Here is a 227,780-nt window from a genome sequence, read left to right on the forward strand (position 1 = left end):
TAGCCTTAGGCTGGGTTTCCACACAGGTTTTTTTTTGGAAAACTGCCACCGCAGGAAGGAGAAGAAAAAGTCCTTCCTTTATATTCCCCATTCTGGCTTTGGATCAAAAACTGCTGTGGCAGTTTTCGAAAAAAGAACAGAAAAAAAACATGTGTGAAAACTTAGCCTAAAGGTACGTTCACACGAGCGGACCCACAGCATATTTTATGCTGCAGATCTGCCCATGAAGAACCGCTGCATGGTGGCTTTACATGTGCCTGCTTGGAGCGGCAATACGCCGCTACGAGCAGACACACTGGTATGTGCAAATTGCTGCGCATGTGCGGTGTACTCACACGCAACACGGCCACTCCCCTTGCTCCATGAGCTAGGCCGAGAGCTGCCTCGATGTGCAAGTATACTGCGCATGTGCGCTGCGACTCCCACATAGCAGTTTGTCTGCTCGCAGCGGCATACTGCCGCTTCGAGCAGGCACATGTAAAGCCACCATGCAGGGGTCCTTCAGCGGCAGATCTGCAGCGTAAAATACACTGTGGGTCCGCTCGTGTGAACGTACCCTTACAGAGGCAATTATTCAAGGGTCAATACTAGGGATCGACCGATATCGATTTTTTAGGGCTAAGACCGATAATCTGTGGCCTTTCAGGCCGATAGCCGATAATTTATACCGATATTCCAGTATAAATTATCCGCTATTTCTCCACCCCCCGGCCTCGAAGAAGCGGCTGCTTTAAATCAATGAACTGCGGGGGGTGGCGATATGGTGCGGGGGGGGGGGGGGCAGGGTATATCGGATTATCGGCAAGGTAATTGCCGATACCGATAACGTCCAAAATCGTGAATATCGGCCAAACCGATAATCGGTCGATCCCTAGTCAATACCAGACCTGAGGTACTTCCAACTGGAATTTCTTTCAAGTGTTCTCCAGATACTCTCAGCAACATCAGGCCTTGTTCACACGGAATCTTGTTCAGAACCCGCCAAAAATTGTTTTCAATGGGATTCTTCTGCACCGTGCACATGGTGGAGTTTCCGCAGCAGAAACAACTGCCATAGAAATTCTAAATTTGGCGTACACAGAAAGAATAGACATAGACAGGGGAGATTTATCAAAACCTGTGTAGAGGAGGAGTGGTGCAATTGCCCACAGCAACCAACCAGATTGCTTCTTTCATTTTTCACAGGACTCTTTAAAAAAATTAAAGAAGCAATCTGATTGGTTGCTATGGGCAACTGCACCATTCTTCCTCTGTACAGGTTTTGATTAATCTCCCCCAGACAAGAATATTAATCCACTCAAAAATGCATTGTCATCTATGGAGACTGCACGTTTCCGAGCAGCCCTAACATTGGCATGTCCTGCGAGCGTTCGCTGTCTCCAGGCAGACATTTTGCCATGTGATCTTAGCCATAGTTAAAAAGGATAAGGGTAGGGTCCCAGTTATTTTTAGCCACAAAAAATGGTTGAAACTGACATTTCTTTCTGCCCATTATTAATGATGGACGTTTTTTTGTGACAGAAGATAGTCATGGGAGAAATAGTGCATGCACTATTTTTTCCATTCATTCTCCTGTCATAAAATCCATTATCCGTTTTAACCCGTTATTAATAATGGGCTATAACGGGTTAAAACGGATAATGTAAAAATCCCATAGATTATAATGGGATTTTCTAACGGCCGATTTTCAGGGTTTTCAGAACGGAACATTAAACAGATCTTTAAAATGGATAAATATTATAGTGTGAAAGGGGCCTTAGTTGCAGGTATATATTTGGTAAAGTCTATCATCTTTCTATCTCATATCTATTTATTTACTTATCTATCTAATATCTATCTCATATCTATCTAACTATCTATCTCATATCTATCTATCTAATCTATCTATCCAAACAAGGATAAGTTGGCCAGCACTACTGATACCAGAACTACTGCATGGACCTGGCATACAGGTGCACGCTGCTAGGCTGAATAAACATAAACATATTTATGTTTATTCAGCTAAGCAGCGTGCACATGTATGCCAGGTCCATGCAGTAGTTCTGGTATCAGTAGTGCTGGCCAACTTATCCTTGTTTGTGTTATACTTATGGGGGAGTGGCTACCTCCATGTTGGCTCCTGCACCCCACCCACCTCTATTAGGTGTGTACAAGGTGCTGGACGTCTCAGACCTTGCAATGCCTGTTAAACTGATTACACAGAGGCATATTCACAGTGTAGGGTCCGTCCCAATGAGGTCTCCTTACAGTGGTGGGATGGTCCAAACTAGTTAGCCGCCAAATTGTGAGCTAAGTACCTCACTTTTTCATTTTTTGCACTATAGCTGTATAGCATTTTATGTTTTATCTGTATATTTGTGCTAGTAATGTGCTGCTGTATTCTCCTGTTTATGAATATTCAGCCTAGCAGCATGCACCTGCATGCCAAGTCCATGCAGTAGTTTGGTATCAGTATATGTTGGCCAACTCATCCTTGTTTGTGTTATACATATGGGGGAGTGGCTGCCTCCATGTTGGCTTCTGCACCCCATCCACCTCTATTAGGTGTGTATAAGGTGCTGGACGTCTCAGACCTTGCAATGCCTGTTAAACTGATTACACAGAGGCATATTCACAGTGTAGGGTCTGTCCCAATGAGGTCACCTTACCGTTGTGGGATGGTCCAAACTATTTGGCCGCCAAATTGTGAGCTAAGTACCTCACTTTTTCATTTTTTGCACTATAGCTGTATAGCATTTCATGTTTTTATCTGTATCATTGTGCTAGCAGTGTGCTGCTGTATTTTCCTGTTTATATCTATCTATCTCATATCTATCTATCTCATCATCTATCTATCTCATCATCTATCTATCTATCTATCTCATATATATCTATCTCATATCTATCTCATCATCTATCTATCTCATATCTATCTATCTATCTATCCATATTTAATCTATTTATCTGTCTATCTATTTATCTATCTATATATCCATATTTAATCGATTTATTTATCTATCTAATCATCTATCTCATGATGTGTTACTGCATGAAGCTCCAGTCCAGGTTCCAGTCCTTTCCAGCCTATCCTCCAGCTGTTGGCCAGTCCTTCAGGAAGAGGAGGGTCACATCTATCTCCCATGAGTGGTTCTCCTGAATGAGATTTCTTCCTAGAGGTGTCCCCCTACAGCAAGGCAGTGCCTTGAGAAGTGAGTGCCTGCCTGTGCTGTCTTTCCCTAGCAGGCACCAGCCCTCTCCACCAGCAGAGCCCAGAGCCTGCTGTCTGCCTTCCATGTGCAGAACCTGCCTCTACCTCCAGGATTGTTGCCTCCATTGACTGCACATTTCCTCCCCTCATCTGCTGCTGCTGCTGGTAACAATAGGGTCCTTGTGTCTTTTTATCCAGACACCGCACTGCTGCATTTTATATGATCATCATCAGCATCAGCAGCAACAGCAGCAGCAGCAGCAGCAGCAAGAGCTCTTCATCCTTCCTTCCTTCCTTCCACCAGTGAGAGGAGGGCATTAGGGGTGCAGCATGGCATCAGAGAGGAAAAGAAACTGGAATAAAGAAGATGATCTCCCTGTCTATCTGGCCAGACCAGGGACCACTGCCCAGACCCCCAGGGTGAAGTATGGGGGCATGTTTGCCAATGTAGAAGGGGCTTATGAGAACAAGACTATAGATTTTGATGCCTACAGTGTGGGCAAGAAGGGGACCCGCACCCCAAGAAGCAGCAGCAGGGCGGATTTGGATGGGGACAATTTCAGTGAGACAGCCAGTGATGTGAGTGAGATTTCTGGCTCTGTCATCAGTTCTCCTGGAGAAAGGGAAGACAGGACCCCAGGCATTGAGATCAAGTATTCCGGTGGGAAGGAGCTGCTGCAGGGGCAGGACAATGGCAAGGTACAGTGTGCTGAGAGGGAGAGGCTGGGGGGTCTGCACCAGCAGGACTGGGGGCTGGGATGGGAAGCAACACATTGGCCTCAGGGGGCTATTCCATTTGCTAAGGTTAATTGTCTGTTGTTATTAAATCATCAACCCTTTTGCTTTTGGACGCAGTATTGTTGCCTATACCTACGTGTATGTATTGCTGACAATGATCAGATCTACCTGCATCCAATCCTGTCTCGAAGAGCTAGCAATCTTGTAGCCATGTTTGATTGATATAGGTAGTCAAGGTCATAATGAATTGTTAAATCGCTATTAAGTTGTCTTGACATTCTACGCACTGATTTCATATATATATATATATATATATATATATATATATATATATATATATATATATATATATCATGCACCGCAACTATATGTCATAAGTAATTGACACGATTATACAATTGACTATTTAGATGCCTCATTTAGTTAATGTGCCGGTATGACATGGCACTGATTTTGCGCGCTGCTTATTAGAAGCATGGCCTGGTGTACAGTAGCATGGAAATGGTATATTGAATTTACTGTGATACAATACATGTTACAGAATTGACATTAGATACATTAGATGCTAATGAATAGCATGGAGCATGTCGGTCAATATTTAAGTAGCGGTTGTGTCGGTTAACCCTTAGCTTTACTAAGCAGCCTGTGTTTCCAATGAGTAAGTCACAGACTCCAGCATTCTGGAAAAGTAAGGGTGCTCTGGTACTTTGCTGTAGTGTAACAAAGAGAAGTGGTGCTGAATCTGGGAGGCCTCCAGACCTCCTCTCCCCATGCCTGCCTTCTGTCCCACCACATTCACTTTGCATTTTAATGTCCTTCAGCTTGCCAATGAAAGACTGGAACAAGCGACAATCATGGGTAAACCAGAATGGACTGGGAGGAGTGCATTGGTGGTTGACTTAACCACTTCCTACCTGTTATAAGTTATGGCTTTTTACACCAAGTCTTTATAAAGTTTATTGTAAAATTGTAGCCCCCGGGGCTATATGGGAGATTATTGTCAGCCCAAGTCATTGTGTCGCAACTATTAAACTAATTGTAGGCAATAGCTGGTTTTTACATTACTATGGTAGTTGCTGTTTATACATCATTTAGGCTTGCAGATGGAAATTGGTCTTAGTGGAAATTAGGTAGAAATGGTATCCCATACCAAGAAAATGTAGGTGTCTTCAAGAAGACTGTTGTCAGAGATGAAGGTCCAGCCAGGTTGAGGGATGGTCTATCAACTACACGTCTTTTAAACAATTAAGAATGGTTTGTAGATTTTATGTAAATGCTTCCTTTAAAGATAGTGTAAGATGTTTTTAGATTTGGGAATCATTAATGGAATATATAAAAGCAAGTCCTGTCATATGACCTCTTAGCTACTGCTTAGCTTAGTTTCATTAGGAACATAGAATGTGTCGGCAGATAAGAACCATTCGGCCCATCTATTCTGCCCGATATTCTGAATACTATAAATAAATCCCTGGCCCTATCTTATATGAAGAATAGCCTTCTACCCAGGGCAGGTGCTACCATAAGGCAGCTAAGACAGCTGCCTTAGGGCGCCGAGCTGGTAGGGGCGGGAAAATCTAAATCCTCAACCACAGGAGAATTGGAAGCTTTACTTTGGGTGAGTGTTGGGGAACCGGAATGGATTAGTGTGTGGGGTTTGTGGACCTGTGACAGGGCTACGCATTATGGCCGTATAGCGTGAGAATGGGAGAGGCAGGTGATTGCGGTGTGTCTGGTGGGGGTACCAAAATGTTTTTTTGCCTGTTAGTCAAAAATCCTTGCACCAGCCCTGCTTCTACCTATCCCATGCATGCAGCTACCACTTCTAATTCTGTTGTCATAAAGTTGTTATAGGACTTTTTGACAAAGAACCATGCATTGAGACATTATCTCCATGACTAGAATGAAGGTGCTCTTGCACTTGCCCTATTGCTCACATTGGCCCTTGTGGACTAATTTGGCTTCTTTCAATAGAGTAGATAGAGTATCAGAGTCTTTTATCTTTAGGCAACGGTGGGAATCTGAATACAGTCCATAAAACATAGGAAACTTTTTTAGACAGTGTCTGTAATGAAAAACATTTTATACAGCCACAATTCCTGAGAAGGTCATTGTGATAACATCATAATATTTATTTCTATCATCTAAAAAGAGGTTGGCAACCTTGATGGACTCCCATTGATGAGAACTTCTGACATGACTTTGTGACTAAGTCACAGGGTCACAGAGAAGTTCCTCAAAAGTAGAATTACACTTTAATTTTTAATGTTCCTTCTTTGACATGCTGGTGTCTTAAAGGGGTACTCCGCCACTAGACATCTGATCTCCCTGCTACACCCGGCATTTGTTGAGAGCGTGGCATGATGGCCCTCCCATAGACTTGCATTGAGGGGGCAACGCCGCGTTGTCACGAGTGGGGCGTGGCCGTGACATCACGAGCCTCCGCCCTGCATCGGCAGCCATCCGGCACAGAGCAAAGTTCGCTCTGTGCACCGGATGTCTAGGGTGCTGCAGCCGAGATCACGGGGTTCCCAGTTGCGGGATCCCCGCGATAAGATGTCTAGGAGCGGAGTACCATCACGCCCCCTCCCATAGACTTGCATTGAGGGGGCATTGCCATGATGTCATGAGCGGGGCGCAGCTGCGACGTCATGAGCCTCCGCCCCACATCGCCAGCCATCCATCACGGAGGGAAGTTCGCTTTGTGCACCGGATGTCTGGAGTGCTGCAGAAGAGATCGCGGGGGTTCCCAGCGGCGGGACCCCCGCGATCAGACATCTTATCCTTTATCCTTTGGGTATCCTTACCCCCTATCCTTTGGATATCCTTATCCCCTATCATTTGGATATCCTTATTCCCTCTCCTTTGTCTAGAGGCGGAGTACCCCTTTAAGTAGTTGGTGCTTACTGTGAATCTCTGGAAATAGCCATTTTGTGTTTCAGCTCTGCAACTCAAATGTAATCCCGAACCACAAGTCTTAGAGTCTTTTCTGAATGACTGTGTGCTTGCTTTCTCAGGTTGATGCAGCTAGTCTGACTCTATTCATAAAATGTGGTCTCTGAGATCTTGGCCAAAGGACCACATTAAATATAGAAGCAGATATTTTTAGAGCTACAATGTACAGTATCAAAGAACCAATTTAGAAAACCAGAAGGGTTTTATTGACTGAATTACTGCTGACTGCTGGAAAACAGCTGTGAATGAAGGATGCTCCTAGTCTCCATGAATAGTTAAGGACCATCTATAAAGAAACCATTGACCATAGAACTCAAGTAGAATACAGGGAATGGTTCACACTAATACATCTGTAAACGGACCATAGATTTGACAATAATGTAGCAAAAGCTTGTACCAATATTTTTTTTTCCTGTGTCATTTTGGCTACAGTATGAAGTGTATACAAGTTTCGGTATAATTTCCCATGGATTTCAATAAATATATTTACAATCTGTTGATGTGTGCCCTGCACAATTTTTCAATAGGCCAAATATTCAAACAATAAAAAACAGATCAAATATCAGAAAAATACTCGAGACAAGGATTTATTTAATCTTATATTTCTTTCATCACATTCCCAGTGGATTAAATGTTAACATACATGTCATTAGTATACCAGAATTATCTCTTAAGTGTCTGAGCTGATCATACATTTTGGGGCCTTCCACAAGCTTTTCACAATAACTTGCTGGAGTTTTGAAGTGGGATGACTACATTAAAGCATACATCATATGCCCCCCCCCCCCCCCCCCAAACAAAACTGTTACACACTGCTCAAAAAAATTAAAGGGAACACAAACAACACAATGTAACTCCAAGTCAATCCCACTTCTGTGATATCACACTGTCCACTCAGGAATGAACACTGATTGACAATCAAATTCACGTGCTGTTGTATAAATGGAACAGACAACAGGTGGAAATTATAGGCAATTAGCAAGACACCCCCAATAAAGGAGTGGTTTTGCAGGTGGTGACCACAGACCACTTCTCAGTTTCTATGCTTCCTGGCTGATGTTTTGGTCACTTTTGAATGCTGGCGGTTCTTTCACTCTAGTGGTAGCATGAGACAACAAGTGGCTCAGGTAGTGCAGCTCATCCAGGATGGCACATCAATGCGAGCTGTGGCAAGAAGGTTTGCTGTGTCTGTCAGCATAGTGTCCAGAGCATGGAGGCGATACCAGGAGACAGGCCAGTACATCAGGAGATGTAGGGGAGGCCATAGGAGGGCAACAACCCAGCAGTAGGGCCGCTACCTCCGCCTTTGTGCAAGGAGGAGCAGGAGGAGCACTGCCAGAGCCCTGCAAAATGACCTCCAGCAGGCCACATATGTGCATGTGTCCACTCAAATGGTCAGAAACAGACTCCATGAGGGTGGTATGAGAACCCAACATCCACAGATGGGGGTTGTGCTTACAGTCCAACACCGTGCAGGACGATTGGCATTTGCCAGAGAACACCAAGATTGGCAAATTTGCCACTGGTGCCCTGTGCTTTTCACAAATGAAAGCAGGTTCACACAGAGCATATGTGACAGAAGTGACAGTCTGGAGACACAGTGGAGAATGTTCTGCTACCTGCAACATCCTCCTACATGACTGGTTTGGCAGTGGGTCAGTAATGGTGTGGGGGGGGCATTTCTTTGAGGGGGGGGGGGGGGTGCCTGCACAGCCCTCCATGTCTTGCCAGAGCTAGCCTGACTGACATTAAGTACCGAGATGAGATCCTCAGACCCCTTGTGAGACCATATGCTGGTGTGGTTGGCCCTGGGTTCCTCCTAATGCAAGACAATGCTAGACCTCATGTGGCTGGAGCATGTCAGCAGTTCCTGCGAGAGGAAGGCATTGATGCTATGGACTGGCCCGCCCATTTCTCAGACGTGAATCCGATAGAGAACATCTGGGACATCATGTCTCGCTCCTTCCACCAACGCCACGTTGCGTCACAGACTGTCCAGGAGTTGGTGGATGCTTTAGTCCAGGTCTGGGAGACCATCCGCCACCTCATCAGAAGCATGCCCAGGCATTGTAGGGAGGTCATACGGGCACGTGGAGGCCACACACACTACTAAGCCTCATTTTGACTTGTTTTAAGGACATTACATCAAAGTTGGATCAGCCTGTAGTGTGGTTTTCGACTTTGATTTTGAACGTGACTCCATATCCAGACCTCCATGGGTTGATAAATTTGATTTCTATTGATCATTTTTGTGCGATTTTGTTGTCAGCACATGCAAAGATGAAAGTATTTCATACAATAGTTCATTCATTCAGATCTAGGATGTGTTATCTTAGTGTTCCCTTTATTTTTGTGAGCAGTGTATGTTGCTCAGTACCTCATCCTGATCATGTACATCTAATTTTTATGTGTCTATGATCTATATTTCTCTCAGAATTACCTTTATTTACTTGCCATCATTGCTCAGTGAGGTTTCTGTTCATGCAGAGGCATGGGGTGTGTCCCTCTCTTCTCCTCACTGTGATGACTCCTCCCCCTCCTCTCTTACTCTGCTCTGACTCTCTGAGGGGCAGGAGCAAGAACAGCAGCTCTGGACCTGCTTGCAGCCCTGTCAATCACTCATGGTGTCCATGGCGTGTCGATAACCACTGGACACTGCAGGACTGGTATGTGTCCCAGGAGGCAGGGGGACCCCTAGTGGACACTTTTTTGGCTGGCTTTTTCAGTATGAAATACTGAAAATTTTCTGATGAAAGCAATTGCAAAACATATTGTTTATGCATGCTTAATAACATATAAAAAGTTATTGTATCTGACAGTGCCCTTTTAAGTTTGCACATGATTTTTCAGTACTGTCTATAAATTTTCTATGAGATCGACGTCATGGCCTTTCCACTACATTCACGTTGTTGTCCTTAAGCCATTTTGCCACAACTTTCAAAGTATGCATTGGCAACAACAAAGACGTGGTCTCAAATGGCTGGAGGTGCTCAACCCCAAATGCGCTTGAGCATATATGCTGGGGGAGAAGATCCTGCCCTTGTTCTCTGTTGCTAGGGGCAGCATAAAAATGCATACAATGGAGGATTCCTGCAGCAGACTACAAGTGCCACAATCTGATCCTACACCAGATAGATGGTGTGGATGTGTAACAATTAGAATAATTCAAGAATTGTGGTGCACTACTGTGGTGGATGTAAACAATGACATTGGCTAACCCTCAACACTGATGTTAAAATTGAGACATTAGCCAGTATATCCTTGTATGAAGGACATACCTGAGCCTGCTCACCAACGCCAAGGTTTCTCAAGTGGCACGGGACCTAACACTAAACCTACCTGTGCGTGATAAGCAAAACCAGGGGCCAGTAGGCAATTACAGCAGCATTAGGCCAACTCACAGCCTCCTCCCAGGTACCCTCCAGCATGGCTGAGCACACATACAATGGGAGGAGGGAGGCAGACTACAAGCCCCACCTAAGTTGGCTGATATAATTGCCGGCCTCACAGGTGCACCTTAATGCTGCCTGGAAGATGTTCAAGGCGCATTACATATGGAGTTTACACACCTCCAAGTATAAAGTTTAAACAACATCAAAGACCTGGTCTCAAATGGCTGGAGGTGCTCAACCCCAAATGCGGTTGTTCATTTATGCTGGGGGAGCAGATGCTGCCTTAATTGCCCACTGGCCCCTGGTTTTGCTTATCACACAAAGGTAGGTTAGTGTTAGTGTGCGGGCTCAGGTATGTCCTTCATATAAGGATATACTGGCGAATGTCTCAATTTTAACTTCAGTGTTGAGGGTTAGCCAATGTCATTGTATACATCTACCACAGTAGTGCACCACAATTCTTGTATTAAAGTATACATGGGGTCATTATCTATATGGAAACCCCTTTTGCACCAAAGCTTTATCTTTGTGGCATTAATATATTGATATGTTGCTTCAATTATTCTTCTTCCTCATAGCACAATCTATATCGTGAAGTGCATAAGTCTCTCTTGCAGAAAAGCAACCCCCTTGCTTTAAGTCTGGATGGTGTTTTTTAATTTGCAAGTCTCCCACCTTTTTGCTCTTCATGATCTTTATGACATTTTTCCAAAAAGTAATATCTTGGTCCCCATGTGCAGCTGCAAACTATAAACTGACTTTTTATGATGGTTTTGAAGCAGTGGTTTCTTCCTTGCTAAGCGGCCTTTCATGCCATGTTGATTTATGACACATTTTACGTTTGATATAGATACTTTCATATCTGTTTCCTCCAGCATTTTCTCAAGACCGTTTTTTTTTTTTTTTTTTTTTTTATGGATTGATTTGTAATTTTTGCATCTAATCCATTCACTTCTAGAAAAAAGAACACATCTCTGCAAATGATGTGATAACTCCACGGGGTATAACGTTGTATATTGTTGTGTAATGATATGTGGGATCTATTGCTCTTAAACTTGTGGAGGTTCGTAATTCTTTTTTGTTTCTGTTATATTCCCTTAAAGTCAAACAAAGAGGAAAGTAGGCATTGAAATCCTTCCTCAGGTACACACCTAGTTACCTCACATGATGTCAATTAGAATATTCAAAAGCCATAACAAGCCGTGAACTATAAATTAAATGATCTACGGTATACATAAACATTCAAGGAAAAAATGGTGTCATACAAAGTAGATATTAAAAATATCCAATAGAATTTTGTTGACATGGAATCTGGGGAAGAGAGAAAAAAATTAGTTATATTGATCTCAAATCAAAGTAGAACAGTCAGCTCTCCCACCTGAATCCCGGAGCACGGAAAAAGTCCACATCGTCATGGGCTTGAGCATATAATCCACGGAAAAGATAGATCCAGCCCACAGGATACGGTATAGATTGGGATACTTTATTCAAAACTTCTAGAGCGACATACACACAGGCAGTAAACGCTGACGTGTTTCGAGCCTCTCTGGGCTCTTAAACTTGGCATGAATACATTTAATACATTAATACAAAATAATACAAAATACTTTATTTACTTGCCATCATTGCTCAGTGAGGTTTCTGTTCATGCAGAGGCATGGGGTGTGTCCCTCTCTTCTCCTCACTGTGATGACTCCTCCCCTCCTCTCTTACTCTGCTCTGACTCTCTGAGGGGCAGGAGCAAGAACAGCAGCTCTGGACCTGCTTGCAGCCCTGTCAATCACTCATGGTGTCCATGGCGTGTCGATAACCACTGGACACTGCAGGACTGGTATGTGTCCCAGGAGGCAGGGGGACCCCTAGTGGACACTTTTTTGGCTGGCTTTTTCAGTATGAAATACTGAAAATTTTCTGATGAAAGCAATTGCAAAACATATTGTTTATGCATGCTTAATAACATATAAAAAGTTATTGTATCTGACAGTGCCCTTTTAAGTTTGCACATGATTTTTCAGTACTGTCTATACTGTCTATATAACGTTGTATATTGTTGTGTAATGATATGTGGGATCTATTGCTCTTAAACTTGTGGAGGTTCGTAATTCTTTTTTGTTTCTGTTATGTTCCCTTAAAGTCAAACAAAGAGGAAAGTAGGCATTGAAATCCTTCCTCAGGTACACACCTAGTTACCTCACATGATGTCAATTAGAATATTCAAAAGCCATAACAAGCCGTGAACTATAAATTAAATGATCTACGGTATACATAAACATTCAAGGAAAAAATGGTGTCATACAAAGTAGATATTAAAAATATCCAATAGAATTTTGTTGACATGGAATCTGGGGAAGAGAGAAAAAAATTAGTTATATTGATCTCAAATCAAAGTAGAACAGTCAGCTCTCCCACCTGAATCCCGGAGCACGGAAAAAGTCCACATCGTCATGGGCTTGAGCATATAATCCACGGAAAAGATAGATCCAGCCCACAGGATACGGTATAGATTGGGATACTTTATTCAAAACTTCTAGAGCGACATACACACAGGCAGTAAACGCTGACGTGTTTCGAGCCTCTCTGGGCTCTTAAACTTGGCATGAATACATTTAATACATTAAAATCTTATATACACCTGGTTAGGGGTCACGTGATAGTAGTTGAAAAAACAAATAATAATAAATGGTGCTGGATCGGAACGGGATCTATTAGGACGTCAATATAATATGGTGCTGGATTGAGTGAGATATATTCCAACACGGTCTAGGTCTATTCAGATAGGCACTATTACCGGTGTCAAAGTACTCATGTTATAAATAGAAATAGAAAAGGACCAAAAATATATGTACAGAAATATAATAAGGAATAAAAAAAGCTATTATTTTAATAATAAGTCAAAATTAAATCTTGCCTAGAATTCATGCCAAAGGGGCGTCTTGTTTCCAACATAAACATCCAAAATAAATCAGTTTAATTCATCAGCCCTATCTAATCATTTCAAAACTGTACATGGGGGAGACACTACGGATCAAAGAATAAAATGAATAGAAAGAGTCTTTAAGAATACAAGAGAATCCTATTGGATGTTTATGCTGGAAACAAGACGCCCCTTGGGCATAAATTCTAGGTAAGATTTAATTTTGACTTATTAATATAATAGCTTTTTTATTCCTTATTATATTTCTGTACATATATTGTTGGTCCTTTTCTATTTCTAGTTATAACATGAGTACTTTGACACCTGTAATAGTGCCTATGTGAATAGACCTAGACCGTGTAACATAGCTCATCTATACGGATGTTGGAATATATCTCGCTCAATCCCGAACCATGTTATATTGACGTCTGAATAGATCCCGTTCTGATCTAGCATTATGTCTTATTGTTTGTTTGTAACTACTGTCATGTGACCCCCTAACCGGGTGTGTATAAGATTTTAATTTATTAAAGTATTCATGCCAAGTTAAGAGCCCCGAGAGGCTTGAAACGCGCCAGCGTTTACTGCCTGTTTGTATGCCGCTCTAGAAGTTTTGAATAAAGTATCCCGTTTTATACCATAGCCTGTGAGCTGGACCTATCTTTTTCTTTAATTGATCTCAACTCAGGTGTATAGAAACCTATGACTGTAGATATCATGGCTCAGTTATAAACAGCTAGAACCTTAACCTCTTAAGGACCAAGGACGTCCGGGGACGTCCTGGCACCCTGTGCCTTAAGGACCAAGGACGTCCCCGGACGTCCTGGTGTTTCCCCGGTCTCTGCCGCCCACCGGGCAGAGATCGGAACGGCATTCCTGCTGAAATCCTTCAGCAGGCATGCTGTGCAATTGCCGAGGGGGGTCATCAGTCCCCCCATGTCGGCGATCGGCGCAAATCGCGAGTGAATTTACACTTTCGATTTGCGCCGATTCCGGGTCATACAGGTCTATGGTGACCTGGTAACCCGGAATAGAAGGGGGATCGCGGTTGTCTATGACACCCAGGATCCCCCTGTAGAGATAGGAGTGACCACCACCACTAGATAGACGCGACCACCAATAGCAGATCGGGAGCAGGGGGCTTTACTTTTGGTTTCCCGTTCTGCCCACCCACAATAGGCGGGGCAGGACGGGGAAACCGACAGGCACTGGGCGTCGAAGTCCCCTCACCCACCGGCGATGGCAGCGGGCGACGATCGGCGGCGGCAGTGGGCGACGATCGGCGGAAGAAGAGGACGGCGACGCAGCTCCCTGGATCCTATGGAAGCCGGTGAGTTACTTAGCAACATTTGGAGGGCTACAGTCTGAGACCACTATAGTGGTTTCTAAACTGTAACCCTCCAGATGTTGCAAAACTACAACTCCCAGCATGCCCAGAGAGCTTTTAAGGCATGCTGGGATTTGCGGTTTTGCAACAGCTGGAGGTCTACAGTTTGAGACCACTGCACAGTGATCTCTATACTGTGCACCTCCAGATCTTGCAAAACTACAACTGATAGCATGCCCACACAGCAGTTTGCTGTCTGGGCATGCTGTGGTTTGTAGTTTTGCAACATCTGGAGGTCCACAGTTTGGAGACCACTGTGCAGTGGTCTCTAAACTATAGCTCTCCAGATGTTGTAAAACTGCAAATCCCAGCATGCCCAAACAGCAAACAGCTGTCTCTGCATGCTGGGAGTTGTAGTTGCGTACCTCCAGCTGTAGCATAACTACATCTCCCAGCATGCCTTTTGGCGATCAGTACATGCTGGGAGTTGAAGTTATGCAACAGCTGGAGGCACACTGGTTCGAAAATACTGAGTTAGGTAACTGAAGATCTTCCAACCAGTGTGCCTCCAGCTGTTGCAAAAGTACAACTCTCAGCATGCACGGTCTCTCAGTACATGCTGGGAGTTGTAGTTTTGAAACAGCTGGAGGCACACTGAAACAGGGTACATTCACACAGGCAGTTTTACAGTTAGTTTTCTGCTTCAAATTTGTCGCCGCAGCACAAACTCCTAGCGGTAAACTCACTGTAAACGCCCGCCAGTGTTAATGTACCCTAAAAACACTACACTACACTAACACATAATAAAGAGTAAAACACTACATATACACCCCCTTACACTGTCCCCCCCCCCAATAATAATGAAAAACGTATCGTACGGCAGTGTTTCCAAAAAGGTGCCTCCAGCTGTTGCAAAACAACAACTTCCAGCATTTCCAGACAGCCACTGACTGTCCAGGCATGCTGGGAGTTTAGCAACAGCTGGAGGCATCCTGTTTGGGAATCACTGGCGTAAAATCCCCCTATGTCCACCCCTATGCAATCCCTATGAAGTCCTCAAATGCGCATGCCGCTCTCTCACTTCAGAGCCCTGTCATATTTCAAGGAAACAGTTTAGAGACACATATGGGGTATTTCCGTACTCGGGAGAAATTGCACTACAAATTTTGGGGGCTTTTTATCCTTTTACCCCGTTATGAAAAGGAAAAGTTGGGGTCTATACCAGCCTGTTGGTATAATTATTATTTTTTTTTTTTACACTAACATGCTGGTGTTGCCCCATACTTTTTATTTTCACAAGCGGTATAAGCAAAAAAAGACCTCCATATTTGTAATGCAATTTCCCCTGAGTACGGAAATACCCCAGATATGGGCGTAAAATGTTCTACGGACGCACAACAAGGCTCAAGAGTGAGAGCGCACTATGTACATTTGAGGTCTAAATAGGTGATTTGCACAGGGGTGGCTGATTTTACAGCGGTTCTGACATAAACGCAAAAAAAAAAGAATACCCACATGTGACCCCATTTTGGAAACTACACCCCTCACGGAATGTAACAAGGGGTATAGTGAGCCTTAACTCCTCACAGGTGTTTGACAGATTTTTGGAACAGTGATCCGTGAAAATGAAAAATTTTATTTTCCATTTGCACAGCCCACTGTTCCAAAGATCTGTCAAACGCCAGTGGGGTGTAAATGCTCACTGCACCACTTGTAGTTTCCAAAATAGGGTCACATGTGGGGGGGTCCACTGTTCTGGCACCACAGGGGGCTTTGTAAATGCACATGGCCCCTGACTACCATTTCAAACGAATTCTCTTTCCAAAAGCCAAATATGACTTCTCCTCTTCTGAGCATTGTAGTTCGCCCGTAGTGCACTTCAGGCCAACTTATGGGGTACCTCCATACTCAGAAGAGATTGGGTTACACATTTTGGGGTGTATTTTCTGCTATTAACCCTTGCAAAAATGTGAAATTTGATGGGAAACACATTTTAGTGAATTTTTTTTAACATATGCAAAAGTCGTGAAACCCCTGTGGGGTATTAAGGCTCACTTTATTCCTTGTTACGTTCCTCAAGGGGTCTAGTTTCCAAAATGGTATGCCATGTGTTTTTTTTTTTGCTGTTCTGGCATCAAAGGGGCTTCCTAAATGCGACATGCCCCCGAGCAAAATTTGCTCTCAAAAAGCCAAATATGACTCCTTCTCTTCTGAGCATTGTAGTTCGCCCGTAGTGCACTTCAGGCCAACTTATGGGGTACCTCCATACTCAGAAGAGATGGGGTTACAAATTTTGGGGGGTATTTTCTGGTATTAACTCTTGAAAAATGTGAAATTTGGGGGGAAACACACATTTTAGTGAAAAATAATTTTTTCTTTACATATGCAAAAGTCGTGAAACACCTGTGGGGTATTAAGGCTCACTTAATTCCTTGTTACGTTTCTCAAGGGGTCTAGTTTCCAAAATGGTATGGCATGTGTTTTTTTTTTTGCTGTTCTGGCACCATAGGGGCTTCCTAAATGCAACATGCCCCACAAAAACCATTTCTGAAAAACGTACTCTCCAAAATCCCCTTGTCGCTCCTTCGCTTCTGAGCCCTCTACTGCGGCCGCCGAACACTTTACATAGACATATGAGGTATGTGCTTACTCGAGAGAAATTGGGCTACAAATATAATGTATACATTTTCTCCTTTTACCCCTTGTAAAAATCCAAAAATTGGGTTTACAAGAACATGCGAGTGTAAAAAATGAAGATTGTGGATTTTCTCCTTCACTTTGCTGCTATTCCTGTGAAACACCTAAAGGGTTAAAATGCTGACTGAATGTCATTTTGAATACTTTGGGGGTGCAGTTTTTATAATCGGGTCATTTGTGGGATATTTCTAATATGAAGACCTTTCAAATCCACTTCAAACCTGAACTGGTCCCTGAAAAATAGTGAGTTTGAAAATTTTGTGAAAAATTGGAAAAGTGCTGCTGAACTTTGAAACCCTCTGGTGTCTTCCAAAAGTAAAAACACGTCAATTTTATGATTCAAACATAAGCGTTAATTTTTAACGTAAATTTGTTTTCCCTTAGTCCTATCAGCAGCACAAGCGGGGGTGTTCTGCCCCTGTGAAGCTGGCAGGACGGTGGAATTTTTAATTCCGCCCAAGTAATTAAACATTTAATTAGTACCCCATATAAGGCCTCCTCCCTTAAGCCACATTGCTTTATAACAAGTAACAAACAAAAATATACGGGCGGGAAATTTGTGTGCTGCTGTTAGGACTAAGGGAAAACAAATTTACGTTAAAAATTAACGCTTCCCTTACGTCCTAACCAGCAGCACAAGTGGGGACTTAGCAAGTAACAACACAAATAGGGAGGGACTACGGCAGAGTGGCACTTAGGATTGATTGCCCAAAGGCCAACTCTTCCGATCGTTTGGCATTGACCCTGTAATGACTAATAAACGTATTATGGGTGCCCCAGAAGGCAGCCGCACAAATTTGATCAAGAGGAACAGCTTTCCTTTCTGCAAAGGAAGTATAGACTGCCCTAGTAGAATGGGCAGTAACAAAGGCAGGAGGAGTTAAGTCCTGGGCTACAAAGGCCTCCCGGATTGCCTCCTTAATCCATCTACTCAGAGAGGGTTTAGAGGCTTTAAGACCCTTGTTCTTTCCTGAAAACGAAACAAGAAGGTGCTCCGATCTTCTAAATTCTTCAGTTCTGGAGATGTAGACTCTGAGAATTCTTGAGATGTCCAGAGTGTGGTCAGCAACTTCCTCAGGAGAAGCTGGATTAGGACACAGAACTGGAAGGGATATGACCTGGTTGGTGTTGGAAAACGTCGGAACCTTAGGAACAAAGGTGGGTAAATATCTCAACAGGACTCTGTCCTGGAGAAACAATGTATAAGGCTCAAGGGACGAAAGGGCCTGAAGCTCGCCAACCCTTTTGGCTGAGGTTATGGCCAACAAGAAGGTGACTTTAAGGGACAAATACCTAAAGTCGACCTCTTCTAGTGGTTCAAAGGGATGAGAGCATAACCCTTTAAGAACAGTAGGCAAATCCCATTTGGGAATGGGTCTGAGAACTGTAGGTTTAAGTCTTTCAGCTCCCTTAAGGAATCTTTTGACTAGAGATTCTTGAGATAAGGACCTGCCTAAAAAGGCAGAGAGTGCTGAGACTTGTACCTTTAGAGTGGATGGGCTAAGACCCTTGTCAAGGCCATCCTACCGTAGTATTGCAGAAAGAGGAGGATCTGAGGTTACTACCTCTTTCGTAGCACACCATTGAAGGAAAATCTTCCTTATCCTGGAATAGACCTTATTTGTAGACTCTGCTCTAGAGTGTGCAATGGTTCTCAAGACCTCCGCAGGAAGCCCACTACTTAGTAGGGTCCTGTCAATCTCCAGGCTGTCAGATTGAGTCTCCTCAGATCTAGGCAGGAGCCTGTGTTGTGAGACACAAGGTTCTGCACGTGGGGAAGCCTCCAATAACAACCCTGACTCATCCTCATGAGTTGGGTGAACCAGGACCTCTTGGGCCAGAATGGTATGATGGCAATCACTGAGGTCTGGTCTTGCCTGACTTTCATCAATACCTTCGGTATCATGAAAAGTGGAGGGAATATGTAGGCCATGCAATGGACAGAGCGTCTATCGCCACTGGGTTGTCCTCTTTGTAAAGAGAGCAGAATTTGTTCACCTTGGCGTTCAGACGAGTTGCCATGAGATCTATCTCTGGCAAACCCCACCTTAAGGTTATCTTCTTGAAGATGTCTTCGTTCAGGGACCATTCTCCTTGGACCGGAAGCCCGCGACTTAGACGATCTGCCACTATATTGAGATCCCCCTTGATGTGGATTGCAGAAAGGTGGGTTAGATTGAGCTCTGCCCAAGAGAGGATCAGTCCGGTCTCCTTGAGGAGCACTTGGGACTTCGTGCCACCCTGTCTGTTGATGTAAGCCACTACCGTGGTGTTGTCTGACCGGACTCTTACCGCCTTCCCTAGAACAAGAGGCGTGAAGTGGAGGAGAGCTAGACGAACTGCCCTCAGTTCTCTCATGTTGGAGGAGAGAAGTCTCTCCTGAGGGGACCAGGTACCTTGTACCGGAATCTCGTCCAGGTGGGCTCCCCAGCCCAGAAGGGAGGCGTCCGTTGTCAAAGTGATCCAACGAGGTTGAATCAAGGACTTCCCATCTGTCAGATCCCTCCACCATCTGAGGGATGCTCGGACTTCGGGCAACAGGGTGCATTTTCTGTCCAACCCTCTGGGGTTGTGGTTCCAGACAGTCAAGACCTGATCTTGTAGAGGTCGTAGATGCCATAGGGCCCAGGGAACTGCCTCTGCAGATGCTGACATGTGACCCAACATCTTCATCAGAGTTCTGATGGATACCCTGCGAGGGACCATTAGAAACTCGGCGGCTCTTATGACTCGTTCTCTTCTTTCTGTAGTGAGGGACAAAGTCATCTGAGAAGAGTCGAGAACGAAGCCCAGAAACTTTCTGGAGGTGGCAGGGATTATTTCGGATTTTTCCTAATTTATAATCCAGCCCAGACGCTGGAGAAAATCTAGAGCCAGATGAAGATGGGAATGTAGTACGTCTAGAGTAGCGTCCTTTAGAAGCCAGTCGTCTAGGTAAGGTATAATCTCTAGACCTCTTAATCTGAGGGCAGAGACTACCGGAGCCACCACCTTTGTGAAGGTGTGGGGAGCAGAAGTGATGCCGAAGGGCAACACAGCAAACTGGAAATGCCTTACCACACCTCTTATGGAGACAGCAACCCTCAAGAATTTCCTGTGGGCAGGAAAAATAGGAACATGAAGGTAAGCATCCTTCAGGTCGATAGTAACCATAAGTTCTAGAGGGGCCAGAATGCTGATGACAGAGCGAATGGTCTCCATCCTGAACCTTCTTTTCCTTATGAACCGGTTCAAAAAGCGCAGATCTATGATCATACGCCAATCGCCTGACGGTTTCGGCACCAGAAAGATCGGGGAGTATACCCCTGAACCCCTTTGATCGGGGGGAACGTCTTCCAAAGCATGCTTTTCTATGTATTGGAGAACAGAGTTCTCTAGAATAGCTTGCTTTGGCTGAGGGAGTAGTTTTGTTAACACAAATTTTCTTGGAGGAAGGGACGTAAACTCTATTTTGTAACCTGACTGGAACACATCCAGTACCCAGGGATCTTGGATTTCTTTCATCCAAGCTGGAAGAAATAAACTTAAACGACCTCCTACCGGAGGGGGATCGGTAGATGACTTCTCTACCTGACATAGAAGGGAAGGGAGAGGGGAAACGTTGGTGGGTTCTAGAGGAGAGTCACAGCTCGGCTTTTCGATCTTTACCACGGCCACGGCCCCCTCCACGCTTCTGGTTGGACTGGCGCTTTTGGGATCTGGAAGAGCCCTGGTACCTCCCTCCCCTTGCTCTGCCCTTACCCCGAAAGGATTGGACAGGTAAGGATTTTCATTTTCTTTCCGCATATCCTTCCATGATGCGGTCTAATTCGGACCCAAAAAGCCAATTGGGCTCAAGAGGCATACCACAAAGATTAAATTTGGAGGTATTGTCCGCCATCCAGGGGCGTAACCATAAGGGGCGCCTACTAGCCGAAGAGAGTCCCATAGACTTGGCCGCAAGCTTGAGGTGCTGTTGGGTCGATTCACAGAGAAAGTCCACTCCTAGAAGCAGTGTTTTAAAACTGTCCAGGATATCTTCCCTGGCAACATTTCCCTCAATCTCGGACTGGATCCGAAGAACTCTATCCTTCACGAATTCAGCAACTTCGTTAGAAGCGATAGCCACAGTAGCAGAAGCTGAAGCCGCAGTGTAACTGCGCCTCAATAATGAGTCCACCTTTCTATCAAGGGGATCCTGAAGGTTGCTTCCATCGTCCGCTGGAACAAGGACCCTCCTAGATAGTCTATTGACCGCCATGTCGACCTTAGGTGGAGGGACCCAGGAATCTAATTCAGCCTCCGGCAATGGGTACATGAGTCTGAACCTCCGGGTGAGAACTGCTGGCTTGTCCGGATGTTTCCATTCAGTTTTCATTATTTTCCTGAGGGTATCATCCACCTTGAAAACCCAAGGTTCCCTAGCGGTGGAAGTTGAGGCTTCCCCCTGATCAACATCCTGGTCCCATGACGGATGGATCTAAGTAATCTCTGAATTTTCTCTATTGGAAAAAGTGGTTGAGAGACTACTTCTTCTACAGATAGCTCCGACTGATCTCCCACTGACATGGCGGAGTCTTCTACAACCGAAGGAGGGCTAGATGAGGTTCTAGGCCTTTTGGGAGCTAAGGAACTCTTTATTTCTGAGATAGAATTGCCCATAAACTCTTTCATCCATACAAACATGTCATGGACAGTGGGCTCCGCAGGGTTAGCAGGTGGACGACACCCAGGACACCTATTATACTCATAGGCATCCGGTAGCGGGGTGCCGCAATCAGCACATGTCAAATGACGCTTCTTAGAGGCGGATTTGCGACCTCCAGACAAATGATCACTCAAGGAAGGAGTAGACATTGTCTAAGAGAAAAGAAATCAAAGGGTTAGAAACAATTCTACCTAACCCTGTTGCAGCGCAACCTACAAATAAATACCTATTAGGTAAATAGTTTTGCTCTAGCAAAGAACACTCAAGGTATAGCAGAGGTTTAACCAGTGCAAGTACTCCAGCTAGGGTAGCAGCAAGAGACACACTAATTGTCCAGCTGCTTTTTATAGAGGAATGGGCGCCTAGATTTAAGTTAAGCCCCGCCCCCTACAGGATGTGATGTACAATACCGAACAAAACATCCAATTCATGGAGAAATGCAGATTATACAGGATGTGATCCTTCCCACCCTTGGAAGGGGCACATGCACAACAGGATTTGCGAAAAATCCTAGAAATTAAGGTAATCTGCGCTTTAGAAGCGCAGACGCCGGACCGGAAGTCGTCAGACGACGCACTTCCGGTCCACGGAGCTGCCGCAGCGATGGGGCGACACAGACAGCGCTGCCAAATAAGGTAAGGGCGGACTTAGCCCAACAGTGAGGCATCAGCGGACCCCTAACAGACAGAGCCGCTCACGCCAACTCTCGCAACCTCGGTCAGAGACCGAAGTTGCGGACCGCCGAGCCTGGGACAGAATGCTGTCCCGCAGTAGAAAAAGACAAGAAAACATATATACATAAAAAAACCTCTCCCCCAAGACTTGGGAAGGGAGAGGGATCCATGCAGGCTCCGCCAAAAAGTAGCAGAGCCTGTACCGTCCTGCTGTCCGCACAGGACAGAAAAAAAGCAATGTGGCCTAAGGGAGGAGGCCTTATATGGGGTACTAATTAAATGTTTAATTACTTGGGCGGAATTAAAAATTCCACCGTCCTGACAGCTTCACAGGGGCAGAACACCCCCGCTTGTGCTGCTGGTTAGGACGTAAGGGAAAGTAGACATATTGGAAATGTGAATAAAAACATTTTTTTTGGGGGAATATCCATTTTCCTTACAAGCAGATAGCTTCAAAGTTAGAAAAATGCAAAATTTTCTAATTTTTCATCAAATTTTGGGATTTTTCACCAAGAAAGGATGCAAGTTACCACAAAATGTTAACACTATGTTAAAGTAGAATATGTCACGAAAAAACAGTCTCGGAATCAGATTGATAACTAAAAGCATTCCAGAGTTATTAATGTTTAAAGTGACAGTGGTCAGATTTGCAAAAAATGCTCTGGTCCTAAGGTGTAAAATGGCCTGGTCCTTAAGGGGTTAAAGAGGTATGCTGACTTAAATTAACATCCCTATACTAAGAATACGGGATAAGTATGAAATCTATGGAGGTCATTGGCTTTTAATGGAGCAACGGGTTGGCATGCATGCTGCCACTCCATTTGTTGTCTATGAAACTCCAGAAATAGCCAAGAGCTGTCTGTGGATCTCTGGTGGATAAATCGTCAATAAATGGAGTTGCAGCACATAGGCCGACCCGCCGCAGCAGTCGAACTCCCTGCAATTTTACACTTATCACTTATCATACTTATCACACTTATCCTTTATTTCACATTTACTGCATTGAAAATTACAAAGCTTTATACTTAGCCAGCCTGCTGCCCGTTTCCCAATCTTTGCTTGGGTCCTCTTCTGCACTACTTCCGGAGACATACCATGCAGACAGGAAATTTACGCTCAGCATAGACAGCATAGAGATCAGCCAATGAGTGGGTGTTTTGTGTCTGCCTAGAAGTAGAACAGGTAGTGGTGGGGAAGCTGGCAAGGTAAGTATACAGCTTTGTTATTTTCAATGAAGTCCGGACCACATAGTCAAAAGCACCATCTACTCGACAACCCCTTTAAGCGTGAAAATATTAAAAGAACCATTATTCACCTGACGACTCCTTGACTGCTCCAGCACCACTTATCTGGTCTCCCGAGCTTCCTTGACATGGCTGCAGTGATGACATGCTTGTAAACCCACATGACTACTGTATCCAATCACTGGCCTTAGTGGTGTATGGTGCAAGACTACTGAGGCCAGTGATTGGCTGCAGTGATCATGTGTGTATACAAGCACGTCTTGGCTGCAGCCCAGTAAACACCAAAGGATAGCCAAAATGGTGTCACTGAATCAGGGGAGGCGAGTAGATGGGGGGATTTTCTAGGTGACTAATAACAATTTTATCATTACATACAATTTTTTCATAGCTCAGAAAACCTCTTTAATAAATATTACCTAAGCAGAGGCTCAGGAACCAAATATGGCTCATGAGTTCCTCGAATGTGACTCCTTAGTTTGCTTTGGGTACTGGTCTGCACCAGCAGCACTGGGGATGTTTTCTGGGACACATTTATATAACAGAAAACCTGACACTACATGTTGTAGTTTGAAAATGAACTTTGCATTAACACAATATCATGCAAAGGGGTACTCCGGTGGAAAACTTATTTTTAAATTTTTTTTAAATCAACTGGTGCCAGAAAGTTAAACAGATTTGTAAATTACTTCTATTAAAAAATCTTAATCCTTCCTGTTCTTATTATCTGCTGAATACTACAGCGGAAATTCTTTTCTTTTTGGAACACAGTGCTCTCTGCTGACATCATGAGCACAGTGCTCTCTGCTGACATCTCTGTCCATTTTAAGAACTGTCCAGAGTAGGAGAAAATCCCCATAGAAAACATATGCTGCTCTGTACAGTGCCTAAAATAGACAGAAATGTCAGCAGAGAGCACTGTGCTCGTGATGTCCGCAGAGAGCACTATGTTCCAAATAGAAAAGAACTTCTTCTGTAGTATTCCGCAGCTAATAAGTACTGTAAAGATTAAGGGGGAGATTTATCAAAACCTGTCCAGAGGAAAAGTTGCTAAGTTGCCCATAACAACCAATCAGATCGCTTCTTTCATTTTTAACAAGGCCTCTGCAAAATGAAAAAAGCGATCTTATTGGTTGCTATGGGCAACTGGGCAGCTTTTCCTCTGAACAGGTTTTAATAAATCTCCCCCTAAGATTTTTTTAATTGAAGTAATTTACAAATCTGTTTAACTTTCTGGCACCAGTTGATTTAAAAAAAAAAGTTTTCCACCGGAGTACCCCTTTAATACCTTAGTACATTTTGTTTACCTTTGTTTTAATTATTTATGTATTGCCAACATATTCTGCTGTGCTGTACAGAGACTGACATCAGTAACTATGGCCCAGATTTATCAAACTGTGTGAGAGAAAAAGTGGAGGGATTTTCCCGCAAGAACCAATCACAGCTCTGCTTTCACTTTACCTCAGCTCGTTAGCTGAGCTGTGATTGGTTGCTGTGGGAAAAATCCCTCCACTTTTTCTCTCACACAGTTTGATAAATCTGGGCCTATATGTTTATGGAATGTGGGGAAAAGACAGACTACCCAGAGGAAACACATGCATAAAAAGGAGAACATATAGAACTAGAACTTAATACAGTTGGTGTCCTTGGTTATGTCGTAACCCAGGACCCCAGTGGTCTAACCTCTAGTCGTTGTACATTTTTTCCCCTTTCTTGCTCAACGCTAAACAGTGTAATTTAATGTGGCTCCTTAGCTTAAATTGGTTGGTCTGTTGACAATCGTTGTCAATCTAATAATTTTTAGCAATGGTGTACATCTGAAGGGCCCCTCACTATATATTTGGTTCTTATGTTTGTAACTAATGTCATAGAGTTTGTGGATTTATTGTATCAAGCTACTTCCTTGTCCAGGTTTGCAGTTGGGGGCAGAGACATCTTAAAGGGGTAATCCGGTGTTCAGCGCTTGGAACAAACTGTTCCGAACGCTGGAGCCGGCGCCGGGAGCTCGTGATGTCATAGCCCCATCAAGATGCCACATCCCACCCCCTCAATGCAATGCAATGTCTATGGGAGGGGGCGTGACGGCTGAACCCCTTTAATTGCTCACCACCTTTCATAGCCATATTTTTTTTTGTTATGTAACTGTGTTTATGTACAGGTAATTATACAATGCATACAGAATATTTTCAGACCCTTTCACTTTTTTCATATTTGGTTATGTTGAGGCCTTGTACTAAAATAAAAATAAAAATCAAGTTTTCCCCCAATAACCCCATAATGACAAAGTGAAAACAGAAAATGTAGCAAATTTATTAAAAGGGAAAACTAAAATTTCCCATGGAAAAATCCAGACCCTTCACTCTGGCACTTAGAATTTAGCACTGGGGCTACACATTTCTCTCGATCATCTCCGAGATGTTTGTACACCGTGATTGGAGTCACCTGTGGTAAATTAAAGTGATCAGACATGATTTGGAAAGACACAGCCCTGTCTGTATAAGGTCTCACAGCTGAAAATGCATATCAGAGCAAAAAACATGAGGGGGAAATAACTGTTTGTAGAACTCAGAGACAGAATTGTGTGGAGGCATAGATTTGGAGAATGGGACATAAACATTTCTTCTGCACTTAAGGTTCCCAAAAGCACAGTGACCTCCATAATTCTTAAATGGAAGAAGTTTGGACCCTCCAGGAATGTTCCTTGAGCTGGTCACCTCACCAAGCTAAGGAATCTGTGGAGATAAGCCTTGGTAAGAGAGGTGACCAAGAATCTAATGGTAACTCTGGTGGAGCTCCAAAGATCCTGTGTACAGATAGGAGAAACGTCCAGCAGATCAACCATTACTGCAGCACTCTGCTGATCTGGGCTTTATGGCAGAAAGTGGCCAGAAAGAAACCTCTTTTCACAAAAAAAACATTGGAAAGCTCACCTTTAAAGGGGGATTCCAGGCCAAAACTTTTTTATTATATATCAACTGGCTCCGGAAAGTTAAACAGATTTGTAAATTACTTCTATTAAAAAATCTTAATCCTTCCAATAGTTATTAGCTTCTGAAGTTGTTGTTTTCTGTCTAAGGCCCCGTTCACACTACGGAATTCCCGCGGAGGACATTTCCGCCACTGAAAGTGTTCCGCGCAAAGAAAGAACATGTTCATTCTTTGCGTGGATTCCGTGAGCACTGCATAGCCGTCAATGGTGACGGCTCAGTGCCCCGCGGCCCTAGCGCCGAAGTACTTTCGGCGGTGGCCACCATGCGGAAGCTCCGCTCGCAGAATTCATCCGCGAGAATTCCGACGTGTGAACGCACCCTTACTGCTCTCTAATAACTCACGTCCCGGGAGCTGTGCAGTTCCTATGGGGACATTCTCCCAGCATGCACAGCTCCCGGGACGTGAAATCATCATTGAGCAGTTAGACAGAAAACTTCAGAAGCTAATAAATATTGGAAGGATTAAGATTTTTTAATAGAAGTAATTTACAAATCTGTTTAACTTTCCGGAGCCAGTTGATATATATAAAAAAAGGTTTTGCCTGGAATACCCCTTTAAGGCCAAATAGACTCTTGGACTCTTAGACTGTGAGAAACAAAATTCTCTGGTCTGATGAATCAAAGATTGAAGTTTTTGGCCTTAAAGGGGCACTCCGGTGGAAAACATTTTTTTTTTAATCAACTGGTGCCAGAAAGTTAAACAGATTTGTAAATGACTTTAATTTAAAAAAAATATCTTTACCCTTCCAGTACTTTTAAGCAGCTGTATGCTACAGAGGAAATTCTTTTATTTTTGAATTTCTTTTTTGTCTTGCCCACAGTGCTCTCTGCTGACACTGTCAGGAACTGTCCAGAGCAGCATAGGTTTGCAATGGGGATTGTCTCCTGCTCTGGACAGTTCCTGATACGGGCATCAGGTGTCAGCAGAGAGCACTGTGGGCAAGACAAAAAATAAATTCAAAAAGAAAATAATTTCCTCTGTAGCATTCAGCTGCTAAAAAGTACTAGAAGGATTAAGATTTTTTAATAGAAGTCATTTACAAATATGTTTAACTTTCTGGCACCAGTTGATTTAAAATAATAATAATAATAATAATAATACTTTTTCCAGTACCCCTTTAATTCTAAGCTTCATGTTTGGAGGAAACCAGACACTGCTCATCACCTGCCCAATTCCATCCCTACAGTAAAGCATGGTGGGGGGCAGCATAAGGCTGTGGGGGTGATTTTCAGTGTTAAGGGAAAGGAGCAAAGTACAGAGATATTCTTAACGAAAACCTAATCCAGAGTGGTCTGGACCTCAGACTGGACCAAAGGTTTACCTTCCAACAAAACACAGCCAAGACAACACAGGGGTAGTTTAGGGACAACTGTGTGAATGTCTTTAAGTGGCCTTGCCTTTATCCAAATCGAACATCTCTGGAAAGACCTGAAAATGGCTTGAAATGACGGTCCTGATTAAACCTAACAGGGCTTGAGAGACTCTGAAGAGAGGAATGGCAGAAAGTCCCCAAATCCAGTTGTGCAAACCTTGTTGCATTGTTCCTAGGCTGTCACGCCCCCTCCCATAGACTTGCATTGAGGGGACGGGGCATGACCTCATGAGGCGGTGGGGCTATGACATCACAAGCTCCCAGTGCCGGCTCCAGCGTTCGGAACAGTTTGTTCCAAACGCTGAGCAGCGGAGTACCCCTTTAAGTACAGTTGTAATAAGGTAATTTCAGATGTAGCCTGTGTTAAAGATGTTGCGAGATTGTAGTGTGCCAGTGCAACATCTTCCCACAGGGCAAAGTACACAGCTTTACTCTGTATAGTGCACTGTGCCCGAGCCAGGGAATCCATGCAATGGATACAGTAAGGTAGTGATGTTTTATTCATCTCTAGATTACTGTAAAAGATTCTGCGCCCCACCCTGGGAATCCATGCCCTTTAACATAGTATCCAAGCCCAGTTTTATCTACTAAAATCCATGGGGTTTCAGTGGCAAAAAAGATTTTGACAATACGGGATGGAAAGTTTGCCAACATTTGGCTCCCCTTACGCTTTTTTCCTTGGAAGCCACAGATAGATGTGGACCCAGCAGAAGTAAGTAAGATGTTTCTTATTTTTTTAGCTTTAAAAAACAAACAAACAAAAAATGTGGCAACCCATGGTCATGAGTTCACAAAACTGTAGATAGTTAATGGTTTATTTAATCTTTGCAGCGAGCTCAAGTTCCAGAACCTTCGAGACTTTAATTGATAAGTTTCTGTAATTGGTCCTTATATCCCGACCTCTTATCCTGACCTCATATCTCGTCCTCATATGCAGTCACCGGCACTAACTACTCTCTGCACCTGCCTGCCAGACATGTTTAATAGTCCCGGGCAATCTCTGCAGCCTAAGTGTAACGCAGTTAGGAGATGTACTGGAAGTCCCATAGACTTGAATGGGACTTCAGACAAAAAAACAAACAAAAAAAAACAAAAACAAATGGAGGCAGGTTAAGGTTTATTCAATTCTATTTCGTTTTTAGTTGACATATAAGTAACATATGTACCAAGTTTCACTGAAATGTGTACATACTGTACATACATACAGTTGAGTTTTATAAATATAGACTACCTGAGTACCTGGCATTGCCCGGTCTTCTTACCTAAACCTGGTGAAAGAGGGAAAGCAATGATTATCCCTTACTCATATGTCATCCTTATATCCATACCTCATATCTTGCCCCATATTCTGACCGGATATACCATCATTATATCCTGACCGCATATTCATCCTCATATCCTGGCCTCATCTACTATTCTCATATCCTATCCTCATATCCCATCCTCTTATCCTTTCTGATATTCCATCCTCATATCCCGACATGATATCCCATTCTCAAATCCAGTCCTCATCTACTGTCCTTATATTCTGACCTCATATCCCATCCTCATATCCTTTCTGATATCCCATCCTCATATCCTTTCTGATATCCCATCCTCATAACCTGTCCTCATATCCCATCCTCATATCCCATCTTGATATCCCGTCCTCATATCCTGACCTCATATCCTGTCCTCATATACCATCCTCATATCCCATCTTGATATCCCGTCCTCATATCATGACCTCGTCTTCCACCCTCATATCCCGTCCTCATATCCCGACCTTATAGCCTGACCTCATATCCCATCCTCATATCCAGACCTCATATCTCATGTCCTGCCATTATATATATGTGGTGTCCCGGTACCGTATGGTATACCATACCTTGTATGGTGGTCCCCAAAGTCAGAGTTACTTCGTTCCAGTAGCAACCTCCTGGTGGGATAGCCCCTAGTCGCCTCTTCCTTCTTCAATGTTGTGATGTTTATATGTGTATTTAATTGCATATTTAATTGTATTTATAGTGTTGCAGGACCTTAGATCATGTGACTAGTGTTAATTCTATTAGAGTACGTTGAAGGACCTTCCTAGGTCACGTGTGTGGTCACATGTCTAGACCATAGTTCCTTGTAAAGTGAATGACAGATGGTATGGACCAATGAGCTCAAGGTCAGCCCCTGCACATATAAGGGAGCTGCCAGCCAATCCTTGCTTTCTTGGGTTCTTGCTCTTGGGTTCCTGCACTCTCTTACTCCTGTGCTCCAAAGCAAGCAGTACTCTCTCTTGATTCCGGATTACCAGACTGAGCAGATCTGTTATATCCTTCAAGTCAAGCTTAGGCCTGAAGCCTGCCAGCCTCGGCCTGAATCTAATCGTGAGTTACAATACCAATCCCCGCTAAAGCTAGCATGACTGCTGGACCTAAACTCAATCCCCTAAATCCAGCAGAACAGCGCATATAAATCTACTGAGCTTAAAACTCACAAGGTTCCAACCAACTGTTGTACAAAAACTGTTCCTGTTTAATGTTGCATAAAACCTGCAGTAAAGGTTCCGACAGTTTTCTGAAAACCCTCCGGTTGTGGACAATCATTTATTATACCTCCCTATCGCTCTTGGGATGGGTGGCGATAGGACAAGCATATACAGAGGAGCCGTCACCCTGGCATCACGAGTGATAAGGGTTAAACAAGCACCCTTTAGTTAGCGCACAGCTGCACCCCATATACCATACTACCCCAAGCTACCACATGTATATATATATATATATATACATGTTACAGGATAAAGACTGATGGGCATTTGAAGATCCTAATACTTTGGCCAAATGTGGCCCAGAATTTTAGTTTTTTTATGGCAGTCCTAGACATAGTAAAGCTGTAGATAAATAGCTGTAGAGTGTAAGCAGGTTAATACAGCAGAGTAGTTTTTCTAGGCAGGATACACAGGATGTTTTTTGTCTGGGAAAAGTAAAAAGCAATATATATCTAAGTATCTCGCAGTTCAGGCTACACAGCAGTTTTCCCTCCTAGACAGGCATATATAGCTGATGTAGACAGAGCACTTTCCAAAGCAGGCAAGCACAGCAGCATCCTCTCCTATGCACGTTTAGCTGCAATTTTCTCTAACAGAATTTTTCCTATGTTTGCTATCAGAGCAGTATACATTCCCAGGCAGGCTTACCCAACAATAATTTCTGTTGTGGGGGCTTACACAGCACTAATGTCTCCTAGGCCGTCTTGGTAGGGTAATACAGTCGTAGTGCGTTCCTAAGCAGACCAGCCTTGTCTTCCTCTATACCAGTGATCTCCAAATTGTGGACCTCCAGATGTTCTCCCCCATCACAGATAATGTTCTCTACCATCACAGATAATGTTCTCTACCATCACAGATAATGTTCTCCCCCATCACAGATAATGTTCTCCCCCATCACAGATAATGTTCTCTACCATCACAGATAATGTTCTCTACCATCACAGATAATGTTCTCCCCCATCACAGATAATGTTCTCCCCATCACAGATAATGTACTCTACCATCACAGATAATGTTCTCCCCCATCACAGATAATGTACTCTACCATCACAGATAATGTTCTCCCCCATCACAGATAATGTTCTCCCCATCACAGATAATGTTCTCCCCCATCACAGATAATGTTCTCTACCATCACAGATAATGTTCTCCCCATCACAGATAATGTTCTCTCCCATCAAAGATAATGTTCTCCCCCATAACAGATAATGTTCTCCCCCATCACAGATAATGTTCTCCCCAATCACATATAATGTTCTCCCCACATCCCCCCTTTTTTCCCATTGTTTCTGCATAAATTTCTGCAAATCTCTAGGTCGAGGGCATTTTTGATCAGATTTTCATTAAGAAGATCTCTGTACTGTGCTACATTCAGCTTTCCCTCAACCCTGACCAGTTTCCCTGTTTTAGCCACTGAAAAACACATCCACAGCTTCATGCTTCACTGTAGGGATGGTGTTGGGCAGGTAATGAGCAGTGCCTGGTTTCCTTCAGATATGATGCTAAAAACTTCAGTCTTTGTTCCATTAGACCAGAAAATATTTTTTCTCACAGCTACTCTGCCATAAAGCCCAGATTAGTGAAGTGCTACAGTGTTGACCTTCTGCAATTTTCTCCCATCTTCTTACAGGATCTTTGGAGGTCAGCCAGAGTGACCATTGGGTTCCTGGCCACCTTTCTTTCCTTAGCCTTTTCCTTCTTCCCGATTACTTAGTTTGGTGGGGTGGCCAAGTCCAGGAACCTTGGTTGTTCCACACATCTTCCATTTAAGAATTATGGAGGTCACTGTGCTCTTGAGAACTTTCACAATCCTGTCTCTGGGCTTCACAGGCAGTTCTTTCCTGCTCATGGTTTAGTTTTTTTCTCTGATATACATTGTCAGATCTAATGTAGACCGGACTGTGTCTTTACAAATCATGTTCAATCAGCTGAATTTCTCATAGGTGACTGTAGAAACATCTCAGAGATGATCAAGAGAAAAAGGAGGCACCCAGAGCTTAATTTCCAGTGTCATAGCAAAGGGTCTAAATACTTTTAAATTCTGTTTTCAAATGCTCAATGTGGGGTATGCAGGATAATGGGGATTTTTTTTATTTTTAAATTTTTGCAAAGGGCAGTAAAAGAAAATGTGAAAAAAGTGACTAAGGTCTGACAACTTTCCAATTTATCCTTATGGTAAAACCCCTTTAACCCCTTGGTGACCTAGACTTGGGCTAGACTGCTACCTTTTTATGGTTGCAGTCTAGCCACCAATGACTGTTCAACCTACTAAGGAGTCTAATGAATTGATCTGGATGACCTCCAACACCAGCAGCCTTAGATAACCAGGTGCAGTGATCAAACTCCACACCTTCTCTCTGTACATCCAGAGGATTTATGGGAATTGTAGTCAGCATTAGGGAGTAGTTTAAGTGTGGAATTGCAACCAGGATAAAGCCAAACTCATGCTTACCACAGCTAAAACAGATAAGTGTAAGGCATAGACAAGAACCTTTACATCATTCTCTAAAAATACAGCCTATGCTGCACTATGTTAGCAAAAAAAAAAAAAAAATTCCTGAGTGCTTCTATAAGGACAGGTTCATGTGACATATCTTTCTCTCTTAAAAATCTTTTGTGGATTGGCATCAGAAACCCAAATGCATACCTTTCAACTTGTTTTATATGCCATAGATTTAGCAGGGGTTTTGGATTTCAATTTTGTGCCATCTGACGGGAAAAATCTGTGCCCTACTATCTGACGTGGTGTCTGTGGAATTACTGTAGTCAATAAGTCAGGAAGTTACATGTTCGGCTGGGTTCACACTACGTTTTGTAACTACGGTTCCCGTATACGGCTGGGAGGAGGGGTGGGCGGGGCTTAATCGCGGCGCCTGCACTCAGCTGTATAGAGGAACCGTATTTAATGCATGTCTATGAGCCGACCGGAGTGAATCGCAGCCTCCGGTCGGCTGCGTTTTTGGCCGTATGCAGCTTCCCGACCGTAGGCAAAAACGCGGTTGACAACGTTTTTGCCTGCGGTCGGGAAACCGCATATGGCCGAAAACCCAGCCGACCGGAGGCTGGGTTCACACTACGTTTTTCAACTACGGTTCCCGCATACGTTTTCATTAGTGAAAACGTATGGAACGTATTGAAAACCGTATACATAGACAAAGCATTGCAAACTGTATGCACCCTGATGCATACGGTTGCGTACGGTTTGCTTGCAATCCGTTTTTAAACAGTACTCCAAACCGTGTTTGACCACGGTTTTGACTCCGGTTTTAAAACTGTATTGCAACTGCATACCTTTTTTTTTTTTTAACATGGATGTCAATGGGAAACGCACTTGTATACGGTTCGATACGGCAAAACCGTATACGTTTTTTCTTTGCACATGCGCATTTGCATCCTAAAGTCCCCACCCAAGACCCCTCCCATTAAAAATGGACAGAATTTTCAAAAACGTATGGGTTTTTTAAAATAAAAACGGACGGAACAGTATGCACTTTTAAAAACAGTATACTGTTTAAAAACGCATACGGTTTACTTTTTCCCATACTGTTCCATCCGCTTTTTTCCCATGCGGTTTTTGATAGAAAATGTATGCGGGAACCGTAGTTGAAAAACTTAGTTTGAACCCAGCCTTAGGCTGGGTTCACACTACATTTTCTCCCATACGGGAGCGCATACGGCAGGGGGAGCTAAAACCATGCGCTCCCGTATGCCTTCGTATGCGCTCCCGTATGTCATTCATTTCAATGAGCCGGCCGGAGTGAAACGTTCGGTCCGGTCGGCTCATTTTTGCGCCGTATGTGCTTTTCCCCCGGACCTAAAACTGTGGTCAACCACGGTTTGAGGTCCGGTCATAAAAGCGCATACGGCGCAAAAATGAGCCGACCGGACCGAACGTTTCACTCTGGCCGGCTCATTGAAATGAATGACATACGGGAGCGCATACGGTGACATACGGGAGCGCATGGTTTTAGCTCCCCCTGCCGTATGCGCTCCCGTATGGGAGAAAACGTAGTGTGAACACACCCTTACTTACGTTTCTGGTGATGAACTGTGGTGGAGAATGCTGGTGAACTATGGTGATTCCCAATAAAAACAATGGGATGCAGGTCGCAGGTAGATTTCACATGGAATATGTGCAGATTTATTATTGTGGGAAAATCTGTCATGTGAACATACCCTAATTGAATGTAACACAGTAGGCACATTTTTCCAGGCAGCTAGCCCTTTATATTGGCCAAAGGAAGTAACAGTACAGCTCCATGAACCCCTCATAACCAGTATCTGAGCCAGCACTAATATAAAGAACAGATTGATAGGACACCAAGTTGAGGACATAGGGAAAAGTTACAGTATTTGTGACCAGGTGAGGTTGTGTACGGACCAAGAACTGTTACTGAAATAAAGATGAACTAATTTTTTAAGGAATCTTAGTACAGTGACCCCCCCCCCCCCCCCCCGATCTACGATGGCCCTGACATACGATCATTTCAACATACGATGGCCTCTCAGAGGCAGCATCAACATACGATGCTTTTTTATATCGGGGCCATCCCATAAACGGCTATCCGGCAGCGCAGACTGCTTCAGCTGCCACCGGATAGCCGATTACGGTGCCCCGTGTGGTCCACTGACGATCACTCACCTGTCCTCGGGGCTCCGGCGCGTCCTCTTCAGGATCCCCTGCATTGTCGGCGCTCTCCATCGACGTCATCACATCACTGCGCACGCCGTCCCGTCATCCAATAGGAGCGGCGTGCGTAGTGACCTGATGGCTGCGACGGAGAGCGCGGATGCCTGGGAAGCAGAGGCCTTGCCGGAGCGTCGACACCGCGGGGATGCGGCAGCAGCAATGGAGGGCGACATCCAGGGCAGCGGTGACGAGCGGTGACGGTCCGGAGCGGCGGGGACAGGTGAGTACAACTTCCTATACCAGTGGTCTTCAACCTGCGGACCTCCAGATGTTGCAAAACTACAACTCCCAGCATGCCCGGACAGCCGTTGGCTGTCCAGGCATGCTGGGTGTTGTAGTTTTGCAACATCTGGAGGTCCGCAGGTTGTAGACCACTGTCCTATACTTTACATTGCATGGATCCCTCAACATACGATGGTTTCAACAAACGATTTGGAATGGATTACCATTGTATGTTGAGGGATCACTGTAGCTAATGTAATGCTTTAGGGCAATGAGGGCCAGAGAATTGCTGAGGTACAGAAAAGGTCCTGTATATGTGAATGAGAGAATGTGATAAATGAGGATGAGAGTTGAAGTTCATTGGTTGATCGAAAAGCAGATACACCTAAAATAAAGGGAACACTTAAACAACACAATGTAACTCCAAATCAATTACACTTCTGTGAAATCACACTGTCCACTCAGGAAGCAACACTGATTGACAATCAATTTCACATGCTGTTGTGCAAATGGAACAGACAACAGGTAGAAATTATAGGCAATTAGCAAGACACCTCCAGTAAAGGAGTGGTTCTGCAGGTGGTAACCACAGACCACTTCTCGGTTCCTATGCTTACTTGCTGATGTTTTGGTCACTTTTGAATACTGATGGTGCTTTCACTTTAGTGGTAGCATGAGACGGAGTCTACAACCCCCACAAGTGGCTCAGGTAGTGCAGCTTATCCAGGATGGCACATCAATGCGAGCTGTGGCAAGAAGGTTTTCTGTGTCTGTCAGCATAGTGTCAAGAGCATGGAGACGCCACCAGGAGACAGGCCAGTACATCAGGAGACATGGAGGAGGCCGTAGGAGGGCAACAAGCCAGCAGCAGGACCGCTACCTCCGGCTTTGTGTAAGGGGGAGTAGGAGGAGCACTGCCAGAGAACAGCAAAATGACCTCCAGCAGGACACAGATGTGCATGTGTCCACTTAAACGGTCAGAAACAGACTCCATGAGGGTGGTATGAAGGCCCGACATCCACAGATGGGGGTTGTGCTTACAGCCAAACACTGTGCAGGACGTTTGCCATTTGCCAGAGAACCCCAAGATTGGCAAATTCGCCACTGGGGCCCTGTGCTCTTCACAGATGAAAGCAGGTTCACACTGAGCACATGTGACAGACATAACAGAGTCTTGAGACGCCATGGAGAATGTTCTGCTGTATGCAACATCCTCCAGCATGACCGGTTTGGCGGTGGGTCAATAATGGTGTGGGGTGGCATTTCTTTGGGGGGTGGCATTTCCCTCCATGTGCTTGCCAGAGGTAGCCTGACTGCCATTAGGTGCCAAGATGAGATCCTCAGACCCCTTGTGAGACCATATGCTGGTGCAGTTGGACCTGGGTTCCTCCTAATGCGAGACAATGCTAGACCTCATGTGGCTGGAGTGTGTCAACAGTACCTGCAAGAGGAAGGCATTGATGCTATGGACTGGCCGCCAGATCCCCAGACCTGAATCCGATTGAGCACATCTGGGACATCATGTCTCGCTCCATCCACCAACACCATGTTGCACCACAGACTGTCCAGGATGCTTTTGTCCAGGTCTGGGAAGACATCCCTGAGGAGACCATCCACCACCTCGTCAGGAGAATTCCCAGACATTGTAGGGAGGTCATACGGGCACGTGGAGGCCACACACACTACCAAGCCTCATTTTGACTTGTTTTAAGGACATTACATCAAAGTTGGATCAGCCTGTAGTGTGGTTTTCCACTTTGATTTTGAGTGTGACTCCATATCCAGACTTCCATGGGTTGATAAATTTGATTTCCATTGATAATTTTTGTGTGATTTTGTTGTCAGCACATTCAACTATGTAAAGATGAAAGTATTTCATACGAATAGTTCATTCATTCAGATCTAGGATGTGTTATCTTAGTGTGGTGAGCCACGGTGAATGGTGGGACCATGGGGTGTAGCGGTGTAGGTGGATGGGGCAGATTGTATTAACCCCAGGGGCAAGGTGTTATTAACTCCTGATGTTCATGACACCAGAGTGGTTTTTGGGTATTGTGAACCACCCAAACGATATCTCCACTAAACCAATGGCTAGGCAGTGAAATGAGAGTCCACAACCAGGTTATAGTTTAATCGAGGTTTTACTGAGGTCAGACAGTTGTTATAGTCTCTACAGCTCGACCAGAATCCCAGAGAGGTGGCCAAGAACACAGAAGGACCTCACAGCTTGCTGGGACCGATTATACTTGTAATGGACTTTAGATCATTGACTTTAGGCTTCACTGGACTGTAGGTAGTGACAGCAGACATAGACTTCACTTACTTGAAGTGATGGCAGATTTGTGGCCTTCCAGGTTGCTGGACACTAGCACTGAGACATCTGGTCTTGACTGTAACTCAGTAGAAAGCAAAGAGAAAAGAGAGCAAAATTGTAATGGCTGCCCCCTTATAAAGGGGGGCTGAGCCTAAAGCTCATAGGTCAAGCTGTGGGTCATGTGTTAAGCTGGTGACATAAAGTGGTGTTAAGTGGGTAGCATAAACATAACATGTGACATCTCAAAGGTCCTTTAGACAATTACATTAGTCCTTCAAAGGTCCTTTACACTGTCTATACATTAGCATACTGACTACACATATAGTACAATAAATAACATTAAAGTAACAGCAGGGGAGACACTGCAGGAGAGCCCCCAGGTCACTGAGGGACTCAACCTGGCAGGGCCTAAGTGTTCTGTACTGAGACATTACATTAGTGTTCTCTTTTTTTTTTTGAGCAGTGTATATGACACAGCATTGAGTTCTGGAAACTGATAAAAAAAAGTTCTGAATTTATTTCGATGTAGTGAGCAGTAGTGTCGATATAATTGATACAAGGAAAGAACAATCTTCTATTGTGTTTCTGATAGGTTGAAGCAGAGCCAGTTTGGTAAGTGCAGTGGTCTCCAACATGTGACTCTACAGCTGTTGCAAAACCACAACTCCCAATGTGCTTTAACAGCCTTTAGCTGCCAGGACACATTCAGTTTTGCACATAGGTTAAAGACCATTGGTATGTAATGGAATGGAATGTACACATCTCATTGCTGTCTATGCAACTAGCAGAGAACCCGGCATTGCCCAGTCCTCCTACCTGAACCTTTTAGGAGAGGAAAAGCATCAGTGATGCTTTCATTCTCATATCTCGTCCTCATATGCCAAATTTGTATCCCGATCTCATAACCCATCCTTGTATCCCAACCTCATATCCCATCCTTACATCCCAACCTCATATCCCATCCTTACATCCCAACCTCATATCCCATCCTTATATCCCAACCTCATTTCCCATCCTTACATCCCAACCTCATATCCCATCCTTATATCCCAACCTCATATCCCAACCTCAAATCCCAACCTCAAATCCGTTCTTCAAATCCTGACCTAATATTCAGTCTTCATATCCCAACCTCAAATCCCATCCTCATATCCCAACCTCATATCCCCTCCTAATATCCTGATATGGAAATTACACAGTTAATAATCTGAGGTACAAAATAAGTTAAATTTAATAAGACAAAGAGTTGGTTCTATTTGGTGTTAGTTGGTGACTCAGAAAATAGGAGGACTAGATCATCTTAAGTATGTCTGGGATGGTCGCCAATGATTGTTCAAGTAAGCAGGTGTCTTCTAGTTGGTTGCTATGTATGTAAATGGAAATCAAATATATAAACCCAAATCAATAGAAATATATCAATGGAAATATATCAATGGAAATCTAATTTATCAACCCATGGAGGTCTGGATATGGAGTAACACTCAAAATCAAAGTGAAAAAGCACACTATAGGCTGATCTAACTTTGAAGTAATGTCCTTAAAACAAGTCAAAATGAGGTTCAGTAGTGTGTGTGGCCTCCACGTACCCGTATGACCTCCCTACAATGCCTGAGCATGCTCCTGATGAGGTGGCGGATGGTCTCCTTAGGGATGTCCTCCCAGACCTGGACTAAAGCATCCGCCAACTCCTTGACAGTTTATGGTGCAACGTGGTGTTGGTGGAGTGAGACATGATGTCCCAGATGTGCTCAATCAAATTCAGGTCTGGGGAACGAGTGGGCCAGTCCATAGCATGAATGCCTTCCTCTTGCAGGAACTGCTGACACACTCCAGCCACATAAAGTTTAGCATTGTCGTGCATTAGGAGTCACCCAGGGCCAACCGCACGAGCATATAGTCTCACAAGGGGTCTGAGGATCTCATCTTGGTACCTAATGGCAGTCAGGCTACCTCTGGCAAGCACATGGAGGGCTGTGTGGTCCCCCCAAAGAAATGCCACCCCACACCATTACTGACCCACCACTAACCGGTCATGCTGGAGGATGTTGCAGGGAGCAGAACGTTCTCCACGGCGTCTCCAGACTCTATCACGTCTCTCACATGTGCTCAGTGTGAACCTGCTTTCATCTGGGAAGAGCACAGGGTGCCAGTGGCAAATTTGCCAATCTTGGTGTTCTCTGGCAAATGCCAAACGTCCTGCACAGTGTTGGGCTGTAAGTGTAAGCACAAACCCCACCTGTGGACATCAGGCCCTCATACCACCCTCATGGAGTCTGTTTATGACCGATTGTGTGGACACATGCACATTTGTGGCCTGCTGGAGGTCATTTTGGAGGGCTCTGGCAGTGCTCCTCTTACACAAAGGCAGAGATAGCGGTCCTGCTGCTGGGTTGTTGCCCTCCTACGGCCTCCTCCATGTCTCCTGATTAGAGATTTTGTGAATTGTTCGCCAGCGAATTTAGCATGTTAGCGTTCGCATCACAGGGCGAACATATGTGAAGTTCGATCCGCCCCCTATACTTTAACATTGCAGTAAACTTTGACCCTGTGAGTCAGAGTCAGCAGACACATTACAGCCAATCAGCAGCAGTCCCTCCCTTCCAGACACTCCTACCTCTTGCACGACGCCATTTTACCGTCATTCAGCATGCTGCAGGCTTAGGAAGTGGAGGGTCAGAGAAGCTGCTCCTGCTGTATAGGGAAAGCGATAGCTAGGTTGCTGCTAGGTGGTGTATTCAGGTTCCAGTTTACTTCTAAACACTAGTATAACATCTGCTTTAAGGACAGCACCCAAAAAAGGCCTTTTTAGGGCTGAAAGATATCAGTCCGTGTGTCTTGCAACAGCTGAGCTGGAGGCACCCTGGTTGGGAGGGAACCGCTGGTTAAAAGGGGTACTCCAGAATCAAATTTAAGTTCCTTCAAGCAACTAACTACTACAGTATTCAAAGGGCTGAAAGATATCAGTCCGTGTGTCTTGCAACAGCTGGAGGCACCCTGGTTGGGAGGGAACCGCTGGTTAAAAGGGGTTCTCCAGAATCAAACTTAAGTTCCTTCAAGCAACTAACTACTACAGTATTCAAAGGGCTGAAAGACATCAGTCCGTGTGTCTTGCAACAGCTGGAGGCACCCTGGTTGGGAGGGAACCGTTGGTTAAAAGGGGTACTCCAGTATAAAACTTAAGTTCCTTCAAGCAACTAACTACTACAGTATTCAAAGGGCTGAAATATATCAGTCCGTGTGTTTTGCAACAGCTGGAGGTACCCTGGTTGGGGACACTGCATAAAAGGGGAACTCCGCTGGCAAGCTTTTTTTCTTTAAAGCAACTAACTACTACAGTATTCAAAGGGCTGAAATATATCAGTCCGTGTGTTTTGCAACAGCTGGAGGCACCCTGGTTGGGGACCACTGCTTAAAAGTGGAACTCCGCTGGCAAGCTTTTTTGCTCATTGTCACCCTACTGCAAATCACATTAGGTGTGACAGTTGTGCAAATTAAAAACAAAATACCTTTTTTGGCTGTTAAATAAAATCAGTCGTCACTGTCAGTTCACGTCACAGTTGCCATTTTTTTGCCTACAGGGCAAATTGTGTCACCCTAGTGCAAATCACATTAGGTGTGACAGTTGTGCAAATAAAAAAATATATATACCTTTTTTGGCTGTTAAATAAAACCAGTCGTCACTGTCAGTTCACATCACAGTTGCCAGTTTTTTTTGCCTGCAGGGTAAATTGTGTCACCCTAGTGCAAATCACATTAGGTGTGACAGTTGTGCAAATTAAAAAAAACAAAAACTTTTTTGGCTGTTAAATAAAATCAGTCGTCACTGTCAGTTCACGTCACAGTTGCCATTTTTTTTTTGCCTGCAGGGCAAATTGTGTCACCCTAGTGCCAATCACATTAGGTGTGACAGTTGTGCAAATAAAAATAAAAAATAAACTTTTTTGGCTGTTAAATAAAACCAGTCGTCACTGTCAGTTCACGTCACAGTTGCCATTTTTTTTTGCCTGCAGGGCAAATTGTGTCACCCTAGTGCAAATCACATTTGGTGTGACACTTGTGCAAATTTAACCAAAAAAATGACAGGCAGAGGAAGGCCACCCCGCAGGGGCCGTCGTGGTGCTGGGATTCCCTTTGGCCCTAGAATGGCCAGTGTTCAGAGGCCACGTACCCTGAACCCCCAAAGTTCTGAGGACTTAATTGGCTGGCTATCACAAGACACCCAATCTACTACAGCTTCTGCTCGGAACCTTGACGCACCGTCCTTCTCCTCCTCTAGCTTAGCTTCGGGCACCTCTCATGCTACCACTTGCTCGCCTGCCGCCACCACCAACACTAGCTCCACAGCAGCTTTACTTGATCCGTCAGAGGAGTTATTTACACATCAGTTTGAAGACATAAGTGAGGCGCAACCATTATTGCCAGAGAATGTAGTTAACAGGGATATGTCTCAGTCAGGCAGCATTACACACATGGACGTACAGTGTGATGATGATGTTGTACCCGCTGCTGCTTCCTTTCTTGAGGTGTCAGATAGCGGTGAAGGTGTTGGAAGCAGGGGGAGGTTGTCGCAAGAAGCTAGTGGCACAGTCAGACAGCATGCATCGGCCCCTGGGGTCAGCCAGACGGGACGCCAATCAACGCATGCTGTTGCCACCACCAGAATGTCGTCATCGCAGAGCATGTGTGGCATTTTCTTTGTGTGTCTGCCTCTGACAACAGCGAGGCCATTTGCAACCTGTGCCAGAAGAAACTGAGTCGTGGGAAGTCCAACACCCACCTAGGCACAACTGCTTTGCGAAGGCACATGATGTCACATCACAAACGCCTAAGGGATCCACACGTCAGTACAAGCAGCACACAAAGTCAAAGCTGCCATCCTCCTCCTGGTCCAGCATCTTCAGCCAGGTCAACCACTGCTGCCCTCCTTGCCCCCTCTCAACCATCCGCCTCTCCGTCTCTCGCCTTGAGCAGTTCCTGCTCATCTGATCACAGTCAGGTGTCTGTCAAGGAGATGTTTGAGCGCAAGAAGACAATGTCTCAAAGTCACCCCCTAGCCCGGCGTCTGGAACTGCTAGCCCACAAGCTTTAACCATACAAGCTGGTGGTGTCTTAGGCCTTTTAAAAAATTTGTAGCCATTGGGACACCGCAGTGGAAGGTACATGGCCAAAAAAAGGAAATTATGGCATGTCTGGCACACAGTGTAGGGGCAAGGGTCCATCTGACCACTGATACCTGGTCTGCAAAGCATGGTCAGGGCAGGTACATCACCTACACTGCGCATTGGGTAAACCTGGTGATGGCTGCCAAGCATGGAATGCAGGAGTTGTGACACCGCCACGACTTGCAGGCAGGCCTGCTGCCACCTCCTCTACTCCTCCTACTCCCTCCTCTTCCATAACCTCCTCGGCCGAGTCCTCTTCCACTGCTGCGTCTTGCTCCACATCACTGGCACCCCCCCCCCAGCTCCCCAGGTTCTATTCCACATGCCGGATACGGCAGTGTCACACCATCTTGGGGATGACTTGCCTCAAAGCGGAGAGTCACACCGCACCACCGTTCTGCATTATAGAGTCTTCTGAACTTTATGATAATTTAAACTTGAATTTTCAAGAGTATTAACCATTACACAAAGGAACGCTTGTTGCGTGTGATTTTTTAACTTAAATTTTCAAAAGTAAAATACAGAGAGGGAAGAACTCTGTTTCTTTATTTGATGAAAAATGTTATTTAGAAAATAATTTATTTGTCTGTTTCTCCATCCTGCATTATAGAGTCTTCTGGACTCTTGGATATGCGCTTGTTCTTATATTTCAGCCATGTGTACATGCCAAATTTTTCTGGCCTCTGGTGCTGCACTTTTTCTGCTGCTGCAATTTTTCTGGCCGCTGCTTTCATCTTGATTTGATGAAAAATTTTATTTTGAAAAGGATTTCTCTGTGATTTTTACCTTCCTGCATTATAGAGTCTTCTGGACTCTTGGATATGAGCTTGTTCTTATTTTTCAGCCATGTGTACATGCCTAATTTTTCTGGCCTCTGGTGCTGCACTTTTTATGCTGCCGCTATTTTTCTGGGCGCTGCTACAGCTGCGGCTGCAACAATACCAAATTTTTGAGCCATGTGTACATGCCTAATTTTTCTGGTACTCTCTGCTGACATCTCTGTCCATTTTAGCAACCGTGCATATTAGATGTATGGTAAGGGTAGCATGGTGGCTCAGAGGTTAGCACTGCTGACTTGTAGCGCTGGGGCCTTGGGTTCAATGGTCAATGGTGGTTCGCCCAGTTTGGTGGTTCGCAAACTTTTGCAGAAGTTCGTGTTAGCGGTTCGCCAACCGAAAATTTTATGTTCGCGACATCTCTACTTCTGATGTACTGGTCTGTCTCCTGGTAGCGCCTCCGTGCTCTGGACACTACGCTGACAGACACAGAAAACCTTCTTGCCACAGCTCGCATTGCTGTGCCATCCAGGATGAGCTGCACTACCTGAGCCACTTGTGTGGGTTGCAGACTCCGTCCCATGCTACCACTAGAGCAGTGTTTCTCAATTCCAGTCCTCAGGGCCCCCTAACAGGTCCTGTTTTCAGGATTTCCTTAGTCTTTCACAGGTGATATAATTGTGGTGATGCCTGATTCACTGACCATGATTATGTCACCTGTGAAAGACTAAGGAAATCCTGAAAACATGACCTGTTAGGGGGCCCTGAGGACTGGAAATGAGAAACACTGCACTAGAGTGATAGCACAGCCAGCATTCAAAAGTGACCAAAACATCAGCCACGAAGCATAGGGACTGAGAAGTGGTCTGTGGTTACCACCTGCAGAACCACTCATTTATTGGAGGTGTCTTGCTAATTGCCTATAATTTCCACCTGTTGTCTGTTCCATTTGCACCACAGCATGTGAAATTGATTGTCAATCAGTGTTTCTTCCTGAGTGGACAGTGTGATTTCACAGAAGTGTGACTGACTTGGAGTTACATTGTGTTGTTTAAGTGTTCCCTTTATATTTTTTGAGCAATGTATATATAGCTTAAGAAGGACATTACCCTGCAGATTGGTAAATTATCAGCAAATAGTGGCAGTGTCAGCCCTTTCTATTTGCAAGGATAAGGGCCCAGTTCTATTATTGGCAGCTCCTTGTGTGATCATAGAGATGCTAAGTGAGCGCTTCCTGGGCTGAGCTTATCAGAGGAAGATGTAGTTTCACCGTGCTACCTTTAGGAGGAGCTCTAAGCAATCTCCAGGGCAGGCTCTGCCTTGCATCACTGCAGCTGATAAGCTGGCACATATATATTTATTTTTAAATATCCTATTTTTCTGTACAAGCAACTTCCTGCATTTTTTTAAAAACTTCTGTTTGCAGTGCAAGATAAATCATGTCGTACCAGGGGAAGAAGAGCATTCCTCACATCACGGTAAGAAGATGGAGCTGGGGTGGGTGGGGGGAGAGATTTCAGCACCAGGCGCTGTCCCTTTGTTAGAGCTGTTGGCTGCACTATGCATTGATGAGCGGTGCACAAGATGAATTGGGGACAGTGCTCGGGTCATTGTGGGGGCTCCTGTGGGGGCAATAAATGTGACAGCTATGGTAAGGGGGGTCCAGACCCTCTGTGATCAGATATACATTATATGCCCCTCATCAGCTGTGTATCTGTTCTATGCACCCCTAGATCCATAAATAATCTCTAGGGGTGGGGGCTAGAAAGATATAGCAGCTTTGTGTTGTATTGCTGGTTGCATTGTACAATGGAATCTAGTGCAAAGTTGTCATCTCTAGATGCATTATCTGTCTATATAGGTATATTTAATCAAGAAACAGTATTCTTGGATAGAATGTAGACCAGCGATGACTTGTCTTCTGCAGCTATTTCAGGGCTGACAGTGTATTCAGCTATCAGACTATTGTTGGAGTGTTATAAAAATAGTTCCTCTTATTAGAGAGACAGAACGGCAAGCGCCATGACAGAGACAACACCCCCAGATATATTCCTGGCACCACCTCATGCAGAGCCATTGAAGTGGGGGGGATCAATGCTATTGTGGACAATGGCTTCTCTCCTGATGAATAGACGGGCTGTCCCTTTAATACATGTCACCATGAATACGTAGCCCAGCGGCTCTGAATAGGGTCACTGGGTAAATGGCGGATCAGGGGAATGGTCTGCGGCTGAGTGATCAAATTGTTCATTTGTGGGTCACATCAGTGTTATGTGTAGACAGGTACAGATGAGGAAACAGAGCGGAAAAAGAATCAATCTACTGTGTATTTTTATAGTTCTCAAAACTAACGTAACTACAATTTTTAGCATCTGAATTGAGATCAGTTTCTCTTTTATGAATGAACTCAATTTAATGACATATTTGCCTTTCGTCAGTATACAGATACTTGTTAAACACGTGTCAGTGTGTATTAGGCCATAGGTACCAACACTCCCAACAATATTCCATTTTTTTCCCTAAATTGAATGAATGACTAAGAAGCTGCTGTCAGTATGTGACCAGATGCAGATACATGACCGGGACTATCAAAACAAGAAATCTGTGCATACAAAATCTGTGTCATATCTATCTGTTTATCTATCTGCATGTCTGTTTTTCTGTCAGTCTATTTATTTATTTAACATCTATCTATATATTCCATATATATATATATATATATATATATATATATATATATATATATTTCTGTCTATCTATCTCATACAGTATATTTATTTATTAATTTATTTAAAATCTGTCATATATCTACTGTCTGTCCTGTCCAACTATTTATCTATCTGTCTATCTCATATTTATTATCTATCTCTATCCCCCCATCTTTTTATCTATCTATCTATTTGTCTGTCTGCCCATCCATCCGTCTGTCTCTCTTTCTCTCTCTCTCTCTCTCTAATATCTCTTTATCATCTTATATCTATCTCATATCTATATATCTATCTATCTCATATCTATCTATCTATCTATCTATCCTATATCTATCTATCTGTGTTTGCCCACTACGGGTGGTGTTACCCCGTGCTCCTGCTATCCTGTCAGGCAGCCTCCTTCAATGTCCCCAAGGCCCCCTGCACTTGTTTCCCCATTGTAAATATGTTTTACCATGTAAAGTGTTATAAAATGTAATGTTGCTTTAAGACTTATACCATGTGATATGTCATGTGATTGTTACCCAGGAGATACCAGTGAACAGGTGATCCCAAAAGTGACCTATGGGCTCCCTGCTAGTCTCCCCCATATAAGCCCTGGGTGGAGCTTCTCTCTGTTTGGGCTCTGCTCTTCTGCTAAGCTGAGGTCCGGTGCAGTCTTGTCTAGTGTGTATGTCCAGAGTGTTGGAGACCTCAAAGTCCAGTCCTGCAGCCACCATCAAGTCAAGTAAGATAAAGTCACAGCTTTATGAGTCAGGTCAAGTCAGTCCCAGTCATCTGTCAAGTCAGTGTGGCCTACATTCAATTGTCCAGTCCTACTACAAGTCCCAGCAAGCCCTTAAGGTCTCTGCGTCACTGGTCACCTCCTTGGGCCCTGGCTGAACTGTATAGACTTTACCAACTGTCTACCCTCAGTAAAGCTACCGTTGTCCGTAACTTGGCGTCGGAGTCTTTATTGCCCCCGTGCCTAGCCCAGGATCCAGTGGTATACCTTTGGGTGGTTATAGGCTAAACCACGCCCTGGCGTCATGAATACAAGGGGTTAATGCCATCTGCCCCTAGGGTAACAACATCTGCCCTGCACGACACACCCCGCCACCACAAATCTATCTATCTCGTATCTGTCTATCCCATATCTATTTCATATCTATCTATCTCATATATATCTATCTATCTCATATCTATCTCTCTATCTCATATCTATCTCATATCTATCTATCTATCTCATATCTATCTCATATCTATCTCTCTCTATCTATCTATCTTATATCTATCTATCTTTCTTATATCTATCTATCTATCTATCTAATATCTATCTATCTATCTCATATCTAATAACTATCTATCTATCTCATATCTATCTATCTGTGTCATGTATATCTATCATCCAAAACAAATTCAAAAATATTGAAACAAGTGGTTATTTATTCACCCATGCTTTGTAGCAGAGCTGACACATTACACTCTCTATGAGTAAATACATTTTTTTTCACTATTTTGTGAGTTAGTTCTGTATTTTATATGGTTATACACAAAAGGATCTGGGTGTGTACAGTTGGGCACAATCTGTCTTTGTTTCTTTCGAGTGTTACATCAACAATTTTGTTTATCCATCTATCTATCTATCTATCTATCTATCTATCTATATATCTTATATCTATCTATCTCATATCTATCTATGTATCTCATATCTATCTATCTATCTCTCATATCTATCTTCTATCTATCTATCTATCTATCTATCTAGGAAAGCAGCGCTCTGTAGAGTGAGATGTGGAGGAAGCAGGACAACAGCCTTAAAGGGGTTATGAACCATAAGGGGATATTAGTACGTTCCTGCCAGGCAGTGATGGACATGCTCAGGAAGGATTTGTGCCAGGGCCGGCCTTAGGTGTTCAGGCGCCCTGTGCAAGCTAACCTTGTGGCGCCCCCCCCCCCCCCCGTGGCCTGCCCCCAATATTATTTTAAGGATAAGTTATAGATCGCGGGGGATCCAACCATTGGGCCCCCCCCCCCCCCCGCTATCTCCTGCACGTTGTCCCAGCAGTCGGCTGGAAGGGGGGCGTGCCGTATGCCGCACGGAGCGCCGGCCGACACAGCCCTCCATGTACCCCTTAGAGATACATGGAGGGGGTGTGCTGGCTGCGGCTTCCTGCATGGTGCAGACGTCAGCTTCCAGCAAACTGCCAAGGCCTGTGCAGGAGATTGCGGGGTGGGGTGGGGGGGTGAAGGGGGGGTACTGTTGAGACCCCCCCCCGATCACCTCGGTTGAAGTGGTTCTCCAGCTGTTGGAAAACTAAAACTCCCATCATGTCTGGAGAGCCTCTGGCAATGGGAGTTGTAGTTTTGTAACAGCTGAAGAAACAAAGATTGGACACAGTTTTACCCATCATCACTGCAGAACTTACAAGTGACTACAGCTCTGATGGGACAGTCAGGAGAATATACAATGATATCAGTGACCTGAGTGACGTCTTCTGACTTGAGTGATATCTTCTCTGCACCCCCTGCACCTCTCATCACCCCCCCCCCCTGAACCTCTCTTTACCCCCCAGCACCTCTCATCACCCCATAACCCCCCTGCACCTCTCATCACCCCCCCCTGCACCTCTCATCACCCCATAACCCCCCCTGAACCTCTCATCACCCCCATAACCCCCCCTGAACCTCTCATCACCCCCATAACCCCCCTGAACCTCTCATACCCCCATCACCCCCCCTGAACCTCTCATCACCCCTATAACTTCCCCTGCACCTCTCATTACCCCCCCCCCCCCCTCTTATCACCTCCACACCCCGCACAAGTTTACTTACCCAGCCGGGGATCAGTGCAGCAGCGTGAGGCTGCTGAAGCTCCTGGTGCTGCACAGGGAGGATGCTGGAGATCGGGCTGGGACATACGGTAGGCAGGGACAGGTCAGGTGATTGGAGTAGACGTCTCTACCCCAATCAGCCCTTGGCCTGTCCGGTCATAGTCCTTGCGGGCACCCAGCACCAGCAGTCAGTGAGTGACAGTCGCAGTCACTCACTGACAAGCCAGTTAAAAAAAAAAAAAGCGAGTCTTGGGGCTAAATGCCTATATTGAAAGATTACCAAAACTCTGTTGAACTGGCTATTTCCTGTTGGAGTTCATTCTCTTAAACTACAAATCCCATAATTCCTTGTTTGTAATTGTGATGTAACTTTTCTCCCTCCCACACATCAGACACCCCACCCATTGAAACACACCTGTGCTGCCTTCCATGCAATAGACCAGTGTTTTCTGACCAGGGTGCCTCCAGCTGTTGCAAAACTACAATTCTTTCGATAGGATCTTCCTCCCATCCAGCAGTTGCTCCACCCAAGTGAAGCAAAAAAAAAAAATTCTCCCTCTAAACACTTGACTAGTCATGTAATGTCTCAGGCCACACTGCAACCTGGGAAAACCTGAGATGACACTTATTTAGTATGCTGTTAAAAATGAACCTTGGGGCAAAAATCACAGAAGAATTGTGAGACCACCATGAAACACAAGCACAGACACTATATTATGAACTACACTAACTTTACAGCCCCTGTAGCATAGTCAAATAAAAAAAAATCTGGAATACCTCCTTTACTTGGGGGTCTAAACTGATATCTAAACAAATAATTCACAACACTTCAAATAGTTTTTTTTTTATATGATTTTTGAAATCCACATGGGTAAAATAAAACAAGTGACATTGCTTTGCTTCTGCGTGGATTCTGTCTGTAGCCAGAACACAGATTAGCCCCATTGTATGGAGATAAAACACATTCAAAAACCATTGAGGAGGACAAAAAGCATCGACTGCACAGGGCCTAGGAGCTGAATGCCCTCATTTAACTTTCTAAGTGTATACAAGACACCTTCTCCATGCTGACAGTCTTTTGTGCCTTACTTCTAGGGTTAAACCACACGATCAGGTTGTGTTGCAGTGCGGTCCAGTAACCACATAGAAAATGCCTCTTTTCCTTGTATTTCCTTCTATTACGTCAGGTTTATGCCATGTGTGTAATGATGTTCTAATAATTGTATTTTTATTTGTTTTTAAAAAGGGTTGACACCTCCTAAGTATTTGTGTGGTTAATATAGTATAACAATGCGGTCAAGAACCGCGTGTTAACACATGTGGTTCTTGACCGCATTGTTATACTATATTAACCCCACAAGTGCTTGGGAGGTGTCAACTTTTTTTTAAAAACCGCTTCCCCAAATACTTGCGTTTTTTACCGCAGGAACAACTGAGATGCACCGACAGGATGGGCCATTGAACAGCGTGAAAACTAGAAATGTCATGGTTGCAAAATGCAATGCAACCTAATCGTGTGGTACCCCCTTATAGTGACTACTATGTGGCTTCTTAGTTTAGTAGTAAGTTTAAGGGGCACTCCAGTGGAAAACTATTTTTCTTAAATGAACTGGTGCCAGAAAGTTAAACAGATTTGTAAATTACAAAAAAAGAGTATGGCAGCAGCACACATTGGTCAAAAAATTGAGGCTCTTAGCGCACTTTTTGATCAAAACGTGTCCCCCATCCACCACGGGGAGGTGGTCTCATTTAGGATGGGACCCTAGCACAAATCCTGAGCCTAACGCTCAAATATCCACTCACCTCTGCTGGGCATATAGCCTCTGTCTGGGCGACATGCTGGATCCATAAACAATTTAAAACTCCACCTGTGAAAAAGGGTGAGGGGTGCACAGCTACAGAGGGTGCCATTTCCCCCTGAGTTGTACAAAATGACTTCTATTTAAAAATGTTAATCCTATTAGTATTTATTAGCTGCTGTATGCTCAACAGGAAGTTCTTTTCTGTCTGACCACAGTGCTCTCTGCTGACACCTCTGTCCATTTCAGGAAATGTCCAGAACAGGAGAAAATCCCCATAGCAAACCTCTCCTGCTCTGGACGGTTCCTGACATGGACAGAGGTGTCAGCAGAGAGCACTGTGGTCAGACAGAAAGGAAATTCAAAAAGAAAAGAACTTCCTCTGGAGCATACAGCAGCTGATAAGCACTGGAAGAATTAACATTTTTAAATAGAAGTCATTTACAAATCTAGAATAAACGAAGAGCACGTACGTGCACTCACCGCTAGGCAGAGACAATTGGGTCTGAAAGTCCGGTAACGGGGTGCCGGGTCACGGTATAGGCGCTGTGTATGGCGCTTAGAGGCTACGCTGGCAGTTTTGCATGTAAGTCCGTGCTTCTTCTGGCCTCCTTGGTGGCCGGAAATAGCATGCACTTACGTGCGAGACTGCTGGCGTAGCCTCCGAGCACCATACACCAGCGCCTATACCGTAACCCGGCACCCCGTTACCGTACTTTCAGACCCAATTGTCTCTGCCTAGCGGTGAGTGCACGTACGTGCTCTTCATTTATTCTGTATTTGATGCTTTATGCTTGTGTATGTGCACCCCGCAGGAGACACAGAGACAGGTCGCCGAGGATCATTTTGCGAGTTGCAGGAGGTGATATTGCTTTCTGAGTGCTCTCCCCGTTTTCTTGCTTCATTTTGTTGTTTTAATTTGCAAATCTGTTTAAAGGGGTATTCCAGGAAAAAACTTTTTTTTTTATATCAATTGGCTCCAGAAAGTTAAACAGGTTTGTAAATTACTTCAATTATTAAACTATTAAAAAAATCCTTATCCTTCCAATAATTATCAGCTGCAGAAATTAAGTTGTTCTTTTCTGTCTGGCAACAGTGGTCTCTGCTGACATCTCTGCTTGTCTTGGGAACTGCACAGAATAGAAGAGGTTTGCTATAGGGATTTTCTTCTAAACTGGGCGGTTCCCGAGACCGGTGTCATTAGAGAGCACTTAGACAGAAAAGAACAACTCAACTTCAGCAGCTCATGAGTACTGAAAGGATTAAGATTTTTTATTAGAAGTCATTTACAAATCTGTTTAACTTTCTGGAGCAAGTTGATATATAAAACAAAAGTTTGTTCCTTGAGAATCCCTTTAACTTTCCGGCACCAGTTGATTTAAAAGCACACACAACTTAGATCAGTTGATTTATTTCTTAATGTAATAGACATCCGCATACTGTATACTCTATTTCATATTGGAGCCACAATGGTTCCCTTAAGAGCTTTCAAATAAAAATCCATTCTGACCTTATAAATGTAGAGGTCTAATTCATGGCATTGACTGGTTACTCTGTTTATAGAACCAGATATATATTTATTGTCCCCCATCCCAGGTTAAGTCAGCGATATATCCCGGATGTGTATTGATCATACATAGTTATCTGATCTTTCTGTTGTGGTTTAGAAATCTGTGCAGAACAATCATTTCATATTGATCCTTCTCATTGTAATTCATTGGCATATGAAGCATTGCAGCTCCCGCTCTGTGCTGTGTTCGGGATTTTTATAGAGTTGATAGCGTGCCGATGCCCGAGGCTCCGAGGCGTGGCACGTGCACACATTATAATAAATTATCACCTTCCATTATTCCAAGTCATCTGCAATTACAAGGATACAAGCAGGCGGTTCTGGAGTAGCATCCTTAACATTAGGCTGTCAGATCGGGGTGCTGCTATATACTGTCACTTTGCCAACAGCTGGTTGTAATGCCACTATTCTGGCACTGAACATGCACACATGCCCCTTGTCTGAAATTCATTATTTTCTGTGTGCCCCTATTGACTATTCATTGCTGTATTATATTTAAAGGGGTTATCCAGGAAAAAACTTTTTTTTATATATATATCAACTGGCTCCAGAAAGTTAAACAGATTTGTAAATTACTTCTATTAAAAAATCTTAATCCTTTCAGTACTTATGAGCTTCTGAAGTTAAGGTTGTTCTTTTCTGTCTAAGTGCTCTCTGATGACACGTGTCTCGGGAACCGCCCAGTTTAGAAGAGGTTTGCTATGGGGATTTGCTTCTAAACTGGGCGGTTCCCAAGACACGTTTCATCAGAGAGCACTTAGACAGAAAAGAACAACCTTTTCTGTCTATCAAATAACAGTGACACTTTAGGAATGCACATTTTAGGAATGCACACTTTAGGAATGTCAGTTTCGGCATGGAATTTTTTTACAGGACAGGGCAGGGAACACAATTTGGAAGCAGGGCTTGGCTTCCAGCCGACTTTCAATGAAGCAGGACAGAGATGGTAGAGGGAATGAGAAGGTGTTTAAAGGGGTACTCCGGCCCCAAGACATCTTATCCCTTATCCAAAGGATAGGGGATAAGATGTCTGATCGCAGGGGAATCCCGCAATCTAGCACGCAGCACCCACCTGTAAGCACTGCAGGAAGCACTGGAGGCTCTCAGTGTTATGCCTCCCAACCACGGGGATGGAGTATCCTTACGTCCGTCACACCCCCTCCCATAGACTTGCACTGAGGGGGCGGGACGTGAGGTCACACGGGGGCGGAGTCGTGACATCACAATACTCCGTCCCGTGGTCGGGAGACATAACACTGAGAGCTTCCAGTGCTTCCTGCAGTGCTTACAGGTGGGTGCTGCGTGCTAGATTGCGGGATTCCCCTGCGATCAGACATCTTATCCCCTATCCTTTGGATAGGGGATAAGATTTCTTGGGGCCGGAGTACCCCTTTAAGCCCTCAGCACTTTAGAGGCTTGAGAATGCCTTTTTGGCATTTGCCACTAGAGAATAAAAGCATTTATCTATGATATGGAAGCACACACAGATATATGAAAGGCACCATGTGTCTTCTTGCCCTAACAGCTATCTGACAGTGAGCAGTTTGGAATGTGAATTGCAGATGACAGATTCCCTTTTAAAAATCCTCCACAGCTGCTACTGTATTCCGCACAAATCTGGATAGAAAAGCCACAGTATTTCTATCCTATGTGAATGCAGCATGGTTCTAGGATGGTTGTAGACTGTCATGTGGATGCCCCTTCCTCTTAGGTTTTGGGGTTCTTCACATTGTGTGCAAAGCCTTAAAGTCAGAGGGTTACATAAAGAAGTGTGACACACATATATACACAGAATGTATATGGAGATTGGGAGTCTGAGTATCTAAAGTCAGTTCTCCAGAGATTCCAAAATTACTGTAAATGGTCACCACTTCCTACCCCTGGTTACAGTAGAAGGACACAAGCTGAGGCTTTAAAATGTGAAACTTTTGTGGGATGTTTGTAGGATACATATGACGTCATGTTTATGGGGCTTGTACTGTATTTTAGTTGAAAAGTATTTTTTATTATTTCATGTTTAGTAGATTTCTGTAGGTGTGAGGATATCACAATTGATATTCGTGTGCACTGATGTGGCAATATGAAAGTGTCCTTTTTTGGAACAGGAATGCGCACAGTATGAGTATGTCTGATGTAAATGCTGAAACTATTAGGCTAAGTTTCTACTTGTTTTTTTTATTATTTTTTTTTAAACGCCAAGAAAAACGCCAATTCTGCCGCATGGCGTTTTTTGGGGCAAAAAACGCTGCGGCCAGATGTTAGCTGTAAATCAAAGAGAAATCGCAAAATTCTTATTCCACTTGGCGTTTTTCACTTTGGCGTTTTTCTTTATCCTTTTGGAGTTTTTTCACTTTTTTTTCAGTTCCTTGGCAGTTTTCCAAAATCGCAGCATGTTGAGCCACTGGTGATTTTTTTGTCAAAATCGTGGCGGTTTTCTCCCATAGAAGGACTTTAGCGATCCAAAAAAGTGATGGAGATACCTTTTTTAATAACATTTCTTAAGGTAACATTAAATAAAAATAAAGATACAGTAGTGAAAGAAAAAATTGTATCTAACGAAATTTATCTTTTATATAACAAAATTTTTATTAATTTTAAAACAGGGATCAATGTGGGGGGCAGGGACCTAAAAATTTAGCCGACAATAATAAAAATGTATTGTGTGTGTGATTTTCAGTTTTTTTTCTTTATTTTTACATTTATTTTTTAGGTAGTGCTACTACTCCCAGCATGGAACACACTGTTCCATGATGGGAGTAGTAGTATCTGTACTAATTGACAGATCGCCTGTTGCGATCCTCCTGTATAATGTATAGATGCGGCCGCTCTTCTATGGTCCCCTGCACTGCCGTATATATACACCAATTCATATTTCCCGCAGAGAGCTGTGACTGGCCAGATGGTTCCAGCCAATCACTCTCTGTGGGAAATATGTATAGGTGTGTATGTGGTAGCCCTTGGGGGGTGTATGGTAGCGGTGGTATGGTATAGGTATATAAGGGGTTAATGTTAACCCTAGAGTTCGTGACGCCAGGCTGAGGGCTGGTATTCTGAATCAGTGTTCCGGCCTATCGCCGCCCTTCCCAGTAACGATAGGTGCATAAAATAACTGAAGGTCCACAAGGAGATTTGAACTTGAACTTGAATAACGTTTACTGAAGTGCTTGCAATATAATGAGTCCTGCATTAAATTGACCCCATCTACTACAAGCCCCAGCAAGCTCTTAAGTTCTCTGAGTCACTGGTCACCTCCGTGGTCCCTGGCTGAACTGTATAGACTTTTCCACTTGTCTAACCTCAGTAAAGCTACCGTTGTCCGTAACTTGGCATCAGAGTCATTATTGCCCCCGTGCCTAGCCCAGGATCTAGCGGTATACCTTCGGGTGGTATTGAGGATAAACCACGCCCTGGCATGACAAATACAAGGGGTTAATGCCATCTGTCCCTAGGGAAATTGCACCTGCCCTTTGCATCACACCCTCTACCACAAATATACATTCCCATCACTAATCTGTTAGTTGGACTATATCACTGGAATACCTCACGATGCATAGGCTGAAAACCTGTAATTCAAAAGTGGGAATTTAAATGAAAATCTGGTTTAGGTTTAGTAGCTGTCTCATTTTCATTCATACATTTTAATTCTAATATGCTTATTTTGTAGGCCGCCTGAATATGATTTACATATAATAATTTGTTATTCATAAACTGAAGTTTGGAATATAAAGCCAAATTGCCATTTGGATCTCAGTTAAACATACTGTAGTTTCCTTCCCTGTGGTCTACGATGGAACGGCGTATTATACTCAGTTGACTATTACGTTGTACAATGGGATTTAGATTTCTTATAACAGGTTTCTACTGTAGGGAACCGAGGAAAATGATTTCTACATTAATTATTTCTACTCTAATAATCGGAAATACCAGTTGGCAGTTGGCTCCTGAATATAATGATGCCAAAAACAGTGCCCTCTGAGAATAATAACGCCACTTGTGGTATCCATGGGGAGTTTAGTAAATGGGTTAATGGTTAGGGTAGTACCCCCTGATGTGACTTATTGGTATAACCCAAAGATTCTTGGTAGACATCAAAGTGGTAGACATAAAGGGGTACTCCGCCCTTAGACAACTTATCCCCTATCCAAACGATAGGGAATAAGATGTCTGATCGCGGAGGTCCCACCGCTGGGGACCCACGCGATCTCGGCTGCGGCACTCCAGACATCCAGTGAACGGTGCAAACTTCGCTCTATGCTGGATGACTGGCAATGCTGGGCGGAGGTTCGTGATGTCAGGGTCACGCCCTGCTGCTGATGTTATGGCCATACCCCCTCAATGCAAGTCTATGGGAGGGGGAGTGACAGCCGTCACGCCCCCTCCCATAGACTTGCATTGAGGGGGCTTGGTCGTGATGTCACAAGCGGGGCGCGTGATGTGATGTCACTGAACCTGATGCTCTAAACGAACACTGGGTGCAGCAAGGAGACCAGCAGCGGGTCCTCCGCAATCAGACATCTTATTCCCTATCTTTTGGATATGGGATAAGATGTCTATTGGTGGAATATCCCTTTAAAGATGTCCCCCCTTACACAATGTATGGGAAGAAGACTTCAGGATTTAGGTGGGATGTAGACTGATGTAAGTGACTCTCTGATGCACTAGCTTGTGACCTAATTTCTTGGGCTAAGAGGACAAGGTTCTTTGTGGGTGGTGTTAGCGGTGATGGTGAACGGGGAATGTAGTAAAACTGTCAAACTTGACTCCACTTTCTTGTATGGACAATGCTGCGACACTTTACTTAGAATGGCGCATGCATGAGAACTTTGTCGAGTTAAATGGGTTATCCAGGAATAGAAAAACAGAGCTACTTTCTTTCAAAAATCGCTCCCTTTCTGTCTCCAGGTTGGGTGTGCTTCTGCAGCTCAGTTCCATTGAAGTGAATGGAACCAAGTTGTAATACCACACACAACTTGGGGACAGACGTGGAGCTGTTTTTGAAAGAAATTAGCTCTGTTTTTCTATTTCTGGATAAACCCATTTAACAATGTGGCACTGAAACAGGACTAAATGAAAAACATGTGGTTGTATCTCTCATGCCAACAAATGTTTTCCTTCATGTGCAGTGCATGCATTCTTGACCAAGCGTGCACAGATTCTGAATGTAAAGGGGAGCTAAGCTGCTACCAGACTTCTCTAATAGTGTTGAGCAGCATAGGCCATATTCGAATTCGTGATATTTCACGAATATATGGACGAATATTCGCCATATATTCGCAAAATTCGCATATTCGCTTGCTTTTTTTTTTTACTATGCACCATAAAATTCGCATGCGCATTCACCATAAAATTTGCATGCACATACGCAATATCCCGTGATAAAAGAGCTATAAGAAGGAGGGTTCAATATGCGCGAAAATTCGCATATGCAAATTTTCGGGCGCCCGCCAGTTTGACACAGTAACTAGTATTGGAGCCTTGTTTACACCACAAGCAGGAAGCAGGGAGGGATGATCACTGTGATATGTACTGTGAAAAAAAAATGTGAATATTCGTGAATATGCAAAAGGAATCTGCGTGGGGTTCTTTGGACGGGTCCCCGCTGCTGCCCACTCTCCTCTCATACTCTGTACAGGAGTGTACTCCACGATCTCCTCGCTCTCTAGAGAATGCATGGACGGGGGATGATAGTCTTTCTGCACTGCCCGACGATTGACCAGTATGGCCCCTCCATGACGACAGTCCATGAGAGTGCCAAAACCTGCACTTTGTCGAATTTCACCACCGTAGCGCGGCGGCGTTCCAGGGGTGGCTCTCACTCTTGGGGAGGTTCCAATTTTCTGATGTACAGGGCCTCTAATGCTTTGATGTCCTTTTGCTGCACCTGTCGCACCTCATATGGCAGCAGCTTCAGCCCATATCTCTCCACTCTCTGTGCCCCCATTCACTGTACGATCTCAGCCACCTGAGCCTCTCTTTTGGCTCTCTCAGACTGGCCCGGAGGCACTGGGGGATGGGACTTCCCTGGCAGGAGAAGAAGGTGCTCCCTCATGTATCAGATCAGTCCAGGCTCATCGCCAAACAACCACTTAGGTAATGGTGGTGGCTGGGGAGGGGTAACAGACTTCTGGGCCTGGGCTAGGGGTAGAAGGAGGGGTAGAGAACACGGCCTCAGCCGGGCTACTCATGTCTGACTCCTCGGTGTGAATTTCGGCCCAGGACCCCCAGGTCCGGTGATGAGGGGACAGCATCACCGGCCAAGGTAGCACTGGTAGCAGGCCTCTTCGGCTAAGATGGAGATGCGCTGTAGACGATCTGCCAGCTGCTGAAACATTTGCGCCGTGGCAACTTTCCGGGCCTCCATTGCCATCTTTGGACTCTCTGCATGCGTGCTTGCCTGTTCCGCCATGCGGTTCCTCTTACTGACTTCCAGAAAACTGAGAGGTTCTTATGGCGCTACTCCTTTTATGCAGGGCTTCGGGAAAATGTCCGCTGGCCGAAGGTGTGTCAGCGGTGCAGCGCTGACTTCCGCTCCCCCGGGAACAAGGGGCGGATCTTCAGAGTTCCACTTTGGCATTGAGACAACATGGTTTCAACGCCCAGGGGCGGGACGCTGACCAGCACGGGACATTTTCACCCCCTTCTCCGGCACATCTTTAACCCTTGCAGGTACAGGCAATACTTGGCAACATAACATAGTTTCTGGTCTGATTTTGCACATGGTTTTCACGACTTCCATACAGTTCCAAATAGCAGGCAACAAACTTTTCTTCACCTCCCCCTCTATTTAACAAGCGCCTCGGGTGAAACACATTTCACTTGCAAAGTCCCATACACTTTTTGGCGCAGACTTAAATCGCATCGGCATGCGGTTTTTGCAGACAATATTGGACACAGTTCAGACTAGGGGAGGACTTGTGACATATGGCGTACACCCGTATTGTGTTCATGACGCCAAAAGTTGTGGTGGTGGGGTGAGTGGTGCAGGGCAGATGTTGTTACCCTAGGGTCAGATGGCATTAACCCCTTGTATTTGTGATGCCAGGTCGTGGTTTAGCCTATAACAAACCAAAGTTATACCGCTGGATACTGGGATAGGCACGTGGGCAATAAAGACTCCGACGCCAAGCTATGGACAACGGTAGATTTACTGAGGGTAGACAGTTGGTAAAGTCTTTACAGTTCAACCAAGGCCCAAGGAGGAGACCAGTGATGCAGAGACTTTATGGGCTTGCTAGGACTTGTAGTAGGACTGGACAATTGAATGCAGACCACGCTGACTTGACAGATGACAGGGACTGACTTGACTCATAAAGCTGTGACTTTAGCTTACTTGACTTGATGGTGGCTGCAGGACTGGACTTTGAGGTCTCCAACACTCTAGACACACACACTAGGCGACTGCACTGGACTTCAACTTAGCAGAAGAGCAGAGCTCAAAAAGCTAAGAGCAAGAAGCTAGCTCCACCCAGGGCTTATAATGGGGAGACTAGCAGGGAGCCCATAGGTCACTTTTGGGATCACCTGGTCACTGGTATCTCCTGGGTAACAATCACATGACATATCACATGGTATAACTCTTAAAGTAACATTACATTTTATAACACTTTACATGGTAAAACACATTTACAATGGGGAAACAAGTGCAGGGGGCCTTGAGGAGACTGAAGGAGGCTGCCTGACAGGACAGCATTAGATGGGGTAGCACCACCTGTACAGGGCCACCACACCTCCGTGATCAAAAAATTTTTTGTGCATGATATATCATCTTTAAGTCAAATCTTAGTAAATCTTTGTACTTTCAGTGTGGAATTATACTTTATGTTAACAGGTTTTGGATCAGAATGTATACCAGATTAGGATCCATTCACTCTTAACCTTGTTTCCCTTTGTTTCTAGAGTGACCGACTCCTCATCAAAGGAGGCAGAATCATCAACGATGACCAGTCATTCTACGCCGATATTTACCTCGAAGATGGCCTTATCAAGTACGTGTTTACTGCCATATTGAGTCCATAGAAGGTTATGTTTAGGGTTTACACAGCAGGATACCTGTTAAAGGGGTACTCCAGTGTGAAACATTTTTTTTTTTTAAATCAACTGGTACTGGAAAGTTAAACAGATTTATAAATTACTTCTATTTTAAAATCTTAAACCGCTCAGTACTTATCAGCTGCTGTATGCTCCACATGAAGTCCTTTTCTTTTTTAATTTATTTTCTGTCTGACCACAGTGCTCTCTGCTGACACCTCTGTCCATGCCAGGAATTGTCCAGAGCAGAAGAGGTTTGCTATGGGGATTTGCTCCTGCTTTGGACAGTTCCTGACATGGACAGAGGTGTCAGCAGAAAGCACTGTGGTCAGACTGAAAAGATATGCAAAAAGAAAAGAGCTTTCTGTGGAGCATATAGCAACTGATAAGTACTGGAAGGGTTAATATTATTAAATTTACAAAAGTAAAAGTAATTTACAAATCTCTTTAACTTTCTGCCACCAGTTGATTTAAAAAAAAAAATGTTTTGCACCGGAGTACCCCTTTAAACTCTCCCAGCCACTTTTTAGCCGGGACTAAAGCGATCAGAAAACAAATTTTCTTGAAGTCCCAAAGACTTCTGGCAAATTCATATTATGATTGCTTTAGCAGCAGGCAAGTGTTGGGTTACAGAGTTGCTAAGAGATTTAGGCCGATAACTAGAGATGAGCGAACTTCTCGGCTCGGCAGTCGATAACTTTCCCTGCGTAAATTAGTTCACCCTTCAGGTGCTCCGGTGAGCTGGAAAAGGTGGATACATTCCTAGGAAAGAGTCTCCTAGGACTGTATCCACCTTTTCCAGCCCACCGGAGCACCAGAAAGCTGAACTAATTTATGCAGGAAAAGTCATCAACTGCCGAGCCGAGAAGTTCGTGACGGATCAAATTTACTGTAAGTTCGCTCATCTCATCCGATAACCTGCCACCTGATCAACAGATCGGATTTACAATTTAAACATTAGACAATTACAGCAATTCCATAGTATATAAGCTGAATCTCTTAAAGGAGTATTCCAGTAGAAAACATTTTTTTAATCAATTGGTGCCAAAAAGTCAAACAGATTTGTAAATTACTTCTATTTAAAAATCTTAATCCTTCCAGTACTTATCAGCTGCTGTATTCTCCATTGGAAGTTATTTTCTTTTTTGAATTTCTTTTCAGTCTGACCACAGTGCTCTCTACTGCAACTGTCCAGAGCAGGAGCAAACCCCATAGCAAACCTCTCCTGCTCTGGACAGTTCCTGCCATGGACAGAGGTGTCAGCAGAGAGCACTGTGGTCAAACAGCAGCTGATAAGTACAGGAAGGATTAAGATTTTAAAATAGAAGTAATTTACAAATCTGTTTAACTTTCTGGCATCAGTTGATTTAAAAAAAAAATTTCAAAAGGAGTACCCCTTTAATTCACAAGTGTGAATGATTCAAGTAATAGGGGAAACAAAATGAAAGCTTAACCCCTCAAGAACACAGCCCATTTTGTCCTTAAAAACGGGACAACTTTTGCATTTTCTTTTTTTCTCCTTGCAATTTAATAGCCACAACTGTTTTATTTTTCTATCCACGTCTGCAGTCCCGGAAACTTAGAGGTTTCCAAGACTGGAGCAGAAGGACTGGTGCTGCACAGAGATCACAGGGGTTCCCAGCGACGGGCCCCTCGCAATTAGACATCTTATCTCCTATCCTTAGGGTCTTGCTGTAAAAGCATATGTCCAAATGCTTTTTATAAAAAAAAAAAAAAAAAAGCTCTGGCAAGACGACTGCCCTCATAATAATGTACAAAAAAAATCAAATAAAAAAATGACAATCAGAAAATAAAAACAAATTAGAAAAAAAAGAACGTTTCAATAAAAAGACAGATTACAAGACTGAGATATCTGGTTACTTGTTGCCCAGACAACTCTCTGGAGAGAGGAGGAAGAAGATTGAGATGGGAGGGAGAGTGAGTTTAGAAAACAGAGGCCGGGAGAGAGAAACACAGAGAGACTGAAAATAAACTAAACAAGAGCTGCTGTAAGTAAAAATTTCAACCCAGGGCTTGATTTACAGCTTATACTGTTCATTACTGCTTTGTAATGCCCTCTTCTGGACAGAAATAGTGCTACCTCTCATGTACAGTATATACACAGGATAGCTTATCCTGAAAAGTTACCTGAAACGACAGATACTCTTTAGGGACGGAATCACACATTCAATATCCTGCACATATTTGGCTTTAGGATTCATGTAACTGGGGCAGAAACTCTATCCCTCCATTTAAGAGGTTTTTCTCTGAAAAGCTTTGGAACATTTCTTTTAAACAATAAACTATTCAACGTTTTAAGAGCTTTGTTTGCTGTTTTTATTTTTTCAGACAAATTGGAGAGAATTTGATTGTTCCTGGTGGAGTGAAGACCATTGAAGCCAATGGACGTATGGTCATTCCTGGTGGGATCGATGTTAACACATATCTGCAGAAACCCTACTTGGGGATGACAACACTTGATGACTTCTACCAAGGAACTAAAGCTGCAATAGCAGGAGGGTCCACCATGATCAGTAAGTAGATTCCGAGTACATGTACAGTACAGACCAAAAGTTTGGAAACACCTTCTCATTCAGAGTTTTCTTTATTTTCATGACTATGAAAATTGTAGATTCACACTGAAGGCATCAAAACTATGAATTAACACATGTGGAGTTATAGACATGACAAAAAAGTGTGAAAATATGTCATATTCTAGGTTCTAGCCACCTTTTGCTTTGATTACTGCATTGCACACTCATTTTCTTGATGAGCTTCAAGAGGTAGTCACCTGAAATGGTCTTCCAACAGTCTTGAAGGAGTTCCCAGAGATGCTTAGCACTCGTTGGCGCTTTTTGCCTTCACTGTGTGGTCCAGCTCACCCCAAATTATCTCGATTGGGTTCAGGTCCGGTGACTGTGGAGGCCAGGTCATCTGGCACAGCACCCCATCACTCTCCTTCTTGGTCAAATAGCCCTTACACAGCCTGGAGGTGTGTTTGGGGTCATTGTCCTGTTGAAAAATAAATGATGGTCCAACTAAATGCAAACCGGATGGAATAGCATGCCGCTGCAAGATGCTGTGGTAGCCATGCTGGTTCAGTATGCCTTCAATTTTGAATAAATCCCCAACAGTGTCACCAGCAAAGCACCCCCACACCATCACACCTCCTCCTCCACACCAGCACACCTGTGAAGTGAAAACCATTTCAGGTGAATACCTCTTGAATCTCAACAAGAGAATGCCAAGAGTGTGCAAAGCAGTAATCAAAGCAAAAGGTGGCTAGAACCTAGAATATGACATATTTTCACACTTTTTTGTTATGTATATAATTCCACATGTGTTAATTCATAGTTTTGATGCCTTCAGTGTGAATCTACAATTTTCATAGTCATGAAAATAAAGAAAACTCTGAATGAGAAGGTGTGTCCAAACTTTTGGTCTGTACTGTATGTGTTCAGCGTGTGGATGTTATTTCTGGAATAAAATAATACTGCAATCCGCTGATTTGACCTGTGCAAATCTGCAGGTAAAATCCACAACAAATCTGCCCCATGTGAACATTCCTTTTATCTTTAACCTCTTAATGGCTGCCGATACGCCTTTTTACAGTGGTCATTAAAGGGGTACTCCGGTGGAAAACAATTGTTTTTCATATGAACTTGCTTCAGAAAGTTAAACAGATTTGTAAATGACTTTTATTTAAAAATCTTAATCCTTCCAGTACTTATCAGCAACTGTTTACTACATAGGAAGTTCGGTTGTTCATGTTAGGAACTGTCCAGGGTAGGAACTAATCCACATATCAAACCTATCCCGCTCTGGACAGTTCCTGACATGAACAGAGGTGTCAGCAGAGAGCACTGTGGTCATACAGAAAAAAAAATCAACTTTCTCTGGAGCATACAGTATCTGATAAGTACTGGAAGGATTAAGATTTTTTTTATAGAAGTAATTTACAAATTGTTTTACATCTGAGTAACCCTTTAAGGGTACTCTTCTACCCTGCCTTGTTTTAGCAGGGCTTGAATAAGGCAATGCTGATCTCCTATACAGTGATTGCAGGAGCTCGGCTGTCAGAAACTTCCGCTCCTGGTAATTTAACCCCTCACATGGTGCGGTCAAATGGTGAATGCTGCATGTAAGGATCTAGTAAACTAGTGCTGATCTAGAAAATCCATAAAGGGCCTCAATAGTTTCTTTCCTTTTTAGTTGACCATGTGGTTCCTGATGCCGGATCAAATATTTTGGCATCATTTGAAAAGTGGCATGAAGTGGCCGATACCAAATCCTGCTGTGACTATTCTCTTCACTTGGACATCACCAGCTGGTATGATGGCATCCGAGAGGAGCTGGACATTCTAATGCAAGACAAAGGTTTGTACTGCTGGTATATTATACAGTGATCTGTGGCTTACATCTTAAGGGGGTAGTTATAAAGCCTCCCCCAGCATACAGGTTTGACAGATTTATGTAGAGGTGGACACTTTTACATAAATCCAGCAAGCTTGTGCAACCATGCTAATATTTCCACTAGCTTTGAGCTAGCAGAGATTTCAACAGCCACACCCCTTCACATGTAACCACACCCAATTCCCAATTAGGCCACACCCCTTTAACAAACAAAGCCAAAAACGGCAAATAAGCGCACAACATCTGCAGTTAGCGCAAACATTTTATTATTTGCTGTTTTTACAAGTTTAAAGAATAATCACAGTTGATAACTATCCCCATTGTGTAATTTGTCTCTGTCAAGTTGAACTTGACAAGAAAGGAAATTTTTACACCGATCCCCACAATAGGCTACTTCCAATACACATAGGCCATTATATCCGTATACCACAATGCACTGAAGGCAAGAGATTTCAGGCTGGCTCTGAATGATGCAGAGGACATCACAGGACACTTCCATGATAAAGATAAGCCCTGCAGAAACTTTAGTCATTTAATTTGTCTATAATTGAAATATTAAAACCAGAGCAATTTATTAAATGAGCCACAGGTGATTATTTAATTAATGGGCGCACTGGCCCTTTAAATCTGAGAGCTCCGGCACCCGCGCACCCTAGGGGATGATGACACGATTGCCAGAGCACAGAGGCAGGAGGAGCAGGGGGTAAGGGACGGGCTGGGATTGGCATGCGGGCGCATCCTGCGATGTGAATCCAAACCCCACCGGCAGCAGAGAGAAGTGGGGCCATGCACTCACGCCCGGCATGTGTGGCATAACAGTACTCCCCTTTGGTCTTCCCCTCCTTTTACGGTTCAGAAAACTCTTGAGAAGGTCACGGTCCAGAATATTCTCCTCTGGCTCCCAAGAACGCTCCTTAGGACCGTAACCCTCCCAGTCAACCAGAATTTTTTTTTACTACTCATGGTTTTTGTGGCAAGAATTTCTTTAACCTTGTATACATCAGAAGAGCCGGAGACGGGCGTGGGGGCAAGATTCTTTTGAGAAAACTGGTTTATGACATAAGGCTTGAGGAGAGAGACGTGGAAGGAATTGGGAATACGTAATGCAGGCAGACGGAGTTTGTAGGAGATAGGATTCATTTTTTGCAGAACCTGATAGGGACACACCATGTCACCAGGAGAGAAGGACGGAGGAGGTCTTCTACTCTTATCAGCCTGCGCCTTCATGCGCTAGGAAGCCTGAGATAACGTCTGTCGGGTTTGTTGCCAGATGGTGGAGAACTCACGGACCAGCTCATCAACAGCAGGCACACCGGAGGAAACTGGGAGTGGAAGAGGAGAATGGAGATGGAGTCCGTAGACAACAAAAAAGGGAGACGACCTTGTGGACTCAGAATCCTTATGATTATATCGGAGAATTCAGCCCAGGGGAGAAGGTCGACCCAATCGTCTTGGCGAGCTGAAACAAAATGCCGAAGATAAGTCTCAAGAATCTGGTTAACCCTCTCCACTTGACCGTTGGACTGAGGGTGGTAGGCCGAGGAGAAGTCCAGATTGATGTCCAGATGGGTACAAAGGGCTCGAAGTACTTTGCCAGCTGTGGGGAAGAAGGAAGACCTGGTAGGGAAATGAAATGAGCCATCTTGGAAATACAATCTACAATGACTCAAATGACAGCGTTGTTACGAGATGGTGGCAAATCGGTGATAAAATCCATGGCGATATGGGACCAGAGGGTCTCCGCAATGGGTAAAGGCTGTAGGAGTCCTGCAGGTCTCTGCCGAGGAGTTTTGTCACGGGTACAAGTATCACAGGAACGGATAAAATCAGAAACATCATGTTCAGGATGGGGCCACCAGTAGTGCCGAGAGATTAGAAGTAGAGTCTTACGTATTCCAGGAGGACTTGCTGTCAAGGAAAAATGACCCCATTTCAGTACCTTGCATCTCAATCTGGCGGGCACAAAGGATTTTCCTGGGGGAACTTGCTGAATTTCGGCAGGAGTGGCAGAAATCAAACGGTCAGTAGGAAAAATATGCCTAGGTGTGGAGTCCAAACCGATGACGTCAGAGGACCTGGAGAGACCATCTGCCCTGATGTTCTTATCTGCGGAACAGAAGTGAATGAAGAAGTTGAACCTAGAAAAAAACAGTGACCACCTTTCCTGGTGGGGATTCAGCAGACTGAAGGTATAGAAGATTCTTATGGTCGGAGTAGATGCTGACCAGATGAGAAGATCCATTCAATAAATGTCGCCATTCCTCCAAAACTAGCTTGATAGTGAGGAGTTCACGATCTCCAATGGGGTAATTCCTCTCAGCAGGAGAGAAGGTCTTGGAGAAGAACCCACAAGTTACAGTTTTACCCTTGGCGTTTTTCTGAGTAAGAACGGCACCAGCATCAACAGATGAGGCATCAACCTCCAAAGCAAAGGGCCTCTCCGGGTCAGGTCTAGCAAGCACGAGAGCAGAGGCAAATGCAGACTTCAAACGGGAGAAGGCCAATTCGGCCTCATGAGGCCAAGATTTAGGATCAGAAGTCTTTTTCATGAGAGCTACAATGGGAGCTACCAAGGAAGAAAAATGTGGGATAAATTGAATATAATAGTTAGCAAATCCCAGGAAGAGTTGAATATCACGTAGGCCAGAAGGACGAGGCCAATCCAATACCACAGACAATTTTTCTGGATCCATCTGCAGGCCCTGATAAGATACAATATAGCCTAGAAACAGAAGACAAGATTTTTCGAATAGGTATTTCTCTAGTTTGGCGTAGAGATAATTCTTCCGTAGATGTTGAAGAACGAGACAAACATGAGTACAATGTTCCTCTAGGTTGGTAGAGAAGATCAGGATGTCATTTAGGTATATGACAACACAGGTGTAGAGAAGATCATGGAAGATGTCATTGACAAACTCTTGAAAAACGGAGAGACCAAAAGGCATTACGAGATACTCAGAACGTCCATCACGAGTATTGAAGGCCGTTTTCCATTCATCTCCCTTGCTCCACGTAAATCCAACTTGGAGAAGAACTTGGCACCTTGGAGGCAGTCAAAAAGTTCAGAGATAAGAGGTAGAGGGTAACGATTCTTGACCGTGATTTTGTTAAGTCCCTGGTAGTCAATGCATGGCCGGAGTGAGCCATCCTTCTTCCCTACAAAGAAAAAACCTGCTCCAACAGGAGAAGAGGACTTATGGATAAATCCCTTTTGGAGATTCTCCTGGATATAGTCAGCCATGGCTTTGGTCTCAGGAACCAATAAAGGGTAAATCCTTCCACGAGGAGGAGTGGAACCAGGCAAAAAATCAATAAGGCAGTCTCAAGGACGATGTGGCGGCAGAGACTCGACCTGCTTCTTGCAGAAGACGTCAGAAAAATCTTGGTATGGTGGTGGCAGGCCAGGTAAAGGAGCAAAATGAGTAATAACTTTAAGCTGAACTGGTTGGAGGCAAAGATTTTAACAGGATTGTCCCCAGCTAATAATTTCTCCAGTTCTCCAATACAGTTGCGGAGAATGGCATCGCAGCCAAGGAAGGCCAAGAAGAATCTCAGAAGTACAGTGTGACAGTACATAGAATTCAATTGTTTCTTTATGCAATACTCCCTCTTGCATGACAAGAGATTCGGTACCGAAGTGAACCATACAGTCCAGATTTTGTCCATTGACTGAGGAAATGAACAAGGGCTTGGCAAGCCGAGTGACAGGAAGATGATACTTGTGGACCAAAGAAGTATCAATAAAGTCACCTGCGGATCCAGAATCCAAAAAAGCTGTAGCACTGAAGGAAGACTTGGCTGAAGTGAAGACTTGTACAGAAATAGTTAAACGAGGAGTAGTATTCACACCCAGGGACGCCTAGGTGTGAACGTTTCCCGGACGCTATGGACGAATTGTGCAGTCCTTGAGAAAGTGCTCCGGGCTAGCACATTGTTGTGTAAGACGAAAACGATCCACCTGCATAGCCTCTTTGGCAAGAGGAGCAGGAAACTGTAGAGGTGGACAATGAAACACGGGTTCCAGGCGAGGATATCTCTGTGTTCGGACAGGTTCCCTCTCTAAGCGCAGTTCTTCCTGCCTCTCAGCAAAACTCATATCAATACGTGTGGCCAAGTGAATACGTTCAGTCAAAGAAGACTGAGGATCATGTGCTGCAAGGGCATCTTTAATCCTGCTTGATAGTCCTCTTTGAATGTGGCACACAAGTCTTCATCATTCCATGCTAGTTCTGAGGCTAGAGTGCGGAATTGAACCGCGTAGTCACCAACGGAAGAATTCCCCTGACAGAGATTCAGGAGGAGGCACGTGCGGGTTCCTCAAAGAAAATTCTGCTAAGAAAGCAGACAAGTTGGAGGATACTGGGTCACCACAGTCCCAACGGCGTGTAGCCCAGGTCAGGGCTTTTCTGGGCTAATGACAAAGGCCATCTTAGTACGTTCCGTCGGAAACAGTTCAGAAATGAGCTCCAAGTGCATGGAGCACTGTGTAACGAAGCCTCTGCATAACTTGGAATCCCCATCATACTTAGAAGGTAAAGGCAGATGTAGTTGGGAGCCAGAAGGCACTGCAGGAACTGGTGGAGGGAGTGGGACAGGTTGCGGTTGCTGCTGCTGTTGTTGCTGCATGGACAATAGCTGTGGCATCATAGCAGATAGTTGGGTAAGTTGCTGTGCCTGTCGAGCCAACTACTGAGACTGACGTACCAGAACGGAAGGAAGATCCACGACTTCGGGCAGGGGTACCTCAGCAGGATCCATGGCTGAATCTTACTGTAACATTCACGATTCAGTAGACAGGAACACCAGTGGATGTAGATCTGCTGGACCTGTGAGGCAGATGACACGGACCGTACCAGGGAGCAGAGTCTAAGGTGCCGCTGATTTTCACTAGAGCCCACTGCAAAGCGGGATGGACTTGCTGTGGAAGGCAGCACCCAGGTCGCTACCCCTGGCACGGCTCGACCACACAGTCGGCTGAGGAATTCGAGGTACATGTAGGATACGGCCACTCGTGATCAGGATAGCAGAAGGTCAGGACAGGCGGCACAGTAGCGTAGTCAGGAACGTAGCAAGTGGTCAGTAGGCTGGCGGCAAAGGAGCAAGGTCAGGTCATGGAGCAAAGGGTATGATACACGGCAAGGCAATACACAGGGACGCTTTCTCTCAGGCACTAGGGCAACAAAGATCTGGCAGGAAAGTGTGGGAGGAGGAGGAGGAATTTATTAACTGAGCCACAGGTGATTATTTAAGTAATGGGTGCACTGGCCCTTTAAATCTGAGAGCTCCGGGGCGCGTGTCCCCGTCCCCTAGAGCATGTGCCGGAGCTCTCAGATTTAAAGAGCCAGTGCGCCCATAACTTAATCACCTGTGGCTCGGTTAATAAATTCCTCCTCCTCCCACACTTCCCTGCCAGATCTTTGTTGCCCTAATGCCTGAGAGAAAGCATCCCTGTGTATTGCCTTGCCGTGTATCATACCCTTTGCTCCATGACCTGACCTTGCTCCTTTGCCGCCAGCCTACTGACCACTTGCTACATTCCTGACTATGCTACTGTGCCGCATGTACTGACCTTCTGCTATCCTGATCACGAGTGGTCATATCGCAGAGGAAGAGGCAGGAGGAGCAGGTGGTGAGTGACGGGCTGGGATTCACATGCAGGCGCGTCTCGCCATACGAATCCCAGCCCCGCTGGCAGCAGAGAGAAGCGGGGCCATGCGCTCACGGCCGGCATGTGCGGCTGGAGCACGGGGCATAACAATGTTTCAGTGTCTGGGTATCATCAGAAAAACATTGTAGGTGATTAATTCCCTTTAAGAGCCCTAACAGTGTTTCCTCTTTTACAGGTGTCAATTCCTTCCAGGTGTACATGGCCTACAAAGATCTATACCAAATGTCAGATAGCCAGGTACCTTTGTGCTTTAATTTACAATATATTACGTGAATGTATATACAGGACTTCTGTGAATTCAGTAGAAGTAGACTCAATCATTTCTATTCATACATATGTACAAAATATGTACATACAAAATGTAGTATCTCCATCATGAACTTCTGTCACTATGGAGAATAAACTATGAGCGACTATCTAAAGGGGTACTCCGGTGGAAAACTTTTTTTTTCCTATCAAGTTGCTCCAGAAAGTTAAACAGATTTGTAAATTATGAATTCGGGTAGAAAACAGACATGATGCACATCTACAATCTTGTATAATGATCTGATTGCTTCTCAGCATAATATCAAAAACTAACAGGTTGTTAGTATACATTTTTGATCAAAAAGTACAAGCCCACACGCCACGTCAAGGCCACCTATTTAGAGTGGGTCCCTAACGTCCCTAGCATAAAATGGCGTAGCACTGGGCGGCGACCACCACCGCCGCGACACCAGTGCCCATGGGGGGGGGGAAACGACCCACTGGCAGAGCGGCCCCAATGCCACTCAAACCAGTCTATGGGTCGCACCTCCCCGCAGACATGGCGCCACGGCAGCAACGGACGCCGCACAGCACCACACCAGTGTGGACAAGGTGTAATAGCTCACTTACCATGCTCTCCCAGTCAGACTGGCAGGCTGCTAGGAAAGAAATGGCCCATGTGTAGCTAACTACTACTTATATAGGGTTGGGCTGAGGGGGTGGGGAAGAGTGCAGCACATGTTCAAACAAAGAAAAAGGAGGGGATAGAAAACACAGTGTGAATTCGGGTAGAAAACAGACATGGTGCACATATACAATCTTGTATAATGATCTGATTGCTTCTCAGCATAATATCAAAAACTAACAGGTTGTTAGTATACATTTTTGATCAAAAAGTACAAGCCCACTCGCCACGTCAAGGCCACCTATTTAGAGTGTGTCCCTAACGTCCCTAGCATAAAATGGCGTAGCACTGGGTGGCGACCACCACCGCCGCGACACCAGTGCCCACCTGAGAAGCAATCAGATCATTATACAAGATTGTAGATGTGCACCATGTCTGTTTTCTACCCGAATTCAGATTTGTAAATTACATCTATTAAAAAACATTAATCCTTCCAGTACTTATCAGCTGCTGTTATGATCCACAGGAAATTGAGTTGTTCTTTAGTCTGACCACAGTGCTCTCTGCTGACACCTCTGTCTGTGTCATGAACTGTCTAGAGTAAGAGCAAATCACCATAGCAAACCGCTCCTGCTCCAGACAGTTCCTCACATGGACAGCAGAGAGCACTGTAGTCAGACTGGAAAGAACTACACAACTTCCTCTGTAGTATACAGCAGCTGATAAGTACTGGAAGGATTAAGATTTTTTAATAGAAGTAATTTACAAATTTGTTTAACTTTCTGACACCAATTTGATTTGAAAAAAAGTACCCCTTTAATTAGATTGTCTGAGATTACAAAACAAAGTTTAACATTTTCCAGGAACAGCGCCACTTTTCCGTATTGGCTGCGTCTGGTATTTGAGCTTAGACTTTTTTAGTTGTACAGGCCTGAACTGCAATATCACCTACATTCTATGGAGAATAGTGGTGCAATCCGTGGAAGACTCTTTTTCTAATCCTAGACCCCCCTTTAATGTATTTACTGTATTTGTGATTACTGTGATCTCTGTACAATATTACATAACCCTAAATGTATTTATCATTTATTCTTTTCAGCTGTATGAAATTTTTACCTTCCTCAAGGAACACGGTGCTGTAATTATGGTGCATGCCGAAAATGGAGATTTAATAGCTCAGGTAAGGGACATATTGGTTCAATAAATGTAATTGTAAACTTCAGCATATGAAAATGAGTCTGTTACCAATGAGAAGTAGTAGCATAATGACATAGAACCAAAACTCAATATGTATCTGGGATGGAGCTATGTGAAAGGTTTTAATAGATATTGTTGGTAGATTAGATAGATAGATAGATATGGGATAAATAGATAAAACAGAAATTAGATAGATAGATAGATAGATAGATAGATAGTTAGATAATAAGCTATTGTGAGACACTGACAAGAAAGGTGGTAACTTTCCCCAAGGTAACTGTCATATGTGGATACCAGGTGTCAGGAATAGCATAGCTCAATCAGGGAAAGCTGGGTGAGATATAAAAAATCCAGAACTAGTTTATTCCCTGGCCTCTTGCTTAGTGGAGACATTTGTTAAAGGGGTTGTGCGCTGCCCTGCCTTTCGGAGCTCCACACGCAGCGTCCGGAAATTCATTACTCCGAACGCTGTGTGCGGGCTTCCGTGATCGCGGCCGCTGGGCCGGCCCCCTCGTGACGTCAAACCCGCCCCCTCAACGAAAGTCTATGGGAAGGGGGCGTGACAGCGGTCGCGCCCCCTTCCCATAGACTTTGGTAGAGGGGGTGGGCGTGAAGTCACGAGGGGGCTGGGCGTGACGTCACGCCTGGTGGCCGCGAACACGGAGTAGTGAACTTCCGGACGCTGCGTGTGGAGCTCCGAAAGGCAGGGCAGCGCACAACCCCTTTAAGTTCTATTATCGGGTCTGGATTTTTTGGGGGGATGAAAGGCAGGTTTGGTAGTGTGGTCTTTCACCCATCTCCTGGGTCATTCCGGGTTTTCAGACAAGCCCAGATCAGCACAGGTGCTGAAGACTTGTTACTGGGAATTAAAACTAGGTGATAGTCAGTCTGTAAAGGAGGCTGGGAGGAACATCTGTTGAGAGTTGGATTTCCTGAGGTGTACAGCTTCAAAAAGAACAGTTGTCTGGTGTAAGGACCCATTGTTGATGACTATTGTGTTTGGTGGTAAGCTACCTACAGTATTTAGATAGGGAAGATTACTGTATAGTTAGCTGGACAAGCAGGATTTATTTTATATTTGTTTATGTCTGAAGCTAAAGGCTGTATTTGTTTAAGCCTGACTGCTATTTGACTGGTTCTACTAAGCAAATCTCTCACAATAGATAGATAGATAGATAGCAACAGGAGAATACAGCAGCACACTGCTAGCACAAAGATATAGATAAAACATGAGTATATAGATACAACATGAAAAGCTATTCAAAGCTGATAGAGGTGGGTGTATATAAGGTGATTTGGATGTTCCAGATCCTGCAATGCCTGCTGATCTATTCACACAGAGGCATATTCATAGTGTAGGGTCCGTCCCAATGAGATCACCTTACCGTGGTGGGACGGTCCAAGCTATTTGGCCGCCAAATTGCAAGCTAAGTATCTCACTATTTCATTACTTCACAATTTTATACTGTCATTTACTGCACCATAGCTGAATAGCTTTTCATGTTGTATCTATATACTCATGTTTTATCTATATCTTTGTGCTAGCAGTGTGCTGCTGTATTCTCCTGTTGCTGTATATTTAGCCCAGCAGCCTGCACCTGTAAGCCAGGTCCGTATAATAGTTTGGAATCAATAGTGCTGGCCAACTTATTCTTTGTTTGTATTACACATATGGGGGAGTGGCTACCTCCATGTTGGTTCTTGCACCCCACCCACCTCTATCAGGTGTATATAAGGTGATTTGGATGTTCCAGATCCTGCAATGCCGGCTGCTCTATTCACACAGAGGCATATTCATAGTGTAGGGTCCGTCCCAATGAGATCACCTTACCGTGGTGGGACGGTCCAAGCTATTTGGCCGCCAAATTGCAAGCTAAGTATCTCACTATTTCATTACTTCACAATTTTATACTGTCATCTACTGCACCATAACTGAATAGCTTTTCATGTTGTATCTATATACTCATGTTTTATCTATATCTTTTTGCTAGCAGTGTGCTGCTGTATTCTTCTGTTGCTGTATATTTAGCCCAGCAGCCTGCACCTGTAAGCCAGGTCCGTTTAATAGTTTGGAATCAATAGTGCTGGCCAACTTATTCTTTGTTTAGATAGATAGATAGATAGATAGATAGATACATTTTTAACCATTCCTTTATTTAGGCCAGATCTGCTGTGAAATATTTTTACATCCACCATAAACAATATATACAGTCCATTGGGTTGTCATCTCATAAAAGTTTTGCTGTATTTGCAACGTTCCCTTTACTATTGTATGTGTTAAAACGGCTTTTCTTGGTGACACTGATCAGCCCTTCTAGTAATCATGAGGTAATAAAATTCATTTTCACTGTTGGCTGTAAGACAAGTTGTTTTTCTTGAGATTGGAGTGCTGCCTGCTGATATCTAGTGGAAAAAGAAACAAATGCAACATTTCTTAATTTTCACATTACAGAAAAAAAATTTGTAAAAAGAGCTGACAGTTTTTTTCACAATTAAACTATTTTAAAATCATTTTGTAATCAATGTGTCCCTATAAAGAGGATATGTGGCCAACAAAAAATGAGATTGCAATATGATTTAATAGCTTCGAAGGCCTTGATCACTCACCTTTTCAAAGCTTCTTGATAAATCCTTCCGTTTCAGAGATATGAGATTTTCTAGTTTGTCTGACAATTCAAGGAATCAGTAAGATGGGTGTTAATTATAATAATGGGAGTGATTATCAGGTGATGGGTGGGATTATACAGTCAATGTACACCCCTCTCAATGTACAACAAACACACCCCCTGACTGTATAATCCCACCCATCACCGATTTTCTTTAAATAAGTCCCTGCCTACCTGACTGAATTGTCAGACAAACAATAAACTTTCATATCTCATGAATGGAAGGGCGTATCAAGAAACTGTAAAAAGGTGTGTGTGTTACGCCGAGCGCTCCGGGTCCCCGCTCCTCCCCGGAGCGCTCACTACACTCTCGCTCCCGCAGCGCCCCGGTCAGATCCACTGACCGGGTGCGCTGCGATACTGCCTCCAGCCGGGATGCGATTCGCGATGCGGGTGGCGCCCGCTCGCGATGCGCACCCCGGCTACCGTACCTGACTCGCTCTCCGTCGGTCCTGTCCCGGCGCGCGCGGCCCCGCTCCCTAGGGCGCGCGCGCGCCGGGTCTCTGCGATTTAAAGGGCCACTGCGCCGCTGATTGGCGCAGTGGTTCTAATTAGTGTGTTCACCTGTGCACTCCCTATTTATACCTCACTTCCCCTGCACTCCCTCGCCGGATCTTGTTGCCATTGTGCCAGTGAAAGCGTTTCCTTGTGTGTTCCTAGCCTGTGTTCCAGACCTCCTGCCGTTGCCCCTGACTACGATCCTTGCTGCCTGCCCCGACCTTCTGCTACGTCCGACCTTGCTTCTGTCTACTCCCTTGTACCGCGCCTATTTTCAGCAGTCAGAGAGGTTGAGCCGTTGCTAGTGGATACGACCTGGTCACTACCGCCGCAGCAAGACCATCCCGCTTTGCGGCGGGCTCTGGTGAAAACCAGTAGTGACTTAGAACCGATCCACTAGCACGGTCCACGACAATCCCTCTCTGGCACAGAGGATCCACTACCTGCCAGCCGGCATCGTGACAGTAGATCCGGCCATGGATCCCGCTGAAGTTCCTCTGCCAGTTGTCGCCGACCTCACCACGGTGGTCGCCCAGCAGTCACAACAGATAGCGCAACAAGGCCAACAGCTGTCTCAACTGACCGTGATGCTACAGCAGCTTCTACCACAGCTTCAGCAATCATCTCCTCCGCCAGCTCCTGCACCTCCTCCGCAGCGAGTGGCCGCTTCTGGTCTACGACTATCCTTGCCGGATAAATTTGATGGGGACTCTAAATTCTGCCGTGGCTTTCTTTCCCAATGTTCCCTGCACTTGGAGATGATGTCGGACCAGTTTCCTACTGAAAGGTCTAAGGTGGCTTTCGTAGTCAGCCTTCTGTCTGGAAAAGCTCTGTCATGGGCCACACCGCTCTGGGACCGCAATGACCCCGTCACTGCCTCTATACACTCCTTCTTCTCGGAAATTCGAAGTGTCTTTGAGGAACCTGCCCGAGCCTCTTCTGCTGAGACTGCCCTGTTGAACCTGGTCCAGGGTAATTCTTCCGTTGGCGAGTACGCCGTACAATTCCGTACTCTTGCTTCAGAACTATCCTGGAATAATGAGGCCCTCTGCGCGACCTTTAAAAAAGGCCTATCCAGCAACATTAAAGATGTTCTGGCCGCACAAGAAATTCCTGCTAACCTACATGAACTCATTCATCTAGCCACTCGCATTGACATGCGTTTTTCCGAAAGGCGTCAGGAGCTCCGCCAGGATATGGACTTTGTTCGCACGAGGCGTTTTTTCTCCCCGCCTCCTCTCTACTCTGGTCCCCTGCAATCCGTTCCTGTGCCTCCCGCCGTGGAGGCTATGCAGGTCGACCGGTCTCGCCTGACACCTCAAGAGAGGACACGACGCCGCATGGAGAATCTCTGCCTGTACTGTGCCAGTACCGAACACTTCCTGAAGGATTGTCCTATCCGTCCTCCCCGCCTGGAAAGACGTACGCTGACTCCGCACAAAGGTGAGACAGGCCTTGATGTCAACTCTGCTTCTCCACGTCTTACTGTGCCTGTGCGGATATCTGCCTCTGCCTTCTCCTTCTCTACTATGGCCTTCTTGGATTCCGGATCTGCAGGAAATTTTATTTTGGCCTCTCTCGTCAACAGGTTCAACATCCCGGTGACCAGTCTCGCCAGACCCCTCTACATCAATTGTGTAAACAATGAAAGATTGGACTGTACCATACGTTTCCGCACGGAGCCCCTTCTAATGTGCATCGGACCTCATCACGAGAAAATTGAATTTTTGGTCCTCCCCAATTGCACTTCCGAAATTCTCCTTGGACTACCCTGGCTTCAACTCCATTCCCCAACCCTGGATTGGTCCACTGGGGAGATCAAGAGTTGGGGGCCCTCTTGTTTCAAGGACTGCCTAAAACCGGTTCCCAGTACCCCTTGCCGTGACTCTGTGGTTCCCCCTGTAACCGGTCTCCCTAAGGCCTATATGGACTTTGCGGATGTTTTTTGCAAAAAACAAGCTGAGACTCTACCTCCTCACAGGCCTTATGATTGTCCTATTGACCTCCTCCCGGGCACTACTCCACCCCGGGGCAGAATTTATCCTCTGTCCGCCCCAGAGACTCTTGCTATGTCTGAGTACATCCAGGAAAATTTAAAAAAGGGCTTTATCCGTAAATCCTCCTCTCCTGCCGGAGCCGGATTTTTCTTTGTGTCCAAAAAAGATGGCTCTCTACGTCCTTGCATTGACTACCGCGGTCTTAATAAAATCACGGTAAAGAACCGCTACCCCCTACCTCTCATCTCTGAACTCTTTGATCGCCTCCAAGGTGCCCACATCTTTACCAAACTGGACTTAAGAGGTGCTTATAATCTCATCCGCATCAGAGAGGGGGATGAATGGAAAACGGCATTTAACACTAGAGATGGACACTTTGAGTATCTGGTCATGCCCTTTGGCCTGTGCAACGCCCCTGCCGTCTTCCAAGACTTTGTTAATGAAATTTTTCGTGATCTCTTATACTCCTGTGTTGTTGTATATCTGGACGATATCCTGATTTTTTCTGCCAATCTAGAAGAACACCGCCAGCATGTCCGTATGGTTCTTCAGAGACTTCGTGACAATCAACTTTATGCCAAGATAGAGAAATGTCTGTTTGAATGCCAATCTCTTCCTTTCCTAGGATACTTGGTCTCTGGCCAGGGACTACAGATGGATCCAGACAAACTCTCTGCCGTCTTAGATTGGCCACGCCCCTCCGGACTCCGTGCTATCCAACGTTTTTTGGGGTTCGCCAATTATTACAGGCAATTTATTCCACATTTTTCTACCGTTGTGGCTCCTATCGTGGCTTTAACCAAAAAAAATGCCAATCCTAAGTCATGGCCTCCTCAAGCGGAAGACGCCTTTAAACGGCTCAAGTCTGCCTTTTCTTCGGCTCCCGTGCTCTCCAGACCTGACCCATCTAAACCCTTCCTATTGGAGGTTGATGCCTCCTCAGTAGGAGCTGGAGCGGTCCTTCTACAAAAAAATTCTTCCGGGCATGCTGTTACTTGTGGTTTTTTTTCTAGGACCTTCTCTCCGGCGGAGAGGAACTACTCCATCGGGGATCGAGAGCTTCTAGCCATTAAATTAGCACTTGAGGAATGGAGGCATCTGCTGGAGGGATCAAGATTTCCAATTATTATTTACACCGATCACAAGAACCTCTCCTATCTCCAATCTGCCCAACGGCTGAATCCTCGCCAGGCCAGGTGGTCTCTGTTCTTTGCCCGATTTAATTTTGAAATTCACTTTCGGCCTGCCGATAAGAACATTAGGGCCGATGCTCTCTCTCGTTCCTCGGATGCCTCGGAAGTTGAACTCTCTCCGCAACACATCATTCCTCCTGACTGCCTGATTTCCACTTCTCCAGCCTCCATCAGGCAAACTCCTCCAGGAAAGACCTTCGTCTCTCCACGCCAACGCCTCGGAATCCTCAAATGGGGTCACTCCTCCCATCTCGCAGGTCATGCGGGCATCAAGAAATCTGTGCAACTCATCTCTCGCTTCTATTGGTGGCCGACTCTGGAGACGGATGTCGTGGACTTTGTGCGAGCCTGCACTGTCTGTGCCCGGGATAAGACTCCTCGCCAGAAGCCCGCTGGTTTTCTTCATCCTCTGCCTGTCCCCGAACAGCCTTGGTCTCTGATTGGTATGGATTTTATTACAGACTTACCCCCATCCCGTGGCAACACTGTTGTTTGGGTGGTCGTTGATCGATTCTCCAAAATGGCACATTTCATCCCTCTTCCTGGTCTTCCTTCAGCGCCTCAGTTGGCTAAACAATTTTTTGTACACATTTTTCGTCTTCACGGGTTGCCCACGCAGATCGTCTCGGATAGAGGCGTCCAATTCGTGTCAAAATTCTGGAGGGCTCTCTGTAAACAACTCAAGATTAAATTAAACTTTTCTTCTGCATATCATCCTCAATCCAATGGACAAGTAGAAAGAATTAACCAGGTCTTGGGTGATTATTTACAACATTTTGTTTCCTCCCGCCAGGATGATTGGGCAGATCTTCTACCATGGGCCGAATTCTCGTATAACTTCAGAGTCTCTGAATCTTCCTCCAAATCCCCATTTTTCGTGGTTTACGGCCGCCACCCTCTTCCTCCCCTCCCTACCCCCTTGCCCTCTGGTCTGCCCGCTGTGGATGAAATATCTCGTGATCTTTCCACCATATGGAAAGAGACCCAAAATTCTCTCTTACAGGCTTCATCACGCATGAAGAAGTTTGCTGGTAAGAAAAGAAGAGCTCCCCCCATTTTTTCTCCTGGAGACAAGGTATGGCTCTCCGCTAAATATGTCCGCTTCCGTGTTCCCAGCTACAAATTGGGACCACGCTATCTTGGTCCTTTCAAAATTTTGCGCCAGATCAATCCTGTCTCTTATAAACTTCTTCTCCCTCCTTCTCTTCGTATTCCTAATGCCTTTCACGTTTCTCTTCTTAAACCACTCATCATCAACCGTTTCTCTCCTAAACTTATCTCTCCCACTCCTGTCTCCGGTTCTTCTGATATCTTTCCTGTAAAGGAGATACTGGCCTCCAAAAAGGTCAGAGGAAAAACCTTCTTTTTGGTTGACTGGGAGGGCTGTGGTCCTGAAGAGAGATCCTGGGAACCTGAGGACAATATCCTGGATAAAAGTCTGGTCCTCAGGTTCTCAGGCTCCAAGAAGAGGGGGAGACCCAAGGGGGGGGGGGTACTGTTACGCCGAGCGCTCCGGGTCCCCGCTCCTCCCCGGAGCGCTCACTACACTCTCGCTCCCGCAGCGCCCCGGTCAGATCCACTGACCGGGTGCGCTGCGATACTGCCTCCAGCCGGGATGCGATTCGCGATGCGGGTGGCGCCCGCTCGCGATGCGCACCCCGGCTCCCGTACCTGACTCGCTCTCCGTCGGTCCTGTCCCGGCGCGCGCGGCCCCGCTCCCTAGGGCGCGCGCGCGCCGGGTCTCTGCGATTTAAAGGGCCACTGCGCCGCTGATTGGCGCAGTGGTTCTAATTAGTGTGTTCACCTGTGCACTCCCTATTTATACCTCACTTCCCCTGCACTCCCTCGCCGGATCTTGTTGCCATTGTGCCAGTGAAAGCGTTTCCTTGTGTGTTCCTAGCCTGTGTTCCAGACCTCCTGCCGTTGCCCCTGACTACGATCCTTGCTGCCTGCCCCGACCTTCTGCTACATCCGACCTTGCTTCTGTCTACTCCCTTGTACCGCGCCTATCTTCAGCAGTCAGAGAGGTTGAGCCGTTGCTAGTGGATACGACCTGGTCACTACCGCCGCAGCAAGACCATCCCGCTTTGCGGCGGGCTCTGGTGAAAACCAGTAGTGACTTAGAACCGATCCACTAGCACGGTCCACGCCAATCCCTCTCTGGCACAGAGGATCCACTACCTGCCAGCCGGCATCGTGACAGTGTGATCAGGATGTCCTAGGCTATTTAATGATAATGCTTGCTCATTTATTGGGGTTGGCCACAGGTCCTCTTTATACAGGATGAATCTGAATTAGAAATCTAAGAAATTATTTGTTTTAAATAAAAGCAGTTTCCAGAGCTCCTGTTCCGTATGAGGTTTGAATGTAGTTTTTGCCATTACATTCAGGACATGTCTTACACACTAGTCATCCAAAGTCATTGTAATTACTTCTTCTCTGTCCGCCACGCCATGATTTATAGGATATGGGGTAATCCTATTTCCTGCTGGAGAATGGCTGCCGTTTAGCATTCACCTTCAGTTACAGGAACGGGATTCACATATTATATCGGTCATTCCTGCTAAGTTTTATAGATTGATGATCATAGTGATGGCAAATGGATTTATAGTCTTTTAACAACACTACTTCCATATGATCATATGCATCCCCATCAGTACACATATAGTACGTATATCACCACCCTCAGCTTTAGGGGAGATCCGCTGCTGTATTTCTCATGGACTCGTAGCACTGTTCAGCATTTATCAGTTAGGTTGTGTCTGGTATTACAGCTCAGCCCCATTCACTTCAATAAAGCTGAGTTGCAGTACCAGACATCACCCATGGACCGATGTGGTGCTGTTCATTGAAAAATACTGCCATGTTTTCCCAACCCTGCCCAGTCCCTTTATACACAATAGAGCATATTTACTAATACTTTGGGTCCACTAGAAAGCACTTTGAGAGGAGTGTGTGCCTTATTCCTTAATAAGTGGCACAGAATATGGTGCAGCTATGGAGTTGCCTTGGGTAAGACTGGGCAGAAAAATGTGTTAAGCAGCGTCCAACCAAGTCTGTTCAATGCAAATGTCAGGACAGGCCCTTGTGCATGCGTTCAATGGACACATAGACCCCCATAAACCTGACAGAAGCCCCAAGTGTATTATTTGGCCTCAATGTGGGACATATGTGGTGCGCTATTTCATGAGCTGGATCTTGTAAAAAGATGTGTACTATGCAGTATTTGCCTGTATTTTACTATGGGACCATATGTATGATTCTATGTATGTCATTAGTATATGCTGGATGTACACATTAGGCACTCCTCCAATGTGTACATCCGACAGATACTGCTTAACACAGTGTGAAAGGCGTCTAAGCCGCATTGCATATGACTTGAAGGCAACGCCATTTTTGTTTCCAAAAACTTTACTAGTACAAGAAAAAGATGGTGGCTTTAAAAATGTTAGACTGCCATCATTTCAGGAAGGAGGATTCTTTTCCTCCATAATTTATTGTGTCCAGTTCTGGATTTACCTCTAATAACCCTGTATGCACAATTCTAATCCTGAGTCAGACAGCACTTTGTGGGTTAAGTCCAGATGTGCACAACAATGAGCATGCTGCAAATCTACAGTATATGGAGAGTATATAACTTGAGAATATCGAAACGTTTCCTTGTTCACATGTGATGGAGTAAACACCTTTGCTTGACACCTTACATTACTGGAGTGTTGTAGTATCTATCTATCTATCTATCCATCTATGCATGCATCCAGTAAAAAAGATGAGAGAGGCCTGTGATTTTTATCATAGGTACACTTCAACTATAAGAGACAGAATGGGGGGGGGGGGGGGAAGAATACAGAAAAATCACATTGTACGATTTCTAATGAATCAATTGGTAAATTCCTCTGTAAAATAAGTATTTGGTCACCTACAAACAAGCAAGATTTCTGGCTCTCACAGACCTGTAACTTCTTCTTTAAGAGTTTCCTCTATCCTCCACTTGCTACCTGTATTATGGCCCCTGTTTGAACTTATCAGTATAAAAGACACCTGTCCACAACCTCAAACAGTCACACTCCAAACTCCACTATGGCCAAGACCAAAGAGCTGTCGAAGGACACCAGAAACAAAATTGTAGACCTGCACCAGGCTGGGAAGACTGAATCTGCAATAGACAAGCAGCTTGGTGGGAAGAAATCAACTGTGGGAGCAATTATTCGCAAATGGAAGACATACAAGACCACTGATAATCTCCCTCGATCTGGGGCTCCTCACTAGGTCTCACCCCGTGGTGTCAAAATGATCACAAGAACGGTGAGCAAAAATCCCAGAACCACATGGGGGACCTAGAGAATGACCTGCAGGGAGCCAGGACCAAAGTAACAAAGACTACCATCAGTAACACGCTACGCCGCCAAGGACTCAAATCATGCAGTGCCAGACGTGTCCCCTGCTTAAGCCAGTACATGTCCGGGTCCGTCTGAAGTTTGCTAGAGGGCATTTGGATGATCCAGAAGAGTATTGGGAGAATATAATATGGTCAGATGAAACCAAAGTAGTACTTTTTGGTAAAAGCTCAACTGGTCGTGTTCGGAGGAGAAAGAATGCTGAGTTGCATCCAAAGAACACCATACCTACTGTGAAGCATGGGTGTGGAAACATCATGCTTTCGGGCTGTTTTTCTGCAAAAGGACCATGATGACTGATCCGTGTAAAGGAAAGAATGAATGGGGCCATATATCGTGAGATTTTGAGTGAAAACCTCCCTCCAACAGCAAGGGCATTTAATATGAAACGTGGCTGGGTATTTCAGTATGATAATGACCCCAAACGCACCATCCGGGCAACAAAGGAGTGGCTTTGTAAGAAGCATTTCAAGGTCCTGGAGTGGCCTAGCCAGTCTCAACCCCATAGAAAACCTTTGTAGGGAGTTGAAAGTCCGTGTTGCCCAGTGACAGCCCCAACACATCACTGCACGGAGGAATAGGCAAAATACCAGCGGCACTGTGTGAAAACCTTGTGAAGACTTACAGAAAACATTTGACCTCTGTCATTGCCAACAAAGGGTATATAACAAAGTATTGAGATGAACTTTTTTTATTGATCAAATACTTATTTTCCATCATAATTTGCAAATAAATTCTTAAAAAATCATGTGATTAAAAATGTGACTTTATGGATTTTTTTTTTCTAATTATGTCTTTCATAGTTGAGGTATACCTATGATGAAAATTACAGGCCTCTTTCATCTTTTTAAGTGGGAGAACTTGCACAATTGGTGGCTGACTAAATACTTTTTTGCCCCACTATATCTATCTATCTATCTCATATGTATCTTTCTATCTATCTACCTCTATCTATTCATCTCATATCTATCTCATATCTATCTATCTTCTCATTATCTATCTATCTATACCATAAGAATTCTGCAGCACTCCAAAATATGTGAAACTCAAGTGAAGTTTATTGGCCTGACAGCTTAGCAACGTTTCGGCTGCCCACTTGCAGCCTTAAAGTGGGCAGCCGAAACGTTGCTATGTCGTCAGGCCAATAAAATTCACTTGAATTTTACATATTTTGGAGTGCTGCAGAATTCTTATGGTATGGATATTGGAGATTGACCCGTAACCTGTGAAAACGACCTGCTGGCACCCACCATTACTTTCCTCATTTGGTTGTGCTGCTCCATTTTTCTACTTATCTATCTATATATCTATCTTCTCATTATCTATCTATCTATCTATCTATGTATCTATCTCATATCTATCTATCATCTCATATCTATCTATCTATCTATCTATCTTCTCATTATATATCTATCTATCTATCTTCTCATTATATATCTATCTACCTGACCATCTATCTAATATCAATCTAGATTCACCTCTCATTTGTAGAAATTAAAGATATTAACAACAGTTGTTTTCCATAAAGAATTTTAAGTAACATCCAGAAATAAGAACTATCTGGGACTATCTTCAGAAAACAGATAACACCATGCAGGAAATATTTCTATAATTTATATAAGGATAGTGATTATCTTTATTCTTAGCTTTTTTACTGTTTTAATCTATGATTCTATGTTAAAAATGTTTTTTTTTTTTTTTTTACCATTTAATTGAATAATAACATATTTATATTTTTTATTTATAGGAACAAAAACGGATATTAGAAATGGGCATAACTGGACCTGAAGGACATGCTCTGAGCCGACCTGAGGAGGTACGTTCTTTGGGCTTTTTTCATATCCTAAAATAATTTCTTGTGATATTCTCTGAGCGGTGCCCTGCTGCATGAATAAAGAATAAGTGCGGATTAGTGATGCCTGACGGTTGGTGGATCTCCTCTATTTTACCATGAATCAGCTAAATCTTGAGCACTGAATTATTTAAGGTAATGCTCGCAGCTCTCATGGTTGTCCTTGAAAGATCAAGAGTCTGTGTTTAATTTGAACTTATGATGTGGATGAAAACATTTTCATCACGCTCCATATAGATTCCTTCCCTAAGGGGAATTTATCAGCAGTTTTATTTTTTTATGATGCGTGGACTTTTTGTGATTTTAGTAATAAACCCTTTCCATTATATCTTCCTAAGGAAAAATAATTGATAAAAAAGAGTTGGTGTTGTGATTTTACTTATTTTTTTTTTTTTTACAAATAACTAAAAAGAAATAACTAAAATCACTGTAAAAATAAATACATTAATATCTTCTAAAATCCAGGTTAACACAAATATATTATAGAGTGGGGTGCAGGAGATACCCAGCCTTAAAGCATTATGTTTATTTAAAGGGTATGTTCACACTACGTAATTCCCGCGGCATTTCGTGAGCAGAATGGCGCGAACAGAATTACGTGCTGTGAACATAAACATCAGTGTGAATGGGTCTTCCGCGAGACCCTTTCACACTGTGGAATTTCAGCGGCGGACAATTCCACCGCTGAAATTGTTCCGGGCAAAGAAAGAACATGTTCATTCTTTGCACGTAAGTCCGCGAACACTGCATAGCCGTCAATGGTGACGGCGCAGTGCCGCGCGGTCCTACCGCCGAAGTATTGCGGCACCCGCCAGAATAGAGTCTCTGCTCGCGGAATTTTGCGAGCGGAGATTCCGTTCATTATCCGTAGTCTGAACATACCCTAAAGCGTGTCGTCCTTTCACCGCAAGTTTTAACCTGATGATGTGTCCGTAATCCAAAAACACAAAAGGGGCTATGTAAAAAGGTAAGTAACCAGCTGGTGTGTTACTAACACATAGAAATACCCATAAACACACCAGGACAAATAGATATAGTGAAAATTATTGATACTTTATTGAGAATACATGAATAAAAACAATTAAAAGGGACAGCAGCAAACAGAAAAATCCTGACTGCTACACGTACATGGCATGTGTAAATAAATGAAGGGGATGCAGATATATTAAAGTGACTTATGCTATCTATAAGGCTACCAAAATGCAGCATGCAATAGATATACGCAATGTAAACGCTTCAATAATATGGCAATTGCCAGAATATATTACACGTATCCCAAAATGAGTGAAGAATAGGAAAAGTCACACGGATGTTTGGTCCACCCATAAGCCGGGTAATGGAGAGACCTATGGGTATGGGAAGAAAAATCCAGCCACATCCAGACATACAGTAGGTCTGCTTGGAAGCAGAAAAGGAAATTTGCCACAGCACTATGGTGGAACAGTATCCTGGTCACATATCACATATCCAATGCAGCACGTCAGACCCCAACGCCGTTTCGCCAGCGAAACGGCGTTGGGGTCTGACGTGCTGCATTGGGTATGTGATATGTGACCAGGATACTGTTCCACCATAGTGCTGTGGCAAATTTCCTTTTCTGCTTCCAAGCAGACCTACTGTATGTCTGGATGTGGCTGGATTTTTCTTCCCATACCCATAGGTCTCTCCATTACCCGGCTTATAGGTGGACCAAGCATCCGTCTGACTTTTCCTATTCTTCACTCATTTTGGGATACGTGTAATATATTCTGGCAATTGCCATATCATTGAAGTGTTCACATTGCGTATATCTATTGCATGCTGCACTTTGGTAGCCTTATAGATAGCATAAGTCACTTTTATATATCTGCATCCCCTTCATTTGTTTACGCATGCCATGTACGTGTAGCAGTCAGGATTTTTCAGTTTGCTGCTATCCATTTTAATGTTTTTTAATGTTTTTTAATGTTTTTATTCATGTATTCTCAATTAAGTATCAATAATTTTCACTATATCTATGTGTCCTGTGTGTTTATGGGTATTTCTGATGATGTGTACGGTAGCGCACTTCGCTCCCCAGGTGGCAGGTCCTTCTTTTGCGCTCCATATACTGAGACCTGGTTTGATCTGACCTTTTTACCTGTCTGGATGACATACCGAAATGTTTATATAATTGACCTTTATAAGCTATGGACAGCTTTGCACTATTGTTTGTATTATTAATTTGTTTCCTGAATGCAAAATAAAGCAACTTTGTATATAGTTTATATTAAAGGATAAGTATCATGAAGAAAAAAAGATCCTAATAATTCGCTTCTGCAGACTATGTTAAAGGGGAAAAAAACATTTTGAATCAACTTGTGCCAAAAAGTAAAACATATTTGTAAATGACTTCTATTTAAAAATCTTAACCCTTCCAGTACTTATCAGCTGCTGTTTGTTCCAGAGGAAGTTATTTTCTTTTTGAATTTCCTTTCTGTCTGACAACAGTGCTCTCTGCTGACACCTCTGTCCATTTTAGGAACTGTCCGGAGCAGGATATGTTTGCTGTGGGGATTTGCTCCTACTCTGGACAGTTCCTAAACTGGACAGAGGTGTCAGCAGAGAGCACTGTAGTCAGACAGAGAGGAAATTCAAAAAGAAAAGAACTTCCTCTGGAGCCTACAGCAGCTGATAAGTACTGGAAGGATTAAAGGGGTTATCCAGGAAGAAACTTTTTTTTATATATCAACTGGCTCAAGAAAGTTAAACAGATTTGTAAATTACTTCTATTAAAAAATCTTAATCCTTTCAGTACTTATGAGCTTCTGAAGTTAAGGTTGTTCTTTTCTGTCTAAGTGCTCTCTGATGACACGTGTCTCAGGAACCGCCAAGTTTAGAAGAGGTTTGCTATGGGGATTTGCTTCTAAACTGGGTGGTTCCCGAGACACGTGTCATCAGAGAGCACTTACACAGAAAAAGAGGTAATAGAAGTCATTTACTTTACAGAATTTACAGAAAAAAAAGTTATAGAAGTAATTTACAAATCTGTTTAAATTTCTGGAGCCAGTTGATATAGGAAAAAAAAAGTTTTTTCCTGGATATCCCCTTTAAATAGAAGTAATTTAAAAATCTATTACATTTTCTGGTGCCAGTCAATTTAAAATAAAATGTTTTCCAGTGGAGTACCCCTTTAATATTTTAATGTTTAATAAAATGTTTTCCAGTGGAGTACCCCTTTAATATTTTAGTTCGGAGCACACTAGACTAAGAAGCTAATAGTGCTATTAGATAGTGCCCTCTACTGGTGTCCATGAATATTGTTCTTATACATGTATAGACTGTGTGGTCTCTAATACTTAATTCTCATTATATCTGAGAAAAGAAGGAAGAATCAGAATATGGAAAAAGGGTCTTTTAGAGAAAGGTGGTTTTGCATGTAGAATTGGGCTTGAAAAATGAGTTTCTCTCTTCTTCCAGCTTGAAGCGGAGGCAGTATTTCGAGCCATTGCCATAGCAAGCCAAATCAACGCTCCCGTGTATATTACCAAAGTCATGAGCAAGAGCTCCGCCGATGTCATTGCACAAGCCAGGAAAAAAGGTATGGTAACCTATATGGGTCATACTAGTCCGTAAAGTGGTCTTTTAAAAGAATATGGCCTCAATGCATTATAAGGGGGTGGTCAGGAATAAAGAGAAACATAAGGAAACTATTCAAGACCAGAGTTAACATGACCTTCTGAAGGGGTGCTAGTTACTATATACACTATGGGGGACATTTACGAAGCAATTTGGGCCAGTAAACATACGTAAATGAGGTGTTTAGGTTGGTGTATGTTTGGTTGTATGTTTATATCCTGTGTTGCTGGTAAATGCTCTTTGATCTTAATTTGTACTTCAACTTTCTTGCTCATTTTAAGGTGCATTGGTGTTTGGAGAGCCAATAACAGCAAGTTTAGGGACAGACGGAACCCACTACTGGAGTAAAAACTGGGCAAAAGCCGCAGCCTTTGTCACCTCTCCACCTCTCAGTCCAGATCCCACCACTCCTGATTACCTAAACACTATGCTGGCATGGTAAGAATTGTTCTCCGGTAAAGAACACTGAAGATTGATCCCTTTTCTTTTACCCTATTAGGTATACAGTGGTCCCTCAACATACGATGGTAATCCGTTCCAAACGGACCATTGTTTGTTGGAACCATCGTATGTTGAGGGATCCGTGCAATGTAAAGTATAGGACAGTGGTCTACAACCTGCGGACCTCCAGATGTTGCAAAACTACAACACCCAGCATGCTCGGACAGCCGTTGGCTGTCCGGGCATGCTGGGAGTTGTAGTTTTGCAACATCTGAAGGTCTGCAGGTTGAAGACCACTGGTATAGGAAGTTGTACTCACCTGTCCCCGCCGCTCCGGACCGTCACGGCTGCCTGGATGTCGCCCTCCATCGCTGTTGCCGCTTCCCCGGGGTGTCCCCGATGCTTCGGCAAGGCCTCTGCTTCCCCAGCATCCGCGTGCTCCGTCGCCGCCATCACGTCGCTACGCACTCCGCTCCTATTGGATGACGGGACGGTGTGCGCAGCGACGTAATGACGACGATGGAGAGCGCCAGCGATGGAGGGGATCCCGAAGAGGACGCGCCGGAGCCCCGAGGACAGGTAAGTGATCGTCAGCGGAGCTCACGGGGCACCGTAAACGGCTATCCGGTGGCAGCTGAAGCAGTCTGCGCTGCCGGATAGCCATTTATGCGATGGCCCGACATACAAAAGCATTATATGTTGATGCTGCCTCTGAGAGGCCATCGCATGTTGAAATGATCGTATGTCGGGGCCATCGTAGGTTGGGGGGTCACTGTATATGAAAACAGCTTACCAAAAGTGATTTTAAAAGCATGTGATGATTTTATTGATTGTATCCCATAGTATTATAGCTTTTTACATGCCCAGTTCTTTGTACGGAATGGAGATAAAGAGTAAAAAGCCATCACCAGGTGTCTGGCAGCAGTTTATTCCCTTCCTTTCATTGCAAACTCATTCATGCCCTGCACATCCGGGTGTGCATGTGCATCAGGGGAAATAGTTATTGGCTGAATGAGCATACAGCTGACAGCTATTGAAGACCTTAACGGTCTATTCACACGTAAGTATTCTGCGAAGATTTGATGCGCAGAATTTTCTGCTGCTGATTTCAATGTAAACTAAATGACTGAATGCAGCTTCAAAACCTGTGCATCAAATCTGCGCATCAAATCTGTTCAGAATACTGTACGTGTGAATAGACCCTTAGGGGTAGCCGGAGTAAACTTCCATGTCATGGTATCTGAATTGTCATCTAGTATATTAGAGGCCTGAACAGGGAGCAGAGTTGACCATATTTATTATAGACAATAGCACCCTCATGTGGTCAAAAGTGGGAAACAATTTGAACACATTAGCTTAATTCTGCACATGCCTCAGAATTACATGACTAGGATTTATAAAAAATTATTCACCTAGGGAGGTGAGAGGACAAGGAAGGGGAAATAACATTATTGTTCATGAAGAAGGTAAATAACCATAAACAATGATCCACCATGACCATAAAAAAAATCATTCTGCTCCCTTAAAGGGGTACTCCGGTGGAAAACAAATGTATTCAAATCAACTGGTGCCAGAAAGTTAAACTGATTTGTAAATTATTTCTATTTAAAAATCCTTCCAGTACTTCTTCCAGCTTCTGTATGCTACAGAGGAAGTTGTGAAGTTCCCTCCAGTCTGACCACAGTGCTCTCTGCTGACACCTCTGTCTGTGTTAGGAACGGTCTAGCGAAGGAGAGGTTTACTATGGGGATTAGCTTCTACTTCAGACAGTTCATGACACGGACAGAGGTGTCAGCAGAGAGCACTGTGTTCAGACTGGAGGGAACTTCACAACTTCCTCTGTAGTATACAACAGCTTCTAAGTACTGGAAGGATTATAACTTTTAAAAGGAAATAATTTACAAATTTGTTTAACTTTCAGGCACCAATTGATTTGAAAACATTAGTTTTTTTCACTGGAGTACCTCTTTAAGTTGGTGGCTTTAGTTCATTTTGAACTGTATGCATTAAAGGAGAAATCCAGCAAAAATAAACTCACCCTCTAGGTAGCTGATTGACCGCTGGGTTGGGTTGCCCCCCCCCCCCCCCCCCCCCGGGTCCCCCCCTGCCACGAACTCCAGAATTAGACCAGATGTTCAGTGAAGAGAGTGTGCTCTAGACAGCATGCGCTCCATGAATTTCTATGGGAACGCCGAAGAGACCCGAGTACAGCTCTCGGGCATCACCGGCCATGCCATAGAAATAAATGAAGCCCGCGTCGTCTATCAGTAAATGACACATGCTCCTCATTGAGAGAGCCTGGGTCCCGTCCCAGAGAATTTGAATCCTGAGTCTTGAGTGATTGGCTGAGCTGCAGTGGGACATATTGAGCCCCAGCACCAGAAGTAGACTGTCACGTTGTGGCTCAGCCAATCAATGAGGTGGAACACTGGAGCAGTGATATATAAAGGCTGGACATAAAAAATAAAAAATAAAATCATCCCTCTACCAGAGTACCTGCTTTAAAACTGAATATTAAAAAGGTATATACAGTGGGGGGGGGGGGGGGAAGTATTTAGTCAGCCACTAATTGTGCAAGTTCTCCCACTTAAAAAGATGAGAGGCCTGTAATTTTCATCATAGGTATACCTCAACTATGAGAGACATAATGAGAAAATAAAATCCATAAAATCACATTGTCTGATTTTTAAAGAATTTATTTGCAAATTGTGGTGGAAAATAAGTATTTGGTCACCTACAAGATTTCTGGCTCTCACAGACCTGTAACTTCTTCTTTAAGAGTCTCCTCTGTCCTCCACCCGTTACCTGTATTAATGGCCCCTGTTTGAACTTGTTATCAGTAAAAAAAAACACCTGTCCACAACCTCAAACAGTCACACTCCAAACTCCACAAAGAGCTGTCGAAGGACACCAGAAACAAAATTGTAGACCTGCAGAAGACTGACTCTGCAACAGGAAAGCAGCATGGTGTAAAGAAATTAACTGTGGGAGCAATTATTAAGAAATGGAAGACATACAAGACCACTGATAATCTCTCTCAATCTGGGGCTCCACGCAATGATCACAAGAACGGTCAACAAAAATCCCAGAACCACACGGGGGGGCCTAGTGAATGACCTGCAGGGAGCTGGGACCAAAGTAAAAAAGGCTACCATCAGTAACACACTACAATGCCAGGGACTCAAATCATGCAGTGCCAGACGTGTTCCCCTGCTTAAGCCAGTACATGTCCGGGCCTGTCTGAAGTATGCTAGAGAGCATTTGGATGATCCAGAAGAGGATTGAGAGAATGTCATATGGTCAGATGAAACCAAAGTAGAACTTTTTGATTAAAAACTCAATTCGTCGTGTTTGGAGGAGAAAGATACAACATACCTACTGTGAAGCATGGGGGTGGAAATATCATGCTTTGGGGCTGTTTTTCTGCTAAGGGACCAGGACGACTGATCCGTGTAAAGGAAAGAATGAATGGGGCCATGTATCGTGAGATATTGAGTGAAAACCTCCTTCCATCAGCAAGGGTAATAAAGATGAAACGTGGCTGGGTCTTTCATCATGACAATGATCCCAAACACACCGCCCAGGCAACATAGGAGTGGCTTCATAAGAAGCATTTCGACATCCTGGGGTGGCTTAGCCAGTCTCCAGATCTCAACCCCATAGAAAACCTTTGTAGGGAGTTGAAAGTCTGTGTTGCCCAGCGACAGCCCCAAAACATTACTGCTCTAGAGGAGATCTGCATGGAGGAATGGGCCAAAATACCACCAACAGTGTGTGAAAACCTTGTTAATACTTACAGAAAACATTTGACCTCTGTCATTGCCAACAAAGGGTATATAACAAAGTATTGAGATGAACTTTTGTTATTGACCAAATACTTATTTTCCACCATAATTTGCGAATAAATTCTTTAAAAATCTGACAATGTGGTTTTATGGATTTTTTTTCTCATTATGTCTCTCATAGTTGAGATATACCTATGATGAAAATTACAGGCCTCTCTCATCTTTTTAAGTGGGAGAACTTGCACAATTGGTGGCTGACTAAATACTTTTTTTGCCCCACTGTAGTATACTCTTACACTCCCCCTAGTGGTGGCTGACAATCACTTGAAGTATTTTGTGTCTCTCTTACCTCTCTATGTATGTAGTACAAAAAAACTTCATGTCCCGTTTTCTGACCTACTCTGAAAACTCTTTTTCAGTGGAGATCTGCAGGTGACTGGAAGTGGACACTGCTCCTACAGTACTGCCCAGAAAGCCATAGGAAAAGATAACTTCACTCTTATTCCTGAGGGCGTGAATGGAATTGAAGAACGAATGACAATTGTGTGGGACAAGGCTGTGGTAAGAACCTTTTGGTGCTTCTTTAGAACAGATGACTTCTGCATTACATGGAGATGTACAGTACATTATGTACAAATGACCTACACTTACCTTTCCACAAAGTTTCCCACATCGTAAATTCAACACATTTACTCTGATTTACTATTGTAAACCTGACCTGTTTTGTTGGGTTGTGCGCCAAAATATGTTGCATTGCGCCACAAATTGTGTCTGCGCCAGTTGTTGCACCAAAATTTCAAAAAACTCAAACAACTCTCCATTTTGCTTAGAACCCCCCCCCAAAATGGGCGTGGCCACAGGAAAAGGGGTGTGGCCACCAAAAAGGGGGCATGTTCTCAACATTTTCGAAAAATCCCAACATATTAGAGATCCCACAGATCAGAGCATGTGTAAAAAAAAAAAAAAAAAAAAGAAAAACGTAGGGAAACATTAGTAAATACTGTGGAAAAATACTTGTAGGGAAAAAAAAAACACAAAGAAAACTACACTACACTCTTAGTAAATCAGGGCCATTATCTTAGAATGCAAAAGCATGCAAGTCACACCACATCCTTTGGGTGGCACTACATAAAACTATACTATGGTGCCCCCTTTCCTATATGTGTTTCCACCTAACAATATTGTAATTCATGTCCTCGCATGTCACTATTTATTCCTAGTCATGTTTCCATCAATAGAAGAAGTCACCAGTGTCCTCCTTTTTCCCACAGGCTATGGGTAAGATGGATGAGAACCAGTTTGTTGCAGTCACTAGTACAAATGCTGCTAAAATATTCAACCTCTATCCAAGAAAAGGAAGAATCGCAGTTGGCTCTGATGCGGATGTAGTTATTTGGGATCCTGACAAGATGAAGATAATTTCTGCAAAAAGCCACAAATCAGTAAGTTCTGCAAGTAGAAGCAGATTTACAGGTAACTATAGAGGGTGTAGGGGATATAGTCATACCCACACACCGATGAAGGACTAAACAGGGGCCGATCGGTGATAGGTGAAAAAATGAAGTACCAGAAGGGGGTCCTATGTCTTTGCCCATGCAGCCAGCTTGATGCTTTCCCTGTAGAAGTAATATAGTACTACGTGGTGACCAGTTGGATCCTTTCGTCTATATGGACAGCTGAGATTTGGCAGAGTGGCAGTAGATCATACAGATCAGCTGTCTATTATGGTGTCTTTTATGGACACCTTTCCCCCTATGATTTCCTAATTTCATATTTGGAAGAAAACACCTTTTAAATCAAACCTGTCTTTGGAAAAACTGTTGACATGTTGTGGAGCCCTATAAAAAGTTTTGGTCAGGAGCTGAGTATTCAGCCTCCAGCGGTTCGCCAGGGAGAGCTGGAAGAAGTGCCTGCTAAGTGGGTTCTCTCCTGGATCTAAACCACGTGACCAAGATAAAACCATCTAATTCCAGCTGTTGGACCTCCTGTACAGCGTACTGTTGCAGAAAGTGGGGGGGCCAGAGCATGCTGAGGATGGGTAAGTCACTGAACCCCATACAGGAGAATGAGATTGGTCTCAGCAGTCACCACCTACCACCTCCTCTCGCAATCAGACACTTATCCCCGATCCACAGGATGGGATAAAGTTTTAGTTGCCCAGAGTACCTCTTTCTTCTTTTAATAACATATTACACCAAATATTTATAAAATGATAATTTATATAATGATGGTTCAATAATATTTGGTACTTTAATATACATATATGGACTTGACAGGCAGTGGAATACAACATCTTTGAGGGAATGGAGTGTCATGGAGCCCCACTTGTGGTTATTAGCCAGGGGAAGATTGTGTATGAAGATGGAAACCTGCATGTCAACCAAGGAATGGGACGGTTTATTCCAAGGAAACCATTCCCTGAATATATTTATCAGCGTGTCAAGACAAGAAACAAGGTATGTGTGCTCTAGTCATTAAAGTGGACCTCCAGATAGTAATAAGACCTCCTGGACCCTGGTGTATAAAGCATTTCTGTTTAGGGATATTGATTCAGGCTTTGTATGGCACTGCTACTCATTTTACAGAATATTATTTTTGCAGTGTATGTTGGAAGCTATACTCTATAGTAGGGCTGCATGATATATTGCAAAAGCAATCGAATCGCGATTATTGCGATATGACGATACAGCCCCCCAGGAAAACATGCGATTATCTGCTCGGGCCAGCCAGAGCAGGTAATAACTAATTTAAATACTAAAAGTCAGTGTTTCCCAACCAGGGGGCCTCCAGTTGTTGCAAAACTACAACTCTTAGCATGCCTGGACCGGCAAAGGCTGTCTGGGCATGCTGGGAGTAGTAGTTTCACAACAGCTGGAGGCACCTGCTAGAAAAACACTGAGCTAAGGGCGCAGGGAGAAAAATATTCGTCTCCGTGCGCTCCGAAGTTTCCTCTCTTAGTACAGTAGGACCTTTCCCTTTTCAGCCAATCACTGGCCGCAGTGGTGTCACGTGTCAAGCAGTGATTGGCTGATGGGGAAAGGTCTTGTACTGCATTAATACAAAAACCCAGTGTATTGCTGCAGTACAAGAATACAAGAATGTGACAGAAGGGGGGAGGGGAGGAATGTGACAGAAGCGGGGGGAATGTGACAGAAGCGGGGGGAATGTGACAGAAGGGGGGGGAATGTGACAGAAGGGGGGGAATGTGACAGAAGGGGGGAGGATGGGACAAGGGGGGCGGAATGTGACAGAAGGGGGGAGGATGTGACAAGGGGGGGGGATGTGACAAGGGGGGGGATGTGACAAAGAGGAGGAGAATGTGACAAGGGGGGGGGAATGTGTCAAGGGGGGGAGAATTTGACGGGGGGGGGGGAGAATGTGACAGGGGGTGTGTGACAAGGGGGAGGAGAATGTGTCAAGGGGGAGGAGAATGTGACGGGGGGAGAATGTGACAGGGGGGGAGAATGTGACAGGGGGGGAGAATGTGAAATAGGCGATGGGCATAAAATGGGTAGGTAGATGTGAAATGGAGGCAACTGGACATGAAATGGGGGGATTTCACAATTTTTTTTATTATATCGCATTGCATATCGCAATATTTAGGCCCAAAATCGCAATCGCACATTTTTACCATATCGTGCAGCCCTACCCCCTGACGAAGCCCATACGCAAAACGTGCGTTGGGGTGTTGGTGCTTGGTGTTCCTGGCCTTTGGGTATATGACAGGTAGTCTTTTTAGGTATCACCCATCTTGGGTCCCCATTTATGTCTGTTATATTGCATTGCTGCTCCCTATGTTACATCAATGTATGTTAGATATTATATCTATTGTTACGATATCATAAGTGTGCAGCCGTGCCAGTTTTACATTATGTATGTTCTTGACTGAATACCTACATTTCCCATACCAGGTCCACTGGCACTTGTTGTCTCCTGTGTCAGGTCATCCTCTGCCTTTTACTATTTTTAAATTGTTTGTTTTTTATTGTCTAATAAAGATTGTTATACTTTTTGAAATAATATTAGTATTGTGGGTCTCTTTGTTTTTGGCTATATATGAGTTGTAGTTTTGCAACATCTGGAGGTCCGCAGGTTGGAGATCTCTGCTCCTATAGCATTGTTATTGAGATAACTTCTGTATATATAAAGTGAGCCCTATCTGGGACAGACAAAGCTGTGTGGCCGCTATTGTCATCAGCCATATTGGCTGTTTTGGTGGCTTTTGTTCTGTCACCTGGTCACCTAGAAGGTTCCCTTATCAACCATCACTTGGCTTCTGTTTCTACTATGGTTTTAATAATTAATGTAGCTAGTTATTATGTTGATGCGTGTATTGTAGGTGAGCGGACTGGAACCCGTGTCTCGTGGGATGTATGATGGACCAGTGTATGAAGTTCCCGCTATGCCAAAGTATTCAACCCCTGCTCCTTCAGCTAAATCCTCACCTTCCAAACCACAGCCTCCACCAATCAGGAATCTTCATCAGTCAAACTTCAGTTTATCAGGTAAATTGATGTAGGCATGGTCATAAAATGTGTTTTTTTTTATGGGATAGATATCGGTGTACAATTCTATATAACCATACCAGTATGTAATAGAAAATATAAAATCAATCAAATAGTGCACCAATCCACTTATTACTACAGTCAGAAGCTACTTGTTACTGTACTCCGCTACAGATGTGGGCAAAACTGTTTGTACCCTTCCTTTAACCCCTTAAGGACCAGGCCATTTTATACCTTAAGGACCGGAGCGTTTTTTGCAATTCTGACCACTGTCACTTTAAACATTAATAACTCTGGGATGCTTTTAGTTATCATGCTGATTCCGAGATTGTTTTTTCGTGACATATTCTACTTTAACTTAGTGGTAAAATTTTATGGTAACTTGCATCCTTTCTTGGTGAAAAATCCCAAAATTTGATGAAAAAAATGAAAATTTTGCATTTTTCTAACTTTGAAGCTCTCTGCTTGTAAGGAAAATGGATATTCAAAATATATTTTTTTTGGGTTCACATATACAATATGTCTACTTTATGTTTGCATCATAAAATTTATGAGTTTTTACTTTTGGAAGACACCAGAGGGCTTCAAAGTTCAGCAGCAATTTTGAAATTTTTCACAAAATTTTCAAACTCACTATTTTTCAGGGACCAGTTCAGTTTTGAAGTGGATTTGAAGGGTCTTCATATTAGAAATACCCCATAAAAGACCCCATTATAAAAACTACACCCCCTAAAGTATTCAAAAAAACATTCAGTAAGTGTATTAACCCTTTAGGTGTTTCACAGGAATAGTAGCAAAGTGAAGGAGAAAATTCAAAATCTTCATTTTTTACACTCGCATGTTCTTGTAGACCCAATTTTTGAATTTTTGCAAGGGATAAAAAGGAGAAAATTTTAACTTGTATTTGAAACCCAATTTCTCTCGAGTAAGCACATATCTCATATGTCTATGTTAATTGTTCGGCGGGCGCAGTAGAGGGCTCAGAAGGGAAGGAGCGACAAATGGTTTTTGGGGGACATGCCGCATTTAGGAAGCCCCTATGGTGCCAGGACAGCAAAAAAAAAAAACACATGGCATACCATTTTGGAAACTAGACCCCTCAGAGAACGTAACAAGGGGTAAAGTGAACCTTAATACCCTACAGGTGATTCACGACTTTTGCATATGTAAAAAAAATATATATTTTTTTTACCTAAAATGCTTGGTTTCCCCAAATTTTTACATTTTTAAAAAGGGTAATAGCAGAAAATACCCCCCAAAATTTGAAGCCCAATTTCTCCCGATACAGAAAACACCTCGCATGGGGGTGAAAAGTGCTCTGCTGGCGCACTACAGGTCTCAGAAGAGAAGGAGTCACATTTGGCTTTTTGAAAGCAAATTTTGCTCTGGGGGCATGCCGCATTTAGGAAGCCCCTATGGTGCCAGAACAGCAAAAAAAAAACCACATGGCATACCATTTTGGAAACTAGACCCCTCGGGGAACGTAACAAGGGGTAATTTGAACCTTAATACCCTACAGGTGTTTCACGACTTTTGCATATGTAAAAAAAATATATATTTTTTACCTAAAATGCTTGTTTTCCCAAAAATTTTACATTTTTTAAAAGGGTAATAGCAGAAAATACCCCCCAAAATTTGAAGCCCAATTTCTCCCGAGTACGGCGATACCCCATATGTGGCCCTAAACTGTTGCCTTGAAATACGACAGGGCTCCAAAGTGAGAGCGCCATGCGCATTTGAGGCCTAAATTAGGGACTTGCATAGGGGTGGACATAGGGGTATTCTACGCCAGTGATTCCCAAACAGGGTGCCTCCAGCTGTTGTAAAACTCCCAGCATGCCTGGACAGTCAACGGCTATCTGGCAATACTGGGAGTAGTTGTTTTGCAACAGCTGGAGGCTCCGTTTTGGAAACAGTGGCGTACCAGACGTTTTTCATTTTTATTGGGGAGGGGGGTTGTATAGGGGTATGTGTATATGTAGTGTTTTTTACTTTTTATTTTATTTTGTGTTAGTGTAGTGTAGTGTTTTTATTGTACAGTCGCACGGGCGGGGGTTCACAGTAGTTTCTCGCTGGCAGTTTGAGCTACGGCAGAAAATTTGACGCAGCTCAAACTTGCAGCCGGATACTTACTGTAATCCTCCGCCCATGTGAGTGTACCCTGTACGTTCACATTGGGGGGGGGGGGGGGGGGGAATCCAGCTGTTGCAAAACTACAACTCCCAGCATGTACGGTCTATCAGTGCATGCTGGGAGTTGTAGTTTTGCAACCGCTGGAGGCTCCGTTTTGGAAACAGTGGCGTACCAGACATTTTTCATTTTTATTGGGGAGGGGGGCTGTGTAGGGGTATGTGTATATGTAGTGTTTTTTACTTTTTATTTTATTGTGTGTTAGTGTAGTGTAGTGTTTTTAGGGTACAGTCACACGGGCGGGGGGTTCACAGTAGTTTCTCGCTGGCAGTTTGAGCTGCGGCAGAAATTTTGCCGCACCTCAAACTTGGAGCCGGATACTTACTGTAATCCTCCGCCCATGTGAGTGTACCCTGTACGTTCACATTGGGGGGGGGGGGAACATCCAGCTGTTGCAAAACTACAACTCCCAGCATGTATGGTCTATCAGTGCATGCTGGGAGTTGTAGTTTTGCAACAGCTGGAGGCACACTGGTTGTGAAACACCGAGTTTGGTAACAAACTCAGTGTTTTGCAACCAGTGTGCCTTCAGCTGTTGCAAAAGCTACAACCCCCAGCATGTACGGACAGCGGAAGGGCATGCTGGGTGTTGTAGTTATGCAACAGCTGGAGGCATACTACTTTGGCTGGGGATGCTGGGGATTGTAGTTATGCAACAGCTGGAGACACACTGGTTTGCTACTTAACTCAGTGTGCCTTCAGCTGTTGCAAAACTACAACTCTCAGCAGTCACCGACAGCCAACGGGCATGCTGGGAGTTGTAGTTATGCAACCACCAGATGCACCACTACAACTCCCAGCATGCACTTTAGCTGATTGTGCAAGCTGGGAGTTGTAGTTACACAACAGCTGAAGGTACACTTTTCCATAGAAAGAATGTGCCTCCAGCTGTTGCAAAACTACAAGTCCCAGCATGCCCATAAGGGCATGCTGGGAGTTGTGGTGGTCTGCCTCCTGCTGTTGCATAACTACAGCTCCCAGCATGCCCTTTTTGCATGCTGGGAGCTGTTGCTAAGCAACAGCAGGAGGCTGTCACTCACCTCCAGCGATCCTCGCCGCACAGGTCAGTCCCGCCGCCGCTGCTCCTGGGGCCCCGATCCCAACAGGGGCGCTGGGGATCGGGGTCCCCAGCACCCGGGGTGCACGTCCCGCACCCGCTCACGTCCTCCGGAAGAGGGGCGGAGCGGGTTGCGGGAGTGACACCCGCAGCAGGCGCCCTGATTGGTCGGCCGGTAATCCGGCCGACGAATCAGGGCGATCGTGAGGTGGCACCAGTGCCACCTCACCCCTGCTGGCTCTGGCTGTTCGGGGCCGTCTCTGACGGCCCCGATCAGCCAATAATTCCGGGTCACCGGGTCACTGGAGACCCGATTGACCCGGAATCCGCCGCAGATCGCTGGACTGAATTGTCCAGCGATCTGCGGCCATCGCCGACATGGGGGGTCATAATGACCCCCCTGGGCGATATGCCCCGATGCCTGCTGAACGATTTCGTTCCAGATGGTTGCGGGGGGCCGGTAAAACACATGACGTTCTCATACGTCATGTGTCCTTAAGGACTCGGAAATGGAGACGTATGAGAACGTCATGTGTCCTTAAGGGGTTAAATACGGAAAACACAATTGGGGAGATTTACCAAAACCTGTGCTGAGGAAAAGTTGCCCATAGCAACCAATCAGAGTTCTTCTTTCATTTTTAAAAAGACCTTTGTAAAATGAAAGAAGCTAATTGATTGGTTGCCATGGGCAACTGGGCAATGTTCCTCTGGAAAGGTTTTTAAAAATCTCCCCCAGTAATCCCTGAAATAACTTGAAGCTGACAGAAGTTATGACTACAGATTTAGCAAAAAATTTCCTTATAAAAATCTGACATTGCTTTTGAATTGTGGTTCAACAGAAACATTTTAAAAAACAAAATAATGAATCTGGCCTGGACAAAAATGATGGTACCTCTAGAAAAGATAGGAAATTATTTAACACTTTGGCTTGTCTTGTATTAGTCAGTTTGACTATTTGAAGGGTGAAAAGTAGTCATTGTGCTGTTTGGTATCATGAAGTGTACCACATTGTACGTGGACCATAGAAAGCAAAGGAGAGAGTTTTCTCAGGAAATTATAGACCTGCATGTTAAAGGTAAAGGCTTCACACCTGAGACATCTGGAGCAGGATCTAATGAGGAGTGGAGCCAAGATACCTGCAGTCTGGAGAAGACACATTCACCCCTGAGACATCTGGAGCAGAATCTTATGAGGAGTGGGCCATGATACCTGCAGTCTGGAGAAGACACCTTCACACCTGAGACAGCTGGAGCAGGATCTTATGAGGAGTGGAGCCATGATACCTGCAGTCTGGAGAAGACACCTTCACCCCTGAGACAGCTGAAGCAGGATCTTATGAGGAGTGGAGCCATGATACCTGCAGTCTGGAGAAGACACCTTCACCCCTGAGACAGCTGGAGCAGGATCTTATGAGGAGTGGAGCCATGATACCTGCAGTCTAGAGAAGACACCTTCACACCTGAGACAGCTGGAGCAGGATCTTATGAGGAGGGGGCCATGATACCTGCAGTCTGGAGAAGACACCTTCACACCTGAGACAGCTGGAGCAGTATCATATGAGGAGTGGGCCAAGATACCTGCAGTCTGGAGAAGACACCTTCACACCTGAGACATCTGGAGCAGAATCTTATGAGGAGTGGAGCCATGATACCTGCAGTCTGGAGAAGACACCTTCACACCTGAGACAGCTGGAGCAGGATCTTATGAGGAGTGGGCCATGATACCTGCAGTCTGGAGAAGACACATTCACCTCTGAGACATCTGGAGCAGAATCTTATGAGGAGGGGGCCATGATACCTGCAGTCTGGAGAAGACACCTTCACCCCTGAGACATCTGGAGCAGAATCTTATGAGGAGGGGGCCATGATACCTTCAGTCTGGAGAAGACACCTTCACACCTGAGACATCTGGAGCAGAATCTTATGAGGAGTGGAGCCAAGATACCTGCAGTCTAGAGAAGACACCTTCACACCTGAGACATCTGGAGCAGGATCTTATGAGGAGTGGGCCATGATACCTGCAGTCTGGAGAAGACACCTTCACACCTGAGACAGCTGGAGCAGTATCTTATGAGGAGTGGGCCAAGATACCTGCAGTCTGGAGAAGACGCCTTCACACCTGAGACATCTGGAGCAGGATCTTATGAGGAGTGGGCCAAGATACCTGCAGTCTGGAGAAGACACCTTCACCCCTGAGACAGCTGGAGCAGGATCTTATGAGGAGTGGGCCAAGATACCTGCAGTCTGGAGAAGACACCTTCACCTCTGAGACATCTGGAGCAGAATCTTATGAGGAGTGGGCCATGATACCTGCAGTCAGGAGAAGACACCTTCACACCTGAGACATCTGGAGCAGAATCTTATGAGGAGTGGAGCCAAGATGCCTGCAGTCTAGAGAAGACACCTTCACCCCTGAGACAGCTGGAGCAGGATCTTATGAGGAGTGGGCCATGATACCTGCAGTCTGGAGAAGACACCTTCACACCTGAGACATCAGGAGCAGAATCTTATGAGGAGTGGGCCATGATACCTGCAGTCTGGAGAAGACACCTTCACCCCTGAGACCTCTGGAGCAGAATCTTATGAGGAGTGGGCCATGATACCTGCAGTCTGGAGAAGACACCTTCACACCTGAGACAGCTGGAGCAGGATCTTATGAGGAGTGGAGCCAAGATACCTGCAGTCTGGAGAAGACACCTTCACACCTGAGACAGCTGGAGCAGGATCTTATGAGGAGTGGGCCATGATACCTGCAGTCTGGAGAAGACACATTCACCTCTGAGACATCTGGAGCAGAATCTTATGAGGAGGTGGCAATGATACCTGCAGTCTGGAGAAGACACCTTCACCCCTGAGACAGCTGGAGCAGAATCTTATGAGGAGGGGGCCATGATACCTGCAGTCTGGAGAAGACACCTTCACACCTGAGACATCTGGAGCAGAATCTTATGAGGAGTGGAGCCAAGATACCTGCAGTCTAGAGAAGACACCTTCACACCTGAGACATCTGGAGCAGGATCTTATGAGGAGTGGGCCATGATACCTGCAGTCTGGAGAAGACACATTCACCTCTGAGACATCTGGAGCAGAATCTTATGAGGAGGGGGCCATGATACCTGCAGTCTGGAGAAGACACCTTCACCCCTGAGACATCTGGAGCAGAATCTTATGAGGAGGGGGCCATGATACCTTCAGTCTGGAGAAGACACCTTCACACCTGAGACATCTGGAGCAGAATCTTATGAGGAGTGGAGCCAAGATACCTGCAGTCTAGAGAAGACACCTTCACACCTGAGACATCTGGAGCAGGATCTTATGAGGAGTGGGCCATGATACCTGCAGTCTGGAGAAGACACCTTCACACCTGAGACAGCTGGAGCAGTATCTTATGAGGAGTGGGCCAAGATACCTGCAGTCTGGAGAAGACGCCTTCACACCTGAGACATCTGGAGCAGGATCTTATGAGGAGTGGGCCAAGATACCTGCAGTCTGGAGAAGACACCTTCACCCCTGAGACAGCTGGAGCAGGATCTTATGAGGAGTGGGCCAAGATACCTGCAGTCTGGAGAAGACACCTTCACCTCTGAGACATCTGGAGCAGAATCTTATGAGGAGTGGGCCATGATACCTGCAGTCAGGAGAAGACACCTTCACACCTGAGACATCTGGAGCAGAATCTTATGAGGAGTGGAGCCAAGATGCCTGCAGTCTAGAGAAGACACCTTCACCCCTGAGACAGCTGGAGCAGGATCTTATGAGGAGTGGGCCATGATACCTGCAGTCTGGAGAAGACACCTTCACACCTGAGACATCAGGAGCAGAATCTTATGAGGAGTGGGCCATGATACCTGCAGTCTGGAGAAGACACCTTCACCCCTGAGACCTCTGGAGCAGAATCTTATGAGGAGTGGGCCATGATACCTGCAGTCTGGAGAAGACACCTTCACACCTGAGACAGCTGGAGCAGGATCTTATGAGGAGTGGAGCCAAGATACCTGCAGTCTGGAGAAGACACCTTCACACCTGAGACAGCTGGAGCAGGATCTTATGAGGAGTGGGCCATGATACCTGCAGTCTGGAGAAGACACATTCACCTCTGAGACATCTGGAGCAGAATCTTATGAGGAGGTGGCAATGATACCTGCAGTCTGGAGAAGACACCTTCACCCCTGAGACAGCTGGAGCAGAATCTTATGAGGAGGGGGCCATGATACCTGCAGTCTGGAGAAGACACCTTCACACCTGAGACATCTGGAGCAGAATCTTATGAGGAGTGGAGCCAAGATACCTGCAGTCTAGAGAAGACACCTTCACACCTGAGACATCTGGAGCAGGATCTTATGAGGAGTGGGCCATGATACCTGCAGTCTGGAGAAGACACCTTCACACCTGAGACAGCTGGAGCAGTATCTTATGAGGAGTGGGCCAAGATACCTGCAGTCTGGAGAAGATGCCTTCACACCTGAGACATCTGGAGCAGGATCTTATGAGGAGTGGGCCAAGATACCTGCAGTCTGGAGAAGACACCTTCACCCCTGAGACAGCTGGAGCAAGATCTTATGAGGAGTGGGCCAAGATACCTGCAGTCTGGAGAAGACACCTTCACACCTGAGACATCTGGAGCAGAATCTTATGAGGAGTGGGCCATGATACCTGCAGTCTGGAGAAGACACCTTCACCCCTGAGACCTCTGGAGCAGAATCTTATGAGGAGTGGGCCAAGGTACCTGCAGTCTGGAGAAGACACCTTCACACCTGAGACAGCTGGAGCAGGATCTTATGAGGAGTTGGCCAAGATACCTGCAGTCTGGAGAAGACACCTTCACCCCTGAGACCTCTGGAGCAGTATCTTATGAGGAGTGGGCCAAGATACCTGCAGTCTGGAGAAGACACCTTCACCCCTGAGACAGCTGGAGCAGTATCTTATGAGGAGTGGGCCAAGATACCTGCAGTCTGGAGAAGACACCTTCACACCTGAGACAGCTGGAGCAGGATCTTATGAGGAGTGGGTCAAGATACCTACAGTCTGGAGAAGACACCTTCACACCTGAGACATCTGGAGCAGTATCTTATGAGGAGTGGGACAATATACCTACAGTCTGGAGAAGACACCTTCACACCTGAGACAGCTGGAGCAGGATCTTATGAGGAGTGGGTCAAGATACCTACAGTCTGGAGAAGACACCTTCACACCTGAGACAGCTGGAGCAGTATCTTATGAGGAGTGGGCCATGATACCTGCAGTCTGGAGAAGACACCTTCACACCTGAGACATCTGGAGCAGTATCTTATGAGGAGTGGGTCAAGATACCTACAGTCTGGAGAAGACACCTTCACACCTGAGACAGCTGGAGCAGTATCTTATGAGGAGTGGGCCATGATACCTACAGTCTGGAGAAGACACCTTCACACCTGAGACAGCTGGAGCAGTATCTTATGAGGAGTGAGCCAATATACCTTCAGTCTGGAGAAGACACCTTCACCCCTAAGACAGATGGAGCAGTACCTTATGAGGAATGAGCCAATATACCTGCAGACTGGAGAAGACACCTTCACACCTTAGACAGCTGGAGCAGGATCTTGTGAGGAGGGGGTCAAGATACCTACAGTCTGGAGAAGACACCTTCACACCTGAGACATCTGGAGCAGTATCTTATGAGGAGTGAGCCAATATACCTTCAGTCTGGGGAAGACACCTTCACGCCTGAGACAGATGGAGCAGTATCTTATGAAGAGTGGGCCAAGATACCTGGAGACAAGTGCAGAAGTCTCATTGGGAGTTAAAGGGGTACTCCGGCGCTTAGACAACTTATCCCCTATCCAAAGTATAGGGGATAAGGTGCCTGATCGCGGGGGTCCCGCCGCTGGGGACCCCTGTGATCTTGCACGCCGCACCCCGTTTATAATCAGTCCCCGGAGCATGTTCGCTCCAGGTCTGATTACTGTCGATCACGGGGCCGGAGCGTTGTGACGTCAAGGCTCCGCCCCATGTGACGTCAAGCTCCGCCCCCTCAATGCAAGCCTTGGGAGGGGGCGTGACACATGCCGCCGGCCCTGTGGTCGCCGGTAATCAGACTCGGAGCGAACACGCTCCGGGGACTGATTATAAACGGGGTGCGGCGTGCAAGATCACGGGGGTCCCCAGCGGCAGGCCCCCGCGATCAGGCATCTTATCCCCTATCCTTTGGATAGGGGATAAGATGTCTAAGCGCGGGAGTACCCCTTTAAAGAAATCACGGGATTGCAGTGACTGCCTCAAAAGGTTGTGCAACAAAATATAGCGTTCAGCGACCATAATTTCTGTCCAGACAAGTTACATTTTTTTGTTTTTCAAAATGATTCTGTTGAACCACAATTCAGAAGTAATGTCTGATTTTTTATCAGTTAATTTCCAGTAAATTTTTATTCATTATTACTTTTGTCAGCTTCAAGTTATTCCAGGGAGAATTATGAATTTTTCTGTCTTTAATGGAAGGAAACAATTTTGTCAACGTCTGTATCTTTAGCAGCCCCATGGATGATAAATGAAGGCACACAGTGCGCATGTGTGGCAGCCACTCCATTCTGACAGGACACTTAGGGCTCCCCTTCTTAAGATTGTAGAGATTTCAAGTTCTGGATTTCCCTCTTTAATTTCAAGAACCCGTATTCTGTCCCCCCTGAGATCATCAATTTCTTCAATACACAAAGTGAAAATGCATGAAGTATAAAATAACTTTTGAAATTATCTCCTTAAAATTTTTCCTATATCGTGTGTCTTCAGCTCCCATGCAGACTCATGTGTCCCTATGGCAAAAGACCTATGAACTGAAGCCGACTTAGGGCTTGTTCACATGGCCGTTTGTCTTTGTTATGTCATGCCTGTTATTAAATCCGTTCAAGCCTTTTGCAAACGGTTGTAAATGGATTCTATTGATGTCAATGGGATTGTTTTACAACCCTTTGTCATCCTTTTGCTTCCGTTTGGTTTGTATTCTGCTTTTTTTTTTTTTTTACAGGAAAAAATACGTTTTCATGCAGTATTTTTTCCCTGTCAAAAAAACAGGAAGAGAAACGTATATCATGAATTTAACATTGAAGTCAATGGGAAATGGATGAGCCTTTAAAGGGGTGCTCAGCGTTTGGAACAAACTGTTCCGAAAGCTGGAGCCGGCATCAGGAGCTTGTGACATTATAGCCCCGTCCCTTCATGACATCACACCCCACACCCTAAATGCAAGTCACTTCCCCTCCCATAGACTTGCATTGAGGCGGCGGGATGTCACGAGCTCCCGACGCCGGCTCCAGCGTTCGGAACAGTTTGTTCCAAACGCTGATCAGCGGAGAACCCCTTTAATGTCATCTGTTTGCATCGTTTTTTTTTTGCAATCCGTTTTTCTTTCTGAGCATGCTCAGAATAGCTGTGAGCAACCAGGAAGTAGCTAGATGGAGAAAACAAACAGACACAAACAGACAATAAAGGATGCAAAAAGATGCCACGTCTTTTTTATTTTTTTTATCTTTTTTTTCATAGTCTGTTAAAATAACAGACAAATGGCATCCTGTTGCATCCTTTTGTTAGTATAACCATTAAGCAGCTGTGGTAGCCTGGGGGTATGGTATGGAGGTGTAGCTGTGCGGTTACTAAAAGGTGCTTGCTTAACCCTTTCTATTCGTGACGCCAGGGTGAGGGCTATTCTCTGTATGCTTGTCCTACCGCCATCCGTCCCAAGAGCGATAGGAAATAATTGATTGTCCACAACGGGAGATTTGCAGAAACTCGTCAGAACTTTTACTGAAGATTTTATGTAATAATGAACAGGAACAGTCCATATAACAAAGTCTATTAGAGCTTGACAAGTGGTTGGGACCTCGTGAGTCTATTAAGCTTAGGAAGGTAATTGTTGCGCTGATCTACTGGATTTAGGGGTTTAGATTCGGTCCAGTAATCACGCTAGCTTTAGCGGGGATTGAGATTCTAACTCACGGTTTAGTTTCAGGCTGAGGCTGGCAGGCTTCTGGCCTAGCTTGTCTTTGTAAGTTGCGCAGATCCGTCCTGATAGTCCGGCATCCACGAGAGCAGCAACCCAAGAGATAACGCTGCTTGCTTTGCAGCTCAAAAGCAAGAGAGCGAGGATTGGCTAGCAGTTCCCTTATATGAGCAGGGGCTGGCCTTAAGCTCACTGGTCCATAACAACTGTCAATCTTCTGTACAAAGAGTTATGCGTAAACATGTGACCCAAGGACCTCCAAAGGTCCTCCAACATACCATAGAGGAATCAACATAGTCACATGACCGAAGGTCCTGCGACGCTATAAAGATAATTATCATTTATATACATCATTAAATATATACACATAAACATTATAAAATTAGACAAGGAGGAGGCGACTAGGGGCTGTCCCACCTGGAGGACCCTACCTGAACGTAGTAACTCTGACTTTGGGGACCACCATACAAGGTACGGTATGCAATACGGTACCGGGACACCACAAACCCCCTTACTGAAGATAAGTCGGCCTCGATGTCTGTTCCCTAAGGCAGAGGGACGAAATGCAACAAACGTTTTTAACAGTCCTGGGCATAGTCTTTCATATGTCCATTATTCAGGCTGTATGAACGTAATAAGAGAGTCTTTGCATATAATGAGAGTCCTTGCAAGCTCTGAAGAATTTTTGGTCACTTACTATATACTTTGATGTACATACATGAGTACTGATAAACTCACGAACTTGATTGCATTGTTCATGAATTTATTAACAGGATGACATTATAATCATTAGATACATCCTAACACTTTTAATTACTTTATTTTCTATTGACTGACTAGAAACATTATATAACATATTATAAATCTCACTTGACATTGTTATTACCATATTTGTTACCTGTCTAGTACACTGAGGTTATATTGGCTTGCCTGTGGCTATCTACCAATAACTAGCTACTAGGGTCCATTGGCTACACGCACTTATCCCTAGAACTCAACAGATAAACCTTACCTAGGTTACCTTTATGAATACGTGTATATACTTGGGCTTACAGGAGCGCCTTCTGGCCAGGAAGAGCATCCTGAACATGTAAAGAGAGCAACGTTAGTGTACACAACAGTGGCAGGAATTGAATAATGACATGGCTACAATCCCTTAAAATTGTATTTCTTTGTATCTTTGGAATGTGAGATATATTTTTGTTTTGTTTAGTGCATTAAGTTATAGTGAGGTAGTTACACTAAAGTGATTATTTGATGCACTATCTGTACATGAATTATGTGAAGAGTCAGTCTTGGTATCTTAAGGGTAGGTTACCCTGAGTAGACCTTTGAGAAGGTGTTAGTGAGGGGTGACAGGAATGTTACTCTCAGTGAAGCTGAGAGAGCCACCTACTTACAACTACTACAACACCTGATATTTTATGTACACGTGTACAGAGTGAAATTTTCCGTGTACAAGAACCTTTTACATTTGGTTCAACCTGGAAATAACATTAATTAGAAGTACAACAGGGTTCAGGTGCATTCACCTGATAAGTGCAATTTAGGCAAGGAAATAATATATTACTTTTGGATTATATACATTTGAACAGGCGCGCAAGGATCATCAGTCCACCTGCACTAGGAGTCTAAAGGACACGGCTAGCACAGTTTAGCCGGGCACACACTTACGAATCTCCTACTGGCTAGGAGTCTCTTAACCCAATAGTCAGGCACAAGCTTGGTGGTTACAGGAACAACTTGAACTGTCTGAGCAAAGTTCTGCTAGGTGCCTCCTTGAACAATTTCAACAGTCTGTAAAGACAAAACTAAGACAAAATCAGTATCACAGTAGGGTCAAGCAGGAAGGTTAACCCTTCAGAAGAAGCTCTTTCAAAGTCGTCCAGCTCCTCTTGCTGAACCCTTGCCCCTCTTGAATTCAGAATTGGGCAAGGGATTGACGTTGGTGTCACACATCACATTTGAGAAGGTAGAGTGGGTCACTGTAGGGTTGACATTGACCATCTAATTAATGGCCGCTGCTGAAGATGCCATTGGTAAAAGGGTTGGTGCCGGTTGGTCCGGCCAAACCTCCTCAGTAGGAGTAGGCTGCGGCACTGTTGTTGGTACCCGCAGTTTAGGCCAAACCTTCTCAGTAGGAGTAGGCCTGGGTACATCACTGAAGAGAGAAGCATCCGGCTGCTGCTGTAGAATTTCCTTCTCTGTAGACTCATCAGTAGAAGCAACAGGAGCAGGCCATTTCTGCCTTAGCTGAAAGGGGACCTCCTCCCCATCATCAGAAGGGAAGTACTGGAATGGAAGATGGGTTGGAGCTGCTGGTCTAGTGACTGCAGCTGGAAACTCTCCTCGCAGGCCCTGGACAGGTGTATATTCTACTATCACACCCACCTCCAGGGAATGGAACTTCTTGTCAATGTAAGGCCTCTGTACAGCTCGCCGGTTTACGAGGATGGTATAGCCGGAGTGGCAATCAATGAGTGTACCATAACCTCTGACCTTGTCGAACTTGGCCACTGTTGCTCTGCGACATTCCAATGGCTTCTCCCCTTCTCGGGGATAGTCCCACATACGGATAAAGAGTGCTTCCAATTCTTTGGTGTTTCGCTCGTAACGAATCTTCTCTTTATAAGGCAAATTAACATGCTTGGGGGCATAAAGTTCTCTATGTCGGGCCTTTAATTTCTCCATTTATTCGGCCATTATGGCTTCTCGACGGTCCCTTTCCCTTTGCACTGTAGGGATTGGTGGGAGTGGCTTCCCATGCAGGGGTTGAAGAACATCATACATAAATTGAATCAACTCTGGTTCATCCCTGAATGTCCATTTATGCAAACGTGGCGAGCGCGGTCGTGCACTCGGCAAATTTTAATCGGACAGGGGTACTTCTGGTTCTGGGCTGGAGGAGGAAGAAAATGCAGCTTCTGGTGGGGTACTTACAGAAGACTCCTCCGTCAGGATCTCAGCCCATGAACCCCATGTCCGGTGGTGAGGGGACAGTCTCACCGGTGAAGATGCTCCAGGTGTCCCAGCGATTTCCCCTGGAGGGGTATCCGGACAGTCATCGTCATCGTCGGGCAATGGGGGAAGATTGCAGGCCCCCTCTTCATCCAACGATAACTGCTGCAGACGGTCGGCAAGGTCGTGGAATAGTTGGGCTGCGAATGCCACAACTTTCCGCTGCTCCGGTGCCATCTTGGTGCTCACACCACATGGAATGCTGGTTTCCGCCATGTCTGTACTCTCCATCTCTTCCTTGTGCAATGGGCTTCTCCAAAATGGCCGCCGGCTGGAAGGACGTCATCGGTGCAGCCCCGACTTCCGGTTCCCCCGGAAACAACAGCAGTGAATTTAAATTCCTCTTCGGCTGCGATACATTTACTTGGTAGCCACGCCCAGGGGCGGGTCGTGGTGCAGCGCTGGCTTTTTTTTCGCGCTTTTCCCGCAGCATTTTAACTCTTGCATTGCTGACCGGACCAGTGGATTGTAACAAGTATTCACTTCTCACTTTACACATTTCTGCAGCTAATAAATTTTCGCCTCCCCCCTTACTTTTCGCGTGCGCTCCCTGCACGCAACACCATGCACACAATTCCGTACACTTAAATGGTGCTTCGTAACACATTAATAAAGTCTTTTACATAGGGGGAATACACTTTAACTGGTGGCAACAGCTGGAGGCACACACCCGTATCCTGTTAGTCAGACGCCAAAAAGCTATGTGGTAGCCTGGGGGGATGGTATGGGGGTGTAGCTGTGCGGTTACTAAAGGGTGCTTGCTTAACCCTTTCTATTCGTGACGCCAGGGTGGGGCTATTCTCTATATGCTTGTCCTACCGCCACACGTCCCAAGAGCGATAGGGAGAGAGGAAATGATTGATTGTCCACAACCGGAGATTTGCAGAAACTCGTCTGAACTTTTACTGAAGATTTTATGCAATAATGAACAGGAACAGTCCATATAACAAAGTCTATTAGAGCTTGACAAGTGGTTGGGACCTCGTGAGTCTATTGAGCTTAGGAAGGTAATTGTTGCGCTGATCCACTGGATTTAGGGTTTAGATTCAGTCCAGTAATCACGGTAGCTTTAGCGGAAATTGAGATTCTAACTCACAGTTTAGATTTAGGCTGAGGCCGGCAGGTTTCTGGCCTAGCTTGTGTGATAATAGGAAAGAACTAATGTCCAAACTTGGACAGAGGTGCCTTGTTAAAACATAACTTTTACTAGAATTGATAAAAAATAGATGAAAATAAAGAAAAAAACAAATAATAGCGCACAAAAGTGGTGAAAAACACAAAAGATACAGAATATACTATCTGTTAAATAGCAGTAAATACAGCCGTGTGTTCACACAGATGGTGCAAAATATGCTCCTATTTATTATCACATTGGAGTTTTGATTTAATAGAGTACACCATACTCCACTGACTTTTCAAAAACAATGCTCGCTATTCACAAACACGTGCTACTAAGTCCTTATTCCCAACGCGTTTCCATGCGGGCAACCGATACAGATTGCTATTCCCCGCACTTCATCAGGGGATATAGAATATAGCATAAGAATATTGGAGCAATAGCCAAAAAAAATAATGAGATTAGAAGGAGGGGCCCATCATCATATCAACAAGGTATATAGTCGCATATGGATATATCCATGGGCAGATTAAATCACCCTCAAGAAAAATGATCCCCAAGTAAGTCTTATCTATCCAGCCATCTGATATAGTAACCCCATGCTTCTGGGTAAAACAGACGGGCTGCTGGATAGGTAGGAGAGACCCCGGGGAACCGACTACGTGTCGGCGAACAAAGCAATAAGCTGTCCCTGCAGTGGCAGGGGGTCCCGGAGCGGTGTCCAGGTAGTGAGCGTGTTAGGTGAACACGCCGGCGTGTTCACCTAACACGCTCACTACCTGGACACCGCTCCGGGACCCCCTGCCACTGCAGGGACAGCTTATTGCTTTGTTCGCCGACACGTAGTCGGTTCCCCGGGGTCTCTCCTACCTATCCAGCAGCCCGTCTGTTTTACCCAGAAGCATGGGGTTACTATATCAGATGGCTGGATAGATAAGACTTACTTGGGGATCATTTTTCTTGAGGGTGATTTAATCTGCCCATGGATATATCCATATGCGACTATATACCTTGTTGATATGATGATGGGCCCCTCCTTCTAATCTCATTATTTTTTTTGGCTATTGCTCCAATATTCTTATGCTATATTCTATATCCCCTGATGAAGTGCGGGGAATAGCAATCTGTATCGGTTGCCCGCATGGAAACGCGTTGGGAATAAGGACTTAGTAGCACGTGTTTGTGAATAGCGAGCATTGTTTTTGAAAAGTCAGTGGAGTATGGTGTACTCTATTAAATCAAAACTCCAATGTGATAATAAATAGGAGCATATTTTGCACCATCTGTGTGAACACACGGCTGTATTTACTGCTATTTAACAGATAGTATATTCTGTATCTTTTGTGTTTTTCACCACTTTTGTGCGCTATTATTTGGTTTTTTCTTTATTTTCATCTATTTTTTATCAATTCTAGTAAAAGTTATGTTTTAACAAGGCACCTCTGTCCAAGTTTGGACATTAGTTCTTTCCTATTATCTATTGCCGAGAGGTTTAGTGACTACTAGGCATATGTATGGCCTGAAACTCTTTACATACATTTAACTATTTTCTAGCTTGTGTGATAGCCTGGGAGGTGTAGGTGTAGGGTAGGGGGAGTGTAGCTGTGTGGTAATGAAAGGGTGCTTGTTAACCCTTGCTATTCGTGATGCCAGGGTGAGGGCTCCTCAATATAATACAAAAACCCCCTTACTTAAGATAAATCGACAGAGGGACGAAGTGAAGGTCGGGTACAACATTAGAAGGCTACTTAACATTTTCTTTTGATGTACATATATTGGTTTGGGTAAACTCACGAACAGAAGTGGTTCATGAATTTAGTAACAGGATGGTATTATTCACATGAGATACATCCTACTTAACATTTTTCTAAGCTCACTATACATTTTTGAGTCTCACTATACTTTTTTGAGTCTGTCTATACATTTTTGAGTCTCACTATACATTTTTGCCATATTAGCTACCTGTCTAGTACACTGAGGGTATATTGGCTTGCCTGAGGCTTTCTACCAATGAGACTGGCTACTAGGGTCCCTTGGCTATACGCTCTTATCCCTAGAACACAACAGATAAACCTTACCTAGGTTACCTTTAATTATGTGTATTATTTTTAGCTAGCAAGAGTATCTACTGGCCAAGCAGAACATCTCGCACACGTATAAAAACAAAGCATTGTGTACACAACAGTGGCAGGAATTGGAAAAATGACATTAGCTACAATTCCCAAAGCATTTACTTTAGTGTGAGACAATTTTGTGTTTGTTTATGGGTGTACTAAATTTTAAGTGAGGTAAGTACACTTAAGTGATTGTTTTGTGAGTTACTATGTGTTTAGTACTATGTGTAAGGTCAGTCTTGATATCTTAGGGGTAGTTTCCCTTGAGTGGACCTTTGAGAAGGTGTTAGTGTTGGGTGACGAAACTGTTATTCCTCAGAGGAGCAGAGGAAGCCACCTACTAGCAACTACTACAACACCTATTATTTAAATTTTTTCTGTACATGTGTACAATAACCATTTACATTTATTTACTCTAGCATGAAGATTTATTAAACACTCCAACAGGGTTCAGGTGCATTCATCTGATAAGTGCAACTTTCACAAAGAATATCATGTTACTTTTGAGGTATATACACATAAACAGGCGTGCAAGGATCAGCAGTCCACCTGCACTTAGAGTCTAAACTTCACGGCTACCAGCTCTAGCTGGGCACACACTTACGAATCTCCTACCTCTAGGAGTCTCTTAGTCTAAGGACCAGGCACAAAAGCTTGACGGTTATGTTACAACTTGAACAGTCTTAGCACAGTCTTGCTAGGCACATTTCTGGAACTTTTGCAGGAAAAGAGTCTGTAAAGAAAACAAAAAAACTTTAAAGCTGTATAAATGTCACAGTTCAGATAGAACTCCGGCAATATCGTCCTGCTCCTCGCCTAGTGCCTCTACCCCTGTCAGGATCACGAGCAGGCAAAGAGTTAATGGGGCTCTCCACACCACATTAGTAAGGGCAGAGTGTGACACTGAAGGATTGAGGTTAACAGTTGGTGCTGGTTGATTCGGCCCCACCTCCTCATCGGGCATGGGCCGCAGCACATTTGTTGGTACCTGGGGGCAGACCAATTCTCCTTGTCAGGAGCAGGCCCAAGTATTTTGGTTGGTACCCGCGGTTGAGGAAAAACCTCCTGGATAGGAGTAGGCCAGGGTACTTTGTTGTAGACAGTTCGAATTGGTAGCTGCTGTAGAGACTCCTCCTCCTTGAGTACGTTGGTGGAGGCATCAGGAGCAGGCCATTTCGGCCTCAGCTGGAAGGGGTCCGCTTCCCAATCATCAGAGGGAAAGTACTTGAAGGGCAACTAGGTTGGAGCAGCTGGCCTGGTGACTGCGGCCACCCACTCTCCTTTCAGGTCCCAGACGGTGGTGTACTCTACTATCTCACCCACCTCCAGGGAATGGAACTTCTTGTGTAGATATGACCTCTTTACAGCTCGCCGGTTTACGAGGATGGTATAGCCGGTGTGACAATCAATGAGGGTACCATAATCTCTGACCTTGTCGAACTTGGCCACTGTTGCTCTGCGACGTTCCAAGGGCTCCTCCCCTTCTCGGGGATGATCCCACTTGCGAATAAAGAGTGCCTTCATCTCCTTGGTGTTCTCTTGGTAGCGAATCCTTTCCTCTACAGGCAGTTGTACATGCTTGGGAGCGTAAAGTTCTCTGTGACGGTCCTTAAATTTCTCCATCAGGTCGGCTATTTCGGCCTCCTGGCGGGCCCTTTCTTGTTGCGCCTTAGGAACCGATGGTAGAGATTTCTCAGGCAGGGGTTGAAGCACATCATGCATATATTGGATAAAATCAGGTTCATCCCCAAAGACCCATTGAGGCAATTTTGGTGAGCACGGTCGTGCATTCTGCAGGGCGGACAGGCGTATCTCTGGCTCAGGGCTTGTGGAGGAAGAGAAAGCTGCCTCTGATAGGGTGCTAACAGAGGATTCCTCCGTCGGGATCTCAGCCCATGAATAGTGTTGCTCGCGAATATTCGCAATACAAATTTTATTCGCGAATATCGCATATATATATATATATATATATATATATATATATATATAGCGCTATATATTCGTATTTTTTTTTTTATATATTTTTTTTTTTCACAGTACACATCACAGTGATCAGCCCTCTCTGCTTCCAGCTTGTGTGGTGTAAAGAAGGCTCTAATACTACTGTGTGAGACTGGTGTGCGAATTTCGCATATGCGAAAATAAGCATATGCTAATGTTCGCATATGCAAATTTTTGTTTATGCTAATTTTTGTATATGTTAATTTCCGCATACACGAATTTTCGCATGCGCGAATATTCGCATATGCGAAAATAAAATGCGAATATTACGAATATGCGAATATTCGTGAATATATGACGAATATTCGTCCATATATTCGCGAATATTCGCGAATTCGAATATGGCCTATGCCACTCAACACTACCCATGAACTCCAAGTGCGGTGGTGAGGGGACAATCTCACCGGTGATGGAGTTACAGGTGTCCCTGCAGTGTCCCCCGGAGGGGTATCTTGCCAGTCATCGTCGTCATCGGGCAGTGGGGGAAGATTGCAGGCCCCCTCTTCATCCAATGACAACCGCTGCAAACGGTCGGCAAGATCGTGGAACAGCTGGGCTGCGACCACCATGTCTGTACCTTCCGGCTCTCCTTTGTGCAGACTGAAGAGGTCTCTGTGCAGGGTTCCCTTTATACTGGGCTTCGCCAAAATGGCTGCCAGCTGGAAGAATGCCATCGGTGCAGCCCCGACTTCCTGTACCCCCGGAAACAACTGTGATTTTAAGTTCCCTTTCGGCTGTGACACATTTACTTGATCGGTCGTGGCGCAGCGCAGGTTTTCTTCGCGCGCTTTTCCGGCAGTGGGTTAACTCTTGCACTGCTGACCGGACCAGAGGACCGTAGCATACATTCATTCCTTACTTTACACATTCCTGCAGCAATAAAATTTTCACCTCCCCCCCCCTTACTTTTCGCGTGTGCTCTCTGCACGCGGCACCATACGCAATCTTCCGCACAATTAGATGGTGCTCCGTAACACATTGGGACAGTCTTTTATGTAGGGGGAGTACACTTTACTTGGTGGTAACAGCTGGAGGCACACACCCGTATCCTGTTCGTAAGATGCCAAAAAGCTATGTGATAGCCTGGGGGGTGTAGTGTATGGGGAGTGTAGCTGTGCGGTAATTAAAGGGTGCTTGTTAACCCTTGCTATTCATGACGCCAGGGTGAGGGCTCCTCAATATGGCTTTTCCTACCGCCGCCCTTCCCAGGAACGATAGGGAGATAGATGATAATAGGTTTGAGGTAGGTAGTAATAATGGATTGTCCACAACCGTAAAGCTTCTGTAAACAGCGTTAACTTTTACTGAAGATTTTTTGTACACTTCATTAACATAACAGTCTCTTAGCATAACAACAGCTTCCTTTGGAGATTGACAATGGTTGGGACTTTAGCATTAAGAGTCTTTTAGTCCACTGGATTTAGGGGAATTAGTTGCGGTCCAGTAGAATTAGAATAAAACTCACGATTTTTGGTTCTGCTGAGGCCGTAGGTTTTGAAGCCTAGCGTGTCTTTGAAAGTTGCCTAGCACACCGTCCTGTTAGTCCGGCATCCATGAGAGCAGCAACCCAAGAGAGCGAAAATTGGACGCAGCTCCCTTATATGGGCAGGGGCTGGACTAACGCTAATTGGTCCATACTGATGTCAATCACCATTTCAGAGATTTGTGGGTTACACGTGACCCAAGGACCTCCTAAGGTCCTACAACATACTATAGAGGTTACTAGCATGGTCACATGACCGAAGGTCCTGCGACGCTGAACAAGGTAAGTACTATACACTACTATAGAACATATACAATTATTAAATATATACCTTTATTATTATTAAAGATAAACTTTAGGAGAGGCAACTAGGGGTTGTCCCATCTTAGGAACCGTATCTGAACGTAGTTACTCTGACTTTGGGGACCTCTACCCTAGGTACTATATGAAATACTGTACCGGGACACCACACTTGTCTTTGCAAGTTGCGCAGATCCTGATAGTATCTACGAGAGCAGCAACCCAAGAGATAATGCTGCTTGCTTTGCAGCTCAGAAGCAAGAGAGCGAGGATTGGCTAGCAGCTCCCTTATATGGGCAGGGGCTGGCCTTAAGCTCACTGGTCCATAACAACTGTCAATCTTCTGTACAAAGAGTTATGGGTAAACACGTGACCCAAGGACCTCCTAAGGTCCTACGACATACTATAGAGGTTACTAGCATGGTCACATGACCGAAGGTCCTGCGACGCTGAACAAGGTAAGTACTATACACTACTATAGAACATATACAATTATTAAATATATACCTTTATTATTATTAAAGATAAACTTTAGGAGAGGCGACTAGGGGTTGTCCCATCTTAGGAACCGTATCTGAACGTAGTTACTCTGACTTTGGGGACCTCTACCCTAGGTACTATATGAAATACTGTACCGGGACACCACACTTGTCTTTGCAAGTTGCGCAGATCCTGATAGCATCTACGAGAGCAGCAACCCAAGAGATAATGCTGCTTGCTTTGCAGCTCAGAAGCAAGAGAGCGAGGATTGGCTAGCAGCTCCCTTATATGGGCAGGGGCTGGCCTTAAGCTCACTGGTCCATAACAACTGTCAATCTTCTGTACAAAGAGTTATGGGTAAACATGTGACCCAAGGACCTCCAAAGGTCCTCCAACATACCATAGAGGAATCAACATAGTCACATGACCGAAGGTCCTGCGACGCTATAAAGGTAATTATCATTTATATACATCATTAAATATATACACATAAACATTATAAAATTAGAGAAGAAGGAGGCGACTAGGGGCTGTCCCACCTGCAGGACCCTACCTGAACGTAGTAACTCTGTCTTTGGGGACCACCATGCAAGGTACGGTATGCAATGCGGTACCAGGACAACACACAGCAATAAAGGGATAACATCAGGATGGGAGAGAACGGTCATGTGAGCCTAGCCTAAAACATAACTTCATTAAATATTCAATATAAACTTCAGACAACTTTTAAAAAAAGATAGACTTGTAAATTTGTGTATAAGTTAGTGTGTACAGACCAATGGTGCAGCAGGGACCACAACATCTGCTCAGGAACTTGGATGCTTCTTACCTGGGAAGCAGGTGGTGATGGACTAGCTGCATCAGTGTTTTTGTCTGATGACATTGGCCAATAGTTTACTGGGCTATTGTTGTTATACTTCTTTATCTTTATTGGTGGCTTGTGTTTGTTTCATATATCAACTCTCTAGCCACCTTATAACATGTTGTATTAGCTGACCAGTTTTTTTTTTTTTAGTTTAGTTCCTATTTTTGTTCTCTGCTGAATCATGTTCTGTCATTTGCCTTCAATCATAGAGCAATGAAGGTTGAAATTTCATCTAAGCATCAACTCTTAGTGCCACCCATAAGGCCCATGTTGTGAGAAGACTTTACAACACAGAAAATTCCAATGGAATACTATAGGCTGGTGATAGCTTTTAGAAAAACATCAGCCAATTTAGGCGATCTATTCAGTGTGTATGTGGACCTCTAGCCTCTATCCCAGACAGAAGATGGGAAAGTAATGTTGTTTTGTTATCCTTTGGGTTTTCTTTGAGTTTAGTCGACAAGGCAGATGTCTCTCCTAACCCCATAGAAAACACATACATGCTCAACTGAGCCAGGTGTGCATGTGTAGGGATGGGGAGTTAGAAGGAATAATTGTCTGAATTCAGCCTGCAGTTATTAAAGATGTGGAGGCACCTTAACAATACAAATAAGTACTTGGTTTTCACAGAGCGGACACTATACAACATTTTCTGTATAGAAAATATCATCAGAGGATAATTGGGGGTCCAGGTCTAGAGTTTGGATTGGATCCCAGAAGCATACAAGGTATACCTCTTAATCATTGTCTTATCGTAACGACTTATTATCTCATTGAACTCCAGGTGCACAGATTGATGATACTAACCCTCGCCGCACAGGACACCGTATCGTGGCTCCACCAGGAGGTCGCTCAAACATCACAAGCCTCGGTTGAAGATCCAGGAAGGAGAAAGATCATCACCGGAACATTGTTCTGTTCTGTCAGTGTTATTGAGCTCAAAATGTTTTTGCTACTAATGAAAAATAATTTTAAAAAATTGGTCTGTTTTGTAAAGGAAAAGATGGTCACAGTGTGGTGAAGTGCTTGGAATGGTTTGCCTCACGTTAAAGCATGGAACACACCCATGACTGTATTAGACTAGAGACATCAGCTTTGTCTTGTAGCTATCTGGTTGTTTTGTTTTTTTTGCACCATTTAGTTGTATGTTGGGTTGGTAGTGCATGGTCTTTTGCGTTATTTGAGTTCTGAGATGTAGCCTGTGAGTTTAATACATGCCAACCTTCATCTAAACACAATGCCAAGAACCACTTTGCCACCGATAACTAAGAAATGTGAACAATATAATGTGTATGGTAGATAACTCAATGTATCATGTTTAACTTATTTTTTAGTCTTTTTACTGTAATTATAACACAGGAGGAGATGTCATTCATGTAAAAAATCTAACTGTACAGTTCTGTATGTTTTACCACTGAGAATATTCATGCATACAGCTTTCTTTAAGCCATGCACACAATGACCCCGTTTGCATGGGATTTTGATACTGTCCGTCCAATGTAGTTGCCTAATTTTTACAGTTTTGTACAAAGGATTTTTTTTCTGTTTGTATTTCACATTGCATTTTTACTTACAGTTGCGTATGACGTTCTAGATGTGATTCTATTACAGAATTTGAAGCGTATGAAATAAACAATGAGAAACATTGCAAATGGATGAGGCTTTCCTATTGTGTTTTTTTTGGTGTGGGTGTTAGGCAGGGTTGAGTTTGTCACATACAGAACATTTTTAACACTGCATGTGTTTTACAAATTCAGTAAAATTTGTAACAATGTAGACCAAGTGTTCAGACTGAAAACTTAAAGGAGTAGTCCAATGGTGAAAAATTTTATACAGTTAGCAACAGTTTAAAAAGTTATATAACTTTGTAATATACTCACATAACCCATCTGGAACGGAAAGTACCTTTTTCAGTGATTTCTCTCTAGACAGGAAGCGCTGCATAATCCAGCATCTCGACCTACACTTCTTCTACAGCCTGTGGTCAGCTCCTCATTCCTTTCCTCATAGTTCTCAATATGTGAGTGCTCAACAATCACAGCACTCACACATTGAACCAATCACAGCAGTCCTGCTTGAGCCTGGTCACGTGGGTGCCGTGCTGTAAGCCAGGAGAAGTGTGAGGGGGAGAATGAGGACGTACACAGCCCCTCCCCCCCCCCCCCCCCCCCCACAGCTCTGTCTACATAGGACCTCACTTATCATGGGGAGGTTCCAAGTTTGCATGGAGGGAGGGGAGGGAGGGAGGGACGTGTGTGGGGAGACATAATACAGGGCTGGGGATGTATAGACTGCAGGGGAATACATCTCATACTGGGGATGATTTATATGTGTGAGGGGGGATCTCCTGAATGACATGCTGGGAGCAGTAGTCCCTGTTATGTGTGTGTATTCTAGTATTTCCAAACCAGTGTGCCTCCAGCTGTTGCAAAACTACAACTCCCAGCATGCCCTGACAGACTTTGGGCATGCTGGGAGTTGTAGATTTGCAACAGCTGGAGGCACACTGGTTGGGAAACACTGTTCTAGCCTATTCAGCATACACATCATGTTACACCATTGTTTCCCAACCAGGGTGCCTCCAGATGTTGCAAAACTACTACTACCAGCATTCCCTGGTTGGGAAATACTAGCATACACACACATTACAGGGACTACAACTCCCAGCATGTCATTCAGGAGTCCCCCCTCACACATAGAAATCCTCCCCAGTATAATATTTATTCCCTGTAGTCTATACACCACCAGCCCCTGCAGTGTAATATGTCTCATCACATAAAGAAATCATCCCCAGCCCCTGCAGTGTAGTATGTCTCCTCACATATAGAAATCATCCCCAGCCCGTGCAGTGTAATATGTCTCATCACATATAGAAATCATCCCCAGCCCCTGCAGTGTAATATGTCTCCTCACATATAGAAATCATCCCCAGCCTGTGCAGTGTAATATGTCTCCTCACATATAGAAATCATCCCCAGTCCGTGCAGTGCAGTATGTCTCCTCACATATAGAAATCATCACCAGCCCGTGCAGTGCAGTATGTCTCCTCACATATAGAAATCATCCCCAGCCTGTGCAGTGTAATATGTCTCCTCACATATAGAAATCATCCCCAGCCCCTACAGTGCAATATGTCTTCTCACATATAGAAATCATCCCCAGCCCCTGCAGTGTAATATGTCTCCTCACATATAGAAATCACCCCCAGCCCCTGCAGTGTAATATGTCTCCTCACATATAGAAATCATTCCCAGCCCCTGCAGTGTAATGTCTCCTCACATATAGAAATCATCCCCAGCCCGTGCAGTGTAGTATGTCTCCTCACATATAGAAATCATCCCCAGCCCCTGCAGTGTAATATGTCTCCTCACATATAGAAATCATCTCCAGCCCGTGCAGTGTAATATGTCTCCTCACATATAGAAATCATCCCCAGCCTGTGCAGTGTAATATGTCTCCTCACATATAGAAATCATCCCCAGTCCGTGCAGTGCAGTATGTCTCCTCACATATAGAAATCATCCCCAGCCCGTGCAGTGCAGTATGTCTCCTCACATATAGAAATCATCCCCAGCCTGTGCAGTGTAATATGTCTCCTCACATATAGAAATCATCCCCAGCCCCTACAGTGCAATATGTCTTCTCACATATAGAAATCATCCCCAGCCCCTGCAGTGTAATATGTCTCCTCACATATAGAAATCACCCCCAGCCCCTGCAGTGTAATATGTCTCCTCACATATAGAAATCATTCCCAGCCCCTGCAGTGTAATGTCTCCTCACATATAGAAATCATCCCCAGCCCGTGCAGTGTAATATGTCTCCTCACATATAGAAATCATTCCCAGCCCCTGCAGTGTAATGTCTCCTCACATATAGAAATCATCCCCAGCCTGTGCAGTGTAATATGTCTCCTCACATATAGAAATCATCCCCAGCCTGTGCAGTGTAATATGTCTCCTCACATATAGAAATCATCCCCAGCCCGTGCAGTGTAATATGTCTCCTCACATATAGAAATCATCCCCAGCCCCTTCAGTGTAATATGTCTCCTCACATATAGAAATCATCCCCAGCCCCTGCAGTGCAATATGTCTCCTCACATATAGAAATCATCCCCAGCCCGTGCAGTGTAATATGTCTCCTCACATATAGAAATCATCCCCAGCCCGTGCAGTGTAATATGTCTCCTCACATATAGAAATCATCCCCAGCCCCTGCAGTGTAATATGTCTCCTCACATATAGAAATCATCCCCAGCCCCTGCAGTGCAGTATGTCTCCTCACATATAGAAATCATCCCCAGCCCTGCAGTGTAATATGTCTCCTCACATATAGAAATCATCCCCAGCACCTGCAGTGTAATATGTCTCCTCACATATAGAAATCATCCCCAGCCCCTGCAGTGTAATATGTCTCATCACATATAGAAATCATCCCCAGCCCCTACAGTGTAATATGTCTCCTCACATATAGAAATCATCCCCAGCCCCTGCAGTGTAATATGTCTCATCACATATAGAAATCATCCCCAGCACCTGCAGTGTAATATGTCTCCTCACATATAGAAATCATCCCCAGCCCCTGCAGTGTAATATGTCTCCTCACATATAGAAATCATCCCCAGCCCCTACAGTGTAATATGTCTCCTCACATATAGAAATCATCCCCAGCCCGTGCAGTGTAATATGTCTCCTCACATATAGAAATCATCCCCAGCCCGTGCAGTGCAGTATGTCTCCTCACATATAGAAATCATCCCCAGCCCGTGCAGTGTAGTATGTCTCCTCACATATAGAAATCATCCCCAGCCCGTGCAGTGTAATATGTCTCCTCACATATAGAAATCATCCCCAGCCCCTGCAGTGTAATATGTCTCCTCACATATAGAAATCATCCCCAGCCCCTGCAGTGTAATATGTCTCATCACATATAGAAATCATCCCCAGCACCTGCAGTGTAATATGTCTCCTCACATATAGAAATCATCCCCAGCCCCTGCAGTGTAATATGTCTCCTCACATATAGAAATCATCCCCAGCCCGTGCAGTGTAGTATGTCTCCTCACATATAGAAATCATCCCCAGCCCGTGCAGTGTAATATGTCTCCTCACATATAGAAATCATCCCCAGCCCCTGCAGTGTAATATGTCTCCTCACATATAGAAATCATCCCCAGCCCCTGCAGTGTAATATGTCTCCTCACATATAGAAATCATCCCCAGCCCGTGCTGTGTAATATGTCTCCTCACATATAGAAATCATCCCCAGCCCCTGCAGTGTAATATGTCTCCTCACATATAGAAATCATCCCCAGCCCGTGCAGTGCAGTATGTCTCCTCACATATAGAAATCATCCCCAGCCCGTGCAGTGTAATATGTCTCCTCACATATAGAAATCATCCCCAGCCCGTGCAGTGCAGTGTAATATGTCTCCTCACATATAGAAATCATCCCCAGCTCCTGCAGTGTAATATGTCTCCTCACATATAGAAATCATCCCCAGCCCCTGCAGTGTAATATGTCTCCTCACATATAGAAATCATCTCCAGCTCGTGCAGTGCAGTATGTCTCCTCACATATAGAAATCATCCCCAGCCCGTGCAGTGCAGTATGTCTCCTCACATATAGAAATCATCCCCAGCCCGTGCAGTGTAATATGTCTCCTCACATATAGAAATCATCCCCAGCCCGTGCAGTGCAGTATGTCTCCTCACATATAGAAATCATTCCCAGCCCGTACAGTGTAATATGTCTCCTCACATATAAAAATCATCCCCAGCCCCTGCAGTGTAATATGTCTCCTCACATATAGAAATCATCCCCAGCCCCTGCAGTGTAATATGTCTCATCACATATAGAAATCATCCCCAGCACCTGCAGTGTAATATGTCTCCTCACATATAGAAATCATCCCCAGCCCCTGCAGTGTAATATGTCTCCTCACATATAGAAATCATCCCCAGCCCCTGCAGTGCAGTATGTCTCCTCACATATAGAAATCATCCCCAGCCCAAGCAGTGTAGTATGTCTCCTCACATATAGAAATCATCCCCAGCCCGTGCAGTGTAATATGTCTCCTCACATATAGAAATCATCCCCAGCCCCTGCAGTGTAATATGTCTCCTCACATATAGAAATCATCCCCAGCCCCTGCAGTGTAATATGTCTCCTCACATATAGAAATCATCCCCAGCCCGTGCTGTGTAATATGTCTCCTCACATATAGAAATCATCCCCAGCCCCTGCAGTGTAATATGTCTCCTCACATATAGAAATCATCCCCAGCCCGTGCAGTGAAGTATGTCTCCTCACATATAGAAATCATCCCCAGCCCGTGCAGTGTAATATGTCTCCTCACATATAGAAATCATCCCCAGCCCGTGCAGTGCAGTGTAATATGTCTCCTCACATATAGAAATCATCCCCAGCTCCTGCAGTGTAATATGTCTCCTCACATATAGAAATCATCCCCAGCCCCTGCAGTGTAATATGTCTCCTCACATATAGAAATCATCTCCAGCCCGTGCAGTGCAGTATGTCTCCTCACATATAGAAATCATCCCCAGCCCGGCAGTGTAATATGTCTCCTAACATATAGAAATCATCCCCAGCCCCTGCAGTGCAGTATGTCTCCTCTCATATAGAAATCATCCCCAGCCCGTGCAGTGTAATATGTCTCCTCACATATAGAAATCATCCCCAGCCCCTGCAGTGTAATATGTCTCCTCACATATAGAAATCATCCCCAGCCTGTGCAGTGTAATATGTCTCCTCACATATAGAAATCATCCCCAGCCCCTGCAGTGTAATATGTCTCCTCACATATAGAAATCATCCCCAGCCCCTGCAGTGTAATATGTCTCCTCACATATAGAAATCATCCCCAGCCCGTGCAGTACAGTATGTCTCCTCACATATAGAAATCATCCCCAGCCCGTGCAGTGTAATATGTCTCCTCACATATAGAAATCATCCCCAGCCCGTGCAGTGCAGTGTAATATGTCTCCTCACATATAGAAATCATCCCCAGCTCCTGCAGTGTAATATGTCTCCTCACATATAGAAATCATCCCCAGCCCCTGCAGTGTAATATGTCTCCTCACATATAGAAATCATCTCCAGCCCGTGCAGTGCAGTATGTCTCCTCACATATAGAAATCATCCCCAGCCCCGGCAGTGTAATATGTCTCCTCACATATAGAAATCATCCCCAGCCCCTCCAGTGCAGTATGTCTCCTCACATATAGAAATCATCCCCAGCCCGTGCAGTGCAGTATGTCTCCTCACATATAGAAATCATCCCCAGCCCCTGCAGTGTAATATGTCTCCTCACATATAGAAATCACCCCCAGCCCCTGCAGTGTAATATGTCTCCTCACATATAGAAATCATCCCCAGCCCGTGCAGTGCAGTATATCTCCTCACATATAGAAATCATCCCCAGCCCCTGCAGTGTAATATGTCTCCTCACATATAGAAATCATCCCCAGCCCGTGCAGTGTAATATGTCTCCTCACATATAGAAATCATCCCCAGCCCCTGCAGTGTAATATGTCTCCTCACATATAGAAATCATCCCCAGCCCCTGCAGTGTAATATGTCTCCTCACATATAGAAATCATCCCCAGCCCCTGCAGTGTAATATGTCTCCTCACATATAGAAATCATCCCCAGCCCGTGCAGTGCAATATGTCTCCTCACATATAGAAATCATCCCCAGCCCGTGCAGTGCAGTATGTCTCCTCACATATAGAAATCATCCCCAGCCCGTGCAGTGCAGTATGTCTCCTCACATATAGAAATCATCCCCAGCCCGTGCAGTGCAGTGTAATATGTCTCCTCACATATAGAAATCATCCCCAGCCCCTGCAGTGTAATATGTCTCCTCACATATAGAAATCACCCCCAGCCCCTGCAGTGTAATATGTCTCCTCACATATAGAAATCATCCCCAGCCCGTGCAGTATGTCTCCTCACATATAGAAATCATCCCCAGCACGTGCAGTGCAGTATGTCTCCTCACATATAGAAATCATCCCCAGCCCGTGCAGTGCAGTATGTCTCCTCACATATAGAAATCATCCCCAGCCCGTGCAGTGCAGTATGTCTCCTTACATATAGAAATCATCCCAAACCCGTGCAGTGCAGTATGTCTCCTCACATATAGAAATCATCCCCAGCCCCTGCAGTGTAATATGTCTCCTCACATATAGAAATCATCCCCAGCCCCTGCAGTGTAATATGTCTCCTCACATATAGAAATCATCCCCAGCCCGTGCAGTGTAATATGTCTCCTCACATATAGAAATCATCCCCAGCCTGTGCAGTGCAGTATGTCTCCTCACATATAGAAATCATCCCCAGCCCGTGCAGTGCAGTATGTCTCCTCACATATAGAAATCATCCCCAGCCCGTGCAGTGCAGTATGTCTCCTTACATATAGAAATCATCCCTAGCCCGTGCAGTGTAATATGTCTCCTCACATATAGAAATCATCCCCAGCCCCTGCAGTGTAATATGTCTCCTCACATATAGAAATCATCCCCAGCCCGTGCAGTGCAGTATGTCTCCTCACATATAGAAATCATCCCAGCCCGTGCAGTGCAGTATGTCTCCTCACATATAGAAATCATCCCCAGCCCGTGCTGTGTAATATGTCTCCTCACATATAGAAATCATACCCAGCCCCTGCAGTGCAGTATGTCTCCTCACATATAGAAATCATCCCCAGCCCGTGCAGTGTAATATGTCTCCTCACATATAGAAATCATCACCAGCCTGTGCAGTGTAATATGTCTCCTCACATATAGAAATCATCACCAGCCCGTGCAGTGCAGTATGTCTCCTCACATATAGAAATAATCCCCAGCCCGTGCAGTGCAGTATGTCTCCTCACATATAGAAATCATCCCTAGCCCGTGCAGTGTAATATGTCTCCTCACATATAGAAATCATCCCCAGCCACTGCAGTGTAATATGTCTCCTCACATATAGAAATCATCCCCAGCCCGTGCAGTGCAGTATGTCTCCTCACATATAGAAATCATCCCAGCCCGTGCAGTGCAGTATGTCTCCTCACATATAGAAATCATCCCCAGCCCCTGCTGTGTAATATGTCTCCTCACATATAGAAATTATACCCAGCCCCTGCAGTGCAGTATGTCTCCTCACATATAGAAATCATCCCCAGCCCGTGCAGTGTAATATGTCTCCTCACATATAGAAATCATCACCAGCCTGTGCAGTGTAATATGTCTCCTCACATATAGAAATCATCACCAGCCCGTGCAGTGCAGTATGTCTCCTCACATATAGAAATAATCCCCAGCCCGTGCAGTGCAGTATGTCTCCTCACATATAGAAATCATCCCTAGCCCGTGCAGTGTAATATGTCTCCTCACATATAGAAATCATCCCCAGCCTGTGCAGTGTAATATGTCTCCTCACATATAGAAATCATCCCCAGCCCGTGCAGTGCAGTATGTCTCCTCACATATAGAAATCATCCCAGCCCGTGCAGTGCAGTATGTCTCCTCACATATAGAAATCATCCCCAGCCCGTGCAGTGCAGTATGTCTCCTCACATATAGAAATCATCCCAGCCCGTGCAGTGCAGTATGTCTCCTCACATATAGAAATCATCCCCAGCCCGTGCTGTGTAATATGTCTCCTCACATATAGAAATCATACCCAGCCCCTGCAGTGCGGTATGTCTCCTCACATATAGAAATCATCACCAGCCTGTGCAGTGTAATATGTCTCCTCACATATAGAAATCATCACCAGCCCGTGCAGTGTAATATGTCTCCTCACATATAGAAATCATCCCCAGCCCCTGCAGTGCAATATGTCTCCTCACATATAGAAATCATCCCCAGCACCTGCAGCGTAATATGTCTCCTCACATATAGAAATCATCCCCAGCCCGTGCAGTGCAGTATGTCTCCTCACATATAGAAATCATCCCAGCCCGTGCAGTGCAGTATGTCTCCTCACATATAGAAATCATCCCCAGCCCGTGCAGTGCAGTATGTCTCCTCACATATAGAAATCATCCCAAGCCCGTGCTGTGTAATATGTCTCCTCACATATAGAAATCATCCCCAGCCTGTGCAGTGTAATATGTCTCCTCACATATAGAAATCATCCCCAGCCCCTACAGTGTAATATGTCTCCTCACATATAGAAATCATCCCCAGCCCGTGCAGTGCAGTAAGTCTCCTCACATATAGAAATCATTCCCAGCCCGTGCAGTGCAGTATGTCTCCTCACATATAGAAATCATCCCCAGCCCGTGCAGTGCAGTATGTCTCCTCACATATAGAAATCATCCCCAGCCCGTGCAGTGCAGTATGTCTCCTCACATATAGAAATCATCCCCAGCCTGTGCAGTGTAATATGTCTCCTCACATATAGAAATCATCCCCAGCCCCTGCAGTGTAATATGTCTCCTCACATATAGAAATCATCCCCAGCCCCTGCAGTGCAATATGTCTCCTCACATATAGAAATCATCCCCAGCACCTGCAGTGTAATATGTCTCCTCACATATAGAAATCATCCCCAGCCCGTGCAGTGCAGTATGTCTCCTCACATATAGAAATCATCCCCAGCCCGTGCAGTGCAGTATGTCTCCTCACATATAGAAATCATCCCCAGCCCGTGCTGTGTAATATGTCTCCTCACATATAGAAATCATCCCCAGCCTGTGCAGTGTAATATGTCTCCTCACATATAGAAATCATCCCCAGCCCGTGCAGTGCAGTATGTCTCCTCACATATAGAAATCATCCCCAGCCCGTGCAGTGCAGTATGTCTCCTCACATATACAAATCATCCCCAGCCTGTGCAGTGTTATATGTCTTCTCACATATAGAAATCATCCCCAGCCCGTGCAGTGTAATATGTCTCCTCACATATAGAAATCATCCCCAGCCCGTGCTGTGTAATATGTCTCCTCACATATAGAAATCATCCCCAGCCCGTGCTGTGTAATATGTCTCCTCACATATAGAAATCATCCCCAGCCTGTGCAGTGTAATATGTCTCCTCACATATAGAAATCATCCCCAGCCTGTGCAGTGTAATATGTCTTCTCACATATAGAAATCATCCCCAGCCCGTGCAGTGTAATATGTCTCCTCACATATAGAAATCATCCCCAGCCCGTGCTGTGTAATATGTCTCCTCACATATAGAAATCATCCCCAGCCCCTGCAGTGTAATATGTCTCCTCACATATAGAAATAATCCCCAGCCCGTACAGTGTAATATGTCTCCTCACATATAGAAATCATCCCCAGCCCGTGCTGTGTAATATGTCTCCTCACATATAGAAATCATCCCCAGCCCCTGCAGTGTAATATGTCTCCTCACATATAGAAATCATCCCCAGCCCCTACAGTGTAATATGTCTCCTCACATATAGAAATCATCCCCAGCCCGTGCAGTGCAGTATGTCTCCTCACACATCTCCTGCTCAGTTCTTTCCCTGTGCAAACTTGAAACCTCCCCATGATAAGTTAGGTCCTGTGTAAACAGAGCAGGGGGGGGGGGGAGGAGCTGTCAGCAATAAGAAGGGCAGAGATTTAGCACAGTAGGGCATGATATGGGCAGGCTTTGGGGGTGTACATTGTGTTACAGACTTGAGAGGAAGTCATTTTTTCAGAGTGAAGAGGATGATGGGAGCTCAGGCTCCATAACCAGGAAGTGCTGCTATTTTCACAGTGGCATAGCATACAAAAGGGATGGGGCAGACATATAATGAAAAGTGCGGTGGCATCATGGAGTCAAGGTCTAACCTGTGGCAGGTACTTATTTTCTGATTTTTCACTATTGGATATCTCCTTTAAAGGGTAACTCTCATTAAAACAAATTTTTGCTTTTGCACTCCTTATGGTAAATAAAAAATATTTCTAATGTACTTTGTTTAAAAAAAATTAAGTTTTCTATGTTTTATTTGTGCTTAAAAAAGCTCAAGAGCACATTTTCTCATACACAGACTTTGGACCGAAGTCCAAACACAGAAAGTGCAGCCTTGAGTCCTGTGGGGGGGGGGGGGGGGTCCAGCCTCATCCAATCATATCTCCTCTCACACTTAACTGCCATATGCTGTTGGTTGGAACCCCCCCTCAGCACTCCAGGCTGCGCTTCCTGTGTTTGGGCTTCGGTCCAAAGTCTGTGTATGAGATGGGGGAAATGTGCTCTTGAGCTTTTTTTTAACCCCTTAAGGACGCAGGGTTTTTCCATTTTTGCATTTTCATTCTTTCCTCATCACCTTTCAAAACTCATAACCCTTTAAATTTGGCACCTAAAAATCCAAATGATGGCTCATTTTACCCAAAAATCTACAGCAAAACGGAAAAAAAATCATTGTATGACAAAATGGAAGAAAAAATGCCATTTTGTAAATTTTGGGGGCTTCCGTTTCTATGCAGTACATTTTTCGGTAAAAAAATCTTTATTCTGTAGGTCCATACGGTTAAAATGATACCCTACTTATATCGGTTTGATTTTGTAACTAAATGCAGGAAAATTTATACGTTTAAAATTGTCATCTTCTGACCCTTATAACTTTTTTATTTTTCCACGTACGGGGCGGTATGATGGCTCATTTTTTGACGTTAATAAACATCCATTTGCGCTAAGGGGTTAAGCACAAATAAAACATAGAAAACTAAAAGAAGAGGGAAGGAAGAGGGGTCTGGGGAAAGGAGGGGTCTGGGTGGGAACAGAAGGGTCTTGAGGAGGATATAGTCAGTGGGGGGTTCTGAAGAAGGAGAGGAAAGAGGGGTCTGGAGAAAGACTTAAGACTTAATGGTCTGGGGGAAGGAGGGGTCTGGGTGGGAACAGAAGGGTCTGGAGAAGGAGGGGCAGAGGAGTCTAGAGGAGGAGGGGCCAGAGGGGTCTGGAGGAGGGCAGTAAAAGGGTGGAATTCAGCCAAAATGAGGAGAAAGTGTGTGGCAGTATTATTTTCTGATTCACAGTATCTGGCAGGATTATAATGATTATTGTCTTCACATAGGGGATATTGATCTGCTAACAAAGTGAGGAACCAATGATGTAGGGACATTACACTCTACAGAGGAAGATGTAGCTGGAAGAAGTCCTGGTGTCTGGACCAGGTGAATAAGAAAAGGAAAGAAAACATAGAAGACATCACTATTCTCCTGACTGTCCCATCACTAGTGTAGTCACTTGTAAGTCCTGCAGTGATGATGGGTGAAACTGTTCCCCAATTCGTGGCTCTCCAGCTGTTACAAAACTACAACTTCAGGCTCTCCAGGCTGTTGTAGAATATCCAGACTTGTAATAATTCGGGCTCAGTGGTGTCTGCCAGGATAGCGAATTTGCAATAGTTGAAATAACACAGACAGACAGAGTCAGTGATCCTGCAACTGATTCCTTCTCCAGCATAGAAAGAATACCTGGGGGAAGGTCAGTGTTCAGTTTATTTATGTACACAACAAAGAGGGAGGGGTTACAGTAGCCACTCCCACATATGCAGTATCAGGTGTCACACCTACAGCCAAAGGCACTCCCACAGTGGACACAGACAAGTTACAATATCCAGGCTACACACTGTACACTGAGGCTTATATGTCACTGACCACCAACACATCTGCAGCTGTGCCAATAGCCAATAACGACAAACCACACTGCACTACATTACGCTCACAATGTGACAAACCAGAAAATATTTCCATGACAGTTCCCCCCTTTTTGTCATATTCCTTCCTAGTTTCACACAGAAAGTCTCTAAGGAATTCCCCAGTATCCCTGAGGTACGTTGGAATCTCCGATAGAAGAGGGCGTAGTAACCAATCCAAGTATTTGCTCAAGCCCTCTGTCACCGAGCCGATCCCCGAGACGATTGGACGTCCCGGGGGTCAGCTCAGTGACTTGTGAATCTTTGGGAGATAGTACCAATAGGGCTTACTGGCTTACTAGGGAATTTAGGTAACAACCTAATAGCCATTTTTTTTTACAGCACCCTTTTCTTGACATACCTTCTTAACAATGTCTGTAATCTGGATAGGTACCCACTGGTAGGATCCCCTGGTAGTTTCGCATAGGTGGAAACATCGCTGAGCTGTCTCAGGGCCTCCTCCCTATACTGTTCATTTGACAGCACAACGATGTTTCCACCCATATCTGCCTTGCGGAATATAAGTTCCTTCTGTGCTCTGAGCCATTTCAAGGCTCTATGATCTTGTTTAGACAGATTATCAACTGCTTCAGGGTACATTAACATTTTAACATCCTTCAAGACCAAGGAGCTGAATAGTTCCAGGGTACCCCCCGGTTGTAAGGGTGGGCAAAAAGTGGAACTGTTACCTCCAGTGAATACCGGAGTATTCGGTTCTTCCTTATCAGCTGTAATCTCATCCTCCAGGAGTAACTCGGCTCCCCTTATAATATCCTCCCCCATATTTGTAAATGCACTAAACCCTAAAGGGCCGATGTGAATGGGTTTCTCACCACTCAATAGATCAGGGGTAGGCATAACCACCTTGGTAAAATATTTTTTGTGCCCCATGTTCCTTATGTACTTGAACAGATCTATCTGGAATTCAGTCTCGTCAAACGGTTCCACCAAACTGAAATGTAGTCCCTTAGATAAAAGCTTAACACAATCCTCAGGTATGTCCACATTGGTAAGGTTAATGACATTAATTAAATCTTCCTTACCCAAGTCTGTTATCTCCATGACACTTGCTTCCTTTTCTGGCGGCGATTTGGGCCCTTTACCCCGCCCCCGCCTTGTCCTCCTTCGGGTGGTCCCCCGGTTTTTGGAACTCCTGCGGGGTGGGCATCTGGGATACTGTTGTTAGGGTCATCTGACCGACTCGAATCTGAATCGGTGGTCCATTGATCGTTGTTATGATTTTTAGGGCGACTTCTTCTTTTAGAAGGCTGTTTACGGTTTCCCGAATCATATATCTGTCCTGTCTCGAAGACGAGCTTGTCTCGGAGGAACTTATCCCTCTTTCTATCTTTCGTTTCAGCTTGCGTTATCAGTAGCTTTTTCTCAAATTTTTTCCCAAAGGCTCACATTGTTCCTCCGAGTGCCGGGCTCTTAGTTCCAACTTGGCTCTGGACAGATCCTGTGTTACCGTCTAGTATTCGACTTCATTTCTTTTAAGGATAATTCTCATAAGACGAAGCAAATGCTCTAGATGGGCTAATTTCCACTCCTCCAGAAAATGATCATCCTCAAGGAACTGTGAAGGTTCCTTGTATGTCCGTAAACCTCTAGGAGCTCTGTTGCATGTATCATAAGAGCGTAAGGAATTAACAGTCCAGAACCTTTTCGGAGAGTAACATAACTTTTTGTTCCAGCGCCTTAAGGCTGAGCATCTGCAAAGTGTCCTTAGACTCACATGCGGGACGAAGGAGAGCAAGAAGGCAAAAGAGAGAGAGTGAGGCGCCAGGCAGGTTTTTGCCCTCCTTTAGACACAGTTCCATGGATCGGATTATCCAAACGGCGGTTAAACGACACTGGCATCTGATCGAGGGAGATAGTGATCTAGGGACCACGGCCGCCAATCGTCCACTCTTCTCATATAGAAAAACTAAGACCTTAAGTAGCCTGCTTGGTCCCAACCAATATAGAGAGCAGACCGACCATTGGTTATCTAGAAGTAGACCCCAAGGGAACTTCAAGTGTCGGCAATGTCAACAATGTGCTTTCAATGCCAAAAAGAAGTATTTAACCCTTGGTGGAGTTAACTGGCAAGTACGGGATTTCATCACCTTCAAATCAAAGTTTGTAGTATATGTTATCTACTGTAGTTGTGGGTTATTCTATATCAGAAAAACCATCCGGAATCTGAATGTACGTATTAGAGAACATCTCCGATCTGTCACCACGGGGGTTGGCTGTCCCAGACTAATCCAACATGTAAAAGAAATACATGACGGGGATCCGTCAGTTCTTCAATTTGCTGGGATACAGATTGTTGAGAATGCCAAGAACTGTGGTGACAGGAATCAGATCCTCCTGCAATGTGAAAGCAGGTGGATAATGAAAACAAGAGCCATGGGCGCAGGTGGACTAAATGAGAAAATAGACATGAGCGTTTTCAGTAAAGTGTCCTTTAGTTGTTTTTAATCTTTGTACTTTTTTAATGTGCATTGTTTTAATCACACCTCACTTTGTTGTAATTACTTACCTCCCTTTATGTATTCTTCTTTTCCCGCAGTGCGAAGAGTATCACATAATGCAGAGTTGCTGTGGAAACGAGGGAAGCTTCGCCAGGTCAGCTGATGGAGTGAGTTCCAGCGTCACTTCCGGCACCGACGTGTGCATCCCGCCCGTGTCCACGGCAACGAGGCATCACAAGCGCACTAAGATGACGTAGTTCTCAAAGCAATTTTACGGTGATATATGCTATTTAGCCAGTCTCTGCCTTTGTATGACGTCAGGGTTAGGGCCGGGTATTTAAGGGAGGTGAAGGTAGTACGACAACGAACCGGAAGAAGCACTTTACGTGCGAAACGGACGTTGTTCGTGCGGTTGTTTGTTGAGCACCTGCATCACGCATTCTGTCAAACCCACGCTGCTGTATGAATAAAGAAGCTTGAAACGTAAGTTTGGTGAGCTGCCGTCTTTTACTCTCCACACAAGTTCTATCTGTTGGACACTTTGGCTTTATTCACAAGTCTGTGCACCACCATAGAAGCAAGCCACAGCAGGTGACTGTGCCACTACTATACAGGTGTAGAGGAGGTTGGAGCACTTCACACCCAGGATCAGGCAGCAGTGCCAGTTGAATTTTCTGCTATTTTTTGAAAAATAAATAAGTTAAACAAAAAGTTAAACAAAAGTGGGCTCAGAACTGAACCTTGGGGTACACCACTAATAACTGGGGACCAATCAGAGTACGAACCATTGATCACCACTCTCTGGTTACAGTCCTTAACCCCTAAAGACAATGGACGTAAATTTATGTCTATTGATGGCTCCCGTTACATAAAGTGCGCTCAGGAGTCAAACGCGCTTCATACCCAGTGTGTCCCGGTTATTATTAGCAACCAGGACCCTCAGCTAATGCCGGACATTGTCGATCGGGCTGATGTCCGGTATTATCCCTCTAGATGCCAAAATCAAAGTTGATTGTGGCATCTAAAACGAGAGAAAGGCTAGCTTAGCAGGCTGTTCGGGACTGCAGTGATGAAATTGCGCTGTCCCGAACTGCTGAAAGGACAGCAGGACGGCCCTTACCTGCCGCCTCACCATCTGATTGGTAATCCAAAGCTCCAACCATGCCAGGCTGGAGCAATGGTGCATTGATAACACTGATCAATGCTATGCTATGGCATGGCATTGAACAGTGTATGCAATTTAAGGATTGCATGTAATATGCCCATGGGGACTAAAAAATTGTGTATAGAAAGTTCAAAAAAACAAAATGGTGAATAAAATTTTTTAGAATGTGAGAAGGTTTATACGTTTAGCAGCAATTTTCCAGATTTTCAAGAAAATTTCAAAATCATATTTTTCAGGGACCAGTTCAGTTCTGAAGTGGAATTGAGAGGCCTGTATGTTAGATACCCCCATAAATCCCCCCATTTAATAAACTGCACTACTTAAAGTAGTCAGAATGACATTAAAGAAGTTTATTAACCCTTTTCACAGAACGTTTCACAGAAATTAAAGCAAAGTGGAGGCTGAATTTAAAAATGTCATTTTTGCTGATTTTTCATTTTAGTAAAAAAATTTTCTGTAACAAAGTAGGTGTTGACAATGAAATACAACTCAAAATTTATTCCCTGAATTCTGACATATTTAGAAATATCCCATATGTGGCCTTTATGCGCTACATGTCTCACACAGCCTCAGACATGAAGGCGTGCTATGTGGATTTTGGGGCATCCTTTTAGTTTAGGATATTTTGTTGAAATTATATAAAGTCGCAGAGGCCTTGGGGTGCAAAAATATTTTTGGGAGACAAGTTGACGCTTCCATTGGTACCATTCTGGGGTACATGTGACACTGATAGTTTTTTAATTTTATTTTTTATGAGGTAGTATACATAAAACAATTTAGTCTTCAGTTGTTTTTTTTATAAAAAAGAAATGTAGGTCATTCGTCATGCCGTATAAATGACATGTTAACTTTACTCTGCAGGTTATGGCGAATCCAAATTTCTATACTTTTTTTAATATTTTAGTTCATTTATAGCATCAAAACTAGTTTTGTGAAAAAAAATCACTTTTCTAAGTCGCCATATTCTGTGAGCCATAACTTTTTATTTTTTCACTGACGCAATTGTGTAAGGACTCTTTTTTTGCGGGACATGTTGATGTTTTTGGGGGGATTATTTTTGGGTGTGCTTTGGGGTGTATTTTACATATATATATATATATATATATATATATATATATATATATATTTTTTTATTTTATTTTATTTTTTTTTCACATTTTACTTATTTTTTTTTTTTACTATTATACACATAATTCAATGGAGTACACATCTGTTCTCCATTGAATTATGCCTATGTCTGTCATAGACATAGGATAGATCAGTCACTACCTTAGGTAAAGACTGATCTGTTGCCATGACAACGGACCATGGCAACCATCGGCGCTTTGCAGAGTGCCAATCGGTGACAGAGGGAGCTCACTCCCTCTGTTACACTAATAGACACTGCGGTCACAGGGACCGCAGCATCTACAGGGTTAACTCAGGATAGGAGCGCAGCTCCGATCCAGACTGCTGCGGGTGGCCTCCCCCAACGGTGCCCCCTCACCACCGTTTGCTTCACTGTGTGAAGCAACGGAGGAAAGGGGGAAGAAGGAGACCCCTGCCAGATCCCTCCTATTGGTTAAGGACCAATAGCAGCGATCGCTGGCCGGGGACTGCTGTGATTGTTCCCAGGCCGGCTTCAGGAAGGCTCGGCTGCAGCACAGTCGAAGCTCAATGAACTGTTTATTTCCCTGAGATATATGTACCTGATGTTGCGGGAAATAACCACTAATCATCAGGTTCATGTACCTGATTTTGCGTAAATGGGTTAAATAGCCGGGGCAGACATGGGGAAAGGGCTGTTTGTTATTCCTGGGAGAGGTGCTTAGGTCACATGAATCTCAAGTCTAAGCGCTGCAGCATTGGAGTTCACTGCTGCCGCCAAAGACAGTGCGCCCGCCCTGCTTGTCCTCACTGCACAGAGCCCTGCTTGTCCTCTGTGCACAGAGCCCTACTTCTCTTCAGTGTACACAGCCCTTCTTATCCTCAGTGTACAGAGCCCTGCTTGTCCTCAGTGTACAGAGCCCTTCTTGTCCTCAGTGTACAGAGCCCTGCCTGTCGTCAGTGTACAGAGCCCTGCTTGTCGTCAGTGTTCAGAGCCCTGCTTGTCCTCAGTGTACAGAGCCCTGCTTGTCCTCAGTGGAAAGAGCCCTGCTTGTCCTCAGTGTACAGATCCCTGCTTGTCCTCAGTGTACAGAGCCCTGATTGTCCTCAGTGTACAGAGCCCAGCTTGTCCTCACTGTACAGAGCCCTGCTTGTCCTCTGTGCACAGAGCCCTACTTCTCCTCATTGTACAGAGCTCTGCTTGTCCTCACTGCGCAACGCCCTACTTGTCCTCAGTGTACAGAGCCCTGCTTGTCCTCAGTGTACAGAGCCCTACCTGTCCTCGGTGTACAGAGCCCTGCTTGTCCTCGTTGTACAGAGCCCTGCTTTTCCTCGGTGTACAGAGCCCTGCTTGTCCTCAGTGTACAGAGCCCTGCTTGTCCTCAGTGTACAGAGCCCTGCTTCTCCTCAGTGTACAGAGCCCTGCTTGTCCTCACTGCACAGAGCTCTACTTCTCCTCAGTGTACACAGCCCTTCTTGTCCTCAGTGTACAGAGCCCTGCTTGTCCTCAGTGTACAGAGCCCTGCCTGTCGTCAGTGTACAGAGCCCTGCTTGTCGTCAGTGTACAGAGCCCTGCTTGTCCTCAGTGTACAGAGCCCTGCTTGTCCTCAGTGTACAGAGCCCTGCTTGTCCTCAGTGTACAGAGCCCTGCTTGTCCTCAGTGTACAGAGCCCTGCTTGTCCTCAGTGTATAGAGCCCTGCTTGTCCTCACTGTACAGAGCCCTGTTTGTCCTCTGTGCACAGAGCCCTACTTCTCTTCATTGTACAGAGCTCTGTTTGTCCTCACTGCACAAAGCCCTACTTGTCCTCAGTGTACAGAGCCCTGCTTGTCTTCAGTGTACAGAGCCCTACTTGTCCTCGGTGTACAGAGCCCTGCTTGTCCTCGGTGTACAGAGCCCTGCTTGTCCTCGGTGTACAGAGCCCTACTTGTCCTCAGTGTACAGAGCCCTGCTTGTCCTCAGTGTACAGAGCCCTGCTTCTCCTCAGTGTACAGAGCTCTGCTTGTCCTCACTGCACAGAACTCTACTTGTCCTCACTGTACAGAGTCCTGCTTGTCCTCAATGTACAGAGCCCTGCTTGTCCTCAGTGTACAGAGCCCTGCTTGTCTTCTGTGCACAGAGCCCTACTTCTCCTCAATGTACAGAGCCCTGCTTGTCCCTAGTGTACAGAGCTCTACTTGTCCTCAGTGTACCGAGCCCTGCTTGTCCTCAATGTACAGAGCCCTCCTTGTCCTCAATGTACAGAGCCCTGCTTGTCCTCAGTGTACAGAGCCCTGCTTGTCCTCACTGCACAGAGCCCTGCTTGTCCTCAGTGTACAGAGCCCTGCTTGTCCTCAGTGTACAGAGCCCTGCTTGTCCTCAGTGAACAGAGCCCTGCTTGTCCTCAGTGTACAGAGCCCTGCTTGTCCTCAATGTACAGAGCCCTGCTTGTCCTCAGTGTACAGAGCCCTGCTTGTCCTCAATGTACAGAGCCCTGCTTGTCCTCAGTGTAGAGAGCCCTGCTTGTCCTCAGTATACAGAGCCCTGCTTGTCCTCAGTGTACAGAGCCCTGCTTGTCCTCAGTGTATAGAGCCCTGCTTGTCCTTAGTGCAAAGAGCCCCGTTTGTCCTCAGTGTACAGAGCCCTGCTTGTCCTCAGTGTAGAGAGCCCTGCTTGTCCTCACTGTACAGAGCCCTGCTTGTCATCTGTGCACAGAGCCCTACTTCTCTTCATTGTACAGAGCTCTGCTTGTCCTTACTGCACAAAGCCCTACTTGTCCTCAGTGCACAGAGCCCTGCTTGTCCTCAGTGCACCCAGCCCTGCTTGTCCTCAATGTACAGAGCCCTGCTTGTCCTTAGTGAACAGAGCCCTGCTTGACCTCAGTGCACAGAGCTTCACTTGTCTTCAGTGTACAGAGCCCTGCTTGTCCTCACTGCACAGAGCCCTGCTTGTCCTCAGTGTGCAGAACCCTGCTTGTCCTCACTGCACAAAACCCTGTTTGTTCTCAGTGTAGAGACCTGCTTGTCTTCAGTGTGCAGAGTCCTGCTTGTCCTCAGTGTACAGACCTCTGCTTGTCCTCACTGTACAGAGTCCTGCTTGTCCTCTGTGCACAGAGCCCTACTTCTCCTCAGTGTACAGAGCTCTGCTTGTCCTCACTGCACAAAGCCCTTCTTGTCATCAGTGTAATGAGCCCTGCTTGTCCTCAGTGCACAGAGCCCTGTTTGTCCTAAGTGTACAGAGCCCTGCTTGTCCTCAGTGTACAGAGCCCTGCTTGTCCTCAGTGTACGGAGCCCTGCTTGTCCTCAGTGTACAGAACCTTGCTTGTCCTTAGTGTACAGAGCCCTGCTTGTTCTCACTGCACAGAGCCCTGTTTGTCCTCTGTGTACGGAGCCCTGATTGTCCTCAGTGTACAGAGCCCTGCTTGTCCTCAGTGTACAGGGCCTTGCTTGTCCTCAGTGCACAGAGCCCTGCTTGTCCTCAGGGCACAGAGCCTCGCTTGTCTTCAGTGTACAGAGCCCTGCTAGTCCTTAGTGTACAAAGCCCTGCTTGTCCTCAGTGTACAGAGCCCTGCTTGTCCTCAGTGTACTGAGTCCTGCTTGTCCTCAGTGTACAGACCACTGCTTGTCCTCAATGTACAGAGTCCTTCTTGTCCTCTGTGCACAGAGTCCTACTTCTCATCAGTGTTCAGAGCTCTGCTTGTCCTCACTGCACAAAGCCCTGCTTGTCCTCTGTGTACAGAGCCCTGATTGTACTCAGTGTACAGAGCCCTGCTTGTCCTCAGTGTACAGAGCCCTGCTTGTCCTCAGTGCACAGAGCCTCACTTGTCTTCAGTGTGCAGAGCCCTGCTTGTCCTCAGTGTACAAAGCCCTGCTTGTCCTCAGTGTACAGAGCCCTGCTTGTCCTCAGTGTACAGAGCCCTGCTTGTTCTCAGTGTACAGAGCCCTGCTTTTCCTCAGTGTCCAGAGCTTTGCATGTCCTCAGTGTTCAGAGGACTGCTTGTCCTCAGTGTACAGAGCCCTGCTTGTCCTCACTGTACAGAGCCCTGCTTGTCCTCTGAGTACAGACCCCTGCTTCTCCTCACTGTACAGAGTCCTGCTTGTCCTCTGTGCACAGAGCCCTACTTCTCCTCAGTGTACAGAGATCTGCTTGTCCTCACTGCACAAAGCCCTACTTGTCCTCAGCGTACGGAGCCCTGCTTGTCCTCAGTGCACAGAGCCCTGCTTGTCCTCAGTGTACAGAGCCCTGATTGTCCTCAGTGTACAGAGCCCTGCTTGTTCTCAGTGTACAGAGCCCTGCTTGTCCTTAGTAAACAGAGCCCTGTTTGTCCTCAGTGCACAGAGCTTCACTTGTCTTCAGTGTACAGAGCCCTGCTTGTCCTCACTGCACAGAGCCCTGCTTGTCCTCAGTGTGCAGAGCCCTGCTTGTCCTCACTGCACAGAACCCTTCTTCTCCTCAGTGTACAGAGTCCTGTTTGTCCTCAGTGTACAGAGACCTGCTTGTCCTCAGTGCACAGAGCCCTCCTTGTCCTCAGTGCACAGAGCCCTCCTTGTCCTCAGTGCACAGAGCCCTGCTTCTCCTCAGTGTACAGAGTCCTGTTTGTCCTCAGTCTACAGAGACCTACTTGTCCTCAGTGTACAGAGCCCTGACTGTCCTCAGTGTAGAGAGCCCTGCTTGTCCTCAGTGTACAGAGCCCTGCTTGTCCTCAGTGTACAGAGCCCTGCTTCTCCTCAATGTACAGAGCCCTGCTTGTCTTCAGTGTACAGAGCCTTGCTTGTCCTCAGTGTACAGAGCCCTACTTGTCCTCAGTGCACAGAGCCCTGCTTGTCCTCAGTGTACAGATTCCTGCTTGTCCTCAGTGTACAGACCCCTGCTTGTCCTCACTGCACAAAGCCCTGCTTGTCCTCTGTGCACAGAGCCCTACTTCTCCTCAGTGTACAGAGCTCTGTTTGTCCTCACTGCACAAAGCCCTGCTTGTCCTCATTGCACAGAGCCCTGCTTGTCCTCAGTGTACAGAGCCCTGCTTGTCCTCACTGCACAGAGCCCTGCTTGTCCTCAGTGTCCAAAGCCTTACATGTCCTCAGTGTACAGAGCCCTGCTTGTCCTCAGTGCACAGAGCACTGCTTGTCCTTGGTGTACAGAACCCTGCTTGTCCTCTGTGCACGGATCCCTACTTCTCCTCATTGTACAGAGCCTTGCATGTCCTCAGTGCACAGAGCCCTGCTTGTCCTCAGTGTACAGAGCCCTGCTTGTCCTCAGTTTACAGAGCCCTGTTTGTCCTCAGTGTACAGAGCCCTGCTTGTCCTCACTGCACAGAGCCCTGCTTGTCCTCAGTGTACAGAGCCCTGCTTGTCCTCAGTTTACAGAGCCCTGTTTGTCCTCAGTGTACAGAGCCCTGCTTGTCCTCACTGCACAGAGCCCTGCTTGTCCTCAGTGTAAAGAGCCCTGCTTGTCCTCACTGTACAGAGCCCTGCTTGTCCTCTGTGCATGGAGCCCTGCTTGTCCTCAGTGCACAGAGCCCTGCTTGTCCTCAGTGTACAGAGCCCTGCTTGTCCTCAGTGTACAGAGCCCTGCTTGTCCTGAGTGTACAGAGCCTTGCTTGTACTCAGTGTACAGAGCCCTGCATGTCCTCAGTGTACAGAGCCCTGCTTGTTCTCAGTGTACAGAGCCCTGCTTGTCCTCAGTGTACAAAGCCCTGCTTGTCCTCAGTGTACAGAGCCCCACTTGTCTTCCGTGTACAGAGCCCTGCTTGTCCTCAGTGTACAGAGCCTTGCTTGTCCTCAGTGTACAGAGCTCTGCTTGTCCTCCCTGCACAGAGCACTGCATGTCCTCAGTGTACAGAGCCCTGCTTGTTCTCAGTGTACAGAGCCCTGCTTGTCCTCAGTGCACAGAGCCCCACTTGTCTTCAGTGTACAGAGTATACATCCTACAAAAAAAAAAAATGGTAGACTTCAATATTGTACAATATAGACATAATCTTTATTGAGAACACATACAATATATAAAACATACATATAAAATACTCAGAACACCACAGGATGACAAACTCACAGGTAAATGGTGGAGTATACTGGGCGGGGAAATGGGAAATAAAATATTTTCCCCTGGGACCATTTGGTTACTATTCTATGGTCTAAATATAAACAATAGGGCAAGGGGACCACAGGGACTTAGTGCAAAAAATATCCATGCAAGTCAAAGTGCAAAGTGCAAGTCTTCCACTTTGCAAGTCTTGCATTTTGTAATAGAAGTAATTTACAAATCTGTTTAACTTTCTGGCACCAGTTCATTAAAAAAACAAAGTTTTCCACCCGAGCACCCTTTTAAGGTTGTGGTAGCATGTGATCTTGTGCTTGCTTGGTTTGATTGTTTTGTTTCAGATCTGGTGCTTCTGTTTACGCTACAGCTGGCGGTGGAGAGAGAGATGTGGAGGGAAAAGAGGCTGAAGGCGGACTTGTTTGTCAAACAGGATGACATCTGGCATACCTCTTCATTCACTATTATGAAGCCATTATGAGCCATACCAGTTTATTAGTTGTTACTGTTATACATTATTGTTTAATTCATGTTAAAATCTGTGACCGACCCCTCCAGTTCAGCAAAAGAATTACGTTGTCTGTGTGATTCTTCTCTTCTGGGTTGGGAGGGTTAGGTTTGTTGGACCCCTTCCTCTTTGGTGGATTATTGTTCCACACAGTCTTGAATTGCCTTGCAGTTGTAATAAGACTGGTGAACATATACTTTAATTATACATGTTAAACACAATAAAGTTAGCAGTTCCCATTGATCATCATGACAGTAGAGTACATGTATCTCTGACTAAAAAGCTGGTGTACACCCATCCATGTATGTTTGGTCAGATGTATTTATGTTCCACTTTTATTTTCCCTGATGTGTTGATTTAATGTTTATATGTTTAAGGGAGTGACTAGCAACATTTGCCACAGGATACATCACACGCTGCTATTTTTCAAATACAGGGAGGAAGAGGGTGGCAGTATATTTATGTATTTGGAGTCTGTGTGTCAGGGCTGCTTTTTATTTCCTATCTGGCCTTGATGATGTGTATAATTAATATCAGGGGGCATAGTGTGTATAATACTTAAAGGGGCACTCAGGTGGAAAACTAAATTTTTTATTGAACTGATGCCAGAAAGTTAAACAGATTTGTAAATTACTTCTATTTAAAAATCTTAATCCTTTCAGTACCTCTTAGCAGCATAGGTTTACAATGGGGATTTTCTCCTGCTCTGGACAGTTCCTGATATGGGCATCAGGTGTCAGCAAAGAGCACTGTGGACAAGACAAAACAAAATTCAAAAAGCATACAGCTGCTAATAAGTACTGGAAGGGTAAAGATTTTTTTTAAGAAGTCATTTGCAAATCTGTTTAACTTTCTGGCACCAGTTGATTTGAAAAAAAAAAAAAAAAAAATTTCCACCGGAGTACCCTTTAACCTCTAAAGGACCCATGATATACCGGTACGTCATGAGTCTGCTCCCGATCTATAATGAAAGGCCACGGCATGGCCCCGCATCATAGCGGGTCGGGCCCAGCTTCTAACAACAGCCGGGACCAGTGGCTAATAGCACGCAGCACTGATCGCGGTGCAACACGCTATTAACTCTTTGAACGCCGCGTCTAAAGTGAAAGTAAAACCATGCCGGATAGCTCAGGGAGCTGTTCGGGATCACTGAGGCAAAATCGTGTCATCCCGAACAGCTTACACGACAGGATCCCTACCTGCCTCCATGCTGTCCGATTGCCGGATGACTGAGATCCAGGCATGAGCAGTCAAGCGGCAGAATCATCGATCAGTGGTTTCTTATGAGAAACCAGCTATCAATGTAAAAGATCAGTGTGTGCAGTGTTATAGCCCCCAATGGGAGCTATAACACTGCAAAAAAAAGTGAATAAAGATAATTTAAAGGGGTACTCCGGTGCTTACACATCTTATCCCCTATCCAAAGGCGCGCTGAACTCCGGCATGGCGCGCTGCTGCGTTCAGATGTGAGGTCACGTCACCGTGGGGATGATGTGATGTGGTAAGCCTCTGGGGTAGGGGTAATGCAGACAGGGTATTGCTTCAGTATATCAGGGGTTAAGTTTAACCCTATAGTTCGTGACGCCAGGCTGAGGGCTAGTTTGCTGAGATAATTCTCCGGCCTATCGCCGCCCTTCCCAGTAACGACAGGTGCATATGAATAATGACTGAAGGTCCACAAGACAGTTGAACTTAAACTTGGATAAACTTTACTTAAAGGCTTGTGATACATCCAATGAACAGTAACAGTCTTATCAATACAGTCTCTATGCACTTCAGTGACTGGCAGTTGTAGCGGTCCTTGACTTGTTTTATCTGTCTCTGAATTTAGGGTAATTTGCGAAGATCCGTCCGGATTTAGGGGATAGATATGGTCCGGCGATCTTGCAGATTGCTTAGGGATTCATACACTCACTGTTTGGTAACGATCAGCCATTGCCGCAAGGCTCAGGCCTAAACTCACTGATGACAGCAGCGCAGATCCTTCTCTGATGAAAGCCCGGGAACAAGAGAGCGAGCTATGGCCGCCACTCACTTATATGGGCAGGGGCGGGGCCCTTTTTAATTGGTCCGAATATTTGTCACTCACTGTTACAAGGAATTGTGGGCGCAATACGTCACAGGGAACTCCAAAGGTCCTTAAGCAAAAACCATAGAGTTTACCTGATCACGTGACCCACAGGTCCTGTTATGCTCCATACAGGTAATTAACCACTTATATACATTTGTACAATTATATTTATAAAAATCCTGAGTAAACTGTAAGATAACTAATATCTAGATGAGAGGTGACAAGGGGTGAACTAAATAAGAAGGACCCCGACGTCCTAGGGACTCAGGCTATGGGGACCTATATACAGGTACCGTATAGGATGCAGTACCGGGACACCTCAAACCCCCTTACTTAAGATAAGTCGACCTCGACGCCTGTCCTCTAAGACAGAGGGACTAGGACTAGAACAGGATGATTTATGAATTTGCTATACATCCTAAGTAAACATTGAACACATTTACATTCTCTGATACTCCTACTAGTATCTGGACTAGACTATAGAAATCTATCTAGACATTGGTACTATCTAGACATTAATGCTATCTAGACTTACATGAAGCTATCTAACCTTTAATTTCTAACTTCCTAGACATGTTTATTAAGCTTAATTTACATTTTAAAGCTTACTAGACAATTAGGCAGCTATCTGACATGTAGTTGCTAGCTCCTAAGACATTTTATTAGCTCTCTCATTTTTATGAGGCTAACTAGACACTAGTACAGCTCTATATACCTTTAGCGTCAAGCTGACTAGACATTTTTATTATCTCACACATTTTATTCTTTTTGCCAACAATGAGTTACCTGTTAGTACACATAAGGTATACTGGCTAGCCGGAAGCTAGGTCACAGTAAGGTTGGCTGCTAGGGTCTATCGGCTACACGCTACTTACCCTTAGAGCACTTCACATAACCTACCTAGGTTACTTTAAGAATGACGTGTTTAATTCTATATTCGCAAGAGCACCTACCGGCCAGGTAGAACGTCTCACACACGCAATACAGAGAAAAGAAGTATGTACCTAAAAGTGGCAGGAATTGAATTTCAATAGGTTACAATTCCTAAAGTGTTTTCTTAAGTGAGATATTTATTTTGGACTCCTAGTGTAGTATTATTGCTAGAGAAACTTGAGGTCGTATATTTAAGTCAGTAAGTTAAATTACTACGTGTGTAAGTACCATTTTAAGGGCAATCTTCCCTATTATTTTTGTTGAGACAGTTGCTAGCGATTGGCGACAGCAATAATACTACCCTTGGAGGAGCCGAGGGGTCACCTATTTAGCAACTACTAAACACCTTTAACATTCTATACATTTGTATGTACAAGAATCATTTACGTTTTTAGTGTTGAGTGTACACGTGCAGCACACCGACATTTTCTGTGTACAGCTCTGACTAACTTTTTATGTACATAGAAATTAGACTATCTTTCTATGTACAACCCTTATTTATTTTGTATGTACACAGACACGAGGATACCTTCCTGTGTACAAGAACCATATACATTTTTACTATACATTTCTCAACACTCCAACATGGTTCAGGCGCATTCACCTGATAAGCGCAACATTTAGCATAAGAGTTCTTATGAAGCTGCTGATATATACATAAAACAGACGTGTAAGGATCAGCAGTCCACCTACACTAGGAGTCCAATTAAGGGGAAATATACAAAGTGGCGTGTAAGGATCAGCAGTCCACCTACACTAAGAGTTCATGGAAGGGAAACACGGCCTTACCACAACTCAGCCGGGTACAGTCCTTAATGAATCTCCTACAGGCTAGGAGTCTCTTGACTTAATAGTCAGGCACAAGCTTAGTGGTTACGTTGCTGAACTTTGAACTGGAACAATCTTAGCACAGTCCTGCTAGGCACAATTCTTGAATTTGGTTGCTGCAAAACAAAAGTGGTTAACACAAGAAACAATAGGACATTACTTTAAAGTCTCTTTAGAGAATTTTCTTCTTTACTCTTCTAGTGTCTCTCTGAGTTCCTCTATATCTGCCAACATCAGGGGCAGGTGTAGAATTGACATTGCTTTGCCACACCACATTGGTGAGGATGGAGTGGTGGAAAGCAGCATTAGAAGGGGACACAGGCTTTCTAGCCGGTGCATTGCCGTGGAATGAGATTTGCAATAGAATGAGATGGTCCGCCTCCATCACATCCTATTGGCTCTCTCTTGTCACGTGACATATTTAAACGTCACGCATCGATGCGCACAGTAGTGTCAGTTTGGCTATCACAGGGAGAGGATCTCCTCACCCTGTGATAGCTGAAGCTGTACGGAGATCTCATGGCCTCTGTGGCCCGACAGAAGTTCTCACATGTACGCAGCTCATATACATTTACTCTATCATTACATGTACTGTTGATCCACAGCGCTATGGGGATCCCTATGCCCGATGGCGCTGTCATCAGTGTGCGTCCCCGCGAGCGCCCCACGCCCACAGCTACACTCCCCGTCCCCCGCAGCTCTACTCCCCGTCCCCCGCAGCTCTACTCCCCTTCCCCCGAAGCTCTACTCCCCGTCACCCGTAGCTCTACTCCCCGTCCCCCGCAGCTGTACTCCCCGTCGCCCGTAGCTGTACTCCCCGTCCCCTGTTAACGCTCAGGGAGCGATCCACAGCGCTATGGGGATTCCTATGCCCGATGCCGCTGTCATCTGTGTGCGTCCCCGCGAGCGCCCCACGCCCGCAGCTGTACTCCCCGTCCCGTTAACGCTCAGGGAGCGGGGAACAGAAAGTAGAGCATCGGGCGCAGGTAAAGTAGTACTGCACATGCGCAGCACTACGCGAATAACTTAACCTGCGCCCGATGCTCTACTTTCTGTTCCGCACTCCCTGAGCGTTAACGGGACGGGGAGTACAGCTGCGGGCGTGGGGCGCTCGCGGGGACGCACACTGATGACAGCGGCATCGGGATCCCGATAACGCTGTGATCCCTATAGCGCTGTGGATCAACAGTAAATGTATATGAGGCAGCCGTATGAGCTGCGTACATGTGTGAACTTCTGTCGGGCCACAGAGGCCATGAGAGCTCCGTGCAGCTTCAGCTATCACAGGGAGAGGAGATCCTCTCCCGGTGATAGCCAAACTGACACTGCTGTGCGCATCGATGCGTGACGTTTAAATATGTCACGTAACAAGAGTGAGCCAATAGGATGTGATGGAGGCGGACCATCTCATTCTATGCCAAATCTCATTCTACGGCAATGCACCGGGATCAAAGTGGGGCAATAGGGCTTGAGTACCATCTCCAAACTAGGATGGACCCATGACTCTTTCGTTGGTACCCTGGAAGCAGGCAAACTCTCCATGTCAGAAGAGGGCCTTGGTACATACGTTGGTACCTGTGTAGGAGGCAAACTCTCATTGCACCGGGAGGGCCTAGGTACGTGCGTTGGTACCTCTGGAACAGACAAACTCTCATTGCTACTAGAGGGTCTAGTACGGTCTTTGGTGCCCACAATTTGGGCTTACTTTCCTGAACTTGAACAGGAGTTGACTCTCGACGATATGTAGAAAATGAAGAACTTGGCTCTTTGCTGTACATAGAAGATGATGAGGATCTCTTACGGGAGCAGAATGAGACCCCACAAGGTGGGCAGTTGCCACGAATTACACCTAAATCTAAAGTGTTTCCTTCTCTCACATTGGGGGGCATTTACTAATCTTTTACTATGTAGTCTGTTTTTTACCCTGTTTTTTTCTACTTCATTTTTGACTATGTGCGACAAATTTACTAAATTGTTGCACGGCATTAATAAATTTGGCACACATAGGCAAAAGTGGGAAATTTACTTCATGTAGTAGAAAAAATAGTCTGTTCCTTTTTCCTGCTGTCCGAATAGGTTTGGCTGCTGGTTTCCTTCTGGATCTTTTGTTTTTGAGTTTTTTTTTTTTTAGCTTTTTCACCACATCTAAATAATTCAATAACTACAGTGGTCCCTCAAGTTACAATATTAATTGGTTCCAGGAAAACCATTGTAAGTTGAAACCATTGTATGTTGAGACCATAACTCTATGGAAACGTGGTAATTGGTTCTAAAGGCACCAAAATGTCATCCAAAATAGGAAAAAGTGACAAAGAAAAATAAGTAGATAACTGATATAGATAAAGCAAATCCCTACATATAAAAGTAATAAAGATCTGCTGGGAGCTGTAAATCACTGTCTATGTCAGTGTTTCCCAAGCAGGGAGCCTCCAGCTGTTGCAAAACTATAACTCCCAGCATGCCTGGACAGCCAAAGGCTGTCCGGGCATGCTGGGAGTTGTAGTTTTGCAAAAAATGGGGCCACCCTGCTTGGCAAACACTGGTCTATGTAGAGGACAGGAGCTTCTTCAGGGTCCTGTACAGAACACACAATGTCCCAAACAAGTAATGGAGTCGCCCTCACCTGGTGTCCAAAAGAGCAGCTAACCCTGCTACAGGTAAAGTGTACAGAACATGTAATACCAGACACCAGTCAGTGCATACACTTCAGTAATTCAGGGGTTTTACCAGTGAATGCCCATTTTGATTGGTTGGTTCTTCCAGCCATTGACACGTTTTACAGATCTGGACTGTCTGTAGCATTGTATGTTGAGTCTAGTTTCAACTTACGATGGTCCAGAAAAGACCATTGTATGTTGAAACTATTGTATGTTGAGGCCATTGTAAGTTGAGGGATCACTGTAAATTGTAGTCATGGCTCAGAAGTGGTAAACGGCGTTTAGTGTGTGTGTGTGTGTGTGTGTGTGTTTATTACATTTTTTTAACACAGTTTTTTTCTCCCTAAATGTACTTACACTTTTTTTTTTTGGTTACTTCTTCTACAGATCTGTGTATCCTGTGGACTCCTTCGGATTCGGTGGACTACTTCGATGACCAGCGTTTTTCTTTGCTTGATGTTAATAAAATGGTTAACGAGGGCTTGTGGGGGAGTGTTTTTTGTAATAATTTTTTTTAAAAACCTGTTGTGTTTTATTTTTATTTTACTTTACTAGACAGGCTTAGTAGTGGAAGCTGTCTTATAGACTGAGTCCATTACTAAGCCGGGCTTAGCGTTAGCCACAAAAACAGCTAGCGCTAACCCCCAATTATTACCCCGGTACCCAACACCACAGGGGTGCCGGGAAGAGCCGGTACCAACAGGCCCGGAGCGTCAAAAATGGCGCTCCTGGGCCTAGGCGGTAACAGGCTGGCGTTATTTAGGTTGGGGAGGGCCAGTAACAATGGTCCTCGCCCACCCTGGTAACATCAGGCTGTTACTGTTTGGTTGGTATTTGGTTGAGAATAAAAATAGGGGGACCCTATGCGTTTTTTTTAATATATTTAATTATTTATTTAAAAAAAAAAACGCATAGGGTCCCCCCTATTTTCATTCTCAGCCAAATACCAACCAAACAGTAACAGCCTGACGTTCCCAGGGTGGGCGAGGACCATTGTTACTGGCCCTCCCCAGCCTAAATAACGCCAGCCTGTTACCGCCTAGGCCCAGGAGCGCCATTTTGGACGCTCCAGGCCTGTTGGTACCGGCTCTTCCCGGCACCCCTGTGGCGTTGGGTACAGGGGTAATAATAGGGGGTTAGCGCTAGCTGTTTTTGTGGCTAGCGCTAAGCCCAGGTTAGTAATGGACTCTGTCTATAAGACAGCTTCCACTACTAAGCCTGTCTAGTAAAGTAAGAAAAAAACACAACAGGTTTTAAAAATTTTTTATTACAAAAAACACTCCCCCACAAGCCCTCGTTAACCATTTTATTAAAATCAAACAAAGAAAAACGCTGGTCATCGAAGTAGTCCACCGAATCCGAAGGAGTCCACAGGATAAACGGATCTGAAATGAGAAGAAAACAAAAAAAATGGGTTAGTACATTTATTATCACCTGCTCACACATCTCCCGCCCCGCACGACTACAACTGCCAGCATGCCCTTACAGTAAGGACATGCTGGGAGTTGTAGTTGTGTGGTGCAGGAGATGTGTGGGCAAGTGACAAGCTTGTCCCCTGCCCCCAGCTGCAGGACTACAACTCCCAGCATGCCCTTACAGTAAGGTGGGGCGGAGGCCGGGCACAGTGTTTCCCAACCTGGGACTTGTAGTTTTGCAACATCTGGAGGCACCCTGGTTGGGAAACACTGTTTTAGGCCAGTGTTTCCCAACCAGGGTGCCTCCAGATGTTGCAAAACTACAAGCCCCAGCATGCCTGGACAGTCAAAGGCTGTCTAGGCATGCTGGGAGTTGTAGTTTTGCAACATCTGGAGGCAACCTGGCTGGGAAACACTGGCCTAAAACAGTGTTTCCCAACCAGGATGCCTCCAGATGTTGCAAAACTACAAGCCCCAGCATGCCTGGACAGTCAAAGCCTGTCCAGGCATGCTGAGAGTTGTAGTCTTGCAACATCTGGAGGCACCCTGGTTGGGAAACACTGGCCTAAAACAGTGTTTCCCAACCAGGGTGACTGTTTTAGGCCAGTGTTTCCCAACATCTGGAGGCACCCTGGTTGGGAAACACTGTTTTAGGCCAGTGTTTCCCAACCAGGGTGCCTCCAGATGTTGCAAAACTACAAGCCCCAGCATGCCTGGACAGTCAAAGGCTGTCTAGGCATGCTGGGAGTTGTAGTTTTGTAACATCTGGAGGCAACCTGGCTGGGAAACACTGGCCTAAAACAGTGTTTCCCAACCAGGGTGCCTCCAGATGTTGCAAAACTACAAGTCCCAGCATGCCTGGACAGTCAAAGGCTGTCTAGGCATGCTGGGAGTTGTAGTTTTGCAACATCTGGAGGCAACCTGGCTGGGAAACACTGGCCTAAAACAGTGTTTCCCAACCAGGGTGCCTCCAGATGTTGCAAAACTACAAGCCCCAGCATGCCTGGACAGTCAAAGGCTGTCCAGGCATGCTGGGAGTTGTAGTCTTGCAACAACTGGAGGCACCCTGGTTGGGAAGCCTGCGCAACTTACCGGCTTCCGTAGGATCCAGCGCTGCACGACACTGCCGCGCGACAGTGCCGCGCGACGATCTCCGACAGCGATCGTCGCTGGAGCCTCGGAAGGGTAAGTGAACTTCTTCGCCGGTCCCCTTCAGCTGTTTAGTTTTGCAACAGCTGGAGGACTACAGTTTACAGACCACAAACCAGTGGTCTGCAAACTGTGGCCCTCCAGCTGTTGCAAAACTACAACTCCCAGCATGCCTGGACAGCCAATGGCTGTCCAGGCATGCTGGGAGTTGTAGTCTTGCAACATCTGGAGGCACCCTGGTTGGGAAACACTGTTTTAGGCCAGTGTTTCCCAACAAGGGTGCCTCCAGCTGTTGCAAAACTACAACTCCCAGCATGCCCGGACAGCCAATGGCTGTCCAGGCATGCTGGGAGTTGTAGTCTTGCAACATCTGGAGGCACCCTGGTTGGGAAACACTGTTTTAGGCCAGTGTTTCCCAACAAGGGTGCCTCCAGCTGTTGCAAAACTACAACTCCCAGCATGCCCGGACAGCCAAAGGGTGTCCAGGCATGCTGGGAGTTGTAGTCTTGCAACATTTGGAGGCACCCTGGTTGGGAAGCTTGCCCAACTTACCGGCTTCCGTAGGATCCAGCGCTGCACGACACTGCCGCGCGACACTGCCGCGCGACAGTGCCGCGCGACGATCTCCGACAGCGATCGTCGCTGGAGCCTCGGAAGGGTAAGTGAACTTCTTCGCCGGTCCCCTTCAGCTGTTTAGTTTTGCAACAGCTGAAGGACTACAGTTTACAGACCACACACCAGTGGTCTGCAAACTGTGGCCCTCCAGCTGTTGCAAAACTACAACACCCAGCATGCCCTGACAGCCAAAGCCTATGGCTCTCAGGGCAGGAGCCCGGGCTGACATTACAGTGCAGCCGCCCGGGCTCCTCATACGGTCTCCCCGCTACCCCCCTTGTCTCCCGCCCGGGCTCCTCATACGGTCTCCCCGCTACCCCCCCCTTGTCTCCCGCCCGGGCTCCTCATACGGTCTCCCCGCTACCCCCCCCCCTTGTCTCCCACCCGGGCTCCTCATACGGCCTCCCCGCTACCCCCCCCCTTGTCTCCCGCCCGGGCTTCTCATACGGCCTCCCCACTACCCCCCCCCCCCCTTGTCTCCCGCCCGCGCCGCTCAGCTCCCGCTGCTACAAGACTACAACTCCCAGCGTGTCCTCACTGTAAGGCCATGCTGGGACTTGTAGTCTTGCAACAGCAGACAGATGGGAGTTGTGTGGCGCTGGCAGGTGAGAGGGGGGGGGGATATAAATCACTGCAGTGTCCCGGTAGCGCAGTGAGGGTAGCGGGGAGAAAGTATGTCGGAGCCCGGGCGGCAGTAGCTTTTCCTGCTCCATGTTGGAGCTGGAGTAAATTTAGTCAATTTTTATGGCCGTTGCGACAGTTTATTGCGCAACTGCTACTGTCTCAGTTAATAAATTCCTGACCACTGCAAGTAAAAACTGAAAACTTGCGTAAATTAAGCGGGAAATTTTTTTTGACTTTCTAGCTCTTGCTAGGGAAAGTCGCACAATTTATAGGGTAGGCGCAATTGCGACAATTTTGCGCCAAAAATAGTCAGAAAAAAATGACTAAACCCCTTAGTAAATGCCCCCCATTGTGTCCAGCAATTGAAATATTTACTAAACTGGTGACACAGGATTTTGAAAAAATTCCTAAAAAGATAGAAAAGTATAATCTGACTAGGCAACAGAGGGAAGCCATTGACCAACTAAGAAATTTAAAAGATGTGGTGTACAAACCAGCAGATAAAGGGGGAAATGTGGTAGTTTGGCCTAGAGTGTCATACAAAAAAGAGGCATATCGCCAACTGAAAAATAAGGACACGTATGCCAGACCACCACACAACCCCCTAATGAAATTCAAAGGTGAATTAATGCAGATTATTGAAACAGCATTTGAAAGAGGCATCATCTCTAATACAGAAATGGAAGAACTTATATTGATCTACCCACAAATTCCTACATTCTATTTAATACCTAAAATTCACAAAGACCTCCTCAATCCCCCCAGACGTCTGATTGTGTCTGGGATCGATGGAATATGCGACCCTGTATGTAAATTTTTAGACAGGTATTTAAAGCCACTAGTGGAACTTCTTCCTTCATACGTTCGTGACACAACGGACGTCCTGGGGCGGATTGATGGAGTCTCTGTAGAAGCAGATATGCTTTTGGTTATGGCGGACATATAGAGGCTGAATGACACAGCATAGACATGTTGGCAGCATGAGGAGACCACATAGTGGCTGAATGACACAGCATGGAGGTGTTGGCAGCATGAGGAGACCATATAGTGGCTGAATGACACAGCATGGAGGTGTTGGCAGCATGAGGAGACCATATAGTGGCTGAATGACACAGGATGGAGGTTTAGGCAGCATGAGGAGACCATTTAATGGATGAATGTCACAGCCCGGAGTTGCCAGCAGCATGAGTAGGCACTAGGCCTTCCCAATCCCTAAGATTAAAAGATGAATTAAGAAATGTAAACCAAAGATTTTGGATAGCGGGCGCTACCTATGAGAACATTTTAAATTCCCAGACCCAGGCCCCACAGCGGCATCAGTAAACCATATATTGCCTGAATGACACAGCCTGGAGTTGGCTGATGCACGAATACACAGCAGGAATTCACAATTCCCCCCAAAAAACAACACAATTTTAGAAATTTTTGAAAAAGATTTTGGATAGTGGGTGTGACGGATCCATCTGCCGGTTAACCTCTTGGCCCCAATTAGAACGTTGTGGTTAACCGCAGACACCTTGCCATTCCATTCGTACGGGTGGTCGTCATTTGCCGACCACGAGGCGGCGGCCGTTTTTGGGACCCGAAGAAAAATCAGCAGTGTTTAGTGCAAATCCTATGGAACTAAAAACGGACCCTTTATCTACCGAACACCGCTGGAAGCTGCCGCCCGCCTTCTATTTCGTCGTTTATATATTTCACTGTGTTTTCTTATTGTATTCTGAAATGGTGATTGTCTCTATCCTAGGAGATAATTGGATTTCTTCCAAGTTGCCTTCGGGATAGAGAAGAAGGAGGTATGGGTAAAGTGGGAAGGGCTTATGTTTATTGGCTACTGTCCACTATGTTTTACAGTCTTCCATCAGGTCCCCTAGGGGAGTGTCCACTTGGGGGAGACCTGCATAAATACCGGGCAGTTAGCCCCATTAAAATCATTCCTGTTTGACCCTCAAGATGGAGCTGGTCTCGTTTGTGGGGGATTTACTATTGGGAGAGCGCTTTCGTAATTTCTAGCTATGGAAGGAGTTCGACTGATTTGCTGATCGGGAGCGGCCGTGTTCCTATCCTCCGGTCGGGAGTTGGACGGTCGGCTGGAACCAACCTGCGTTCCTGGAGAAGGGGACCATTCCAAGCGGCGGCTTCCTCTACCTGGCGGGGAGCGTCGTAACAGTGGGTGCTACCTATGAGAAAATTTGAAATACCCAGGCCCCACAGCCGCATCAGTAACATATATATTGCCTGAATGACACAGCCTGGAGTTGGCTAATGCACAAGTACACACCAGGGCTTCACAATCCCCCCCAAAAAACACCACAATTTTAGAAATTTTTGAAAAAGATTTTGGATAGCTGGCACTACCTATGAGAAAATTTGAAATGATCAGACCCAGGCCCAGCAGCGCCATCATTTTTTTATTTAAAAATTAAAACAACACTTTGAGTGTCCCGGACCCCATCGTGTGGGTACGAAGGACCAAATCCAACAAGCCCCCACAGTAACATCAGTAAAGCATATATTGCCTGAATGACCAAATCCAATAAGCCCCCACAGGGCTCATGTGGTCGTGAGATGTAGGCGAAACGTCTCCATTGCCCTGACCGGCCATTGTTTCCAAGACTTCTCGCCAAGGCAAGCCATGTGAAGAACAACGTGACACCGCCGTGCCCTGCACACATGGTATGCTGAAGGGCCACTGAGACTTGTCCGGGCAGTGGAGGCTTAAGACACAGTGGAGGATGTGGAGGCGGAGTAGCACACTGTCACAGGACCAACGGGCTGACAGAGTGTAGCAGGAAGCAGCATTGAGTACACACCAGGGCTTCAGAATCCCAAAGAAAAAACAACAATTTTTTAAAAAAAATTTAAGAATATTTAGGACAGCGGGTGCTACCTCTATATTGCCTTAATGACACAGCCTGTAGTTGGCTGATGCATGAGTACACACTAGGGCTTCACAATTCCCCCCCAAAAAACACAACAATTGTAGAAATTAATAAAGAAGACTTTTGGATAGCGGGTGCTACCTATGATAAAATTTGAAATTCCCAGACCCATTCCAAGCAGCGCCATCAGTAGACCATATATTGCCTGAATGACACAGGCTGGAGTTGGCTGATGAATGAGTACACACCAGGGCTTCACAATCCCCGCCAAAAACACAACAATTGTAGGAATTTATGAAGAAGACTTTTGGATAGCGGGTGCTACCTATGAGAAAATTTGAAATTCCCAGACCCAGGCCCAGCAGCGCCATCAGTAAACCATATATTGCCTGAATGACACAGGCTGGAGTTGGCTGATGTATGAGTACGCACCAAAGCTTCACAATCCCTAATAAAAAAGACAAACATTTTTTGCGAAAAATTTTAACAAAAATTTAGGACAGCGAGTGCTCTCTATATATTACCAGAATGACGCAGCCTGGAGTTGGCTGCAGCATGAGGAGACCATTGAAATGTGTGATTTTTTTATTTGAAATTTAAATCAAAATTTGTGTCCCGGACCCCGCCGTGTGGGTACAAAGGACCTAATCTCACAAGCACCCACAGGGCTCATGTGTTTTTGTTTTTTGTACCTTTGTTTAAGAACAAGCGCATATCCAAGAGTCCAGAAGACTCTATAATGCAGGACGGTGGACCACCAAAAGACATTCTTCTATAAAATAATTTTTTATGAAATAAAGGAGCAGTGTTCATCCCTCTCCGTATTTTTTTTGAAAATGTTACTAAAAAAAATCACACGCAACAAGCATTCAATGGTGTAATGATTTTTATTCTGGAAAATTCAAGTTTATTACTGTGATAATTATCAGAAAATTTGAAAAAATCACTACCCAAGAGTGTTTAATAACCCGATACATTGCACTATAAATGTTGAAATTTTAATTAAGCATGTATGAATGTATTTCAAAAATCCTAAAATTAAAGGCCCAAGCCCAGAAGCATCATGAAGTCAAGTAGTTCCAGAAAGACACAGGAGCAGTCAGGAGTAGGTATCAGCAGTACCCAAGAGGCTTCAATAACCCCTTACATTGCACGATCAATTGCGAGATCTAGCAATAACACGTGTGTTATGCCCTCAGATGTCCTGGGCTGCACGCGCAAAACACTGAACGGACCAGCGTGTGTCTATCTTTCACCGACAGGTGCGGGTAACCCGCTGAACCCCGTTCGCGATAGGGATCAGGGATTGCAATTATTTGCCAGGAAAGAAGAATCACAACTAAATGCTGGTCATAAGCTCGGGTTCATTAGGTCCCTGCCCTTTGTACATACCGCATGTCTCTACTACCGATTGGATGGTTTAGTGAGGTCCTCGGAGCGGCCCCAGCGGGGTAGGAGAAGGCCCTGGCAGAGCGCCGATAATTTAAAGATCATTGTTGAAATTTGCATTAAGCATGTATTAGCTACTGCGAAACTTCCAAAAAATTAAAGGCCCAAGGCCAGAAGCGTCAGTGAGGCAAGAAGTTCCTGAAAGACACAGGATGAGTCAAGAGCAGGCATTCGGAGTACCCAAGAGGGTTTCATAACCAATCCTTTACATTTAAAGATCAATGTTGAAATTTGCATTAAGCATGTATTTAGCTACTGCTAAACATCCAAAAATTGAAGGCCCAAGGCCTGAGGCATCAGGGAGGCAAGTAGTTCCTGAAAGACACAGAATGAGTCAGGAGCAGTCATTTGCAGTACCCAAGAGGGTTTCATAACCAATCCCTTACATTTAAAGATCAATGTTGACATTTGCATTAAGCATGTATTTAGCTACTGCTAAACTTCCAAAAATTAAACGCCCAAGGCCAGAAGCGTCAGTGAGGCAAGTAGTTCCTGAAAGACACAGGATGAATCAGGAGCAGACATTCGCAGTACCCAAGAGGGTTTCATAACCCCTTACATTTAAAGATCAATGTTGACATTTGCATTAAGCATGTATTTAGCTACTGCTAAACTTCCAAAAATTAAATGCCCAAGGCCAGAAGCATAAGTGAGGCAAGTAGTTCCTGAAAGACACAGGATGAGCCAGGAGCAGGCAATTGCAGTACCAAAGAGGGTTTCATAACCCTAATTGATAACCCAAGAGGGTTTCATAACCAACCATAATTGGGAAATGTTGGTGTAGCAGCATGGTCAAACTACTCTGAGGCATCTGGCATTGGTGGCTGGAAATCCTGGCTGATCCATCCCTGATTCATCTTGACAAACGTCAGTCCCTCCACATTTTTAGTGGACAGACGAGTTCGCCTTGGGGTGGCTATGGCCCCGGCCGCACTAAACACCCGCTCTGATGGCACACTACTGGCCGGGCAGGACAGCTTTTCCAGGGCAAACACTGCTAGTTTGGCTGGCCAAGTTTGGCTGCCCAGAAGTCCAGCGGATCTTCAATGGTTGTTGGCATGGTCATATCAAGGTATGCCAACACCTGCTGGTTCAGGTCCTGCTCCATGTCTACCTGCTGCTGATGAGTTGCTTCACTATGCGGGTGAAGAAAGCTACTCATCAGCAACTTTAGACTCAGGCTGCTGCTGATTGAGCTGGTACTGCTCCTGCCACCCCTCCCCTCCCAGCAGCCATGGCAGTGGAAGGTGAGCGCAGAGGGCTCCCCGAGTCAGACCTGCGAGTGGATGGACCATGTGGCCGATAGGCATCGGCACACTGACTACGTAAAATCGCTCTGTAGTAGGTCAGTTTGTACGCCCTCTCAGTAGGTGTAAAAAAGGCCCCCATTCTGGGACGGTAGCGAGAGTATAATAAGGTGGAGATCCAGAAGTCAATTTTGACAATTCGGGGGTCACTACGCAAACAACTGAGCATGCATCGTGCCATTTGCGCCAGTGACTCGGAGGGACTACCTGCCTCCATGTCCACTGCATACTGCCACGGTGTGTCTGGGTCCTCTTTCTCGCCTTCCTCATAACCCTCCAGCTCCTCTGGCTGCTCCTGCTCCTCCTCTCCTGTCCGATGACTAGAAACACCGGCCATCTCATCCAACCTAAACTGTGCTCCGCTCTGCCCCTCATCATCCTCCTCCTCCAGTTCAGCCCCCACAGGGTCCATGTAGCCTTGAGATGTAGGCACAACGTCTCCATTGCCGTGAAAAGCCATGGTTTCAATCATTTGTTGTAGGAAATGTAGGAGTGGAATTACGTTGTTCATGGCGTAATCCAAGCAACTTACAAATAATGTGGCTTCCTCAAAGGGGGTGATGGCTTTTCTTTATTCGTATAGTCTGTCCAACATATGGAGGGTGGAATTCCAATGTGTGGCAACGTCACAAATAAGACTGTGTTGTGGGATACCATTCTGACGCTGCAGCTCAAGGAAGGTGTGCTTGGTGGTGTACGAGTGGCTGAAGTGCATGCACAGTTTCCTTGCCATTTTCAGGATGTTTTGAAAATGGGGTGAAGACTTGAGGAAGTGCTTGACAACCAGACTCAACACGTGTGCCATGCAGGGTGCATGTTTCACACTTCCTTGTTGCAGCGCGGACACGATGTTCTTCCCATTGTCGGTCACCATGGTTCCCATTTCCAGATTTCGTGGAGTAAGCCATACTCGGATTTCTTTACGAATGAACATTAGCAGTTCCTCCCCTGTGTGACTCCGTTCGCCAAGGCAAACCATGTGAAGAACAGCTTGACACTGCCATGCCCTACACACATGACACGATGAAAGGCCATCGAGATTTGGACGTGCAGTGGATGCCGAGGACACGGTGGAGGATGAGGAGGCGGCGTCGCACACTGTAACAGGACCAACAGCCTGGGAGCAAGAGCGTGAAGGAGGAAGCGGTGTGACCTGTCTTAGTTGCTGTTGTAGCTGTGAAGGAACCACATTTACCCAGTGGGCCGTAAAAGACAAGTATTGTCCCTGACCGTAGTTACAGCTCCACATGTCAGCGCTGCCGTGCACTTTTGAACACACCGACAGGCTCAAGGACTGGCCCACCTTCTCTTGTACAAACTTATGCAGGGCTTGTACTGCCTTCTTCGCAAAGAAATTGCGGCTTGGGACTCTCCACCTCGGCTCAAGCCATCAATTCTCTGAAAGGTGCTGAGTCCACCACTTGAAAAGGGCGGACTGCAACACCAGCAACTTGGACAGGAGCACATTCAACTTCTGCGCCGTTGGATGAGTGGGCGCATACTGTTGTCTCTTGGACATGACTTTGCCAATGGATTGTTGGCGGAATGGCTGACTAAAAGCGGGAGAAGCAGGAGCGAAAGAAGGAGGGTTTGACACAAAGCTCTCTTCGGCTGAGGTGGTGGAGCCTTGGCTGGATTAAGGAGGTAACGGATGGCCACTGGCTGATGCAGAAGGCTGGACCACTACATCGGAGCCTCGGTTCTCCCAGGCCGCTTTATGGTGTTGAAGCATGTGTTGACGCAGGGCCGTGGTGCCGACATTGGAACCCTGGCCACGCTTCACCTTCTGTCGCGAGATCTTGCATGTGGCTACGTGAACCTCCTCCGGATGCCTTATGAAAAACTTCCACACCGCCGAGTAGCTGATTTTCCCACCCGCAGTCCGCACTAATTCACTGCTAGTGGCGCCGTCTCCAGGAACCCCTGTTCCACTACCTCCCGGAAAGGTAGGCTGCCGCGAAGCAGGTGGTCTCCCCCGGTCACGTTTGGCTCCTGAATTTCCACTCCTGCCACCACGCTGACTGCCAACCGTGCTACCGCCTTGCTGCCTCAAGGGCAACCTGCAACTCTCTTCTCCTGATGATGATGAAGCCCCTTCTGCACCCGGCTCCCAATTGCGATCGGCTTCATCATCATCAACAGTTGTGTGCACGTCACTGATGTCCTCCTCAGGTTCCCCAACAGTGTCTGCTTCAGGACCCTGAACACTTGCAACACCGCCTCCCACGTCACTCTCTGCATCAATACTTGGCTGACTAGCGGAGCAAGCGGCGCATGTCTCCTCCCCTTCTTGGCTGTCCAGTAGCTGCTGACTGTCCTCTTTTAGATCGTCCTCAGTAAATAGTGGAGCTGAACCCACAGCATAAGATACTTCTTTCGGAGAGGGTACAGCATAGGACAAAGGCAATGGGAGGACAGGGACTGCTCCCGGGCCATGCCAACTGAGGGTTGTGTCAGAGGAACCCACGACTGTTGACTGAGGGAGTCAGATGTCACTTGTGATAATGTGGATGAGCGTGTTAACCAATCGACGACGGCAGATGGGTTGCTGGTGGAGACACGACCGCTGGCTGATAACGGGAGCTCAGGCCTCTCGCTGTGACTCCTGCTGCCACTCGCCCCAAGTCTGCTGCCAACTCTGCCTGAAGTGTTTAGGCCTCTGCCACTCCTCTGTGCATGTCCTACGCTACACTACTCTTTAAACAGTATTTGTCTAGAACAGCAGCAGGTGATTACTTACGGCTGTCCTTTCACAGTATGTAGGCCCTTTACAGATTAACAGGTACAAGATGGTACACTACTTGGATGTACGTATGCGGTATGCACTGATGAGGGCAGTAAGATGCGCAACTATAGGCAGAAAAAAATTTATTTTTTAAAAACACCAGCCAGCGAATACTATTGTTTGGACTTTGATGGTATGGAGCATCTTAACAGATTAACAGGTACTAAATGGTACAATACTTGGATGTACCTATGCGGTATGCACTGATGAGAGCAGTAATATGCGTAACTATACGCAGATAAAACTCTGTATTTTTGTAAAACACCAGCCGGTGAATACTATTGTTTGGACTTTGACGGTATGGAGCACCTTGACAGCTTAACAGCTACTAAATGGTACAATATGTGGATGTACCTATGCGGTATGCACTGATGAGGGCAGTAATATGCGTAACTATATGCAGAAAAAACTCTGTATTTTTGTAAAACACCAGCCGGTGAATACTATTGTTTGGACTTTGACGGTATGGAGCACCTTGACAGCTTAACAGGTTCTAAATGGTACAATACTTGGATGTACCTATGCGGTATGCACTGATGAGGGCAGTTATATGCGCAACTATAGGCAGAAAAAACTCTGTATTTTTTTAAAACACCAGCAGGTGAATACTATTGTTTGGAGTTTGACGGTATGGAGCACCTTGACAGCTTAACAGGTGCTAAATGGTACAATACTTGAATGTACCTATGCGGTATGCACTGATGAGGGCAGTAATATGCGTAACTATACGCAGAAAAAACTCTGTATTTTTGTAAAACACCAGCCTGTGAATACTATTGTTTGGACTTTGACGGTATGGAGCACCTTGACAGATTAATAGGTACTAAATGGTACAATACTTGGATGTACCTATGCGGTATGTACTGATGAGGGCAGTAATATGCGCAACTATTGGCAGAAAAAACTCTGTTTTTTTTTTAAAAACACCAGCCGGTGAATAGTATTGTTTGTACTTGCACAGTATGTAGCCCCTTGACAGATTAACAGGTACAAAATGGTGCAAATGCACTACAGTCCACAGAACAATCACGTATTTCTGAACTGCAGCAGGACCCAACAGTGCAGCACCACACAAAAAAAAAAAAAAAAAAAAACATGGATTAAACCCTAAATTGCACTCTGTCACACAATTCTGAGCAGCAGAAGATTTGTGGAGCCCAAAAAAAACAAAACTCAATTGGGCTGAAAAATGAGGAGATAAGATGCTTCAGAAAGTTCAGGCAGCTTGGAGATCTGTATGAGGCAGCTGACAGCTATCTGCCCCTCTCTGCTGCAATGCTCAATAACATGAATAGGAGGTTTAGCAATCAATGATCCTTCTCAGAGTAACAGCACAGCACTCTGCACTCCTGCCTTTCCCTAATGCTGATGTGACTAGCAGTTGCAGTGTAACGCTGTGGTATGAGCTATTCACACACACGCAGTCCCGTCCTCTCCATCTGAGTGCATAGATGAAATGAAGAGAGGCAAGATGGCCGCCGATTATACAGGGGCTGTGACATCACAGGGGTCAGTGAACACTGATAGGCTGCATCTCACATGTGATTAAGGGTCAGCCCGCCTACCTTCCGCTGTTTCCCGCCTTCCCATAATCCCCTGCCCCATGTACTCACATGTGGATCCGCCATTTTAGGTCTCCAATAGCTTGGAACGCTGTAAAATGGAGTTTAATGAAGCGATTCGCGCAATAGAATTGCGGCGAGATTCGTATTCGTTGCAAATCAAATTTTTTTATGAAATTCGTAACGAATTCAGGTTCTTCAGCTTCAGTTCGCTCATCTCTAATTATTATGATGAGATCCTTTACAGGAAATGCTTTTTACCCCTTTAATGACGCAGGGTTGTTTTTACCTTAATAACTGGCCCTATTTTTCAAAGCTGCCCTAGGTTTCCTTTTGTGTTAATAACCTTGGAACTCTTTCACTGATCCAAGTGATTCTAAGATTGCTTTTTTATTTTTTTTTATTTTGGGAAACATTGTGACATACCTAGCATTTTTCTAGATTTAATATTATGTACATGGCGTTTATGGCATTCACTGTGAAGCAATTCCGTGGGTCAGTACGATTATGGCGATTCCCAATTTATATATATGTGCCTCTGTGCAGTCAGTTACCAGCCTTGTAAGGTCTGAAACATTCAGCACCTTATAAGATGGGTGGGGTGCAGGAACCAACATGGAGGTAGCCACTCCTCCCATATGTATAACACAAAAAAGGATAAGTTGGCCAAGACATACTGATACCAAACTATTGCATGGACCTTGCATACAGGTGCACGCTGCTAGGCTAAATATACACAAGCATTAGAATACAGCAGCACACTGCTAGCACAAAGATACAGATGGAACATGAAATGATATATTGCTACAATGAAAAATTGGCCAAATGGTGAGCATTTCATGTTTCATGTATATCTTTGTGCTAGCAGTGTGCTGCTGTATTCTAATGCTTGTGTATATTTAGCCTAGCAGCGTGTACCTGTATGCCGGGTCCATGCAGTAGTTTGGTATCAGTATGTGCTAGCCAATTTATCCTTTTTTGTGTTAGGCTGGGTTCACATCACGGTTTCTCCCATACGGGAGAGCATACGGCAGGGGAGAGCGAAAACCTTGCGCTCCCGTATGCCTTTCTATGGGCTTCCGTATGTAATTCATTTCAATGAGCCAGCCGGAGTTAAATGTTCGGTCCGGTCAGCTCATTTTTGCGCAGTATGCACTTTTACAACCGGACCTAAAACCGTGGTTGACCACAGTTTTAGATCCGGGGAAAAAGCGCATACGGCGCAAAAATGAGCCGACCAAACCGAACGTTTCACCCATTGAAATGAATTACGTACGGGAGCGCATAGAAAGGCATACGGGAGTGCGAGACTTTAGCTCTCCCCTGCCGTATGCGCTCCCGTATGGGAGAAAACGTGATGTGAACCCAGCCTTATATGTGTGTGTATATATATATATATATATATATATATATATATATATATACCCTTTTTTTTACTTTTTTTTTTCTTCTTCACCACAAAATCTTTTGTTTCCCCTTCTTTGTGTTCTGACATCTATAACTTATTGTGGTGGCCTGGAGATGTGATGGTGTCTAGGGTGTTGCGCAGTGGTAGTGTAGGGTATAGGATTAACCTTTATTGTCGTGACGCCAGGGTGAAATTTCCTCAATGCAATAGTCCTACCGCCAACCGCCCCATAAACGATAGGGAGGAATAAATGAATGTCCACAGCAGAAGTTGATGAAAACTGGAATAAACTTTAATGTATACTTTATGCAACTGCAAGTAACATAACAGTCTTTTAGCAGAGGACTGTGGTACAGGCTCCCCACAGGTTTGCTGGGACTTCTGAGGTTAATGAGCTTAGATTTGCTAGCCACTGTGTTACTGAACTTAGGGTATTTTGGAGCTGCAGTAGTCACACAGGATTTGGATAACTCACGGTTTAGTGGCTCCGGAAAATAAAGCTTCAGGCCTAGCTTGAATTGAGGAAGAGGTATGAGATGTGCTTTCTCTGATAGTCCGGAACTAAAGAGCGAGTAAGTGCTGCTGCTTCAATGTCCAGCAGGAAGAGAGTGTGAATTTAGTGGCAGCAGCCCCATATATACTAAGGGGGTGGAACAAAGCTCATTGGTTCTGCAAACCTTTCAGTCCTTACCCAAGGAACTATGGGTATGTCACATGATCCAAAGGTCCTTGAACCTTAACATAACACAATTATTTAAAGGTGCATGACCTCTAAGGTCCTATACATGGACATACTATAATAAAATATATGGATTTATACACATTATCAAGAGGCGACTAGGAGTTAGCCCTCCAGGAGAGCCCTACTAACATGGAAGGACTCTGGCTGAGGGGACTACAGACAAAGGGACAGGACCAAGTCCTGTACCGGGAGACCCCATTATTATTAAACATCTGACAGCGTTGTGTGAGTTATTTTCTTCTTTTTACATAATTCACTCTGCAGGATTAATAACATTATTGCTTTAAAATACAAGTGAGTCAATAATACATGTGGCAATGCCTATTAGCCCAGATTTATCAAACTGTGTAAGAGAAAAAGTGGAGTGATTTTCCCACAGCAACCAATCACAGCTCAACTTTCACTTTACCAGAGCTCGTTAGCTGAGCTGTGATTGGTTGCTGGGGGGAGATCACTCCACTTTTTCTCTCACATAGTTTGATAAATCTGGGCCATTATGTATATATTTTTTATGATAATATAAGGCTTTATCGGGAATGGCACATACATTTTTTTTTTTACACTTTATATATTTATTGGAAACATTTTATTTATTTATAATTTTTTTTGCTGTTATACTATGCTGCAGGAAATAATAGGAAAATAATACATTTCCGATGGCACTCACCATATGAGCAATAGTGTCCATTATTCAGAGAGACAGGTCATGGACACAGCAACTGGCCGACAGGCCGTTTCACGCTGAACACAGCGCATAGCCTTGACCTCTGACATCTGTACTGCAGCATAGTATAACCTATGGCTATAACCTAAATTCCGACATATGGCTGGACCTTACAGGCTTCTGTACTTGGCAGACAGGAGGCCATCAAATGGTGACCGGCTGCCATGGTTACCATCGGGACCCTGTAGAACAGGGGTCTCAAACTCCCGGCCTGCGGGCCATTTGCTGCCCGCAGAACGAGATTTTGCGGCCCACACCAGGGATGTGTAATTTGTATTGCTCGACGCCCGGAACATGCAGTTCCAGGCGCCGGACAGGTGACTTCTTTAGGCATTTAGCCCTGCTTTGGCCAAGCAGCGCTAAACGCCAGAAGACTTCACCCTCGCCCCGTCCAATAGAGACCAGTACTTTCACTTACCTCGCCCTCCTCCCCTCAGTCTCCAGTTGGCCGGCCGGCCCGATTCTGATGAGGGACGTCGCGCATGTGACGTCCCTCCGCAGGCCCGCGCAGGAGGACGTCAGTGACGTCACTCCCCAGGCCGCCGGCGAAGAGGAGCTGCGCAGCGCAGGACTGGTAAGTGTGTCTATGTGAGTGTGTATCTTTCTGTCTGCGTGTGTGTGCATGTGTGTGTCTGTCTGTGTGTGTGTGTGTTCCTAATGCTACCTAATGTGCAACACAATGCTACCTAATGTGGGGAACATGCTACCTTCCTAATGTGGGGAACATGCTACCTTCCTAATGTGGGGAAACTGCTACCTTCCTAATGTGGGGGAACTGCTACCTTCCTAATGTGGGGAACATGCTACCTTCCTACTGTGGGGAAACTGCAACCTTCCTAATGTGGGGAACATGGGTAATGTGGGGAAACTGCTACCTTCCTAAAGTGGGGAAACTGCTACCTTCCTAATGTGGGGAAACTGCTGCCTACCTAATGCTCCCCCCCCCCCCCAGAAGTAGGAACCCCCTATCATCCGTCAGCTCATGCTATTACCATAGGGGTGTAGGGGGGTTGCTGGTGGATGATGAGGGGCGCATGATGGGGGCATTATATGTGAGGAGCGCATAATGGGGGCATTATATGTGAGAAGCGCATGATGGGGGCATTATATGTGAGGAGCGCATGATGGGGGCAATATATGTGAGGGGCGCATGATGGGGGCATTATATGTAAGGGGTGCATGCGGCCCAGCCTTTACCTCCATTGGCCCCCAGATAATTTGAGTTTGACACCCCTGCTGTAGAACATACCAGCTGCAAGGATGTACCCATATATCCTGGGAAAATAAGGGGTTAAAGAGGTAGTTCTATCATAAATCCACATTTTATAACAAGGATGTCTGAACCTGTATCTCTTGATGGCTAAGTTTCTACTGGAATTTTTTGAGGTTTTTTGCCCCCAAAAATGCCCAATCATTTGCACAATGTTTTTTCTTTGGAAAAACGCACTGGCCAGAGCCAGATGCCAGCAGGGAGTCAATTGGGAAATGTAACATTCCAAACCCACTTTGCGTTTTAGAGTTTGTGCAAAGACAAAAAGAAAAAAAGGGGCGCTCTCTGGTATGCTTGTTGGTAGGAAAAATCGGATGGAACCCACCGTCCGGTTCTAAGTGTCACACTTGATCCCCTGGGGTGATCCAACAGAATAAGTGAGACCTTGTGACGGTAGTGGGGTGAGTGGGATACATGCAGTGTGCAGCTCACTTTCCCTATTTCCATATCCACAGGGGCATGGAAGCGTAGAAGTGGAGTGAATGGAGAAAAAGGAGGGAATTGGATGTAGCGCTTCTGCTCGAAATGACGGGACTCAGAACGCCACGATAGCACAGGACGACATTTATTAAAAGATTTCGGACAACGCGTTTTGGCGCAGGCACGCGCCTTCCTCAGGTCCACAAAACAATGGTAACAATATAAATAAAGGGTACACGTAAGTGTCATTTCTCATAATATAATGAAAATATAGTAAGGTAAAGTCAAGTGAGGCAAGAAAAGAGATGGCAGGCATGAGGGGGAGTCTATGGTAAAAGTAGTGCATGGAGTACTAAGAGGGGGGGTAGACAGGCGATTTGTCTGCAGCTATCCATGCATTTTAAAAGGTCCTTAAAAAAGTGCAGAAAAGAAATCAGAAGAAGCAGAAAAACATATATAAAACGTACAAAAACTTGAATGAAGTGATGAAAAACTGAGTGGGTGGTTTTTCATCACTCCTTTTGCCTTTCCCTTTCTGACCACACACATCATTTCCATTCTCTACATTTTCCTTCTGACTTTTTCCACTCCTTATTTCACTTTCTTGTCATCCCATCATCCACTCACCACCTTCTGTTCCTCACCCAGTTCTCCCATCTCTTATGGCCCAATCAGACACACACAGATATTCCATCATTGCATAAACCGTATTGCACCATTCTTTCCACACACTGCATTGTACCATACAAACATCACTTTGCCGGCTCCGTGTATGCGCTACACACGCTTCCCACTCGGCCCGACTGTGCAGCTCTCACAGCTGCCGCACGCCGGACCGGAAGTTGCGCAATGCGCATTTCCGGGAGTTCCCCGCAGCTCCCCTACATAACCTAGTAGGCTGCGCTCCAAACGGCCATGCCACCAATAGCACAGCCACACACCCCAGGACGCACCAACTGTAAGTACACCAACAACTTTCCTTTTCAGGTCACAGATGTGTATATACCTTCAGGTCACATTTGTGCATTTTGGTGCATCTATTTTCTTCACATGAATGTGGATTTATCAATTTGGAGCTCCAGTCTTCCAGTCTTCCCATAAATATGTAACCCCATGGACTGTGATTGGAATTGTGGACTGCATTTTTATACACACTTTTTTATGTGGACTTGTGCATTTTTAAGTTTTTGTACATGTTATATATATATATATATATATGTTTTTCTGCTTTTCCTCATAAAAGCACTTTTTTAATCCCTTAAGGACCTGGGGTTTTTCAGTTTTTTTTCCTCCTTACATTAAAAAAATCATAACTCTTAAAATTTTGCACCTTCTCTTTATTCTGTAGGTCCATGCAATTAAAATGATACCCTACTTATATAGGTTTGATTTGTTGTACTTCTGGAAAAAACCATAACTACATGCAGGAAAATGTATATGTTTAAAATTGTCATCTTCTGACCCCTATAACTTTTTATTTTACCACGTATGGGGCGGTATGAGGGCTCATTTTTTGCACCATGATCTGAAGTTTTTAGCGGTACCATTTCTGTATTGATCAGACTTATTGATCTTTTTATTCATTTTTTCATGATATAAAAATTGACCAAAAATACACTATTTTGGACTTTGGAATTTTTTTGCGCGTACTCCATTGACCGTGCGGTTTAATTAACGATATATATTTTTATAATTCAGACATTTCTGCACGCGGTGATACCACATATGTTTATTTTTATTTTTATCTTCAGTTTTTTTTTTTTTAAATGGGAAAAGGGGGGTGATTCCAACTTTTATTAGGGAAGGGATTAACCCCTTAAGGACCAAAACAATTAGGTCTGTACGCCCCTAAAAGACCAGGCCTGCTTTTTCAAATCGGGGATGTCTGACTTTATTAGAGTATAACTCTTGTAACGTTTTGCCAAACACGATAATTCTGACATTGTTTTTTTGTCACAAGTTGTCCTTCATGCACATAGTAAAAGTAGGCCGATCTCATTTGCAGTTTTTTTTTACAATGCAAAAAATCATGAAATTAACCCGATAACGACCATGGACGTCTATACTCGTCCAATGGCCGTTATCGGGGTATGATGCGGGCTCCCGACTCGAGCCCGCGTCATACCGGCCAGCCCCCAGCTGATTCCTGTAGCTGGGGGCCGGCGTTAGTAGCCGACATGTGGCGATCGCCGCGGCCGGCTATTTCCCTAAGGAGACTAAAAGTGTAAAAAAAAAAAAAAAGTTTAAAAAAAGTTTAAAAACACACACATTAACCCCTTCCTTATTAAAAGTTTAAATCACCCCCCTTTTCCCAAATTCCATATTAAAAATATGTAACCATAATAAAAATAAACATATTTGGTATCGCCGCGTGCGTAAATGTCTGAACTATAAAAATATATAATTAATTAAACCGTACGGTCAATGGCATACACGCAAAAAAATTCAATAGTCCAAAATAGCGTATTTTTGGTCACTTTTCATACCATAAAAAAAGGAATAAAAAGCGATCAAAAAGTCCAATCAAAATAAAAATGGTACCGATTAAAACTCTCGGAAGAAGGACGCAAGTCCGAAACGGACGTAGGGGTGGACATCTCTCTGTTGCACTTTCTGCTTGCACATGCAGGTATTTTGCTGCTGTGATCTTGCGCTTGTACTGGACTTTAGCACTTTATGTGTTTATAATGATGCACTGAATCTGGATACAGCACTGTATTTTTGTTGGGCTACTATATAGAAATCTATTACCTTGAGATGCTATGCTGGCATTTTTAGTAGCTTCCATATGAGAGATGTTCCATATTTGTCAGACGCCAATCCTGTTTTTATTGTAATTTTAAATAATAAACATTATTTGCATTCAAGCTGTTGTCTGCCACAGTTTCTTTGCTGTATAGGTTTGTGTATTCGTGTTTCCTGTATTGGCAGCATAGATATGTCCATAGACACATAGCCTTAGGAGTACCGTAGGGACGTATTATAGTTCCCCTCCCATACTAGGCTTTTCACTGTGTTTTGTTGGTGTACTTATATGAGTATTTTAATGCCATAGTTTTTTGGCAGGAATTATTACAAAGTCAGTGTTAAAAATTCGAAATTTGCTCTTTTCCACAAATGCATAATTTGTGGGACATTTTTTGTACATCGCTTCTGATATTGAAAAAAAGCACCCTATATTTTATTAAGCTGCTCCTCCCATGTTCGGAAATACCCCCGCTTAGGACATGTTTGGTTCCTTGGCTGCGTGGTGGGACCCAGAAGGAGAGTAGCGCCATTTGGCTTTCAGAGCATAATTTTAGGCCGAATGGATTATAGGCTGTACTTCATGCCTACAAAGGGTTTTAGCTACCAGAACCATACAGAACCCCCACAAGTGACCCCATTTTGGAAACTATACCCCCTATAGTATTCCTATAGACAAAAAGGGTCAGACAGAGCGCATCTGCAGAGTATTTAACACCGCGGATGCGAGATCACTGCTGCAGCTGGGTAGCTCAGTATGTTCGCTTGTGACTGCTGGCGGGATATCCGCCGCAATGAGTGGACGCACAAAGATACCTATCCGCAGCAGGGAGCTCATTGTTGTGATCCTACACAAAAATGCATAATATGTAGGATCATACAGCGGACAACCACAGCATATTACATGTTGCAGATGCCGCTGTCTGATCCCACACATTACGCATTTTTTTATTATATTTATTTAACCCCTTAAGGACCACGGGTTTTTCCGTTTTTGCACTTTCGTTTTTTCCTCCTCACCTTTTAAAAATCATAAACCTTTCAATTTTGCACCTAAAAATCCATATGATGGCTTATTTTTTGCGCCATCAATTCTATTTTGCAGTGACATCAGTCATTTTACCCAAAAATCTACGGCGAAACGGAAAAAAAAATCATTGTGCGACGAAATTGAAGAAAAAACGCCATTTTGTAACTTTTGGGGGCTTCCGTTTCTACGCAGTACATTTTTCGGTAAAAATGACACCTTATCTTTATCCTGTAGGTCCATACGGTTAAAATTATACCCTACTTATATAGGTTTGATTTTGTCGTACTTCTGTAAAAAAATCATAACTACATGCAGAAATGTTTATACGTTTAAAATTGTCATGTTCTGACCCCTATAACTTTTTTTATTTTTCCACATATGGGGAGGTATGAGGGCTAATTTTTTGCGCCGTGATCTGAAGTTTTTAGCGGTACCATTTTTGTATTGATTGGACTTTTTGGTCGCTTTTTATTCATTTTTTCATGATCTATAAAGAGACCAAAAATACGTTATTTTGGACTTTGGAATTTTTTTGTGCGTACGCCATTGAGGTTTAATTAATGATATATTTTTATAGTTCAGACATTTACGCATGCGGCGAAACCACATATGTTTATATTTTTATTTACATGGTGTTTTTTTTATGGGAAAAGGGGGGGGGATTTGAACTTTTATTAAGGAAAGGGTTAAATCACATTTATTAACTTTTTTTTTTTACACTTTTTTTTTTGCAGTGTCATAGCTCCCATAGGGACCTATAACACTGCACACACTGATCTTATACCCTGTTCACTGCAAAGCCATAGTTTTGCAGTGATCAGGGTTATCGGCGGTCGATTGCTCAAGCCTGAATCTCAGGCTTGGAGCAATCAATCGCCGAGGGGAAACGCAGGTGAGAGGACCTCCGCTCGTGTCCCAGCTGATCAGGACACCACATTTTCACTGCTGTGGTCCCGATCAGCCCCGCTGAGCAGCCGGGAAGGTTTTCCTTTCGGTTTAGACGCAGCGTTCAACTTTGAACGCCGCTTCTAAAGGGTTAATAGCGTGCGTTTTTTACCCAAATATCCTTGGTAAAATGAGGGTGCGTGTGTGTGCATGCGTATACCCCGATACACCCCCAGGAAAGGCAGGGGGAGAGAGGCCGTCGCTGCCCGCTTCACTCCCCCTGCCTTTCCTGGGGTCTAGAGCCCTGCTGCCGCCGCTTCTCTCCCGCTGGCTATCGGTGCCCCAGTGCCCCATTGCCGGTGCCGATAGCCAGGGGGAGAGAAGCGGCGCCGGCAATGGGGAATTTAAAAAAAGTGTAAAAATAAATAAATTACCGTATTTATCGGCATATAACATGCACTTTTTAGGCAAAAATTTTTAGCCTAAAGTCTACCTGCGTGTTATACGCCGATAAGCCGCTGCAGTTCAATGATTTAAAGCGGGCGCTTTAAATCAATGAACTGCAGCGGCTTTGCAGGTGCAGATACCGCCAGCGATGCCGGCTTCTCTGCCCCTGCCTGTCCTGGGGTCTAGAGCCCTGCTGCCGGCCCTTCTCCCCCCCTTTGCACACCGGAGGCCTGATGCAGCGAGGACCCGACTCCGACAACAGGTAATTATGTAACCGGGGATGGGGGAGGCAACGGAGCAGCGGCGCCGGCAATGGGTGCCGCTGCCCCTTCTCTCTCCCTGTCTGTCGGCGCCGCTGCCCCATTGCCGGCACCGCTTCTCTCCCCCTGGCTATCGGCGCCGGCAATGGGGCGCTGGCACCGATAGTCAGGGGGAGAGAACGGGCAGCGGCGCCGATAGCCAGGGGAGAGAAGGGCCGGCAGCAGGGCTCTAGACCCCAGGACAGGCAGGGGCAGAGAAGCCAGCTGCGCTGGCGGTCTCTGCACCTGCAAAGCCGCTGCAGTTCATTGATTTAAAGCGCACGCTTTAAATCATTGAACTGCAGCGGCTTATCGGCGTATAACACGCAGGTAGACTTTAGGCTAAAAATTTTGGCCTAAAAAGTGAGTGTTATACGCCGATAAATGCGGTAATTTATTTATTTATTTTGACACCTTTTTTTAATGCTTTGGAATACTTAGTATTCCAAAGCATTGAAGTTATATGCTGCCTGCCAGTTTTCACTAGCAGGCAGCATATCAGGACATGCCTCTGGCACGTCCTTACAGGCAATAGCCAGGGCAGACCTGGGGGTCTTTGTAGGACCCCCGGCTGCCCAGGTATGAAGCAGCACCCCGCGATCGTTGCGGGGTGCTGCAGGAGAAGCAGAGGGAGCCCCCTCCCTCTGTCAAATTCCTTACAGCTCGCGGTCACTTCCGACTGCGGCTGTAAGGGTTAAACTTCCAGGAGTGAAGTGAACTTCGCTCCCGGCAGTGCGGCAGGCCCCGGCCAGCCGCATATTAGACACAGCACCCCGCGATCGCGATGCAGGGTGCTGCAGGGAAGACAGAGGGAGCCCACTCCCTCTGCCATAACACTTATAACCGCGGTAACTTCCGACCGCGGCTGTAAGGATTAAAACTGCCGAGACTAAAGTTTACTTCAGTCCCGGCAGTGCAGCAGGGTCCCGGCTGTGTGATACAGCCGAGTCCCTGCTGCGATCTCGTGGGTGCACTGGGCAGCACCCACGAGAACCATGAACAAGTATACTCGTCCTGGTGCGGGAACGTGCATCCGCCCTGGACGTGTATACACGTCCATGGTCGTTAAGCTGTTAAAAGATCTTTATTCACTTTTTATTGCAATGTTATAGCTCTCATAGGGGTCTATAACACTGCACACACAGATCTTTTACATTGATCAATGGTTTCTCATAAGAAACCATTGATCAATGATTCTGCCGCTTGACTGCTCATGCCTGGATCTCAGGCACTGAGCAGTCATTCGGTAATCAGACACCAGGAGGCAAGGTAAAGGGACCCTCCTGCTGTCTCACAGCTGTTCGGGATGCCGCGATTTCGCCGCGGACATCCCGAACAGCCCCCTGAGCTAACCGGCTGTCACGATGCCGGCTGGCAGGAGGTGGATCCTCTGTGCCAGAGAGGGATTGGCGTGGACCGTGCTAGTGGACCGGTTCTAAGTCACTACTGGTGTTCACCAGAGCCCGCCGCAAAGCGGGATGGTCTTGCTGCGGCGGTAGTGACCAGGTCGTATCCACTAGCAACGGCTCAACCTCTCTGACTGCTGAAGATAGGCGCGTTACAAGGGAGTAGACAGAAGCAAGGTCGGACGTAGCAGAAGGTCGGGGCAGGCAGCAAGGATCGTAGTCAGGGGCAACGGCAGGAGGTCTGGAACACAGGCTAGGAACACACAAGGGAACGCTTTCACTAGGCACAAGGGCAACAAGATCCGGCGAGGGAGTGCAGGGGAAGTGAGGTATACATAGGGAGTGCACAGGTGAAAACACTAATTGGAACCACTGCGCTAATCAGTGGCGCAGTGGCCCTTTAAATCGCAGAGACCCGGCGCGCGCGCGCCCTAGGGAGCGGGGCCGCGCGCGCCGAGACAGGAACGAGGGAGAGCGAGTCAGATACGGAAGCCGGGGTGCACATCGCGAGCGGGCGCCACCCGCATCGCGAATCGCATCCCGGCTGGAGGCGGTATCGCAGCGCACCCGGTCAGTGGATCTGACCAGGGCGCTGCCGTAGCGAAGATGTTGCGAGCGCTCCGGGGAGGAGCGGGGACCCGGAGCGCTCGGCGTAACAGTACCCCCCCCTTGGGTCTCCCCCTCTTCTTAGAGCCTGAGAACCTGAGGACCAGACTTTTATCTAGGATATTGTCCTCAGGTTCCCAGGATCTCTCTTCAGGACCACAGCCCTCCCAGTCCACTAAAAAAAAAGTTTTACCTCTGACCTTTTTGGAGGCCAGTATCTCCTTTACGGTGAAGATATCAGAAGAACCGGAGACAGGAGTAGGAGAAATGAGTTTGGGAGAGAAGCGGTTGATGATGAGTGGTTTAAGAAGAGAGACATGAAAGGCATTAGGAATACGAAGAGAAGGAGGAAGAAGAAGTTTGTAAGAGACAGGATTAATCTGGGACAAAATTTTGAAAGGACCAAGATAGCGTGGTCCCAATTTGTAGCTGGGAACACGGAAGCGGACATATTTAGCGGAGAGCCATACCTTGTCTCCGGGAGAAAAAATGGGGGGAGCTCTTCTTTTCTTATCAGCAAACTTCTTCATGCGTGACGAAGCCTGTAAGAGAGAATTTTGGGTCTCTTTCCATATGGTGGAAAGATCACGAGTTATTTCATCCACAGCGGGCAAACCAGAGGGCAAGGGAGTAGGGAGGGGGGGAAGAGGGTGACGGCCGTACACCACGAAAAATGGGGATTTGGAAGAAGATTCAGAGACTCTGAAGTTATACGAGAATTCGGCCCATGGTAGAAGATCTGCCCAGTCATCCTGGCGGGAGGAAACAAAATGACTTAAATAATCACCCAGGACCTGGTTAATTCTTTCTACTTGCCCATTGGATTGAGGATGATAAGCAGAAGAAAAGTTTAATTTAATCTTGAGTTGTTTACAGAGAGCCCTCCAGAATTTTGACACGAATTGGACGCCTCTATCCGAGACGATCTGCGTGGGCAACCCGTGAAGACGAAAAATGTGTACAAAAAATTGTTTTGCCAACTGAGGCGCTGAAGGAAGACCAGGAAGAGGAATAAAATGTGCCATCTTGGAAAATCGATCAACGACCACCCAAACAACAGTGTTGCCACGGGATGGGGGTAAGTCAGTAATAAAGTCCATACCAATCAGAGACCAAGGCTGTTCGGGGACAGGCAGAGGATGAAGAAGACCAGCGGGCTTCTGGCGAGGAGTCTTATCCCGGGCACAGACAGTGCAGGCCCGCACAAAATCAACAACATCCGTCTCCAGAGTCGGCCACCAATAGAAACGAGAGATGAGTTGCACGGATTTCTTGATGCCCGCATGGCCTGCGAGATGGGAGGAGTGACCCCATTTGAGGATTCCGAGGCGTTGGCGTGGAGAGACGAAGGTCTTCCCTGGAGGAGTTTGCCTGATGGAGGCTGGAGAAGTGGAGATCAGGCAGTCAGGAGGAATGATGTGTTGCGGAGAGAGCTCTACTTCCGAGGCATCCGAGGAACGAGAGAGAGCATCGGCCCTAATGTTCTTATCGGCAGGGCGAAAGTGAATTTCAAAATTAAACCGGGCAAAGAACAGAGACCACCTGGCCTGGCGAGGATTCAGCCGTTGGGCAGACTGGAGATAGGAGAGATTCTTGTGATCGGTGTAAATAATAACTGGAAATTTTGATCCCTCCAGCAGATGCCTCCATTCCTCAAGTGCTAATTTAATGGCCAGTAGCTCTCGATCCCCGATGGAGTAGTTCCTCTCCGCCGGAGAGAAGGTCCTAGAAGAAAAACCACAGGTAACAGCATGCCCGGAAGAATTTTTTTGTAGAAGAACCGCTCCAGCTCCTACTGAGGAGGCATCAACCTCCAATAGGAAGGGTTTAGATGGGTCAGGTCTGGAGAGCACGGGAGCAGAAGAAAAGGCAGACTTGAGCCGTTTAAAGGCGTCTTCCGCTTGAGGAGGCCATGACTTAGGATTGGCATTCTTTTTGGTTAAAGCCACGATAGGAGCCACAATGGTGGAAAAATGTGGAATAAATTGTCTGTAATAATTGGCGAACCCCAAAAAACGTTGAATAGCACGGAGTCCGGAGGGGCGTGGCCAATCTAAGACGGCAGAGAGTTTGTCTGGATCCATTTGTAGCCCCTGGCCAGAGACCAAGTATCCTGGGAAAGGAAGAGATTGACATTCAAACAGACATTTCTCCATTTTGGCATAAAGTTGATTGTCACGAAGTCTCTGAAGAACCATGCGGACATGCTGGCGGTGTTCTTCTAGGTTGGCAGAAAAAATCAGAATATCGTCCAGATACACAATAACACAGGAATATAAGAGATCACGAAAAATTTCATTAACAAAGTCTTGGAAGACGGCAGGGGCGTTGCACAGGCCAAAGGGCATGACCAGATACTCAAAGTGTCCATCTCTAGTGTTAAATGCCGTTTTCCATTCATCCCCCTCCCTGATGCGGATGAGATTATAAGCACCTCTTAAGTCCAGTTTGGTAAAGATGTGGGCACCTTGGAGGCGATCAAAGAGTTCAGAGATAAGAGGTAGAGGGTAGCGGTTCTTTACCGTGATTTTATTAAGACCGCGGTAGTCAATGCAAGGACGTAGGGAGCCATCTTTTTTGGACACAAAGAAAAATCCAGCTCCGGCAGGAGAGGAGGATTTGCGGATAAACCCCTTTTTTAAATTTTCCTGGATGTACTCAGACATAGCAAGGGTCTCTGGGGCGGACAGAGGATAAATTCTGCCCTGGGGTGGAGTAGTGCCCGGGAGGAGGTCAATAGGACAGTCATAAGGCCTGTGAGGAGGTAGAGTCTCAGCTTGTTTTTTGCAAAACACATCAGCAAAGTCCATATAGGCCTTAGGGAGACCGGTTACAGGGGGAACCACAGGGTCACGGCAGGGAGTACTGGGAACCGGTTTAAGGCAGTCCTTGAAACAAGAGATACCCCAGCTCTTGATCTCCCCTGTGGACCAATCCAGGGTTGGGGAATGGCGTTGGAGCCACGGTAGTCCAAGGAGAATTTCGGAAGTGCAATTGGGGAGGACCAAGAACTAAATTTTTTCTTGATGAGGTCCGATGCACATTAGAAGGGGCTCCGTGCGGTAACATATGGTACAGTCCAATCTTTCATTGTTAACACAATTGATGTAGAGGGGTCTGGCGAGACTGGTTACCGGGATGTTGAACCTGTTGATGAGAGAGGCCAAAATAAAGTTTCCTGCAGATCCGGAATCCAAGAAGGCCATAGTAGAGAAGAAGGTAGATGCAGATATCCGCACAGGCACAGTAAGACGTGGAGAAGCAGAGTTGACATCAAGGACTGTCTCACTTTTGTGCGGAGTCTGCGTGCGTCTTTCCAGGCGGGGAGGACGGATAGGACAATCCTTCAGGAAGTGTTCGGTACCGGCACAGTACAGGCAGAGATTCTCCATGCGGCGTCGTGTCCTCTCTTGAGGTGTGAGGCGAGACCGGTCAACTTGCATAGCCTCCACGGCGGGAGGCACAGGAACGGATTGCAGAGGACCAGAGGAGAGAGGAGCCGGGGAGAAAAAACGCCTCGTGCGAACAAAGTCCATATCCTGGCGGAGCTCCTGACGCCTTTCGGAAAAACGCATGTCAATGCGAGTGGCAAGATGAATGAGTTCATGTAGATTAGCAGGAATTTCTCGTGCGGCCAGAACATCTTTAATGTTGCTGGATAGGCCTTTTTTAAAGGTCGCGCAGAGGGCCTCATTATTCCAGGATAGTTCAGAAGCAAGAGTACGGAATTGTATGGCGTACTCGCCAACGGAAGAATTACCCTGGACCAGGTTCAGCAGGGCAGTCTCAGCAGAAGAGGCTCGGGCAGGTTCCTCAAAGACACTACGAATTTCCGAGAAGAAGGAGTGTACAGAGGCAGTGACGGGGTCATTGCGGTCCCAGAGCGGTGTGGCCCATGACAGAGCTTTTCCAGACAGAAGGCTGACTACGAAAGCCACCTTAGACCTTTCAGTAGGAAACTGGTCCGACATCATCTCCAAGTGCAGGGAACATTGGGAAAGAAAGCCACGGCAAAACTTAGAGTCCCCATCAAATTTATCCGGCAAGGATAGTCGTAGGCCTGAAGCGGCCACTCGCTGCGGAGGAGGTGCAGGAGCTGGCGGAGGAGATGATTGCTGAAGCTGTGGTAGTAGCTGCTGTAGCATCACGGTCAGTTGAGACAGCTGGTGGCCTTGTTGCGCTATCTGTTGTGACTGCTGGGCGACCACCGTGGTGAGGTCGGCGACAACTGGCAGAGGAACTTCAGCGGGATCCATGGCCGGATCTACTGTCACGATGCCGGCTGGCAGGAGGTGGATCCTCTGTGCCAGAGAGGGATTGGCGTGGACCGTGCTAGTGGACCGGTTCTAAGTCACTACTGGTGTTCACCAGAGCCCGCCGCAAAGCGGGATGGTCTTGCTGCGGCGGTAGTGACCAGGTCGTATCCACTAGCAACGGCTCAACCTCTCTGACTGCTGAAGATAGGCGCGGTACAAGGGAGTAGACAGAAGCAAGGTCGGACGTAGCAGAAGGTCGGGGCAGGCAGCAAGGATCGTAGTCAGGGGCAACGGCAGGAGGTCTGGAACACAGGCTAGGAACACACAAGGGAACGCTTTCACTAGGCACAAGGGCAACAAGATCCGGCGAGGGAGTGCAGGGGAAGTGAGGTATACATAGGGAGTGCACAGGTGAAAACACTAATTGGAACCACTGCGCCAATCAGTGGCGCAGTGGCCCTTTAAATCGCAGAGACCCGGCACGCGCGCGCCCTAGGGAGCGGGGCCGCGCAAGCCGAGACAGGAACGAGGGAGAGCGAGTCAGGTACGGAAGCCGGGGTGCGCATCGCGAGCGGGCGCCACCCGCATCGCGAATCGCATCCCGGCTGGAGGCGGTATCGCAGCGCACCCGGTCAGTGGATCTGACCGGGGCGCTGCCGTAGCGAAGATGTTGCGAGCGCTCCGGGGAGGAGCGGGGACCCGGAGCGCTCGGCGTAACACCGGCAAAGATTTACTTTCGTTTTAGACGCGGCGTTCAAAGTTGAGTTGCGATCAGTGGCACGCACTATTAGCCACGGGTCCCCTTGTGGCCCCGCGTTATAGAACGGGAGCGGACTCATGACGTACCGGTACGTCATGGGTCCTTAAGAGGTTAAGGACCTTTTAAAATGCATGGATAGCTGCAGACAAATCGCCTGTCTACCCCCGCTCTTAGTACTCCATGCACTACTTTTACCATGGACTCCCCCTCATGCCTGCCATCTCTTTTCCTTGCCTCACTTCACTTTACCTTACCATGTTTTCATTGTATTATGAGAAATGACACTTACGTGTACCCTTTATTTATATTTGTTACCATTTCAGTGATTGCTTTGTGGACCTGAGGAAGGCGCATGCCTGTGCCGAAACGCGTTATCTGAAATATTTTAATAAATATGGTCCTGTGCTATTGTGGCGTTCTGAGTCCCGTCATTTCTAGCAGAAGCTCTCCACCCAATTCCTTCCTTTTTCTCCATTTACTCCGTTTTACAGTTTGCCATTTTTTCCCTGACGCCTGTGTTTTCCTGCGATTTGGCATCGCAGCATGCTGAGCCTATGTTTTTTTTTTTTAAAGCGAAAATCCCATTGTTTCACCATTGGAGGGAAGTAGTAATGAATAGCTGCACTTGAAACTGTCTCTGCTGGCATCGGAACTCGGCTGTACCTGTGTCCAAAGGCTTTCCGGGCATGCTGAAAGTTGTAGTTTTGCAACAATTGGAGAATCCCTGTTTGGGGAGACATTGCATTATGCCAAAAATGTACTAAATCATTTCATCATGTTTTTCTCTTCTCCTTTCAGATGCAGAGGACTATGTCAGATACCGTGGACTCTGTTGATGACCAGCATGTTTTTTTTTTCTTTCAATAAAATGGCTTACGAGGGCATGTGGAGTTGGTTTTTTAAATCATTTTTTTTTCAATGTGTCAATTTTTTAATTTCATTTTCAGGCTTAGTAGTGGAGGTTGTTGTACAGGCGGAATCCATTTCTGAGCCAAGGCTTAGCTTTAGCCCCGAAAACAGGTAGCGCTAACCCCCAAATATTACCCCGGTACCCACCGCCACAGAAGTACCAGGAGGAGTCAAAACTGCCTCTCCTTGGCCTAGGTGGTAACAGACTGAAGTTATTTAGGCTGGGGAGGGCCCGTATCAATGGTCCTTGCCCACCCTGGTAACATCAGGCTCTTTCTGCTTGGTTGGTATGTGGCTGATAATGAAAAGATGGGGAACCCTATGAGTTTTCTTCATAAATAAATAAAAAACACACATGGGGTTCTCCATCTTTTCATTATTAGCCAGATACCAACCAAGCAGCAACAGTCTGATGTTACCAGGGTGGGCGAGGACCATTGTTACTGGCCCTCCCCAGCCTAAATAGCATCAGCCTGTTAAAGCCTAGGCCCAGGAGTGCTAGTTTTGATGCTTCATGCCTGTTAGCACGGGCTCTTCCCGGGACTCCTGTGGCAGTGAGTACCAGGGTAATATCTGACTGTTAGTGCTAGCTGTTTTTGGGGCTAATGCTAAACCTTGGCTTCGTAATGGATTCCACCTATAATATGGCTTCCACTACTAAGCCTAAGAAAAAAATTAAATAAAAAACGAACAACACACATTGAAAAAAAAAAACATCATTTCTAAAACCACTCCCCCTAGTTAGCCATTTTATTGAAAGGAAAAAGAAATTGGTCATCGACGTAGTCCACCGAATTTGACATAGTCCTCTATATACAGAGATCTAAAATGAGAAGAAAACAAAAACACTAAAAATGGTGTGGTATTGGGGTGTGATGAGGGCAGATGATGTTACCCTAGGGGAGATGGCATTAACCCCTTGTATTCATAACACTAGGGCGTGATTTAGCCTAAAACCACCCGAAGGTATACTGCTTTATCCTGGGCTAGGCACAGGGGCAATAAAGACTCCTACGCCAAGTTACAGACAACAGTAGTTTTACTGAGGGTAGACAGTTGGTAAAATCTAAACAGATCAGCCAGAGCCCAAGGAGGTGACCCGTGATGCAGAGACCTTAAGAGCTTGCTGGGACTTGTAGTAGGACTGGACAATTGAATGCAGACCACGCTGACTTGACAGATGACAGGGACTGACTTGACTTGACTCATAAAGCTGTGACTTTAGCTTAATTGAATTGATGGCAGCTTCAGGACGGGACACACACACTAGGCACGACAGCACTGGACCTCAGCGGGAAGCAAGAACTAAGAGAAAGAAGCAACATCCAGAGCTTATATGGGGGAGACTAGCAGGGATCCCATAGGTCACTCTTCGGATCACCTGGTCACTGGTACCTTCTTGGTAACAATCACATGACATAACTCTTAACCCCTTCCCGCTATAGGATGTATGCATACGTCCCAGCACCCGACACATTCGCGCGATGAGACGTATGCACACGTCATAGCAATCTCCGACACTGCCGGAGTCCCGCAGCAGCAGCGGGAGCCACGATTGCATCGGTCCCAGCAGCATTAACCCTGTACATGCCATGATCACTCCTGATCATGGCATCTATGGTGTTGACAGGGGGAGCACTCTCCCCCTGTTCAACAACGGCGGCGCCGCGATACTACGGAAGCCTGTGAGATCCAGCCACAGGCTGAATCGCACAGGCTGTGCTGTGTGCAGCTGATCAAGTCATACTGTGCTGCAGTAAAAATGTATTGCAGCATACTATAACCTGTAAAAAGTGTAAAAAATAAAATAAAAAGTTCTTCAATAAAAGTATGAAGTGTAAAATAAAAAAATGCCCATTTCCCAATAAAAGCCTTATATTATCATCAAAAAAGATCAAAAACACAAATCATATACATAATTGGTATTGCCACGTCCGTAATGACGTGTACTATAAAACTATGATCTAAATTTTTTTCTGCACGGTGAACGCCGCAAAATAAAAATTCAAAAAAGCGCAAAAAAAATATTTTGCCAATTTTGGTCCAAATAGTGGAATAAAAAAGATTAAAAGGTAGCACGTATCCAATAAAAAGTACAGCTCATCCCGCAAAAAATAAGCCCTTACTCAATGGCATCGGACGAAAAATAAAAGTTACAGCTGTTGAAAAATGAATGGCAGAAAAAGAATTTTGCTCAGAAAAGGAAAATAAAGATAGAAAGCTATATAAAATGGGTATCGCCATAATCGTACTGACCCACAGAATATATATAACATCCCTTTTACAGCATAGTGTACACCATAAAAATAAAAAATAAAAAAACGCCAACATTTTTCCAGTTTTTCACAATATTTTGGAGTTTTTCACAAAAAAATTCAGCATGTGTCAAAAAAATGCACCACTTATATAAAGTACAATATGTCACGAAAAAACTACCTCAGAGTTGCCCCGCTCAGAAAAATAGTTCTAAAGTTATTACCATTTAAAGACATACATGTCAAATAAAAAAAGAAAGAGCTTGGTCATTGAGTAAAAAAATGTGTCCGTCCTTAAGGGGTTAAAGATACAACACATTTTATAATACAATACATTGCAGAACATATGTACAAGGGGGGAACAGGTGCAAGGGGCCCTAGGGACACTGAGGGAGGCTGCCTGACAGGGCAGCAAGGATAAGGGGTAACATCTCCCGTACTGGGCTACCACAATGGATTAGTACATTTTTGCCATAATGCAATGTCTTCCTAAACAGGGAATCTCTAATTGTTACAGAACTAAAACGCCTATCATGCACGGACAGCCAAAGTTAGCAATAGTAGGAGTCTCCTTGTTTGAGAAGACACTGGCAGAAGGGTCTGTTCACATTATAAAAACATACAATGTGAACAGAGCTGAACATTTACCACCTCTGGCTCCCGGCAGTGGCGTTGCGACCCGGGTGCGGGGGGTGCGGCCCGCACCGGGTGACACCAACCTAATGGGGTGACACCAAGACGCTCCGCAGTACCCACCCCCCCCCCCCATCTGTGCCCGACCGGCCTCCCATCCGTCATCCGTCAGCAACCCCCCCCCCCCCTGCGCTGTGTGTGCGGTGCGCCCGTCCGTCAGCAACCCCCCTCTTTCACCTGCACTGTGCGCCCGTCCGTCATCACACTCCCCCGCCCCCCACCCACCTCCAGCACTGTGCTCGGCCTCCGCTCCCACGTCTGCGCCGGCCTGACGTCACACCGCATGGCCGCACAGGAGGACGTCAGTTACGTCACTCGCACGGCGCCCGGTGAGGAGCGCTGCACTGGATGGGTGAGGGTGAGTGAGTGTGTGTGTGTGTCTCTGTCTGTTTCTATCTATGTTTGTGTGTGACTGTGTGTGTGTATCTGTGTGACTCTGTGTGTGTGTGTGTGTGTGTGTCTGTCTGTGAGTGTTTTTCTCTCTGTGTTGTATGTGTTTTTTTTGTATGTGTGGGGGGGTGGTGTGGTATAACCAGCGATCTATTGTGGGGAGACTTTGACCCATTGTGGGGAACCTGCAAGGGAACCTGCGGCCTAATGTGGGGAAACTACTACCAAATGTGCGGAGTCTGTGCTACCAAATGTGCGGAGTCTGTGCTACCAAATGTGCGGAGTCTGTGCTACCAAATGTGGGGAGTCTATGCTACCTAATGTGGGGAATCTGTGCTACCGAATGTGGGGAATCTGTGCTACCTAATGCGGGGAAATTGCTACCTAATGTGGGAATCTGTGCTACCTAATGTGGGGAAATTGCTACCTAATGTGGGGTAACTGGTACCTACCTAATGTGGGGGAACTTGTACCAAATGTGGGGAATCTATGCTACCTAATGTGGGGAAACTGCGACCTACCTAATGTGGGGGAACTGCTGCCTACCTAATGCTCCCCCCCCCCCCCCCCCCCTGGCAGTAGCACCTTCATCATCCACCAGCAACACCCCCCCAGCAGCACCTCCATCAGCAGATCCTGATGGTGGATGATGGCGGTGCTCCTGCCAGGAGGATGATCCTGCCGATGGATGATGGGGGTGATACTGCCAGGGGGGATGGCCAGTAGCACCCTCATCATCCTCCAGCAACAACCCCCCAGTAGTAGCACCCCCATCATCCACTAGCAACACCACAAATACCCCCCTCCAGTGGTAATAGCATCAGCTAACGGATGTTGAGGGGTATTACTGCGGTTGTGGTATTATATTCAGAGGGTGCACTGTATGGCAACGTTATATTCAGAGTGCGCAGTTTGTGGTAGTATTATATTCAGAGGGCGCAGTGGGTGGTAGTATTATATTCAGAGGGCGCAGTTTGTGGTAGTATTATTAGAGATGAGCGAGCTTACAGTAAATTCGATTCGTCACAAACTTCTCGGCTCAGCAGTTGATGACTTATCCTGCGTAAATTAGTTCAGCCTTCAGGTGATCCGGTGGGCTGGAAAAGGTGGATACATTCCTAGGAAAGAGTCTCCTAGGACTGTATCCACCTTTTCCAGCCCACGGGAGCACCGGAAAGCCGAACTAATTTATGCAGGAAAAGTTATCGACTGCCGAGCAGAGAAGTTTGTGACGAGTTGAATTTACTGTAGTTTGCTCATCTCTAAGTATTATATTCAGAGGGCGCAGTGGGTGGTAGTATTATATTCAGAGGGTACAGTATGTGGCAGATTTATATTCAGAGTGTACAGTATGTGTTGGTATTATATTCAGAATGTACAGTGTGTGGTAGTATTATATTCAGTGTGTATGGAAGGTTTATAATCAAAGAGTATAGTGTATAGTAGTATTATATTTAGAGGATACAGTGTCTGGCAGGTTTATAATAATACTTGTTTTTATTTAGAGGATCAGAATGCGCTGACATAGTGAGGAGACGTCTGGGCGTCACATTCTGCAGAGAGAAGTTTTAGCTGGAACAAGTCCTGGCGGTATGTACCATCTGAATTAGATAAGGAAAGACCATGGAGAAGAGGTCACCTGTAGTCACTGATATCATTGTACATTCTCCTCTCTATGTCCTATCAGAAACTACAACTCCCAGCATAACCTCACCACTACTCAAAGGGGTACTCTACTGGAAAACATTTTTTTTTAATAAGCTGGTGCTACAAAGTTAAACAGATTTGTAAATTACTTCTATTTAAAAATCTTGATCCTTCCAGTACTTTAGCTGCTGTATAAGCGATTCACAGGAAATTATTTTCTTTTTTAATTTCTTTTCTGTCTGACCACAGTGCTCTCTGCTGACACCTCTGTCCATGTCAAGAACTGTCCAGAGTAGGAGCAAATCCCCATAGGCCACCTATCCTGCTCTGGACAGTTCCTGACATGGACAGAGGTGTCAGCAAATAGCACTGTGCTCGGACTGGAAAGAACTACACAACTTTCTATGGAGCATACACCAGCTTATAAGTACTGTAAGTATTAAGATTTTAAATAGAAGTAATTTAAAATCTGTTTAACTTTCTGGCACCGGTTGATATAAAAGTAAATGTTTTCCAGTGGAGTACCCCTTTAAGTAATTCTGGGAGCTGTATATTTCAATTGTGAAAACTTCTTTAACACTTTCCCCATTCTGTGGCAACTGGTATATCTGATTATTATACTGGAATTTCTCACAATGCGCTACACCAGTGGTGTCTGTCACAACAGGCTGAAAACTTACTGAGAGGGGGGGGAGGTATGGGGTGACACCATTTTCTACCGCACCAGGTGACACCAACCCTGGCAACGCCACTGGCTCCCGGCTGTAGCTTTTCCTCTATTAACTTCATCACCAGTGGGCGGAGCTACACAGACCCAACTGGAGCTGAAGTCAGGATGGGGTAAGTGGATGTCAGCTTCTGTATACAGTATATACAGCCATCTATAGATGGCTGGAAATACTGTATAGCCCCCAAAGGGTTACCCCCCACTGCTCTGCAGTTCAGGTTAACGCTTTCCTTGCTGGTCCGGCGTGTAGTGCTCATCTCAGCAACAGGTTACAGTGAACCAGCAGTGTATACACATTGCTATTTTATTGTTAACTAGCTGAGTACCCGGCGTTGCCCGGTTTTTCCTTCCTAATCCTTTTTGGGGAGGAAAATAAACAAAGGAGGAAGCTTTTGACTTCATATGCAGTCCTCATGTATTGTTGTCATATCCCAACCCCACATCCCGACCTCCTATGTCGTCCTCCTATGTCGTCCTCCTATGTCGTCCTCCTATGTCGTCCTCCTATGTCGTCCTCCTATGTCGTCCTCCTATGTCGTCCTCCTATGTCGTCCTCCTATGTCGTCCTCCTATGTCGTCCTCCTATGTCGTCCTCCTATGTCGTCCTCCTATGTCGTCCTCCTATGTCGTCCTCCTATGTCGTCCTCCTATGTCGTCCTCCTATGTCGTCCTCCTATGTCGTCCTCCTATGTCGTCCTCCTATGTCGTCCTATCCCGACCTCCTATCCCGACCTCCTATCCCGACCTCCTATCCCGACCTCCTATCCCGACCTCCTATCCCGACCTCCTATCCCGACATCCTATCCCGACATCCTATCCCGACATCCTATCCCGACATCCTATCCCGACATCCTATCCCGACATCCTATCCCGACATCCTATCCCGACATCCTATCCCGACATCCTATCCCGACATCCTATCCCGACATCCTATCCCGACATCCTATCCCGACATCCTATCCCGACATCCTATCCCGACATCCTATCCCGACATCCTATCCCGACATCCTATCCCGACATCCTATCCCGACATCCTATCCCGACATCCTATCCCGACATCCTATCCCGACATCCTATCCCGACATCCTATCCCGACATCCTATCCCGACATCCTATCCCGACATCCTATCCCGACATCCTATCCCGACATCCTATCCCGACATCCTATCCCGACATCCTATCCCGACATCCTATCCCGACATCCTATCCCGACATCCTATCCCGACATCCTATCCCGACATCCTATCCCGACATCCTATCCCGACATCCTATCCCGACATCCTATCCCGACATCCTATCCCGACATCCTATCCCGACATCCTATCCCGACATCCTATCCCGACATCCTATCCCGACATCCTATCCCGACATCCTATCCCGACATCCTATCCCGACATCCTATCCCGACATCCTATCCCGACATCCTATCCCGACATCCTATCCCGACATCCTATCCCGACATCCTATCCCGACATCCTATCCCGACATCCTATCCCGACATCCTATCCCGACATCCTATCCCGACATCCTATCCCCGACATCCTATCCCCGACATCCTATCCCCGACATCCTATCCCCGACATCCTATCCCGACATCCTATCCCCGACATCCTATCCCGACATCCTATCCCCGACCTCCTATCCCCGACCTCCTATCCCCGACCTCCTATCCCCGACCTCCTATCCCCGACCTCCTATCCCCGACCTCCTATCCCCGACCTCCTATCCCCGACCTCCTATCCCCGACCTCATATCCTGACTCGTAATATGTGTACCAGGTAATAAAATAGCTCCAGCCTAACGGAAATGATATGGGAACATACATTTTCCTGACCCTCACAAATGGGGGTAGTTAAGGGTTAAATTAACTATCCTATATTTTAAGTGGACATATAAGTAACATGTGACCAAGTATTATCGAAATATCTCCAGCCGTTTGGAAGTTATGCAGTAACATATATTTCCCATAGACTTGCATGGGACTTTAAACATAAGCCCCGCCCCTGGCAAATGGGGGTGAGTAAGGGTTAAATTACCTATCCTATGTTTGTTGTTGACATATAAGAAACATGTGTGCCAAGTTTCATGTTAATATCTTTAGCCGTTTGAAAGTTTTTGTGGAACATACATACATACATACATACATACACACACACACGTTGAGTTTTATATATATATATATATATATATAGATAGATAGATAGATAGATTCATGCTGGGCAGGAGATAGGGCCGGACTGGGTGTGAAAACGAGCCCTGGAAAAAATTACATACCAGCCCCATAGTGTTACATCATTATACCAGCACGTCGAAGAGTGCCTTATTTATAGATAAGACATATATAAAGAGCAAAAAAAGTAGTTTCCCCAAATTAGGTGTAATATAGTTCCCCCACATTAGGTGCAGTATAGTCCCCCACATTAGGTTGGCAGTATAGTTCCCCCTCATTACGTGCAGTATAGTCCCTCGCATTAGGTGCAGTATAGTTCCCCCACATTAGGTGCAGTAGAGTTCTCCACATTAGGTGCAGTATAGTCCCCCACATTAGGTGCAGTATAGTTCCCCCACATTAGGTGCAGTGTAGTTCTCCCACATTAGGTGCAGTATAGTTCCCCCACATTAGGTGCAGTATAGTTCTCCCACATTAGGTCCAGTATAGCTCCCCTCATTAGGTGCAGTACAGTTCCCCACATTAGGTACAGTGAATAGTCCCCCATATTAGATGCAGTATATAGTCCCCCACATTAGGTGCAGTATAGTTCCCCCCACATTATGTGCAGTATAGTCCCCCCACATTAGGTGCAGTATAGTTCCCCTCATTAGGTGCAGTAGAGTTCTCCACATTATGTGCAGTATAGTTCCCAACATTAGGGGCAGTATAGTTCCCCCACATTAGGTGCAGCATAGCTACCTCACACTAGGTGAAGTATAGCTCCCCCCATTAGGTGCAGTATTGTTCCCCCTCATTAGGTGCGGTATAGTTCCCCCACATTTGGTATAGCTACCCCACATTAGGTGCAGTATAGTTCCCCACGTTAGGTGCAGTATATATTTCCACACATTAGGTGCAGTATATATTTCCACACATTAGGTGCAGTATATAGTCCCCCACATTAGGTGCACTATAGCTCCCCCACATTAGGTGCACTATAGCTCCCCCACATTAGGTGCACTATAGCTCCCCCACATTAGGTGCACTATAGCTCCCCCACATTAGGTGCAGTATAGCTCCCCCCACATTAAGTGCAGTATAGCTCCCTCCACATTAGGTGCAGTATAGCTCCCCCACATTAGGTGCAGTAGCGTTCTCCACATTAGGTGCAGTAGCGTTCTCCACATTAGGTGCAGTAGCGTTCTCCACATTAGGTGCAGTAGAGTTCTCCACATTAGGTGCAGTAGAGTTCTCCACATTAGGTGCAGTAGAGTTCTCCACATTAGGTGCAGTAGAGTTCTCCACATTAGGTGCAGTAGAGTTCTCCACATTAGGTGCAGTAGAGTTCTCCACATTAGGTGCAGTAGAGTTCTCCACATTAGGTGCAGTATAGCTCCTCAGCATTAGGTTAAGTATAGTTCCCAACATTAGGTGCAGTATAGTTCCCCCACATTAGGTGCAGTATAGTTCCCCACATTAGGTACAGGTTTCTTCCCCACGTTAGGTGCAGTATAGTTCCCCCACATTAGGTGCAGAATAGCTCCCCCACATTAGGTGCAGTATAGTTCCCCACATTAGGTGCAGTAGAGTTCTCCACATTAGGTGTTCCTCCACATTAGGTGCAGTATAGTTCCCCTCATTAGGTGCAGTATATAGTCCCCCACATTAGGTGCCGCATAGCTCCCCCACATTAGGTGCCGCATAGCTCCCCCACATTAGGTGCAGTATAGTTCTCCCACATTAGGTGCAGTATAGTTGCCCCCATTAGGTGCAGTATAGTTCCCCACATTAGGTGGAGTAGAATTCTCCACATTAGGTGTTCCCCCACATTATGTGCAGCATAGTTCCTCACATTATGTGCAGTATAGTTCCCTACATTATGTGCAGTATAGTTCCCCCACATTAGGTACAGTAGAGTTCCCCCACATTAGGTACAGTAGAGTTCCCCCACATTAGGTGCAGTATAGTTCCCCCACATTAGGTGCAGTATAGCTACCCCACATTAGGTGCAGTATAGCTACCCCACATTAGGCGCAGTATAGCTACCCCACATTCGGTGCAGTATAGCTACCCCCATTAGGTGCAGTACAGTTCCCCACATTAGGTGCACTAAATAGTCCCCCATATTAGGTGCAGTATATAGTCCCCACATTAGGTGCAGTATAGTTCCCCACATTAGGTACACTAAATAGTCCCCCATATTAGGTGCAGTATATAGTCCCCACATTAGGTGCAGTATAGTTCCCCCCACATTATGTGCTGTATAGCTCCTTCATTAGGTGAAGTATAGTTCCCCACATTAAGTGCAGTATAGTTCCACCCACATTAGGTGCAGTATAGTTCCACCCACATTAGGTGCAGTATAGTTCCACCCATATTAGGTGCAGTATAGTTCCCCCCACATTAAGGTACAGTATAGTTCCCCCCACATTAGGTGCAGTATAGTTCCCCACATTAGGTGCAATCGAGTTCTCCACATTAGGTGCAGTACAGTTCCCCCATATTAGATTCACTATTGTTCCCAACATTAGGTCCAGTATAGCTCCCCCACATTAGGTCCAGTATAGCTCCCCCACATTAGGTGCAGTATAGCTCCCGCACATTAGGTGCAGTATAGTGTTGAGCGGCATAGGCCATATTCGAATTCGCGAATATTCGTGAATATATGGAGGAATATTCGTCATATATTCGCGAATATTCGCATATTCGTAATATTCTCGTTTTATTTTCGCATACGTGAAAATGGGCGCATGCGAAAATCAACATATGCGAAAATTAGCATATAGAAAATTAACATAATTGAAAATTCGCATATGCGAACATTAGCATATGCAAATGTTCGCATATGCGAAGATTTGCACGTCGGTCTCACACAGTAGTATTAGAGCCTTCTTTACACCACACAAGCTGGAAGCAGAGAGGGATGATCACTGTGATGTGTACTGTGAAAAAAAAAAAAAACGAATATTCGTAATTACGAATATATAGTGCTATATTCGCGAATATTCGCGAATATGCGATATTCGCGAATAAAATTCGTATTGCGAATATTCGCAAGCAACATTAGTGCAGTATAGTTCCCCCCCACATTAGGTGCATTATAGCTCCATCACATTATGTGCAGTATAGCTCCCCCACATTAGGTGCAGTATAGGTCCCCCCACACTAGTTGCAGTATAGCTCCCCCCACACTAGTTGCAGTATAGTTACCCCACATTAGGTGCAGTATAGCTCCCCCATTAGGTGCAGTATAGTTCCCCACATTAGGTGCAGTATATAGTCCCCCACATTAGGTGCAGTACAGTCCCCCACATTAGGTGCAGTATAGCTCCCAACATTAGGTGCAGTATATATTTCCACACATTAGGCGCAGTATGTAGTCCCCCACATTAGGTGCAGTATAGTTTCCCCACATTAGGTGCAGTATAGTTCCCCCCCACATTAGGTGCAGTATAGTACCCCCCACTTTAGGTGCAGTATAGTCCCCCCCCACATTAGGTGCAGTATAGTCCCCCCCCACATTAGGTGCAGTATAATTCCCCCCCCCCCCCACAATAGATGCAGTATAGTCCCCCCCCCACATTAGGTGCAGTATAGCTCCCCCACATTAGGTGCAGTATAGTTCCCACACATTAGGTGCAGTATAGTTCCCCCACGTTAGGTGCAGTATAGTTCCCCCACATTAGGTGCAGTATAGTTCCCCCACGTTAGGTGCAGTATAGTTCCCCCACGTTAGGTGCAGTATAGCTACCCCACATTAGGAGCAGTATAGCTAACCCACACTAGGTGCACTATAGCTCCCCCCATTAGGTGCACTATAGCTCCCCCATATTAGGTGCAGTAGAGTTCTCCACATTTGGTGCAGTAAAGTTCCCCACATTAGGTGCAGTAGAGTTCTCCACATTAGGTGCAGTATAGTTCCCCACATTATGTCCAGTATTGTTCCTCACATTAGGTCCAGTATAGCTCCCCCACATTAGGTGCAGTATAGCTCCCCCACATTAGGTGCAGTATAGTTCCCCCCACATTAGGTGCATTATAGCTCCATCACATTATGTGCAGTATAGTCCCCCCCCACATTAGGTGCAGTATAGCTCCCCCCACACTAGTTGCAGTATAGTTACCCCACATTAGGTGCAGTATAGCCCCCCCCCACATTAGGTGCAGTATAGCTCCCCCCATTAGGTGCAGTATAGTTCCCCACATTAGGTGCAGTATATAGTCCCCCACATTAGGTTCAGTACAGTCCCCCACATTAGGTGCAGTATAGCTCCCAACATTAGGTGCAGTATATATTTCCACACATTAGGCGCAGTGTGTAGTCCCCCACATTAGGTGCAGTAGAGTTCTCCACATTAGGTGCAGTATAGTTCCCCACATTATGTCCAGTATTGTTCCCCACATTAGGTCCAGTATAGCTCCCCCACATTAGGTGCAGTATAGCTCCCCCACCATTAGGTGCAGTATAGTTCCCCCCACATTAGGTGCATTATAGCTCCATCACATTATGTGCAGTATAGTCCCCCCCCACATTAGGTGCAGTATAGCTCCCCCCACACTAGTTGCATTATAGTTACCCCACATTAGGTGCAGTATAGTCCCCCCCCACATTAGGTGCAGTATAGCTCCCCCCATTAGGTGCAGTATAGTTCCCCACATTAGGTGCAGTATATAGTCCCCCACATTAGGTTCAGTACAGTCCCCCACATTAGGTGCAGTATAGCTCCCAACATTAGGTGCAGTATATATTTCCACACATTAGGCGCAGTATGTAGTCCCCCACATTAGGTGCAGTAGAGTTCTCCACATTAGGTGCAGTATAGTTCCCCACATTATGTCCAGTATTGTTCCCCACATTAGGTCCAGTATAGCTCCCCCACATTAGGTGCAGTATAGTTCCCCCCACATTAGGTGCAGTATAGTTCCCCCCACATTAGGTGCATTATAGCTCCATCACATTATGTGCAGTATAGTCCCCCCCCCCCCACATTAGGTGCAGTATAGCTCCCCCCACACTAGTTGCATTATAGTTACCCCACATTAGGTGCAGTATAGTCCCCCCCCACATTAGGTGCAGTATAGCTCCCCCCATTAGGTGCAGTATAGTTCCCCACATTAGGTGCAGTATATAGTCCCCCACATTAGGTGCAGTATATAGTCCCCCACATTAGGTGCAGTACAGTCCCCCACTTTAGGTGCAGTATAGCTCCCAACATTAGGTGCAGTATATATTTCCACACATTAGGCGCAGTATGTAGTCCCCCACATTAGGTGCAGTATAGTTCCCCCACATTAGGTGCAGTATAGTTCCCCCCACATTAGATGCAGTATAGTTCCCCCCACTTTAGGTGCAGTATAGCCCCCCCCCACATTAGGTGCAGTATAGTTTACCCCCCCCCCACAATAGATGCAGTATAGTTCCCTCCCCCACATTAGGTGCAGTATAGCTCCCCCCACATTAGGTGCAGTATAGCTCCCCCCACATTAGGTGCAGTATAGTTCCCACACATTAGGTGCAATATAGTTCCCCCACATTAAGTGCAGTATAGTTCCCCCACGTTAGGTGCAGTATAGTTCCCCCACGTTAGGTGCAGAATAGTTCCCCCACATTAGGTGCAGTATAGTTCCCCGACGTTAGGTGCAGTATAGTTCCCCCACGTTAGGTGCAGTATAGCTACCCCACATTAGGAGCAGTATAGCTAACCCACACTACGTGCACTATAGCTCCCCCCATTAGGTGCACTATAGCTCCCCCATATTAGGTGCAGTATAGTTCCCCCATATTAGGTGCAGTATAGTTCCCCCATATTAGGTGCAGTATAGTTCCCCACATTAAGTACAGTAGAGTTCTCCACATTTGGTGCAGTATAGTTCCCCACATTAGGTGCAGTAGAGTTCTCCACATTAGGTGCAGTATAGTTCCCCACATTAGGAGCAGTATAGCTAACCCACACTAGGTGCACTATAGCTCCCCCCCATTAGGTGCACTATAGCTCCCCCATATTAGGTGCAGTATAGTTCCCCCATATTAGGTGCAGTATAGTTCCCCCATATTAGGTGCAGTATAGTTCCCCCATATTAGGTGCAGTATAGTTCCCCCATATTAGGTGCAGTAGAGTTTTCCACATTAGGTGCAGTAGAGTTTTCCACATTAGGTGCAGTATAGTTCCCCACATTAGGTCCAGTATTGTTCCCCACATTAGGTGCAGTATAGTTCCCCCACATTAGGTGCAGTGCAGTTCCCCCACATTTGGTGCAGTATAGCTCCCCCCACACTAGTTGCAGTATAGTTACCCCACATTAGGTGCAGTATAGTCCCCCCCCCACATTAGGTGCAGTATAGCTCCCCCATTAGGTGCAGTATAGTTCCCCACATTAGGTGCAGTATAGTTCCCCACATTATGTCCAGTATTGTTCCCCACATTAGGTGCAGTATAGCTCCCCCATATTAGGTGCAGTATAGTTCCCCCATATTAGGTGCAGTATAGTTCCCCCATATTAGGTGCAGTATAGTTCCCCCATATTAGGTGCAGTATAGTTCCCCCATATTAGGTGCAGTATAGTTCCCCACATTAGGTGCAGTAGAGTTTTCCACATTAGGTGCAGTAGAGTTTTCCACATTAGGTGCAGTAGAGTTCCCCACATAAGGTCCAGTATTGTTCCCCACATTAGGTGCAGTATAGTTCCCCTACATTAGGTGCAGTACAGTTCCCCCACACTTGGTGCAGTATAGCTCCCCCCACACTAGTTGCAGTATAGTTACCCCACATTAGGTGCAGTATAGTCCCCCCCACATTAGGTGCAGTATAGTCCCCCCCACATTAGGTGCAGTATAGCTCCCCCCATTAGGTGCAGTATAGTTCCCCACATTAGGTGCAGTATATAGTCCCCCACATTAGGTTCAGTACAGTCCCCCACATTAGGTGCAGTACAGCTCCCAACATTAGGTGCAGTATATATTTCCACACATTAGGCGCAGTATGTAGTCCCCCACATTAGGTGCAGTAGAGTTCTCCACATTAGGTGCAGTATAGTTCCCCCACATTAGGTCCAGTATAGCTCCCCCACATTAGGTGCAGTATAGCTCCCCCACATTAGGTGCAGTATAGTTCCCCCCACATTAGGTGCATTATAGCTCCATCACATTATGTGCAGTATAGTCCCCCCCACATTAGGTGCAGTATAGCTCCCCCCACACCAGTTGCAGTATAGTTACCCCACATTAGGTGCAGTATAGTCCCCCCCCCCACATTAGGTGCTGTATAGCACCCCCCATTAGGTGCAGTATAGTTCCCCACATTAGGTGCAGTATATAGTCCCCCACATTAGGTGCAGTACAGTCCCCCACATTAGGTGCAGTATAGCTCCCAACATTAGGTGCAGTATATATTTCCACACATTAGGCGCAGTATGTAGTCCCCCACATTAGGTGCAGTATAGTTCTCCCACATTAGGTGCAGTATAGTTCCCCCACATTAGGTGCAGTATAGTCCCCCCCACATTAGGTGCAGTATAGTTCCCCCCACATTAGATGCAGTATAGTTCCCCCCACTTTAGGTGCAGTATAGTCCCCCCCCACATTAGGTGCAGTATAGTTCCCCCCCCCACAATAGATGCAGTATAGTTCCCCCCCCCACATTAGGTGCAGTATAGCTCCCCCCACATTAGGTGCAGTATAGTTCCCACACATTAGGTGCAGTATAGTTCCCCCACGTTAGGTGCAGTATAGTTCCCCCACGTTAGGTGCAGTATAGTTCCCCCACGTTAGGTGCAGTATAGTTCCCCCACGTTAGGTGCAGTATAGTTCCCACACATTAGGTGCAATATAGTTCCCCCACATTAAGTGCAGTATAGTTCCCCCACGTTAGGTGCAGTATAGTTCCCCCACGTTAGGTGCAGTATAGTTCCCCCACGTTAGGTGCAGTATAGTTCCCCCACGTTAGGTGCAGTATAGTTCCCCCACGTTAGGTGCAGTATAGCTACCCCACATTAGGAGCAGTATAGCTAACCCACACTAGGTGCACTATAGCTCCCCCCATTAGGTGCACTATAGCTCCCCCATATTAGGTGCAGTATAGTTCCCCCATATTAGGTGCAGTATAGTTCCCCCATATTAGGTGCAGTATAGTTCCCCACATTTGGTGCAGTATAGTTCCCCACATTAGGTGCAGTAGAGTTCTCCACATTTGGTGCAGTATAGTTCCCCACATTAGGTACAGTAGAGTTCTCCACATTTGGTGCAGTATAGTTCCCCACATTAGGTGCAGTAGAGTTCTCCACATTAGGTGCAGTATAGTTCCCCACATTATGTCCAGTATTGTTCCCCACATTAGGTGCAGTATAGCTTCCCCATATTAGGTGCAGTATAGTTCCCCCATATTAGGTGCAGTAGAGTTCTCCACATTAGGTGCAGTAGAGTTCTCCACATTAGGTGCAGTATAGTTCCCCACATTATGTCCAGTATTGTTCCCCACATTAGGTGCAGTATAGCTTCCCCATATTAGGTGCAGTATAGTTCCCCCATATTAGGTGCAGTATAGTTCCCCCATATTAGGTGCAGTACAGTTCCCCCATATTAGGTGCAGTATAGTTCCCCCATATTAGGTGCAGTATAGTTCCCCACATTTGGTGCAGTATAGTTCCCCACATTAGGAGCAGTAGAGTTTTCCACATTAGGTGCAGTATTGTTCCCCACATTAGGTCCAGTATTGTTCCCCACATTAGGTGCAGTATAGTTCCCCCACATTAGGTGCAGTACAGTTCCCCCACATTTGATGCAGTATAGTTCCCCACATTAGGGGTTCCCCCACATTAGTTGCAGTATAGTTTCCCACATTAAGTGCAGTATCGTTCCCAACATTAGGTGCAGTGTAGTTCCCTCACATTAGGGGCAGTATAGTTCCCCCACATTAGGTGCAGCATTGCAACCCCACACTAGGTGAAGTATATAGCTCCCCCCATTAGGTGCAGTATATAGTTCCCCCACATTAGGTGCAGTATATAGTACCCCCACATTAGGTGCAGTATAGTTCCCCCAGATTAGGTGCAGTATAGCTCCCCAACATTAGGTGCAGCATAGCTCCCCAACATTAGGTGCAGTATAGTTCCCCCCCCCCCCACATTAGGTGCAGTATAGCTGCTCCCATTAGGTGCAGTATAGTTCCCCACATTAGGTGCAGTAGAGTTCTCCTCATTAGGTGTTCCCCCACATTAGGTGCAGTATAGTTCCTGACATTAGGTGCAGTATAGTTCCCAACATTAGGTTCAGTATAATTCCCCCACATTAGGTGCAGTATAGTTCCCCCACATTAGGTGCAGTATAGCTACCCCACACTAGGTGCAGTATAGCTCCACCCATTAGGTGCAGTATAGTTCCCCACATTAGGTGCAGTATATAGTCCCAGTCCCCCACATTAGGTAAAGTATAGCTCCCCCATTGGGTGCAATATAGTACACAACATTAGGTGCAGTATATAGTCCCCAACATTAGTTGTAGCATAGTTCCCCCACATTTGGTGCAGTATAGTTCCCCCATATAAGGTGCAGTATAGCTCCCCCACATTAGGTGCAGTATAGTTCCCCCACATTAGGTGCAGTATAGTTCCCCACATTAGGTGCAGTACAGTTTCCCCACAGACATACAGCCTTCAGCCATATACAGTGTATGGCTGGAGGCGGTATGCCTGTGTACTGCCCCACTTCAGTGTTCTGACCACCGATCCGGGGTCACGATCCACTGCTATGGCCCATAGGCCACTGGTCACTTACCTACCATGCGCGTGCATCCACCTCACCGCTCCGCTCTGCTCTGTTAATATGGGTGCACACACGGGACATCAGTGACGTCCCTGCGTGCACTACCTCCCGGCAGCCCCTGCATTTTTAAAGTTAACATGGGGGGCCGCTGCAGGGAGGTAACCGGGGCATCCTTGTATCCCAAAATTTATTTTTGGAACACAGGGATGTCCCTAATTTGACGGGGGCCCTCTGCGGGCACGGGCCTGGATCAGGCGCTCCATGAGCACCAATGATCCGGCCCTGGTGGCCGCTAGAGGGGAAAAGAAATGCACGCAGCCATATCTCAAAGCGGCCCCAGGACTGCGGCCCTCCGGGAACTATCCCGGCAGGCCAGTCCCGGCCTGGCAGGAGATATACAATGTATATCTCCTGCTCAACATCAGCTAGAAGCAGGGACTCCTGTCAGTTTAGTGATGGGATTCCCAGCTCCTGTATATTATACACTGCTCAAAAAAATAAAGGAAACACTAAGAAAACACATCCTAGATCTGAATGAATGAACTAATCGTATGAAATACTTTTGTCTTTACATTGTTGAATGTGCTGACAACAAAATTACACAAAAATTATCAATGGAAATAGAATTTATCAACCCATGGATGTCTGCATATGGAGTCACACTCAAAATCAAAGTGGAAAACCACACTACAAGCTGATCCAACTTTGATGTAGAGTCCTTAAAACAAGTCAAAATGAGGCTCAGTAATGTGTGTGGCGTCCACGTGCCAGTATGACCTCCCTACAATGCCTGGGCATGCTCCTGATGAGGTGGCAGATGGTCTCCTGAGGGATGTCCTCCCAGACCTAGACTAAAGCGTCCGCCAACTCCTGGACAGTCTGTGGTGCAATGTGGCATTGGTGGATGGAGCGAGACATGATGTCCCAGATGTGCTCAATCGAATTCAGGTCTGGGGTACGGGCGGGCCAGTCCATTGACATGGGGTTATTGTCATGCGATCACAGCAACTATAATTATTCTATTTTATTTTATTGTATATTGCTTATGTGTGTTTCTGGCAAGGGCCCTGTCGGAACACCTATGTAATGTCAATTTAATTGTTAGTAATAAATAATCTACTATTCAACTGGTCATTTTCTGTGTATTTTTAGAATTTATATACTTAGAGGATTGTTTTGCTATTTTATACATATCTATTTTTTGGCACGACGGGTACGTGCAACACAGGCCACCTCTAGGGGGAGGAGGAGTAGATTGGGCACAGGTGTATAAATCTTAGCTTGGGACTCTTATTGAGAGCTTGCTCTTCTGAGTGTTGCTGTGTAAGAGGGGGCGTGAAAGAGGAGTTACAAAAACAGGAGTTTGAAAGCAGGAGGTTGAGATCGCTGTGAGTGTTAATTTCTGAACCCACAAGGTCTACAAAAAAAAAAAAAAAAAAATTTTAAGTGTCGTTTTGACTGTCTGTTTTTTCCTATACATTTGTGAAATCCCCATAACTAGATGGCCTCCATGTTGGAAAATGCAGTCCAATGTACATCCTGTTCAATGTATGCAATCCTTGAACAACAGTTTGAGGGTGCATATTGTTGTGCGAGATGTGTGCTAGTTGTCCGTTTGGAAGCCCAGATCCTGGATCTAGAGGGGCGACTGGCAACAATGAGAAGCATTAACAACATGGAGAGGAGTCTCGTGCTCACTGAGCAGGCACTCTCGGGAATAGAGGTGGGGGAGGACAGTGGGACGGAGTTGCAGGACAGTCAGGCAGTTAGCTGGGTTACAGTTAGAAAGAGGGGTAGGGGAAAAAGTGTCAGGGAGGCTAGTCCTGAACTGGCACACCCCAACAAGTTTGCCCGCTTGGCAGATGAGGGGGATGCCATTACAGAGCTAGCAGAACTGCAGCAGGATACCGCCTCTGACCGCCAGGGGGGTGTCTGCTCCAGTAAGGAGGGAGGGAGGAGTACAGGGCAGGCCAGACAGGTACTAGTGGTGGGGGACTCAATTATTAGGGGGACAGACAGGGCAATCTGTCACAAAGACCGGGATCGCCGAACAGTGTGTTGTCTGCCTGGCGCACGAGTTCGGCACATCGCGGATCGGGTTGACAGGTTGCTGGACGGGGCTGGAGAGGACCCAGCATTCATGGTACATATTGGCACCAATGACAAAGTAAGAGGTAGGTGGAGTGTCCTTAAAAATGATTTCAGGGACTTAGGCCGCAAGCTTAAGGCAAGGACCTCCAAGGTAGTATTTTCTGAAATACTACCAGTACCACGAGCCACACCAGAGAGGCAGCGGGAGATCAGGGAGGTAAACAAGTGGCTCAGAAGCTGGTGTAGGAAGGAAGGGTTTGGGTTCATGGAGAACTGGGCTGACTTCGCTGTCGGTTACCGGCTCTACCGTAGGGACGGGCTGCACCTCAATGGGGAGGGTGCAGCTTTGCTTGGGGAGAAGATGGCTAGAAGGGTGGAGGAGTGTTTAAACTAGGGACTTGGGGGGAGGGAACCTACAGCAAAGAGGGGGAAGATAGTGTAGATAGAGAGGTGGGAATTATAAATGTACCTGGGGGTGGACCGGAGGGAGGGGTTAGAATAGTTAATAGGAATAGGCTTCATAGGAAAATAAAACTTACACCCTTGAATCCCATTAACCCCAATAACATAAAGGATGGAAATGTAAAGTGTATGTTCACAAATGCCAGAAGCCTAGCAAATGAAATGGGGGAGCTTGAGGCCTTGATACTGGAGGAACATATTGATATAGTTGGGGTCACTGAGACATGGCTGGACTCCTCGCATGACTGGGCTGTCAATCTGCAGGGGTTTACATTGTTTCGCAAGGATGGAATGAACAGAAAAGGTGGTGGAGTCTGTCTGTATGTAAGAAGTGGTATGAAAGTCAGTGTGAACGATGCCATAGTGTGTGATGATTTTGAGGAGGTGGAATCACTGTGGGTAGAATTACAAAAGGAGGGAAATACTGAAAAAATAATATTTGGGGTAATCTACAGACCCCCTAATATCACTGAAGAGATAGATGTTCGGCTTCATAAACAGATAGAGAGGGCCACCCGGGCAGGTACAGTGGTAATAATGGGAGATTTTAACTATCCAGATATAGATTGGGGTCCGGGGTTGGCTAAAACTACAAAGGGGCGACAATTCCTAAATTTATTGCAGGATAATTTTATGGGCCAGTTTGTGGAGGACCCAACAAGAAGTGATGCCTTGTTGAATCTGATCATTTCCAACAACGCAGAGCTGATTGGTAATGTAACTGTGCGGGAAAACCTTGGTAATAGCGACCACAATATAGTTACTTTTGACTTAAAATGTAGAAAACAAAGACAGGCGGGGAAGGCAAAAACATATAACTTTAAAAAGGCAAACTTCCCTGGGCTGAGGGCTGCACTACAGGACATAGACTGGGGGGAGGTGTTCTCAAATACTGATACAGAAGGTAAATGGGACATCTTTAAATCAACTCTAAATAACTATACAGCTAAATATATACCAAAGGGGAACAAATATAAACGATTAAAATTAAATCCTACATGGCTGACACATGATGTTAAAAGAGCAATAAACAACAAAAAAATTGCCTTCAAAAAATACAAATCTGATGGGTCAGCGATAACATTTAAACAGTACAAAGAGCTTAATAAAATCTGTAAAAATGTAATAAAAACAGCAAAAATTCAAAATGAGAGACAGGTGGCCAAAGAAAGCAAAACTAATCCTAAATATTTTTTTAGATATATAAATGCAAAAAAAAAAAAAGGACAGAGCATGTAGGACCCCTTAATAATGATAATGGGGAGGTTGTCACAGGCGATCAAGAGAAGGCGGAGCTACTGAATGGGTTCTTTAGTTCTGTATATACTAGGGAAAAAGGAGCTGACATTGGCCAGGTCAGTGCTGGTAACACATCATGTAATGTACTGAACTGGCTTAATGTAGAGATGGTACAAGGTAAGTTAAGTGATATAAATGTAAGCAAATCCCCAGGGCCGGATGGACTACACCCAAGAGTTCTTAGAGAGGTAAGTTCAGTAATATCTGTACCCCTGTTCATGATATTTAGAGATTCTATGGTGTCTGGTATTGTGCCAAGGGACTGGCGCAAGGCGAATGTGGTGCCAATCTTCAAGAAGGGCTCTAGGTCTTCCCCAGGAAACTATAGACCGGTAAGTTTAACGTGCATTGTGGGTAAATTGTTTGAAGGACTTATAAGGGATTACATACAGGAATACATAGGGGATAATTGTATTATAAGTGATAGCCAGCATGGGTTTACTAAGGATAGAAGTTGTCAAACCAATCTAATTTGCTTTTATGAAGAGGTGAGTAGAAGCCTTGACAGAGGAATGGCTGTGGATATAGTGTTTCTGGATTTTGCTAAAGCGTTTGATACTGTCCCTCACAGACGTCTGACAGGTAAGTTAAGGTCCTTGGGCTTGGAAACTTTAGTTTGTAACTGGATTGAACACTGGCTCATGGATCGTACCCAGAGAGTGGTGGTCAATGATTCGTACTCTGATTGGTCCCCGGTAATTAGTGGTGTACCCCAAGGTTCAGTACTGGGCCCGCTGTTGTTTAATTTATTTATCAATGATATAGAGGATGGTATTAACAGCTCTGTTTCTATCTTTGCAGATGACACCAAGCTTTGTAGCACGGTACAGTCTATAGAGGATGTGCATAAGTTACAGGATGACTTGGATAGACTAAGTGTCTGGGCATCCACTTGGCAAATGAGGTTCAATGTGGATAAATGTAAAGTTATGCATCTGGGTACTAATAACCTGCATGCATCGTATGTCTTAGGGGGGATTAAACTGGCAGAGTCACTGGTAGAGAAGGATCTGGGTGTACTTGTAGATCACAGACTACAGAATAGCATGCAATGTCAGGCTGCTGCTTCCAAAGCCGGCAGGATATTGTCATGTATAAAAAGAGGCATGGACTCAAGGGACAGGGACATAATACTCCCCCTTTATAAAGCATTGGTACGGCCTCACCTGGAATATGCTGTTCAGTTTTGGGCACCTGTCCATAAAAGGGACACTGCGGAGTTGGAAAGGGTGCAGAGACGCGCGACTAAACTAATATGGGGCATGGAACATCTTAGCTATGAGGAGCGATTAAAGGAGTTACAATTGTTTAGTCTTGAGAAGAGACGTTTAAGGGGGGATATGATAAACGTATATAAGTATATTAATGGCCCATACAAAAAATATGGAGAAAAACTGTTCCAGGTTAAACCCCCCCAAAGGACGAGGGGACACTCCCTCCGTCTGGAGAAGAAAAAGTTTAGTCTCAAGGGGCGACACGCCTTCTTTACCGTGAGGACTGTGAATTTATGGAACGGTCTACCTCAGGAAATGGTCACAGTAGGAACAATTAACAGCTTTAAAACAGGATTAGATACATTTATGGAACAAAATAACATTAATGCTTATGAAGAAATATAAAATCCCATCCCTTCCCCAATATCGCGCCACACCCCTACCCCTTAATTCCCTGGTTGAACTTGATGGACATATGTCTTTTTTCGACCGTACTAACTATGTAACTACTATGTAACTATGTATATAATTTTAGTGGTGTAAGCCTCTCACCATTTTCTTTCTATATTGAAAGTTTAAAAGTAGTAAAAATCACACTCACTTTATAAAACACATATTTAAAATACATTATTAATAAAAAGTTTTGCTAAATTAATTTAAAATATATATTATTTTTACAATGATATGGCCCCTTTATTTATTTTTAATATTGCCTGTTACATTACATGTCCCTGCACGCTCACATAAATTGGTCCCTGATTGAAAATTACTAAAATTGTCATTACTAAAAAATATAAATTTCGTTCCATCCCTACAATTTTTTCCATCCCCACCGTTTCTTTTTATAAATCTTTCCTATGGTAACCTACAAAATTTTATAAAAACAATTTGTATTTGGAATTTGGATCGCTGAAGTGAAAAAACAAGAATAAAAACTGCCCACAAAAACACCATTGTTAAAACACACATGGCTTTTTTGTTGGGCGGTTTTTCACTCCCTTAGACTTCTATGGGAGAAAAACACTGAAGTCTCAACAATAGGTCGTTTTTGAAAAATCTGCCAGGGTGCCCAAAATGGCTAAAAAGCGCCAAAGGAATTAAGAAAATGCCAAACTGAAAAACACCAAGTGGATATGGCATTTTGCAGTTCCCTATTGACTTGCAGCTAACGTCTGGCCATGGTGTTCTTTCACAGAAAAAAAACCCATGTGGCAGAATGGACGGTTTTTGGGGCATTTTTGGGTGATAAACCTTAGTGGAGGTCTAGCCATAAAGGAGAAGGAAATGAGGAACACTTTCTGGCACCATGTTAGCTCAGGATGAGAAAGTAGAAACACTGAGATTACATCAGGGTAACCCAGGATACTTTGCAGCTAATAGCAAGATCACATGAGCACAGCACAACACATGCCAATAATTGCTTGCATACAGCTCCTAGGCCAATCAGGAGACAGCGTAGGGGTGAGTTTAGGAGACTAATAAAACCCTATACCCTACACTGCAGCTGCCATCTTGGAGAGAAAGCTGACCAGTGAGCAGTGCACAAAAGAACCTACTATGTGAAACTTCTGATCCCAGAAAACTCTCACAAATATAATACAATTCAATTTGACCAAAGCAGTGTGCAGTGGTCTGACCATAGTGACCTGCATTACTGTGTCCAGTGGCTGAACTATAAATCTGAGCAGTGTGACTACAGAACGAGCCCATAGAAAGATATAACACTACAATACCAAGAAAGTTGAGCAATCCATTGTGCAGTGGGCTGTTCTCAGTGCCCACAAATTCCAGCAGAAGTAATCCACTAGTAGGCAGTAATCCCTCTACTTCTAGCATTAAAAGCAAATGGGGAAAAGGCCTTTTTACGTTAAGTTATCTGTATTTTCTGGAATTAATAAACTTGCATAGTATTTCTAGCTATGTTTATCATAAATCCGCATTTCTATTGTTGAGAGTGAACGTGGAATAGGCCTTTTATGCTAAGTTATTTGTAGCGGAATTTCACATACCGTATATACTCGAGTATAAGCCGAGTTTTTCAGCACGATTTTTCGTGCTGAAAACACCCCCCTCGGCTTATACTCGAGTGAACTCCCCCACCCGCAGTGGTCTTCAACCTGCGGACTTCCAGAGGTATCAAAACTTCAACTCCCAGCAAGCCCGGGCAGCCATCGGCAGTCCGGGCTTGCTGGGAGTTGTAGTTTTGAAACCTCCGGAGGTCCGCAGGTTGAAGACCACTGCGGCCTTCAACATCATCCAGCCCCCTCTCACCCCCTTTAGTTCTGAGTACTCACCTCCGCTCGGCGCTGGTCCGATCCTGCAGGGCTGTCCGGTGAGGAGGTGGTCCGGTGGGATAGTGGTTCCGGGCTGCTATCTTCACCGGGGAGGCCTCTTCTAAGCGCTTTGGGCCCGGCCTCAGAATAGTCACGTTGCCTTGACAACGACGCAGAGGTGCGTTCATTGCCAACGTACTTCTGCGTCGTTGTCAAGGCAACGCCTCTATTCCGGTCCGGAAGCGCGGAGAAGAGGCGCCCCCGGTGAAGATAGCAGCCCGGAACCACTATCCCACCGGACCACCTCCTCACCGGACAGCCCTGCAGGACCGGACCAGCGCCGAGCGGAGGTGAGTACTCAGAACTAAAGGGGGTGAGAGGGGGCTGGATGATGTTGAAGGCCGCAGTGGTCTTCAACCTGCGGACCTCCGGAGGTTTCAAAACTACAACTCCCAGCAAGCCCGGACAGCCGATGGCTGCCCGGGCTTGCTGGGAGTTGTAGTTTTGAAACCTCTGGAGGTCCGCAGGTTGAAGACCACTGAGGGCGAATGATGAGAAGAGGATGATGAAGGGGGGGTGTGGGATGATGAAGGGGGGTGGGGATGATTACAAGGGGATGATGAAGGGGGGATGTGTGGGATGATAAGGGGATGATGAAGGGGGGATGTGTGGGATGATAAGGGGATGATGAAGGGGGGATGTGTGGGATGATGACAAGGGGATGATGATGAGGATGTTAATGACGGGTCTGGATGATGACAGGGGGGGATGAGGTATTTCCCACCCTAGGCTTATACTCAAGTCAATAACTTTTCCTGGGATTTTAGGTTGAAATTAGGGGTCTCGGCTTATACTCGGGTCGGCTTATACTCGAGTATATACGGTACATCTGCATTTATAGCATTGAGAGTAAACATGAAATAGGCCTTAAACATTAAGTTACCTGTATTTTCTGGGTTTAATGAAAAAAACATAACATTTGTAGGTAGGTTTACCATAAAACTCTATTTCTAGCATTAAGAGTGAAAGCTGACTGGCAGTTTCTCTGCCACTTAACTAGTTGATAAGTAACAAATCAAACCAAAAACATAAAAATATCAACAAAATCTTTTTCAATATAAAAAATGTCTGGTGAAGAAATGGTTGGATGAGGAAACGGTGGAGGAAAGAGCACTGCTGCCGTGTACTCCGCCAGGGAGCAGAAAACATTACACCTGCTGCTGCTCCTCCAGATCCTTCCTCTGTCTAGCAGTAAAGATCTTGTCCACAGGCCTGGCTGCTAGACAGCAATTACAAACAACCTAATACAGATAGGTTTTTTATTTTAATTTTATTTTTTGTGACAATTCCGTATAAGGTTGAGGACTGGTGCAAGGATTTTTGCCACCTTTGGCAAAAGCTACTTTTACCGCCCCCTTGACTCCTCCCATTGACACGCCCCCACCTTACTACTGGGGTGAAACACTGTAACAAACCCCTCCTCATGTTATTCCCTTACTACTGGGGTGATGAACTGTAACAAGCCTCCTCACGTAATCTCCTTACTACTGGGGTGACACACTGTAACAAACCAACTTCTCATGCAATCACCAAATTACTGGGGTGGCAGCTTAGCAGCTGTCAGGATAATTCTCTTGCAGCGGGCAGAACGACACCCCCCATCAAGAGGGCGCTCTAGGTGACTGCCTATTTTGACTATAGGTGTAGCAGGCCATGATTTTTTTAACACTTTAGTTATTTATTTATTTATTGTAAAACCTTTTTTTTTACATTTATTCTCAGTTTTTGTACTGTTGGGGGAAGCTGCGGTCGTCTGATCACTAGTTTAGTATACAGCAATATGTCTGTATGCTGTATACTATACCTGTCAGTGTGACACTGACGAAAGTTCTCCTGTAAGACTCTGCCTGTGGCTGGGCCCTACAGGCTTCTGTACATGGATGACCCGGAGGCCATAATCTGGTCTCCATCTGCCATGACAACCATAAGGGTAACAGGGGAAAACTACCCACTACCCAAGAATGTACCTACTACAAGGATACCCACATGTTCTAGGGTGGGAAGGGGTTTATTTTCGTATACATCATGTTATTTGAAAATTTGGAAACGGGAAGTGATTTAAACTTTTTTTAGGGGAGGAGCATATTCATATTTTTTAACACTATTATATTATTCACTATTTTTTAGTCCCCATTGAGGACTATTACATCTTATCTTTCTGCAAACACTCTTCAATGTTATGCCATAATAAGATATTCATAATATTTGTGTCTTTGGCCCTGTGGGTCAAAAGACACAAATATCTTATTATCAATATATTGATTTGTATATAATATTCATGACTCTGAGCCCCAATTTTTCTATAGATTTGTAAATGTTTTCTATTAAAAAATCTTAATCCTTCCATTACTTATTAGCTGCTGAACACTACAGAGGAAATGGTTTTCTTTTTGGAACACAGAGCTCTCTGCTGACATCATGACCAGAGTGCTCTCTGCTGACATATCTATCCATTTTAAGAACTGTCCAGAGTAGGAGAAAATCCCCATAGGACACAAGTGCTGCTCTGGACAGTCCTAAAAGAGATGTCACCAGAGAGCACAGTGGTCATGATGTCAGCAGAGAGCACTGTGTTCCAAAAAGAAAAGAATTTCCTCTGTAGTATACAGACCCTAAAAAGTCCTGGAAAGATTAAGATTTTTTTAAGAGAAGTAATTTACAAATCTGTTTAACTTTCTGGCACCAGTTGATGGGAAAAAAAAAAAAGTTTTCCACGGCAGTACCCCTTTAAGAACCGGCACCATTATTTTAACATTATTAGACCCCACAATCAACTTTGATTGTAAAACCTTAAAGGTTAATGTTGAACATGCTTTTGATGGTTATAATAAAAAAATCATAGAAAATATGTATATATATATTTTTTTATTGGTATGTATGTATATACAAGAAAGATGCTATTTCTTTCTATGATGTATCCTCTCAGCCTGCCACCGAAGAGATCCATTCTATAATTTCATCCTCGTTGATGACATATAACGGGTTTTCGAATGGATTCTCTGTAGAAAAGAAAATGTTATAAATTATTATTATTATAGTAAGTGACCACTTGTTTTAATGCTTTTCACCCACACTATAATGTGATATGTTGGGTTTAGTGCAGATGAACAGCCCGTCAGTTTCCCTTTAAACTCTCATATACATATATATATATATATATATATATATATTTGCCTAGGTCATGTACCAAGACTTACCTGGGTCGGGCTCGCTCCTCCTCTTCTCCTTTCTCCTATCCATTATTTTTTGCCTGTTGTTATAAAGATGACATTGTACTATACTGTAACCACATGGTCCATAATGGCTGATTCAGATTACAGAGAAAAGACAATAGATAAATGATGACAATAACTTACCAGATGTAATTCACCACACAGGTAATGATAAACATCATTATAACTGCCACCACCAGCACAAAGTCTAACTCCAGCTCAGTCAGCGCCATCTTCACTCCTCTGTCTATAACCCTCAAAGGACTCAGCCAGCCGGTCAGCCTGTAGATACCCTAGGTCAGTACTGTGACATCATCATGATGATGTCGCGACCATAGTGTTCAGAATAAACATATGGAAGAAAAATGCCTGCAGCAATGTGAAATACCAGTGCATATATAAAAAATAGATTTCTTATTTTACCCAAAGTGGTTAAATTCTGAACAAAGTGTAATAAAATATGATATAACTATTACTTACACATAATAATAATATTATTATGATGAGATCCTTTACAGGAAATGCTGTTTAACCCTGTAATGATGCAGGGTTGTTTTTACCTTTTTAACTGGCCCTATTTTTCCTTTTGTGTTAATAACCTTTTTTTTTTTTTTTTTTTTTTTTTTTTTTTTTTGGGAAACATTGTGACATACCTAGCATTTTTCTAGATTTAATATTATGCACATGACATTTATGGCATTCACTGTGAAGCAATTTTGTGGGTCAGTACGATTATGGCGTTTCCTAATTTATATATATATATATATATATATATATATATATATATATATATAACATCCAATTGGTATAGGTCACAGCAAAAAGTATGCAGACTCCCAGTTTCAAAAAGGCTGTGGTCTTTATTCACTTTGTATTTATGCTTGACAAAGGCTACACTATAGCCGAAACGTTGCATTGCTGATGACCTAAATAAAGTGCATATATATAGATCTCAAAAACAATCTGATTGGTACAACGTCAGGTGCAAAAGTTCACAATTAAACATAGTTACCACCCATAAAGTTTTTCATTGGTTAATAAAAGCATGTGACCATGTTGTCATGGTAATCAACAAGTAAACAAATGTGTAAAGTGTTATAAGCATATATAAAGTGCATATTCTCATATTCCCTTAAAAGTGTTAGGCTCAGATGAAACTAATCTAAGTACGGATGCTGACCTGTATCCCCGATCCTGCCAAACAGCGCCTTATTATATACCAGCCTCTCGAGCATGTAAACTCCGTTTGTACACAGACCTATTGCGCCTGCGTGTATCCCTGTACACCACTCCTCCTTTGTGTAATTGGCTACATGCTGCCCTTACCCTTTTCGATCAAGTTATCTCTATTGCGCATGCGCCGAATCGCCGCGCAAGCGCATCACTATCTAGTTCTCCGTCCGTGCGTGTCAATCATAGACCTCCGCTACAGACAACGGGGAGGTTGTGCGCAGGCGTGGGAGCCAACAGACCTCGTCTGTTGGCTCCCACGCCTGCGCACAACCTCCCCGTTGTCTGTAGCGGAGGTCTATGATTGACACGCACGGACGGAGAACTAGATAGTGATGCGCTTGCGCGGCGATTCGGCGCATGCGCAATAGAGATAACTTGATCGAATAGGGTAAGGGCAGCATGTAGCCAATTACACAAAGGAGGAGTGGTGTACAGGGATACACGCAGGCGCAATAGGTCTGTGTACAAACGGAGTTTACATGCTCGAGAGGCTGGTATATAATAAGGCGCTGTTTGGCAGGATCGGGGATACAGGTCAGCATCCGTACTTAGATTAGTTTCATCTGAGCCTAACACTTTTAAGGGAATATGAGAATATGCACTTTATATATGCTTATAACACTTTACACATTTGTTTACTTGTTGATTACCATGACAACATGGTCACATGCTTTTATTAACCAATGAAAAACTTTATGGGTGGTAACTATGTTTAATTGTGAACTTTTGCACCTGACGTTGTACCAATCAGATTGTTTTTGAGATCTATATATATGCACTTTATTCACTTTGTATTTATGCTTGACAAAGGCTACACTATAGCCGAAACGTTGCATTGCTGATGACCTAAATAAAGACCACAGCCTTTTTGAAACTGGGAGTCTGCATACTTTTTGCTGTGACCTATACCAATTGGATGTTCTGTATCTGGACTGGTTATCCGGATGGTCACGGGCATAAGAGCAGGGACTAGTGCTGTCTTCCTCCTTGGATGTGTTTATTCACCACTGAAGACGTGCACAGACCATTTACTCCCCTACGGCTGATAAAGATGTCTACCCCGACGGACTCTATGGCGTCGGGTGAGGTCACTTCAAACACCTTTTCTTACACTGAGCAGGATGCAGCCAGAATACTGGGCACGGTACAGAAAGAGGCAACCTTTCTGAGCACTCCGTCTGTTGATGTCCTGAGACGCAAATGGGACGCAGAATCCCGTCGATTGATTACCCTGGAGCTTCACCTGGTGACGCTGAGTGAGTACTATAAGGAACAACGCATCCCACGTGGTATGCGTTCTCACTTAAGCCCAAATTTATTTCCACATAATGAGACTTTCCATGCTAAGTTCATACAGATTTCAAATAAATACGCATATGATGTTATACTACTGAACATGGAATTTCTAAACCTGGAGGTGGAAAAAACCAAATATAAATGTTTGGAAATTGAGGACTCTTTAAAAGCATTGTTATCCCCACAGGAATATCAAGAAGCAAAAGAAAAACTGGCCACTAGACTCCTCAAACATCAACAGGAGCTGGAAGGTGTGAAACGTAATAAGTGGCACCGAGATCTTGAAGATTACTCCAATGGAAAGATCTATATGTGGCAGAGTAATCTCGACATGGAAAAAGGTGGGAGACGACGACGCCCCAAACAACCTAACCGCAGGAGAAATCAAAATGTGGAAGGTTTTCTATCCACAGCTGTGGATACAGATTCCTCTGACAGCTCAGCACAGAGGCCTTTTTCATCCAAAACCTCGGATCTGCCCCCAAAAGGAGACGAGGAGGGCGGAAACACAAGCGGAGGGGTGCGAACACGATATGCTGCACAGAACAAACCACCGAGGGGACGGATACACCACAAGAAACATTAGTGGTAAATATATCCTCTCTTCAATTGTCATCTTTTGATTTGAAAGTATTAGAAAAGGGACTATCCTTCAATCCCACTGTGGGAACGGACTGGTTTGATGTTTTGGTTGACCTGGAGGCATTCTTCAGGCGGATACGCCTGAGGGATTTCTTCAAAGACAGACCAATTAATACTGTTGATAATACTGCTATTGATAATATGTCAACTGAATTGTCATTAAGAGAAACGGGACTGTTTAATAGAAGTACATTTATGCCCCAGAAAAATAATAACGGTATAGAAGCCTTTGTTGAGGTAGTAATGAGAGAAATTGAAGTTTTGCGCACAAGTCAGGATGTTGGACCCACATGGCACAATTTATCCAAAAAAGAAAAGGAGGTATTAGAGAAATTACAAAATAATAAGGACATCACAATTAAGGCAGCAGATAAGGGGGGTGCCCTTGTAATCATGGACACCCCCCAATATCTGGCAGAAATTCATAGACAGCTAGCGGACCGGGAGGTGTACCAGAAGGTTGATAGGGACCCCCTGGGCAAAATTCAGGAACAACTTAAAGTGATTATCTCTAAAGCAAAGGAAGAGGGCATTATTGATGAGGAGTTGGAGACTTTTTTGATTCGGGAACACCCGAGGACTCCTGTCCTATATTGTCTCCCGAAGATCCATAAGAGTTTGCGGAATCCCCCCGGGAGACCAATAGTCTCCGGGAGGGATTCCGTATTCTCTTCTATAGCCATCTATCTTGATAAAGTGTTAAGGACTCATGCCCTTTCAGCTAAATCATATATACGTGATACGGGGGATTTTATTAACAAAATACAAAATATTGTATGTCCAGAGGGATCCCTACTAGTATCATTTGACGTTGTAAATTTATATACGTCTATTGAGCACTCCAAAGGTCTTAATGCTGTCTCTAATTGCCTGGTGAAAACTGATATGTCCGAGCCGGCGCGTTCCCTTGTTCTGGACCTACTGGAGGTCATCCTCAGACGGAATTATTTTCTGTTTGGGGATGACTTCTATGTCCAGAACAGGGGAACAGCCATGGGTTCCAATGTAGCACCCACCTACGCGAACGTCTTTATGACACAATTTGAAGATCAATATATCTATACCTCGCAGTGGTTTCGATTTGTCCACTGTTGGTTTAGGTATATCGATGATACCTTTGTGGTTTGGAGTGGGGACTCTGTACAGTTACAACAGTTCCTGGATGAACTCAATGGGATTTATCCAGAGTTGCAGTTCACCATGGTACACTCGGATAGGTGTATACAATTTCTTGACACACAGGTACAGCTGACGGACTCGAGACTATCTGTGGATTTATATTCCAAGCAGACGGATCGGAATAGCATATTGACATACGATAGTTTCCATCCCAAACCAATGTTAAAATCCTTACCTTGGAGCCAAATGCTAAGAGTGAAACGGATAGTCTCGAGTCCAGAACAGTTGGACAAACGTCTTGGAGAGATGGATGAGAAATTTAAAAGAAGGGGATATCCACAGTCTCTACTTAAACATCATAGAGCGAGATTGGATACTGTGGATAGGGCCTCCTTACTTACCACTAAACTCAAGAGATCCTCTAACAGGATACCCTTTGTGAGTACATATAGCACCAATAGTCAAGGGATTGCGAAAATCATACGAAAAAACTGGGATCTAATAAAGAAGACCACTGATATACAAGATTTTCCAGTTATGGCCTACAGAAAGGGAAGGAGCTTCAAAGATAGACTTACTAGGTCAGATGTGGGGAGCATGAAAAGCAAACAGGGCCAAACAGTATTGGCACCCCTTAGACCAGGTAATTTTCCATGTTTGGGGTGTAGTCATTGTAACAGCCTTTTAAAAGGCGATACTTTTAGCCATCCACATACAGGTCAGCCAATTAAGATCAACGGAAGATATACTTGCCGTTCTAGTTTTGTCATCTACGTGATACAGTGCCCCTGCGGCCTGTATTATGTGGGTGAGACCACTAATGAAATAAGAATTAGGCTAAATGGACATAAATCATCCATTAGGACCCATAAAACTGACTTACCATTACCCAAACATTTTCTCGAAGTTGGGCACAGCATAAGCCAACTTAGATTCAGGGTAATAGATCATGTGCCCCCGATGAGGTTGGGAGGCGATAGAGAAAAAGTATTAAGACAAAAAGAACTCAGATGGATTCACAGGTTGGGAACATTGCATCCAAGAGGATTAAATGTAGATTTTAATCTGAAACCGTGCATGTAATTACATATTCTGGACTCCTTATCCCCTTCTTTTCCTTTACTGTATCCATTTCTTATTGTTTTCTTTTTCCTTTCTTTTTGTTTTTTGAGTTTAGTTTTCATTTTCCACATTCTAGATTTCCTTTCCCCTCTTGCCTTCCTCCCTTTCCTTTTTCCCCCCCTCCCCTTCCCCTCCTCCCCTCTCCCCCTTCCCCCCCCCCTCCTTCCCCCCCCCCTTCCCCCCTTTCCTTCCCCCCCCCTCCCCCTTCCCCCCCCTCACACTTTCCTTTTCTTCCTTCCCCCTTCCCTCCCTTCTTTCCCCCTCTTTTCTCTATATTTCTTTCTTTTTTTCCTTTTTTTTCTTTTTTTCTTCTACACCTGCTCAGTGGGATTATTACAATTTTATAATGGTACTCTGTTTTTCTATTTGTTTTTAGATACTCGTCACTATTTCACTTTATGGCTCAGATGATGGATTCCTGGATGCATTGACCTAACCCCTATGTTAAATTACTGCTTTACATATGAATTGATATTAATAAACTCCTATGTTAATAAATTATACTTGTAGTAAATATTTGTATACAAACAGTGCCTTATTGGTCCACCAGCCTCATGCAAGCACAGCCATGACACTATATTTTATTTTATGCACAGGCACCTCCCCCATTTTTCATTGATATTCATACCCTAGAGTTGATGCGCGGTCGTGGGGATCGCGGACGGGTGATGGTTTTTCCAGCCCTCGTCTGTTGGCTCCCACGCCTGCGCACAACCTCCCCGTTGTCTGTAGCGGAGGTCTATGATTGACACGCACGGACGGAGAACTAGATAGTGATGCGCTTGCGCGGCGATTCGGCGCATGCGCAATAGAGATAACTTGATCGAAAAGGGTAAGGGCAGCATGTAGCCAATTACACAAAGGAGGAGTGGTGTACAGGGATACACGCAGGCGCAATAGGTCTGTGTACAAACGGAGTTTACATGCTCGAGAGGCTGGTATATAATAAGGCGCTGTTTGGCAGGATCGGGGATACAGGTCAGCATCCGTACTTAGATTAGTTTCATCTGAGCCTAACACTTTTAAGGGAATATGAGAATATGCACTTTATATATGCTTATAACACTTTACACATTTGTTTACTTGTTGATTACCATGACAACATGGTCACATGCTTTTATTAACCAATGAAAAACTTTATGGGTGGTAACTATGTTTAATTGTGAACTTTTGCACCTGACGTTGTACCAATCAGATTGTTTTTTAGATCTATATATATGCACTTTATTCACTTTGTATTTATGCTTGACAAAGGCTACACTATAGCCGAAACGTTGCATTGCTGATGACCTAAATAAAGACCACAGCCTTTTTGAAACTGGGAGTCTGCATACTTTTTGCTGTGACCTATACCAATTGGATGTTCTGTATCTGGACTGGTTATCCGGATGGTCACGGGCATAAGAGCAGGGACTAGTGCTGTCTTCCTCCTTGGATGTATATATATATATATATATATATATATATATATATATATATGCACACACAAGCAGGAGCAGCAGCACACTGCTATCACAAAGATAAAGATGAAACATGAAATGCTATATTGCTACAATGATAAATGAAAAATTGAGGTGCTTCACTCACCATTTGGCCAAATAGTTTGGACCATCCCACCATGATAAGGTGACCTCATTGGGATGGACCCTAACCTATGAATGTGCCTCTATGCAGAAAGTTACCGGGCATGTAAGGTCTGAAACATCCAGCACCTTATAAGATGGGTGGGGTGCAGGAACCAACATGGAGGTAGTCACTCCTCCCATATGTGTACCACAAAAAAGGATAAGTTGGCCAACACATACTGATACCAAACTATTGCATGGACCTTGCATACAGGTGCACCTGCTAGGCTAAATATACACAAGCAGGAGAATACAGCAGCACACTGCTAGCACAAAGATACAGTTGGAACATGAAATGCTATATTGCTACAATGAAAAATTGGCCAAATGGTGAGCATTTCATGTTTCATCTATGTCTTTGTGCTAGCAGTGTGCTGCTGTATTCTAATGCTTGTGTATATTTAGCCTAGCAGCGTACACCTGTATGCCGGGTCCATGCAGTAGTTTGGTATCAGTATGTGCAGGTCAATTTATCCTTTTTTGTGTTATATGTGTATATATATATGTGTATATATATATATATGTATATGTATATATATGTATATGTATATATATGTATATATATATGTGTATGTGTATATATATATATATATATATAATATAATATAATATAATATAATATAGTACAGACCAAAAGTTTGGACACACCTTCTCATTCAAAAAGTTTTATTTATTTTTATGAAAATTGTAGATTCACACTGAAGGAATCAAAACTATGAATTAACATATGTGGAGTTAAAGACATAACAAAAAAGTGTAAAACAACTGAAAATATGACATATTCTAGGTGGAAAGTGTCCCCAATGCAGTCACAAAAACCATTAGGAGCTACAAAGAAACTGGCTCACATGCTGACCGCCCCAGGAAAGGAATATCAAGAGTCACCTCTGCTGGGGAGGATAAGTTCATCCGAGTCACCAGCCTCAGAAATCTCAGGTTAACAGCAGCTCAGATTAGAGACCAGGTCAATGCCACCAGAGTTCTAGCAGCAGACACATCTCTAGAACAACTGTTAAGAGGAGACTGTGTGAGTCAGGCCTTCATGGTTGAATATCTGCTAGGAAACCACTGCTGACAGACACAAGGAATGGACATTAGACCAGTGGAAATCTGTGCTTTGGTCTGATGAGTCCAAATTTGAGATCTTTGGTTCCAACTAGAGATGAGCGAACTTACAGTAAATTCGATTTGTCACCAACTTCTCGGCTTGGCAGTTGATGACTTATCCTGCGTAAATTAGTTCAGCCTTCAGGTGCTCCGGTGGGCTGGAAAAGGTGGATACATTCCTAGGAAAGAGTCTCCTAGGAATGTATCCACCTTTTCCAGACCACCGGAGCACCTGAAAGCTGAACTAATTTATGCAGGATAAGTCATCAATTGCCGAGCCGAGAAGTTCGTGACGAATCGAATTTACTGTAAGTTCGCTCATCTCTAGTTCCAACCACCGTGTCTTTGTGAGACACAGAAAAGGTGAACGGATGGACTCTACATGCCTGGTTCCCACCGTGAAGCATGGAGGAGGAGGTGTGATGGTGCTTTGCTGGTGACACTGTTGGCAATTTATTCAAAATTGAAGGCATACTGAACCAGCATGTCTACCACAACATCTTGCAGCGGCATGATGACCTGGCCTCCACAGTCACCGGACCTGAACCCAATGAAGGCAAAAGGGACAACAAGTGCGAAGGGGATCTCTGGGAACTCCTTTAAGACTGTTGGAAGACCATTTCAAGTGACTACCACTTGAAGCTCATCAAGAGAATGCCAAGAGTGTGCAAAGCAGTAATCAAAGCAAAAGGTGGCTACTTTGAAGAACCCAGAATATGACATATTTTCAGTTGTTTTACACTTTTTTGTTATGTCTATAATTCCACATTTGTCAATTCATAGTTTTAATGCCTTCAGTGTGAATCTACAATTTTCATAGTCATGAAAATAAAGAAAACTCTGAAGGAGAAGGTGTGTCCAAACTTTTGGTCTGTACTGTATTTATAAATATTGTCATGCTAATTACAGCTAATTACACCACAAAAATGAATCACTATGTTTTAATATGTTTCATTGCATAATAGCATAATGTCAGCCATTTTGCATATAATCAAAATAGGCCAATTTCTCAAGTTTCATCTCTACTGCATCTCTAATTACAGTCTGGGAGTACAATGCTCCTTGTATCTGTAGTTTATTTATGGTGTTTGAAATAAGGGACTAATAAGGGGTCTGGTTACATTCTCTAGACATCACTACTAAAATTCACCCAAGTAAAGGGGGGTGAGATAACGACTAGTGGAGTATTCCTAAGACGTTGTGAATAGAGATGTCGCGAATTGTTCGCCCGCGAACAGTTCCCGGTGAATTTAGCATGTTCGCATCGCCGGGCGAACATATGTGAAGTTCGATCCGCCCCCTATACTTTAACATTACAATAAACTTTGACCCTGTGAGTCAGTCAGCAGACACATTACAGCCAATCAGCAGCAGGCCCTCCCTTCCAGACCCTCCTATCTCTTGAACGGAAGCCATTTTACCCTCATTTGGCATGCTGCAGGCTTAGGAAGTGGAGGGTCAGAGAAGCTGCTCCTGCTGTATAGGGAAAGCGATAGCTCAGGGTCCAGTTTACTCCTAAAGCACTAGTGTAACATCTGCTTTAAGGACAGCACCCAAAAAAGCCCTTTTTAGGGCTGTAAGATATCAATCCGTGTGTCTTGCAACAGCTGGAGGCACCCTGGTTGGGGACCACTGCTTAAAAGGGGAACTCCGCTGGCAAGCTTTTTTTTCTTTAAAGCAACTAACTACTACAGTATTCAAAGGGCTGAAATATATCAGTCCGTGTGTTTTGCAACAGCTGGAGGCACCCTGGTTGGGGACCATTGCTTAAAAGGGGAACTCCGCTGGCAAGCTTTTTTGCTCATTGTCACACTAGTGCAAATCACATTAGGTGTGACAGTTGTGCAAATTTAAAAAAAAAAAACCTTTTTTGGCTGTTAAATAAAACCAGTTGTCACTGTCAGTTCCCGTCAAAGTTACCAGTTTTTTTTTTGCCTGCAGGGCAAATTGTGTCACCCTAGTGCAAATCACCTTTGGTGTGACAATTGTGCAAATTTAACCAAAAAAATTACAGGCAGAGGAAGGCTACCCCGCAGGGGCCATCGTGGTGCTGGGATTCCCTTTAGCTCTAGTATGGCCAGTGTTCAGAGGCCACGTACCCTGAACCCCCAAAGTTCTGAGGACTTAGTTGACTGGTTATCACAAGACACCCAATCTACTACAGCTTCCACTCGGAACCTTGAAGCACCATAATTCTCCTCCTCTAGCTTAGCTTCGGGCACCTCTCATGCTACCACTTGCCTGCCTGCCGCCACCACCAACACTAGCACCGCAGCAGCTTTACTTGATCCATCAGAGGAGTTATTTACACATCAGTTTGAAGACATGAGTGATGCGCAACCATTATTGCCAGAGGATGTAGTTGACAGGGATATGTCTTAGTCAGGCAGCATTACACACAAGGACGTACGGTGTGATGATGATGTTGTACCCGCTGCTGCTTCCTTTCTTGAGGTGTCAGATAGCGGTGAAGGTGTTGATGATGGCGATGTGTCCGTGGATGCCACGTGGGTGCCCGCTAGAAGAGAAGAAGAGGGGGGAAGTTCAGATGGGGAGACAGAGAGGAGGAGGAGACGAGTTGGAAGCAGGGGGAAGTCGTCGCAAGGAGCTAGTGGCTCAGCAGTGTGGCATTTTTTGTGTGTGTCTGCCTCTGACAACAGCGAGGCCATTTGCAACCTGTGCCAGAAGAAACTGAGTCGTGGGAAGTCCAACACCCACCTAGGCACAACTGCTTTGCGAAGGGACATGATGTCACATCACAAACGCCTATGGCATCAACAAATCAGTAAAAGCAGCACACAAAGTCAAGCCACCATCCTCCTCCTGGTCCAGCATCTTCAGCCAGGTCAACCACTGCTGCCCTCCTTGACCCCTATCAACCATCCGCCTCTCCGTCTCTCGCCTTGAGCAGTTCCTGCTCATCTGCCCACAGTCAGGTGTCTGTCAAGAAGATGTTTGAGCGCAAGAAGACAATGTCTCAAAGTCACTACCTAGCCCGGCGTCTGACAGCTGGCTTGTCGGAACTGCTAGCCCACCAGCTTTTACCATACAAGCTGGTGGAGCCTGAGGCCTTTAAAAAATTTGTAGCCATTGGGACACCACAGTGGAAATTACCCGGACGTAATTTTTTGGCACAAAAGGCAATCCCCAACCTTTACTTCATTGTGCAAAACAAAATTATGGCATGTCTGGCACACAGTGTAGGGGCAAGGGTCCATCTGACCACTGATACCTGGTCTGCAAAGCATGGTCAGGACAGGTATATCACCTACACTGCGCATTGGGTAAACCTGGTGACGGCTGCCAAGCATGGAATGCGTGGCTCTGCAGAGGAGTTGGTGACACCGCCACGACTTGCAGGCAGGCCTGCTGCCACCTCCTCTACTCCTCCTACTCCATCCTCTTCCATAACATCCTCGGCCGAGTCCTCTTCCACTGCTGCGTCTTGCTCCACATCATCTTGGGGTTGACTTGCCTCAATGCGGAGAGTCACACTGCACCAGCGCTCCTGTCGTCCCTGAACGCACACGTGGACCAGTGGCTGACTCCGCACCAACTGGAGATCAGCAAGGTGGTTTGTGACAACGGAAAAAATTTGTTGGCGGCATTGAGGTTGGGCAAGTTGACACATGTGCCGTGCATGGCACATGTGGGTAATCTAATTGTACAACGCTTTGTGCTCAAGTACCCAGGCTTACAGGATGTCCTGAAGCAGTCCAGGAAGGTGTGTGGCCATTTCATGCATTCCTACGCGGCCATGGCACACTTGTCAGATATCCAGCGGCGAAACAACATGCCAGTAAGGCGCTTGATTTGCGACAGCCAGACACATTGGAATTCAACATTCCTAATGTTCGACCGCCTGCTACAACAAGAAAAAGCCGTCAACGAATATTTGTATGACCGGGATGCTAGGACATCATCTGCGGAGCTGGGAATTTTTTTGCCACCTTACTGGAGGCTCATGCACAATGCCTGTAGGCTCATGTGTCCTTTTGAGGAGGTGACAAACCTGGTCAGTCGCACCGAAGGCACCATCAGCGACATCATACCGTTTGTTTTCTTCCTGGAGCGTGCCCTGCGAAGAGTGCTGGATCAGGCAGTAGATGAGCGTGAAGAGGAAGAGTTGTGGACACCATCACCACCAGGAACAGCCTTATCAGCATCGCTTGCTGGACCTGCGGCAACGCTGGAAGAGGCTTGTGAGAAAGAGGAGTCAGAGGAGGAATGTGGCTTTGAAATGGAGGAGGAAGACCAACTACAGCAGGCATCCCAGGGTGCTCCTTGTCACCTATCTGGTTCCCATGGTGTTGTACGTGGCTGGGGGAAGAAGATGATACCTTCCCTGACATCACTGAGGACGAGGAACGGGACATGAGTAGCTCGGCATCCGTCCTTGTACAAATGGGGTCTTTCATGCTGTCGTGCCTGTTGAGGGACCCTCGTATAAAAAGGATGAAGGAGAACGACCTGTACTGGGTGTCCACGCTAATAGACCCCCGGTATAAACATAAAGTGCCTGACATGTTACCGCATTACAGCAAGGCGGAAAGGATTCAGCAGGTCCAAAATAAATTAAGAAGTATGCTGTACACAGCGTATAAGGGTCATGTCACAGCACAACAGGGATCTAAGAGGGGAAGAGGTGAAAGTAATCCTCCTCCTCCTCCCACGAACACGCCGGCAAGGAAAGGATGCTGTACAGACATGCTGTTGATGGAGGACATGCAAAGCTTTTTATGTCCTACGCATCGCCACAGCCCTTTGGGGTCCACCATCAGAGAACGACTTGACCGACAGGTAGCAGACTACCTGGCCTTAACCGCAGATATCGACACTCTGAGGAGCGATGAACCCCTTGACTACTGGGTGTTCTAGCTTGGCCTGTGGCCTGAGCTATCCCAATTTGCGCTCGAACTTCTGGCCTGTTCCGCTTCAAGTGTCCTGTCAGAAAGGACCTTCAGTGCAGCAGGAGGTATTGTCACTGAGAAGAGGAGTCGCCTTGGTCAAAAAAGTCGGGATTACCTCACTTTTCTTAAGATGAATGAGGGATGGATCCCGAAGGGACTGACACTGGGCGATACATTTGACTGAACAAGGACTGATCAGATGAGCTGCCTTGGGCTAAAAATGGTCCACACGCTGCTGTATTTGAACTCTGAATGCCGGATGACTTGCGTGACTTATCCGCCACCAACTAGGGTTCAAGCTGCAATGTTTTAGGGCACTTTCTGCCTGGTGAAACAAACAGAAATTTTTCTGGCCGCTGCTACAGCAGTGGCTGCAACAATACCACATTTTCCAGCCAGGTGTACATGCCTAATTTTTCTGGCCTCTGCTGCTGCACTTGTTATGGTGCTGCAATTTTTCTGGCTGCAGCTACAGATGCGGCTGCGACAATACCAAATTTTTCATCCATGTGTACATGCTTAATGTTTCTGGCCTCTGCTGCTGCACTTGTTATGGTGCTGCAATTTTTCTGGCCGCTGCTACAGAAGCGGCTGAAACAATACCAAATTTTTCAGGCATGTGTACATGCCTAATTATTCTGGTACTCTCTGCTGACATCTCTGCCCATTCTAGCAACCGTGGATATTACATGTATGCTAAGGGTAGCATGGTGGCTCAGAGGTTAGCACTAGTGCCTTTGCAGCGCTGGGGCCTTGGGTTAAAATCCCACTATGTGCTGCCTCAAGGGGGGCTCTAATTATGTGCTGCCTAATATGGGGGAATCCTATGTGGGGGCTAAAGCACGTTATTCAAAACCATTTAGGAATGTTAGGTGATTTATGCCCTTTATGGATTAAAACCAGACTCTGCATCAACTATGTAATTTTCCATGGGAGTTTTGCCATGGATCCCTCTCCAGCACGCCACAGTCCAGGTATTATTATTATTATATGTCCCTTTGAAACAACTTTTAAATCACTATTGTGGCCAGAAAGAGTCCCTGTGGGTCTTAAAATTCGGCTGCCCATTGACAATGGCGGTTCGCCGGTTCGCGAACCTTTACGAAAGTTCGCGCTCGCGAACCGAAAATTTTATGTTCGTGACATCACTATGTTATCCTGTTTAACAGTTAATTACCCATTTGTCTGGACATAAACATTCACACATCTGTGTTAGAGACCTCCATGATTTTTATCTTTCCAATAAATTTAGGATGTCTAATTGGAGACTGTGATGGACATGTACCATTATTTGTGTGTAGTAGAAGCAGTTTACCCCTTTTCCTGCATTCTAAATTATGTGCAGAAGCGCTAAATTTATCATTCTAGCGCAATGAGCTTCATAAATTGCGGGTAAATATAGTAATCTCCTCAATCCACTCTTTGGAAAATAGAATCAATGATGTAGAGCATCTTGCTAAGTTAAGTCCAAGATGGCTTATATTTGCGCAAAAAAACACAGCACGTGCGGCAACATTTTTGGTGTAAAGGAAAAGTACGCAGTTAATAAATCCATTCGGCCACATCTGGAGAACATGCTCTACTAAAACGTGCGCAAAAAAAAATGGCTTGCGCAAAATTTGGCGCAAAATAATACACACAAAACAGGGGTAAAATCTTTGATACATGTCCCCCTGTATGTCTATAAGAATCCAGGGTTTGATTACTTAAGATGTCAAAAAGTAAGACCTTTTTGATAGTCTAGTGCTTCATATTTCAAAATTTGGACTGTTGGTTTAAGACCAATTATTGACAGTTAACCCTTAATGGTAATGATGCTAATTGCTTATGCAATAGCAACCCCTAGTGGATGGGTAGGTGACATTACACCACAGGAAAGGCATTATGGGTAATGTGCTCAATGCATTCTGGGTAGTATAGTGATGTTATAGTCATTACCATATGTACACGCCTAACCTACATTCATTGGGGAATTCCAATTTAGGAGGGTGTGTCTAACTAATTAAAAAGTCTGGTAAACCAGATGTTAAGTTTCTGGAGGCTGAATACTGATACTGAAGTCTGAACTGCTCTAACTGAAGGCTGAAAAGAGGTCTTCCACTGAAAGAGATCCACAAGACGGAAGCCATGTAGATCCCTGCAAGCCGGACTGATTGCACGGTACCGACCCAATGGCTATCCCTGACGATGAGATGGACCGTTCAGTGTTCCTCAGAGCAGAAGTAAGGTTCTTACAGAGTTTTGGTTATAGACACAAAAAGGGTATTCCATTTAATTAAGACTAATTGGGATAATGTGGAAGGAATTATACCATTTAGATTGGCGACTAAATAAATTAAATTAAATAATTAATTATCTCGATATTGAGATTATAGTGTTAGGATATTGTGAGATTTAATTCTACCTGCGGAAGAATCAAGACTCATAATCTATCAAAGCATTAAATAATTGCTTATACATATTGATAGAATTCCTACTCGCCAGTTTAAGTGTCATAAATATATTTCCCACAAAGGAAACTTGTTTCAAGTTCTTCCTCCTAAAATCCTATATCTCTGCTAATTGTCTTAATGTCTTACCAAAATAATGTATAGAAAAATAATCCAGAATGGGGGGGGGGGGGGGGGGGGGAAGTATATCATAGTTCTTCCATGTATATATATTCTTAGATAGATTTCCCCATTCTTGGAGTCATGTGATTTGTAGTGGTTAGAAGGGGGCGGGGAGTGAATTTAGCATTCCATATTGATATGTCTATAATAAGATATTGCCCCTCTTAATATCATGAGGTTCCTCTGAATAGACTGATATGTAACCTTTTTCTTATATGATATTCTAACCTAGTGGCTTTTGTTTATTGTAACAAGTTACTAACTACTCACATGTATTGTTCTACTTTTATGTAGTCAATTAACAATCTTATACTGTTTATTAATATCTAATTGATAATCATTTGCATCTATCATTGTGTGTATTACATCTATCA

The 227,780-nt window shown here is 45.2% G+C and overlaps 1 protein-coding gene and 1 long non-coding RNA gene across 3 annotated transcripts; one reads left to right on the forward strand and one right to left on the reverse strand.

Moving 5' to 3' along the window:
* Window positions 1-3,155: 3,155 nt before the first annotated feature.
* On the forward strand, window positions 3,156-122,101 carry CRMP1 (collapsin response mediator protein 1). Of its 2 annotated transcripts, none has more exons than XM_056555123.1 (14): window positions 3,156-3,886; window positions 60,641-60,729; window positions 63,122-63,306; window positions 64,985-65,149; window positions 71,029-71,090; window positions 72,824-72,904; window positions 85,420-85,488; window positions 88,963-89,083; window positions 89,403-89,559; window positions 93,767-93,908; window positions 94,619-94,789; window positions 95,624-95,803; window positions 97,687-97,852; window positions 121,230-122,101. In XM_056555123.1, exons 1-14 carry the CDS (start codon window positions 3,518-3,520, stop codon window positions 121,319-121,321), a joined length of 2,049 nt encoding a protein of 682 aa, XP_056411098.1. In that variant the 5' UTR covers window positions 3,156-3,517; the 3' UTR covers window positions 121,322-122,101. The 2 variants fall into 2 exon arrangements, with proteins under 2 accessions (XP_056411098.1, XP_056411099.1); XM_056555124.1 differs by lacking the exon at window positions 3,156-3,886 and adding an exon at window positions 45,158-45,332.
* An 89,285-nt stretch (window positions 122,102-211,386) lies between these two features.
* LOC130301002 (uncharacterized) lies at window positions 211,387-212,012 on the reverse strand. Its single transcript, XR_008851730.1, has 3 exons — window positions 211,885-212,012; window positions 211,726-211,778; window positions 211,387-211,527 (listed from the first exon to the last, which is right to left on the reverse strand). It is a non-coding gene; the product is annotated as an uncharacterized LOC130301002 (long non-coding RNA).
* Window positions 212,013-227,780: the final 15,768 nt, after the last annotated feature.

The sequence above is a fragment of the Hyla sarda genome, chromosome 1, assembly GCF_029499605.1.
Source record: "Hyla sarda isolate aHylSar1 chromosome 1, aHylSar1.hap1, whole genome shotgun sequence".
In the NCBI taxonomy this organism is placed as follows: Eukaryota; Metazoa; Chordata; class Amphibia; order Anura; family Hylidae; genus Hyla; species Hyla sarda.

Coding starts and splice junctions, on each gene's coding strand:
- CRMP1 (XM_056555123.1), top strand. CDS start 3,518: ATGGCATCAGAGAGGAAAAGAAACTGGAATAAAGAAGATGATCTCCCT. Junction 63,307..64,984: donor AGGAGGGTCCACCATGATCA/GTAAGTAGATTC, acceptor TTTCCTTTTTAG/TTGACCATGTGGTTCCTGAT. Junction 85,489..88,962: donor CTCTGAGCCGACCTGAGGAG/GTACGTTCTTTG, acceptor CTCTTCTTCCAG/CTTGAAGCGGAGGCAGTATT.